Here is a 281,370-nt window from a genome sequence, read left to right on the forward strand (position 1 = left end):
GTGCAGGTGCTTCAGGCCCCAAGGGGACAGAACTTTGGAGAATGCCCACGAGTTCCTTGGTAAGGAGGCCTGCCCTGTCTGCTTCTGCACATGCCCCGTCATTCCTGTTCACCACTGCCAGGCTCACCAGGGTTGGCTTGGACTGGCCCTATCTTCCGTGAGGGTTCATGGGACACAAGGAAGCCATCTGGAGAAGCCAGCAGTGGTGGGAGAGTAGTCCATTGGCCCTGGAACAGAACTCTCCTTGAATCTGGCTGAGGGGGAGGACAGGTGTGGGGAGAACGGTTGCTGAGAAGGCAATGATGCCCTCTTGGGCAAGTTAGACAAGGATTCCTTGAACTTCTCAACTTCCAGCTTCTGCCTCTCTCACCAGAAGCAGCCTTGACTACCTTACATCCATCCATTTCTCCAGATACCCTTTACTGATCATCAGCTGGCGCTGGCTCTTTGCTTGGGGTATACAGTGAAGGGGCTGGACAAGTCTTTTTTTTTTTTTAAGATATATATATATATATATACATATAAAAAATTTTATTTTAATCGTTCAAGTACAGTTTTCTGTCCTTTGCTCCCATCCCAGCCCACCCACCCTGGACAAGTCTTCAGCTATCTATTGTACGTGCTGTCATAAGCATGAAGAAGGGTGGGCTGTGAGGGCACCAGGTGCTGGCAGCCACTCTTGACCAATCAAACATTTATTTCACGGGACATGTGATTCCTCATTCAGCCTTAAGTTAAAACTTGCTATCTCTTTGCTCAACCTAACCTGCTCATCTCTCAGGCTTGTCAGACCTGTCTTCCGTAATGATGTGCTGTGCACTGCACACCCTGCCCCACAGCCCTCCTTGCTTCTGGTGTTTAACTCAGTGAGCCAGCCCTCCTCTGCCTACTTTCCACAGTGCCTGTGGGCTAGTTCACCCTGTGAAGATGACCTTCTGGGCCCTTACTGAATCCAAATTTGGCTGAACATCAGGCTGCACCTGAGAAACTCTTATTTATTTTTTTGTTTCTTTTAACTTTTTAGATATATTTTCAAATATATGAAACAAGTAGAGAAAAGAGTATATTGAACCCCAGCTTCAACAATTATCAACTGATTGGCCAATCTTGTTTCATTTATACCATATACATACCATTCTACAGGATATGTTAAAGGAAATCAGACATTTTAGCCATATTTAAGTTTGTATCTCTAAAAGGTTCTAACAGGGACTTTGAGTTTGATCAAGGTAGAGAATCTGAATAGGCATTTTTCCAACGATGTACAGATGGTCAACAGGTAAATGAAATGGTTCTCAACATTAGTAATCATCATGAAATGCAAAACAAAACCACAATGAGATATCACCTCACATATTAGATATCACCTCACACCTATTTTTTTAGATTTATTTATTTTTAAGAGAGGAGAAGGGAGGGAGAACAAGAGGGAGAAAAACATTGATTTGTGAGAGAAACATCCATCAGTTGCCTCTCACACACCCTCCGTAGGGGACCTGGCCCGCAACCCAGGCATGCACCCTGACTGGGAATTGAACCGGTGACCTTTTTTGGTTTGCAGGCTGGCACTCAATCCACTGAGCCACACCAACCAAGGCCTACTGTTAAACAAACAAACAAACAAACAAACCAGATGAAATAACAAGTGTTGGCAAAGATGTGAAGAAAAGGGAACTCCTGTGCACTGTTGGCAGAAAAGAAAATTGGTGCAGCCACTATGAAAATAGTATGGAAGTCCGCCAAAAAATTAAAAACAGAATTACCATATGGCTCAGCAATTCCACTTCTGGGTATATATAGTCAAAGAAAAGAAAACGCTAACTCAAAAACGTATGTGCACCCCCTTGTTAACTGCAGCGTTTTCTCCAATAGTCAAGATATGGGAACAGCCCATCTGCCTATCGAGTGAATGGATAAAGAAAATGCGGCATTTATATGATAGTGGAATACTATTCAGCCATAAAAAGGAAATGTTGCCATTTGTGACAACGTGGATGAATCTTGAGGGCATTATGCTAAGTGATGTTAGTCAGACAGAGAAAGAAAAATACCATGATATCATTTATATATGGACTCTAACAATAAAAACAAAAATGACCTCATAGATACAGAGAACAAATTAGTGGTTGTCAGAGAGGAGGAAATGGGTGAGGGGGTTAAAAGGCACAAACTTCCACCCTGACCAGTGTGGCTCAGTTGGTTGGGTGTCCTCCCGCAGAGTGAAAGGTCACCTATTTGATCCCCACTAGGGAACAAGCCTGGGTTTCAGGTCTGGTCCTCGGTCGGGGTGTGTTCAAGAGGCAACCGATCCACGTTTCTCTCCCACATCAATGTTTCTCTCCCTGTCTTTCTCTATCCCTTCCCCTTTCTCTAAAAGTAAATGAATAAAATCTGAAAAAAAAAAAAGGTACAAACTTCCATTCATAAAACAAGTCATGAGGACGTACTGTACAGCAAGGTGACTGTATTAATGGTATGTATTGTATAGCTGAAAGTTGCTAGGAGAGTACATCCTTAAAGTCTCGCCATTGGGGAAAAATGTGGTAACTGTGTATGGTGACAGACATTAATGACTCACTATGGTGATCATTTTATAATATATACAAATACCAAATCATTTGGTGTTGTATGCCTGAAATGTATATATCCATTATACCTAAATATAAGTACAGAAAACTCACTTCACTACCATGCTATTATGGCACCTCAAAAACTCAATACTTCCTTAATATCATAAATCACCTATTATGTTCAAAATTCCGACTCCTGACTTTTAGATAACTTATGTAGATAAATCTCCCATCCTCACCATGGGTTGCTCTTCCTTGTAATCCTTTAAAGTAATTTTTTATTTACCGTGTGATTCTGAGCAAGTTCTTTTTATCCCCCTGAACCTGTTTCTTCACATAAAAAAATAGGGCTTCACTGTACATTTAGCACAATATTCTCTTTTGGCAAAGGTTTCCCTGGGCCCATTTCTGTTCTCTACAACCTGATCCTTTTCAGCGTGTAAGCACTTTTAAGTGTTTTGTGGAGTACTATATTTGACACTGAAGTCGTCATCCCTTCAGGCATGGCTTGTATAACACTGCAGAGCCTGGAGCCTAGGAGACGGTGAGAGGATGCTATGTGCTTAATTTGCCAGTTTGGTAAAATACCGTACTCCTCTCTCCTCTTCCGCCATCACCAACAGATGAGGAAAAAGGCAGACTAGAAATGTACACCAAGCAATACTTCTGTATCAGTCCACCTTTTATTTTTTCACCAGGACTTCCCAAGGCTAATTTCACCAAGAGTGCTCGTGCTCAAGCTTTCCAAGTATTGATAAAGAAAACTCTCTACTGCCAGTCACATCAGCTTTCCCTTTCATGGGGGCTTAAAGAATGTTGTAGAGGCAGAAAATAAAATCTAAGTGTTACAAACTAAAAGTTGAAAGAACCTTTATCTTTGGTGTGCATTTTGGAATGTGAGCTTTCTCAATCCAATGAGTGCTGCCCCAGTGGTAACTGTTATTAGAACTCAGAAAAACATCATTTTTTTTTTGTTGGAGATCATGACATAATATAAAACCAAAGTCTACTTTATTTTTCACGGCTCATGAAAGATTACAAAGAGTCATACTTAGCTGCTCTCCAGACCTGCAGGGAGGTGAGTGGGCAGCCCGGAGCATCCTACTTTGGAGTGTGCTCATCCCCGCAGCAGCACACAGGGAAAGACCACTGTTATGGCACCATATTCATGTCAGCTGGGCCGAAGGCTCTCTCACTGAAGACCCCAGTCCTGGAAGGCTTCTCTTCCTGCGAGCTGCCAGTTCAATCTTCTGAACCAGGCCCACATCCCAGGGATGAGTAACAAAGCTGATGATGGTGCCTGGCAACTCACTCCCTACACGGCCCACCCTCCCGGCTCTGTGGATGTAGTCTTGCAGGGTGAGAGGGAAATCATAATTGACAATTAGCTCCACATGGGTGCTGTCCAGGCCCCGAGAAGCTATATCTGTGCAGAGAAGTATGTCTCGGTAGCCCTTCTGGAAGCTCTGGAAGATACCTGCCCTCATTGAGGCTGGCATTTGTCCCTGCAGTCTTAGGTGTTGGATTTTGTGGTCATCCAGAATATAGCCTAGCCAGTTCACAGTGCTAGAGCTATTACAGAACACCAGAACAGTTCCTGAGGAGCAAGTCTTATCTGCTCTGTCATGCCGCTTGAGGATCTGCACCAACTCAGCTACCTTCTCTGCTCCCTTCAGCCTCATAAATGTCTGTCTGACATGTGGCATGATACAGTGGAGCTTGGAGCTGGTGATGGTGGTTAGAGACTCTGAGCTGGCGACTTTACTCAGCAGCTGGCCTACACCTTCGGGAAATGTGGCCCCTACTAGTACCAACTGAGCTTTAGGATTAAAGGGGTCTTTTAAGTCGTCTGGGTCTTCTGCTACGTGGCTCCTCCCTAAGATGTAGTCCACGAGTTCCAGGAAACTTTCATCCAACAGCGTGTCTGCCTCATCCAATACCAAGAAGGAGAGCTGCTCCAGGCTGATCAGTTGCCGTTTCAGAGCCTTCCAGAGAGCCCCCGGAGTGGCCACTAGTACATCAGCTGGAGGCTGTTTGCACAGTTGCTGCGTGATCCTAGCCATGCCACGGCCGCCCCTTAACTCCTGCACCTGGACTCCCAGAGAGTTGCCTAAGGGCTGGGCCACGATCCGCACCTGTTCGGCTAATTCTCGCGAAGGCACAAGGACCAGGCCTCGAGGAGCTGGGATACTGTGGGGGTCTGGTTTTGGCCGGGCCAAGAGCTGCTGAAGCAGAGGGAGTAGGTAGCTGAGAGTCTTACCACTGCCTGTTTCCGCTGCGCAAAGGACGTGGCGGCCGCGAAGTAATGGGGGGATGGTACTCGACTGCACCGTGGTGGGTCGAACGACTTCGGGAGCAACCTCTTGTAGTGCGCGCAGTACCCGTGGCTCCAGACCCAGATCCGAGAAGCTGCCCTCGGATAAGTTCCGCAATGCTGGTGTCTCGCGTTGTGAGCGCTCGATGGAGAAGTGGTCCCAGCGGGAGCGCCTATTCTTCCAGCCACGCGAAGCGAGTGGCGCGCTCTCCCAGCGAGCCAGCGTGAGGCGCGCCGGCTGGTTGAACTCTGGCCGTCGCGCTGAGATCAGCAGCGGGCCAGGTCGCACCAGCACCGGCCGCAGGGAGTTCCGCCGCCCACTCTGCAGCTGTTCCTGCCGCCGCTGTAGAGCCCGTGGGATGCGCACCACTGGTAAGGGGTCATCGGGACCGCTAACCGCCAGGTCCCGTCGAGGTGCCAGAAACAAACGAGGCACATGCAACGAAAGCCGAGACGACCATACTAGAGCCATGTTTACCTCGCTGCTGGAGAGGCGCACGGCACTGACGTCACTGGTGCGCCAAGGCCTCGCAGACGGTGGCTGGAGTGGCTCAGTACCACACGCGGAATTGGCGAACCTTGAGAAGAAGGGAGGTTCTGTAGAATTTAGCACCGGCGAGGTCTGTAAGTCCGAACAGGGGTCGGCGACGTCCAGATTCGGGCCAGCCTTGAGGAAGGGTGCACAATGGAGTCAGGACTGGGGTCAGACGATAAGCGGCGACGGGGCCCTGGCCTTATGGACCAGGAGGGTGGAGGGCTTCTGGCGATTGGGTGTCCGATCCCTGCTGTTCTCTTATGTCGCGCTCACCACCCCGGTGATGGCTTTTCCAGTGCTGGTCTGCCACTGTAAACTCCAAGGGTGCGGCGATGTTTTTACAGATGTGGTCCTCGCACAAGGTCTGGTAATAAGTGTTTAAGAGTATGAATGATTGACAGTGCCGGGGGGCCGAGACAAGGGCCAGGTGTGGTGGATCTAGGCTGAACCTCCCCTGCCCCCGACCCCCCGGACTCCCGACCCCTGCCCAGCTGGGATTCCAGAGGACAAGCTGGTGGCCTTCAGCTCATTATGTCAGTGAAGGTCTTCAGGCTTTATTTGCAGCGTACTTGTCTGTTCACACATTTTCTTCTATCACCTGAGGTTCACACTCCACTACATTGTCACCCCACCCACCTTCTCATCCTGAACCCACTTTTGCCTTCCGCCCGCCTCCACTGGTTTCCAAGTCAGATAGTAAGTTACTTGAATAGTAGTGAGGAGGGTACTGCTACTCTATGGAGTGATCAGGTATGTGGCTTGTCTCACACGGCCCATGTCAGGCAGAATATTTTACATGAATTGAGATGTTCAGGTTGCAAATAAACCTTATACGAGTCATAATTCTTGCATAGAGCTGGAAAATGGGTGTCATCTTTTCTGTAGTCCCTAGTGCCTGGGGTGGGAGATAAGGTAAGTGTGGATTAATTATCTGGGAGGTTCTTAGCATCTGGAGAAAGTGTTTTGTTTTTATTTTTAAAAAGATTTTATTTATTTTTAGAGGAAAAGTGAAGGAGACAGAGAGGGAGAGAAACATCATTGTGTGAGAGAAAAACAGTTGCCTCTCACATGCTCACAACTGGGAACCTGGCCCACAACTCAGGTATGTGCCTGACTGGGAATCAAACTGGTGACCCTTTGGTTTGCAGGCCAATAGTATGGCTCAATCCACTGAGCCACACCAGCCAGGGCTGGAGAAGGTGTTTTAGTTTCATCAAATACCATGAAAAAGATAAGTACTTTTAAAATTTCAAATACCATTTTGATACATGAGTAGACTTTTCTGGAGAGTTACCTGTTAAAGCAACAGAGAGAGCTTCAAGTAGTGACAGTAGTCATTAATTTTACCTCCGTCACTCCACTTCCCTCATTTGTCACTGTCTAGAGACATTTTTAGTTGACATAACTGGCATCCACACATCGTGCAAAGCTCAGGATGGTTCCTCACAAAAAAGAATTACCTGGCCCAGATGTCAAGTTTGCTGTTGAGAAACCCTGCCTACAGGATGGGGACTGAAGAGAGGCTGAGATTACCACGTGTACTCTTACTTCAGGAAGGCTTATTTGCCAAACTGTTGTTCTAGCCCCAGCCCACTCCCATGGCACACTGATGCCATGCTGGTAATGCCTTTGGGGGCCCCTAAAAATCATAAACATAGGAAGGAGTGATTCAAGAAGGTAAAGCTGCAGAAGAGAAGCTTTAGGGAGAACAAAACTGTCCTCATGTATTTGGGAAGTGTGCCAGATGGGAAAGAGATGAGGTATGCTGTGGGGTGTCCCCTTCCACAGGGCAAGACTGGGACTAGTGGGTGACAGGGAGGCAGATTCTGAATTCGATATAAAGAACTGCTGTAGCAACTGGAATTGCCCGGATCTGTCTTGAGAGCGCTGAGATTTCCATCACTGAAAAGTTCATACCCATGCTGGATGATCACTGATGGGTGACATATTAAAGGGTATTTGATATCAAGGATGCTCCAAGATAATGTGATTCTGTACAACTTTTATAATTCTAAGAACTCAGGGTTCCTAGTCTCTTAGCTAAATAGCTCATTGAATGTCTGATCCAATAGGTTTCGTTCATTTGTACCAAGCCAGAACAGATACATTGAAGAATTATTAAAAAAGAATAATACATAGATATGAATTTGCATTTGGGTTTTGTCCAAATATTTAGGGCAGAGTAGTTGGTTAGTGACTGGTTTCTCATCATTTCCAAGCCATTACAATGTGATTGCCTCAAAATCTCAGAGATTGGAGCCTGTCTCTGCCATGGTCCCTAATTTTTTCTTGTCAGTTCATCAATTACCACTTAAGTCCCTCTCCCTCAACTCACAGCAGACATTAAATAACTTCTAGTTGTTATTGAGGTACATATTTTATAGCATAGTGCTTTAGAAATATGAAGGATTTATTTATTGTGGAAAAAGAAGGAAGCTTCTGAAGATAGGGGCCTAACTTGGTAGTATTTTTTCCCAGGGCTCTATGGTAACTTACGTTGCCTGTTTACTCCCTAAGTTTTAAAAACAGTTGTTCCTTGGATCTCAGATGATAATGACATTCATTTCTTGATTTATTTATTTTTTAACCTTCACTCAGAGGACATGCTTATTGATTCTAGAAAGAGGGGAAGGGAGGGAGAGAAACATTGATTAGTTGCCCCTTGTACATGCCCTGACCGGGGACCAAACCCACAACCCAGGCATGTGCCTTGACTGGGAATCGAACTTTTGACCTTTCGGCTTACAGGCTAACACTCCAACCAAGTGTGCCACACTGGCCAAGGCAAGTTTGGGTGGGAGACTTTAAAAGAAGACCATGGTGGCCTTAGCTGGTGAGGTTGAGTGGATTGAGTACCAGCCTGCGAACCAAAGGGTCACCAGTTTGATTCCCAGTCAGGGCACATGCATGGTTTGTGGGCCAGATCCCCAGTGGGGAGCACACGAGAGTCAACCACACATTGATGTTTCTGTTCCTCTCTTTCTCCCTCCCTTCCCCTCTCTCTCGAAAAATAGAAAAAAAATTGTTTTAAGATTTTATTAAAAAAAAAGAAGAAGAAGAAGACCAGATATGCCAGAGCAGAGAGTGAGGGGGAGAGGGGCTCAAGGTGAGGCTGGAGAGGTGGGCGGGGACATGTCTTGCAGAACCTTATGGGCCATTAGAGGGGTTTGGAATTTATCCTAACCTCAGTGGGAAGCCGATAAAGGGGATAAATAGAGAAGTGGTTATTGTGACCACAGTGGATAGGAGGAGGCAAGAGTAGATTTGGGGAAATCCAGTAGGCGACTGGCTTAGTGTGCAATGGTAGCAATGGAATGAAGCAAAGCAGGTGGATGGAAGTTATATTTTGAAGGTTATTTCAGCTGGAGTTAATGATGGATTGGCTGTGGGAAATGGGGGGCATTGGTTCTAGGACCCCGCAGATACCAAAATTTTTGTCCTCGTATAAAATTGGGTAGTTTTTATATACAGCCTATATTTGTATATAGGCTACAGCAGGGCATGCCTACATATCACTCACGCCGATTCAGTGTAGTGCTTGGCATGTGGCAAACTCAAGTTTTGTGTTGTGGAACTTTCTGGGATTTTTTTTTCCTGCTTATTTTTGATCTGTGGTTGGTTGACTTCGTGGATATGAAACCCACAGTACAGAGGACCAACTATACTGAATCTCCAACGTACTGTCTAATTTACTTGTTTGTTGTGCCTACTGGTTTTTTTTTCCCCCTGTGTTCCCTAACTAGATTGAAAGCTCTACCAGAGCAGGAATTTTTGTCTCTCTTGTTCTTTTATGTATCCCCAAAGACTAAGATAGTGACTGGCATGGAGTAGGCACTTCATAAATATTTATTGTTTGAATGAGTGAGCTGTGTTATTTTTATGATCAGAGAAGAGGGAAACAAGGTACTATTATGTTGGAAGGAAGAAGGAAAGCTTGCCCTGGATAATAGAAGAGATATTCTCCATTTGAATTTCTGACTCTTGTGTTCCCTTTCTTCAGGCTGGAGCAGAGGAGGAATGATTGTGAACAGCCTCTCACTGTGCTACCACAACAAACTCATCTTAGCTCCTATGGTTCGGGTAGGGACTCTCCCAATGCGGCTGCTGGCCCTGGACTATGGAGCGGACATCGTGTACTGTGAGGTAAGGGGCTGTTGATTTCCCCAGAGAGCTGTCCTGCAAGCGCAGTCTCCCCGTCTGTGGGTAGAAGTGGTTGGGGGAGTGGGGATGTGTGGCAGAACGGGCACTGACTTTGCAGGTGCTCTCTGGAAGCATCAGGAGATGAAGACCCATGACATGTATGAGCTCCGTGAGCCCTGCTGAGGCCCTGCAGCCCAGGCAGTGTGGAGGCAGTGCGGGGTACTTAGGTCAGGTGGATAGACGAGTGTCATGTCAGGTCCCTGTAGAATTTCGCACACTCTCAGTACATGGATGCATGAGCTCAAGGCTATGAGGAGGAGGAAGAGGCCCAGATTCAGGTCAGGGAAGTCGGATGAGATTGGTTTTGGGGAAGCCATTGAATTTTCTGGTGGTGGTAGCTAGTGGGCCAGTTCCTTATTGGCTGCTTGGGAGAATATTAGGGCTTCAGACCCAGATTTAGAAGGCATCTGCTAGGAAAAATAGAATTGCAGGAGTAGCTGACCCTGGATAATGAGGGAGTATGAGCAGTGGTTCTCAACTGGGCATGTGTCAGAATGATTTAGGCAGCCTCTCCCCAACCCCGTTATGTCCCCTTAGTGGATATGAGAAGTTTAAGAAGAAGCTACCCAAGTGCTTCTGATAGTTCCACCTTTAAAAGCTGCTGGGTATAGGGTGGGATGGAGTGGGAACTGTGGCTAAAAAGGACAATATTTTATTTTTAAATTGAGTTTATTGGGGGTGACATTGGTTAATAAAATCATATAGTTTTCAGATGTACAGTTCTATGATACATCTTCTATATATCGAGTTGTTATAACCGCTTAGAAGCTTTATTTCTTTAATATGGCCTTTTCTCCTTTCTTTCCTTTTGATTTAAACTGGCCTCATCCATCATCCCAACTCACTTCCCTTGCACAACCGCCTTCTTAATCATTAAGCTCTTGGGACAGTGAGGTTCTGGTAGATATCAAATAATCTTGGGAACAAAGCCTGGGGCCTCCTGATTCCAGAGATAGAGTTTCGGTCAAACTAGAGATGATGTCTAGGCCTCATTTGTGTTTCAGCTCCAGGCCATCTGTGACACCAGATGAAGCAACACCAGGGCTGACAACAGGACACTAGATGCAGTGATCAACCGCCCCCTGCCCTCTCACCGACCACTCAGTAGAGACTGTGACCCTAACTAGTGCCCTTAGACACCATGACTCATGATCTTCCCCTATAAAACCCATTCCCTGGAAGCCACTGAGGATCCAGGTCTTTAGCATTAGCTCACTTGTGTCTCTGGGCACCAGCCAGTTCCTAAAAGTAAGCTCTTTCTTTGCTGCAAACTCCTGTTTGTGTCTTACTGGGCTTTGGTGACCAACAAGGTCCTAGAGGATGACTTAGTGTCAAGGGTGAAGCCTCTGGCTTTTTCCTTGTTGCTCCAGCTCCATCTCTGTCCAGCTGTCCCCTCCCCATCACTTCAAGACACAGAGTATACGGTGTCCCTCTCCTCTCTATCCATGCTTTGCATGTTGTTGCCATCGGTTATCTGCTTACTCTGATGACTCTCCATTCTCTCCCAAGTCTTGCGCCTTCAGTGAAAGTAAGAGTTGGTCCTTGAGTGTTAGCCCTCTGTTTTTAGATTCAGTTATGCCCCCACCATCCTGCTGGATTCTTCTCTTGGACCAAGTGGTAGTAAGGGATTCAGGCCTTTAGAACTGCCAGCTCACCTGGGCTCAAACCTGTTCTAGGGAGAGATTCTGAGGATTGCTTAAATTGAGGAAAAGGCAGTGGTGCCTACATATCCAGCTCCCTTGGTTTTCACTTTTCCTGTGCAGCTAGCATTTTTCTGGGACCCTAGAAAGTGGGGTTGATTCACTCAGAGGGGCGTGGAATGAAACACCAGGATGGAGTGACTGGCTGCACTGTAGCACAGGGCTGGTTCTAGACCCTGTCTGTGTGTGTGTGTGGCCCAGGGCCCGGTGATGGGGTCATGGAAGCTGGGCTGTGGGAGCAGTGCTGCCACAGGAAAACAGGTGACCTCTCAGGTTCCAGACCTTCCATCAGCTACTTGGAATTTCTTAGGGTTGTTTTCAAGCACTTTGGAAGTCATGGGCACAGGATTTATGTGATGGCTTCAGAACGTGGTCTTCCTTTCCTCCAGGGCCTTCGTAATTGGTCAGAGCTTGGCTTTCCTAATGAGTGTGACCAATCCTTTCCTCAAGGGCTGTGCTAAGTTAGGAGAAGAGCAAAGACTGATCAAAACTATTTGGTATGTTTAATGTGCTCATACTCTGGAAGAGTCAACATGGCTTTGGAACAAAGGGGCTTCTGGTGGAGGAGACCTAGGCCCCCCACACAGATGGAGCCCCTGTGCATAGCAGAAGCAGGAGACACAGACAGGCAGCCCCTGTTTGGTGTAGTTCCTTGGCTGGGCCCTAAGTACAGGGCCACACACAGTGTGGTGCTGGTGCCCCCTGGTGGATTCAGAGTTCCTCTGCAGGCCAACGTTACTGTACAATATCAGCTGCCTGGATGATCATTACTGGTTTCTCATGAGGAGGCCCGATTGTGGGATTAGATGGCCAGACCCCCCCCACTTACCTCACAGGACTGGATATAGGGCAGAGGGTGTACCAGGCATTCAGGCACCTCCTTCAAAGCCCTGTAAAGCCCTCTGGAGCTGGAGAGGAGAAGGGATGAACCAACTCTGCAAACATCAAGGGAGCTGTTGTGGTCACTCCCCACCAAGATCTGCCCTATTGGCGGTTTTTCAAGAGTTCCTCATGTATTGTGTTTCTGTTCCTTTTTATAAGAACAATGGGACTTCAGTGGCCCAGACTGTGAGGGGACACTTACCTGTTCGATCCATACCTTTTAATAGGCAAGATCAAGGGAGAAGGCAGTGTTCTTAAGAGGCCCAGATACCAGCATAGGTACTTAAAATTTTTTACTTTTATTGTGGTGAGAAACATATAACACATGTTAACTATTTTTGTTAAAAATTTTTTATCCTTACCTGAGGACATTTTTTTCACTACTTTTAGAGAGAGAGGAAGGGAGAGCGAGGGAAACATCAATATGAAGCAGAAACATCGATCCAGGGATTGTACGTGCCAGGAAGGGGATTTAGCTGCCACCTTGGGTTGTGCTCTGTCTGGGGATTGAACCTGCAACCTTTTGGTTATGGGACGATGCCCCAACCAACTGAGACACACCAGCCAGGGCCATCATGTTACCTACCTATTTTTAAGTATAGTGTTTAAGTTCAGTAGTGTTAACTACATTCACATTATTGTAAAACAGATCTCCAGAAACTCTGTACCCATTAAACAGCTCCATGTTACCACCTCCCCTCAAGCCCTGGTAACCACCATTCTACTTCAGAAACCTCATACAAAGGGAAACATGCAATCTTTATCTTTTTGTGGCTGGGTATTTCACTTAGCATAATGTCCTCAACATTCATCCACGTTGTTGTTTGCAACAGGATTTCCTTCTATTTTTAGGCTGAATAATCTATTGTATGTATGTAGTACATTTTGTTTATCTATCTGTTGATGGACATTTGGGTTGTTTCCACCTCTTAGCTGCTGCGAATAGTGCTTCTATGAATATTGGTGTGAATTCCACCACTTTGAGACCCCATTTTTAATTCTTTTGGATATATAGCCAGAAGTGTGATTGCTAGATCATATAGTATTTCTGTTTTTAAGTTTTTGAGGAACTCATACTGGTTTACACATCCTATCAGCAGTGCACAATTCTCTGCATCCTTGCTGACACTCATTATTTTTTCTTTTTTTTTTTTGATAGTCATCCTAATAGGTTTGATTTGCTCATTGTGGGTTTGATTTGCATTTCTCTGATGATTAATGATGTTGACCATGTCTTCATATGCTTGTTGGCCATTGGTTTATCACCTTTGGAGAAATTTCTATTCAAGTCCTTTGCCCAGAATGGGTAGCTTTTTAAAAATTAAAAAATTAAAGTTTATAGAGTTTATAGGAAAGTTGCAGTAATAGATAAAGAACATTCATATACCCTTTACCCAGATTAACCTGTCAATATTTTCCTTGATTTGTTTTATAATTTGGTCTCTCTCTCTCTCTCTCTCTCTATATATATATATATATATATATACACTTTTTTGTTAACTATTCAAGAGTAAATTCCACATGCTACGATGTCTTCTCAAATACTTCATTGATATTTTATAAGGTCATTCTTCTTCTTTTTAAAAAAATTTTATTTATTTATTTATTTATTTATTTATTTATTTTTAGAGAGGGGAATGGAGGGAGAAATAGAGAGAAACATCAGTGTGTGGTTGTCTTTTGCATGCTCCCTACTGGGGACCTGGCCTGCAACCCAGGCATATGCTCTGACTGGGAATCGAACCAGCAACACTTTGGCTCACAGGCTGCCACTCAATCCACTGAGCAACACCAGCCAGGGCAGGTCTTCTTGTATATGGCTATTATACAGACATTATCTTCAGTAAATTTAACATTGATACAATATTTTTTCTAATCTACCTTCCATATTTCAGTTTTGTCAGTTGACCAGAAATATTCCTCTAAACATTTGTAAATATCTTTTTTTGAGATATGGTTCACATGTCATTAACCAATTTGAAGTATACAATTCAGTAGCTTTTAGTATATTAACAGGGTTATGTATCCATCCCACAGTCACTTTTTTTAATTTTTAAAAATTTATTTATTGATTTCTAGAGAGAGAAACATCGATTTGTTGTTTCACTTATTTATGTATTCATTGGTTGATTCTTGTATGTGCCCTGACTGGGGATCAAACCCACAACCTCGATGTATCTGGATGAAGCTCCAACCAACTGAACTGCCGAACCAGGGCACGCAATCAATTTTGAACCCTTTCATCACACCAAAAAGAAACCTCATATTCATTAGCAATCGCTGCCCAGCTTCCCCCTCTCCAGTCCCTGGCAACTGTTAATCTACTTTGTCTTTATAGGTTTGCTTGTTTTGGACACTTCCTGTAAATAGAATCATACAATAAGAGGCTTTTTATGTCTCATTTCTTTCACGTAGCATGTTTTCCAGGTTCATCCCTGTCAGAGCGTGTATCAGCACTTCATCCTTTTAATGTCCTTGGTTGTGTGTGTACAACACAATTTGTTTATTCCTTCATTAGCTGGTAATCGTTTAGATTGTTTCTGCCCTTTGGCTATTGTGAAACATGTTATATGAATATTCATGTGCAAGTTTTTGTGTGGACATGTGTTTTCACTTCTCTTGGATATACACCTAGGAGTGGAGCCACTGGGTCCTATGGTGACTCCGTGTTTACCCACTTGAGAAACCAGCGGCCTTTTCCCTCAGCAGGTGCTCCATGTCCCATCCTCACCAGCAGTGTGTGAAGGTTCATTCTCCCACATCCTTGCCAACACTTGTTACTACTTGTCTTTTGGATTATAGTTGTCCTGGTGGGTGTGAAGTGGTATATCATCATGATTTTGACTTGTATTTCCCTAATGATTAATGATGTGGAGCATCTTGTCTTATGTTTATTGGCCATTTTTATATCATATTTGAGAAATGTCTATTCAGTCCTATGCTCATTTTTAACCGGGTTCTTTGTCTTTCTATTCTGACAGTTGTAAGAATTCTGTATGTCTGGATACTAGACCTTTATCAGATGTATGATTTGCCAGTGTTTTCTCCCATTCTGTGGGTTGTCTTTTCACTTTATCGATAGTATCCTTTGATGCATTTTATTTGCATGCATGTATTATGTCCCTAGGAAAAGAATCCCAGGATTTTTCCTCATGTGTTTTTGTCTTCTTCTTGGCCCATGAGGCCTGCTGAGGTTGTCCGTACAATGAAACCAAGCTGACGGGACGGGAGAGGGTCTCTGAGCTGCACAGCAAACCCGGGGCTGATCACTGCACACTTGTTCAACCTGCCCAGGAGGTTCATGACAGTTTTCCCAGCTCTGTGATCATCAGTAATTTTAAATTTGCCAGTGTAACCACGCCCTATCATCACAGTGAGAAACTGGATGATGACTTCAGAGCATGGCCTGATGAGAACCTAGCATTTGCCTCTCTTTTTGGCACTGTTGATACTCTTTAGAGTATCCGCCAGGACATTCATGCACAGCAGTGTGGCAGCACGGGAGGACGGCGGGAAGAGCTCTTTGTACAAGTCTTCCACTTCCTTGTTTTCTGGCCTGTATGATTTCCCATGAGAAATCTTACTGAGGATCCTTTGTACGTGGTAAATCACCACTTCCTTGCTGTTTTCATTGTTCTCTTTTTCTTTGACTTTTAGCAGTTCGGTTATGATGCGTCTATATGGCTCTCTTGGAGTTTCCTGCTTAAGGTTTGTTGAGCTTCTGGGATGCATGGAGTAATTTTTTAAAAATCAAATTTGGGGATTTTTTTCCTTTTTGCCATTGCATCTTCAAATGTGCTTTCTATACCTTTGAGACGCTCATTCATTTTGTCAATCTTTTTTGGGGGGGAATTTGTCCTTTTTTTTTAGATTTGTTTTTTAATTTTTAGAGAGGGAAGGGAGGGAGAAAGAGAGAGAGACAGAGAAACATCAACGTGCGGTTGCTGGGGGCCGTGGCCTGCAACCCAGGCATGTGCCCTGACTGGGAATCGAACCTGCGATGCTTTGGTTTGCAGCCCGCGCTCAATCCACTGAGCTACACCAGCCAGGGGTCAATCATTTTTTTTTTAAAGGGGGGAGTTTTAGTTGCTGGGTATGTTTGTTTTTCTGAAAATTGGGATAGACAAAAGACCCTTTAACCAAACCAGAGAGCAAAAGAGTACCTGGGTGTGCCAGCGATGGGGGTAGATAGGTGGTATGGAGGGACACTGGCGATAAACTAATGGGTTAGCTCAGACAGAGAAAGCACGCCAGCAGAATGAAGGAGATGAAGGTAGCAGGATATATTTCAGGTATCAGAACATAACTCATGACAGATAAGGAAGCCCATACATGATAAGGCACTTTAAAAGTAAATGCTATTCAGAACATTGGGTAGCTTTGTGAAGAAAAAGTGACTTATAAATGGCCTTAATTTTCAGATAAGTTAAAAAGCTAAATCATTTTCACCCTGGCTGGTGTGGCTCAGTGGACTGAGCACCGGCCTGCAAACAAAAAGGTCGACGGTTCAATTCCCAGTCTAGGGCACAGGTTCAATTCCCAGTCTAGGGCACATGCCTGGGTTGTGAGCCAAGTCCCCAGTAGGGGTCATGTGAGAGGCAACCATACATTGATGCTTTTCTCACTCTTTCTTCCTCCCTTCCACTCTGTCTAAAATAAATAAAATATTAAAGAAAAGGTAAATCACTTTCAAAAAGAAGAGAAACAATCCATTAAAATTATATTCTTCATAATAGATGTATTAAGAAACTAGAAGGCATTGTTTGTGGCAAAGTTGGGGTGGTCTCTTCAATAAAAATAAAATGTTAATTATGATAAATATCAAGAAGGTGATATTGATATAGGAAAAATATTTGTGATAATTGAGACAGGAAAACTCAATATCCAGCTTGGCAAAGAGTGGGCTTCTCCGCCCCCGCACGTTCTGTAAAGATGTAAAAGGCGGTGTGCTGTGAAGACACACGGATGATAAACTCTACCATGTGGACAAGCAATGTTTATTTTCACTAATTGAGGAAATACAGTAGAAAAAAAAACCTGTGTGTACCCATACACTGAATACAATTGGTAAACAATAGTGTCGAGGGTGTGTGGGTGGGCAGGAACATTTGTGGTTTTTATTGGTGACAGTTTTAATTAATTTCTCCGTTTAACAAACAGCTGGACACCTGTGTGTGAGGTGTTGAAGCAGGCTGCAGCAGACGTTTAGTGAGCACTTGCAACGTGACAGACGCTAGTGGTTCAAGGGTGACTCAAACCGTGTCCAGGCCCCAGAGGCTCTGCTGGCGTAGTGAGGCGTCGGAGAGGAAAACAGTGTGTTTCAAGGGCCATTTTGTGTCAGCTCCTCCTCTTGGAGCTCAGGCTACCTGGCCAGGGTCCTCCAAGCTCACCTTTGTGTGGACACAGGACCTCCCTCGGGGGGTTCAGAGTCTAATGGCAAGGATGTGACAGGCGCATCAGCAACTAGCATACAAAGAAGTGGTAAGGGCTGTAAAGGTGAACTTGACAGGGAGCTTTGGGAATCCCAAGGAGGACAGGCTCCTGCTGGCATGGCCGGGGCCCCAGCAAGGGCTTGCGTCACTTTACACTGCTTATTCCCGGCCAGAGCTCCGCTGGGCAGCAGAGCTGCTTTTTGTAAGCACAGGCCACCCAATACCACCCACTCATACACGTGCCTTCTTGCGCCTGCTGCTGCAGCGAGGGTCACTGGCTACAGAGGCTCTGTCTATCCCCTGGGGCTGGGGGCTTGGTTGCCAGCCATGTATCTGTATGGTTTGGTGGTGGTGATTTGTTTGGTTGGGCCTGGTGGGCATCAGATATGTGGTGACCCGAATGCAACATGGAGAGAATAGCTACAGAAGCCCCTTGAATGTGTAGTAACCTGGATTATGGGTATGTTGGGGGGAGCCCCATGGATGCCATTGGGTCCTTTGACTCTTGAGCCCGACACCCTCCCATGAAGGAGCAAAGGCCATCGTGCCCACCGGCTGGGTTGTGACTTGCTGAGGCTCCTAAGGAGACAGTGTGGGGATGAGTACCAGGGCTGAGTTTCTTCCCATCTTCCTCCGGACCCCCAGAACTCTCCTGGGTGTGAGCTTCTGATTTGGCTTCCACGTCTGTTGAGATGATCACTGCACAAGCAGAGCAGTGTGTCTCCCACCAGCACCCAGTCCTTCAGGAGACATGAGCTCTCCCTCCTTGCGTATGATCCTGATTTTGAAGAAGCCCCGTTTTTCTTTCTTTTGTGAGTCCGAGTATCTCCAGAGCCGAGGATCTCACCGCTTTCGTTTCCACACAGTGTGACCCATGTAGAGGAGGAGTTTTAGACTTTTCTTTCCTGTGACGATCTCAAATTGTCCTCCCTGTGCTTCTGGTTCTACTTTTGTCCTTGGACATTTCCTGGGATGAGGCGGGAGGTTCTTAGAGAGGATGCACCGGAGCTGAGACTAGTAGGTGAGGAAGGTGTCCAGGAGTCCACGTCCTAGACTCTTGTCTTCGCTCTGGCTCCCTGAGCTGCTCACCCTTTCTAGGTCCCAAATATCTCCAAGGATCTTGGGAAGAGCAGCTGATTGAGGGAAGCTCATGCAGGTCCCTGCTTGCCATGCTTAAGTGGAGCGGACAGCACTACATGTCCCAAAAGCCATGATCTGTTGTTGGTAGTGGGGTGACAGGCCAAGAAGCCTTCATCAGATGTGCAGTGGAGGTCCTCCCCCAGGGCCTGCATCCCCTGGACTGACAAGCACCCTCTGGTTCCTCCACAGGAGCTGATCGACCTCAAGATGCTTCAGTGCAAGAGAGTTGTCAATGGTGAGTGCCGCTGTGGCCCCAGGGTTGCGTTTGTGCCCAGGCAGAACCGAGCCATGCTATCACTGCCTTTGTCCGTGGTGACAGGGTCCTCCCAGGGTTCTCCTTGCCTGGCTCTGTAATTTTGTGGATCCTGTGTTCCTTTGACAATAGCCTCTGCTGTCCAGAGACCCTGACAAGAGCCGGATATGAAACAGACTAAGAACGCCTTGCACCCACAGGCTTGCTGGCGTGGAAGGTGCCAGGTTTCATAGTTACAGGAGGGACCCTAGAAGCCTTGGGTGGGGATGGCATTGGCACTGGTTCTGGCTCTGCCACTCACTAGCTGTGTGACCGTGGTCAAGTCACATGACCTCTCTGCCTCAATTTCTTTAGCTGTAAAATGAAAATCATAATCCCTGCTTTACTTAAATCATAGGGTTGGAGTCAAAGAAGATAAGGTACGTCAGTACTTTGCAAATGAAAGTGGTTGGTACTGAATTGTGATTTTATTTATATTAATGAGGCTGAGTCTGCTTTGATTATGGCTGTGGTGTTGTTTGAGGTTTTTGAAATGGATATACATTGGTCAGATCTTCATGTAAGTTCACTAGAAGTTGTGACTCAATTTTGTCTTTAATTTAATGTTTTAGATTTATATTTTCTTTGTGTTACAAAAAATTCAATGTGACAGACCTTTGCCAACTAGACAATGAAAATCCCCCATAATCTTATACTTGAAGAGGCGATCATAAAGAGGAGTAATGTACTGCTAGATAGATTTTGACACATTCAGTAAAGCATGTATGTAAAAATAAACGTGTTTGTATATCTCCCTTCCTGCCCCCTTGGTATCGGGCTACATGTGTTTTGCCAGTTACTTTTCTACTAGGACATTTTTCCATGTCGCTACTTACAGATGACTGTCAGGATTGATTTCACCGGTGCTTTAACAGGGGTGTTGGTGTTTTGCCGTTACAAATAAATAGAGCTCTAATGTCAACACACTGAGCTTTTATTCTCCTCTCAGACTTCCTGCTGCCAGTCACGCGCCGGCTCTGCTGCGGCAGATTGCTCTGTTCTGCTCTCCCTGCGTGTCACTGCCTCCGGTCCACCCTTTTGATCTTCTAATCAGGGCTGGGATGATAACCACAGCTTCTATTTATGGAAGTGCTTTCACACCAAATGAGTGAATACTGAACCACTGCTCTAGGAGAAATACAGGCATATGTCATTTAACTGCACTTTGCATACTGTGTTTTTCACTGTTTGAAGGTTTGTGGCAACTCTGCGTTGAGCAAGCCAGTTGGCACTGTTTTTCCAATGGGCTCAGGTGATGGTTAATTTATTTGTTTTTTAAATATTTTTAAATTAAGGTATCTACATTTTTTAGACATAATGCTATGGAATAGTTAGTAGACTACAATATGAACGTAACTTTCTCATGCACTGGGGAACCAAAGCATTTGCGTGACTGGCCTTAATTTCGACATTTACTGTCTTGTGGTGGTCTGGAACTGAGCCCGCAGTATCTCTGAGGTCTGCCTGTACAGGTGTGCATCCCCGCAGACCTCTGGTCACACGTGGTCATTAACAGATCAACGTGTAATCTTGTTCTATGTGTGCTTCTGCTTAAAGACATGTAATTTAATATATTCTGTTGATTCATTAACATAGAACTCACAGCCAACAGCTCTGTGTATAATTTCATGTCTGCACAGAGCGTGTTGGACACGTGGGTTTTTTCCATAAGGCACATTGCAGCCTTCTTGTGCACAGGAGCACTGGGTGGCACTTCCGTGTGCGTGGGGCCGCTTAAAACAATGAGATTACCAACAGACAGGCAAAGATGCCGCACTAAATGTACCATCAAAAAGACACTTGTTTACAGTGTGAGAGCTGAAGCAAGGAGACAGAGTGTTGCCTTGTTTGACTCTGGCTGTGAACCTATACATTAGGTGACCGGAATTTTCTGTAATTCTCTGCGTGTCCGAGAATGACGATGTAAGTGTCGTGAGTATGGATTACAAATAAATTTTAGCGAGCAGGCAAATCTGCAAATACACAATGTCAAATCGTAAGAATCGCCTGGAGTATAGTCAATCCCCGCTCACAGTGTCAGGCACCTGACAGGTCGTTAAGAAACAGCAACTCTGCTGAACTTCAGAGTGACATCTGGGAAGAGTGGGTCGAAATCTGAAGCTCAGACACAGTGCTCTATCGGCACATTTTTAAAAAATGTTTTAAAATTGCAAAACGAAGCCCTGGCTGGGTGACTCAGTCAGTTGGAGCGTCATCCCACACACTGAAAGTTGTGGGTTTGATCCCCGGTTGGGCACATACCTGGGTTGCAGGTTCTGTCACTGGTCAGGGCACGTACGGGAGACAACCCCTCAGTGTTTCTCTCTCACTTTGATGTTTTTCTCTCTCCCTTCCTCTGTCTATAAAACCAGTAAACATATCCTCAGGTGAGGATGAATAATAAATAGGGAAATAAATAAATAAAATTGCAAACTCCAATAGCCACACAGAGAAATTACATAAAACACAAGTATACAGTTTAACAGATGACTGTGAAACAAACAACCGTGTAACTGGCCGCCAACAGGTCAGGAGGTAGAACCTCGTCAGCCCCTCAGGGGTCTTCCGTGTGCACACTGATTTCTTTTAAGAATGGTGTACCTCCAGCATCCTTTTTCTTCCTTTAAGCTGATGCTTGTGCTCTGTTTTCCTGCAGGGATCAGTCCAGGTGAGCTTGCTTACTTAGCGGCTGTGCCTGTGTGTTTGTGTTTTCTTGCAGAGGTGCTCAGCACGGTGGACTTCGTCGCCCCCGATGACCGGGTCGTCTTCCGCACCTGCAGAAGAGAGCAGAGCAGGCTCGTCTTCCAGATGGTAGGATGGCCCGGCCCCGCCTGCTGCCCGGATTTGCTGTCGCACGCCCTGACCCGGGCCGGTGTGGGATGCCTGGGCTTCAGTGCACAGCGGCAGCTTCCTGGAGTTTTCAAATTCAGGACATTTTTGAAAGATCTGCTCATGAGTGATTACACTGTTGGAGAGAGTTTGTGGGAATCAAGCTATAGTAGTCTGTTACATGTCTCTCATCTCAAATTTAATTTTCTTAATTATAGGAATTGTCTGTTTGGCATGACTTACACGTTTTTAATCCCTAGCATTAGTTATTCAGAGCAAGGTCTTGGTTGTTTTGTAGTCTGTGTATATCTCCCACATAACGAAATCAGGTTTGCTCAAGAGTAGTTAGTGTTTATGTCAGGGTTGTAATGACTCTGTAGCTCTCTCCTCTCACTTTGGGCATTTCCTGGTGCTTTTCAGAATAGCTCCTGAATTAGATTTTTAAAAATCGACAACAACGGGTAGACATATGATAAAACAAATATAGCAAAATGTTAATTACAGATTCTAAGTGGTGGGTATATGATTGTTTACTGTAAGAATTTTTTTCAGTGTTTATGTATGTTTGAAAGTAATCATAGCATTGATGACATTTTGACATTTTCTTGGCCCTCGCATCCCCTTCTGGCCTTTGACGGAGGGCTAGTTTAGTGGACGGGATGTTGAGGAGACACCAGCTGGACTCCACTTGCTGACGTGTGTGCGCATGGCATGCATGGGTGTGTTTGCCTGTGCGTGTGTACGCGTGTCAGGGTGGTAGTTGATGCAGACTTTTGTGTTCCCAGGGGACCTCGGACGCAGAGCGAGCCCTCGCCGTGGCCAGACTTGTGTAAGTTCTTCCCTCTTCGGAACTACCTTTGCTGCTCCTGTTGGCTCTGGGGCCTCACTGTTCCTCGTGATGTTGGAGGTGACCGCCCTGCTGCCTTCCAGTTCAGTACCTTCTGTTTCCTTTCTGGTTTCCTTCTCCATGGTGTCCAAGGCTGCCTTGGGCCTCTTGTGTACCCCCTATGCCCCGATCCCAGATAACCTCTGTGTGGGTGCCTCTTTTTTTAATGTTTATTCATGAGGTTCCCTTTCCAAAGACTCTTGTGACCACGAGCCCTGAGGTTTTGAATCTCATGAAGTGTAGGTTAGACTTATTGCTTCCTAAATTAACAAAGGCAGAGAGTGTTGTGGTTACGGAGTTAGATGAACCTGGGTTGTAATTTTGTCTGTGGCTTTGCTACTTGTTAACTGTGTGACCTTCGGTAACCTTGCTGAGAACTTAAGTTTCCTCATCTACGGAGTGAGACCAATAGTATTACCTGCCTCTGTCATTACAGGGAAAAGTAAATGAAATAATGCACGTAAATGTCTTTGCAGTGTGGGGCACATAGTGAGTGCTTAGTAAGTAGTCGCTATTGTTATCAATTACAGTGAGGGTGAGAGGGCACTCACACAGTAGTTGCTGCTGAATCACAGCCTGTGAACTGCGTATGTTCCAGAAGGTGAGGTCAGGGTCCTTTCTGCATCTGAGAACTGTCTGGAGTAAGCCAACTGTGTGACCCAGCCGGTAAAGGCAGTCTTGTACCTCCTACCTGAACTGGTGCTCTGGGCCAGGGTCTCATGCTCATGTCACTTTTCTGCATGGACGGATGGCCTGCACTGCCCCAGTCAGAACCAGAACTCTGGGATCGTGTTCAGTGTGACTTCACTCAGGATTTGAGCTACCTGATAAAATTCCAAAGTAGCAAAGTCCTCGACAACTAGTTCTGTATACATGTGCGAGCACCTTATTCCATGCCTCTTGAGCTTTGCTCTGGGGAGGCAGTTGTGCATTTTAGAGTAGGTTTTTTTTCAGCTTCTGACACTGAGGGTCGGTGTGTTTCGCACTAGGGATGCGGTGAGGGATTCAGGAGCACTGGCCCATGCCTTTGACTCCACCTTCCCTCCTCACATTGAACGTTTACTGCCACCTTTCCCACTTCGTGTCGTTCCAGAGAAGATGACGTGGCTGGAATCGATGTCAACATGGGCTGTCCGAAAGACTATTCCACCAAGGTAAACTGCGCCCTTTATACCCCCCAGAGACAGATGCGGATTAAAGAGGATGGGTGAGACGTGACGACTGAGTACAGTGTCCGACTCCTGTACTGTGTGGGAAAAGGCTCAAGCGGATATTATTGGATCAGTGGGCAAAATTGGGAGTGTGGACCACGGTAGATTAGCTAAAAATACTGGATCAGTGTAAACCAGTAAAGTTAACAGCTCTTCAGTTTTGTAAGAACATCCCTATTCTCAGAAAATATACACTAAAATATATTGGGGTCAGGGGCTATGATGTATGTAACTTTCCCCTCAGATGGTTGAGGGGAAAGTTCATGTACACGTACATCATATACATATATACATAAACATACCCACAGAGCATTGTGCCCATTTGTTTTAAATGATGTAAATGGTAAAAGAAAAAGTAATGTGAACAGGGTTTTGTCTTTTCATGAATAACACCAAGACGTAACATCTTTTTAGAAATAGAGGATGTGGCCCTGGCCAGTGTGGCTCAGTGGTGGGAGCTTTGTCCTGTAACTGAAGGGTTGCGGGTTCGATTCCTGGTCAGGGCACATACCTGGATTGTGGGTTTGCTCCCCAGTCTGGGTGTGTATGGGAGGCAACCAATCAATGCTTCTCTCTCCCTTTTTTTTTTAAAGATTTTATTTATTTATTTTTAGAGAAGGAAGGGAGGGAGATAGATAGAGAGAGAGAGAAACATCAATGTGCGGTTGCTGAGGGTTATGGCCTGCAACCCAGGCATGTACCCTGGCTGGGAATCAAACCTGGGACACTTTGGTTCCCAGCCCGCACTCAATCCACTGAGCTACGCCAGCCAGGGCTCAGTGCTTCTCTCTTGCATCGATATTTTACTTTCTTCTTCTCTCCATTCATCTGTCTCTAAAAGGAATGGAAAAAAAAAGTCTTTGGGTGAGGACTAAAAAATAATAATTAAAAATAAATAAATAAATAAAAATAGAGGTTGCAAAATATGTCCCCATTTTTGTATCAGAAGCTCAGACCAGAGTACTAGCATAGCTCAGAAAGGAGCCGAGAGGCAGCACTTAAACTCGGGATTTCACAGAGAAATGTGGTCCTCGACGAGGAGGTTTGGGACCCTGCAGGCAGGAGGAGTGCAGTGCAGAGCTTAGGTGCCAACATGAAGTGGAGGCAGAGAACCTCGATTTGAGAAGAGGGTTGGAGAGAGTGGAGAGAGGGAGACGACAAGGAAACAGAGGGATGCAGGGTTGAAAATCTTGGTTGGGACCACAGTAGCTGGATCTGGATCTTCGGTATCTCTGGCCTTTTGTGAACGAACAGAAAGGCACATGGTCAGAAACTTAGTTTCTTTCCCCAGGGGAACCAGTGTTACTAGTTTCTTGTGTGTCTTTCCAAACACATTCTGTGAGTAGAAATGCTCATCTGGGAGCCATGTGTCTTGTGGACTGAAGTGGAAAGAGGCTAGAGGTGGGGGCGTAGACGTAGGAGGTGAGTGTTGTGGGCCCACAGGAAAGACTAGGGGGATAGAGAGAGGAGAGCCCAGCTGGAGTAGCATTTGACAGGACTTGGCTGACAAATGATTGGACTGGGTGCGGGGGCGCGGGGTGAGTGGTGGGGGAGAGAGAGGAGAGACTGGCAGCCAGGAGGGCAGTGGGTCTTCCATGTCAGTAGGACCGGCAGAGGAAAAGCGCGTTTGGAGCAGATGACAAGCACATCTTGGGGCTGGGTGTGTGGGAGACACCAGAGGGACTTCTGTGGGGCTGCCCCTGGGAACCTTATTGTAGGGTGTGTGGTGTAGGCCTAGCAGGTGCCCGCCAGGCCCACTGCCCAAAGTCAGCCACTTTGTTTTCAGCAGTTACGTGGCCTGGGGACCTTTCCTTTAAGCCAGGAGCCCGAAGACCACCTGAGGAAAAGGCCCTTGGGGCTCTTGAAACCCAGAAGGCCTGTAGGCAGCTGCTTCAAGGAATTGTGGAGATCTGAAATCGTCTGTGGGAACCTGCAAATTTTAGACTCTGTTGGCTGTTTTCAAATTACCTCTTTGTGTTTGTGATTATGTAAGGAGTGAAACTGAAATTATTGGAATAATCTCCCTGAGTTCGTGGAGTGAAAAAAAGCAAAGGACGGAATTGTATAAGGTGTATTACCATTTATGTGTGGGGGATGGGAAATGAATATTCATATACATTTACTTTTCATAGAACATATTTGGAAAGACACACAAGAAACTAGTAACACTGGTTTCCCCTGGGGAAGGAAACTAAGTTTTTATGTGGTTTTGCATGGGAATTAAATTCCCTCTGCCAGGGTGCTACTCAGAATAATTAACCCCTAGCTCAGCACTGGCGCCGACCAGCCAGAACAGAAACTCAGCAGTGTGCCACGCCAGTGCGCACCGCCTGAGTGTTAGCTCTCTTCCGGTGGCTCAGAAATCGGAGCCATATAAAAAGTATAAATTGAAAAGTTTTCTGTTCCGTAGGGAGGGAGAGTTCGTGCTTTTTACCCTTTTGAATCTTAAAAAAATTTTTATGTGTTACCTATTCAGAAAAGCAAATAAGTAAGTTAAATAGAAGGAAGGAAGGAAATACCATTGAGAAAGCCATTGTTGTGGAAGGGGCAGTGAGACTGTATTTTATTTTTTTAATAAAAGTAATTTATTTATTTTTTTCAGAGAGGGGAGGGAGAAAGAAAGGGAGAGAAACATCGCTGCTTGAGGGAGACATTGATTGGTTGCCTCTCGCACTCCTCCAGCCGGGGATTTGGCCTGAACCCCAGGCATGTGCCCTAACTGGGAATCGAACCGGCAGCCTTTCGGTCTGCAGACCAGTGCTCAGTCCACTGAGCCACACCAGCCAGGGCGAGGCTGCATTATAGAGCCCATGATTCCACAGGGAAGGGCTGAACTGTGTATGAGCTGAAGGCCAGATGGATCTGGGGTGGCCAGAGTTTCCTTAACCCCTCTCAGCAGGTTTGTATCTGTGACCAGGGCCAGCCCCCCTCTGCCCTTCCTGATTTCCTCTGACATGCAGGCTTAGGCTGGCTGAGTCTGTCCGTGTTCTCTCCAATTCTAACCTGTCATCCTTTAAAACATGTAATCACTGAACTTAAACCGTCTGAGCACAGACTGTGAGCATCTGTTAGTATGTGGTCTATACATGCTGACAGCATCTATTTATTGGATTTGTTTTTCTCCCCTTCACCTTGCTCTTAATGGGTTCAGATTTTTAACACCTGCCCCCACCCCATTATTAAAATGTCATGCCATTGTCCAGAACTTGGGTAGTTTGAAAGTACAAAAAAGAGCGGGAAAATTACCAATAATCTCACCATCAAGAGACGCCCTCTGTTGTTAAAGTCAAGATTCATGTGGCTCCGTGGGCTGTTGGTGTCCCTTAGCTGGGGCTTTGTTAGTGTTTGCCATTGGTCTGGGTGCTCAGGGTTGGGCTGTTGTTGCTGGCAGGGGAGAAAGGGCTGGAGAGAGTCTGCAGGTTGCATGCCCCTGAGTGGCTTTGCTGACAGTGGTGGCACCAAAGCAAGTGATAGTAGGATAGAAAGAAGGTGCATTTGCTTTCATTTCAAAGGAAGAGCGTTTCATTATTTTTTTAAGGGCTTGGCAGATTGGTTTAGTTTATTAAGACACTGATGGGCAGTCCTGAAACATTATTTTTGTAGAACCCACTTCTAGCTAGATCTGTGGCCTTTGCTAAGTCATCACTATTAGAATTCATCAGACTCTGATCCCTGTTTTTGCGGGTAGGGTGCTGCCACTTTCCTACTCGCTTAGGAGACCTGCCGATTGCCAGTGGACCTTGGTCCCTTGGAGACATGTGCCGGGGTGCTGGCGTGTTGCCACACCATGTTGCCATATCATGGGGAGGGGCTCTCCCTCTCCAGCTGTAAGAAGCCCCTCTGTGCTTTTCCTTAGGGGGGAATGGGAGCCGCTCTGCTGTCTGATCCTGACAAGATTGAGAAGGTAAGTCCTGCATGAGTGAAAGCAGAGGTCCTTCAACATGGCACATTTGCCACTCCCCTCTCCCAGATTTAGTGAATCAGGCACTCCACCTGGGGTCTGGGAGATTTGTGAAAGTCTTCTCAGTGGTTTGGACATGCAGCCAAGTTCAGTAACCCCTGAGCCAGCCTGCAGTTGACTTGGAGTTCCTTAAAAGCCCAGGGCTGGTGTCATGTTAACTGAGAGCTGGGGTGGGGAGGAGTGGGGGAGGCTGGGCTCATTTAGAGCCTCCTCTATATTGCCTGTCTCCCTTCTGAGAAGATCACGAGAGCGCAGGACCTGCGACCTGTGGGTGTGGACAGGCTCCGTGGCTGTGGGGGTGGGTTGGGGAGGATTGGCCCCTCACCGGGGCTTGATGAGCACCGCAGTGGGTCCCTGAGTGCTGCTGTACTCCACCACCAGCCTTTGAGAGCAGGCCAGGTCAGGGTCATACGAGGCAAGTTGAATTTAGTCTCCTCTGACCCCATCCCTCAATGATTCTGGTGGCCAGGTTTATGAGGCTCTGGGGACAGGTTGCCATTTGCCACCCAGTATTGTGAGCTACCAGGGCATGTGGGGATGTCATTTTCTGCTGCACCACAGACACCTTTTACTTCCTCTCTCAGTCTGCCAGCTCTCTTCTTAGCTCCTTTGACTTCCTTTTCATTCTCCAGCCCCCCTTCCCTGCTGGGTGCTAAGTCTCCTAGCACCTCCCACAGGCTACATTCAGTGACTTGGGATAAAGCACCACCGGTAAAAGCTGCCACTGTTTGTGCTGGCTGCTGTGTCCGCAGGTCGTCCTGTGTGTTCTTCTAGCCCCACTGTCTCTGGGATGTAGGAAGGCCAGTGTGTTTGTGACCTAAGTGCCTTTTCATTTTTCCCACATGTAGGTAGGTACATATAATGTGTTTGTAATGTGCCTCTAATGTATCCTTAGAGTTTGCAGAGTACTCTTTCCAAAGGATATTCCAGCATTTATTCCATTTGTTCTCCAAATCCCTTGAAGTAGACAGCTAAGGCATGCGTTATTTTCATTTGATCAAGAATAATAAGACTAAAGCACAGAGAGGGAAAAATAATTTGCTCAAGATCATGTAGTGAAAAAGCAGGCAGAGCTGAGGCTAAAGCCATGGTCCTGTGACATCTCCCCTAGCATCAGTGACCCCTCGCGATGGCATCTCAGGGTAAAAGGTGTCGGGTGTAGTTTATACGTGTCTAGCCCTGAGTGTAGACGCCTGGACTTAGGAACCTCCAGTCGGACACCTCTCTGCGGGATGGAGTGGTTGTGAATGATTGGCTGTCAAACACATTACCGTACTTAGGCGAGGGGCCCCTGTTGGGGGTCTTTTCTTTCCATCATTGCACACGGGCATTTCTGTTGTGCTCTGGCCACCTGGCTTCTCCCGTTCACGCTGTTGGCTCTGTCCTCTCACGGCCCCTCTTCGGGTGCATTTCACGTGTGAGGCTCAGTTCATTCTCTTCCTTCTCTGTTTGGTGGGATGGATGGGTGGGTGGGGTTTGCCTCATGGAAGGGAGCTTCCACAGTAAAGCCAAAGGGGACCTGGGAATAGTGGGCTGGAGTAGATCCGGGCTCAGGCTGTGCTGGTGCACTGGGTGGCTGGGGTGAGAGCTTTGTGCGTCCGCACAGGCTTAGTGTTTTAGGCCCGTGGTTCCATTTGTGGCAACATCTCAGGGGCACTGGCAGAAGTTTTTTCAAAGTAAGGATGCTTGGTTGGAGCGATGAAAATATTTGGAAATAGGCTGGAGTCAGGGAGAGGATATCAGTCTTTTGACAGAGCTTCCTAGGTGTCTCTGGTTACCCTCCCTGGATTAAGAACCTCAGTTTTAGACTCTAATTCGGTAATATCCTCTCTCTCACCCTTGCCCAGGATTGCCTGGGCCCCCTGCTGCCCAGGGCATCCCCCTTGTGCACACTGCACTTGGGCTGTGACTCACAACTGGCAGAGCCAGGACTTGGACTCAGTTCTCACTGATTCCCAAGCCTAAGCTTTCCCATCCCCCTCCCCAGCCTGTTCCCAACAACTAAGGGAGCTTTTCCCGAGTTACCCTGTGGCCCGGTGAGACGAGCCTGCCTGCGGGTTGATGTGCTGTAATCTGCTCGGGCAGGGGTCTGTCGCAGGTCCTTCTCCCCACGGATGTGCACATCACAGAGGTGTGGTATCACTTGGATCGAGGAGAGTTGGGTCCAGGACAGTTTCGTGCTACAGCCTGGCCGGAAGACAGTCTCTAGTGCCCTTTCCTCTCAGTGTGACCCTTGCGAGGGGCTAGAGCTTTTGCTTGCTAATCTCCTTCCTGGTCTTGAACATGCGTATGAAATAAACAGAAATACTGAAGAAGATGCTTAGAGCTCCTTAGATAAGACACCAAAAGGAAGCTCTGCAAAACAGAGGACTGGATCAAACCAGCCAATGATACTTATGTCACTGAACACCAGAGGGTTCTAAGCCAGCGCTTGCAAAGGAACCTCCCAGAGACAGTGCTGTCCGATCGAGTGAGAACTTCTGTTGTGTATCTCAGAGGGTCTGGCAGTTCCCCCTTAAAGGACAGGTGCTCCTTGAAGGTCTGCTGGCAGTTGTGCCTGGGCCAGCAGGCCTTGTCTCACCCATTATCTGTCCTCCTGCCTCTCAGCCCAGCCTCTTAGTCTGATGTCTCCTGAGGGGCCAGCCTCATTTTGTCGCTGCCCAAAAGGCCTCCACTGCCGCAAGCCTGGCTCTCTGCTGCCCTCACCTGTCTAGAACCGAGACTGGCAGCAGCTGTCTGTATGTCCCCTCTGCTCTGCTTGACAGCCACCCAGTTCTTGAAAGAGGGCTCTTGGGATCACCTTCCGTCCAGCTTGGCAGGCCTGAAGTTCCTGATGAGGGGAGAAGGCCGCAGTGCCTCGGACTTGCAGTGTCTCCCACATCTCTCTTGACCTCTGACCCTTAGGAGGTCTGATCTTGCTACCTCCCTGACACTTTCCTGTATGGCTTTCTTGATCTGTCTTTGAAGTTCTTTGCAATTACTATGCCAAGCACACACTTTTTACCCTGTTGACTATGTTGTCTTTTCCTTTGCCCGTTTCATTCCTGTACATCTGACTCCCCTAAAGGCGGAGGTCCGTGAAGACAGGGCCCAAGGTCTGGAAAGCGCTCGTGCTCCCTCACTCCGCAGACCCCGGAACGGCACTAAGGGAGCATTGCCTTCAGGCAGGAGAGAAGCTGTGAGCCGTGTGCCCTCTACCGGGCGAGGCCGCAGGATCATGCTGAGGAGGGCGTGTGTTGGGCAGAGCCTTTACAAATTCCCAAGCCCTGCTTCTAGAGACCCATTTGGAAAATATGAGGTGGGATCTAAGACTCTGTATTTCTTAAGCTCTCAGATGTTGGCCCTGGCAAAGGATCACTGTATTTTACACAGGCATGCATGCAGATCCTCACCCATTCATTCATTTACCAACTATATGTACACCACTGTGTGCCAGGCAAGGGGCTAGCATAGAAAAAAGTTGCACTCCTTCCTTCATGGAGCTTACATGTATATGTGTGCAACAGGTATGCATGTGGACATATCATGGACACAGACATGTCCATGCCACTGGGACACACAGGTCTGTAGCAGGAGTCCTTCGTACAGGTCGTTGTGGGGTTTGCTCCAGAAGAGGCAGGTGCTCTTGTGTTCTCTCTGCAGATCCTCAGCACTCTTGTTAAAGGGACACGCAGACCTGTGACCTGCAAGATTCGCATCCTACCGTCGGTAAGGATGGGGTGTTACATTGAAGGTCCATTTTCTCTGGGGATGTCTATTTGGGGTGTCAGTAATTTTTGAGGTGTTGAGTTAGGTTTGGAGGAGGGGGCAGAGCTGAGCCCACTTGAGGACAGGTGACAGCTGCTCTCTCTTTGGCTTCTGTAACCACCCTGTGTGGGTCTCTTCCTCAGCTGGAAGACACCCTGAGCCTTGTGAAGCGGATAGAAAGCACTGGCATCGCCGCCATCGCAGTTCACGGGAGGTGAGTGCTTGCTTTCCTAGTGACTGACTCGCAGCGAGGTCCTCTGCCACCCTAAAGGTCCTTCAGCAGACCTCAGGGGTCAGCTAAGTTCTCTTTGACACATGCCCCCGCCTCTGCCTAGCTCTTTGACATCCCAGGGGCGGTTAAACTCTTACGAGCTTGCATTTTCCTGTGTTTCAGTCACTGAGCATCTACTGGTGGTAGACACCGCACTGAGCTTTAGAGACAGGGAGACCAAGGAGGAAGGAGAAATGCCCCTAACCTCAGGAAGTATAAACGGTAGAGATGGAATGATTTGCTCAAAATTGCGTCATGCAGCCAGGAAGTGGTGGAATTAGAACTCTGACTCTGAGCCTCCTTTTCTTTCCACTACGTTGAGCAAGAGCTTCTGCCCTGAATGACCCCAGGCAGACTGCTGTTCATCTGCGGGCACTGCCTCTTCGGTCTGCCCCTGTAGGATTGCCAGCTGACACTGCGACTGCTTTAAACAGTCCCTGTGTCTGTAGCTTACCACACTTTGCTGAGAGCCGAGGTGTTGCCAGAGGCTCCCCTGGGTTTCCCAGGCAGACTTGCCCCGTGTCCAGGCTGTGCTTTTGTACAGAATCCCAGGTCAGTGGACTTTGGCCAGAGTGACCTCTCTTCTCTAAGTGACATTCTTTTTGGGTTCAGGGGTCTTGTAGGAACAGCGTATCTTTTGCTGGTTGTGTCTATTACAGCATTTTCAGAAAAGGGAACCCAGAAGTCCAGCATGTAAGAGAGAAAAGCATAGCTGTACTGGTGGAAGCTGGCAGGGGGACGTGAAAGGCCACACCCATTACAAACCCTGAGGCCACAGGCCCTGGGCTCAGACTGCCTGGTTTCAAATCCCAGCTCTGCTGCTTGTTGGCTCAGTATCCTTGGACAAATCATTTAACCTCTCTGTGTACCACATTCCTCATTTGGAGATTAAGGTAATTTCTGCTTTACAAGGTTCCTTTCCACCAGTAGTTGAAACACTAAGAAGACAAATTTCAGTGAGTTTAAGGAGAGACTTCTGACTATCGAAGTTTTTGAGGATGGCTAGAACTGGCTGCTGGGGTGTGGGGACGTGAAGGTGGAGGCTGGGTTGACTGAGCCTTCTGAGGCCCCTGGCCTTTTGTTGAGGGGCGTGGCAGGGGGACACACCGAGACAAAACCTGGGTGAGGACTATGTGGTCACCCATCACCCACCTCTCTTGTTCCTGAGTGCAGCTCAGGTCAGGGCTCACCTCAGCCCCCCTAAGACTCAGTCTCATTCACAAGAACTTACAGTTGACCTTGGAGGGAGGGTCCCTGGGTCATGGTGCTGCCTCCCCAGTGGCTCCTTGTGACAGCCATGGTCTGTGGCCTGCCCTGGCTGCTGGGTCTACCTGTGCCAGGTTCCTACCCCCACAGTCAGCTGCCCATCTTGGCCTTAGAATAGGCAGCTGTGTGGGAGTGGCCAGCCTGAGGGGCAGCAGCTGTTTCTAGTCCCATGGGGAGGGCAAGGCCGGGACAGTAGAGGTAGCATTCTTATGGCACTGTTCTTCATCTCTGGCAGAGGTGAGGGGAAGTCGGGGGGAGGTGGCGTGACCTTGGAAATCATCTCCCCACCTCCACCCTCTGCAGCCATGCCTCACCTGTAGGCCTCCAAGAGCCGAACTTGCCTTCTCAGCATGGACCTGTGCTGTCTCGGACCCTCCCAGCAGAGGTCATGGAGAGCCATCCACTGCAGCCTAGACCCCTGTCTCTGATGGCCACGTGACCTTCCTGAGATTCAGCATGGAGGACCGTAGGGCTTGGTTATAACATAACCCTGTGGGAACTGTGACATGGCCTTGGGCACTCAGCCCTCAGCCCCATCCTTTTTGTTTATCTCCAAGGAAGCGGGAGGAGCGACCTCAACACCCTGTCAGCTGTGAAACCATCAAAGCCATTGCCGAAACCCTCTCCATTCCCGTCATAGCCAAGTAAGCCTCCTCTCCTCATCATTTACTTCCTCACGCCTCACCTCTCTCAGAAGGGATTTAAGCTGGCATATGAAAAGGGAAGGAGATAGCATTAAAAATTGACCTTAAGGAAAAAGAAAAATGGGGTGAAAAATGAAGTTGGTAATGAGGCAGATGCAAGTGCTTGCCATGTTCCTTGGCCTCTGGTGAGTGGCTGATGAAGGTGTGTTGCAGGCAGGGGCCCAGGGCACTCTGATGGGTGGGCTGAGGGCAGGAGGGTTCAGGGGACAGGGAGCAAGAGCGTGGCTGCTGAAGCAGGCCCAGGGGAAGGTGAGGTCACACTGGAGTTAGGTGTGCAGGGTGTAGGGTGAGGAGGCCCAAGCCAGAGCACGTAGAGCAAAAGTAGGTTTCCAGTTGTGAGAACATAAAACAGAGAGTTTATCCTTGTATTATTTATTAATTGTTGTATAATTTTCCATATGAATAATTATAAACCTACTTTTGCCTGCCTCTATATGGCTCAGGAATCATAAGGCTGGTCACAGTCCAAAGCCCAGCCCGCACAGCTACAGGGCCTGGAACCTAGACTGGCAGGTGTGAGGTACCAGTGACCAGCCCAGAAGCTTAATAGCCAGACAGTGTCCAGTTGCTTCTGGGGAGCTGCAGTGGGGTGTCCAGACCAGCAGACCGCAGGATGGCACAGAACCGATGGCAGGATGGGAACACAGAAGTTCCAAGGCCCCGAAGCCCTGACAAAAGGCACGCCTGGCTGGTGGGAGGGAGGGAGAGAGCTGACGCTGGGGGTTGGCAGCCAGGCCCAGCCTTCCCCAGGCCAAGGAGTTTTAGGGAGAGGGTTGGGCTCCTTGAGACACTGGGCCCTCTTATTGCTGCTCCCACCTGAGTGTGTGCGTGCATGTCCCCCACAATGCTGCCTTTGGACTGAGGCTGCTGCCTGGCTCCTAATGGAACAGATGAAGACAGAGCAATTTACAAGGGGGCCCTTGGGGCTGCATGGCGGCGGGAAGGGAAATTGCAACCAAACCGGGCCTCCTTCCTTCCTCTCACAGTCGCCACCGCATCTGCTCCCTCTCTAGGGTTGTGACCCAGCCCTTAGTGGTCATATAGTGGAGTGGGGGTGGGGTTTCCTATAATCCCTTTAGCCACTGTTTAGAATGAAATGGAAGGAATGTAAAATCTCAGGGATACTTATTAAGTGCCAGGCATGGTTCTAGCTGCTTTCCTATATTATCTCCCTTGTCACTCCTAACCCCTCAGTGGGGTGTGTGTGAGAATCTCCAAGCTCCAGAAGTGCTTCCAGCTGAAGGACTTAGTCATAGCCACACAGCTAATGGGAGGCAGACCTGGGAGTTGCCTGGTTCTGAAAATGCTGGGGCGAGGATGGGGACACCCCTCATCCCTGTTGCCTTTCAGTGGAGGATCTCACGACCATATCAAAGATCATTTGGACATCGAGGACTTTCGACGAGCTACAGCAGCCTCTTCAGTGATGGTGGCCCGAGCTGCCATGTGGAACCCGTCCATCTTCCTCAAGGAGGGTCTGCGGCCCCTGGAGGAGGTCATGCAGAAGTACATCCGATACGTACGTCTGTGCGCTTTTATGAAATAAGCATTGCTCCCTGTCTGCCCCATTCCCGCAGAAAGTGCTTTGGGTGAGCCCCAGCCACCAGCTGCCAGCAGCCCCCGTTGTCCCTCTCCTTTTCTTTTCAATTCTGGTTACTCAGGTTTGGGTCTTCCAGAGGGCTGGGGAGGCATGCCACCCATCACCTCCTTCTAGAGCTTCTAAGATGTGGGGTCATAGCAGGGACCTCTGGAACCAGGATGCTTTTGGGGCCCCCAACACATGATCTCTCTCTTTCTCTTTTTCAACTGCCACACATACACATGCATGCACAATGACAATGGGAGTCTGTGTCACTGAAGACACCCATGCCAATGCACTGGTGCCAGAGCAGCCACAGCCAAGAGGAACCATTGTAGCTGTTGTTGTTGAGGATAGATTATCTCCATGGAGACTTCTCACCTTGTCATCAGTCAGAATCACTAAAGACTCTTCTCTTGCTAATTCCCAGAATGCTTAACCCCTAACTTAGGGCATAGCTGAATGCTAAGCCTCTCCCTAGGGAAGAGCTTTTTCTTCTCACTGGGAGCTTGATGGTAGTGCATTTTCCTGTAAAGGAATTTTTTTTTGACAAAGTAACCTGCCCTGTCCCTTTTGCACAACCCTGGAACTCTGTGGGACTTTGTGATCAGCTGTGCATGTCTACAGTTGGAGATAGTGAATGGTCCTCAGATTCTTCCATGAGTTGGGCCTGAGCCCTCACTGAGAGCAGACTTCTACCCTCCTGTTCAATCCTGGGGCTCACAGCCACCTGGGAGGGTCAGGAGCATCTCAGACCCTCAGACTGCCTCTATCCTCTTCAAGCTGTGGCCATGCCTGGGCAGTTGTGGCTGTGGAAGCTGGGGACGGTAGGAGGCCTTGAGGCCCGTGTCCAGAGCTAGGCAGCCTCTGTCCTGGAGTCTGCTTTGCTTGATGCTGCAGCTCTCATCCTCTTGGTCCTGGGTGTCCTGTTGGGCATGTTGGTGACCACCAGCTTCTCCAGTGGCCTGGGTCAGCAGAGGCAAAGGGGGCTTGCTTCAGCCCAGGTTGGCTGTCTAGCTCTTCTGGCAAGCTGGCAAGTCTGTGGCAGAGAAGACATATCCCATTGTGCTGAGCTTGCTCCCTGGGTGAAAGGTGCCGTTATCATTCCTGCTCAGCCCGACCCTTGGCAGATCCTCCAGAGTGTTGTCCTGGAGAAAGGGACCGGCTTTCAAACACAGGCAGGACTGTTTCGGGTCCAGCCAGCTGTTTTCTGACCCAAATAAGCTGAATGAAGGCCTTACTGCTGGCTGGGCTTACCTACATATCCCTGCTTTGTCTTGAGCGTGCTGTGGCACCTTCCCAGGCACTGAAGATGTAGGCCTAGTGTTGACGTTAGAAAAGTGTAGGGGGCAGGGGTTAGGAGGGGTTCTGGAGGGCCGGGGCACCCTTCACGCATACTCCCTGGCCTACCCTAGCCAGGCAGACTTCTCCTGGGTACCCTGGACGGTCAGTTATCTTGCCTCCCTGAGCCTGTACTTACCAGTTTGTGAAGTAACGGTAACAGCTGCACCTCTCGCTTGTATTGCTCAGGGAGGTAACAACACGTGTGAGCACGCTCTGTAGATGGTGCTCTACTTTATCCATGTAGGGGAAATTGGAGACAGGTCAGTTCAGATGTGGGAAGGGAGAGTACCTGTGTGGTTACAAGGAATAGAAGAATCTCACCCCTTCCTGAGGCTGGTCCTGCCACACCAGAATTTGTCTTGTTCTCCTCCCCGCCCTAGAAGATGCTTGGCAGCAGGTCCTCTCCGGTTAGCTGTGGTGGAGGAAGCAGGAAGGCTCCCTGCATGTTCGGACTTCAGACAGGATGTCCAGTAGGGTGTGCTCCTGGTTGTGGGCTTTGGGTGTGACCCTTGAGCTTCGTACCACTAACTGGAGGATTAGATGGCCCCGATGTAGGTGGCTCTTCTTATGGGGTCCCACTGTCTCGGCTGCAAGCACACCTCTGGTGCCCTGTGGGCTCCCCTTTCCCTTGCATCAGAGCAAAGCCCAGGCCTCAGAACCTGCCTGGGCAGCAGGTGGGCTCAGGTCGGTTCTCCTTCCAGGCTGTGCAGTATGACAACCACTACACCAACACCAAGTACTGCTTGTGTCAGATGCTACGAGAACAGCTGGAGTCGCCCCAGGGAAAGCTGCTCCACGCCGCCCAGTCTTCCCGGGAGATTTGGTGAGAGGGGCCGTGGGCTATCCACCTGTGCTGGCAGACATTGCCCCGTTTTGACTCTGAGCCCTAAGCTGACTCTACCAGGGGACAGAGGACACAGCTTCTGGAGATGGATGTGCAGTAGTGGGGTCATCTGCAGCTTTGCCTGACAGAAGGGGATACTTTCAGAGCTTTGGAACTTTCTGTCTCTGGACTGATCTCAGAGTCTCGGGAGCTGAGGCACTAGTAGGATGGAGGAATGCCAGGCCTGGGCTTGGGAATTCCTGGGGAGGAATGGGCTTCCCCAGTCTCACATCATGCCACCAAGACCCAACTGTCAGGAGAGTGGGGGTTGCGGAATGGGGCCCCCAGCCTGCACCTGTGCCCACACCCATCGCTCTGCAGTCAGAGAGGCCACCCCTAGCTCCTCTGCTCAGGTGGTTGACATTTGGGGCCCCTCACAACTGGCCTAGTGCCTGCTCCCACAGCTCCCTATTTATTCTTTTCCCCACTTGCACAGCTGTGCTCGTGCTGGGTCTTCTGCCCCGTCATGTGGGCTGCGTATATCTTCTCTCCTCCAAAGGGGCCCTTCTGAATCACTCTCACCCCCAGTCATCCATCTTCGTGAGTGTCCTCCAGCCCTCAGGATGCTTCCGAGAACAGAAAAGCCTTGCCCAAACCCTCCTCGTCCTGGGCTTGTGGTGTTGGCTCTGTCCCTATGCCACCTAGCTTAATTGGCTTGACCCGAGTGTCTGGTGAGCTCAAGAGTATAATTTTCAAGAATATAACTGTGTAGCTCTGGGTGGTACCTCAGTTTAGGTGAGGCCTAACTGCTTGTGGCCGGGACAGGAAGTGGGGAACCACTCAGTGGTCAGGCCGCCGTCTCTTCCTCCCACGGGCCCACATGAAGATGAGGCTGTGCATGCCTCCCGTACTTGATCAGTGTAGGTCAGCTTACTCACTGCTGGCTGGGGACAGCTGCCTGTATGCTCTTCCTTGGAAGAAAGGCTGGGCTCAGATGGTGGAAATGACCTTTAGAACCTCTTCCACCCTGCCCTGCCTGCCTTACAGTGTTTGCCCTCAGGGGCCCACAGTCACTGTCCATCTGCCAGTCCAGACTGATCCCAAGGGTGAGCAGAAGGTACCTTCTGATGGCCAGGTCCTAGCGGCGTTTTGGTGTGTGTATGGGTGGTCATTTCTCAGCGGTGCGGCCCTGGGCTCCTGCAGTTCTTCCCTCGTTGCTGGTTCCACTAAGGGGCTTGTTCCACTCGGCTTGTCTTTCCATAGTGAGGCTTTTGGCCTTGGTACCTTCTATGAAGAGACCACACAAGAACTGGACTCCCGGCGGGCTGAGCTCTTGGCCAAGACCCCAGAGGAGACGAGGGAGCCAGCAGAAGACCCCTCTGGTGTCATTAAGATGGCTGTCAAGTTTGACCGGTAGGTCTCCAGGTGCCTCAGCTTGGGCCAGGGCCAGGGCCAGGGCCCTTGGGCTGACTGGGCTGGCAAGCTGTCTGCTGTACTTGGTTAGGGACAAGCTTGGGGACCACAGGTGTCTTTGGTTTGGACACTTGTTCTCAATTTCCAGCAACCCAGGAAAGGCACTTTGGAGAAGATAGCTCTGAAAGCCCAGGCAGCGCTGTTAGGGTAGTGTGTGTTGTCCCAGGGGACGGAACTCCACCTTTTCCCCGCCCCACCCCCTCCCACAGCTTGGGCGAGAGGACTTGTCTCCTTCTGTTCCTGAAAGTCTGTGCTTTTTCCCTAGCCCAGAGGAACTAGGTGCCTGTGAGGAGCTCCCCAATAGCAGCAGGACCCTGGCCCTTATCTGACTGTGTAGTTCCTGCCCACACCCACTGCCCCTTACTGGCTTTGTGGTGTCCGCTCTCGGCAGGAATACCTCAGGCTGGTTTTTGCCTCAGACTGTAACTCAGCTTTGACTGGGTCCCTCATCCTTGTCCTCTGCAATCTGGGATCTAAGCCTATCTCAGGTCCCCAAGCCCAGACCAGAGGCCCGTCTTGTCTGGCAGGAGCTTGGGAGGAGGGGTGCAGGATCAGCCACTGGGCAGTCATACTCAAGGAGAACTCCTGGTAGGAAGTTGGGACATGGTACAGACTAACCCTGAAACCAGAGTCCGCTCTGTATAAACAGTGCATCATCTTGACACTCTGTAGACATTAGGGTGTGTACTAAGCTAGATACCTGAGCCCTTTGTATGGCTACCTGCGTTCCCTACCCCTACCCACTCTCTTCGGATCTTGTCTCGAGGGGCAAACTGGACCTTCCTCCTTGGCTGTCAAAGGCTGTTTTCCAGGCTGGAGCTCAGAGTGCTGGGGGTTCACTTTCCACCCAAGTTCCCCAAGCATACTGAAGCCCATCGTCCCTTTGGGCCGAAGCAGCCCCAAGCTGTGGTGGGACAGAAGTGGGACATCAGGAAATAGGTACAGGAGTCTTAAGGCAGCAACTCGATGTCTCAGTTCCTGCCGCTCCTACCAGGAACTGAGTAGGGTCCCTGCTGAGAAATGGAGTGATGATGGGTGGGCCCTGACTCCTTCCCCTCCTTTCCCCAGGAGAGCATACTCTCCCCAGATCACCCCGAAGACCTGCCTGTTGGAGTGGTGCCGGAGGGAGAAGTTGGCACAACCTGTGTATGAAACGGTGAGCTCCTGGCCGTGGCCTGCCCGGCATCCAGCCCTGTGGCGTTCCCACAGCTGGTGCCAATGCCCCCAGCACACCTACAGCTTGTACCCTGGACTCCAGGCTGCTTGGCTGGAGCCTGGCTTTGCCCTCTGTCAGCACACAGTGGTTACTGGTGGTTGAACCAGTTGCTGATAGAGCCTTCCCTTTGACAGTGGGCCTGTTGTTAATTCTGTCCGCATTTCACAAAACTGAACTAGAGTCCTAAGTAAGGGGCTGCTTGGGCCAGTCCCTGCCAGTGGTGTTGTTTAGGGAGGGGAGACGTCTCTGGTGAGGGCCAAGTGACTTAGGAAGGCTGCCCAAACCTGAAAGTTAGACAGACATGTTTTTGGACCAGGCCGCAGCTAATGGGGCATAAAATTGGGCCCACACACGGGGCCCCTCAGTCAAAACTGAGACAGTATTGGTTTACTAAACAAGTGATGTCTTGTTTAGGTGGCTCTGTCTCTGGACTTCTGACCTCCAAGCTTGTATCTTCTGGGCCTTGTGCCCTCTTCTGCCAAAGTGACATTTCTAAAGTGAATCTGAACTCTTATTTCCCTTGCTCAAGTCCTCCTCAGCTCAGAGCATGAGATACCCGCCCCCACCCCAGCGCCTTTCTGCTTCAGGACTCGGGCGCCCAGCCCTCTGTCCTGCCGTATCACCTGGTCTCTCTGCCAGATGGGTCTTCTTTGCCCCAGTTCTTGTCCCTTCTCACCCCGTTGCCATCTGGTGAACTTCTTATTTTGGGGACATGGCCCATCCAGATGTCAGCAGGAGGAGACTCCATAGGTACAGCTAAGGGCTCTGATGGCCCTGTGCTCAGGTTCATGACAGAACTCCTGACTTGCTGCAGTGTCATTGTCTTTTTGTATCCACCTTTCTCCCCTGGAAGATGCACCAGCCACTTCTTTCTGCTGGGGAGGAACATGCAGAACAGGTAGCTTTCATTGACTTGGATGGGAAGGACTTCCTTTTCTCTGCCTTCCACATGACCCTGGCAGGTGGGCCTCCAGGCTCGTTCTTCCCCTCCTGCAGCCATCCCTACTTCTTTTGTTCTCTCCGTACCAGGTTCAACGCCCCCTGGATCGGCTCTTCTGTTCTGTTGTCACTGTTGCTGAGCAAAAGTACCAGTCCACCTTGTGGTGAGTTTCCTCATCCATGGGCGTGAGGCTTGGGGTGGAGGGCCTGATCCAGGCATTGGCCAGGAGGGTTGGGGGAATGGTGTCCCCGGGTTGTGGCATCCCTGGGTGATGACCCCTTCCTCAGTGTTGTCAGAATCTTTGACAAAGGTGTCGAGAGTCAGGTCTTCTAGCCTCTAGTCCTGCCACCATTGTGTCTGCCTACCTGCCTTATTGCCTCATGCCTCATCTGCCCAGGGACAAGTCTAAGAAACTGGCGGAACAGGCTGCAGCCATCGTCTGTCTACGGAGCCAGGGCCTCCCTGAGGGTCGGCTGGGTGAGGAGAGCTCCTCCTTGCACAAGCGTAAGCGAGAGGCACCTGAACAAGACCCTGAGGGCCCCAGAGCTCAGGACCCAGCAAAGCCTGGGGATCTGTGCAAGAAGCCCTTTGTAACCTTGGGAAGTACTAAAGAGAGCCCTCTGGAAGGCTGGTGACCACTGTCTGTACCCTGGTCACCACCGCCTGACTGCGGGTCTGGCCCTGAGATGACTGTGGGTACAGAGCATAAACCAGATGCTGTTGGACAGTTTGCTGCCCGTGCCTGACAGGTGTCAAGAAGTTCTGGCCTGGCCCATCATCCTGGAGCATTGGCCAAGGGGTGCCCAGAGTGCCCGTCTCTCTTGGTCGGTTTTAGTAGCAGGGCCAAGTTCCCAGTGACCTCCATATTTTCTTTGAAAACAGGAGCTTTTTCAGTGGCACCTCCCTCATCTGACATTGGTGCAGTGCAATAAAGACACCTACTCTCACCCACGGCTGGCTGCTTCAGCCTTGGGCTTCTTCACGTACGGACTGGTGGATGACCTGGCATAATTATTCTACTCCTACCCTCTGTGAAGATCTGGAGCTTCCTAAGAAGCCTATCTCCTCCCTATCCTTACAAGTCTGGGTGGAGGTGGGGGGCAGGATATCACCTTTAGTGCTCCATGGACTTGAGCGGAGCCAGGAAGGCCCAAGAAGCCCATTCTCCTGAGGACAAACCTGAGGTAATAGCCAGCGGTTGGCCTTCCTGATGAGAGACCATATGGAATCTGGGGGAACAACTGGGGTATCTGGACCTAGTTGGGCAAGCTGGGAGTGCTGGGTGAGCCCAGCTGTCTGGAGCCCACACCTACAAAGTGCCTGCTCTGGGCAGAAGACTTTGGAGACTGCTGATGACAACAATTTGGGGCCCTTGCGATTGCCTGCCCACGCCACCTCCCACCCCCACCATCCGGTTTGAGCCGGAAGTGGCAGATTCTCTTTAATTTCCTCCTGGCAGTGAGAAGCAAACAAACGGGCTACCACAACTCAGCTTGTGGGGCCACCCCCGCTTACTGGGAGGGGCATTCTGACCAAAGGTCCCTGCGCTTCCTCAGCTGTAAACATGCTGCTTCTCCTCCCCTTTTCCAAGCTCTGTGGGAAGAGGGTAATCCCCTCTGGGCCAAGGCCGTGCTCCTCTCGCACCACCCCAAGGTCAGGCCCCTGCACCAGCCAGCAGCCCCTGGCCCTTCCAGCCTGACTCAAGTGTTGGGCTGGTGAGGCCTCTGTCTCAGTCCCAGACCGCTTCATTGCTCTTCTGTGTGCAGATAAGGATGCCGCACCAATAGTGGCCTTCCAGAGCCTGTGGCTATCTGATCTTTGGCGGGTCCGTTCTAGTCCCCTCTGGGGCCAAGGGCCCTCCTCTGAGAGTGGGATCAGCTGTTCTCTGCCTGCTTGAGGCCGGCTGGAGGATAAACAGGCTAGTCCTGTGATGGGACACTGCCATGCTGAGCCTGCCCTCACTGCCTGGACGTGTGCTCTCAGAAAAGGGACCCCAACCAGGAGAGCGAATGAGGCTTCATCTGGTTTCAGCCATCAAGCTTAGGCACAATTTACTTCTGATTTTTCCCACAAAAAACTGTTTTAGTCAAAATGCCCCCTTTGCCATTCCTTATACCCCAATAGGAACAGAGCAGATAGCAGGGCCCCTGTGGATGCCCCCCCCAGGCATCCTGAGCCAGTCCGAGCTTACAGGAGGGCCCTTGTGGGCTAGGGACCCAGTCTTAAGATCTACTTCCCCAGGTGGGTTGGGCTTTGTCCTCCAGTCTCTTTGCCCACTATTGTGGTTTCCTGGGGAAACCTCTTTGGCAGTGTCAGATTCCTTTCTAGGCTATGGAGAAGGAGAGGCAGGGGTAGAGGTCATTTGCTAAGATAGAGGATGGACTGTGGGGGACCTGGAGGGCCCGGGAGAAGTATTGAGGGGAGGGTCATTCACGGGGGAGCAGGTAGGTAGGGGCTAGTGTGTGTTCCATGAGTAAGGATGCCTGACAAAGGTCCTAGTTGAATATGTTGGCTCACAAATGGTTTCACTTCAGTACACTTCAGTGATGCCCGCCTTGGTCTCAGAGTGACCTACCTAAGACCTGGTGCTAACTGGAGGGCCCAGTCAGGTCTGAAAGTTCCATCCACTGTTCTCATCTTGCCCACCTTAAACTAAGGCTTCTTAGACACCCAAACCCATCTCTGGACTAGTGGCCGCAACACTTATCCATTCATTCCAACTGTCTCGATTGAGGACTTCCTCTTAACTCATCACATTTTGAGGACAAATGGTTTTAATATGAATATGAGAGGGAGGGATGAGTAAGGCTAGAGAGGGTGGCAGGTCTTCCAAAGACGACAGCAAGAAGATTGGACTTTGTGCAGATGAATGGGGAGCCCCTTGCCCTTGTAGTCCTGCACTCTTAGTTCCTTCTAGGTGTCACTATTGCTCAGAACTCTTCCATGGCTCTCCACTGCCCTCTGGATCAAGTCCAAACTCCTTAGCCTAGCATTTGAGGACAAATGAAGTAGCCTGTGCTGACTTCAGCAACTGATTGTCTTGGATTGTAGACTGGAGCTGCTCAAGGGCAGTCCTTGTGTCCCCTATGGCCAGCCTTGTCATGGGGGTGGTGAGCAGGCATAGAAGTATCAAACAAGAGCTTGAGGGGAAGGGACGTGTGGCATGGAGAGGAAGTCTTCTAAACTCTGACTTTCCTCCAAGGCTCCTGTTTCTTCTAATGTGGAACAAAGCTGGTAGGACTGGGCTAAACTATCATCCCATGGTTCAGAGGCCATAAGGAGAGCCTTCAACAATGGGGGCTCAGAGCTAGGCCTGGGGCAGCTGATGAAATAGATGGCTTTCCCTAAATCTCAGGCCTGACTGGTATTCACACAGGATCATGATGGGGCATACAGGGACCTGCACAGCTGGCACAGTCTAGGGTTCTATCTATCTGGAGGTGAGTCAGATGGCCTCCAGCTATCTAAAAGAGCTTTGGAGCTGGCCTGAGAAAGAGCTCATGGGGGAAGTCCCACCCTAATTGAGGAAAAGGGGTGGAGTCAGTTTTCCTATTGGTCCATGTATATGGCGTTGGGGTCCTGTCACAACCTGTAGAGCTTCCAGTCATTGCTGCCTTTCTTATAAAAGTGACATTCTTCCTAAAGTTGGTTCCCACCGCTAGCCCACCCTCATCACTCCAGGGTAGGAATCTCAGTTTTCTCCAGACCAGAGACCTTCCCCAAGACCTGAGCCCTTATAAGTTTTTTTTTTTAAGAATTTATTTTTTAGAGAGAGGGGAAGGGAAGGAGAAAGAGAGGGAGAGAAACATCAGTGTATGGTTGCCCCTTGCATACCCCCAATTGGGGACCTTGCCTGCAACCCAGGCACGTGCCCTGATTGGGAATTGAACCAGCGACCCTTTGGTTCACAGGCCCATGCTTGATTTACTGAGCTATGCCAGCCAGGGCCCTTTGTAAATTTTTACAGTGGCTGAGAACACAGCTACATCACCCAACATTTGATGAATGGGTGAATTTTTCAAGCCATCTACAGCTTCTGTGGTCCCTTCCTAGCAGTGGGACTGACAGGCCCTGTCTCCCTTTTGCCTTTTCCCTGGCCTGATTGGCTGAGTCCCTGGTTCGGGTAAAGTCATGTCCAGAGGGCAGAGAGGTTGGATAAAGGTCCATTTTCTCCCACAGAGGGTAACCTGAGAGGTGCGTATGGGGGCAGGGGCACACATCTTGACATTGCATTGTTTTATGGGGAGGGGAAGGTAAGTTGGACAACCTTCTGGGGTCTTTTACTCTACTGGGGTCATGGTACATGTGGTACTAATTGGCAGGCCAGCCATCTGCTGGGGCAGAAGCCTGCAAAGCTAGCGTGACTTTTGGCCTCTGAGTTCTACGCTCAGTCCCTCAAGGTTGGAGATCCTCTGAAAGCAGCACAGCTTATCGGGAGGATGTTACACCCACTTAATGCCATTTGCTCCCTCTCCCTGACCACTGTTACCCTCTCCTACCTCTAACCCCCACCGCTCCCAGTTCAATCTGGTGTGATTCAGATTTCTGAATATGGAAGTACCCTGCACTAAACCCGTCTGTCTCCCTACTGCCCTCAGGATAAAGTCCATATATCTTGCAGTGTGACTTGCAGTTCATTCATCTGGCCTAACCTTTGATTTCCCACTGCAGCTACTTTTGGTCTCCAAGTCCTTGGAAATCTGTTCTGTCTGGAACCATCTCCCTCAACTCTTGTCCATCTCTCCAATTGGTAATTAGCCCTGTGGAGGATTTGTAGCCAGCGGGATTATGAACCTCTGAGCACATGGCACAACCCTAATCTCGGCATATAGATTTGCTGGCCTCTCCCCCACCTCTAAAGGGAGACAAATTTATCTCTGCGTTCCCACTGGGTTCCCCACAACGCGCTTTGTAAGGATGCTACTTGATGCTACGTCCCGTGGGACCCGGAGCTAGGGGAGTTGGTCACCTCCATCTCTCCCAGCTTCCCGTCCAACCTGTGCCTTGGAGCAGCTGTAAGTAAGTAAACAAGCCTGGCTCGTGTTCCCCTGGCACGGCCTCTATCATGGGCCCCAGGAGGAGGCTGTCTTGGGTATTCTCAGAAGACAGGCCTGCTGGCGGGGTTGAGGAGTGAAAACGGTTTGCCAACTCCCTACTAACAGCCACTCGGTTGGGGTAACACGATCCCGCCCGCTTTCATTTGTACTTGGCCGTATATGTCATGACGACCTTTCAACTTTCAGCGGCGACAGGCCGTGCCCCTCAGGCTTTGCTGAGGCCTCGAATGAGCGGCCTGTCCTCGAGGGAGCAGCTGCTAGGCCGGCGCGTGGGGACAGACAAAGGCTCAGCCAGCTTTATGCCGTACCCGCGCCGTTGGAGTAGTTCTACGAGACTCGTAGTGCAGCCCGAGTCTCTGGCTCCGCCCCACCCTAGGTCTGGTCCCCGCCTTCTCGAGACCCCGCCATCAGGCTTGGGATCGGGTATGAGGGTTTGAGTGGAGCTCACGTAGCCGTCCGCGGCCCTGACACCTTTAACAAACCCAGTCAAGCAGAGTAATACCGCACAGACCCGTAAGCTCAGGGTTCTGGCACCTCTTCCTCGACGTGCGCTACGACCCAATAAGGAAAAGGATTTTTTCCAATTGGCCGGTGATGGGCTCCTCAACCCACTTAGAGATACCAACTTTACACCCGGGTGCGCGGGCCTGGTTTAGAAGTTGAGAAAGGAGTAGAGGCTAAACTACAACTCCCAAGCGGTAGCGGGCTCTCCAGCTCTCCGTATTCACGTGACTTCCTTCTCCAGCGACGCCGTCACGCGGTAGGCCGGTGAGCGGGCGGGGCCGTCGGGTTTAGCCGCGGCGCCAGCGGCCTATCGGAGGCCCCGGGAGACGGGCGCGCAGTAGGGGGCGGGGTCGGGCGCGCGGCACGGCGCGGGAGCGCGCCGGTGGCGGCGGTGACTGTGGCGGAGCGGGGAATGTCGGCTGCGGCGACAGTGGCGGCTTAGGCACCAGAGACTGGCGGCGGCGGCAGGTCCTGGTGCGGTTCGGCGTGCTGCCGGCTCTAGAGTTCGGAAGGGAACGCTCGGCGTCGCGGTCGCGCCCGGAAAGTTTGTTCCGGAGCCGTTACCTTTCGGCCGGCTCGGCCCGGCATGAAGCGGCGCTGAGGAGCTGTCGCTGCTGTAGTCGCCCCTTGAGGAGGAACCGTAGTACCTTGGGCCACGCCGATGACTACTGCAAACTGTGGCGCCCACGACGAGCTCGACTTCAAACTCGTCTTTGGCGAGGACGGGGCGCCGGCACCGCCGCCCCCGGGCTCGCGGCCTGCAGGTGGGTGCCGGGCCGGGCGGGACCGGGCAGCGTCTGCTCCTCTTCTCGCTCGCCCTCTCCCCGGTCCTTTTGGTCGTCCGGTGTCTGGTACACCGTGTGTACGGGCGTGTGGCGAGTGAAGAGCGGATTTACACCGCTGAGGGGGCGAGTGGGTCGCTGCGGTGTGGTAGTGGCCGCGGGCTTAGCGGGAAGCGAAGTAGTGGGCAACTCGACTCCGGGACGCCTGTGGCCAGTGGACTCCCGGGGTTTGGGCCGAGGGTCGGGGCCACTGACCAAGCGGCGTCTGGTTGTCTCTGCTTTGCTAGCGTGGTGCGGAGAAAATGTCTCTGTGAAATGTAAGCGCACTTGGTTTTTCATCTATTCTTAGTCTTTTAAAATCTTTATTTGAAAGATGCACATTCTTGAAGTGTAGGAGCGCTCTGAAATTCGTGCACGCATCTGTGAAGTCTGCTTTGCCGGGAGAGGAATGCTGTCGTTTTAAGTTCCACTTGTGTAAGTTTATGGCCCACTTTTAATTCGGAGTGTAACATAACGGGACTTTCTGAAAACTAGGCTTCTTTTCTTGAGCAAAGTGTTCCAGGAGATTAGAAGAAAGTGGGATGCCCTGTTCATAATTCTAGAAAGTTCTGGAAACCAGTTTTTATTTTAAGAAAAAGCTCACCTCGGAAGATGTTTTAAAGGAGATCGTGAGTTGGGAAGGCTGGGCACCGGAATACATGGAGGTCAGACCAATCAGGAAATAGAAACAGGGTGGCTGGGGACTTAGAGGTCTCCTGTGACCTGGTTTGAAATACTGTGGTTCAGTAAGTTCACTTTCCCTATTACCCATGTAGGCGAACTTCAAAAGGGAGATGGATAAGACTAATTCCTAATTATTCTTTCCGGGTATTAGGTGAATTATTTCATGTCCATATTGATGTTCAACAGACTGTTCTGTAGAGTTGCATTGAAAAACATAATTGAGCGCGAGGCATAAGGATTCTCTGGGCCCTGTTTGTCTTATCAGTCGTTTTAGTCTTTTTATGTTACATGTTTTTTTCAACATAATTTGCAGTAGTTATTTGTTGGCTGTGTTTGTTTCAATTCCACTGACATCAATGGAGCACCTGTTATGTCGAAGGTACTGTTAGGAACTCTGTAGTGTTGCGCTAGATGCAAAAAGGACTGAGGACCCTCGAGGAGATTGGGAAATGGGGTGGGGGAGCACGTGACCCAAATAACTATGCTGCTAGACAGACTGAATAGAGAGGTTCAAAGGGGAAAGTTGCATTTGTGAAGAATGTGGCATTGAATTGTTCTTAGGTTATGGGGATTTAACGAAATAAAAACAACTAGTTTGAATATTTTTATTATAAACATGAGCAGTTGATGTCAGCAAACTTACTGGGCACGAGCTTGATCAGAGCACATTCTATACCAAATATATGTGATCAATGAAGACGTTAACCAAACATGTGAGTAATAAAGGAGTATCATCATGTAAATAGGAATTGTATGTACATCCAAATATTGAGAAACTTTTAAAACCCGTGAAAACAGCTTTTTAAGAAATTATTGATTTTTTTGTCAAACTCAGAAAACCATTTTGATATTAATATGGATCTAGAAGGAGTTAAGGTTTGAAACTTGATTTATATCTGAAACCCTCAAAGTTAAATTAGTTGAGCAGTTTTATTTGTGACATAAAAAGTTCATTTAAAAATATGCTAGCAGCTGTTTTAAGTTTTTAAAATTAAAATCAATTTAAATTATATCATGAAATACACATGATATAAACCATTTTAAAGGGAATGATTCATTGGCATTTCATGCATTCCCAATATTGTGTAATCACTACTTCTATCTAATTCCAAAATACTTTCATCACTACAAAAGGAAACCCTGAACCCATTAAGCAGTTGCTCCTCATTCTCCCTGGCCCCCTCCCAGTCCTTGGAAGCCCAGTCCTTAATCTGGGATCTGTCTCTCTGGATTTACCTGTTCTGGTTATTTCATGTAAATGGAATCATAGGTACGTGACCTTTTGTGGCTGGCTCTTTTCACCTAGCATAGTGAAAAACCATAGCATGGTTTTTATAGTTCAACCATGTTGTAGAACATATTAGTACTTGATTCCTTTTGTGACTGAATAATATTCTATTGTATATATTTCCCAATTTGTTTACCCATTCATCCATTGATGGTAAGTAGCGCTGCTGTGAATACCTGGCAGCTAATTTTTAAATTCTCTTGATAAGGATATGTTATATATTCAGAACTAAGGTTTCAAAATTACTGGTTTACAAAATTAGTTTTCATAGGCATAATTATGTGTGTCATTTGAAGAAACTAAGTGGGTTGACTGACATGCTCTTAAGATGATAATATGCAGTAAAGAGGGCCATGAGAATAAAATTGCTTGGTAGAATTCAGGTCAGTATATGTTGTACCAGCGTTTTCACTTGTTTTTTGGATTCTCTTCCTCATTAGAGAATGGAAGTTCCATGAGGGCAGAAGTAGTGTCTATACCTTGTTCATAGTTGTTCATTATCAGTGCCTAGCATAGTGCCTTAAACCCACTAGGCACCCGGTGTTTGTTGACTTAATGAGTAAGCACTGCTGAAGTTTTGAGTCAGTGCTCACTTTCTGTGGGAGAGGAAGTTGAGACTTTTTTCAGTTCTTTGGCTTTTATTGGTCAGATCCATAAGATAGCAGATCTTGGTAATTTTGGGCTGCAGGTTTTCCATCTCTAAAAATTTTAGAGTACTTGTATCACATCTAATTTCATGCAGGAGATTTTTGAAAAATATTTGGGAAGGCAGGTACAGGATGAAGACTGAGGACTAACCAAGGGCCCAATTTAGTAAATGTCCTAAGCAAGCTTGTTAAAGTACAAATTAAATGATCTGATGATTTGATACTTGATAATGTCAGATACATTTGTGATTGACTTTTTAAGAAATTTGCTTATAGCCCTGGCAGGTGTAGCTCAGTGGATTGAGCACGGACTGTGAACCAGCATCACAGGTTCGATTCCCAGGCAGGGCACGTGCCTAGGTTGCAGGCCATGGCCCCCAGCAACCGCACATTAATGTGTGTGTGTGTCTCCCTCTCTCCCCCCCCCTTCCCTTCCCTCTCTAAAGATAAATAAATAAAATCTTTAAAAAAAGTTATTAAAAAAAAAGAAATTTGCTTATAGAGGTGTTTTGAGATTTTTCCATTAAAGAAAATTTAAGATCCTAGAATCTTTAGCTTTTATTCGTTTTATACTATGAGGACAGTCCTAGTTTTGATTTTTACAGTTAAAAAGGAATCAAACTATTTTGTTTAAACTTTCTTTTACTTAATGCCTAGCTTCAAAATAAAGGTGTATCTCAATAGTAGAGAATTTAAAGTTGACAAGTGTTTAATGTACGTAGTTTGTTAACATTACTTGCCATTATAAAGGGCAGCTTTTCGTACTCTAGTGTACTGATTGTGTATCTCTAATTTAGTTTGATGTTATAATCTTTACTTTTCATATTCAAAGTTTCATTTTCAGGGTTTGTTTGTTACTAAATATTGACTTTCTACCTGAATAAGGGTCACTGGGAGGAGTTTGTGTTACACTGTGTATAGTATCTTCTGCCACTTTTTAAAAAGGGAGAAATATATTTTGTCAGATACCACTTGAATACCCAACTTTTTTGTATGTAAAGTTGAGGAGTTTTTCCTAGATCACAGTGTAGTCTTTGATCTGTAGTGTTTTTTACTTTGTTTAGTGCTTGGAGACCTGATTCATGTGTTCTTTGTAATTTATTATATCTTAGAAGTTTTCTCATTTTTCAGTTTTTATTGATCATTTCACTCAGTATTTTTATTTTACCTTGTGTCAAGTGAGATAATGTACATGCAAAGGAAGTTTACAGTTAGGAGAATGTGGATCACAGTTTATTATTATAATTTATTAACTATTATATTATTTTCCATATGAACAACAGTAAATCTACTCTTGCCACACTCTGTATTGAAAGCTCTTGGCACAGTCCTTGGTCCAGTGGTGCTCATTGGAAGTGGTAGTTAACAAAACTTTAAACTGTTCTTTAAAAACACACACAAAACTGGTGGTAGCTTATTTTTAAAGTCCTCCTCTTTTCTAGACCCTTTTCCCTATACTAAACTAAAACACTGGAGATCCAGCCATTTAAATCTTACTTAGATGAGTTGGAATATGCCTTAGACATTTTTATTTTATTCTCTTAATTCTATTATTTTCAATTTACATCCTTCCTCAAAGCTTAGTAAATATAATTACTGAAGTTCATTCGCTTTTAATTATGTTTTTCTGCTTTGTTGAATGAAGTTGTTACTCAGTATGGTGTAAAGATGGTTGATTTGCAAACCATACGAAGTATAATTGGATATTTAAATCAGTATAAAAAAGGGAACTTGCGTGTATGGTTTCCTGTAGAAATTTAATGGTGTGTTTGTACAGTGCAGTAGGTACTGTGCAGGAGGATTTGGTTACTGCTGAGCCTTTTATACCATAGGTCAGCTTTATCTTTAGACTTGAATGCAGTGAGAATATGTATTAGGTGATTGAGTCAATGATAAACATCTCACTATTTAACTTGGAAGAATTATTCAATATTACGTTTCTTTGACACTTTTTTTTCACAGGGGCAGAGGGTGCCCCTGGGAGTATTAGCAGAATTTTGTGATGGAGATTAGTGAATAAATATATTTTAGTGAGTATGGCGAAAAATTAAGGAAAAAATTCTGTCATATTGTTTTGTTAAAACTTCATTATCGTAAGAGCATTGTTATGCCTGTGTTTTCTTAGATTTTCCCACTTGTTGATACAGAAGGAATATTTTGGCATGTATTCTAAACTGTTTGCAAAGGCAATACTGTAGTAGTTTTATTAGATAATATTAGAGTTAAAACTTGGGTATTTATATACGTGACCAAGAAATTGGGGGAGGGGACCTAGTAAGGCTTGTATCTTAAGCATTTGAGATATTAATTTTGGGTAAGTTATAGAATCAACTTATTATTATGATTTGTCTTTCTGTGGCAACAAGTAAACTTTGCCTAAAATCTTATTTTTATTGAAGGTATACCCCAGGCTCTGCTTTTGAGTTTTGCTCTGTTTATTTTTTCAGTGAAGTGTGATCATGAAGACATTTTTGGTAAGAAAATGTGGAGTTTGTTTTTCTTGAAAGTAATAAATAAAATACTGATACATAAAATGGAAATCTTTTAAGAGCATATAGCAAGCTGTGTTAATGATCTTGAAGTTGAATGTATTCTTTACTTTCCCTCTTAGTATTGGGTAGTAGTTGATGATTCAGTTTGGTGATGTTTTATTTTATATGAGAGGTGGAGTTGAGGAAGCCATAGTACAGTGAAGTCAATAGCATTACTCTTAAGAGATAGGAAACCTGAGTAGGTTGAGCCTCATTTGATAGTAAGCAGTAGTTTGCTCACCGCAGTAACATAAATAAGGGAGGTGTTGTCTAAAGCTGTCCTGGTGGGTCAGGGGAGTAGACACAGCAGACTTGGCAGTAAGCCTGGCTTCTAAAACAAAATCCAAGTCATCAAATTTGCCCAGGCATGCCATATGAGGTTCAAGTAACAGTGGAATTTAAGAGGAGTGAGTTTGTTCAGGGAAGCTTAGGAGAGTCACAGGCAGGAGCAAGCTTTTGTGACAGCCATAATTTTAACTCAAGCACAGTATGTGTCTACATATATTTCTGCATATCTGGTAATGTTTGTATAATTATAGTGTATGACTCTCACCTGTCTGTTGGACTTTGGTAAACTTTAGAAGAGTGGAACAATTGGACCTGTATGATTTGTAGTACGGTCTGTGAATTGTCTTTGGATTGATAGCTGAAATTTAATCATTGGGATAGTTATAGTTAACGTATTGGTATTTCTCTGTGTAAGGGAACCTACATGTCTGTGAAAGCTTGAAAACCCCAGGTACACTAGAGAAGTAACTTGAAGGCTTCATTTTCCAACAAAATGTACGATCTTAATATGTCTTAATGTTACAGAAGCAGGTGAGAATTTTAATGTTTTAAAATGTTTTTAGTGTCTTAAATATTTTCCTATGTCTTAATTTTGTGTTACATTTTCATCAGCTTTGCTGTATTTTAATTAGAAAATAGGATTATGTGAGCTTTGAAATGATAACTTTTTTCAGGAATGTCGATTTGTGTCATGCATAAAAATATTTTTAAAAACATTTTTTTTCTATCAAGGTAATCATTGCCCAGAAGACTTTAATGGACAGTTTGTGAGTTGTACTTAAATGCAAATATTTTTCAGTATTGCTTTAAAATGAAAAAGGTTGTTAAATAAAAATGACATTCAGGAAAAAAATGACAGTGAGCTACATGGTGAGTGTATGGGGGCTTATTATAACCTCTGTACTTTTTGTGTATGTTTTAAAATTTCCATAATAAACAGTTAAAAAATTTAAAAACTCTTCAAGTTCTTAAAGGTGCAGATTAGGATAAGAAAAATATTCACTTTGAAAAATAGCATTGTGAAGTTAATAGGACTTGCTATTGTATTTATTCAATAATTTTTGAAAACTGGTATAAATAATAAAAAGAAATAAAAATTAGTTGTGGTATGTCTGATCTGCAAAACCTATTTCTCTTTCTGATTAGGTAATGTTAGCAATGGGATGGTGAAGTGAGCTAGTGGTGTGCATAAATAGGAAGTAAACTGATTTTTGATGTTCTTTTGAGTAGGTATTTTAAATTATTTTCTCATAGTGAATATGTAGCATCAGAAAAATTTTATTTATTATTTAGTAATCTAAAGGCTTGAAATTATTTTTAAAAAATGTAATGTTGGATGTTGCTTGTATCCATTAGTCTAATATTTATTTTTTATCAATTTACTTAAACTTTTTTTCTTAAGATTTTATGTATTTATTTTTAGAGAGAAGAGAAGGGAGGGAGAAAGAGAGGGAGAGAAACAATGTGTGGTTGCCTCTCATGTGGCCCCCACTAGGGACCTGGACTGCAACCCAGACATGTGCCCTGACTGGGAATTGAACCCAGAACCCTTTGGTTCACAGGTCGGTACTCAAGCCACTGAGCCACACCAGCATGGCAAGATAGAGAAATTTTTATCTTAAATGTTACTTTTTGTTTTTTTTATTGCAACATAAGAAATTAAGGAAACTTAATATTTCCTCCGTTATCAATTTTCACTTCTTTTTGGTAAAGGTTCTTCAATTAAAAATTACATTCAGAAATTGTTGAAACTAGATGATACATATATGAGGACTCATTATACTATATACTCTGTGCTAGAAAACTTTCACAATACAAAGTTTTGAAGTTTTTTTGATCAAGATGTAGAGTAAGAAATACGTTTAACATTTCAACCTAGCACAACCATTCAGATTTATACACAGAAAACTGAGATAGAAGTTTCAGATAAAACAGCATATACCTTTATACTATGGCAATTACCCTGAGGCTTTCTTTTTCACTAAATTAAAAATTTGTTCATGACTCACTTAGGTTTGAAAAACAGAGCTCTAAGATTATTTTTTAATTGAATTAGCTTATTGTCATTTTTTAGTGGGTTAGTTGGGTGCTAAATTTTGCCACTTTCTGAAAATGAGTTGTATCTTCCCATTTTTCTCTGCTCTATAGCCAAAGTCAGGTCTTGGTGGTTATCTTCTGTTTGAATTTGTGTAATTTTCTCTTCATATTTTATTACCTCAAATTCAGTTTTGGGATAACTAAGGTTATCTTGTTTCTGCTCCTTTGCATCTGTATTCTGCTTCCTCATTGGTCTTCCTCATTGTGCTCCACCTATTTGATATCCCTAACTCTGTACAATAATTCCAAGTTTTGTCATTTATTTTATTCATCTTTTCAGCCCCAGTGTAAAACCTTTCCCTCCACCCATTTGTGTGAACTGCCTCTGCCATCCACATTTGTTTCATAGTCTTTCTCTTTGGTAAGGCAATTTGGAAACATTTTGAGGTAGTTCGGAGCTCTAGATCTGGGTTCTTAAAGATTCGTTTCTATTGCTGATTGTGTGACATTGCTAAAAAGCACAGAATAGTTTCAGGCTAAGCCAGTCCTTTCATTTTATAAGAGGAAAATGAGGCTCAAGTTGGCTTGCCCAAGGTCATTTTACCTAGTTAGTTGTCTAGTAGAAACCCAGTACCTCTGATTCCTGGTCTTTTGTTCTTCTCCAGTAAATTGCTTAATTTCTGCTTGACAGTCTTAAAGGTTTTTTTTCACAGCCTATAATTTTGATCATTTTGTAACTGTTTCTTTTTTGGTTGTGTTCTGTTAGGCAAATACTTAATTTAGTGTTTATGAGTACCTAGTATGTGCAGGGTATTTTTATATATTGATACATTATCTCCAAGTCTCATTATAACCTGAAAAGGTAGGTATTTTTGTTTTATACAGTAGATTGAATTGACCATCTAGATTCTAGAAAGTAGATGAACCCTGGTTTTCTGACTTAGGCTCTTTCTACTATGCCTTTTGCCTCACCACTATTCCCAGAAAGAGTTTAGTACAGAAACAGTCAATTTTTCCTTTGGTGAAACCAATCCTCCAGGTGAATACATGGAATCAAACATATCTGAACAAGAGTTACAAGTTATACATGTGTTACTGTGACTGGATCTCCTGCTTTTGGCTTAAAATGGCTGCTTGAGGTTGTCTCTTACTCCTTGCCCTACTCTAGAGATTTTAAAATAGTAGCAATGATACAGCCAGGCCAGTGGAGTTGTACTGCACAGCTAGTTGTGCTAGGCCCAAATTCTGCTCTTTTAGGTCTCTTCGCTTTGCTTCCTTATGGATTTGGAGGTCAGGCGGCCCTATCATTTGAAGTTTTAAGCACTGAGGATTTGGCCTCTTTGACAACTCTCTCCCATGTTTTGCTGATTATGGTTTGATTTGTGACCTTGACAGGCTGTTCTAGACTTCAGAAGATTTAAAATTTAAAGAATTTTTAGATTTGTCATTAAAACTGCCCTAAACTTAAATGAGGGGAAAGTTGAGAATTTTAAAAATGCTAAATTACTAGTTAGGGCAGGTGTTTGTTTTGTTTTGTTTTTTAACATTTTGTCTCACAAGTTACAAAAGATGTACAAGTACTATTTATTTCTTTGGTTGAATTTAGAACCCAAGTAAAACTTCTCTACCTTCTTTAGCTACTGACACACATTTTTTCCCTTGATATTTTGATCAATTTGCCATCTGCTATTTATTTTTATCTCCCAAGATCAGTACTGGCTGCTGGGCTTCTCTTTGTGTAAGACCTTTTTAAAATTTTTTTCACACACCCAGTTGTTTTGAGCTTTTCCAGAACTCTCCTTTTCAGAGCAAAGGCAAGAAGGCTCTTTTGTCATACTACCCAGTACATGTTGACTGATTGCTATTTTGAAACTTACTGACTTTTATCATCTGATCACTATTTGAAAGAAATAGTAATACTTTAAATTTTCTAGTTTAAACATTTCCAAATAGTTATATTTTGTTAGGGAAAGGAAAGAGACACAAACACTTTCTTCACCTGGCTCTTTTCTTTAAAAGTGAGGAAGGCCTTTTCCAGAAACCTACAGCAAACTTAACCTCTCATTTCATTGACCAAAATTGGGTTACTTTCCCTTTTCCTAAATTAGTCACTGGTAAAGACTGATGGAATTATTCTTAGCCAGGCTCATCCCTTGGCCTGAGGATGTGGTTGGCTTCCCCTGAAGTACATGGCTGCATGGGAGAGGAGTGGATATATGAAGAAAATCTGTTGGGAGCGAGGAGAAAATAGATGCTAGGGGTGGGAGTGAGGGAGGATTCAGCCAGAAGAATCATCTGCACTTACTATTCATAGTATGTTAGCAATTGAGGAACTTTAAAATATAAACATGACTTTTACTAAGCAATTACTTTTTCTGGCATTGGCTTTTTCTCTTGTGTTGTCAAAGTTCTTGAGGGTGGACATGGGAGCTTATTTAAGTGCAGAGAATGAAGAATGGCTAGTAGATTTTTATGCTCCTTGGGTGGTTCAAGGGGAGTCATATGGTCAAGCAGCTAATGCAGAAGCGTAAAGACAAGCTCTGTCCCAGTAGATCAGTTGGTTAGAGCATCATCCTGATATGCCAAGGTTGTGGGTTCAATTCCTGGTCAGGGCACATACAAGAAGCAACTAATGAGTGCATAAATAAGTGAACAACAAATTGATGTTTCTCTCTTTCTTCCCCTCTGAAATCAATTTTTAAAAAATTAGAGAGGTGTGAAGACAGTCATCTAGTTAAGCCAATCCTGATTTGTCAAAATAGAAATAGTAAACTATTTAAAAAAAATTTTTTAAGTGTTATTTTACTTTTTGTCTTTAAGGCTAGTTTGAAAGGAACTAGTGCTTGTTAAAAGATAAACTAGAAGGATATGCACTGGGAAGAGAAAGTAGAAACCAGACAAGAACATTGATTAAGGTCTCAAAAGGGAAGGGACCCCAAAACCATTAACTGAGTAGATAAACTAAACCATTCAGTCTTTCAATGAAATTTATTGTGTCAATTTGATTGGAATGAATGTGTAAATAATACAGGTACAGAGAAGGCCCTGTGAGAACATAAATGACAAAGAGCTTAACTTTGAGAGGTCAGAGAAGTTATAGTCAAGCTGATTCAGTATGGTGAGTTTCCTAGGTAGATAAGAGAATATGTACCTTTCAGGACTACTGATGAACACACCCAAAGACACAAGTTAGAGAGCATAGGCCTTTAATTTGGAAAGGTTGAATATCAGGCTAAAGTATTCAGATGTGGCTGGAGATAGAGAGCCTGTTATGCTGTAGTGAGGAATTTGGATTTTAGATTGAAGAGCACGGAGCCATTGAAGGATTCCAAGCTTGACAGGAATGTCAGATTTGTCTTAGCGCACTTGTTTACCCTGTGGGTAATGGAATGAGTAAGACAGGAATGGAGATGGGGACAAATATGGGATCTGACAAAAGATAAGGGAGAGTAGTGAAAATGGCAAGGTAGGAATAAAGCTGAGACAGATTTAGGGGAAAGAAATCAATAGGACCTGGTGTCAATTGAGTAAGGAGGCTAAGATTATTTCTGTTTTTCTAGTTTGGGTCAGTTGTGGTTGTGGAGAAGCAAGTTTGGAGGTGGGAAAAGGGGTAAAATGATTTAATTTAATAAAGTATGCCAGAGACTATGAAAAATTTGGGAAGTTTATGTATCATTTTACCAGAATGAAAAAGTGTAGAGCAGAGACTAGACAAAGTAAAAGGGGAGTTTTGGCTTCTAGGGACTGTACATTTTGGCACATGCCTAGGAAATGTATGATAAATAAGGGTTGTTTAATAATATTTGTTATGTACCTTTTCCTGGTACTATAGAAGGAGCAGCTTTATAAATGGAAATTCATGTCTCCTTTATGAACAGAATTGTACCCTGCTTTTAGTCAGAAAGGGAGAGGGCTTCTGTGTCAACTGGTTGTCAGTTGCATTCACCTTAAATAAGTCTTATGCCAAAGTGGCATATTTCGATATGGCATATTCTGATTCCATTTAGTAATAAGCTGTACTTATTTAAAGTATACAGTTTGATAAGTTTTGACACATGTATATCTATGAAATTTTCACCACATTCAAGATAGTGAACATATTCATCACCCCCAAAAGTTTCCTTGTAATCATTCCCTCCCACTCACCTTTCCCCAGACAACCACTGAAGTTACTATAGAAAACATGTAAACAGTGCCATGAAGTATATACTCTTTTTTGTCTGGCTTCTTTCATTCGGCACTTTTATTTTGAGATTTATCCGTGTTATTGGCATATCAATAGATTATTCATTTTTATTGGAGAGTGGTTCTCATTGTGTGCATATTCCACAATTTAGCCATTCACCTCTTGATGGACTTGTAGATTGTTTCCAGGTTTGAGCTATCACAAATACAGCTGCTTTGAGCATTCATGCATAAGTCTGTGTGCAGACACATTTCCTTTACCCTTGGATCATATGATAGGTGTAAGTTTAACTTTTTGAGAAACTGCCAAACTTTTCTGGGGTGGATGTATCATTTCACATTTTACCAGAAGTTGAAATAAACATTTCCATGTCCTCACCATTTGGTATGGTTAAACCTTTTAGTTTTAGGTATTCAAATAGGTGTGTAGGAATATCTTCTTACGGTTTTATTTTATATTTCCCTAATGACTGAACTGTTGAGCATCTTTTTATGCACTTTTTTGCTATCTATCTTTTTGGTGAAGTGCCTGTTCAAGTCTTGCTTATTTAAAACTTTTTATTTTGAAATAACTATAGATTCACAGAAAGGTACAAAAATATATATATAAAGGGAGAGGTTCTGGGTATCCTTCTCTTAGTTTTCCCCAATATCATCTTGCATACCGATCGATAGTATAATATCAAGACCAGGAAAATGACATTGGTACAATCTCCCGAACTTATTCAGATGTCATCAGTTTTCATTTGTGTGTGTGTGCATTTGTAGTTCTGTGCCATTTTGTTACATGTGTTGATTCGTGTAACCATCACCACAGTCAAGATACAGAACTGTTCCATTACCACAAAGTTCCATCTCACTAACCTCTTTATGGTCACACCCACTTCCCTCCCTCCTCCCCTTCCCTCCCCAGTCTCTAATCCTGGCAACCACTAATCTGTTCTCCATCTCCATAATTTTATTTCAAGAAAATGTTACAGAAATTGAGTCATATCGTATTTAAACCTTTTAAGGTTGGCTTTTAACATTCAGTATAATTCCGTAGAGATCCTTACAAATTGTTGCATATATTAAGTCTGTTCTTTTTAATTACTGAGTAGTATTCTATGATGTGGATGTTTTGTAACTTGTTTAACCTTTTACCCATTGAAGGACATTTGATTATTGCCAGTTATTGGCTATTATGAATAAAGTTACTATGAACATTTGTGTACAGGTTTTGTTTGAATGTAAGTTTTATTTTTCTGGTTATAAATTCCCCCAAATAGTTGCCTCCCAACCTCCAGTATGGTAATTCAGTTTTATGAGAAACCAACAAACTTTTACATTCCCACCAACAGTGCACAGGTTGCCCAGTTTCTCTGCATCTTAGGCAGCATTTAGTGGTGTCACTGTTTCTTATTTCAGCCATTCTGAAGGGTGTTTAGTGGTATCTCATTTTTTTTTATTTAAAAAAATTGTATTTATTGCCCTGGCTGGTGTAGCTCAGTGGATTGAGCGTGGGCTTCGAACCAAAGTGTCGCAGGTTTGATTCCCAGTCAGGGTACATGTCTGGGTTGCAGGCCATGACCCCCAGCAACCGCACATTGATGTTTCTGTCTCTCTTTCTCCCTCCCTTCCCTCTCCAAAAATAAATAAATAAAATCTTTTAAAAAATTGTATTTATTTTGAGAGAGGAAAGGGGAATAGAGAGAGAGGGAGAGAAATATCGATTTCTGTTGTTTCACTTATTTCATTGGTTGACTCTTGTACAATATGTGCCTTGGCCTGGGATTGAACCTGCGATCTTGGTGTGTACTGGCGCAACTCTGTAACCAACTGAGCTACTCAGCTAGGCTCATTATGGTTTTAATTTATATTTTCCTAATGACTAGTACTTTAAACATCTTTTTAAATCATCTATATCACTTTTAGTCATGACCATTGAATTATTTGCCTCTTTTAAAATTGGATTTTCTTATTACTGCATTTTGAGAGTTCTTTACTTTTTGTTAGTCACAAGTCCTTTGTCAGATATAAGCTTTGCAAAGAGTTTTTCCCCATTTCATGGCTTGTCTTTTAACAGTGTCTTTTGCAGAAGTTTTTAGTTTTAATGAAGTTTGATTTATCAATTTGCTCTTTTATGAATTGTGCTTTTGATGTTACGTATAAGAAATATTTGCTTAAACCAAGTTCACAACGATTTTCTTCTACCCCTGGCCAAGTGGCTTAGTTGATTGGAGCATTGTCCCATACACCAAAAGGTTGAGGGTTCCATCCCTGGTCCAGGCGTGTATGGGAGGCAGAGGCAACTGATGTGAATGTTTTTCTCTTTCTCCCTCTCTCTCCCCTCCTCCTCTCCTATTCCCTCTCCCCTCTCCCCTTTCTTTTGCTCTGCTCCTCTCCTCTCCCTCTCCTTCTCTCCTCTGGCTTCTGCTCTTCTCCTGCTCTCTTTTCTCTCCTCGCCTTTTTGCTCTCCTCTCCTTTTTCCTCTCCTCTTCTCTTTTCTCTCTTCCCTTTCTTTCTAATCAATAAACATATCCTCTGGTGAGGATTATTATTCTTTTTTTAGTATTTTCTTCTAGGTTTTCTTTTGGAGGTTTTATAGTTTTTGATTTTACATTTAGGTTTATGATCTATTTTGAGTTAATTTTTTTGTGCATGGTGTAAGATATGGACCCATGTTCACTGTTTTTTACATAATGGATATCCAGTTCTTCTAGTCTCATTGATTGAAAAGGCTCTCATTTGAGAAGACTATTCTTTCTCCACTGCATTGTCTTTACACCTTTGTCAAAAACAGTTGGCTGTATATGGGTAGGTTTACTTTGGACTCCTTCTCTTTTGTGCTTTGTGTCCTTTACTGATAACTACAGTATCATGATTACTGTACCTTTATAGTAACTCTTGAACTCAGTGTCACTTTTTCAACAATGTTTTTATCAGATTGTTTTGGATATTTTAAATCCTTTGGCTTTTTACAAAAATTTTAGAATCAGCTTTCCAATTTCTGCAAAATAACTATTAGAATTTTGATTAGGATTATATTGAATCTATAGACTAGTTTTGGGAGAAACAATATCAGTATTGAGTCTTCCAGGCAATCCATGAGTAAAACGTCTCTCTTCATTTACTTTATTATTTTATTATATATTTATTAATGCTTTATTATACATCACTACTATTTAATTTCTCAGCTATAGTTTGTAGTTTTCAGTGTACAGGTCTTACTATTGTAAGTGTTGCTATAAATATTCATGTACAAAGTTCTGTGTGTGGATATGTTTTCATTTGATTATATATTAATTCCATGTTTAACTCTTTGAGGAGATAACAGACTTTTACACACTAGCAACACCATTTTACATTCCTATTAGCAATGTATGAAAGTTCACATTTCTCCACATCCTTGCTGTTACTTGTTTTAAATTTTTGGTCTCTCACTGTGGTTTTGATTTGCTTTTCCCTAATGACTAGTGATGTTGAGTGTGTTTTTATGTGTTTACCAGCCATTTGTATATTGTCTTTGGAGAAATATGTATTCAAGGTCTAAAAATAATCCTATTTTAAAATTGGATTGTTTGTTTTTTTTGTTGACTTGTAAGAGGTTTTTTTCTATTATGTACTGGATACTTTCTTGAGTTTATATGCTTGTAATATAGTATATTCTTTTCCCATTGTGTGCATTCCATCTTGAAATCCCCCCAAACCTTAAGTTATGTTTTAAAATTTATATATTTTAAAGTTCATTCTTTGTGATACATGGTTGTATGGGTTTTGACAAATGCATAAAGTTAAGTATTCCTTACCCCAGTAGCATACAGAACAGTTCCATCATCTCAGAAATCTCCTATGGGCCTTCTTGTAGTTAACCCACTCCTTTTTCCCTTTGCGTCTAGTTTCTTTCACTTTACAAAATGCATTTAAGGTAACATTCATTCATGTCATTGTATATATCACTTGCTAGTTTCTTTTTATCATTATAAAGTATTCCACTATATGGATGTCCTGAAGGTAGTGGGTCCATTCACCTGTTGAAAGATATCTTGGTTCCTGATAGTTGGCAGTTATTAATAAATTTGCTGCAAAGAGTCACATACAGGTTTTTGTGTGAACATAAGTGTTCAGTTCACTAGCTCTCAAAAAATCATGTTTTGGCTTCATCGATTTTACTCTGTTTTCTGTTTCATTTATTTTCTGCTTTCATTTTTATTATTGCCTTTCAAGTAGAGTAGTTTAAGGAGGAAGGGTTAATGTCTACTTCTTCAGGGAGATCGATACAGGTGTGCAGACTGTATTAAGGGCTGTTTCAGTGGATGGATAAGATCTGAAGGCATATAACTTTGAAAGTGAGAAAAAAAGTGGAGACAGGGACAGTATACTACTCTTTCTAAAAATTTATTTTTTATTTATTTTCATCTTCTCCAGAGGACAGTTTTTCTTTTCTTTTTTTTTTAAGAGAAAGAGGAAGGGAAACATATATGTGAAAGAGAAACATAGATTGATAACACCCTGATGGGGGATCAAACTTGCAACATAGGTATATGCCCTGACCAAGAATCGAACCTGCACTCTTTTTGGAATACGGGATGATGCTCCAACCAACTGAGCCATGCTGGCCTGGGCTTCAGAATTGAGTATTTAGATCAGGGTCTCTCAACTTTGGCACTGTTGACATTTCACACTGATAATTCTTTGTTTTGGGGGTCTGAGTTATATATTCTAGGATGTTTAGCAGCATCCTGGGCACCTACTTGCTATATGCCAGTAGTATCCCTATAGGTGTGACAACCAAAACTTCCTCCAAACATTGTCAGATCATCTCTGGGAAGCAAAATTGTCCCAATTGAGAACTGGTGTGGAGAGAGAAGACCCTAAAAAAGAACTCAGATCTCAGAGAAGCTTTTTAAAGGAACTGGCAAATTGAAGGGAATACCCAGTGGGGAGAAGGAGAATGTTGAAACTGGGGAAGAGAAGACACCTGATGGAATTACACCTGAAGACACCTGAGGGAGTGGATTTTAGATGGGGAGATTAGCTTTATATGGGAGATAAGTCACTTTTTTCCCAAAAAAAGAAGTGAAAGGATAAATTAGATATTTGTAGATATACATATATACACACACATTTTTGAATTTTATATTTATTTATGTTTAGAGAGAGAGGAAAGGGAGGGAGAAAGAGAGAGAGAGAAACATCAGTGTGCAAGAGAAACATAGATTGGTTGCCTCTCACTCGCCCCCAACCAGGGACCTAGCCTGTAACCCAGGCATATGCCCTAACTGGGAATCGAACCGGCAACTCAGTTTGCATGCTGGCATTCAGTCCACTAAACCACACCAGCCAGGGCATATTTTTGAGGGTGGTATAAGAGATAGTGGCTCTCTGCTATCCTTGTCAAGTAGAATCAAGATCCCTTGCTAAATGGGGTGTCACTACGATAACTGCCAGTGAAGCAGGATCTTGGAGGGAACTGGTTTTAAATTAGAGAGTTGGGGGGGGAGGTAATCTGTTAAGAGATTGAGGCAGACAGAAGTTGGATGGGTGGTGTCATCCTTGTTAGTAGCCTGAAGCCCAGGGGAAAAGTGCAGAGTAGTAAGGGATTAAGAGAAGAAACTATCTAAAAGGGAGTGCTGGATTTGGGAGAAATGGAGGATCTATGTTACAGGAATTTCTTTCTAGAAACTATAGATCTTATATGTATACTTATTCAAAGTGTAGGATTAATATCCATATCACTTGGTAAAAGATTTGTTAGAGGACTACTTATAAAATTTTTATATTATGCTTTTATCATTACCTGATAATATGCTGTTAAATTAATGGAACTCTATTGTTGACTTAAAAATTATAGTCAGTAGTAGTATGCATGTTATTGAGACCCAGATTTGTTTCTGTTCTATTAATGTTCTGTGTATAATAGATTTAACGTTTATTTGATGTCTGTTCTGGATACAGTGCTAGCTGTTGACACAGATTATCTAGAATCCTCACAACAATCTTTCAGTGTAGATATTATCCTCAATTTACAGATAAGGTAACTGAAACTCAGCAGATTGACTTGATGAACCTGAGTGGTATAGTTGACTCCAAAGTCAGTGTTCTCCATTCTCTCTCCTTCAATTCCCTGCCCCCTGCTTGTTGTGTTATTCCATACTACCTCCTAAATATATGATGCATACTCTGAACAGAGTACACATAGTGTGATTCTATTCTGTGTTTATGTTGGAATCGTAATTATTAGACCACTTTGTTACTTTCTCTCTGCTTTTAAGGGATTTTTTCCCCCAGCTCTTCTCATGATCATTCTGAATTTTGTCTTCCATAGTTGCTGCCATTGTATATAATTACTACAAATAGTATAATATTTGGAAACATGAATATATGTTATCTTTATATTGTTCATAAGTAACTTGAAAAGCACAGGTTCTAAATGCTGACATCTGTGGTTCACTGTTTTCAAAGCAGCGTTTTACCCACCTAATTGCTATTACTATTTCTTGCCTGTTGGTGAGAAGGTCACATGGAACTGACTCAAAGGTTTGTTATAACCTAGATAAACTTAATTTTATACGAATTGTATTCTCTTTATAGGCCATCATAATGGCTTTCATAGGAGAAAATTACATTGTCTGGCGTGCATATATATATATATAATTTTTATTTTTACAAAAGCATACTAGTACATATTCTGTGTTCTCTTGTAAATTGGCCATATTTATTTTTTCCTACATGTGGATGTTAAGCTGTGATTGCAGTACTATTTCTATGCTGTTGACTTTATCCCTACAGTCACACATCACAGTAGTGCTAAATACTGTAAGTGGTTGCTGAATGAGTCTCCCATATTTTCTTTTTTTGTGTGAGAATTCCTTTGATTAACTGTTAATTATTATTACGATTTTCTAGTGGTGATAGAACCTAAAAATAGTGGAATTGTTTGTTTTTTTGAAACTCTTCTCAGGAAGTGTTTTCTTTCTGCTTTGGTAGGATATACTAGAATTGCGTACCTGTGTGAAATTCTACATTTATTCTGGTACACTGCTTCTTAATATGTTCTTGAATAAAGTGGGTTTCCTTTGCTTAATGAACTTGGGTATAAATTAGTTCACTTTCTTTTTTACTTCTTATTGCATTGTTTTTTCTGACTCTAGCTCTGTTAATATAATCTCATTTTCAACATTAATTTTCCTTTTTTAAAATTACTCATCATTTTTGTTCTAATTCCCTTTCTAATGTGCTAATTTTCCTTTCCAAGATTCTGAATTGTTTTGAATTTAGCCAATTAATAGCTTGTTAACTCTCATTTTTTTTTGCAAAGTTCTTTCTTTTTTTAGTTACTAGAAGTATCATAGAAGTTGTACATGCCTTTCTTTGTTTAAAGAATCAAATCGTTAAGGAAAGCTTGTTCTGGGAAAAGTTCCTTGACTCTGCCTCTACTTCACTTTCCTTTTTCCCCTGCTTGTGGCAGTTGCTTTCATTTCTTTTAGCAGTTTCTTTTGGTATTTGCCTTCAGATTTCTAGATAAAATGTTCATACTGCTATTTCTTGATTTTTCATTTTTAGCCATTTTCTGTTGACTTCCCACTGCAGAAAGTGAAGGTAAGGTTAGTACATTGTCACTCCCGATTTCACATGGGAACATTTCTCATTCTCCAATATGCTTATATCATAATTATGGTTAGGTTAATATTGTTTATGACTACATATTGTGCTATTCATAGCTAAGTTGTATAGTAGTATTATTTTTCCTTCCTTGTACAGTTTACTTTTTTAGGGTTATGGTTGTTATTGTTCTTCGTACTTACGCTAATTTATTCCTAAAGTAGCTGAATCTCATCCCCAAACTTTCAAACATATCAGTTATTTTGTCAATTTTATTTTCTTGGAGACTTCTCTCTCAGAGCCTTCTAACCTTGTGTAATCGGGACTAGGCTATTGCACATCTGCCATTCTGAGATCTCCCCTTTCTATCATTTAGAAGAGTCCCTTTGCCTTTCTGTTGGGTTGAATCATGTGTTTCTTGAACACATGTCCTCCTTTTGCTTGATTCCTTTACACTCATTTTGGAGTACTTTCTCCAGTAGCGGAAGGCAATGAGAGGTAAATTTTTAAGACCTTATATATATATATTTTTAAAGATTTTATTTATTTATTTTTAGAGAGAGGGGAAGGGAGGGAGAAAGAGAGGGAGAGAAACATCAATGTGTGGTTGCCTCCTACTGGGGACTTGGCCTGCAACCCAGGCATGTGCCCTGACTGGGAATCGAGCTGGGGACCCTTTGGTTCCCAGGCCCATGCTCAGTCCACTGAGCCACACCAGCCAGGGCGAGACCTTACACATTTAAAAATGTCTTTATTCTCCCCTCACACTTAATTATTGCTGGTGTATAATTCTAGATTAGATTTAAATTATTCTCAAAATTTTGAAAGTATTGCTCTCCATTTTCTTCTAACTTCCTGTTTTACTCTTGAGAAGTTTGATTACATTCTAATTCTGTTCTTCATGTATAATGTGTTCTCCTCCCAGTCTTCTAGGTTCTTTTCTTTGTCCTTTATGTTCTAAAATTTCATAATGATATGTGTTAGTATGGATTTGTTTTCATCCATTGTGCTGGCCTCTCTGTGAGGCCAGCCTTTCTTTCTTTCTTTCTTTCCATTTTCTGTTCTCTTCTTCTAGAACTTGTCTCTTTGCAAAAAAAAAAAAAAATTAAAGATATTATTTATTTATTTTTAGACAGAGAGGAAGAGAAGGAGAAAGGGAAGGAGAGAAATGTCATTGTGTGGTTGCCTCTCACATGCCTCCCACTGGGGACCTGGCCTGCTGGGGACCTGGGAACCTGGGGACCCAGGCATGTGCCCTGACTGGGAATTGAACCAGCGACCCTTTGGTTTGCAGGCTGGAGCTACACTAGCTAGGGGAAAAACTTTTTTACCTTGATCTTTCTATTTTTGTTTGAACCTTCAATTTGTCATTTTTAATTTCTAGGGGTTTTTATTTTATCTTTTTTAATAAGGACATGTTCTTATTTAAAGATTATAATATCTTTTTCCCCTCAGGTTATTGAGGATAGGTTTTGTTTTTATTTTTGAGGTTTCCCTCTTACTGCAGTCTTTTTCTTCCACTTTTCCTTTTGCCGGTCTTTAATGTTAAAGCTTTTCTCACATGTTTGATGATTTATGACTGTTTATTTTTTAAAATGGGGCACCAAAATATTAATGTCAGTTCTGTGATCCTAAGTGGCACTTGCTAACCGCAGCCCTCACTGTAGGAACTTGACTAGGTTACTGTAACCTGTGATATCATTACCTGTAGGTCTTTTCTCTTTGGCTAATCCCCCAAAGCAGAATTCTTCAGAAAGGGGCTCATATTGCCTGCAAAGTATAAGCCCATTTATACACTATGATCCAAGGGAGGGAAAAGTACTAGGGATTTCAATATACAAGTTTTAGAGAGACTTTTATTTCACTGTTTTCAGTGTGGTTACCCTGGGCTCTCAGTTGCCCTTCTGTTTTACCTCTTCAGGAAGTCTTCAGACTTGTGCCTAGAGAACATATATCCAGTAACACAGAGTGAGGAGGCATGGAAAATCAGGAAGGAGATTTTAACTCATTTAAACAAGCTTTGTGCTGATCTTGTTTTCAGCTGTATCTTCACCTCAACTTCCAAAAGTACCAGATGTAATGTAGTGCATTTCCTGAGTGTTTGGAGGTCATTTTTCTATTGTTTGAAATCAGTTTTCTTTTTACTGCTGGCCTAAGTTTTAGCTTTTTCAGGTGCTAAATCAGTTACCATGAGTACTGCATTCCAGCTTCTAAAAGTGTTGCTGTCGTTTCACCTCCTGCCTTTTTTGTTTTTGTGAGTTTACACCCTTAAAAAAAAACATTTACTATCATTCAGTGGAGTTTCAGTTGGGAATAGGCAAATGTGCGTCTTCATTCCACTATCAAGTTCTTTCGATTTATTTTTTTTTATTGAGGTGAAAATTACATAACATACAGTTAACCACTTAAAAGTCTTCAATTAAGTGGTATTTAGTGTATTTACAATGTTGTGCAACCACCACCTGACTCTAGTTTCAAAACTTTTTCATCACCCCTTAAAAACACCCTATAACTATTAAGTAATTGCTCCCCATTTCCTCTCCCCCACCCCCATCCTCTGGTGACTTCTAATCTGCTTTCTATCTCTTTGATTTTGACTGTTTAAATATATAAACTGCATCGTACAAAATATGCAACCTTTTTTGTCTGGCTTCTTTTCCTTGGTAGTGTTCGTAGGTTCATCCAATTTATAACATCTGTCAATATTTTGCTCCTCTTATTGGGTGTATAATCCATTGTATGTATATGTCATATTTTGTTTCCTCATCCGTCTATTGATGGACATTTGGATTGTTTGTACCTTTTGGCTATTATGGGTAATGTTGCTGTAAACATTTGTGTACAATTTTCTGTGAAGACATATGTCTGCGTTTTCTTGGATATATACCTAGAGGTGGAATTGCTGGGTCCTATGGTAATTATATGTTAACTTTTTGAGGCATTGTCACACTGTTTTCCACAGTGACTGCATATTTTATTTTGCCACCACTAATGTATGTGAGTTGCTATTTCTCAACATCCTCACCAACTCTTGTTATTTTCTGTGTGTGTATTTGTGTGTATTTTAAATGAAAGCCATCCACTGGGTGTGAAATAGTATCTTTGGTGGTGTTTTGCATTTCATTAATGACCAACCAGGGATGTTGATCATCACCTCATGTGCTTGATGGCAATTCATATGTCTTCTTTGGAGAAATGTCTATTTAAGTCCTTTGCCCATATTTTTAAAAGATTTTATTTATTTTGGTCTGACTGGTGTGGCTCAGTGGGTTAGTTGTCATCTACAAATAGAAAGGTCACCTGTTCAATTCCTGGTTAGGACACATGCCTGGGTTGTGGGCCAGGTCCCTAGTTGGGGGCATGCAAGAGGCATATCGATGTTTCTTTGCTTCTCTTTCTCCCTCCCTTCTCTCTCTAAAACCTTTTAAAGATATGTATTTATTTATTTAATTTTTTTTTTTTTTAGGAAAAGAGGAAAGGGAGGGAGAAAGAGAGGGCAAGAAACATTGATGTGCGAGAGAAATATGGATTGGTTGCCTCTTGCACCCCCCCCAACCAGGGACCTGGCCCACAACCCAGGCATATGCCCTGACTAGGAGTCAAACCTGCGACCTTCAGTTTTCAGGAAACACCCAACACATTCAGCTATACCAGTCAGGGCCCTTTGCCTATTATTTAAATTGGGTTGCCTTTTTGTTGTTGAGCTCTAAGAGTTCTTCATATATTCTGATAATTATATATTATCACCCACATGATTTGCAAATACTTTCTCCCATTCTCTGAGTTATCTTTACTTTTTTTAAAAAAGATTTTATTTATTTTTAGAGAGAGAGAAAGGGAGGGTAACAAAAAGGGAGAGAAACATTGCTGTGTGAGAGAAACATCCATTGGTTTCCTCTTACAAGCCCCCAGCCAGGGACCTGTCCTGCAACCCAGGCGTGTGCCCTGACTAGGAATTGAACCAAATTGGAGACCTTTCACTTTGTGGGACGACACCCAACCCATTGAACCATGCCAGTCAGGGCCACTTTTTTAAATGTTGAATTTATTGTGGTGACACTGGTTTAAAAAATTACACAAGTTTCAGGTACACAGTTCCATGCATTATCTACCACCCCAAGTCAAGTCTCCTTCATCATCATTTACATTTATTCCTCCTATCCCCTCCACCTCCCCACACCCCTGCAGTCACCACACTGTTGTCTGTCTTCACTTTTTTGATAATATCTTTTGATGCACAAAAGGTTTTAATTTTATGAAGTTCATTTCATCTAGTCTTTCTTTTGTTGCTTGTGCTTTCAGTATCTAATCTAAGAATCCCATGGCCAAATCTGAGGTCATGAAGGTATACACCTGTGTATTCAATGTATTACGGTTTTATCTCTTATATTTAGGTCATTGGTCTATTTTGAGTTAATTTTTATATCAAGTATGAGGTGGGGGTTCAATTTCATTCTTTTTGTGTATGGTAATCCAGATGTCCCAGCATTGTTTGTTGAAGGGGCAATTCTTTCCACCATTGAATTGTCTTAGCACCTTTGTCAAAAATTAATTAGCCATAGATGTTTTGGGTTTATTTCTGGACTCTCAATTCTGTTCCTTTAGTGTCTGTATGACTGTCCTTATGCCAGTACCATACTTTTGATTACTGTTGCTTTGTAGCTTTGTAGTAAATTTTGAATTGTTAAGTGTGAGTTGTCTTTTGTTGTTGTTTTCAATATTATTTTGGTTGTTCCTGGCCCCTTTCAGTTCCTTATAAATTTGAGGATTGGTCTTTCCATTTCTGCAGAAAAGCCATAGAAATTTTAGTAGAGATTGCATTGACTCTGTAGATTGCTTTGTGGAATATGCAGTATTAATATTAACACTTCCAGTCGATGAACATGAAAATCTTATCATTTATTTAGGTCTTTAATTTCTTTCAGCAGTATTTTGTAGTTTTTAGTGTACAAGTTTTAGGTTAGATTTATTCCTAAGTATTGTATTCTTTTGGAGGCTATTGTAAATAGAATTGTTTTCTCTTTTTTAAGGTTTTATTTATTTATTTTTAGAGAGAAGGTAAGGGAAGGAGGAAGAGAGGGAGAGAAACATCAGTGTGTAGTTGCTTCTCACATGGCCCCCACTGAGGACCTGGCCCGCAACCCAGGCATGTGCCCTGACTGGGAATTGAACTAGAGATTGTTGGGTTAGCAGCCCATGCTCAATCCACTGAGCTACAACAGCCAGGGCTAGAATTGTTTTCTTAATTTCCTTTTTGAATTGTTCATTGCTAGTGTATAGAAGAAGCACAACTGCATTTTGTGTGTTTGATCTTCTACCCTGAAACTTTCCTGAGTTCATTTATCAGCTCTAGTTGTGTTTTGTGGATTCTGCGAGACCTTCTACATATAGAAGTATGTATCTGCAAATAGAGATAGTTTTACTTCTTCCTTAACAATTTGGATGCCTTTTATTTCTTTATGTTGCCTAATTGCTCTGGTTAGGGCTTTCCAGTACAATGTTGAAGAACAGTGGTGAAAGCTAGCATTGTCTTGTTCCTGATTTTAGGGGGTAAACTTTCAGTTTTTCACTATTAAGTATGATGTTAACTGTACATTTTTTATAAATACCACTGATCATTTTAAGGAAGTTTCCTTCTGTTCCTAGTTTGCTGTGTATTTATTTTTTTATCATGAAAGGTTGTTGAATTCTGTTAAATATTTTTTCTGTGTCAATTCAGATGATCATGTGTCTCCCCCCTTCATTCTAGTAATTTTTATATTTTGAACTTCCCTTGCATTCCTGGGGTAAATTCCGTTTGTTCCTTTTAATGTGCTATTAGATTTGGTTTGCTAGTGTCTTGCTCAGGATTTTTGTGTCTGTATTCATAAGGGATAGTGTTCTGTAGTTTTCTTGTGGAATCTTTATCTTGCTTAGGTGTGAAGGTAATGCTGGCCTCAAAGAGTGAGTTAGGAAGTGTTCTCTATTCTTTGGGAGAGTTTGAAAAGAATTGCTGTTAATTCTTTTCTAAATCTTTGTAGAATTTACCAGTGAGCCATCTTGTGCTGGACTTTTTTTGTTTGGAGATTTTGGGGCTATGATTTGGTCTCTTTATTTGCTGTTGGTCTATAGAGATTTTCTGTTGAGTCAGTTTTGGTAATTTGTGTGTTTATGTAAGACTGTTTCTTGTAGATTGTCTATTTCGGTGTTTACAATTGGTAGTATTCTTATAACATATTTTTTTACCAATATCGGTTATAACACATCCTAACAGAGTCCACTTAGCTTCTATTACTGTTTTCTTTTTTGAAAAATTTCTTGCCTGAAATTATTCATGTAGACTATTCAAAGGGCTAATTCTTTAAACTTTGAACTCTGCATTGGCTCTTCAAATAAATAACAACTGTGCAGAATCAGTAATATCTGGTTACATATCAGGAGTTGAGGAAAACTGCTTGAAACTATTTGTCTTGTAATCCCCCATTGATGTTGCTACTGTTGTCCTCAGTTTTTCAACCACCCACTCTTGCTGAAAGGCTGATACAAGTTTATTTTCTCTGAACAAGTTTCTTCAGTTGCTGCAATCAAACACAGTTTAAATAAATCACCATCAGTAAATGGCATTCTTTACTTGACTAAGAAGTGAGCCATTCAGAAACTTTCTGTGATTGAAGCCTTGTTTTTATTTTTTCTTTTTGTGAAGAAGTGATTTTGAGATGAGGTATTCTGCTTTCTCTGATTTTTTCCCTGTGATTTGAGAGTATTGTGAATGCTTAATATGATAATTAATACCAATGTGTAAGGTATTATAGCGCAACCACATCATTCACTGCACAATAAACATAATGCTTTGCCATCTAAATTTGGTAACAAAATAACTCCACTATGCCTTAAAAGTGTGACATTGAGTTGGAAGTCCACTTTTCCCTTTCCTGTTTTGAGTAATACTCCGATAAGTTTTAAAAAATGTTGCAATACCTTGATATGCAGTGCACTCAGAATGCTGTCAGGTTAGAACTGTGTCCCTGCATTTTGTTTGTGTACCAGGTAATATTGGGAAATAAATCTCTCTCACAGCTACTCAGATCTATACTTGTGTCGAAGTAACCTCTCCAGGGGTGTCCCACCTTTGAGCGTCTCAGTGTCACACTGGAGGAAGTGTTGTCTTGGGCCACACATTAAATACATTGCAATGCATAATCACAAAAAAGTCTCATAATATTTTAAGTAAATTTACAATTTTGTACCAGGCCACATTTACAGCCATCCTAGGCTGCATGTGGGCCACAGGTTGGACACCCCTGGGCCAACAATATGAATGCAAATATATGGCTATGTTCCATTAAAACTTTATTTGTGGACACCAAAATTTGAATTTAATAACGTTTTGTGTTATAGAACAGTATTATTTTGATCTTTTTTTCAACTAATTTGAAGTGACTGTTAGCTGTGGAGGAACAACAGGTGATTGGCCATGTTTGGTCCCTGGCCTTTATTTTGCCAACCCCTGCTTTGTTTTGTTGTCCAGATTACTTGCATGCTTGCATAGGGCCCCTTGGTGGCCATGCTTGCATCGGGCCCCCTGGTGGCTGAAGGAACACAGAGCAAGTAAGTCTTCAGATGGTCAAATTTCTGAAGTCCCATGAATTTGAGAAGTCTAGAGTTGGGAGTCTGGACCTAGGAGTCTTTATCATAGTGAGATTTTATTATATTTTATTTTTTAAAATTATTTTATTGTTGTTCAATTACAGTTGTCTATATTTTCTCCCCAATCATAGTGAAATTTTAGTAGCCACTTACATAATTTCAGAGCTTGAGTTTTGGTGACACTTGGGGAAAAGATAGAGCAGCATTCTTCCACATTTTGTATTCTGATCTCTATAATTCTTTTATTTTTTTTAAGATTTTATTTATTTATTTTTAGAGAGAGAAGAGAGAGAGAGGGAGGGGAGAGAGAGAGAGAGAGAGAGAAACATAAATGTGTGGTTGCTGGGGGCCATGGCCTTCAACCTAGGCATGTGCCCTGACTGGGAATTGAAACTGTGATGCCTGGTTCGTAGCCTGCGCTCAATCCACTGAGCTACGCCAGCCAGGGCTGATCTCTAATTCTTAATGACATCATTCTGATTTAGAATGTTTGCTTCACTTACAGTTTATTTGGGAGAAGAGTGTGGATTTTTGCATCAATCAAACATTAAAATGGCATAGGTACAATAATTATGTTTGAATGAAAGTATATTTTTCCTAGGGCGACTTTGTTTCCTTCCTTCCATTTTTTTCCTCAACGGGTTGAGGTTTAATAACTTAATAATTTTTGCTACTTTATCAACTAGATTTTTATTTTTAACTACAACTGCGTGGTGGTGAAAAAAATTAGTGACTGCTAAGATGGTAGGGTGTTGCTATTTCCCTTTACACTAAAGTACCAGCATTTTTTTTTGTATCGGCAGTATGCATTTTATGACAATAACTTGTACGGGTTGAGCAGCCTAGGGCTCTCTTTATATTTTAAAGAAAACAAGCATTTACATTATTCATGGGCTGTACTGAATTTTAAAAAAAGGTCAGTTGTATGTACAATTACCCCTTAGACATGATAAAGCTGTCCTGGGGTGTACAGCTTTAATACCATCATTAAAGTTTACAAAAGGTGTTTTTTTTTAAATGGTGATAAAACATGCACAACAGAAAATAGACCATCTTAACCATTTTTAAATGTACAGTTTAGTGGCCTTATGTATGGTCACATTGTTGTGCACTTACGTGGTCAAGGGTTTTTTTTTTTTATTTAATCTTGTATTTTTTTTTCCATTACCATTTAGTCTCCTTATACCCTTCTCCTCCCAGATGGGTGAGTTTTTTTAATCTGCCATTTTAAATTCTTATTTTGTGAGTGGGACCCAAGGAATGAAACCTACTTGCTCTGGCTAGTCCCAGCCTTACTATCCTATTTGTGAAATAATGAACATGAACTAAATTTGTAAGTTATATATTTTTAAAGGAGAATTTTAATTTGTAAAGAAACCATGGTTGTATAGAATTCTTAAAGTACAAGTTGTTCTGGATGATTCCAAGATACTCTTACTGCTTTTTCTTTTGCAACCATCTTCTCTCCATTCTGAATTCCTGTTTCTAATTTGTGGACTAGATGATCAGATAATGTGGGATCACTAAAATTGTGTACAGAGGGTCTGAATGAGGGCCCAATAAAAATTCCTGTGAGTTGAAAATATGAGCTTTTATATTGTGTACATTGGATCGTTCAGAGACCTGCTTACTTCTCTCTGTTCAACGACCTTTTGAATAGGTGATAGCTAAGTTGTAGAAAGTTCTTGGCGATTATCCTAATTCAGCCAGACTGATAACATTGCCGAGAAAATACATGGTTCAAAAATTTCTGATTGAGGATTTTGATATAACTTGGGGATTAATATAAATTGTATAAGGAGAAATACTTTTATTAACTTTAACAAATATTTTTCTATAGGACCAATAAACATCAGGACTTGCAAGGTACTAGATACAAAACAGTTGAAGTTATTTTTTTTTAATTTTACTTATTTATTTTTAGAGAGGGAAGGGAGGGAAATAGAGAGAGAGAAACATCAATGTGCGGTTGCTGGGGGTCATGGCCTGCAACCCAGGTATGTACCCTGACTGGGAATCAAACCTGCGACAATTTGGTTCACAGCCCGTGCTCAATCCACTGAGCTACGCCAGCCAGGGCCTGAAGTTATTTTATATATAATAGAGATCATGTCATTCCCTTTTTAAAACTTTTTGATGGCTTCCATTAGCCTTAAAATAAAATTCAAACTCCTTATCATGATCTTTCTAGTTTTTGTTTCTTTTACTTCTCCCCCTTCAGCTCATAGCTTTAGCCACATATCAGGCCTTTCACTTCCTCAGTGTCTTATTTGATTCAGTATTTGCTTATACTATCCCTCCTGTGTTGGAGCTATCACCTTCTCTACCCACTTTTCTTCGCTTCATCTTTTAGATGTTAGCTTACATTCTGTCTTCTCATAAAGCCACCCTCTCTGTAAAATAGGTTCCTTTAGCTTCTTTTCTACCACTTGGTAGTACTCAATAATTTTTTTAAAGATTTTTTATTTACTTATTTTTACAGAGAGGGAAAGGGAGGAAGAAAGAGAAGGAAACATCAATGTATGGTGGTTTCTCATGCGTCCCCTACTGGGGACCTGGCCCGCAACCCAGGCTTGTGCCCTGACTGGGAATCGAACCAGCAACCCTTTGGTTTGAAGGCCAGCACTCAATCCACTGAGCCACACCAGCCAGGGCAGTACTCAATAACTTTTAATTTGTTTTTGTGTATGCTTCATGAGGGCAGGGACCATGCATATCTTATTTATTCTTTATATACTTGGCATCTAGAACATTTTCTAGAAAATAGTAATTGTGTTAAAAATAGTTGTTGAATAAATAAGCACTTTCTTTACGTGTTTTTTGGGATACCATACTCTTTTGGTTCTTCTGCTGTTTCACTGACAGTCCCTTCTTATTCATTTTTCTTTGGTCTACTTGATCCCTAAAGTTCAGGATCCCATATGCCTCAGTTGCTTGCTTCTTCCTTATCTACACTCCATTCCTAATCATCTCTTTTGAATTTATGGCTTAAAATATTCTCTATCCATTAATGACTCAAATTTACATGGCCTACCTGAGACTATATATACAAGTATCTACTTGATTATCTCCACTTGAGAAGCTTATTAGCGTCTCACATTTAGTATGTTCCAAGTAGAATTTTTAAAATTCTCACCTGAGGACTTTTTCTCTCTTTTTTTAGAGAGAGAGAGGAACAGGGGTGGGAGGAGAAAGAGATCAGTTGCTTGCCTCCTGCATGCGCCCTAACTGGAGATCCAACAGGGGATTGAATGGGCAACCTAGGTATGTACCCTGACTGGGATCGAGCCTGCAGCCTTTTGGTTTATGGGAGGATGCTCCAACCAGCTGAGCCACACTGGCCATGGCCAAAGTAGAGTTTTTGATTTCATATTTTCTAAATCTCTCTCACTTTCTTCGTTTCAGTAATTAGAACTATAGGTGTTTGGTTTTTTTTTTAATCCTCACCTCAGGATAGGTTTATTGACTTAAGAGAGTGTGGGGGAGGTAGAAAGGGAGGGACAGAAAGAGAGAGAGAAAGAGAGAAATTGATTGGCTGCTTCCCATACACATTATGAGTGAGGATCATACCTTCAACCTAGGAATGTGATCTGACCAGGAATTGAACCTACAACCTTTGGTATATGGGGTGACTCTCCAACCAACTGAGACACCTGACCAGAGCTAGAAGTACAGTTCTTATAATAATAGCTCAGGTCCAAAACCTTGGTGTCAGCCTGACTCTTCCCTTGCTCACATCCAATTCATCAGCGAGTTTTCAGCTCTACCTTAATAAAAAAAAATCTCACTTCTTACTGCTTTTCTTTTTTTACACACCATCACCACCCAGGTCCCATGCCCCATTATTTTGTACCTGGATCATTGCAATAGTCTTTTATTTAAATGAATATCAGATCATGACACTCCTTGCTTAGAACCCTCCAGTGGGTTCTCATCTCCCAATACAAACCAGCCATTCTACTGGTCTGTAGGATACTTGACTAATTACTGTCATCCCTCCCACCCCATCCCTTCTCATTCAAACTCCTCAGTTCTGTTCCCACTGGCTTTCTTGCTTTTCATCATATACTCCCGAAATAGTCCATCTTCAGACCTTTGCACTCACTGTATCTTCTACCTTCACTGTTCTTTCCCTAGATTCTATATAGCTCAGTTCCAAATATCTTTTTGGTATCTCCTCAAATATTGGAGAAAGAACCCTTTCCGGATCTCCCTATCTAAATTAACTTTCTCTCATTTTCTCACTCTGTTCTCCTCACCCTATTTTATTTTTCCTTTTGTTGGGTTGGCTAAAAAGTCCATGTAGTTTTCTCTGTAAAATAAAGACACATTTTTTATTTTCACCAGTAACTTTATTGATTTGTATATTTTGACTATGTTGGCTCTCTCCTATTGGCTTCTAGTGGGTGGAGGCTAAGGGTGCTGCTGAACATCTTCCAATGCATAAGACAGTCCCACCACAAAGAATTATTTGGCCAAAATGTCAGTAGTACCAAGAAACTTTGCAAATCACTTTTCACATGTTTGATCAGTCACAGTACCTTCTCCATACACTGCACAAATCTTTTTTGCGTTTCAGTTGTATTTTTACCTTTCTTGAAATAAAAAGCATGATACACCAAAAATGTTGTATATTTTCTTCTATCTTCAGTATTAAAATGGCTGCCCCAAAATTCACCAATTTTGATGTTTTTTAAAAATGTACACTGATATGACAGCTGTCACAATATAATCTAACAAAATTGTTTCAAATGAAGTTAAAGACAAGTAAGCACTACTAGAGCCATTGTACAGAAAAGAACTAAATGAACTTTTTGTCCAACCTGGTATTATATATCACCACCCAACATACGTTACTAGAATGTAAGTTCTGTGAGGATGGGACCTTTGTTTTGTGTTGTGTTGTGTTTTCAGTGTCTAGAGCATAACATCTATATAGTGGCTGGTCAAAAATATTTGTTAAATGATCATATTGCTTCTGGTTTAGGACAAAATACACATATATGGTTGAAAAGTGAACAGCACAAACTTAGCACCCTCAAAAGTCGCATAATGGGGATATAGAAAGAAAATGTTTTCTTGATGACCTTATTGAACTTATAAAATAACCAATTCTGGAGCTGTCCTACCTTTGGACTCTTATTATACAGGGTCTGGCTGAAGTAATGCATGCTCAAGTGTGGTTGGTAGGGTATGTGAATGTCTTGCATGAGATGGACAGCAATTGGAACATTTCACCTAAAATGTCATGTGGCGTGCTTGAGTGTGATATTGTTATGTTACAGAATTACATGCTTATGATTGTGTAATAAAAGGGCATTATTTGTGCCAGACCCTGCATTGGATGGTAAGTACTCTCCCCTCCTTCCAGCTACTTTGGGTTGATTTTTCTGTTCTTTGCAGCCTAGAAATAATCATATTTTATACAGAGCCATTTTACTCCTAAATTACACTAAATTTAAAAATAGCATCCTACTGGGAGAAACCAAAGTAAAACTGATGATACTCATGTCCTTCCAGTGTTACAAATTAAAATAAGTCTTTTAAAACAAATGTCTCTACATAGTAGGGGTGCTGAAAATGTGTGTGTCCTATGATTTAGTAACCCTACCCTTAGGAATTTATCCTTGGAGGCTAATTCAAAATAAGACAAATAAAATGATCCCTAAAGAACAACAACAACAAAGGGAGACATAAAGCCTTTCATACAGAGATGGTCAATGCTATATTATTTATAAAATAAAATGTAGGAAATAACTATGGTAAGTGACTTCAAATTTTATTTTTCAATTATAGTTTACTTACAATATTATTTTGTATTAGTTTCAGGAATACGGTATAGTGGCTAGACAGTCATACTTTATAGAGGGTTTCCCCTGATATTTCCAGCACCCTATGTAGTTTTTACAGTATTATTGACTATATTCCCTATACTTTATTGTATATCCCCATGACTATTTTGTAACTACCAATTAGGCACCTCTTAATCTCTTCACCTTTTTCACCCAGTCCCCAGGTCCCCTCCCCTCTGGTAACTATCAGTCTTTTTCTGTCAATGAGTCTGTTTCAGTTTTATTTATTTTTAGATTCCACATATAAGTGAAACCATGTGGTATTTGTCTGTCTGTGACTGACTTATTTTACTAAGCATAATACCTCGTAGTTCCATCCATGTTGTTGCAAATGGTAAGATTCCATTCTTTTTTTATGGCTGAGTAATATTCCATTGTATATATGCACCATAACTTTTTTTATCTACTCATCTTTTGATGGACACTTGGGTTGAAAATTGTTTAGAAACTTTATAAAGCTCAATTAAATATAAAAAAAATTGAAAGACAGTGGTTAACACACAATATAGTATACAGTATACCTGAATAATTTTATTGATCAATTTCACCCCAATAAATTCAGTAAAAACTAAAAAAAAAATATTGAAAGACAAAGTTGTATGTTATACAGGCAAAATAAATCTAGACGTAGAAGTCAGTATATTGTTATTCTTGGTGGAAAGGTAATGACTTAGAAGAGAGGCAAAGTGGGGGGGTTCTGGGATGTTCATGTTCTTTTTTTTTTTTAAGATTTTATTTATTTATTTTTTAGACAAGGAGGGAGAGAAGGGAGAAAGAGAGTGAGAGAAACATTGATGGAGGGAGAGAGGGAGAGAAACATTATTCGGTTGCCTTTCACATGCCCCCAACTGGGGACCTGGCCTACAACCAGGCATGTGTCCTGACCAGGAACTGAACCAGTGACTTTTTGGTGTGCAGGTTGGTGCTCAGTCCATTGAGCCACACCCAGCCAGGGACCCGTCTTAAATTTTAAAAAGGAAAAGCCAGGGTAATTGACTTGTATTGAGTTTCCACTAACACTTAGTCATTGTGTTAGGTGCTTGTCTTAAAAATGGTCCTATATGTTTTAGGTAATACTCTACTCAACTCCTTCCAGTTTAATAGAAAAACAGCCTCGTAAATCTGAGGTTCAAGCAGATTAAATAACTTGTCCAAGTTCACACAGCTATGGACTGGCAGAACCAGAGTTTAAAATACGGAGATGGGTTTTTTTTGTTTTGTTGTTGTAATACATGTAAAAACTCTATTGAATATGTTCACTAACCACACAACAGGTTAAAAGCTCTAGATTCTAGCTAGAGTTAACTAATGGAAAGAGTTAAATAGTTAAATTGTAGGGTGTGTGCTGGCTAATGTCAGCAACACCAGGAGTCTAACTAAAGATGTGGGTTACTTTCTGGGCTACTGAGGTAATGAAACAATGTGATCTTGAGTGCTTTTGAGAAGAGGCTGAAAGTTTGTGCTTATCTCTGTTGCATCTATGAACAGTTTTGTCTTTGGTTTCCCAGTGAGGACCTCTTAGGAAAATGTGAAGGTGTTCAACCAGTACCTTGTACTAGAGCTCTGTATTTCTGCCTCTGTGAAAATCGATAATAATCACTTCTCCCTAAAAGTGAAGTTGCAGAATGCCCTTATTGCTGCAGACACTCTCGATTGGTAATTTGGCAGGAGTTGTTTAGTGTAAATACTCCAGCAAGAGGTGCATTTTAAAAGTTCTCTCCTTATTAGGATTACTTGCACAACCAATCATAAGTTAAGGTCCTGATGAGTTATTTTCTAGTTGAGGTAAATGATCCAGTGGCATCGTGGGGCTTTCATTACCTGGACTACGGTGACCAGAATTCTTGATAGTGTGACTGTGGGAGAAAAAGCTGCTATTGTTAATCATAGCAATTCCCTTAACAACAACAACAACAAGTTTTGAATTTTACTGCAAGGAAACTAAGGCCTTGGAGAGATTAAGTGATTTGACTAATATCTCACAGTTAAATGGCAGAGGCAGACAAAATTCTAGGAGTCTTGAGATGATTCAGTAATCCTTTTCATTAATAAATTTAGTGAGTAGCCCTGGCTGGTGTAGCTCAGTGGTTTGAGCACTTACCTGTGAACCAAAGGGTGGCTGGTTCGATTCAGTCAGGGCACATTGCCTGGGTTTCAGGCCAGGCTCCTGATGGGGGGAGTGTGAGAGAAGCAACCACACATTAATGTTTCTCTCCCTCTCTCCCTTCCCCTCTGCCTAAAAATAAATAAAATCTTTAAAAATAAATGAATTTACTTAAAACTAAAAACCTTTCAAAGACTTGGTTTTATCCTTTACCTTGCTTCAACCTATAGACCCTAGATGAGACTGAATTTGTATGATTAAATTATATCATTCTATAATTATGAATATTTTTTAGAATTAATGGGGATGATTATTTCTTTTATAAAAGCATTTACTTTTTTCAGGTAATGTTTTCTGATTCTTATTTTAGAAAATGTGAAAAGAGAAAAAGTTATACATAATTACATATATATGTAATAAATATGTATATCTACAGAAACATTTAGCAAAACACATACCACTCTTTAATGGAGCTAATGATGTACCTTTTATGTCCCACTATTTTCTCTCAAGATTATTATTATTATTTACTTTCTCACCTAGTAATTTATACATCTAAGTTTTCTAATTTCTTGTTTTATTGACTTTTTTTGCTCCCCCCCATAGATCTTGAGCCAGATGATTGTGCATCCATTTACATCTTTAATGTAGATCCACCTCCATCTACTTTAAACTCACCACTTTGCTTACCCCATCATGGATTACCGTCTCATCCTTCTGTTTTGTCACCATCGTTTCAGCTCCAAGGTCACAAAAACTATGAAGGAACTTGTGAGATTCCGGAATCTAAATACAGCCCATTAGGTGGTCCCAAACCCTTTGAGTGCCCAAGTATTCAGATCACATCCATCTCTCCTAACTGTCATCAAGAAATAGATGCTCCTGAAGATGCCCTACATATAAATGACCCAGAAAAGGAATATTTGGAAAGGCCTTCTAGAGATCATCTCTATCTTCCTCTTGAGCCATCTTACCGGGAGTCTTCCCTTAGTCCTAGTCCTGCCAGCAGCATCTCTTCTAGGAGCTGGTTCTCAGATGCATCATCTTGTGAATCTCTTTCACATATTTATGATGATGTGGATTCAGAATTGAATGAAGCTGCTGCCCGATTTACTCTTGGATCCCCTCTGACTTCTCCTGGTGGCTCCCCAGGGGGCTGTCCTGGAGAAGAGTCCTGGCATCAACAGTATGGACTGGGACACTCCTTGTCACCCAGGCAATCTCCTTGCCACTCTCCTAGATCTAGTGTCACTGATGAGAATTGGCTGAGTCCCAGACCAGCTTCAGGACCCTCATCAAGGCCTACTTCCCCCTGTGGGAAACGGCGGCACTCTAGTGCTGAGGTTTGTTATGCTGGATCCCTTTCACCCCATCACTCACCTGTTCCTTCTCCTGGCCACTCCCCAAGGGGAAGTGTAACAGAAGATACCTGGCTCAATGCTTCTGTCCAAAGTGGACCAGGGCTTGGTCCTGCCCTTCTTCCACCATTTCAGTACTATTTAGAGACTGATATCCCTCTGAAAACAAGGAAGACTTCTGAAGATCAAGCTACTGTACTACCAGGAAAATTAGAGCTCTGTTCAGATGATCAAGGGAGTTTATCACCATCTCGGGAGACTTCAATAGATGATGGCCTTGGATCTCAGTATCCTTTAAAGAAAGACTCATCTGGTGACCAGTTTCTTTCAGTTCCTTCACACTTTACCTGGAGCAAACCCAAGCCTGGCCACACCCCTATATTTCGGTGAGTTGATAAAATGGCTGCCTCGTCATTCATACTTATGGGTTATTGCTAGCATGTAAAACTACATTATCTATTGAAATGGTTTGAACATTTTTCCTCCTCCTCTCTCTCTCTTTTTTTAAATTTCTCCCAAATAACTTTAAGTCTATATATTTTCTTTTGGGTCTTAAAAGTATCTTTAGGTAGGCTAAAGTTATAATTTTTAAAGTGTAGATAATGAATTGTAGATAATAACAAAGTACATTTAAGAATTTCCAGAAGGAATTTTTTTTTGTTTTTGTACTTACTGATTTTTAGAGAGGAAGGAAGAGAGAGAAAGAGAAATATTGATTTGTTGTCCTATTTAGTTATACATTCACTGGTTGATTCTTGTATGTGCCCTGACTGGGGATGGAACCCGCAACCTTGGAGTATTGGGACAGTACTCTAACCAACTCAGGTACTTGGCCAGGGCTAGCAGGAATTTTCTTATCTAAAAAAGCTTTTGTAAAAGATGAATTATAGTGTGAATTAAATTACTAATATAACTAGCTGGGAATAATAGGCTTTTTATATTTTTAAGAGCTCAAGATGCAAATGAAATTTGCCTTTTCATATTTGTGGCAAGTGTTTTTTTTTTTTTTTTTTACAAATTGTCTTCTTATAAGTTTGTAAATTTTTTTAGTGTGTAGAGGAAGTTTTAATTTTTATGTATTCAAATTTGTGTTTTCCTTTATGGCTTTTGGGTTTTGTGTTATATTTAAAGCCTTATCCCACTCTAAAGTAATTAAAAAATAATGAAAATCTAATTTTCACATTTTTTCTAATAAAGTTTTAAATATATTTTTATAATATATATATGTAACGTGTATGGTATATATGTTATACATATTTATAGTAGTATATTGTATTTATAAATTTTATATATATATATACACATATTTATATAGAATCTTGTAGCTAAGGACTGAAGAACAGTGTAATGACTTCATTTTCCAAAGGGCTTATCAGTCATCACAGTTCCATTTATAGAATCTATGTAGTATAAAATTGATTAGAACAACTGAAATTGAACAATGAAAAATAAATAAATAAAGTTTATTAGAAAAGACAACTTTACCATGTAGTAAATCACTACATAGAGTTGCATCTGTTTACTTTTTTACTTTTTGTTTACATTTTAAAAAAGGCTTTTTCATTAGTATGAATGTTTATTTATGGTTCCACATCTTTAGAAAATATAATGTAAAATTATAGTGTTGAAGATACCTTTGAGCCCATCTGCTTCTGAAAATTATCTTAATCTTTTTTAGGACTTCGCTTAAGTCTTAAGTCACAGGTGCAGAAAGTAGCTGAGAGTTGATGAAGTTGAGTTGCTTCAGACTAATACAAACTAATACCATTGAACTACATAATGGCTAGTAAAGCTAGGATGAGGACATTGAAGGAATCGGTGAAATGATTCAGAAATTCACAGTAGGAATTCTAGCATTTTAGAAGGTATAAAAGACCTTAAAATGGTCTTTTTTTTTCCCTGCATCACTGAGAAGGTAATGCTGTTTAATGCAAATCTTTCTAGCTTTGGGTTCATTAATATTTGACCTGTAGATACGTAGGTTGTTTCTTTTCTAATTTCATATGTTCAGTGTTAATATATCTAAGTGAACCTGTAGCCCTTTAAGCTCTTGAAATTATCTTACTGATCATTTGACATGTTTCTCTGAAATTGACATTTAGAGATGCTGCCATGATAGGCCTAATGTTTTTTAAGCTAAGTATTACTAAAATTAAATTTTTACCTCAAATTGCAATATATTGCTAACTATAAGCAATATTTCAGAGAGATAGGGTAAAGAGCAATGGGGGTGAGTGGGGAGAGCAACATGTACCGTAGACTGAGTTCTGTAGCCTCATACCAGGGAGGAAGACAGTTTCCTGAGACAGGGAGCGGCCTTTGGGTCCTTGGAGAGATACTGGTGTACATACATAGAGATGTGCATTTTTGCTTTAAGAAATCAAAATATTGTTATTTTGATTGTTTTTGTAATTATATACACACAGTTGAGAAACAGTTGTAGTCTTACAAGTGTTAGAATTTGTCCTTTTTTAAAAACACAGAAAACCAAAAAAGTTGATAAAATTTATTTTATTCTTCAGGTTAAAGAATTACTTCTTGAGTACCTACCATATAGTGTTATAACTTACTAAGTGCATTTTTATTTTAGAATTTTTTGTTTCCAAGACCACAGGAAGAAGTGTTGGTGCTGGCAAAGAAGTGATTTGAATTTCTGCTTGGCAATAATAGTATGGTGAAATGCATCTTTATGTGTTTTGTTTATAGCACATCTTCATTACCTCCACTAGACTGGCCTTTACCTACTCATTTTGGACAATGTGAACTGAAAATAGAAGTGCAACCTAAAACTCATCATCGAGCCCATTATGAAACTGAAGGTAGCCGAGGAGCAGTAAAAGCATCTACTGGTGGACACCCTGTTGTGAAGGTATGAGAGTTTGGGGGCATGTTTTGCAGAAACTATGCATCTGTTAATGATGAAGTCTATCCAGTTAGGTACTACTGAGCCTGGAAAGAGAAAATTAAAGGCCAGAAAGCCTCTATTGAGGTTTTGTGTCCTTGTTGATAAGGCAGCACTTCCACACTGAGTTTTTCTTTTTTCTTTTTTTCTTTTTATTTTTATTTTAATCATCGTTCAAGTATAGTTTTCTCCCTTTTACTCCCAATCCAGCCCACCCACCCAACCCTCCCCACTTCACACTGAGTTTTTCTTGATAGGCTAAAAGATATTCTTGCCCTGGCTGCTGTGGCTACGTGGATTGAGTGATGGCCTGTGAACCAAAAGGTCACTGGTTCAATTACTAGTTAGGGCGCATGCTCCCAGGCCCCCAACTGGGAGCATGCGAGAAGTAACTGATCAATGTATCTCTTGCACTTTGATGTTTCTCTCCCTCTTTCTTCCTCCCTTCCCCTCTCTAAAAAGTAAATAAATAAAATCTTTAAAAAAAAGGTGTTTCTGGAGGTAAAAGGCAGAAAACTGTACTTGAACAGCAATTAAAATAAAAAATAAAAAAAGATATTTTTTCTGGACTGACTCTCCAGCTGGGGAAAAAGATTATAATGATCAAATAGTTGTTTTTCTTATTTTAAAAAAAATGGATGTTTATAAAGATAATGCATGCTCATTTAAAATCCATATAATACAGAAAATAGAATAAAGCAATATATTACCCATAAGTATATTTATAAATAGAATACATACCAGGTAATACAGAAAAGTAGAAATAATAAAACAATAAATTACCAAAAATCTAAAATACTCAGAAACAAGCAATAGTTAACATTTGATTAACATTCTAAATAATTTTCTGATCTTGTTATTCTAGATCTTGTTATGTAGAATATATAAAGAACTCTCAAAACAACATTTTATGTATTATATATATGGGGGAATATATAAAGAGCTCTCAACGTTAGAAAGCAATTAAGATAGAAAATGGCAAAAGACACGAATAAACATTTTACTAGGGAGGAGAAAGATGATCAGTTAAGCATGTGAAAAGATTGTTTACATTATTAGCCATTAGAAAAATGCAAGCCCTAGCTGGTAGGGCTCATTGGATTGGGCGCCAGCCTGCAAACCAAAGGTCGCTGGTTTGATTCCCTGTCAGGGCACATGCCTTGGTTGTGGGCCAGGCCTCCATTTGGGGGTGTGTGAGAGGCACCTGATCGATGTGTCTCTCCTTCTCTTTCTCCCTCATTTCCCCTCTCTCTGAGAAATAAATAAATCAAATCTTTTTTAAAAATTTAAAAAATGCAAATTAAAACCACAGTGAGATGTCACTATATGCTTACTAAAACAGTTAACAAAAAATGGAGTGATAGTACTAATTACTGACAAGGATGCCAAGAAAGTGGATCCCTCATAAACTGCTCTTGGGAATGTAAAGTGGCATGGCCATTTTGGAAGATAGTGTGTCAGGTTCTTAAAAAAACTATTCTGAAAGTGGCCAACCTGTATAGATGGAGACTAGATGAGCAGTTGCCAGGGAACAGGGATAGGTTGAAGGTTGAGAATATGAAGGGCTAGCACAAGGACATTCTTTTGTGGTGGTGGAAAAATTCTGTACCTTGACTGATAACGGTGGTTACTTGAATCTGCACATGGGAAAAATTGCATAAAACTGTACATATACTTTATTGTACAGTGAAAGTGTTATTAAGGCAAAATATTTGAGTCTTATCCCCAAAATTACTGAAATTTTAAAAATGGGGATTGTGATTTATTTTTATCTTTAGACTTTGTATTTTATCGTACACTAAGATCCAGTTCCAGATGATGGTTTTTTAATAGGATACTGTTACGTGCACATTTTTCATTTAAAGAGATTTATATTAGATTTAATTTTGTATTTTTGGTATCTCTACAATGTGTTGTCATGTTTCTAATATATTCAGATCCCTTCCCCCCACCAAGTCATTTAGCAGAACTGATAATAGAACTTCTTATTGAAGTTGCTCTGGTCTGTCCTATAGTGTCCTTCAGGCTTTAACTCTCCAGCTTTAGTTAAATTAAGCAGGCACAGACTTTTGCTATGGAAACAATACATAAGCACAACTTGGCTCGCTTACTTCTGTGAAGCAGAGGGTGGTGTGAAGAGAACTGTACTGATACTAGATGAATGTTTTTAGAGAGTAGTGTTAACAGTAGCAATAATTTGTTTATTGCCTGCAACATAATGCTTCTCTAAAAATGGGATGGGATGCAGTGGCTGGTACCAGTCCATGGCCTGTTAGGAACCAGGCTGCACAGCAGTTCATTTTATTCATTAGACTCCACATAGGAGTGAAATCATATGGTACTTGTCTTTCTCTGACTGGCTTATTTCACTTAGCATAATGCTTCCCAGGTCCATCCATGCTGTTGCAAATGGTAAGATTTCCTTTTTTTGTTTTAAAGTCCAAGTAACAGCTTTTTAATCCATTCATCTAATGATGGACACTTGGGCTGCTTCTAAATCTTGGCTATTGTAAATAATGCTGCAATTATTTACAATAGGGGTGCATATATTCTTTCAAATTAGTGTTTAGGGTTTTTTCAGATAAATTCCTAGAAGTAGAATCACTGGGTCATCAGGCAGTTCCATTTTAATTTGTTGAGGTAACTCCATACTGCTTTCCACAGTGGGTGCACCAATCTTCATTCCCACCGACAGTGCACAAGGATTCCCTTTTCATCACATCTTCTCCAACACTTGTTGTCTGTTCATTATACTGGAACTTTCACAGTGCATACTCATCATGTCAAAACAAGAAGAGGAAAGTAAATTTCAAATGTCATTCTTTCAAGACACAATAGACTGTGCATTATTTTATCTAATTAGATAGCAAAGCATCATGTTTGTTATGCAGTAATGCTGTGACTGGGCTGAAAGAATGTACGTATTATATAGCCTCACGTTTTCACCTAGATGTCTCACTGCTAACTTGAATATAATAGCATGACTAACATTGAAAACATTACCCTTTCTCCCTCTCAAGCCTAAATCAGTGACTTTTCCTTTTTTTTTTTTAAATTTGCAAGTGATACTACCATTTTTCTGGATATTGAAGCTCAGAACTTCTAACTTCTCTGTTTTTGTCTTTATTTTATGTGTAGTCAGTTACAAAGATCTCTAGGATCTCATAGGAAAGATTTATTGCATTCATCTTTTTCCATTCCTATTTTCTATTTGTGTTCTTACTTCTACCCTAGTTTAAACTTCGAGTTTGCATGATTTTAGTGCTTCAGCCTCTTAGTTGGTTTCTATAATTCTATCTTTCCTTAGAATTTTAATTGCTTTTTATCATCTATTTTCATATATCCTATATTATATATAAAAAATATCTGCCTTTTTAGTGTCTTAACTATTTTCTTTTTCTTTTTAAAAAGATTTTATTTACTTACATAGAGAGAGGAAGGGATGGAGAAATGGAGAGAAACATCAGTGTGTGGTTTCCTCTCATGCACCCCCCACCGGGGACTTGGCCTGCAACCCAGGCATGTACCCCAACCAGGAACCGAACTGGTGACCCTTTGGTTTGCAGGCCAGCACTCAATCCACTGAGCCACACCAGCCAGGACTTCACTAACTTCTTTTTTTTTTAAAGATTTTATTTATTTATTTATTTATTTATTTATATTTATTTTTAGAGAGGGAAGGGAGGGAGAAAGAAAGAGAGAGAGAAACATCAATGTGCGGTTGCTGGGGGCTGTGGCCTGCAACCCAGGCATGTGCCCTGACTGGGAATTGAACCTGCGATGCTTTGGTTCGCAGCCTGGGCTCAATCCACTGAGCTACGCCAGCCAGGTCACTAACTTCTTCAAGTTTACTACATACCACTTTGTTCTTTATTATGAGCCACCTGTATAATACTGGCTGAAGCAATAACATTCAGTGTGGGTTATTTCCATAATAGATCCTCAATAAAAAGAGGGAAAGGGTGGAGTGGTGACCAAGAGAACATTTTTGCCTCTTTGGAACTTGCATGGTACTGCGGAAGACAGATAATGTATAATACACTTTTTTTAGTGATCAGTACTAAATAGTAAAACAGGATAAGAGGACAGAGATACAGTATTTTAGACAGGGTGGAGTTCTCTGAGGAGCTGACCTTTGAGTGTAGAGCTGAAGGAGTAAGGTAATGTGAAGAAAAGAGGGAAGAATATTCCAGAGGAATAAAATATTAAGTGTGAAGGCCCTGAGGTTAGGAATGAGCTTGGATGGTTCATGTAATAAGGCCAGGATGGCCAGAGCAGAGTGTGGAAGCAATAGGGTAGGATAAGGTAAGGCAACAAGTTAGCCAGGTCCTAGATCACGAAGGCCTTGTAAATCATTACAGGGCATTTGAATTTAATTTTGAGTGTGGAAAGAAGCCATTAGATAGTTCTGAACAGGGGATTGAAATTTTTTGGTTAATACTTTGAGTTTGTTCTGACTCATTGACAGAGAACAGGCTGTAGGGAAGCAAAAGTAAAAACAGGGAGAGCCGTTATAAGGCTATTGCAATGGTCCAGGCTTTAATTGCTTCTCTATAAATGTTACAGGACTAAAAACCATCCTGGGTAAATTATATTATCTGATAATAGGCAAAAGTCTTCATGTCCTTTCCTGGGTAGAGGAGGATACATCAATAAATTATGATGTTGCTTGGTTACAAAATCCACTATGAAGCCAGGGTTGGGCCAGCAGGGAAGGAATAAAACATTCACCTGAAGAACCACATAGAATTAAAATCCTTATACACACTTGAAACTCTTATTGATTCTATGCTTAGAATCATGAATGCATACTAATGGCTAACATTTATTTATTACTAACTACATGCCAGACACTGTAGTAGGCACTCTATATTTGATATCACATGTCAGGATACTTTATAAGCCATAGCACAACAAACAGAAGAGAAAAATTTTTTGGTAGGGAAAGAGAAATTTTTTTAAAGGGAGCTCATAAATCTCAGGCTTGGAAGCTACATGGCATGGAACTCTGTCTAGCCACCCTACCTAGTACTGGTATAGTGAAATCATCACTGGCACGGTGATTCATGACCACAGCTACTGACGGTGCTTGGGGCTGGGCAGCAGAAACTCCATCAGTACTGCCTTGAAGAGCTGGATACCTCCTCCACTATGCTTACTGAAAAATGGATTCATTTTAATAAACCCATATTATTCCATAGTTCCCTTACTTTTTAAATATATTAATACATTAATGTATTAAAACAGCCACAGAAAAAAATCTTTTTCTTGGATACATTTGGGGCCAAGAGTAGGGGTGGGGAGAGATCTCTACGAAGCTTCTAAGACCTCCACTAAGAGCCGGGAAACTACCATCTCAAAACAGAGGAATTTGACCAAAACTGCAATAAAGCCGCCTCAATAAAGACTGTGGCCTGATGAAGTAGCATGCTTCTGGAGGAGAAGGTTTTCTACTTCAGTCTTTAGAGTTCTTTTATACAAAATGTTTTGTATATGTTAAACAATATAGCCACACAAAAGAAAGTGTCACCCACAATAAAAAGAAAACAATCAATAGAAGCAGATGCAGGGCCTAACTATATCTATTTGGAGTTATGAGAAAGATAATTTAATGTAACAGTGATAAAGTGCTAAATCATCTGGTAGAAAAGGTGGGCTACGTATGTGAAGAGATGGAGGAATTTTAACATAGACATGGAAATTTGTTTTAAATTGAAAGGATAATGATACGTACAAAGATACAAGAAGAGACGACTACAGACCAATATCCCTAATGAATGTAAACAAAAAAATTCTCAACAAATACTAGGAAACTAAATCCAATCCAACAGCATGTTATAAAAGGATTATGTAAATAACCAAGTAAGATTTACCCTAGAAATGAAAAAGGTGATTCGACATATTCAACTCAAATGATGTAATATATCTTATTAATGGAATGAAGGAATAAAAATTACATGATCATCTCAGTTGACACAGGAAAGGCTTTTACAAATTTAATAGTCTTTCATTAAAAAATCAAAAACGAAAAACCCCAACAAATGAAGGGAAAGGGAAATTCCCTAACATGATTAAGGTTATTTATGAAAAGCTCACAGCCAACATCATACTTACATTGAAAGACTGAAAGCTTTACCCTTAAGTTCAAGAATGAGACAAGGTTGCCCAGTTTTACCACTGCTATTCAGCTTTTGTGCTAGGAGTTCTAGCCAGAGCTATTAGGCAATAAAAATAAATAAAAGGCATCCAGATTGGAAAGGAAGAGGTAAAACTATCTCTATTCACAGATGACATATTTTTGTACATAGAAAATTCCAAATAATCCAGAAGAAAGCAACTAGAGCTAATAAATGAGTTCAGCAAAATTTTACGGTTTTGAAGATGTACACACACTTAGCAGTTGCTTTTCTAGATACCAGTGATGAACAACTTGAAGAAATTAAGAAAGCAGTTTCGCCCTGGCTGTTGTGGCTCAGTGGAGTGCCAGCCTGTGAACTGAAAGATCTCAGATTTGATTCTCTGTCAGGGCACATGCCTGGGTTGTGTGCCAGGTCCCCAGTTGGGAGTTGTAAGAGGCAACCTATTTATGTTTCTCTTGCACATTGGTGTTTCTCTCTGTTTCTCCCTCTCTCTCCCTCTCTCTGGAAATGAGTAAATAAGACCTTTTTAAAAACAAAGCAAGCATTTGTTTGTTTGTTTTAGCAAATACTTTACTTGGAGTCAACCTCCAAAACCTAACATGTGGTTGGTGGCAGCTCATAATCTCATTTTAGTTGTTTTTGCCTTAGTCTGCTTGGGATCTATCTTGTTCATAAATGGTTTATAAAGTAAGCCAAAGGATTGATTAGAGTTTGTATCAAAGCAAGCATTAAAAACAAAACATAGCATTTAAAATAAGCAATTAGGAAAAAATTTAACCAAGGAGGTGTAAGACTTGTATGCTGAGAACTATAAATATTGCTGAAAGAAATAAAAATAAGTGGAAATAAATAAAAATAACCTAAATATACATAAAAATAAATAGGCATTCCATGTTCAAATATATGAAGATACAATATTGTTAAAGTATCAATAATCTTCAAAGTAACCTATAGATTCAATGCAATACCTACCAAAATTCTGACATCTTTTTTGCAGAATGGAAAAACATATCCTCACATTCACATGGAATTGCAGAGGGCCTGAAATAACCAAAACAATCCTGAAAAAGAATAAGTTGGAGGACTCACTGATCCTGACTTGTAACTTACTACAAAGCTACAGTATTTAAAACAGTATGGTACTCTCATAAAGACAGACCAGTGGAATAGGATAAAAGCCTAGAAATAAGCCTTCATGTATAATATATGGTCAGTTCATTTTTGTCAGGGTACCAAGACCAGTCAGTAGTTCAAGGACAGTCTTTTTAACAAATGGTACTGGGAAAATTGGATATCCACATGCAAAATAATGTCATTGACCTTTACCTCACATATTTATATAAAACTTAACTCAAAATGGATCAAAGAGCTAAAACTATAAAACTCTTAGAGAAAATTTTCTTGACATTGGATTTGGTATGACACCAAAAGTACAGGCAACAAAAGAAAAAAGTAGACATACTAGACTCCATCAAAATTTAAAATTTTGTGCCTCAAAGGACTACCAAGAAAGTGAAAAGACAACCTATAGAATGGGAGATAATATTTTCAAATCACCTATCATCAATAAGGGATTAATGTTCAGTATGTATAAAGAACTCCTACAACTCAGCAACATCAAAACAAATCATATACATACATACTCATGTATACTCCCAAGGAATGTTGATTTTTCGTTTGTTTGTTTTAGCAAATACTTTACTTGGAGTCAACCTCCAAAACCTAACATGTGGTTGGTGGCAGCTCATAATCTCATTTTAGTTGTTTTTGCCTTAGTCTGCTTGGGATCTATCTTGTTCATAAATGGTTTATAAAGTAAGCCAAAGGATTGATTAGAGTTTGTATCTATAATTGGAGCTCCCATCTCTGGTTGTCTCCTTTCTGGGATTTCTGTTTTACTTTCCAGAGGATATAAACTGTTTTTTTGTTTTGTTTTGTTTTTTAATTCCCAGACTCTGTCCTCAGTTCTTCAGACCCTTCAGGCTGTAGATTTTCTGTGGGAGTTTCAGCCACTGTGTAAGTTATAGATTGTGGCTTTCTCTCATTCAAAGCCTTAAAAACAGGAAACACACCTATTGTTATTCTTTCCTTACATGTGCCAATCGCTTCTAGTATCTGCTTACTTTGGTTGCTCTCCATGCTTTTAAGTCATTCTTTATATTTGTTTCAGTTTACAGTTATCTACAGAACGGTGGTTAACGGTGGTTTAAAGAGGTGCTACTCAGCTATCAGACTGGACATGGGAATCTCCCTAAGTTCTGTTTTCTAAGTTCTGTACTTCTTCAGGCTCTTTTTTTCAATTGTCTCCTTTTTGTGGTCACTATTTTTATCTCTAGTACCTCCTGGTCATCCCCATTATCAATCCTGTAGAGTCATCTTGACCTCAGCAACAGTGAAGGGTACCAAAAAAAGTCAAGTAGCCCAGCTTGTTAAGTCTGTTGAAATTCTAAGTTGGTAACATGGAATAGGATTTTTTAGACTACTAAAAATGTCTGTGATTTTTCACTAAAAGTAGAAAATCTAAAAGTGTTTGTGATTTTAATAGCCTGTTGGAGGACCTTCCTACACACCTAAGTTTTTAGGTCTGGTCCGGATGGTCAGGGTCTCCTGGATTACAGAATCAGCATTTCTTCTGTGTTCTCCACAGTACTTAAAAAAGACTTTGCAAAATTTTTGTTGATCTAGATATTTGTCATCGTCAGTGATGTATCTGATAAGAGGTTAATATCCAAAATTGATAAAGAACTTACACAACTCAACACACACAAAAAATCTAATTAAAAAATGAGAAAAGAACCTGAATAGACCCTTCTCCAAAGAGTACTTACAGATGGCCAATAGACATAAGAAAAGATGCTCAGTGTCACTATTTATCAGAGAAATGCAAAGTAAAACCACAATGAGATATCACCTCACACCTGTCAGAATAACTATCATCAATAAATCAACAAACAAGTGTTGGAGAGGGTGTGGAGAAAACAGAACTGTTGTGCACTGTTGGTGGAAATGTATATTGGTGCAGCCACTGTGGAAAGCAGTATGGAGTTACCTCAATAAATTAAAAATGGAACTGCCTTATAATCCAATGATTCTACTGCTGGGAATGTATCTGAAGAAACTGGAAACACTATTTCAAAAGAATATGTGCACCCCTGTTCATTGCAGCATTATTTATAATAGCCAAGATTTGGAAGCAGCCCAAGTGACCATGGATAGGTGGGTGGATAAAAAAGCTGTGGTGCATTTACACAATGAAATACTACTCGACCATAATAAAGAAGGAAATCTTACCCATTATGACAGCATGGATGGACCTAGAGAGTAAAATACAACAAAAAACTCCTCATTCCTTGTAATGTAGTATTTCAGAATTTTATAATTCTTAAACTACTTCCAAAATTTAGATGGTTGTTCACTTACTATTGTCTTATTTTATTTTATTTTTTATTTTGAGAGTATGTTTATTAAAGCTGGGGACAGTGAGACAAGGAGGAGCTTAGGATAGAAGAAGCAACAGAAGAGAACCTAGGCGGGCCTGCTTTTGGTTCACTGGAAGGTCAGAGAAAAGGGGCCCTTGAAGACAAGTTCAGTGGGTTAGTCCAGGATGAGCTGCTGCTGCCCATTGCTTGCCTGGTTGCAAGTCTTGTGGGAACCCTTAGCATTTAGGAGATACATACCTGAGAAGGAAGAAAGATGTGGGCATGCTCTTGGGAAAGAGAACGTGCCCGCTTACTTTTTTAACTTATCTTTTTTGAAATAACATTTTATATATTAATAATATGTGATATAGATCTAAAGATTTACTGTTGTAAGGTTATTGTAAAATATATGGATAATGAATTTGTTTTCTCTGTTTTTTCTTCCTGATTAGCTGCTGGGATACAGTGAAAAGCCGATAAATCTACAGATGTTTATTGGAACAGCAGATGATCGATATTTACGACCTCATGCATTTTACCAGGTGCATCGAATTACTGGGAAGACAGTTGCTACTGCAAGCCAAGAGATAATAATTGCTAGCACAAAGGTTCTGGAAATTCCACTTCTTCCTGAAAACAATATGTCAGCCAGGTATTTTGAAATATACCCACAAATGGACAGTTTTTTTCCCCTAAAATAACTTTTGGAAAAAACATGCATTTCTTGTTATAGTATAGAAATAAAATACTAATTTTTTACCTGAACACTTTGCCACCTCTAACAGTATAGGGGCCTATTATTAAGGAAAAATAGAAGAAAGGATATTCAGTAGGCATTTTCAAATTGTTGTTTTAAATTAACTGAATACCATTATTTAAATAACCATAGTACATTTGCTAAGGTTGGTAGCATATTTCCAGAAAGAAAATTCAATTCAGCAAAAGTTTATGAACCCATGTAGCACTAGTCAAACAGTATGCTAGGTGACAGGAAAATATTTGGACATTTTTCAGGTAGCTCATAATCTAATAGGGTAAACAGTGAATAAACAATTGCAGTATAATTATGACTGTTATGTTTCTTTTAAGGAAAACTTTGACTCTACCTCTAGGCAGCCAACTTCCAAATGAGTATACAGTAGAGTTTTGCTCATGAATATTAATTATGATTATATAGAGTTGCCTGTTAAAGAAACCTGAAATACAGTGACTTAAATAGTTAGAGGTTTAGTTTTGCATCCCATGATAAAAATACACACATAAGCATGTTAGGGCTAGCACAGTGGCTTCATAAGTCATTGAGTTTCTAAGGTCCTTCTGTTTTTTCTTCCCTGCAATTTTTAGTATATGGTTTCCATTCCCAAGATTGCCCAATGATTTAAAATGGCTGCTGGTGCTCTAGCCATCACAATCCCAATTCCAGAAGGAATAAGGAAGAAGCAGTAGGATGAAGGTTAAAAGAGAACTTCCATCTGTGTCAGGCCTCTTTAAAGAGCTTGTCCTAGAAACCTACCCAACACATCTCATTGACCATCTTTTTTTTTTTTTTTTAAAGATTTTATTTATTTATTTTTAGAGAGGGAAGGGAGGAGGGGAGATAGAGAGAGAGAGAGAGAGAGAGAGAGAGAAAGAAAGAGAAAGAAAGAGAAAGATTAATGTGCGGTTGCTGGGGGTTATGGCCTGCAACCCAGGAATGTACCCTGGCTGGGAATTGAACCTGGGACACTTTGGTTCCCAGCCCGTGCTCAATCCACTGAGGACCATCTTTGTATGTAAGGAAAACTGGGGTAATTTTTTTTTTACCTGAACACTTTGCCACCTCTAACAGTATAGGGGCCTGTTATTAAGGAAAAATAGAAGAAAGGATATTCAGTAGGCAATTATTAATCTTTCACTTACCAGGTACATGAAACTTACAGTGAAGTTTGTTACAGAAGTTATTTCAAAATATAATATAGACCTTTCTTAAAATGGTAGTAACATCTATCCTTAGCTGTTGCAAAAGTAGTCAGGTATTAGTCTCCAGCTCTTTTAAATTATATTTAAGTAACTTTTTAGGTAAACTGAATATACCACGGAGTGCATAGTAATTTATAATTCTTACAAAATAAGAATTGCCTCAAGAAATCACTTACCCTCTTACCTAGTTATTACCAGAGAAGGCACATTAATATGAAATTAAATAAAATCTTACTTTGCCTGCCTTGTTCAAGTGGGCAGTACCTGAGAGCCCAGCCTAGTGAGCCATTACACAGGGACTGTAACAGTTTTTTCATGGCAAATGCGTACAGCTAGTTGATGATCTATACTCTTAAATTTTTCGTGTTCTGTGATTTAGAAAGAACTTTGGAGTCTCAACCAACACTTGTTCAGGCACTTGAGCAAAACTCTTAAGGAAAATATTGGCTCTTCCTCCAAATGTCCTTTTTAACCCATTTTCAGATAATGTGAGGTGGCCAGCCTCTGAATGAGAATGCAGGCCAGCTTCTCTTTTACTCTAGAATCTTACTTTTTTCATTTAGCATTAAAGCATATGAATATACAATTAGCTACAGAACTCATAAAATTTGTCTCTGGAAGATACGATACCCCTCAGGCCATGTTTACATTTATCCTTCTGGATATCCAAAGTACTAGACTTGAATCAAGTTAAATAGAAAATCACAAGAAGCATATTATGCTGCTTTACTTTGCTTTAAGGACAGTATAAGAAATAGCCATATAAATACTTTTTCATAATCTGAAAAAAAAACTCTTTTTTAGGTTGGTCATTATTATACACACACAGAGAATCAAGTTAAAGGAAGAAAGTTAGTATTTTCTGGTAACATGGTAGATTTTGCTTTACCAGACAAGGAGAAACCTGTAAAAACTTTATAACATTTACTTTTTGCTTTGACTTCCAGGAAGTTCATGATTAAGTCAGTTACAGTAATTCATATAACCCTGGATTTGGGATATATTTATTTCCTGTTCCTTATATTTAAAATTGTTTCTGTTTGGGGGTTTTTTTTGGCTTTATTTGTAATTATATTGTAAAAAGCCTTATCCTTTCTAAAAGTAGTATATAAATAAGTTAAAGAAAATAGAGTACTTGGGTTTCTAATACAGATTCTCAGGAAATTGGGAAAGCCTCATACACCAAATTGTGTGAAAAAAATTAGAAGAGTGGGATTTGAACATACCTGCCTCCTCCTTTTTCTATCTATTAGCACATGGAACAGAGGTGGTAGTTATGATTCATGTCCCTTTTCCAACAGAACTGTCATGTACTGCCTGGTTGGATGACACCATAAAGAAAAAGGCTGCAGAAATACAGTTGTTATTAATAACAAGCAACCAGCCCCCTTACCCTACCCTGCCAGACACATACTTGAAACTTCTCAGGCCATTTTATCCACTCTGCACTATTAGATGGGAAACGAGTTCTGTGAAAACCAAAGTTTATAGGAACATTGTGTGTTTCCAAGAAAGGGTTCAGTAAGGAGCATCTAGAAAGTTATCAAACCTAAAAAACCTTTTCCGTGTGTGTTAGATAACAGGGCAGCTAATGCTAAATGAGCCTGCTATATCCAAGAACTAAATACTAAATACTATAAGCTACAGTAATTGAATGTAATATAGTTTTATATAGGGATAGATAAAATTTTGTGAATGATAGATAAGACCATTGTTCAAAATACTCTATGCATAAGTGAATTATAGGTGTATATTAAATGGCTCTACTGTTCTCTAAAAGCAGTAAGTGGAAAAAGTGGTAGGTATTCCCCTTGTTTTGTCTACTATCCTTCAGGCTTGGTTATTTCAATCCTAATCTCTCTTGGATGGTGGGTGGCTCAGTTGGTTGGAGTGTTGCCCCATACACCAGCAAGGTTGCAGATTCTGTCCTGGCTGCTGTGGCTCAGTGTGTTGAGCATTGTTCTGCGAACGGAAGGGTTGCTTGTTGATTTCTAGTCAGGTCACATTCCTGGGTTGCAGACCAGGTCCCCAGTTGGTGGTGTGCGAGAGACAACCCATAGATCTCTCTCCCCCACCCCTTCTTCCTCTCCCCCCCTCCCTCTCCCTCTCTCACACACACACATCTATAAACATATCTTTGGGTGAAGATTAAAAGAAAAAAATAAATAAAACCAGTACACTAACCCATAAGCCATAGAGCTTACCACCCTACAAGGTACTTTAAATATTGGATGCCAGTATTCATTGCCTCACCCTACTCATAATTACTTCCTGTTTTTTTTTTTTAACATTACCTGCTTAAAAATTCCCTTCCTGTTTTAAAACTAGATGAATATGGATGTGGCAGTGTTACATTCTAATCTAAAATATAGTGTTAATTGTAAACAGACCTTAATAGTTATTTTCATTCCAATATATGTAGTTTTTTGTTGCTATGTTTTTGTCTTTTGTTTGGCATTTTTGCCTTTATATTGAATTTATTGGGGTGACACTGGTTAACAGAATTCTTTAGGTTTTAGGTGCATAGTTGTACAACACGTCATCTGTACATGGTATTGTGTGTTCACTACTCTGACTCAACTATCTATGTTTTTTTGCATTTGTTAAGCAGATTTTAAGATTGTCATTTCTGATTCTCTTATTCCAGATCTTTTTTTAAGTACATTTGGTTGATTATACTATTACAGTTGCCCCATTTTTTTTTCTAACCTTAATCCCCCTCTGCCCTGCACTGCCCCTCCCACTAGCATTCCCCTCACCCCTTTGTTCGTGTCCATGGGTTGTACATATAAATTCTTTCACTTCTCCATTTCCCATACTATCCTTAACCTCCCCCTGTTTATTTTGTTCCTACCATTTATGCTTCTTATTCCCTGTACCTTTTCCCCCAATCTCTTCCCTCCCCCGCCTGGTTGATAATCCCCCATGTGATCTCCATTGCTGTGATTCTTTTCCTGTTCTAGTTGTTTGCTTAGTTTGTTTTTGTTTTGTAGGTTCAGTTGTTGATAGTTATGAGTTTGTTATCATTTTATGGTTCATAGTTTTGATCTTCTTTTTCTTAGATCAGTCCCTTTAACATTTCATATAATAAGGGCTTGGTGATGATGAACTCCTTTAACTTGATCTTATCTGGGAAGCATTTTATCTGCCCTTCCATTCTAAATGATACCTTTGCTGGATAAAGTAATTTTAGATGTAGGTCCTTGCCTTTCGTGACTTTGAATACTTCTTTCCAGCCCCTTCTTGCCTGTAAGGTTTCTTTTGAGAAATCAGCTGACAGTCTGATGGGAACTCCTTTGTAGGTAACTGTCTTCTTTTCTCTTGCTGCTTTTAAGATTTTCTCCTTCTCTTTAATCTTGGGTAATGTAATTATGATGTGCCTTGGTGTGTGCTTCCTTGGGTCCAACTTCTTTGGAACTCTCTGAGCTTCTTGGACTTCCTGGAAGTCAGCTTTCTTTGGCAGATAGGGAAAGTTCTCCATCATTACGTTTTTAAATAAGTTTGCAATTTCTTGCTCTTCCTCTTCTCCTTCTGGCACCCCTGTGATTCAGATGTTGGAACATTTAAAGTTGTCCTGGAAGCTCCTAAGCCTCTCCTCACTTTTTTGAATTCTTGTTTCTTCATTCTGTTCCTGTTGAATGTTTATTTCTTCCTTCTGTTCCAAGTCATTGATTTGAGTCCTGGTTCCATTCCCTTCACTGTTGGTACCCTGTATATTTTTTCATTACACTTTGCATAGCCTGCATTTTTTCCTGTTGTTTTGTATCCACATTCAATAATTTCTGTGAACATCCTGATTACCAGTGTTTTGAACTCAGCATCTGATAGATTGGCTATCTCCTCATTTGTTAGTTCTTTTTCTGGAGTTTTGATCTGTTCTTTCATTTGGGCCATAGTTTTTTTGTCTCAGGGTACCTGTTACATTTTAAGGGGGGGGGAGCGAGCCTTAGATATTCCCCACGTGGCTGCGTTGTGGTGCTACATGGGTCAGAGAGGGAACAATGCCAATTGCTCAGCTCTTGCCCCGCTTTCAGTCACTTCCCCTGCTACCCACAATCAAATTGGGCCCTTGTGGTGCTGATTCCTGGGTGGATGGGCTTTTGTGTACCTTCTAGGATCCTGTGGGTCTCTCCAATGAACTCGCCTGTTAAGGTGGGAGTTTTTCTTGCAGCCACAACCCTCACAGGTTTTTACAGCCAGAGGTTTTGAGACTTTTATTTTCCCATGCTGGAACCCTGGGTTGCATGGTCTGTCTCATTCCCCAGTTGTTCCTACGGGTTCATCCACATGTGAGTGGAACCTCCTGGTCCTCCAGCTGTCTTCTCTTCTGTTAGTTCCACTTCCTTGCTGCACATCCTCTCCTTGCTGCACGTCCTCTCCGCCCTGGCTACCTCCTCTGCCCTTCCTACCAGTCTGGATGAATGTTTCTTCTTTAACTCCTTGGTTGTTGGACTTCTGTAGTTCATTTCCTGGCAGTTCTAGTTTTGTTTGTTTCGTTTTTTTTAATTTGTTGTCCTTCTTTTGATTGTGTGAGGTAACAAAGTGTATCTACCTCCACCTCCACCTTGATCCCCAAATCTTCTATTAGAAGTTTAGCTTTCTGCTAAAATATCTTCCCTCAAAACTCAATGAAATATATGACCCCTGGGGTTCCCCCCAGAGACCCATGTTGACATGTTAACATGAATAATCACTGCCTGATACAGGTTGATCAGTATTGCTTTGAGCTGAAGTACAGTTGTTTGATATTAGTTAAATATTTATTTTGTTTATTTAAAAAAATATTTCCATTTAGAAATTTTTTCTGTGTCTTTTTGAAGATGAAAATATTCATCCTTTTTGGGATTCTTTCTTGTACTTCACTGGTTCTTGTCTTGATATCCTACTTCTGTAATATACATTGTCCTTCAAAGCTACTTGTGCAGCCTTTGGGCAGTGAGCATTAGAGTTGGAACTATTGGTAGGTACAGGAAAAGGATGAATAACAATGAATGCCATAAGAGAGAGTAAACTTTAACTGGGATGTTTGATCAGTAGTTATCTGTTTGCTAAATTCTTCCAATATGTGAATAAGAAAGATATGTTGTAGGTACTGTTGTTTCCTACCATGATATGTGTTAAGCAACCATATTTGGTAATACATTTTGAAGGTATTGAAATGTTAGACCTTAAATGCCAAAACTGTAATTTTGTATGTGTATTCTTTGGAAATATGTCATATAGTTGAGAAAATATAAAACTTACAGTTTAGAAACTTTATAAATATGTAATATTGTTAGAAATGCAAGAATCATAGCCTGATGAACTGTTCTATTAATAAGCATATGACTATAAAAACTGCTATTAATAATATTTGCGGGCCTACATATGAATCTTTTCTGGTCTAATAACTTTTTTTTTTTATGATTCTTTGGGCTCACATGAATAAACTGGACTCAACCAGTTCATTCATGTGGTGATGGAATGGATCACTCATACACCTGAATCCAGTGGTAGCTCATTTGGGTTTGGAACATCCAGGATGGGTGGTGTAGTTAAGAATCGTCTTGGCCTTTCTTTCTTGCATGCTATTTGGACTTCATCGTGGTGGCTTAGGCTCCAAGAGGAAGTTATGAGGCTTCTTAAGTGCTAGGCTTATAACTTACACAGCATCACTTGGTCACGTTCTAGAAAGCCAGCTCCCAAGGTGAGGGGACATAGGAACTCTGGGAAAAGTGGCATGCATGTACAGGAATGGGAAGGAATTGTTGACAGCCCTCTTTACAGACAATTATTACACTTTTGTCATGCAAAAATATTTTTATAAAAAATTTCCATTTATCTTCTTCTACCTTCCCCCCCCCCCCCCCTTTCCCTCTGGTAATCACCATATTGTTGTCTGTGTCTTTGAGGGTTTTTTTTTTTTCTTAATCCCTTTGCGTTTTTCAGACATTTTAAATTTTTGATTTTAGGTAGTGGTAGTTCTTCCTTGCCAAATTAGCAGTGGCTACTTAGCTGAGTTGTTTAGAACCACTAATTATCAGTAAGCGAGTAAAATGTTTTTATATTTTCTTCTCCCTAGTATTGACTGTGCCGGTATTTTGAAACTCCGCAATTCAGATATAGAACTTCGAAAAGGAGAAACTGATATTGGCAGAAAGAATACTAGAGTACGACTTGTGTTTCGCGTACACATCCCACAACCCAATGGAAAAGTCCTTTCTCTGCAGACTGCTTCTATACCTGTTGAGTGCTGTAAGTGAGCTTGTGATGCTGTTTTAAAATTTCATTTCCAATAGGTCATTTCCTGTCTCGTTTGTAATGTGATGTTTGGATCTAAAGTGTAAATTGAGGCATAGAATCTGGATAGGTGATGAGATTTTCTTATATGGAAATAAGCTACATGGTTAGTCGGAGGAGTTATGATCTTGAAGTTAGAAATAGGTAGCTGTGTGACTATAGACAAATTCTCCTGACCACAGTTTTCTTATCTGTAAATGAGGTAGATGGGCTTGATTATACTTGAGGACCAAATCATGAAGTTATGATTCTAAGTGTTACTTGGCTATTGTTATTTCATTAAAATGTCAGCCTTTATGTAGGAACATGCCTGTCTCAGTGAGCTGACATCTCTGCTAAATAAGGACTCACAGGATTTTGTTTTTTTGTGTGTGGGATTTTTTTTACCATAAATTTAATTACAACACCAGATTAAGAAAGTAAATCCTTTTCCCCCTGATTACAAAGGAAAGAAATGAAAATAAAAGGCCCTAGAACATGATAACTGACTACTCAAACCCTGGAGAACTGTGGACCTCTGGTAGGTTAGCTGGTAGGACTGAAAGACGGAGACTGCTGTTTAGGTCTTTCTGGCATACCCTTAGAAATGTTTTAATTTCATGTCTTAGTTTTGTGTAGGAGGAAACAGGCACAAGTATCTCAAGTACTCATAAGGTTATTTGCTTGTAGGTGACAGAGCTGTGTCCAGAGCACAGGTTCTTAGTACTTTTTTAGTTACATTATGCCATTTTATTTCTGTTAACCACGTGCATTCTTAATTCAGGATTATACCTACTTAATTTCCTTTGTGTGCTTCCATTTGCTGTTTGCTAAATTAGAGTAATACTTTATCATTTCCCTGTTGACTATGGGAATCACTGAACAAATCCATAGTAAAAAGACATCACTGTAGAAGTAATTTTTAAAAAATATTTTATTGCCCTGGCTGGTGTGTTTCAGTGGATTGAGTGCCAGCCTGTGAACCAAAGAGTCGCTGGTTTGATTCCTAGCCAGGGCACATGCCTGGGTTGCGGGCCAGATCCCCATTTGGGGACATGCGAGAGGCAACCACACATTGATGTTTTTCTCTCTCTTTCTCCCTCCTTTCCCCTTTCTAAAAATAAATAATTAAAATTTATTTTTATTTATTTATTCTTAGAGAAAGGGGGAGGGAGGGAGCAAAAGAGGGAGAGAACCAGCACAAGAGATACACCAATCAGTTGCCTCTCGCAGGTACCTATTGGGGGACTTGGCCTGCAACCCAGGCATGTGCCATGACTGGGAATTGAACCTGCCACCTTTCAGTTTGCAGACCATCACTCAGTCCATTGAGCCACACCAGCCATGGCTGTAATAATTTTTAATAGGTAAGACAGGTACCTGGTACAAAATTCAGAAAGAATGAAAGAGGATACAGTGAGAAGCAAATTTCTAAGTCAACTAGTTTTCACTCTTCAAAGCAACTGTCATTGCCAGTGTTTTTATTATCCTGCCAGAGTATTCTGTGCCCGTACAAACACATGTGTTTAGCAAAATAATTTAAATAAGGTTATAGAATATTTTGAGTTTTCAAGATGAAGTTTCTTTGAAATGATTTTGTATTTTTTCTTTTAGTTTATTAATGTGATATTTTAAAATTTTTATTTTATTTTTTTTAGATATTACTTATTTACTTTTAGAGAGAAGGGAAGGGAAGGAGAGAAACATCAGTGTGTGAGAGTTGTATCGATTGGTTTCCTCTTACAAACCCCCACCTGGGAACCTGGTCCGTAACCCAGGCATGTGCGCTGACTGGGAATTGTACTAGCAACACTTCAGTTTCCAGGCTGGCACTCAATCCACTGAGCAATACCAGCCAGGGCAAAATTGAATGTGATTTTTTTCTTTTAGTTTATTAAATTTTTACATGATTATTGTTGAGAATATAGAAAATGCAAAATGGTACAAAGAGTAGTATTAAAATCTTTTGAAATAGCACTTGCCCAAGATAGTTACTATTAACTATTTTGGGGGGGTTTCTTTCATCTTTACTTTTTGGTCTATCTAGATAGATAGATAGATACACAAAGTATTTTTTAGTTGGGCTTACCTGATAGAGGTTTTTTTAAGATTTTATTTATTTATTTTTAGACAGAGGAGAGGGGAGGGAGAAAGAATGGGAGAGAAACATCAATGTGAGAGAGAAGCATCTATTAGTTGCCTCTCAAATGTGTCCGGACTGGGGACCAAACCCGCAATTTGGGCATGTGCCCTGACTGGTAATCAAACTGGCAACCTTTTGCTTTGTGGTACATCGCCCAACCAGCTGAGCCATACTGGTCAGGGCTTTACCCAATGCATTTTTATAACTTGTTTTGGTATTTTCACTTACAATGGGCATTTTCTCATATTGCTAAATATTTCTTCAAAAATACTGTTTTTAACATATGCATAATTTTTTTGCTGTGATTGTACCATTTGTTGAAAACATTTTTACTGTTACTTTAAGTGTACCTATGATGGCCATCTTCTACCATACATATCTAAAGTTTGATTTAGTCTGTTCCCTAGGCCAGTCAGTGCTTGTTTCCATGCTCCTTCTCAGTGAGTCATTTGGAACTTAAGTAGGGATGTAAGTATTTTCTGAGATCTAGGTTGGTGCTGGGTACTTCCCTAGTGAGTTCATCCTAAATCCCAGACCTATCCTTTATGAAAGAATCTGTTTTACCATTCTCTTTGATTGGGGCTGGTGTCCCAATTCACATACCTTTTGTGGCTTGGTATTCAATAGTTATGAAAGACAAGAGCCGGTAGTGAACTGGGAGTGTGTCTTTCCTAAAGGCATTCAGGTTTAAATTTCTTTAAAATGTTATTCCAGCCAAACAAACACAGCTGACCCTCAAAGCCACCAGTTTTCCACACAAGAAGTAGGACTAAAAGTAGACCTGTTTTCCAAATGTGAAGAAGAGAGTGTAATCCACATTTTCCCTTTGTTTTGAAGAGAAAAGAGCCAGAAATGCCATTTCTAGAAAATGTAGCTACTTGGAATCGGTCAGTATCAGATAAAGGAGTACAAAGATCACTGTTTATAACATTAATTTGAATAATGACTCTTTGGCATTAAGAAAAACTTGTTCACGTACCCTGGAAATGAAGTGTTAGTGTACTATAGAAACATTTACATCCATTTTTTAAAATTCACTATTGAAATGTGTACTTCAAGTACGTTTCAGTTATTTAGTTATTTAGAAAATCTTCCGAAATGGAATCCTGATATATCAATGATGATATAGATGTTTTCTTGATGAAAAGGCTACGTGGTGTTTGTCCTTTAGGAACTTGTTTTTTAATTGTAGGAAACATAATTATATGTCTTTGGATTTAATTTGTCTTTTATAATTAGATTTATTGATTTTAACAGTTGTAGGGAAGAAATGTATTAAAGATTTAAGCCAAAAAGAGAAAAGTTGGATAAAGTGAATGTGTTGAAGTCAATATAAATTTGCAAGCATTAATTAATTTCTCCTATTAGTTGTTGTTTTTTTACAGTTGTAGTCTTAAGAAAATAAAGAAATGACACAAATCTAATGACTCTATTTTATTTTTTAAATAATGTAGTTATTTTGGTGGATATTTTAGTATTATCTTGAATTGTAAAAGCCCAGAATTTGCTTCTCTTTATTTTCATTATATGCCTGAATTTGTCAATTATATATGAAAAATTATAAACTAATATTTTGTTTCTTCTCAACTTTTAAAAATAAAACAGCCCAGCGGTCTGCTCAAGAACTTCCTCATATTGAGAAGTACAGTATCAACAGTTGTTCTGTAAATGGTGGCCATGAAATGATTGTGACTGGATCTAATTTTCTCCCAGAATCGAAAATCATTTTTCTTGAAAAAGGACAAGGTAAATAATACAAGATTTTAATTGATCGACCTTGAATTATTCAGATGTTTCACTGACATTAAACATAAAGTTTTCCTAGAGCTATACGCATCATTTATGCAGATTTTATTGCAAATCAGACATTTATTAAATTTTCACGTAAGTGTTAATTTTCATTAAGGATGTCTCACCCTGGATGGTGTGACTTGGTTGGAGTGTTGTCTGAACACCATAAGGTTGCAGGTTCGAGCCCTGGTCAGGGTTCATATGGGAGGCAGTCAATTGATGTTTGTCTCTTTCCCGCTCTCCCTCCCCCTCTCTCTAAAACCAATAAACATATCCTCGGGTAAGGGTTAAAAAAAAAGATGTCTCAAAAGTAGAAGGATTTCTCAATAGACTTATTCCTAGGTATACAAAGTCTGTCCAGAAGGTATCTAGCCATGTAATAGGAAAAATAGAGATTTTTTTTTTAGGTTTTTACTGGTAATTTATTTTTAGAGAGAGAGGAAGGGAAGGAGAAAGAGGAAGAGAAACATCAGTGTGTGGTTGCCTCTCCTGTACCTTCTACTGGGGGACCTGGCCTCTAACCTAGGCAACCTGTGCCCTGACTGGGAACGGAACCTGCCCTGAGCCACATCAGCCAGGGCAAAAAATAGAGACTTTTAATGAAGAAGGTACAAGAAACATTGTACATAGGACAGTGACACCTCAGTCCCCTTCAAAGTAGGTACCTTGTGACCTCATGTAGTTCTCCCAGTCGCTATCAGCTACCCTGTCATATTTTCCTGAATCTCATCAACAGTCTGAAATCTCTTCCTTTTCAAGGGTGATTTTAGTTTTGGGAAAAACCATAAGTCACAGGATAACCAAATGTGGGTTGTAATGGCACTGAGTCATTTGGGTGATTTGATGTTTCGCCAAATGACTGCATGAGATGTGATGCCTGAGCAGGTGTGTTGTCATGATGAAGCTGCCAGTCACCGGTTGCCATAGCTGCGGCCTTCTGAATCATCCAAATAGTTTCTGAGGAGGAATGTTCAAGCTCAAGGGAAAATTTGATGCAGATTCATTGCTCCACTTGCTCAGTCATTTTGAATGTGACGGCCACACAGTGCACATGCTCACTCAACAGCATCTACCACCCCACTGACTAGTACAGTGAAGTCATCATTGTTCACACATGCGCATTCCAGTCCACTCTCCTTGGTTGCTGGGTTACATCATGTCTCGCAAACTGTTCTCGTTATATTAACAATGGCTGGACTTTTTCTGGACAGACTTCGTATATATACTCAGGAGAATTGAAAACATGTCACACATAAACTTGGACACAAGTGTTTATAGCAGGATTATTCATAATAGCCAAAAAATGGAAATAACCTAAGTGTTCATCAGCTGATAAATGGATATAATCATATAATGATGGAATATTATTCAGCTATAAAAAAGAAGAAAGTTTTGGTCCATGCTACATCATGAATGAATCTTGACAACATTGTGCTAAGTGAAAGAAGCCAGCACAGAATGTCCAGATCAGCAGAAAGTAAATTAGAGTTTGGTGGGAGTTGTCAATGGGGAGTGACTACTAATGGGCATGGAGTTTCTGGAATTAGCTAGAGTTCCGTGAATATAAAAATCTCGGAATCATATACTTTAAAAAAGTGAATTTTGCCCTGGCTGGTGTGGCTCCATTAGAACATCATCCCATAACTAAAACATCCCATAAGGTTGCGGGTTCGATTCCTGATTAGGGCACATACCTGAGTTGTGGGTTTGATCCCCATTTTGGCCATGTACGATCCTGTAGGTCTGGGTGCCTACAGGAAGCCATTGGTCAATGCTTCTCTCTGGCATCACTTTTTCTCTCTTCCCCTCCTCTCTCTCTAAAAGCAATGAAAAAATATCCTTAGGTGAAGATTTTTAAGTGAATTTTAGGCATTTTTACATAATTATATGAATTATATCTTAATTTTTAGAAAAGTAGAAGAATCCTATGTCTATCAGGGTGTTTTATTTCAGCCTTCTTGAGCACATTTAAAACATTTTCTATTCCTTTTCTTGTATTTTTTAAGAGTTTAAAAAATGTGAAATTGAAATACCATTCTCATAAGACTAATATAAAAAATAGGACATTTACATTTGGAGTCACATTCTCGTCCTTTCCCAAATGGATTCTTTCCCTGAATCAATTTTTGTTTTTCTTTAGTTTTATTTTATGTATTTTCCCATTTTTGGACTTTATGTAGTACTGCATGTATTCTTCTGAAAGAGTTTTTTCCCCCAATGGTCAACATTACTATATCTAAGTTTCACTATATCTAAGTTTCACTGTATGAATGTGCCACAATTTATTATCCATACTCTCGCTGGATATTTCAGCTGTGTCTGGTTTTTGGCACGGCCAAACAGTAGCTAACAATTCAGTTATGAACATTTCCTTTAAAAAAAAAGATTTCTGTGATTTTATTGTAGGGTGTAACATTTTTTATTTAATCCTCACCCAGGGACATGCTCATTGATTTTAGAGAGAGAAAAGGAGAGAAACATCCATTGGTTTCCTCTCTTATGCACCCCACCCAAGGGACCAAACCTACAACTCAGCATGTGCTCTGGCTAGGCCTAGAACCTGTGACCTCTTGGTTTACTTGATGATACTCCAACTAATTGAGCCACAATGGCCAACGTGAACATTCTACTTCTTATCACCTGGTGGACTAGGCAAGAATGTTACAATTCTTAAGTTTTATTAATTCAATAGGGATAAAATGGTATTTTGAAGTTTAAGTGTAAATTTTCCTGTTAATCATACTGAGGTTGTTATGGGCCATTTATTTGTATAGTATCTGTTCATGTCTTTGCCCTTTTTTTTAATTGAGTCAATTTTATTATAGGATTCTTTATATACAGGGTGGGGCAAAAAGTAGGTTTGCCATTATTGATATGGAAAATAATACAATCATTAATAATACAAAAACAAACTCAGTTTTGCATATTCACAACTGTAAACCTACTTTTGCCCACTTTGTATTTTGGATATCATAGTGAGTTGGGGAAGTACCCCATCCTTTTTCACTTTCCAAAAGTGTTGTCATGTAGTCTCACCTTCTTTTGAACATGTGGCAGAGCTCACCTCTGAAATCTTCTGGACTGGGAGCTGTTTTTGTGGGGAGCTATTAATTTCTGATATAATTCTGTTCATGCTTATAGGACCACCTAAGTTTATTTCTTCTTGAGTTTTGGCAATTTTTATTTTCCAGGTGAATAGAAAAACACATTCTTCCTGTGTTTCTCCTTTACTCTCATAATATTACCACATTCATAACACTTCTGAGTGTGGTAATATTATATGTGGGTTTCCCATGTATCAAGCAATTCTTCAGTACCAACTGGGTGTCCTCAGTTCAACTTAATTCAGTTTGGAAACTAATTGGAGTTAGTGTAGATCCCGCAGGTTAAGGGCTTAGTCCCAGAAGGCTATCCCTCACATCAGATGCCAGTTGAAAGTAGTTGGTCTGAGGTTACCCACAACTTCTGTCTGACTTGCCTACAAATCAGAGGTTCCCATGACCACCTTCCTAGATTTGATTGTTGGTAGAACATGTTACAGAACTCAGGGAAACTTACTTAAGTTTACCAGTTTATTATATAATAAAAGATACCATAAAGGATACAGATGAACATCCAGGTGGAAGAGATACATAAAGCAAGGTATGAGGGGAGAAACACAGATTTTCTATACCCTTTACGGGCATACCACTCTTCTAGCACCTGCATATGTTCAGCAACACAGAAGCTCCCTGAACCCCACAGTATGGGAATTTTTATGGCAGCTTCATCACATAGGCATGATCGATTGATTATTCCATTTCCAGCCCCTCTTTCTTCTCTGGAGAAGGAAGGGTGGGCCTGAAAGGTCCACGCTTCTAATTATGGCTTTGGTCTTTCTGGTGACCATCCTTCATCCAGGAGCCTACCAAGAGTCCCGTCCCCTCCTTTGAACAAAAGACACTCATATTTGATCTAGGAAATTCCAAGGGATTTAGGACCTCTATGTCAGGAACCAAATATTAGAGAAAAAAAGGGCTCCTAGTGCTCTTATCAGGAAATGATAAGGGGGGACCCCTCAAAAAACAGAATTCATTTATAAAAAATTGTGTACTTATTCTTGTATGTTTAAACTTCAGTCACCTTCAAAGTACTCTTCATTTGATGCAAAACACCCATCGACATGCTTTTTCACTGCTCAGAACAGTTTTTTTTAATACATTTTAAAACCGATTTTATTTATTTTTAGAGCGGGGAGAAAGGAGAGAAGCATCGATGTATGGTTACCTCCCAGGTGCCCCCTATTGGGCACCTGGCCAGCAACCCTGGCATGTGCCCTGACTGGGTATCAGACTGGTGACCTTTTGTTTTACAGGCTGGCACTCAAAACACTAGCTAGGGCTCAAAACAGTTTTTGAACTTGTCGATTATGGTGCCTTTTAGTGCTTCTGCTATGTTTTTGTTTTGTTTCGCCTCTTCTACATCAGGAAAACATTTTTCTTTGAAGACATTTTTCATGGGGGCGATTACCTTGGGGTAAGATCACATGAATAGGGAGGGTGAGACACAGGGATCATGCCATTTTTGGTCAAAAACTGCTGAGTACTCAGGGTGGTGTGGACAGGTGCGCTGTTAAATCACCCATCATGAAATGGACAAACACGTTGAAAGAGTCTTCAGAAAAGTTCGTTGAAGCTGAACTCATCCTCTCACAACATTGCCAGATGGTACACTGATACAGATGGGTTCCTAGTACTCACCTAGGGAAAGCCTGTACTACAAGGTTTGGTTTTAGAAAATAATTTCAGTTTTTGTTGAGTCCTTGCCTTGTACCAGGTTTTAAGAACCATATGCTAGAAACTGGAGGCAGAGACCAGTTTACATTTTTTCCATTATTTCACACCATTATTTTATTTATTTCACCTAAGTTTTCAAATTTATCGGCATTGATTTGCTTGTAATACTCCCTGCATGTGGAATCATGCTTTAAAAAAATTTTTTTCTGCTGTTACTTGTGTCATCTCTGTTTTTTTTCACTAGTTTTTCCAGAGCATTTGGCTTTGTTGATCCTTTTAGTTGTGTTATTATTTTATTTATCTAATTTCTGCATTTTTCCTTCTTTTCACCTTTTGGGGGCTTGTTTTATTAATTTAAATACTTAACTCATTTTTCATCCTTTCATCTTTTTAAAACTTAAGTATTTGAGACTATATATTGCCCCATAGCTTGTCTCCTATAATTACAATATCTCTTTTTCCACTGTGAATACTTTTTCTTGAAGTTTAAACATGTTCAAGTCTTCTCATCCTATGCCCTTTCCCTTGACTCTGTCATCCTCATAAGCAGTGGTTTCATTTCTTTCATTTATCATCTAACTCCTTGAAAAAGTAATCTGTCATCTGCCTTACCTGCTACTTATTTTTCAATCTGTCTTTCACTATATTAGAATTGTAACCTCCTAAAAATTTTACAGTCAGCTATCTACTCTTCTTCTTGACATCCTTTTCTTTCTTGGCTTTTGTATAATTGTACTTACCTACTTCTTAGCACATCTTTATTCCCACTCATCTTTTTTTTATCAGTTTTTCTGGCCCTTAAATATAGATGTTTCCCAAGGTTCTATATTCAACTTTCTTTTCATTATATTCCTTCGTTCTGGCAATTTTATCAGCTACCAGATCTCTAAGGTCACATTCTTTCTCCTAAACCAACTTCAAACCTGTGTTTAAAAGTACCCACTTAAAATTGCTACTTACGTCCTACCAATACTTAAAATATGAAAACTTGTCAGACTTCACAAACCAGTTTCTCTTACTGGGTTGCCCAACTTCATTAATGTCAGGGCCGCGGCCTTTTCAGGCTGGTAAACATGTTTCCAACTGTTGTCTTCTCCCTTAAAATTTACTTCCTTCCAATCCCTTCAACTCTGACCAATACCTGCACATCTTACCAGTTTTGTTTCACAATTTATTAATTTATCAATTATATGTAAAGCAGCTGCTACATGAAAAACATTAGACATTAGGGATATAATAGTAAATACAACCTTCAGGTTGCCTCCTTTAATAGAGCCTACCTTCAAGTGGGTGCACAGACAGTAAACATATAAACAGATAAGTGAACAAGATAATTCGAGATAAAAGTACTGTGAGGTAAGAGTGTGAAGTGATAGTGATAAAATAGTGAAATCTCTATATCAGGTGGTCAATGAATGTCTTTTTGCAAAGGTCATATTTGAAGCAAAGCAAGAAGTATGAGGAAGAGATATCTCAAAGCTATCCCTTTGCATTATAAAAATTCATTTGCGTCTGAATATATGTATCTATAAAGCAGCTTCATTGTGGAATTCATTATATTAAACACAGAGCTTTGTTTTTAAGAGCTTTTGATTTAAATTGAATCATGTTACATGGTGGTAGTTAACTAGCTTTGGATTAGATTGCAGTTGTGAACATGTAACTCCCATTCTGAAAGTACCTTCAGTGATCTCTTCGTTTTCTAGGCTCCTTAATGTGATATGATATTCAGGGCACAGTCCGTTGCCTACCTTTCCACCCTTGTTTCTTACTGCTCCCTGCCTCATACTTTATACTCCAGCAACACAGCTGCTTATGGTTCCCTGTATCATGTGGTTTCTTGCCATCTTGCTCTTGCTCATATTATCCCTTCAGCCTAGACTACCCTTCCCCCTGCATCATCTAAATTCCACCTTATATTTAAGCCTTAGTTCAAGAGCTCCTTAGGAAGCCTTTCTGGTTTCATACTTTAATCCTAAGGCTCTTGGTACCTCCAGAATGCATTTTTATTAGTTAGTATTACCATCACATTTTATTATAATGAACTATTTGTGTTTGCCTTTTATCCACAGACTGAAGGCAAAATATGCTATCTTTATTATTTCAATAGCCAAAAGTGCCTGGCACAGGGAACCCAGCAAATGATTGCTGAACTGGAGCTATAATGTTAAGTAGGCATTTTTTTAATAGTGCCTCTTGTGCACAAGGATAGCTATTACCTAGTTTCTGGACAGAAAATGATAGTCACAATCTGGAAGGCACATTTGATTGAGTCTCTCCTAATATCTTTTAGACCAGGTAAAGTCATGCTGGCTGTGGAGATACTTGTGTAGGTTAGTCCCTGGGTGAATGCTCATGATGTAAAAACAATACTTTAGAACAGAAGTTCATCAGACTGGAAGGAGAGCTTTAGTAGCAGGTGGGACTCTCCCCAGGTAAGCAGTTCACTTGGGATGAAGAGACAGAAAATATGCTGGATGGATCTTTAGGTAACAGAAATCTGGAAAGTCTAGAAGCCCATTTTTAGAAGACCATCAGTGTCCAAAAAGATCTTGATGCCTGGCTGGCGTAGCTCAGTGGATTGAGCATGGGCTGTGAACCAAAGTGTCGCAGGTTCGATTCCCAGCCAGGGTACATGCCTGGGTTGCAGGCCATAACCTCCAGCAACCACACATTGATGTTTCTCTCTCTCTCTATCTCCCTCCCTTCCCTCTCTAAAAAAATAAATAGCCCTGGCTGGCATAGCTCAGTGGATTGAGCGCAGGCTGCGAACCAGTCATTGCAGGTTCGATTCCCAGTCGGGGCACATGCCTGGGTTGCGGGCCATGACCCCCAGCAACCACACATTGATGTCTCTCTCTGTCTCCCTCTTCCAACTCTAAAAATAAAGTAAATAAAATCTTTAAAAAATAAATAAATAAATAAAAATAAAATCTTAAAAAAAAAGATCTTGACAAACGAAACAATCTAAGAAAACGAAGTCTAGCGGGGAGAAATTAACGTAACAAGGGTTTGGGAGGGCAGCTGCATAGGTGCAAGTTGTGGGAGCTTGAGCTCGGCAGTAGGAAATGTGCAAACTGAGGGACACTTCTGAATACACACAGCGAATGTAAGAGGGAACATGGTGCAGCTGCCTCAGAAAACTTTCATTAACAGAGACACATCATCTCTGCATAAGGTTACTAAGAGCTTTAGTTATTGTCTGCAGTGCTGGGTCATTTCTCACCTGGGCTATTCAGTCCTGGGCCTGGGGCATTTGGAGGGAGATGGTCACACTGGAGGAATATTCAAAGAGTGACCAGGAAGACTAAACTATTGTATAAAGGATAGATGCAGAATTGGAGATGCTAGCCAACAGGAAACGAGACACAAGCAAATGTAGCTGCTTTTAAACAGCTATGTGTGGTGGCTGCAAGGAGTAGTACTTGACAAGTGTTAGATATTTTAAGGAGACAGATTTGATCTATCACAAAGAGCTTTCCAGCAGCAATTATTGTCCAAAGAGGAAATAGGTTACGTGGTAAGAAAGTAAATTTTCCATTACTTAAGGCATACTAGCAGAAGTTGGCCACCTCTTGGTGGAGATGCTCCCACAGGATTTTCAAATATCACTTAGTAGAATAAACTCAATGAGGCCTGCTAACCCAGGCATCCCAAGATCTTTGTGGAAGTCAGTGAGAAACAGATGGCCTTTGCCAATAAATTTGTGATACTAAATAAGATTAGATTTTATTTATATGCTTTGTGACTTGAATTCCTTTTAACTGTAAATTGTTTCTTTCAACAGATGGACGGCCTCAGTGGGAGGTGGAAGGGAAAATAATCAGGGAAAAATGTCAAGGGGTAAGAAATTTAACTTATTTCTTCAGAGATATTTAAGAAGCTTAATGAGAAAATTAGTGCTGCTTATGTTGTAGATGAGGAGTCTTTTATCTATTGAGTAATAGGAAAGTGACTTAAAATATTTAGAAATTTAGATACGAGATAACTTCCTGATAGTCAAAGTTTATGAAAGCTCACTCATGTCTTTCACCTTTCTGTATATAGGATAGGCAAAATTAGAAATGAAAGATTATTGGAAGTTTCTTAGTGAAGTTATCATTAATTTATTTCTTTGAACTCAGTGAAAAAATCAAACAAATTCAGTAAAGACCATATATAGTAGGCAGAAATAGGAAGAGGACAAGCCCTCTCTATTTCCAACTCCTCAGCATCAGGCCATTCAGGATTCAACACAAAGCTGTGGTTCCTTCCTGGTTGGCATGGAGACAGGATCTTTTCTGGAATAGAGAATACCACTTCCCACAGTGCTGTTCTGAGACTTTGGGGAAGTAATGTTAAGGACTGCATTCGGTTTGGAGCTAAAGGTTTTCACACTACTTGTGTAAAATTATTTTTATATGGATACAAATTTAGTGTATTGACAATTTAGAACATTTTGAATATAAAATTTAAGATAAGAAATCTGAATATAACATAACTTGGGAAATAAGAAACCTGATTAAAAACAAGAACAGACATAAGTTAAGATGTATAGCAGGGGTATCAAACTCATTTTCACCTGGGGCCACATCAGCCTCATGGGTTGTCTTCAAAGGGCTGAATGTAATTTTAGGACTGTATAAATGTAACCACTTTTTAGCTAGGGGCAAGGAGCTCTACATTCTGCCTGTAATATTCACCTGTAATATTCATTTGAACAAAATATTTTACTTCAAAGTATATAAGACTTCTTACTTCTACTATAAGAAACCCAATTGAAGGAACAAAAAGCTCTTTAACGGTTAACTTTAAAGAGCTTATCTCTTTAAAGTGTCCATAGACTGAAGTATCCATAGAATATATCTCCAGACATAATCAGTTGTTCTGCATAATGATCTATGATGGAAGGGCCTGGGTAGATCTAAGGCTTATGTAGTGCTGAGTTTAGCAGGTGCGTTTCATTTTTAGTTCTGAGTGTAACACAATCTTGCTTTCCATGCTCCTTAGGCTCACATTGTCCTTGAAGTTCCTCCATATCATAACCCAGCAGTTACAGCTGCAGTGCAGGTGCACTTTTATCTTTGCAATGGCAAGAGGAAAAAAAGCCAGTCTCAACGTTTTACTTACACACCAGGTATGAGGAGTTGTGATGGTTTACTACAGACCTTTCTTTCATAATGAATAAAAAATTATTCGATGAATCCTATATTACAGTGTTCAAGGTAGGGTGGTTTATAATCAGTAAAAATTCCAACATATGTCTAATCTCTAAAGCTTGTGTTGACTTTAAATGTTAGATATGCTATCAGTTGTTATTTTGTAGTCATTTATTATAAGGAAATTAGAAATTTGAATGTAGATTTGAGTCTGTTTTTTAGAAGCTACCAAAAATCACCGGTACTACAGGAAGGGCAGGTGTGTGTGAATATGTGTGAACTCCCCTTGTGCCCTTTGTACTGCAAGAAGTGAGGTTTAACAGGGGATGACATCAAATTTGTGTTTCAAATATTATTATTATTATTTTAAGAATTTATTTATTTATTTTTAGAGAGGGAAGGGAGGGAGAAAGAGAGAAACATCAATGTGTGGTTGCTGGGGACCGTGGCCTGCAACCCAGGCATGTGCCCTGACTGGGAATCGAACCTGCGACACTTTGGTTCACAGCCCACGCTCAATCCACTGAGCTATGCCAGCCAGGGCTCAAATATTTTTTCTACAATATATAAATATATCAAATTAACATATACACCTTAAGTTTACACAATGTTATATGTCATATATACTCAATACATTAAAAAGTTAAAAATAAAATTATTTTCCCCATATTTCTTCTATCTCTGTAAGATGTCAGTGCTCAGTGTTTTCAAATTACTAGCTGTGAAGCTGTGGAGAGTGAGGGGTGTGTGTGTGTTTGTATGTATGTATGAGGGGCTTAATGTTCAAAAGGTGATTTGCCCTGGTTAATGTGCTCAGTGGGTTGAGCACTGGTCTGCAAACGAAAGGGTCGCCAGTTGGATTCCCAGCCAGGTCCCCAGTTCAGGGTGTGCAAGAGGCAACCATTCAATGTTTCTTTCTCTCATTGATATTTCTCTCCCTCTTTCTCCCTTCCCCTCTCTCTGAAAATAAATAAATAAAATCTTTGTGGGGGGGGTAATTCAATAGGTAGTGTTTTGAATGCACAAAGGAGAGAGCATTAATGAGGATAAAGGATTATCAGGCTCCTGAGAAAGTTGGAAGGACACAGGATTTAAAATACAGAAGTTAGAATGAGCCTTAGATAGGAGAACAGGAGGGAAGGTAAAGAAGATGAACACGATGGATGTGCATTAGGAAGGTTTGTAGATATAGTATTGGATAATTTAGGGGGTTTCCATATGATAGCGTCATTTTTTTTTCCTGTAAATAATGACATGTGAAGACTCCTGTTGTGAGCAGAGGGGAGTGTGGTGATATGGCAGTTTGAAGAGTGTGGAGAAGTTTGATACAGTTGTTACAAAGAGCAACTAATGAGATACAGTCCAGGAGTCTTATCAAATGCTGTTGAGATGTGGACTGTAAAATCTAACCTGAATAAGAAGGGAGAGGGCCTCTGGGAATGGATGGGGAGAACAATAGTGTCGGCAGATTAGAGGTTTTGATTACCACCGTCATAGTGGTAGTAATTGAATGATAAACAGAAAGAAGAATGTAATGCATTTACATTGTTAGCTCATAAACCAAGAGGACAATATAAAGTCAGTGTCCTTACCAGCATTCCATGAGAGAATGAAAATCAGTGGGGCCCTCAGAGTGCAGAGAGAATATTGGATTGGACTACAGCTGTCATCACTGGCCTTACAGTTGACAGAATACAAATCAGGTGGCATATTAACAGAAGGAAGAATGGACGGACACGCAGTAGTGTTTGGACAGTCCTTGTTCTGGTTGATTGCTGTTTTTTTCTCTGTAGCATTTGACTTTTTTTTATGAAATTTTGAATAAAATTTTTATAAAAACAAATACATTACTGTGAATTTTTTATAAAGACAAGTTGGGAAAATATTTTAAAACACCCAAATTTTCTTCCATCTGAAACTAGCATTCTGTCCTTCTAGATCCTTTTAACCCATATATAGACACAACTTTTGAAAAATAGAAATGGAACAATATATATACTAATTTTGTAGTATGAGCATATTTATTTTTTCTCATCAGCAGATAGAGTTCTGCAGAATTTTTATAGCTTCTTTGTATCCTAGTATTTGACCCTGTCTTTATGTTAGAGTTATTTCATGTGTCTTATTAATTTGTGTGAGTTTTTTATATTAAATATTTTAGCCTTTTATGTTTGTGGCAAATAATTCCTATTAAAATTTTACCTACAAAAATTTTAGGTAGTCATAAGTTTCTTGTTTTTTTATTAAAGGATTTGTTAGTTATTTTTTTTAAAGATTTTATTTATTTATTTTTAGAGAGGGAAGGGAGGGAGGGAGGGAGAGAGAGAGAAACATCAATGTGCGGTTGCTGGGGGTTATGGCCTGCAACCCAGGAATGTACCCTGGCTGGGAATCGAACCTGGGACACTTTGATTCCCAGCCCGCGCTCAATCCACTGAGCTACGCCAGCCAGGGCTGGATTTGTTAGTTATTTTTTTTGGCAACCCCTAGCAATAGGGATTTGACCAATATCAATGTGAGTAGAAAAATAATCATTAATTGCAAATGTCTGAATCTTTCAAATTTTTTGAAAATTAAAAATGTTATTTAGCATTGTCTCACAATCAATTTACTTTATAAGATGAAGATAGTTAATAGAGCACAGAGCTCTTTTTTAGTGGTGTTGCCTGAACTTCTTCCCAGCCACCAGCTCCAGAACGTCTGATGGGGGAGCCTCACCCTTACCCCAGCACCCCTGAAGTTGTTGAGGGGCATGTGTCTCCATCTGAAGCCTAGGAGAAGTTTCTTGTACTGGAGGTATCATCTGAGCTCTGGTTTTGGAATAATGGAGCTTTTAAGGGCAGCATTAGAGCCAGATTCTTGTGTATAATACAGTATTTTGCCTGTGGGAAAATATATTCTGTGTTGTAAATAGTTGACTGGACAGACTGACTTTTGGATTGTGGTGGTTTTGATTGGGAGAGAAAACTTCCTTTACAATCAGGATGGATATCAGACCTCAGTTCTTCCCCAGACTGTACCCACTGATTAACCTTTCTATGAAATGAGGATATACAGCCAAATTAATGATTTTCAAATTGCTTAAGTTATTTTATTCTTCAATTTTTATGCAAAAAGCCAATATATAAAAAAAGGAGGAAAGCAAGTTTAGGTGCCCTATTTGTGCTGGAAGAGGAAATTCAGAGAGTTCCTACTCTTTGGATTCTACTCTTCTACATTCACTAATTGAAGAAGAGCATGAGGCTTCTCATACTTTGAAAACCATAACACCAGTGAATTTTTCTATATCACTCCATCCATCAACATGCTAGATTTGAAAAGGAGCACATATAACACAAAAGGTAGAGTTAGTCTGTTTTAAAACTCAGCTCATTCTAGATATTGTAAGGTCTCTCGAATGTTATGTCCCTCCAAACAAGAGTAAGTTACCATAGATGAGCAATGGGAATTTCCTTTCAGTCGGGTTGGAGTCTGAATCCCTTACATACCAAAGGGTGATACTTGGTTTGGCAGTGTGGAAATACACTTGGTTTAGCAAAGCAGAACTCTCAGTCTATCTATGAAGATACGAGTCAGGAACATAGAAATAAGGTTTGGATCATGCAAAAAAAGATGGATGTTACACTGTAGTTTTCAGTCCCTCTGTCTCCTTTTTAGTGCAGGCCTCATCTGCTCAAGGATGAGAGTAGGCTTTCTTGATATTCTCCCTCCTTATGTAGAACTGTAACTTTGGGTATAGAATGTACTGTGGTTTTCCTGGGACCAGAGTAGAGTTGAAATAGAAGAGGGGAAAAAATTCACTGGTCCAGGGAGAAATCTCTAGTTCTGCCAAACTCAGAAGAAAAATAAGTACGTTAAGACTTTAGAACCCTGGCCAGGTGACTTAGTTGGTTGGAGCGTCATCCCACACACCAAAAGTTTGCGGGTTCAATTCCAGGTCAGGGCACATACTTAGATTGTGGGTTCAATCCCTGGTCAGGGTGCATATGGGAAGCAACCGATCAATGCTTCTCTCTCATATTGGTGTTTCTTCTTTTTTTAAAAAAAAAAATATTAAGGAAGCATTTTTTTTAAAGATTTTATTTATTTAGTTTTAGAGAAGGAAGGGAGGAAGAGAGAGAGAGAGAAACATCAATGTGCGGTTGCTGGGGATCACGGCCTGCAACCCAGGCATGTGCCCTGACTGGGAATCGAACCTGCGACACTTTGGTTCACAGCCCGCGCTCAATCCACTGAGCTATGCCAGCCAGGGTTTGATGTTTCTTTCTCACTCACTTTCTCTCCCAACTTCCTCTCTCTCTAAAATCAATAAACATATCCTCAGGTGAGGGTTTAAAAAAAAAAAGGCATTAGATCAGGAGCCAGTAGACATAGTGAACTGTATTTGGAACACCTGAACAAGAATCAGAAGCTGGATGGAGGACTGGGTCAGGAATATGAGCACTGTGACAGAAGCAACAAGAGGTTTGGGGATATACTTTTCTCTCTGTCCTTGGGGTTGTTGGGTCACCAGTTGCCAGCTTTAGAGGTTTAAGTGGATAAATGATGAGCCCATGCTGTTCTTGCTAGGAAGCCAGACTAAAGTGTAGAACCTAAATACCCCCAAACAAGTTCTTCATTAGTTGCCTCTTCTACAATAAAAGATATTACCAGCATTCACTTCCTCAGATTAAAACCACACTTAACGTGAAAAGAATTGTACTTGGCAAGGATTTGGTAAATGGTCAAATGAGATTTTTACCTTGCTTTGGGTCTCATAGTTATTTTCTTTTGATGTAAAATGAATTACATTCGACCCTCCCCATCCGCAGACTCTCAAAACAGCACAGATATTTATTGGAAAAAATTGATGTGTAGGTGGACTCGCACAGTTCAAACCTGTGTTGTTCAAGGGTCAACTGTAGTTCTATTTTGTGAAGATTATGAAATTTTTAATTATGTTAATAAGTACAAACTTGAAAGGAACAAGGAGATGTGAACTTAGGAAAATTAGTTTTAAATGAATTATAGCACTTCAATATGAAGCTAAAGTAGATAATTTCTAGAAAAGTGGAGTGAAGTGCTTGCTAAGAGAAACAGTGAAATCAGTTGTGTTGACACACAAATCAACTGGTGGTTCTTTTCTGTTTTGGTGTACATATTAAGCAAAATAAGCAAAATGCATTGATCCTACTTTGAATAGTCCTTTCATTGGGTTGACTCATCTTAAAACATGAATCTGCACTGTTTTTATGTGATGAGGGATAATAGCTGATATTTATATTTTGTTTTGCTTGATGGAATGATAAAGTGAAATCTTCATTGATAATACAGTATGCTGCAATGCTTAAAAGCATGGCCTTTGTTGTTGTTGTTTATTCACTTGAATACTTTTACAGCAGGAACCATTCCCTGTTGCCTTATGCTTGTTGACTTCACATATTTTATATTATCTGCCTTCTCCGAAGGCATTTGAAGGTGGTTGTTTTTCTTTTTCTTTTTTTGCATTCTCTCTCCATTGTCACAGGCACTCTGTGACTTGGATTTGTGCTATTGTTGTATAGCCTAGAATGAAGGCTTATAATATTTTTTTTATTATATAATGGCATTTGATTTAATCTCTTTTTTTCCAGTTTTGATGAAGCAAGAACACAGAGAGGAAATTGACTTGGCTTCAGTTCCATCATTGCCTGTGCCTCATCCTGCCCAGACCCAGAGGCCTTCCTCAGATACAGGACACGGATGTGACAGTGTACTGTCAGCACAGAGAAGCTTGGTTTGTCCCATCCAGCAAACATATGCATCCATGGTAACATCATCTCATCTGCCACAGTTGCAGTGCAGGGATGAGAGTGCTGGTAAAGAGCAGCACATGATACCTTCTTCAGTCATGCACCAGCCTTTTCAAGTCACACCACCACCTCCTGTGGGGTCTTCCTATGAGCCTATGCAAACTAATGTTGTGTACAATGGACCAACTTGTCTTCCTATTAATGCTGCCTCTAGTCAGGAATTTGTTCCAGTTTTGTTTCAGCAAGATGCAGCTCTTCCTAGTTTAATAAATCTTGGCTGCCAACCACCATCATCCATACCTTTTCATTCTTCAAACTCAGCCTCACCAGGACATATCTTAACCCATATACCTCATTCTGTGCATACCCTGCCTCATCTGCAGTCGATGGAATACCATTGTTCAAACACAGGACAAAGATCTCTTTCTTCTCCAGTGGCTGACCAGGTCACAGGTCAGCCTTCCCCTCAGTTACAGTCCATTACATATGGTTCTTCACAATTAGGGTCTGCTACAACAGTTTCCCCAGCAGCTTCTCATCCCCTGGCTAGTTCACCACTTTCTGGACCCCCGTCTCCTCAGCTGCAGCCTATGCCTTACCAATCTCCTAGCTCAGGAACTGCCTCATCACCAACTCTAGCCACCAGAGTGCATTCTGGACAGCATTCAACTCAAGCACAAAGTACAGGTCAGGGAGGTCTTTCTGCACCTTCATCCTTAATATGTCAGAATTTGTGTGATCCAGCTTCATTTTCATCTGACAAAGCAACTGTGAACATTAAACCTGAACCTGAAGAGCAGGAACCTAACTTTTCAACAATTGGTCTACAGGACATCACTTTAGATGATGGTAAGTTCATCTTTAGGTTCTTGAAGCAGTGAGACTTCCTTCCAGAAACTTCCTTCTCTAAGTAAGAGTAATGAGAAAGCTACCATAGGTTGCTTATAAGCATGTGGTTGGGCTTTTCAAAGTTGTTACTAGAGGTATGTTGATATATTATATTAAGAATAGACCTGAAAATCCATGCTGTAGACTTTTTTACCACTAGTATCTGTTGCAAAGTGTGAGAACTTGGTGAGAATCTACCACCCATTTGTGATGGAATTGAGGATATGAGATTTGCTGGGCATCTTTTTTTCCAGAACATATAGTAAGGTCACATTGACTAGAGAGTGGAATTCAGGAGTGTTAATTCAGTAAATATTGAAGAATGCCATCTATTTGCAGGGCAGAGTTAGATGCTGGAGATACTAGGAATGTGTCAAGATAGAATTCCTGCCCTTGAGGAGACTTACACAAGTGAAGAACCTGCTCCTTTGTGGCCCTTCTAGCTTGCTGAGTCAGATAGTGGAGATAGTACAAGATTGGACTGGTTTGTTGCTGTTGGCACCAAAGTAAAAAGTTCTTTATATAAATATAGCAAGTTGTTATGTAGACCTCTGTTTTTCTTTTTTTTTTTTTTTTAAGATTTTATTTATTTACTTTAAAGAGAAGGGAATGGAGGGAGAGAGGAAGAGAAACATCAATATGTGGTTGCCTCTCACATGCCCCCAACTGGAGACCTGGCCCACAACCCAGGCATGTGCCCTGACTGGGAATGAAACTGGTGACCTTTTGGTTCCTAGGCCAGTGCTCAATCCACTGAGTCACACCTGCCAGCTGTTTTTTTATAAAATTAATAAATTGGGGAACAAACTCTGGAATGTTAGTTGTTTTAACAAATGAAAATTCCCCAAAATATAATTTTCAGGTAATAGTTTTAGGGTTTATTCTTGACTTTATCATCATTTATATGGTAGTGAAATTTTTTCTAAATAGGAATTCAGTGATGAAAGCTACGTGTAAGTATTATTCAATATGAAAACTCTAAAGATTTTGAAACGTGGATGTAGAATTTCAGTTCTCTCTGGTTTTGTATTAATCTGTAGAAAAATAATTTAAGCTCAGTCATCTCCTTGACATATCTAGAAAGGCTGGCTTTACTACTTAGTTGCAAAACTGGTCTTAAATTTCAAATACCAAGCATAAGGGGAAAGGAAGGTAAGTAAAATGTGATACTGCCCCCTCCCGGGTCTTTACCATCAGATCAGTACACAACTATCAATACAGTGTGTCTGAGTCACTTATCACTAAGATATATTAGAGAAGCACTTTAGGAAATCAGAGAAATGTGACAGATTCCATAAGGATTCATCAAGTCTACCTTGAGATGACTTTCACCTTGGAGGATGAGTATATGTTTTCAAAATGAGGATCAGAGAGCAAGTCAGATAACAAGCAGAAGCATAGAACTGTGTCTGGGAAAGCTTGATTGTCTGTGGCTGGATGGTGAACAGCATAGCAGAGGATGGCTTTCAAAGCAATAAGGGGATGATATGCCAGGTCTTTTGTGTGTGAGAGAAGGTATTTGTGTAAACTGAAGCAATACCTACAATTTATATAATGTTTTCCTGTTCATTTTTCAATTTAACCTTCACTAATCCTTTATCTCTGAGATAGTGACTTTAAAAATTTTTTTTTTAATTTATTGATTTGAGAGAGAGAAATAATGATTTGTTGTTCCACTTATTGATGGATTCATTGGTTGCTTCTTGTGTGTGCCCTTACCAGGGATCGAACCTGCAACTGTGGCATATTGGGACAACACACTAACCAACTGAGCTACCTGGCCAGGGCAGATAGTGACTTTTAAAGAATTGGACTTTCTGAAGGTCACACAATTGATGAGTAGCAGAGCTGAGACTGGAATCAGATCTTTTCACTCTAGTCTTTTTCTTGGAGCTTTACCGCTATCTCTCATCAGCAACAGGCTTGATGGTTAGAACTCTCTGCTAAAGGGAATCCCTCAAACTTTAATTCCTAGAGATTAGTCCTGGCTGGTGTGGCTCAGTGGATTGAGTGCCAGCCTGTGAACAAAAGGGTCACCAGTTCAATTCCCAGATAGGGCACATGCCTGGGTTGTGAGCTGGGTCTTAAGTGGGGGTCACTCAAGAGGCAATCACACATTGATGTTTCTTTGCCCCTTTCCTCCTTTCCCCTCTCTAAAAATAAATAAAATTAAAAAAAAAAAACACAAATTCCTTAGAGATTAGTAGAATGTTCTCTGTGAATGTGTATGCAGAATTTTACTGCTTGAACACATTTTCACAACTGTATCTGGTCACACTTACACTGGTAGTAGAGGGCTCTGGTGTTGTCTTCTCTTTATGCACAGTTGGCATAAGTGTCATTGCTTGCTTAATAATGAACACCAGGTAGAGAGGAGGCTACTACTTTAATGCAAAACAGATTTTAAATAAATAAAGGCTTTTCCAAATATACACAGGCTTTTAAAATGTTACCTATGTGCTCATTTGGCAGTTTTAGACCAACTGTTCATAGTGTTTTTAAGATTTATATTTAGAAAAAAATATTTATATGTAGAATTTTAATCCTTGGAACAAAAGGTGAGACCTTGAATGATAACCTACCACACATTTGTGATGAAACAGAAGACATGAGATATATTGAGCATGTCTCAAAGGTATTCTAGCTCATTTTCTTTCTAAATGAAGACTTTTTTTTTTCTTCTAAAAAGAGACCAAAGCTGGAACATAGTTTCTCTCATTTATCATAGATTGAGTGATTTTGGAGAGGTGGGGGCGGGGCAGCAAATTGGAACTTGTAGAAAGGTTTTGTGAAAATTTTATTTTACCTTTTGAATGTGTGAAGATGTGTTGCAAAAACAGAATGTAGAGAGATAAGGTCTCTGAGAACAAGTATAAAAGTGATTTTATTTTTGCTCCATTCATTGTGTAGAACACATGATCAAGAAAAGTTCCCAGATTGTAGCTCCACAGAAGACAAGGATTGGCTATTGAATTCCCTCATTGCCACCTATCAGGAGACTTGATAGAAGCTCAGTAGTGCTAGTGGTCATTGAAGAGGGGGGAAAAACTGAAATGCACTCCAGAGCACCTCAGATTATGGATGCAATTTTTGTAAATTACATTTTTGATGCTTAGCTTGAACTCTTGAAATTTTATTAGTCAGCTGACTCATTGATTATATTTTTGGGATTTGCCTTTGAAGGTAAAATTCTAGATGCCTAGAAAATCCTATAGTTATGCAAAGTTTTAATATAAATTCATTTTAAAAACATATTTCATAGGTCATGAACTCCATAGTATTTAAATGTCTCCTTTCTGGCAAGCTTTAAAAGTAAGCCATTGAGCATGCCAAAAAGTATTAGAAGCACTGTTGACATAAGAAATGTCCAAACCTGTAGAGAATTTTCATAAGAGTTTATTGGAGCCAAACTGACAACATATGCCAAGGAGCAAGATCTCAAATGCTCTTGAGAATAACAGTTTTGCAGCTTCTTTTAGGTATTTGAAATTAAGGGAGGAAGTACATGGAAGATCAGAGAAAGCAAGGCAGAGATTGGATTACAGGAGAGTTAACGAAATTATGTGCCCTCTTGGGGGCTACCCCCTTTTAGGGGTATGACTGCTGGTATTTCAAAGGTGTGTTATCCTACACGTACAAGAACAATGGTAGGGCTGGCTTAAAACCTTTCACTGAAGGAGTTATAGGCCTGGGGCATGACTACCAACCATGACCTGCCCAGTTAGGAATTTATCGTCAGATCAGCCTGTGAAGTTAGTTTCGTAGAACTCCCTTTTCATTTTGTCCATAGCACTTAAAGCTAGCCTGAGCTCAAGTTTTATTTTTAACTTTTCTATGTTGTGTTAACTATTAAGTACAAAGTCTTACAAACAGAGGACACAATTTTTTTTAATTTGTGGTATGCTAGTTAAATATACTTATCATCTAATCCTAATAACTTCTTTAATCCTGTTTCTATTTTATATTGTTTAACCCCTCCTTTTTAAAAATTATGTTAAAGATTAAAATATTCTTTTTAGTTTTTAAGTTTTTAAGTAAGATGGAGTTTGTTAGGAATCATTCGAGTATTACTTGACTGTTAGTTTTAGAAATGTGGACAGTACCAGTTTAATTTTTTATTGTAAATTCAGTGAGATTTAACAGAGGAGGTAACTAGTGCACCTCAGCTCAGAAATTCAAGACTTAGAGTTGGAAATATCCTAATACAGTTCCCTCATTTTATAAAGATTTGAGTTCTGTAGAGCCTAATTATTCATCCAGGGTAACACACTGAGCTAATAGCAAAGCCTCCTGATCCCTAATTCAGTACCCTAGGAGTCTTTCCAGTATCTGCAGTCACGTTTCTCTTCGAGCTACAGGCTGAGACTGCAGGTGAGGAGCAAGTAGGATAGATGAAAGAAGTGGAATTTGTCTGTAGAGCCTTGGTTTGTGAGAGGAGCCAGGGCAATCTTAAGGATGTTAGATTCTCAGTATAAATGAAGTTTTAGTCTCTACTCCATTCTTCTGTATCACACCACAGTTCATACTCTGGTGTCCCTGGTGACACTGTATTCCTGTGTGTCTCTTCCTTGCCAGATTCTTTGGAACATCTGAGAGGCTTTTGAGTTCCAGCTGTCTTTGTTTTATGTGGGCTCTGATGCCTCTGGATTCATGTAAAACAAATCTAATCCTTCTTCTGTAATAGCCTTTCACATGTGTGAAATCTTGATGTCTCCCAGTCTTAAAAACACTCTAGCAACTGCACCCTCCCCTCACCCTCACAAACACGGTAGTTCACCTCTGCTTGAACCCTGGTATTTTGTTTTAGTTTCTTTTCATAGTGCAGTTTTGGAAGGGAATAAATACACTCTTGCCAGCTCATAATAGAGGATTGGGACTGTCATCCTCCTTGTGTAGATTTTCTTAGCTTGTGCAGGGAGTTTTCTTAGCTCCATCTCGATATAGATTTAGTGAGTCATAAGTGTGACTAAATCACATGTTTTCTTTCCCCTTGCCTCCCCCTATGGCTTTTCGATAGGTTGTTTTTGGAACCCACTATTAAACTTCACAACCATCCTTGTTCAGTTTCATTGAGGTGATTTTGGTCTCCCATAATCAACCTTCCAAGCTTGGAAGAGTCCCAGAAAGCATTTCTGTTTCAGAGTAGTTTGGCTCCCTCCTCAGGAGGATTCCTCAGAGTAATAACAACAGAATACTGACCTTTAGCAAACCATGTTCTTTTTCAAGCAGTCTTCTTCTAAGTCTGTAATGTCTACTTTTTCTACCATTGGGAGCATTATTCAAAACTGTTTTGCTATTTTCTTTTTTCTTTGCTAGCTATGTAGCATGACCCCTGCTTGAAAAGTGTGTTCTACATCTATAAAAGTACTATCAGTGACTTTTTACTGATACATTACTTTGTATGCCTGGAGCTGTAATTTTTCCTAAACATTTCTGTGCTTTATAGTATGTATGTTCCAGTTTTTGGATCAAATGGTATAATAATACATTAAAACAGAACAGAAATAGAGCAGTCGTCACAGCTGTATTTTAAGCATTTTAATAAAGATTATAGTATTGTTAAATTTGACTGTCTTAGACCTTTAAATACAGACCCATTTAATTTGTGATTGAGCTAACTGCATCCAGTTACAACTTTCCCTTAGAGTCCCTCAGTTTCCATTTGTCCTGCTTTCTTCAAAAACTAGCAGCCGCAGCTGCAGCCCTTCAGCAGAGAGGAGAGCACATGTTAAATATAGCCTGACCTGCTGCTGTGGTGAAAACTGACACTGCCACTTGCAGGCTCCGTGCAGTAACATGCTGATCCTGAATGTAGGGCAATTGCTAATTTGACTGTAAACAGGGGCTGTAGATGTGACCTCAGCTGCTGCAGTTCTGTATGTAGGTGACAAGAAGAAGAGTCTGCTTTCAAGTAGCAGGGGCATGTTAAACACAAGATTCAGGTGGTTATATTGAATTGGGGGAAGCGGGAGGCTGGCATGGTGGAGCAGAGAGGTAAATTGTCAATGTCCTATTTCACCTATAGGATACTCATTTCACTGGTGTTTATTGTATTTAGATAAATAAAACAAAAGAAAGGCCTGCATAGTCAATGGTAAGAGTATGTCACAAATGAGGTATTATAATCAGTTAGGGGCCCTGGGCTGGAGGGAGGTAGATAATACTGAAGTTTCTCCTTTAAATGGGACTCTGGGTAACTCATGAATCCTCCTCCTGGAAAGCATGCATGTACCATTTAGCCTCAGACATATTTATGGTTTATAATTCCAGAGGCAGGCATAAGTAAAGTCTTTTGGATTGTGTCTCATGTAGAGTGCACCATGATGGGAATTCAAGACCTTACACATGACCACTCTTGGGCATATGTGTACATAAGAAGAAAATTTAAAAAAATAAAATTTAATTTTCAGACTCACAAGCTGGGAAAAATCCAAGACATCTACCACTAAATAACCAGCACATCAAAAGTCTTCCAAATAAGTTCACTTCAAAAGTATATTTAAAACTAATTAATGAACTCTGGTTACTCTTTTGATAATAAAACTTTTTTTGACCACTGTGCTAGGTATTTTGCCAGTAGCTCGTTAATTTTTCCCTACTATCTTTGAAAAGTGAATTTTTAGCTTTATTTTTAGAGATGTGGTGCAGAGAGCTGAAGTACTTTCTCAGTATTATATGGCCACAACACAGGGACTGGCATTTGAATCCAGGTCTGTCTGAAATGTAGATGGTGTCACATGTGTTCAGTGGTTTTTGAAGTAGCTGTAATTGATTATATAATCTCACCTCTGTAATCACAATAAACAGTCATTGTATTTGTCTGCCATGTGTAAGATATAAAGCCAGTGTCTAACGGGTATTCTATTTTAAAATTCATATTTTATTTTTGAGTTCCTTTGAAAATGGATCATTTACAGGGACAAAAATATTTTAAAGAGTTTATTTATTTGTTTATAGAGAGAGGGGAAGGGAGGTAGAAAGAGGTGGAGAGAAACACCTGTGTGTGAGAGAAACATTGATCGGTTGACTCTTGCATGTGCCCCAACTGGGGACTGACCCACAACCCAGGCATGTGCCCTGACTGGGAATCAAACTGGTGACTTTTTGCTTTGTGGGATGCTGCTCAACCAACTGAGCCACACTGGTCAAGGTGAGGCAAAAATATTTCAAATAAGAAATCTTGCCAGGGATCTTAGCATTTGATAAAACTTAGGTAAATATTTGTAAATAACTCTTTTCTGCTTGAAGATATATGACTTTTTTTTTTTACATTTATAAAGCCTACCATTAGTTTGTCTATCTAGACAGGAGGAAAAATGTGAAAAATCTTAATTCTGGTGGAGGTTAGGGAAGGGTTGAGAGATGGTTTCAGACATTTGAGCTTTATATCTACAAGAATGTAGAACAAAGTGCCTTATAATCATCTTGTGTATTTAAAAGCATCTGTAGCCTTGATTGGTGTGGCTCAGTGGATTGAGTGCCGGCTTGCGAACCAAAAGGTCTCCAGTTTGATTCCCAGTCATGGCACTTGCCTGGGTTGTGGGCCACGTCCCTGGTTTGGGGGTGTGTGAGAGGCAGTTGATCGATGTCTCTCTCACAGACTGATGTTTCTCTCCCTCTCTTTCTTCCTCCCTTCCCCTCTGTCTAAAAATACGTAAATTTAAAAAAAATTTTGTTTTAAAGCATCTGTAGCCCTGGCTGGTGTGGCTCAGATTGAGGTGCCAGCCTGTGAACCAAAGGGTTGCTGGTCCGATTCCCAGTCAGGGCACATGCATGGGTTGCAGGCCAGGTTCCCAGTGGGGGGCACATGAGAGGCAACCACACATTGATGTTTCTCCCCCTCTCTTTCTCCCTCCCTTCCCCTCTGTCTAAAAATAAATAAATAAAATCTTTAAAAAAATAAAACATCTGTAGATGACTTTATGTAGAATGGGAGTATTTAAATTTTATCTCATTTGGGTTTTTGAAAAAGTCATGCATTCATGTGTTAAAATAGTAAAGGTACCCAATTGACCTCTGTATGGGCAATTGGAGTTACCAGTTAGTTTCTTGGCTGTCAGTCCAGAACTGTTTTATGCATTTATAACAATTGTGTATTTTTTCCTTATTTTTACTACCACATTATGTATACTATTGTGTATTTTGCTTTTTCCATGTAGTCAATCTTGAAATTTTTCTCTTTTTTTAAAGATTTTATTTACTTTTAGACAGGAGGGAGGGAAAGAGAGGGAGAGAAACATCAATGTGTGAAAGATCAGTCAGTTGCCTCTCACACACCCCCAACTGGGAATCGAACCTGCGACCTTTCAGTTCACAGACAGGCACTCAGTCCACTGAATCACATCAGCCAGGGCAATCTTGGAAATTTTCTTGTACCTTAAATGAACTTCCTTGAAAGACTGAAAAAAAAAATAATAGCCATCCTAAATGGGTATAAAGTGGTATGTCATTGTAGTTTTGATTTGTATTTCCCTAATGACTAGTTTTGTTGGGCATCTTTACATGAGTTTGTTTAGTCATTAAGTACATCTTCTCTGGAGAAATGTCTACTCAAATTTTTTGCCCATTTTTTGGTTGAGTGTTATTAAGTTGCAGGAGTTTTTTTAATATATTCTGGATATTAATCCCATATGAGATATATTATTTGCAAATATATTTTCCCATTATATGGGTTATCTTTTCATTCACTCGGTATTGTCCTTTGATGTTTTTAACTGATGGAAGTTCAGCTTATCTGTTTTGTTTTTTGTTTTTTGGTGCCTGTGTTTTTAGTGTCATACTTAAGAACTCATTGTTAATCTAAGGTCATGAAAATTTGCCCATTGTTTTCTTCTAAGAGTTTTATTCTTTTAGGTCTTGTGTTTAGGTCTTTAATCAATTTTTAGTTAATTTTGTGTATGGTGTGAGGTAAGAGACCAACTTCCTTTCTTTTGCATGTGGATATCAGGTTTCCCCTATATCATCTGTTGAAGACTGCCTTTTCCCACATCGAATGGTCTGAGAACCTTGTTGGGAAATGAATTGGCCATATATCCTGAGGTTTTGTTTCTGGGATCTTTATTCTATTTCTTTGGTCTGTGTGTCTTTATGCCAATACTACACTGTTTTGATTACTATAGCTTTGTAGCTCAAGACTGTTTTAGTTCTTCAGGATTCTTTGAGATTCTGTGTAAATTTCAGGATTGGTTTTTCTATTCCTGCAAAAAACACTGTTGGGATTTTGATAGGGATTGCATTGAATTGTACATTGCATTGGGTATTAATATCATCTTAACATTGTCTTCCAATCCATGAACATTGAATGTTTTTCATTTATTTATATAGTTTTCAGTGCACAAAGTTTTCACCTCCTTGGCTAATTCCTTTTATTTTTTTGATGCTACTATAAAAGGCAATTAATTTTAAAATTTATTTTTTGGATTGTTCATTGAAAGTATATAGAATACAACTGAATTTAGTGTGTTAATTTTATCTTACAACTGCTAATTTAATTTATTAGTGCTTACATTTTTTTGTATGTGGATTCTTTAGAGCTTTCTATGTATAAGATCATGTCATTTGTGAATAGAGATCGTTACACTTCTTCCTTTCTAATTTGGATGCCTTTTTTTCTTCTTTTTTTCTGATTGACACTATCACCCCCCCTTTGCCCACCTCCACCCAGCCCCTGCCTCACCTGCCCTCTGGCCATCACCACACTGTTGTCTGTGTCTATGGATTGTGCATATATGTTCTTTAGCTAATCCCTTCACCTTCTTTCATCCTGTCCTCCCTCTTTCCCCTCCCCTCTGACTTCTGTCAGCCTGTTCCATGTGTCCATGCCTGTATTTCTGTTTTGGCAGTTTATTTTGTTTATTAGATTCCACATATAAGCGAGATCATATGGTACTTGTCTTTCTGTGACTGCTTTATTTCACTTAGCATAATAATCTCCTGGTCCATTTATGCTGTTGCAAAAGGTAAGGTTTCCTTCTTTTTTCACAGCCGTGTATTATTGCATTGTGTAAATGTACCACAGCTTTTTAATCTACTTATCTACTGATAGACACTTGGACTGTCTCCAGACTTGGCTATTGTAAATAATGCTGCTGTGAACATAAGATGCATATATTCTTTTGAATTGGTGTTTCTGGATTCTTAGGATGTATTCCCAGAATTGGAATCTCTGGGTCAGAAGTCAGTTCCATTTTAAATTTATTGAGGGACCTCCATACTGTTTTCCACAGTGGCTGCACCAGCCTGCATTCCCACCGACAGTGCATGAAGATTCTCACATCCTCACCAGCAGTTGTTTGTTGATTTATTGAGAGTAGCCATTCTCACATGTGTGAGGTGATATCTCATTGTGGTTTTTAATTGGCATTTCTCTGATTATTAGGGATGTTGAAAACTTTTTCACATGTCTTTTGGCCATCTGTATGTCGTCTTTGGAGAAATGTCTATTCGGGTCATTTGCCCTTTTTTAATTGGATTTTTTGGTATTTTTGGTGTTGAGTTGTGTAAGTTCTTTATACATTTTGGGAATTAACCACTTATCACATATATCACTGGTAAATGTGGTCTCCCATACACTGGCTTCCCTTTTCATTTTGTTGATAGTTTCTTTTGCTATGCAGAAGCTTTTTAGTTTGATGTACTTCTATTTGTTTATTTTTTTCCTTTATTTTTCTTGCCCTAGGAGGTATATTGGCAAAAATATTGCTATGAGAAATGTCTGATGTTTTATTGCCTATGTTTTCTTCTAGAATTTCTATGGTTTCGTGACTTACATTTAAGTCTTTTACCCATTTTCAGTTCATTCTTTTACATGGTATAAGTTGATGGTCTAGTTTCTTTCTTTTTTTTTTTTTTTTTTGCATGTACCTGTCCAATTTTTCCAACACCATTTATTGAAGAGACTGTCTTCACTCCATTGTATGCTCTTGCCTCCTTAGTCATATATTATTTGCCCATATAGGTGTGGGCTTGTTTCTGGGCTCTCTGTTCTGTTCCATTGATCTGTATGCCTGTTTTTAATGCCAGTACCAGGTTGTTATGATTACAGTGGCCTTGTAGTATATTTTAATATCAGGTATTGTGATCCCTCCAACTTTGTTCTTCTTTTTCAAAATTGCTGAGGCTATTTGGGATCTTTTTGGTCCCATATAAATATTTGGTGCCCTGACTGGTGTGGCTCAGTGGACTGAGTGCCAGACTGTGAACCCAAAGGTTGCCAGTTCGATTCCAGGTCAGGGCACATGCCTGGGTTGCAGGCCATGTCCCCAGTTGTGGGCATGTGAGAGGTAACCAATAGATGTATCACTCTCACATCAATGTTTTTCTCCCTCTCTTCCTCCCTTCCCCTCACTCTAAAAATAAATAAATAAATTTTTTGAATTTTGGAAAATTTGTTCTAGGTATGTGAAATACCCTTGGTATTATAATAGGAATTGCATTTATTCTGTAGATTGCTTTGGGTGGGATGAACATTTTAATGATGTTAATTATTCCAGTCCATGAACATGGTATATGCTTCCACTTATTTGTATCTTTCTCATTTTCTTTCTTCAATGCCTTATACTTTTCCAAGTATAGGTCTTTTACTTTCTTAGTTAAATTTATTTCTAGGTACCTTATTTCTTTTGTTGTTGCAGTAGTGAATGGGATTATTTTCTTAGTTTCCCTTTCTGATAGTTCATTGTAGGTATATAGAAATGCCACTGATTTCTGAATATTAATTTTGTATCTTGGCACTTTGCCAAATTCATTTATTAGCATCTGTGAATGACAGTTTTAATTCTTCCTTTCCAATTTGGATGCCTTTTGTTTCTTCTTGTCTGATTGCTGGGGGCCAGTACTTCCAGTACTATGTTAAAAACAGACATCCCCGTCTTACTCCTGATCTTAAGAGATACGCTTTTAGTTTTTGCCCATTAAATGTGATGCTGGCTGTGGCTTTGGATGCCTTTTATTTCTTTAACTTAATTACTCTGGCTAGACCTTCCAGCCTTGTGTTTAATAGAAGTAGCAGATGTGGATATCCTTGTTATGTTCTTGATCTTAGGGCAAAAGCTTCAGTCTTTTGTATAATGTTATCTTTGGGTTTTTCATATGCAGCCTTTTTCATTTTGAGGAAATTCCCTTCTGTTTGTAATTTATTGCGTGATTTTTTTAAACGGCATTGAATTCTGTCAAGTGCTTCTTCTGCATCAATTGAAATGAATATATGTGGGGGGTTTTTTCCTTCATTGTAGTAATTGATTTTCATATTTTGAACCATCCTTACATTCTGGAAATAAATCTCAGTTGGTCATAATATCAGATTAGGTTTCTTCTGATACAATGCTGGATTCAGTTTGCTAGTATTTTGTTGAAGATTTTTGCATCTATATTCACAAAGGATGGTCTAGATTTCTTGAAGTGCCTTTGTCTGACTTTGATAATCAGTGCATTGCTGGCCTTAGAATGAGTTAGGAAGTGTTCTCTCCTCTTTAATTTTTTGGAGGAGTTCAAGGACTGTTGTTAATTCTTCTTTAGATATCTGGGCAAAGTTTTTATGATAGGAAAAAATGAATTCAGTAATTTTTGGAGCTGTCAGTAGTGTTCAGGGAACTAGAAAGGTATTTCGAGGATTGCAAGTTTCCATAAGCACAGTCTAAAATGACTACTGCTTGAGCCAACCCACAAAAGCCCCCAGTATCTCTTGGCCTCTTACCTTTGTTCCAGAGCTGCTTCTCATTTGTGTGCCATTTTCCTTGGAATCACATGTTCCATAACACCTTCAAGTCTGTTTTGGAGGATTTAGTTGTGAAGGTTGGGCACCCTCAGAAAGGGACTTGGCAATGTTTCTTCAGCCTTTAAATTACTTTGCGCATACTAGAATCTTTAAATCACTCCTGAAGACTAGGCTTAGTGATCTCAAATTTAGCTTAAGGCAGAAAAATTTTGCCTAAGCACCAAAGATTTCTGGTTTTTGTTTTCACCCTGTCAGTGAGGCTGCATTTTGCACAGATTGACTCCTCCTTTGTTTTCCCTTCTTTATCTGCCTAAGATGAGGGTATTAATTACTGTTTTCATCTTCTTTTCCAAGGTGAAAAGGCATTCTTCTAGAATTCATGGTTAGGTCCTTTTGTTTGAAGTTGTATAGAAAAGGCCAAAAATAATTCCTTATAGTTCAAAGGAGGAAGCTTTGCCTCATTTTATTTTGGATTCTAACTGAGCATCCAGTTGTGTCGGCCACTGTCACAAAACTGATCAGTAGTGACTCTTCCTGAGTATAATGATTTTCAAACATTTATGACAGCTTCCCATGATAAAAAGTAAGTTTTATAGCATGACACAGGACATAACAAAAACATATACACCTAACATAAATATCTCACAAATCAATACTTACCCTTCATTTAAAAAAAATGCTGACTGCTATCTTCTATTTTGTTTATATTTTTTCTATTTTGTTAAATACTGATTTTAGCTTGCTGAATTGATTTCATAACCTGCTAATGGATTGAACTTTAGTTTAAATAATATTCTTCTGTGACTCCCCTTAACTTTTCCTGTGCATGTAGTTTTCTGGGCTCCTACCCTTAGACATTTTGATTCCGTGGTCTGAAGTAGAACCCAGGAATTTAGATTTTTATTTAAATAAAAATAAAAACCTGGATAATTTTGATGTAGCCATAGACAGGAATTTGGGAACTACTAATAGAGCTAATGGAATAATAAAAACTAGTTTATTTAAAACTCAGTCTATCTTTTAAATCACTAAAAACCCCTCACTATAACTTTCCAAATTATTGTCCTTTTAATTTTAGAAAATCAGTTATTACCTCCTAAAGTTTCAGGACTCCAGTATTCATATTTTGTAAAATGTGGGGAGCAATTTTATGCAGTGATTTACAGATGAAGGACAATTAAATTCCTCTTGATTATAGGAAAACAGAAACAAAAACAGCCTGGGGCCTTGGCTGGTGTGGCTCAGTGGATGAGCACTGGCCTGCAAACCAAAAGGTCACTGGTTCAATTCCAGTCAGGGCACATGCCTGGATTGTGGGCCAGGTGTCCCCAGTTGGGGGTATACAAGAGGCAACCAATCAGTGTTTCTGTCAACATGGATGTTTCTCTCCCTTTCTTTCTCCTCCCCGCCCTCCCCGAAAATAAAGAAATAAAATCTAAAAAAAAAAAAAAAAAGCCTGGGCATGTAGTAGATTGTTACCCTCTGGTTTGTTCCATTCAGTAGTGATGTTGTCTTCTTTGACACAGACCAGTTTATGTCTGACTTGGAACACCAGCCATCAGGTTCAGCAGAGAAATGGCCTAACCACAGTGAGCTCTCATGTCCACTTCCTTTCTGGAGAATCTAGAGGGTGAGTGTTGTTTGAAATGTGTCATTGTTTTTGTGCCCAAGTCTGGTATTTGCATGCTGTGGCCGGATTTGCATGTGCTACACAGGAGGGGGTCTACATGGGCACCTTCACTGTAGGCCCACTCTTTACCTTTGGAGCTACACTTTTGACCATATGACTCTGCTTTTTAAATCTAACCATACTCTGACTCTCGTACTTATGTTTATAATTTTAGTCTGGGTTTGAATAAAAGGCAAATGTTTTATTGGATCTATTAAACCAAAGCAGAGAGAGGTCCATCTGTATGAGTTCTGTGGCTTGGTTGCTGAGTAAATTTGGTTGCTGCTCAGGTGTGTAAGCCTTCTCATTTCTGGTCAAGTATTCTGTTTTGATGTGAGGCAGTACAGCATGGAAATGAAGCAGGAAATTATATCCATTTATAGAGGCAACCTGGATCTTCTACCTTTGAGTCTGCCCTGTAGGCCATGTTTGTACTCCTTGTAGTTCTTCTTGGGCTCCATTTGGAAGGAATCCGTAGAAATGGAGTCAGTGTTTGTGAGGGAGGGGCTGGGCCTTAATCCCCCCACCATACCAACACGCACACGCACACACACAGTCACACAGCTCCTTTCTAAGAAGATTCAAAACCACGTAGAAAGTACGTGTTAGAAATTATAAATGTACAAATTATAATTCTCAAAATGCCATTTGAATTTCGTTTTAATGAATTTAGACTTGGAAGCGGACTTTTATATTCAGGATACCACATGGGCTACCAAAACCTTGGCTCCTCCTAGAAAGCTGGGTATACCATTTTCACATCATTCTTGTCTCTAATCATGAAAGGAATAAAAGTGGCAACTAAATTCCTGCATCTATAAAATCCTCAGAAAGTTATAACCAGAAGGATTTAAATTAATTTCCTCATATTATGGTTCAGAAAATCAGTTGAAGAAAGATTAATTGCCTTAGTTACATCACAGCTGGACCAAGATTAAAACTTGTTTTTTCCAGTGTTTACCCCATTGCTCTTCTTGTGTGTGAAACAGTGATCTTGGTGTTTATGTGGAGTGAAGGGATTAGTGGATAACACTAATGAACAGGAGGTAAGAACATAGAAACAGCAGGCTGTGTAGATAACTCCTTTATAATATTAAGCAATGAAAGAAAAATTTAAATAAGAGGGTGATGTGAGGTCTAGGGTTTTTCTTTGTTTTCTTGCTTGTTTAAGATAGAGTTACCCATATTTAATCTGATGAAATGATCTAGGAGGGGAGGGGGTGGATTATTTGAAGAGATGGAAGGGTAAAGAAAATTGATGGACCAAGGTCTTGAAAGGCAAGCACAGGGGATCCATAACAGCAGCAATAAAATGAGTCATGTGGATTTAGGATACATGGCTCTGGAGCCCAGATTTGGCCCCTAGAAGTAATAGATGTGGGAGTCAATAGTATATAGAAATAGATAAGATGATATAGAAACAATGTCAAAGTGAAAATATATATAGAGAGAAAAATGACATAATCGTGTTAATTTTAAAATTTTGAATCCCACATCTTAACTCAAATTGAAGATTTTTTTCCATTTTTAGTTTTTGCTGATACAAAAGGGTACATGCTGATTCTTGAATATACTTTCAAGTACCTGTGTACTGATTACTCAGCTGGAGATTTAATGTTTTTCTTTGTAGAATGTTGTGAGTTACAACCTTTTCTAGAGAAAAGATTTGTAATGACACTGAGTATGGCATCACACAAGTTTTCTTAAAAAGCAAGGACCCTTGAGAACAGAACTAATCACCCCCTTATCAGTTGTGGGGGGAAAAAGTGTCATGATATTTTTTTTGCAATATTAAAGCTAATGTTAAAAGTAAAGCTTCTGATCACTGTGCATAATATTTTCAATCTGTCCTGTAGTTGGAAGCTGACTAGAGTTCAGGGTGAAATTTAAAGTAACTTTGTTATAAGCTTGGTACCATAGTATTCAAGCTAGTTATCTTGGTTCTTGCTTAAAATACATAAATATTCTTTCTCCGTTACCTTTTTGGGTAGTGAGTTTTATTTTTGTCTTTAATATAAGCTAAGTTACTGTAATGGAATTCCCAAAATCTAGTGATATTAGTAACCACATTAGAGGTTGGTAATTCAGAGATCAGGATTCCTTTCATTTCTTAGGTATTGTCAAAGCAAAGTCACCACTTCAAGTTTTAGCCCAAAGAAGAGGTGGGGAAAGGAAGGAAAAGGCTATCAAACAAGTTATGAGGAAGATGCACATGTCTCTTTTTGCTTATATTTCATTTGGTAAAACAAATTACATGGCTTTTACCTAGCTATAAAGGGAAAGACAGAAAATGTCGTCTGTAGCTGAGTAGCCATGTGATGAGGTAAACTCAATTACTGGAGAAGAATGAATTAGAGCAGTTAGCAGTTACCTTCTGAATTTTCAGGAACTTGTTTCTGTCTTAGCTTGTGAAGCCAGATTCATCAGATTTTGATAAATGCAAGTTAATTCTTCAGCTCATGCCATAAGTAGATGAATCAAGTATTTCATGTATTTAGATGGTCTTCTGATAACTTATCAAATAACCTAAAAAGTTAGGTTATAACTTTTAGGTTATAGCAAAATATGCTATAGAGTAGTAAACTGAAAAGTAGTACTAGGTTTCTCATCCATTTAAAATTATTCCAAATTTCTAATTTCTTCAAGTAAAATTCAAAAAATTATCACACTTTTTATATAGCCTTCATTTTATAAAATATAACATCTCCATGAAGGGAGATGAGAGGAAAAGAAAAATTTGCCGAACTTTGAATGTTCATTGCAGTTTCAAGATGAAATAACATATATAAATGGAGTATAGTTATGCCCCAAAATCCTTTATAAAAATGTTCAACATGCTCAGCTGCTAGTAATAAAGGCCCTTGGACTTTTGTGTGTATGACAGTGTGCATGCTTCTGGGCTACCCTGCTCCTCTTCACCTGGTGGTGAGACTTCATACCATACCACACTCGTCAGCTCTGATGAATCCTTAAGCATTGGAAATAGCTCTAAATTAGAGAGGTCTGTTGTTACTCAAACACCTCATTCTTGTGTGCAGAAATTGCTTTCCAGTGGACTGCTTCTTTGAGCATTTCCTGAATAAAAACCCTTTTTTCCCCTACAGCAAATATTGCCGATGGCTCTACTTCTGTTGTGGTGGCACAAGCGATGCAGGTGTTGGGGTAGTAGGAGTCGAGGATGGCGGCTGCTGCAAGTGGGCCAAGTGCTGTGACCTACATAAACTGTCAGCACGGGTGTCGAGGCTTGTCGACTCTTGTTCTAGGCTTTTAATTTAGTGTACTCTTTAAAGGGAGAAATGGTAATATTGTGTAGTAGGAGCATAAACAGCTCTTTATGTTCTTACCTTAAATTGGTAAAAATAAATAAAGCCACCTCATATACTTTGTGGACTAGGGTTTAAACAAATCAATAAATTTATATGTATATAAGTATATTCAAAAGGAAGTGAAAATGAAATTGTAAGCATTAGTATTTTTTAAGAAATGACTTATGTTAAAATTAAGATTGCTGATGATTTATAGTATAAATTACATCATTGATTTATTTACCAGTAGTAATTTTGACTTGCTTAAATTGACACTCAGACTTTTGCTGGAGGTGGTAACCCGAGCCTGGAGCCCCAGCCTAAGGGAGGAGTGAGGGCCGAAGGAGAGCAGTGGGCTTACACACCACACTGAACTCAACCAAGTTACCGCTAACAGACAGTTAAAGGCCTGCTTTGTTACAGTTCTGACACCCTGTCCTAAAATTTGTATTCTTTATTCACCTGTAGTTATTATTTGAGAATAGTTTTGTTGTTTTTTCCAAATCCCCAAATTATATTAAAGATTCAGTTGGCAAGTAATTTTACTCAGCACTTAGTATGTACCAAGCACTAGGGTTCGGTGGTGAACAAAGATAGACAAGGCAGTTCCTGCCCTACAGGAATTTAAACCCACTCACTAGCTGTTGTACATCAATACTGATAGGAATTGAAGTATATCTGAGTATAGTCAGCTTGAGTGCTTTTTGTGGAAAGTCTTGGCTTTATTATAGTCTTAAAGTCCTAAACTATTGGTGTGTCCTCTTTGGGACATGGCCACCCAGATCTCCTTTTCCAGTGAATTATCTTTCTTCTGACCCTAACAGTTCCCGTGAGACTTGCAGCCGGGGGAGCAGTGGGCAGCAACAGCTTGTCCTGCGTTAGCCCCATGAACCTGTCTCCAAGGCCCCCTTTACTCTGACTCTCCAGTGAGTAGACAGCAGCCCTGTTTAGGCTCTCTCCTTTGCTTCTTCTATCCTAGACCCTTCCTTGTTTCACTGTCCCCAGCTTTAATAAATGTACTCTTAAAAAAAAAATCCTAAACTGTCAACTTTCCAGATGTCTTCAGCTAAGTGAGGTTAGGCACATTGGGCAAATAGAACAGCAGAATTTTGGTAAGGAGGAGCAGAAATAACACAGTTTCAATCAGGCTTCTGCTTAAGTGACAACACTTGGCTACTTCAGAAAACGATGGATTCATACTTATCAAAGTGTACTTGATAAGTGGTAGATAGTGCTTGATATAGACCCTCATCTTCAAGAAAATGCAAGCATTGACTTCCTGATACAAATACAGGAGAAGCATGGCTGGTATGACTCAGTAGATTGAGTGCTGGCTTGCAAACTGAAAGGTCGCTGGTTCGATTCCCAAAGAGGGCACATGCCTGGGTTTTGGGCCAGGTCCCAGTTGGGGGCATGCAAAAGGCAGTTGATTGATGTATTTGATGTGTCTCTTGCACATCAGTGTTTCTCTTTTCTCCCTTCCTTCCCCTCTCTCTAAAAATAAGTAAATAAAATCTTTAAAAAATAAAGAAAACACTCATTCTCAAACTACTTCTCAGTAACATATATATTTTTACAAAAACAACACAGGAAAACAATCATGGTTTTTGGTGACAATAAAGCACCATTTCTAATCACTCTGTAGTTTTAAAACTTGAGCGGTGAGCTAAGAATTAAAAAAGGTGTGTTGCATGGCTGCCTGGAACATCTCTGAAATTACCATCTTTGGAAGAGATAAGTGATAGGAAAAGGTGACTTGAATGTGAGCTGGGTACTTTCCTGTTTGGCTTTTTGCCACTGCTGTGAAACCTGTCTAAAATAAACACTGTCAAAATCAAAATCACATGTCCTGTGTTAGTCTCAATAACATTCTCTGGTCCCCTTCCTATCCTAGCACCTAATGAACTTTCAGTGTACTATTTCCAAATAGCTTCTAAGTAATTATATCAAATTAGGATCTATTTATTCAGCCATCAAAAATTGATGTTTTCTCAGTAATCAGGCCCTCGCCTTTTCTGAGCTCACAACCTGTTGGAGAGACAGATCATGACGCCTACTGATAATCTAATATGATGAGTAATGGTAGAGGCTGTGCACAGATACCACCGGCCATCCTTGTGCTCTCTCTTAGTATGAGGCTAGCCCGTAGATCCACACAGAGTCCACACTGAAAACACTGTTTCCCATTTATTCTGTGGTTTGGAATAACAGAGATGCCAAGGGCTGCCTTGAGTATTTGTGTCCCTTTTATATTCTCACTGTATAATATATGAGGTTTTAACTACAACAAAACCTCCACTATACCTAGGAGGAAACTGAAGACGAAATGTGTTGTCCTGCAAAGCATCCTTGTAATTTTTCATGTAGATAGAAACTGTTACATTCCATTACTGTGAGGTAATTCTAGCAGTCAGGAATACGTTTAGATTAATTCCATCCTTCTTTGCAAACCATCATGAATAGTTGATAAATCCTAGTCTGGAAGATTTACTTAAAGAGCTTCCTCCCTCTGACAAAGACTTTCATAGGTCTGTACCAGTGACCTTCAAAAGTTGGACTCGGAGGAGGGTATAAGGGGAATAAATGGTAATGGAAAAAATACAACGATTAAATCAAAAAATAAATTTTAAAAAAAAGGAAAAGAAGTTGGCCTCAATCAGTGATTTATTAGCTCATCCACACTGATTAATCATCATTCTTTTGTAATTAGCTTTCTTTAGCCTCTAGTCCCTACTTCTTCACCATTCTACATTAAATACTAACCACAAACCAAATCTTCCTCCTTCATTTCTTTGTCCTTCTGAGTGCTGCCACTGAAAAATCTGTTGTTCAGTCCTGGCTGGTGTGACTCAGTGGATTGAGCACTGGCCTGCAAGCCAAAAGGTTGCTGGTTCAATTCCTGGTTAGGGTACATGCATGCGGAAGGCAACTGATTGATGTCTCTCTCACAGGTTTCTCTCCCTCTTTTTCTCCCTTCACCCTCTCTCTAAAAAATAAGTAAATAATTTTTTTTTAAAATTGACATAAAACCATGGACTTCTATACTTGAAAGAGATTTTATTACTTTAACACCATAATTGTGTAAAGAAATGGAGTCTTATATATGGAAAGTAACTTGTCCGCCCTGGCTGGCGTAGCTCAGTGGATTGAGCGCGAGCTGGGAACCAGTGTCCCAGGTTCGATTCCCAGCCAGGGTACATTCCTGGGTTGCAGGCCAGAACCCCCAGCAACCGCACATTGATGTTTCTCTCTCTCTCTCTCTCGCTCTCTCTCTCTCTCCCCCTCCCTCCCTTCCCTCTCTAAAAATAATAAAATCTTAAAAAAAAAAAAAAAAAGTAACTTGTCTAAGAACACACGCTGAGTTAGTGGCAGAGCGTGTTTTCAAATCAAACCTAATTTCTAGCCTACTCTGCTTATATATGGGATTTCCCAGGTCCTATCTTCTCACCAGGGCACAGTGCTACTCCTACTCATTATTTTCAGCCTTCTGCTCTTTGGTGCAACTATAACACTTCTCCCATTCTTCCAGATCTCTAGCATGAATACCTGAATCTCATTGCTTTGGCCATTCACTGAAGTCCCTTACCCACAGAATCTTTCCATTTGGATGTTCTAATCTCCTATTCCAGACCTAAACTACCTACCACCTTCCTCCTCTTAAACTCTTCCTCAGCTTTTTTCCAATAATGAGAGCACCGTTTTTTCTAGACTCAAAACTTTGGGGGGCAGCGATGAATCAGTATTTCTTTCCACCCTCCCTTTTCTTACCATCCCTACTCTACACGCATTCTCCCTCTCCCAGTCTCACATTTGTCTAGGTCTTTGCATTTTCTTTGTCTAAATTGATTTCCCTGCTTCTCTAGTCTTTTGGCCTCCAAAAAATGACAGGTGTTTTGATGCTAACTCGACCATTTACTAAGCAAATTATGTGAAAGACTCAACTGATCTGTAAAGTGAGGTAGTAGTGATCTTAAAATGTTATGAAGACAAATTGAAATAAGATGCAAAATTTCAGTTGTAAAGTCTAACCCATAGATGCTCAGTAAATATTTGTGGAATGATTAAATGTTAGTTCCCCTTTCCTTACAGCCATGGATATGAATTTGAATTTTTTATCTACCTAAACTATAAAATTAGGTGTTAATACTTCAAGATCTTAAAAAGTGATTGTATCTCCTTTGCTACATGATTATGTCAAATTCTAAGTATAGAACTTTTTTTTGTCTTGCTCCATTTTTGCTTACAACAGTCTTGAAAGTATATAATTCAATGGTTTTAGTATATTCACACAGTTGTGCAACCATCACCACTAATTTTAGAATACTGTTTTCATTTAGTATTTTTTACCTGTACTGACCTTATAAACTCGTAATTAAATAATGTTGATGGTACCTTTATTTTTTTGTTGACTAAGCTTTTACTTTTTCCATTGTATTTACAACATTTTTGTTATTCTAAAAAGAAACTCCATGTACATTAGCAGTGACTCCCATAACTACTGGCAACCACCTATCTTTTTTCTGTCTGTGTGCTAGCCATTTCTACAAATGGAATCGAACAATTGGTGGCCTTTTGTGTCTGGCTTCTTTCACTTAGCATAAAGTTTTCAAGGTTCACCCATGTTGTAGCATTTATTAGAACTTCATTCCTTTTTATGTCCGAATGATATTTTGTTATTATGGATTAGCCACATTTTCTTTATCTAGTCATCACTTTGTAGACATGTGGGCTTCCATTGGGGCTGTTATGAATAATGCTACCATGAATATTTGAGTACAAGTTTTTATGTGGATATATGTTTTCAGTTAAGCCTAGGAGTGGAACTGGTATAGAATCTTTAGTTGATAAGGCAAAGAATTTTCACTTCAAAGCAAAAAGTTCTCATGGTGAGAGAACTAAGGGTTCTTTCTAAGCAGGGTGTTCCCTTCTATGTTGGTTCCATAAGATTGAAATTCTTTGCACTGGACCTCACAGAGCACTGTGCTCCCAGTCATGGAAACCAACAGAAAGCAAGAGCCTGTGGTCGGAAAGGATCAGAAACAGTACAAATGCCTCCATATAATTAAAGGATGCTTTCCTAGCATAGGGTAACAAAATAACCCCCACATGTCAGTGGTTTATTCCCACTAAAGTATTCATTTCATTCACTTAAATAGGAGGTGTACTACAAGATCAGAAAGGGAAAACTCTCCTACAGGGATGCAAATTAAGGAAGAGTTAGATTAATGTGAACACATTTCAAAAATATCCTATCCCATGCTCTAGAGCGTGAGCCTTTAGAGTGAGAGTGACCCCCTTCCCAACCCAAACTGAACTGAAAGGGAGAAAAGAGGGGTCTGGAAAAGCTCGTGGACTATTTACATTCAGCTCAGAAGCAGGTTTCAAACACTGCCTTTACGAAAGCCATGGCAAAGGGAAAAAAGTGTCCTTGAGGTAGACTTGGTATTGAGCATCATATGATCAGTCCTACAGAGGTCACTAATCACTTTCCCTTTTTTCTTTTTCCAGTGAACGAGATCATTGGAAGAGACATGTCCCAGGTTTCTGTTTCCCAGGGAACAGGGGTGAGCAGGCAGGCTCCCCTCCCTGGTCCCGATTCCCTGGATTTAGGAAGATCTGACGGGCTCTGACAGCGCTTGCTGCAACCTTGCATCCACCACCACCATATACTTCTCAGCATGTTTCTCTTCTTGGAGCTTGGGTTCCAACTCTGCGGCCTTAGGGACTGGCACCAGGAACTGGAGGCCACAGTTCGTGGGGACAGCAGCATTCCTCCACCTCAGGCCTTGGGTCGATTTTGTAAAAGAACAGGAGCAGCATAGGTTGTTTGAGCTTTGGGGAACTGGGCTTTGCTTTTTATTTTTGAATAGGATACTTTTATATGATGGGTGCTTTGAGTGTGAATGCAGCAGGCTCTTTGTTTCAGAGGTGCTGCTTTTTCAGGTGACTTGGTTGCTTAGCTAGGACTGGTGATTTATACTGCTTTATGGTCATTTGAAGGACCCTTTAGCTTTAATGACATTTTTAAAATAGAAACTTTTGATAAAACCCTCTAGAGGCAAACATAAAAGACAGAAATTCTCCCAAGCCCACACCTATGCCTCAGAAACTCAGCATGTGTCCTGAAGCCTTTCATAGGAAATAAAGCCAAATGTAGCTCATACCTCTTTATAAAAGTAAACTTAGATAAAATGAGAAGAGACCATTCCAATCATTGAAGTATTGGAATATAAAATGACATTCCAGAGCATAGCCTTTTTGTAACTTTCTAGGTAATTTTCCTGTAGTCTCTCCATTCTGCCTCCATGCTGAAATTGCTTTTTCCCCTTCAGGGCCTTAGGTAAGATAGCTACTTATAAGGTGACTTTAAAAGGTGAGGTTTTAGTTTGGTAGCTTTAATTTCCTGTCATTCTACAAACAAGTGCTCTTCTCCTTTGTGCCCTTTTCCAAGTGGAAGCATCAGCGTTTGGCTACTCTGTAACCTTTGAAGCCAGTCTCGGGATGGTTTAAGCAACTTGACTGGCTCTAACTCATCTCTAGGGGCCAGGCTGTGTTCAGGAGCTAAGCACAAATGAGCTATGCTTCAGAACAGGAGCAGAGAAAACGCAGGACTCTAGATGGCAGGTTTTTAAGATTCACACTGGCATAGAAGGCTTATCCCTCATTCTGTTTACAGTCTCAGATGCTTCTGGCCTACCTTGTTCCATCTGCATGGCCTGAAAACCAGCCTTTTGCCAAAAAGGCTTTGAGGCAAATCCAAAAATGAGGTAGCATCAGACTTGATCCTCCAGACCAAAGATGCCATGGTGCTGCTGCAGGAGAGGCTGGCGCTCAAGGCAGGGGCCAGCAACAAACTCCAGCCTGCTGTCTACCAAAGGAGGTGCCCAACTCGGGTGCTTTTTTCAAGCTCCACCCTTCCCCTTCCCATTAGTGGGATAAGTTATCTGGTCCAAAGCCTGGGCCTATTTCAAAGTTCCTGAAGTTTGCAGTATGTTTTCAGATGAAATTATATACTTTCATTTATTCAGAAAGCACATTTTTTGAGTGCCTACATATGAGACAATGTGCTGGGCTGGTCAAAGGTTTGATGCTGTTAATTCCAGGGGATTGTGGGTCTTAGATGCCAGGATTCTCTACTAAAGCCGAGTGAGTCCTGGGCAGAGGGAGCCAGCTCGTTGCCCACCACCTGTAGCCAGGTAGGAGCTGTTGACCCAAGATGAGTAAGTATGGGTTTTTTTTGTTTGTATTGTTTTGTTTTTTCCTTTAAACCATGATGTTTTAGATTTTTCCCTTAAAACTAGTTAGGAAAATCACTGTTACTCTGGTCCCTCTCGGACCAAGTGTTTTCATATTTTCTTTCAAAGTGAGTTTTGTGTCAGTGTCGATAGATTTTTCAGGGCTGTGGTTGGAAGCCCACAGCTTCCTTTGGAAGTTGTGGGGGACTGGCCCCCAAGATTAAGTTCCAAGGAGCTGGCCAGACTTGCTTCCACCCTCTTGCCCCTGGTGTAGCTGCCTCACATGGGTTTCTTGCAAAAGTTCCCCTTGCAAGATCCATTGGGGGTTGCTCTGCTCTGTCCTCAAAAAATAAAAGCCTCTATGATCCTGAGTTGCTATGCACCAAATTTTGATGCCTTTTAAATACCTTGATGCCTGTAGCACTAGAAATGCTTTCCTATTTAAAATAAAAGTTAAATTTTAAAATAGAGCTTTGTATACTATGTAAGCAGTTTTGTATCAGCTTTGTAAAAGCTTTGGTGTTAAGAGTCAATATTTTTTGGCCTTGTAGATAAAGACATTTTTGTGCAACATAGGTGTTAAAGCACACATCCACTGGACTATGCAAATTGAGTTCTAGTAGCAGCACTGAGCAGCTGGGTATGTGCTAGCACCAATCCCCTCCCCCTGCAGCCCGTGCAAGATCCAGGTTGAGGAGTGGGGTGAGCAGCCTTCTGCTTACTGGAGATGCACAGAGAAACATGGCTGAAAACGGCTCTGAAAGGAACAGCTGTCTCCGGGATCACGTGTGGTGCTGCTGCCTGGGGTGCAGCCCACTGCTGCCCAGGGCTAGTCACTGTCATCAGAGTTCTGCTGGGTCTGCCTATGAAACTGTTTTTGATACTCAGAACAGATGGTTATGTTTAAGGTTCAGACGGGCTCAAGTTGAAACCTTGTATTTTAAAAAATGAATGATGTTCAGTTAAGGAACTGGTTCTCAGTTATGTTTACAGCACTCGGGATTGTGTTTTCTTGTACATTTTGTATTTTAGAACCTTTTATAGGAGTACAGTGCTCCTTACACAAATACAAAGGGAAGAGCCAGCAATTCAGGCTCCTCAGTTACAGTGCTGAAGTAATAAACGATGACAGGTCAACAGTCTCCTTGAAATCTGCCTGAGTTTTCCTCCACTTGGGGCTGGTGTGGAGCCCCTCACTCTGGGGGCCAAAGCTAAGGGTACTTTGGCTTTTAAAAAGTCCGTGTGGTCAGGAACCTTTATATATTTCATGGAGAGCGTAGAGTTCCAAGTCCCTTCTGACGCTTCAGTTCTGCACCCTCTAATGGGTGCAAAGGACAGTCCATGGTGTCTGCTGAATTCAGGACAACTGGCCTGCCCAAGGTATGCACAAAAAGTAGGCAGAAAGTCCCCTTTAAAAGTCAAGCCTGAGTTTTTGTGTGAGGGCCTCCTGCCCCCTAGTGTTCTTTGGGGGTACTGCAGTACAGTCCATCAAAACAGCCTGTGGTTTTGGCATCTGATACTCCTTGTGCAGAGCTGGAGGGGCCACCACCCTTAGGTGCGACCACCTCTGGTACAATGTGGCCACTGAGGTCCACGTATCTTGGGGGCTGGAGCCAGTGCTTTCTTTTTCTCTGCTCCCCCACCATTGGGACCTTTACTTAGAATCTCTCAGGAGTCATACGTTGAAGGCACCAGGGCTTACATTTTTAAAAAGTCAGACCTGCTGTGGATGTCAGCTCCATAGCATCTGTGGGTGTGGGCCATATCTAGGACTGACCAAAGGCTCTCTGGGTGCTCCTCAAGAGGCCCAGGTTAGGCCATCGGGAGCAGGGTAGCACCATTCTACCCCAAGCCCTGCATGCAGGGTACAGCAATCATCTTTGGGGTGAACAGCAGAACAGTAAGTGGGGGACAGAGCTGGGGCATGAGCTCCTCTGAGTGCTTTCAGCAAGAAGCTACCAGGTTGAGGGCACTGCTTCTCTGGACACAGGAGAGACGTGAGCTAAGGACGTCAGCCAGCTCTTACCTTCTGACTCCCTCACCTACAAACACACCCATTCTTTGGGGGCCTGTAGCACAGTTCGAGACGGGTCCCCAACAGGCATCAGACTGGTGTAGTCGTCAGGGACTAGCTGCAGAAGGGACAGAGATTTAGGGCAGGGAGCTCTAGGCTCAGCCAGGTCCCCAAACCCTCCAGTCACAGCTCACCTGGTAGGCCTGAAAGACGCTGAGCAGATCCTTCATACCAGCTGTGTATGGGACACCCTGCATACGGACCAGGGCACCTGGCTGGGACAACACTGAGGTAGGAGCAGAGGCCAGGGCAGCAGAGGGCGTGGTGAGGTAGCCCATAGTGGTGGGGGAGACGGGGGGGCTAGGGTAGAAAAGGCGGGGTTTTAGTATTTCATTCCCATCTGCGGCCTAAACCAAAATCTGCCTCCTCCTTCCCTTGCCTCTGCCTTATGCTTAGTTCAGTTCCTCCTTCCTAAAATCATAGCCTCTACATCATCTCCATTCCTGTTTGTAGACAGCATCAGCCAGCCACACTTTTCTCTCCCTTGTTTCATAGACCTTGAGTTATCTGGCCCAGGAAGGGGATAAGGATCCTCCTCCAAACCAGGACAGGGGACAACTCTACGCAGTTCTCTCAGCAGCAGGATACCTGGGGTAGTAAGCTGTGTAGTTCATGTAGAGTTGAGTGGCTGGCCCTGGGTAGTAGGCAACAGGGGTGGCGGCAGCAGGCACCCTGGCAGCCGGGAGCAGTGCCGAAGAGGGATAGAGAGCTGCTGTCTCAGTGGGAATGAGTGTTGGGGTGGCCTGGAAGGTGGCATAGGCTGGCGGTGAGAGGCCTGCAGGCAAAAGTAGAGAGCACATTTGCAGGGAGCCTGGCACTGCCCTGGGTGGGGCAGCCAGAAAGAAGTCCCCACTGTAGAAAGGGAGGGTTATGACAGCCTGGGCTCCGCATGCCTCCTCCTTCCCCAGCCCTGGGACACTCACAGGGCAGCTTGCAGGGTGGAGGGGACATGCCACTGCGGCCCAGAGTGCCCCCCATTAGCACACGGCTCATCTCTTCTGTGGAGCAGGGGACCACTTCCACGTAGCGTTCCTTCATCACTTTTTTATGGCACCGCTGAGCAGTAGCTAAGGCCCGCTCTGCTGACGTCATCTGGATGAAGGCATCGCCCGATGGCCGACCCTGTGCACACCATCTCATAAGTTAGTCTATCCTGATAACAATACTGCCTTATTCCCAACCACACAACCCTCCCTAATCATGTGTGTCCCCCTACTGGCAGCAGCCTCACCTGCTGGTTGAGCACCATGTGCACACCGTGGGGCCGGATGTCAGCTGCTGCCTCCCCGAGAAAGCTCAGGATGTCTTCGATGGTGGCTGTGTAGGGCAGGCCTCGAAGACGCACACAGTCTCTCCCAGTCCCAGCTGCCAGTGGGAAGGGAATGGGCAGCAGTGGAGCAGTCAGCGTGGGAAGGAGTGGGCTGGATGCATAGCGGTTCAAGACCTAGTAAGGAAGGAAGCAACAGGCTGGTCATGCCGAGTAGGGTGGGAACACAGGTGATGGAAGGGGCACCCTGGAAAAGCACACGGGATGGGGGAGCCCTTGGTGCTCACCTGCTGCACCTCGGCTGCAGTGCTCCGGAAGAGTTCAATGTATCGCTTACCCAGCATGCCCTTGTGCCTGCGCAGGGCAGCCTGTGCCAGCTCCTCACAGGCAAAGAGTGCAAAGGCATCACCTGTGGGCCGGCCGTCAGGGTGGCGTACAAAGAGCAGCCCATCAGCACCCCCAGTCACTGGGCACTCTGGGCCCAGGAAGTCTAACACATCTGTTGGCCCAGCAGAGAAGGGCAGTCCTCGAAGCCGCAGGATCACTTGGTCTTCCCTTGACAGGAAACGAGCCACCTCTAGTGATGTGCCTTGGTGGGGGGAATGGGAGTCACTACTGACTTCTTTCATGCCCTTCCAACTACCCATCCACACCCGGCACACGGGAGAGCAGAAAGGCAAGGGGTCGTGACGTGGGACATGGGTCAAGAACCAGGGAGCAGTAGGCACTGCTGGGGGCACAACTCACCCCCTGCGATCTTTACAAACTCCTCTCCTGTTGCTTTATATACCTGTGGGTATAGTGGGGACGGTCTATGGGTCTCAGGCCTGGCTGGCCTCAGCTCTGCACTGCTCCACTCCCAGCCCAAATCCCCACCTCGATATAGCGGACACCCATGTGGTGCTTGTGTCTCTGCAACGCTAGGTCCCGCTGCTCGCTGTCCTCAAAGCGGATGAGGGCCTCGCCATTTCTGCGGCCCTGGGCATTGAGGCAGAGTGCTACACCACCCCTGTGGAGCCAGTGCTACGTTAGTGCCTCCTGGGTAGGCCTGCCCTCCTGGGCCCTCCCATCCTGCTGCACCCACCTGGCAATGTTGAGCCCTTTGAAGAAGCGAGCCACGTCCTGGTCTGATGACTGCCAGGGCAGCCCACGGGCACGAACCACAGTCTCACTGTCCACCACATCGGCCTTGCTGCTGTGGGGGGAAGGCCCAGGGTCAGAGCTGTCCAGCTGTTGGCACCCCATCCCTTCCCTGCACTCACCAAGGTCCTGTCTCATATTTTTGCTTTATCACCTCGGGCTTCGAAAACAATTCACCTAAAAAGAGATGGCATGGGGGTCAGTAAGGTCTGTGGAGGGGGTCTCCCTACCAAAGTCTATGAATAGAGGACAGTTGGCCCTGGCTGGTGTGGCTCAGTGGACTGAGCGCTGGCCTGTAAACTGAAAGGTCGCTGGTTCAATTCCCAGTCAGGGCACGTGCCTGGGTTGCAAACCAGGCCCTGGTTGGGTGCTTTGTGAGAGGCAACCAATATCTCTTACACACTGATGTTTCTCTCCCTCTCTTTCTCCCTCCCATCCCCTCTGTCTGAAAGTAAATAATTTTTTTTTAAAGGGCAATTGAAGAGGATGAGGAGGTGACAAAGGGGCTTCCACCTTATGGTCTTTCAGAGAGGGTAAGAAGTGGGGAAGGGGACTTTGAGGATTTACTAGGCAGGCATTCACCCAGACCCAAGGGAACAGGTGACAGGTGGCGAGGGGAACCTTACCACTGGGCCCTTCGAGCAGGTGGAGGATGACAGCTACCATTGTCTTCACTTCCCAGACCCCAAAGTCATCCTCTGTGGCATCTGTCTCTAGCCCCAGTTCTGAGAGCAGAGAAAGAACAATGAGGAAATCAAATCCCAGGATGAGAGGCCCTGGGGCAACCAGCATGAGCACTGTGCCTGGTCCCACTGAGGCCCAAGTCGCAAGAAGACGCACATGGATCCCCACAAGCATGCTGGTTTTGGCCCTGCTCACATATGCCCTTACAGATCCCCCGGCCCACACACATGCAGACATATAGCACACTCCAAATGAGCCCCAGCACAAAGAGACGCACTTCAGGCACTTAAGCAGCAGATGATGCCAATTGTCCATGTTCCTAGAACCCACCAACGTGCACACACTCAGATACAGCCTACTGCCGCCCCTCCAACCTGACCCCAGTGGGTCACAGGTACCCTGTGCCATGGTGGCCACGGTGAGGTCCCTGGCAAGGCGGGTGCTTGGGCGCTGCACATGGAACTCTCTGCGGAGGTCGTAGAAGGAGAAGAAGGTGTCGGGGAGCACCAGGTTCTGGGGGCACACGTGAGTGGGGATGAATGGGCGAAACAGCTCCCCTGCCCACCCCCGTGACAATGGGTGTCCTGAGAACCCTACCCCGCCGTGCCCTCAGTGGCATACCTTCCTGGAGGCCTCAGGGTGCAGGACCTGTCTCAGTAGCTGCTGCCCATCAGTGCAGAGCACGTAGGGGCCCCCACCCAGCAGAGCTATGTCCCCGCTCACCAGCTGTGAGAACTGGGGAGAGAGAAAGACAGACTCAGCTGGGCAGGCAGGAAGAAAGAGGGCACAGACTGCAAAGCTGGTTCAGCCAGATGTTCCGCCCTACCCTGTTTGGGGAGTAGGTGGCCACACCTGTTGGGTCTGGCTCTGTGTTCCCCTTCTCCCCCCAGTCCACTATCACCTTCTGCAGGCCAAATGGGGGCAGTTACATATCACCCAAGCCCCCATCACACACACTCCAGCAGTCTGGAGTGGGGCCAGAGCAAACATCTGGCAGAGTGGGACAAGCAGGTGGGAAGGGGCGGGGGCGGGGGAAGCAGGTTAAACCTGTCCCTGACCAAGCACCACCCTCAGAGAGGTGGGAGAGGCCCAGTCCTGCCTGAGGCCCATCCGGCTCATGGTCAATGGCAGCCCCGCCTCTGGGTCTGACCAACCCAGGAGCAGAGAAATTCCAAGGACAGAACTCCACACCTGGACGCCAGGGGCAGCATGAGCTTTGACCCACACCCTATCGACCGGCTGGCACTGAGCTGTTTGTTCACAGAGGGGGTGGCACTCTTGAAGCTGCCCAGCCCCTCCCCCAGCTTCCATGGCTGCTGGAGAACAGGCATAAGCACCAAGCACAGCCCCAAGAACCTCCCCCACACCAGGCTCACACTCTGAGACTAGCAGAGCAAGGCAACCCGGCTCTCCCTCAGCTCACTTACCAAGTGGGGGTTAGCCTGGAGGCCCTTCTGTAACAGACCAGGAACCCCCACAGTCGTTGGAAGATGGAAGAATTTGTGCGTATAAAGCACTTACTCACTATACCAAAGAGTCACACCCGGGTTGGGGGCAGTGGCGAAGATAAAAAGAAAACAGCAATGGGAACAGCCTTCAGCCAGGGCCAGGACAACTCTAGGTTTTAGCACTCAGGAGGCCGGTAACCTCCAGGCGGGGTCCGGACAGCGCCCACGCCTGGCCAGCCAGCCGAGGCAGGCCTAGACGAGCAGCTTACACCTGGCGGCGTCTGCCTCTGGGGCAGACACCGCCCTACGCCCCCGCTCCAGCGTCTCCCAAGCGGGTGGGTGGGCCGAGGACGCAGGCGACAGGGACTGTGACCTGTGACCAAGCCAGGCCCCTCGGCCCTTTCGGCTTCCGGCTACTGTTCTGGGAGACCTGGCTGGGCAAGTTCCCAGAGGCGTCTCAGTCTTAGACTTGCTCCCCCGCCGGCCAGGGGCTCTGGAAGGGGTCTCGCGGCCTCCGTCCCCACCCCCTCAATATCTAGAAAGGCTGAGAAGTAAGACGCCCCCAGGAATGGCCGGCCCACGCGGACACACGCACACGCGGGAGTCCTTGAAAGTTTCAAACAACAGGAACCCGTCCTACCGCCCGGGCCAGTTAGTCGCGGTGCGCCAGGCCTCGCCTCCTGCCGCCTCTCCCGCCGAGAAATGTCCCTGGGGTCCGGCAATGCCTCCACTCACCCCGGCCCCGGCGCTCACCTGCTGCAGCACCTTGTCCAGCGGTTCGGCCCGCGCCAGGCTGTCGGCGCTCAGGCCACTCGCCTCGCGGCACTGAGGGCTCAGTGCAGCCGCCTCGGCGCGAATCAGTGACTTGTGCAGCGTCCCCACCTGCGAGCGGCGGGGGAACCGATCAACCACTGCACCCCCCGGGTCATAAGGCTCGCTGGACACCCCACCAGCCCCTTCCAACCCTACCTGTCGGCTCCGCGGCTCCACCACTTGCCACACTAGCAGGATTAAGTCGGTCTCGTCGGAGCCCAGATCCGGCCCCAGTGCACCGGCTGTGGCCCCGAACAGTACGACCAGAGGTCCAGGCTCTGGGTGGGGGTCGGCGGCAGAGTCTGGGGCAGGGTTCGATCCCGGGGGCGGTGGCTGGGGTGGCGGCGAAGTCATGGCCGCAGAGGAGGGGGGCGCTCCGCCACACACACGCGGACCGACGAGGCGCACGCACGCACCGACCGACGGCCGTGGCGGATCAGCTTGGGCGGGGAACGGTGTGTCGGAGGCGGCACCTGCGGCCCGGCTGGCGCAGTGGGCGCTGCTGAGACCCGCCCGCGGCGCCCGGCGAGGCGGGGCAGCTACCAGCCCCAGCCCTCTCCGGGCGAGTTACCTGTCGGGCCCCGCGGGCCACGTGACTGAGGGCGGCCCCGGGAGCCGTGGAGGAAAGGACGCTCAACCTGCCCCAGGACGCGCGCGCTCACACGCCCGGCCTGGGCGCGCGCTTAGGGCCCAGACTCCCACTCCCCCAGCCGGTTGATTTCTAGGGCGACCTCCTCCTCCTCCCGCCAACCATGAGGCCTCCGCCAAGAAAAGGGCAAAACCAGAGGCCTTCTCTAATCCTAAGGGTTGCATGGAACTTGTGAAAATCACCAGGAGTCAGAGGCTGTGGGGGCCGCGACGGTCGGCCTGGGGGTGACAGAAGTCACCAAAGGTCAAAGGGGGAGGGAGGTTACCGAGGTATCACCCAGAGGCCTGTGGGAGGATCACCGGAGGTCATTAGAACCGTGGGGAGTCATTAGAGGCCACAGCAGGGCTTGTCCATACAGGTAGGAAGGCCAGACCTTAGCCTGGCTCTAGGAAGTGCCCGCGGTGCCAAAATGCGTTCAGAAAGGTTCACAAGCCTTAGCGCTGCTGCTTCGGGAGGGAGAGGCGGAGCCCCACCCCCAACTGCAGAGAGCGGCACTCTAGACCCGGCTAAGCAGGATGGTCCGGGCCTGGAGCCTCACCCCTACCCCACATGGGAACTCCAGGCTGTTTTTGTAGTCCTACCCCCTTGACGATGGGCCTGTTGCCTAGAGATGTGAGCGCGATGGCGGATGCGGACTAGCGGCACATTTGTAATGTGAGCTTGCGGGCTGCAAAACCTCTCCTCCATCCGGGACCAACATCCTAATTCGGACAGTCAGTCCCACGTGGAGGGCTCCCAGCACCCTTTCGCCTCGTTGATCTTGGTGAGGCTACTTTACGGCGCACTTCCAGGCCGCCCCGGATTTCCCCAAATTGTCCCATTTATGTGACTGAGAAACTGAATAAGGATCCGGCGGGAAGAAGGGACCCCATCCCGGCGGGAACAAAGACATGGGGGTTGCCAAGCCCGAGCCAAAACTGAGGCGGAAGCCTCACCTCGCGATTTCGGAAAAGCAGGGCGCTGCGTCCGGATCTTCGGACAGCGAAAGAGCCCGGGGTGGAGGGAGCCTTCGAGGCCTTGTCCACTGAACCCACACTTCACCTGTCCCCATTTGAAGGATGTACAAAGTCTAAGGCGCCTGGACGGAAGTGACTCGCACCGAGACTCGGCGGCCTGGAGGGGGTGGGAAGTAGTTCTTCCAAAGGCTTCGGGAGACCAGCGCTTCCCCTCGGGGTGTAGGCTTGTGTCCACGCGCGGCTGCCCCTCTCTGGACCGCCCACCCGGGACTGTCGCTTGTCCCCACCCCCGGAAGAGCTAAGCCAATCAGGCCCGGGATGGGGAAACGTAATTTTTCGGGCCTCGCCCCCCTCCAGATAAGCCTGGAATGTCAAATATTTGGTCGCAGGGCTGGGCGCAACAACGAGGTAAGGCTCCTCCCCCTCCCCCCTGGAGCGCGCGTGCGCCAGATGGAGTCGGGTCTTTCTCCCTGATCCCCTTCACTCCAGCAGCACCTCTGGCCCCCCGGCTCTCCTGAAACTCCTGGCTTACATGGTTCCTTGTGGATATCTTGTCTGGGTTGCTCCTCCAGGACAGGACCCCGGCGCCCCCCGCGGGCAGTCCTGGCACTGCTGGATTTCTGTCTCACCCACCCTAATGCCCTCCTGAGTTCAACCTCTAGGCCCCGCAAGGCCTTTCCCTGTTCTTCAGCGCGGGTCTCCACGCCGGCGCCTCCCAGAAGCCTCCCGCTCGAGGTGACTGATCTCTCCAGTGTGGTCTCTCTGGCCGTTCTAAGAGCGAGGGCACTCCCACTGGAGAGCCCTTCATGCGTATCCAAGTACTGTACCTACTGGATAGTGAACCTGAGGCAAGGGACTGGCAGCGTGGGGCGGCTCCCCCAAACGCCCTTGTCCCTGTCCGATCGCCCCCACCCGCATGGCAAGTCCCGAGGCTTGAGCTCTCCTTCGAAAACTCGATTCGTTAAAATAAACATAGAGGACAACTGTAATTGAACAACAATAAAAATAAATTAATTAACCTTAGGGACCTGCTTTGCTGAACTCTCTTACTCATCTTCAGGTGGGTCCTCCCAAATCACCCCATTAATGCTAAACAACCCCCACTCCTGCTCTGCATTTGGCTCTCACATTTCCTTTCCCCCAGCACTAAACCAACTTCTAATCCAATGAGGAAATCATTCATTGTTTCCCTGCCCCAGCCCCCACTCACTAGAACACCAGATCCTTGAGGACAGGCTCGTCCCCAGTGTCCAACACTGGGCCTGGGGTGTACAGTTGGCCCTCCCCAATCGAGCTTCTGTATTTGTGGATTCAGCCAACCAAGGATCAGTTTTTGGTTTTAATTCCAGAAAGCTGGGCCCTGAACAATACGGTATAACAGCTATTTACATGTCATTATTTTAGGCATTATAAGTAATCTAGATGAGATTTAAAGCGTAGGTCAGGAAGTGTCTAGGTTATAGGCAAATATTACACCATTTTATGTAAGGGACTTGAGCGGCGCAGAATTTTGGTTTGAGGGCAGGGAACCAATTCCCCCAAGATACTTAGGAAGCATTACAGTTGCTCAAGGCTTAATGGATCAATGGCTGAGCCCTGGTGGGATAGGTCAGTTGGTTGGAAGGTAGTTGAGGGTGGTGGAGGTGTTATAGGTTTGATTCCCAGTCCAGACATGTACCTAGGTTGCTCGGGCATATGATCAATTTTTCTCTCTCACATCGATGTTTCTCCCTCCCTCTAAAATCAAAAAACATCTCCTGGGTGAGTATTAAAAATAATAATAAATGAGTGGTTGTCTTGCTTTGGCTGCTTTCTAGTAGTCCAGGGACAGTCACCTTCCCTGGGGCCAAAGGGCCTTTGCACTAGTTTTGCTCTCTTTACTTCCCTCGCAGCTCACCCTTGCCCTAGTTAACTCCTGCTCTTCTTCCAGATTTTCCCCTTTTAAGGCACCTCCTTCCATAGCAGCGATCCCTTCCGTAGTTTGAAATGTCTGTATTTCACTGATAAATGTCCCCCACACCCACTAGGATTCACGAACTATGAATGAATGAATTAATAGGAGATAAGGTATGCGCGAGGGGTGAGTGAGGCTCCAGTGGTCCAGCCAGATGCCTTTCCCAAATCATACTCCAGGTATCAGTGAGAAAGGAACTGGGTTCTGCCAGAGGGACCTCATCCTCGCCTCACTTCTTCGTGGCAGGGCTCGAGGGACAGTCCTACCACGAAGGCAGCAGACACTCCAGCCATTAGTATGGGCAGATACCAGGGTGGAGATCTGTGCCTGGGGCGGGAAGTGTTGCTGTTCTTGTGGACCTCGGGGGAGCCTAGGAATGGTGTAAAACCCCGCTTCGCCCTCCTTCCCTCCTGCTGTGGGAGAGGGTTCGATGCTAGGTGCTTGCTGGTGCCCCCGGCGGTGATCCCCGCTCGCTGTGCTAGGCCCATCCCCATTCTCAGCGTCCTCCAGCTGGGCTAGGTCACCCTTCCCTATCTCCGCAGCCTCCAGAGTGGCAAGAGCTCTGGCCTCCCCACGAGTTCCCGTCTCTGCCCCTGTTCCCCCATTAGAGGGCGCACTGATTCTGTCGCTTGATCTTGGTGTTAAGTTCAGGGAAAAGAGCTGAAGGGGGAAAGCCCTTGACACTACCTCCCAGGCCGCCTCCCTAAGGCTTGAGAATATTCGCGGCTCCAGGTCCCCTGGATACAGACCACTTTTTTTGAAAGTTTTTTTGAGGGGAGGGTACGCCCAGGAGCTCTTAGTGAGGGGTGGAAGGAACCCCTTCCTTTTCACCATGAGGGGCTTCTGTCTGCGCGGGATGGCTTGGCCCTGTGGCTGGCGGCCATGCCCAGATCCTGGCCGTTCTTGTTCTCGTGGATTGTGTGCCAGATGCTGCCCAGGGTGACCCGGGTGTTCTTGTTGATGGTGTCCCTCACGTAGGAGGGGACCGGCTTTTGCTAGCTGAATTTCTGCTTCATGACGACCACCATGCCTTTGCCCTGGGCATCCGGCTCCGGGACCACCGTCTTGTGCTCAGTCAGCCCATTATAGCGAAAGGAGCTGTGAGCCTTCAGATTATGAGCTCAGTGTTATATGTCTACTTATGCCTCTTGATCAGGAAGCTGGAGAAGTTCCCTCAACCATCTATTGCAGGTGGGCAGACATGGTGGCAGTTCCTCTCGCTGTGGCAGCCAGAAACGGAAAGGGAGGCCTCATTTTTTTTTCTTTTTCTTTTCCCCCCATGCTTTTAAGCTTGGTTTTTAGGACCCTCCACCTGTCAATGCCACACTCACCCACCATGTGCTCCAGACACACTGCTGTGATTGTTCAGGACCTGAGGCTGCTGGACATGCTAAGCTCCCTGCCAGAACACCCTGTTTTCTTGACAAACTCCTACTTATTCTTCAAGACCCATCTCTGATTCTTCCTCCAGCCAGCCTTCCTTGATGCCTAGGTCAGGTTAAATGCCCTGTTCTGGGCCCCTTTCCCCCAGGGTTCTGTAATGACTGGGTCAGTGTTTGGCCTCTCATGACTCCAGGGGGGGCTGTGGCAACAGAATAGGAGCCTACTGAGCTGTGAGCTTTAGGAGAGTAAGTTGGCCTACAAATGGGCTCACTTCTGGCTACCAAACCAGCTCAGAAGCCCTGGTCTTGGTTGGGTTGCCCCAAGCCCTGCCTCCTACCTAGTTCACATAGAGGAGCTTGCAGCTGGGGCAAGGGTGAAGGAATGCGAAGGGCCCAATATCACAGGAAGGGTGAAGGTTGTTTGCTGGACTTTCACCAGAGGAAGACAACACAACTGGCCTGGCTCTTCAGTCTCTGGGTTTATTCTTACACCTGGCCTTTGCCCAGAATGTTCCCCTTCACAGGAACACCCTCCCCCTTTCCTAGTCTTTTCTAGAACGTGACTCTTCTAGTCACATCCAGCCCTGTGGACCTTTCAGTCACTCTTTTCCTCCTCCAGGTCTGAGCGGCATCAGGACCCTATCCTGGAATGGGGGAGGGTTGTAGAGAAGGGGATGCATCATTCATTCATTCAGCATATGTTAAGCACCTGCTGTGTGCCAGGCACTGTGCTGGTGACAACTGGTACATACAGGAGGTGACAGTGATAAGACAGGGGAGGGCCCTGCTTTTCCAGGGATTAGATTTTAATGGGAGCCAGGCAGGTCTAAGTTGAGGCCTCAATGCAGAGCTCAGTTGAGCCCCCAAAAGTGGGGACTACACACTGGTCCCAGTGCAACAAGTCCTGGGGGAGAATGAGGTTGTCCTGTTCTTTTAAAAAAAAAGATTTTATTTTTAGAGAGAGGGGAAGGGAGGGAGAAAGAGAAGAACAGAGACAGCAATGTGTGATTTCCTCTCACATGACCCCCACTGGAGACCTGGCCTACAACCCAGAAATGTGCCCTGACTGGGAATCGAACCCATAACCCTTTGGTTTGCAGGCCAGCACTCAATCCACTGAACCACAGCAGCCAGGGCAGGTTGCCCTGTCCTAAGCAGCAGGGAAGTCATTGACGTTGGAGATGAGAGAGCTGCCAGAGTGCAAATTGGGGCAGACAGCCAGCATACACTGCAGGGTCCTCACTCACTATGATGCATGCAATGGGAGGGGCATTAGTGGGGTTAAGCAGACAATGAGGGGGCTTGATGATATTTAATGGTATCAACCTAGCATGTGGAGAACAATCCACAGCAATAAGGGCATAAAGTGGGACATCAGTGAGGAGGCTGCCATGGGGATGGTGGTAGTCTGGCTTTGAGAGGCTAGAACTGGGGAGACTTGACGACCACCTGGTTGTGGGCCCGAGAGTCAGGGAGGTATCTAGAGTCCAGAATGACTCAGGTCTGCAGCCATTGTGTGGGTGGTGGGGTCATGTGAAATGGGGGGGAACTTCGCCTTCTGACTCCTCTCCACTGTGCCAGCATGGGTCATTGCCGACCAAGCCTTGGCACCCCCTGCTCCTCGTGGCCATGGTTCCTATTACCTGCAGGGCCTGTCGGAGTGGGGCACCTCAGGAACCGCTTCCAACAACAGACACCCTGTGAGGGGCCATGGTCACCTGAGGCTGTTAGACTGACAAGACGTTCAGACTAGTCCAAAGTGGCCCAAGCTGTCATGTTCCCTATTCTCTCCCAACTTAACCCTTGGCTTTTGATCTTCTGTCTGTCCCTAGCCCTGGCAGAAGGGTCTCTGTGATCTCCCACACTGGGCTTGCCAGATTGGTTCTCAGTGACTCCTCTGCTGAGGCCGGAAATGGAGGTGAGGGAAGCAGGGGTGTTTTTTTTTGGGGGGGGGGTCCCTGGGGTAGAGCTTGAGGTGGGAGATAGGTGGACCTTAAAAAAGAAGGTACCCTGTCCACCAATGTATTTCACTCTAAGAACACAGGAGGGGCAGGCCAAAATGGTGCTTAGGTTCGTTGAGGGGCACTGGGAGAGACTGGAAATGGTCAGTCACCGACCAAAAGGAAGGAAGGAGGGGAAGACAGGGGAAGCCCAGAGGTCTTGTGACCAGCTGACCAGGGTGTGACTGACCTTTGGGAGGGTGTATGAGGAGAATCAAGACCTCCAGTGTCCAAACATATGGTCCAGCTCTCCCGAAGTGTTGTGTGGTGCTGGTATATTACTGGCTGTTAAGTCTCTGCCCATTCTGTTCGCCCGGTTTTTCGCTCTGGGAGTCTGTGTCCTCTGGATCCTCAGGTTTGCGTGTGCTGGGAGGTCCCAGCATCCCTCCCGCTCTGCTGGGGCAGAGGGCCAATGATTAGTGGCGCAGGGTCAAGGCTCGAGCCCACTCTCAACCCTGCCTGAGAACTGCTCCCTCTGTTAGGGTGACTCCATACTCCGCGCCCCTAAAAAGGGACAAACATCACATTCGGAATCGAAAGAGGCTGACTTGGCCTCTCTCCGCCCCATCCTAACCCCGGCAGAAGGTTGCCTGTCTGGGGCGGGGTTGCCTAAATACCCCAAGTGCTTTCTGGGCAGTGTTCGAAGATCCCGTGTGGGGGATTGCGCAAAGGTCCTGGTCAGCTCGGGTCCGCGAAGGCCCCCAAACTGCCTCATGCTTACTTCCCTTCTTCCCCTTGCTTTGACCGGCGTCGCCCAGCCGTCGCGAGCACTGGACCATGAATCGCCGCTCAGTCAGGCTCGTTCCAGATTCCAGGTCAGGTAGCAGCCAGCAATTGGGGGTGAGGGCTGCGCAGCGCGTGCTTCGAGTACCGAGGGCTGGGCTAGGACCCAGCAGTGGCGAGCTGGGTCCTGCGGAGAGTTTGGAAACCAAGCGGAACCTAGATCGATCGATGCGCTCGGCTCGCAGCGCTGTCGAGGGAGCTAGTCCGGGATGGTCTGGGGCGGGGCTGCCAGCTCCGACTGGGCGGGACACGCTGGAGGCGAGTCCTTATTGGCACGTCGTTTGCGGGAGGTGGGCCCTCATTGGCCTGGTCGCTGTGGAGGCGGTGAGCGGCGGGGTTAAGCGGGTCGCCGCGCCCGGCCTAGGCTCAAGCCTGGATCTCTGCATCGGCGCCAGGGATCTGGACCCTCCACCCTACGCGATGGGTCCCCACCTCTGCCTGTACCGCGCAGCCCTGCTACCGGGTAGCCTCCTGTTCCTCCTGCTGCTCTCAGACCCGGCGCTTCCAACCGGACGTCCTCCTCCGGTGGTCCTGGGTGAGGCGCGCGTCCAGTCGTGGGTCCGTTCGCTCTCGCGTCAGGGTGCGGGGATGATAGAGACTGTCTTCTCGATTTGCAACTGCTCTAAGCATGAGGCGGGGGAGCGTATGACTGACTTGTCACCTGGGTGGGTACGTCCACCTCCGACCATACTGGTCGCGGGAGTGGTGAACCTGTCTGTCACCTTCCCCTATAGAATACGGAGGCAAGTAGGAGGGTTACTGTGCCGGTGGTACATCGATCTGCCTGTCCACATAAGTCCCAAACCTTGCCTCACCTTATCCCCATTTTTTAGGTGGAAAGACGGAGTCCCTTTGGCCCCACTTCTGAGGGCCGGATTGGAGGCAACGTGGCCTCGGAGTTGGCCCGCAGGGTCTGTAACGTTGACTTGGGTTTGTCTATTAAGCTACTTCCCTGGACCCCTTCAGCCTCACAAGTTTTAGAGAGCATTACCGAAAGGAAACTCGCTGGGGAAAGGATTGCTGTCTTACTCTGCCACCAGGGCTCCCCTCAAACTTGTCAGATGGGTAGCACTGGGTCTGAGGGAGGAGGCCCTGAGGAATCTGAGGATGGCTAAAGACAGAGAGGTAAGAGGTGGGACATTGGGTACGAGCAGATGTCAGGGAGCATGCCTGCACTCATATCCTCCCAGACCTACTGGGACTAAACTACGTTGGGGCCAGGTGACCTCTCCTGCTTACCCCTTTCTTGGTCCTGACCCCTGGCAACTGTACAGGAGCCACAGTGTTTCCTTGTGGTGGTGGGCAGGGGTGAGACATCTGTCTTGGGGGGCTCGGATACCTCAGGCAGGCTGTCACTCCCACCCAGAGCCAGTGAGTAGGTGACCAGTGTGTAGATGACCAGCCAGGACTCCTGAAGGCAGAAGCGTGCTGAAGCATACTGAGTCTGCGTGATCCCCATGCTCTTTCTTTTTTAAGATTTTATTTATTTCAGAGAGAGGGGAAAGGAGGGAGAGAGGGAAAGAAACATTGATCAGTTGCCTCTTGCAAGCCCCCAACTGGGGACCTGACCCACAACCCAGGCATGTGCCCTGACTGGGAATTGAACCAGCAACCTTTTGGTTCTCAGGCTGGCGCTCAATCCACTGAACCACACCAGCCAGGGCCCAGTGCTCTTTCTACTGGGAGTATTTTAATGGGAATGATGCTGATCACAGAAGGGTAAGGTTGGCCAATACTTTGGTCCCAAAGGGGCCCTAGGAGCTCTGAGACAGTAAATGCTTCGGAAGGATGCTGGGCCCAAGTTAACCATGAGAATTGGGTAGACTGGGCCCTGCCTTCCCTAAGCTTGCAGAATGATCCCCAGGGATGAGGTCTGTGCTGGGCAAGCACAGAGAATCCACTGACCCAATCAGGGAAGGCTTCCTGGAGTATGCAGCTGAAGCTGTGGTCAGGAGAATTCCAAGCAGAGGGAACTACATATCAGACGGAGGGTGGGAGGGCGGCCAGGGTGTCTGGAATGGAGTGGCGGGGGTGGGAGGTAGGGGAAAGTGGATTGTGCAGGCTCGTGACTGATTGGGTCATCTGGACTCATATCGTAGATGCCCACAGGGAGCCATGTGTAAGCCTAAGGAGTTCTCAGTAAAGGGGTGTGGCAATGGGAAGTGTGTGGCCCATGAAAGGCATTCAGCCTTTTCTCCTGGATTGGTGCTTACTCATTAAGTCATTTAGTTCTTGGTTATCGTAGGTCAGAGCAGAGGAGCCATAGCCCCTACCCAGAGGCACAGAGCAACTGGAATCCTTTTTTTTTTAAAGATTTTATTTATTTATTTTTAGAGGGGGGAAGGGAGGGAGAAAGACAGATAGAGAAACATCAATGTGTGGTTGCCTCTCATGTGGCCCCCACTGGGTACCTGGCCTGCAACCCAGGCATGTGCCCTGGCTGGGAATCGAACCTGCGATGCTTTGGTTTGCAGCCCGCACTCAATCCACTGAGCTACGCCAGCTAGGGCGCAACTGGAATCTTAACATGTCCAGGGAGTGAGGCTCTTGGCATCAATCCTAGGAAACCGCATGGCTGACAGTGGACAAGCTGTTCTTGGTCACAGATCAGCAATCCAAGTGTGACCAGCTTCTGTGGGTAGGACTCAAATCTCTGATGGAAGCAGAGGCCAGAGAAGGAACACAGAAGAAGGCCCTGGGCAGGGGGAAGGGACTGTAGTAAGCAATTTCTACCTCTCCCAGCCTTAGTCTCCTCATCTGCAAAGTAGGCATAATAAGGATGTTCTTCCCCAGTGTTACTTGCGGTGAAAGGCACGTCGATGGCCATTGTCCTAGTTCTAGGCACAAGGGCTCAGGAAGTGACCACTGCTATTTTTAGAGGGCCCCACACAGCCTGGGCAGGGTACAAGGCATCCAGGCAAAGGGGATTGGGTGACTTCCTCTTTCAGCTATTTCCTTCAGTGGAGACTATGACCAAGGTCTCTGCACTCCTGCGTCCAGCTCACAGGCATGTCACCTGGAGGCTGTCATGCTAGGAGCTCCCTACTTCTGCACTCACATCATGCAAGGGGGTGAAGGCAGGTGCTACAGCTGTCTCCTGTGGCTGCCTTAAGGACATGGTGATGGTGCACAGAGAGCGCATGCCCTCCACAGGGCTGGGTCCCAGGAGTGTCCGAGTCCAGTGAGTGCCCAGGAGTGCCAGTGCTGATTGTTCAATCAGTGATTGTGGACCCTAAATGGGGATGCACATGGCAGGTTTTGAGAACATGGCATGTGGGAGCTGGTGAGGCCTGAAAGGTCACTGGGAAAGGTCACTTGGATAGGCCTTGAATGTTGGGCAGGGTGGCAGTGGGGATAGGTTTGAGTGTCACAACCCCCCTACCCCCTACCCTGCAGGGCTCTTTGTAGATTCAATAGGTCAGTTCAGATAGAGGTAAGTCATCCTTGAGGCCTGGTCTTCCCCACTCCTCACTGGGCTGTGGCCGGAATGGTGTGTTGTTTCAGGGCAGCCATCTCCAGCTCTTCGTCCTGGTATGCCCAGATGCTAGGGCCCTCTGGAGGATCTGCCGTTTGGAACCTGACTGGGCTCTGGCCTTTAGCACAGCCTGGAGACCTCGGTGGGTCAGCCGGTGCCACTATAAGCTTCTTCAGTGGTGTTTCTGCTCATTGCCTTCCTCCACAAGCCTGTCTTGAGTGCTTTCTCTGGATTCACTTTTGGCTCGTTGAGTGGCGCAGTGCTCTGTCCCTCTTGCCACCCCAGTCAGAGTGAACCAGGTCCTGCCGACTGGAGCCTGGGATGGTGAAAGACCTTTGGGTTTAGGCCTTGAGGGTCTCCAGCCTGTCAGGCTCAGGACCTCATGCATGCTCTGTGCCCTGATACAGTGCCTGGTGATTTGGGCAACCAGCTGGAGGCCAAGCTGGACAAGCCGAAGGTCGTGCACTACCTCTGCTCCAAGAAAACGGACAGCTACTTCACACTCTGGCTCAACCTCGAGCTGCTGCTGCCTGTCATCATTGACTGCTGGATCGACAACATCAGGTGGGAGCTGGGGCCCGCACCGGGTGCTGCTGACCTACAACTCAACCTAAAGGGACCTCCGGAGTCCCTTTCCATTGCATCCCCGCCTCAAGAGACCTCAAGGTCACTGACCTTTCTCCCTGTCCATTTTCTCGGTCTGGTTGGCTCCACCTTTGCCCTCTCCCAACCAGAACTTTCTTCCCTTTCCCCCTGCTCTTGTTCCTACCCTCTGCGATCCACACCTTGTGCTTGGCACCCTCCCTGTGGTTTCTAAACTCCAGCCCTGGTTTATAGCCTCACCAAGACCCTCGCCCCTGCCTTTGCTGCGGGCTGGGCCACACCTGCCCCTGCAGCTGCTGGTTCTCTGTGGAATGCCACGCCTCCAGGCAGGTGCTGTTCCTTCAGCCTGGAATCTATCTCTATACCTTTTGCCTGATAAATTCCTCCCATTTACCTTTTAAATCCAGAGCCAGGACCCTCCAATGCTCATCAAACCTTGTTTCTAAGGTTGTTTCCCAGTAATAAGAATTACTGCTTACTAAATAGACACTGAACATTTTATATACTTTCTTTCATTTAGGTCTTATAGCAGCCCTCCGAAAGACAAAGACGTGCTGTTTGCAGACCTGTTTCACAGAATAGGACGCCTGCCTAAATCAGTTACAAAATTGCCGGGGTCACTCAGCTAATAAGGGGCAAGACCAGGATTTAAGCCTAGAGTCATGTGACCCGAGCTAAGTTCTCCCTCAGGCTGAGCTCCCTGAAAGCAGGGACTCTATCTCTTTTATTTTTGTAGCAGTAGAACCTGGAATGCAGCTGGTGCTCAATGAATGAGATGAATGGAATCTAACAAATTAACATTTTTTTTTCTGGGAGATGCACTCACTGCCTCTCCAGGCACCCTGCCCATCCCTGCTGTTTAAGATTCCTGCTTTGTCAACTCTTTCCTCTTCTGCGTGTGTTTGTCCCCAGAGTCACTTCTGGGCTGTTGATCTGCGTTTCTATTTTTGTATCGGAGACATAGTCTCAGTTACCAATTGGAGTTGCAGGCTGATACCAAGAGGGGCTTGTCTGCCTTTGTTGATGGGAGAGACCTGGTTCTTCTTGCTGACGCCTGTAAAGAATTACATATCAGCAAATCTGGTAGTATGTAATCAGTTTATGAGTGGCCTGTTCCCATGGAAGAGAATGGGACTGGGTAGAGTAGGGGGTGACAGGCAAAGTTTCAGGGCAAAGCAGGGTGAGAAAAGCAAGAGAGGCTGGAGACCAGGGTGGCAAGCCCCTGGGCAGCCTGAGGCCGGGTGGCCAGAGGCCCTGTGGCCCGAGAGCCAAGAGCCCCAGAGAGAGAGAGAGAGAGACAGAGAGAGAGAGAGAGAGTCAGTCCTTTGTTCTCAGGTCCTATAGTTGGTGGGATAGGAGGGAAAAAAAGTCACATATTGATTAATGGGTAAATGTAGCACCAGCTTTCCTGCGGAAATGTGACTACCCAAACTTAGGGATGTGTGGGGGTCTTTCAGCCCCAAATCCTTATCTTGCTCCAGACTCCCCTCGGTCATCCTGTTGTAAAACAAATACATGACAGGAGGAAGTTAACTACAATTGGGGCACTCTCCTTCTTTCTTGCTAACATAGTGTTTCTTGTGATGTTGGAACACCTGGCAATATCATCAGACCAGGCTTAGGGCTGCTGAGTTAACGTGTGAGACTTGTCTCCTTCCTCCTCCCTGCCTCAGTTTACTATTTATTCTACCTAATTGGTAAAAGGCATTTCCTGGCAACCAGGGTGCGAAATGCTGGCCAGTGACAGCATTGCAGTCCCGGAGTCCTTCCTGTGCTCTCTCCTGCTTCACCTTCATCATTCATCACTCCCCTGACCTGTTCAACTTTCACCCAGCACAGAGCTGCCTTGGCTTTCCCGAGCAGTTTTCTGCACTTTGCTAAGTGGCCACTGGGATAACCTACAGCTTGCCCTCAAGAGAGTAGGCTACCAGGACCTATTATTTGGGCCAGTGTTGGGAATCCTGTCAGCTTTCTGTGGCTGATCTTTAAGGCCAGGTGGAATGCAGGACCACCAGGGACTGCTTGTGCAGCCTGTGTTTTCTCGGGCACATTTGCCTCCTTGGTATCGGGGAGGCCAGAGTAGGGCTCCTGGTTGGCATAAGGCTTCCTCCTGTCTCCCATCGCCCCTTTCCCATCATTTCTCCAGGCCTTGTCTGTGCGCCCATGCAGCAGCCACTGAGGTGGGGAGGTCTCTTTGTCTGGTTCGGTTGTGTGCTGCTCTCACCATCCATCTCCTTTGCCCTGTGGTGTATTTGGTGGGTGGCAGAAGCTGGGTCCGTAGTGATAGGACAATGGGAGGCTGCAAAATTAGGCTGCTTTTTGGGGTCAAGTGTAATGTTCACGGCAGAGCCAGGTCTGGTGCATCCCTCTCCCAAATAGGTCTAAGACCTGCGTTCTGGGGTGGGTGACACTGAGGAGAGGGTCCTTGGGTCAGCCTTTCGAATGACCGACCCTTGGTGGTGGTGGTGGGGTCTCCATAAATTGCCTTTGTTTTGTGGGAGAGAAACAAACTCGGCCCACTCTCAAGGTTCTTTTGGCTGGTCTAATAATCAAATAGATGTGAGACATATTAGCAAGATAAAATAACCCAATACATATGTATGTACGGAACCCCCCTCCCCCCACACGAGAGAGTCAGAGACCCCCACTTGCAAGAGCGGTGCAGAGACAGAAAGGGAACGTGGGTACATAGGACATTCTGAGCTCGAGTTGAGGTGAGGCGCCCCGGGCTTCAGTGGGTCATCACAGAATGATATGAAGAACAAGTGTTTAGTAAATAGAAGTTGACTTTAGCCACATAATGGTGGGTCAAAAAGAAATTATTGCTCATCAGCCCTGGCTGGTGTGGCTCAGTAGACTGAGTGCTGGCCTGTAAATCAAGGTTCGATTCTTGGTTGGGGCACATGCCTGGGTTGCAGGCTAGGTCCCTGGGGGGGGGGGGGGTGGCGCTAGAGAGGCAACCACGCATTGATGTTTTTCTCTCTCTCTTTCTCCCTCCCTTCCCCTCTGGAAAAATAAATAAACAAATATTTTTTAAAAATTATTGCTGATAATCTCTAATGATGGGCAAGGCCCCTAATTCAAGTTCTAGGCAGTTAAAGGGAGGGGCAGAAGTTTCTCTTGAGCCTGAAGCTAAAATTATCCTTAGCTCAAAACAATCCCCAGACACAATCTCGGATGACTAGCTCCGAACCCCCATGATGGCCTCTTGGTCTCCCCTAAACAACTGACCACACCTGAGGATGGGAGGGGAGTGTGGCTCAGGACACACCCAAATTCAGTGCCAAGTCTCAGTCACCAGCTCATGTCCCTTCCCGACAGGCTGGTCTACAACAGGACGTCCCGGGTCACCCAGTTCCCCGACGGTGTGGACGTGCATGTCCCCGGCTTCGGGAAGACCTTCTCCCTGGAGTTTCTGGACCCCAGCAAAAGCAGCGTGGGTAGGTAACCCTTCTCATGCTCTCCAAGGAATGGGGCTGGAGGTTCTGCTGGACTCCCGATGGGAGGAGCCACCCGGTGTGAAGAGGTAGCCTGTGAACCAACCGTCTCTGACCACTGTGAGCAGAGCGTGCTCCTCCACAAACCTCCCTGCAGACCTTACAGTCTCCTCGGCAGGCGCGGCATAAGCGGCTGGCACTGGCTGTACCCTCTCTAATCCCATGACTTGTGTCTACAGGTTCCTATTTCCACACCATGGTAGAGAGCCTAGTGGGCTGGGGCTACACACGGGGTGAGGATGTCCGGGGAGCCCCCTATGACTGGCGGCGAGCCCCAAGTAAGTGGTCACCCTCGTTTCCTCCCTGCGGTCTTGGGAGGTGGGGATGAGGAGGCCACAGCCACCACAGGCCTTGGGCTGTCCCCTACCCCTGGGCCAATGGCATCTAGCCCAGTAGTGACACACCTATCACCCCTGGCGAATCCGTCCTGTTCTTCCTCATCCTTCACCCCAAGATTTCTGGGCCTCTGAGCCCTGGGGGGGGGTGGGGGTGGATAATGAGTCTGAGGAAGGGGAAAGGAGCCCCCCCCCCCCCCCCCCCCCCCCCCCCCGTGTTTCCTGCCTTCACTGACCCTGAGGGGAAAGCAGGCCACTCCCACTTGGGTTTTAGCATTCTCCCCACCCCCCTAGTCCTGGGCCTGGCCTGAGTGGTTCCGGCCTCAGGACCCTTCCTGCCTGACTCCTGCCTGGCTCTGGCCTGCAGATGAAAACGGGCCCTACTTCCTGGCCCTCCAGGAGATGATCGAGGAGATGCACCAGCTGTATGGGGGCCCCGTGGTGCTGGTTGCCCACAGCATGGGCAACATGTACACACTCTACTTTCTGCAGCGGCAGCCCCAGGCCTGGAAGGACAAGTACATCCGTGCCTTCGTGGCACTGGGTGCGCCCTGGGGGGGCGTGGCCAAGACCCTGCGCGTCCTGGCCTCAGGTAAGAGACCCGGCCTGACTCAGCATGGGGGGCTGATACGGGGGTGGGGGGGGTGGGGGGGTGGCACCCTCTCTTTCCCTCTACAGTATTCTCCTGGGGGGCCCTTTTTTCTCCAGAGTGGTATTCTTTTCTAAGTAATGTCACCTCTCTAGTTGGTGACCCTTGTTATCTGTGTAAGTTTCTGACAACATGTACAATGCATGGAGTGGCACAGCTCTCGGTCCTGCAGGTACTCGCGTGTGCACATGTGTACGCACTGCGCTCAGGCCTGGCCGGCTTAACTTGGTGTGACCCAGAGTTCTTTGGGGGAGCCTTCTCCCGCTCTCCCGTCCCCATCCTCACCTTTCAGTCCCCATCTTTTCCCCAGAGAAGGGAGGCTGCACTCCAGTTTCCTGTGTATGAGGTACGGCTCCCCGTGCAGCAGCCAGGAGCCTCTGTGGCAACATGGGGAGGAAGCAGGTGCAGATCCGTTTGGGCCTGCTTGCTAGACAGTTGGGAAAGTCACCTTTTCCCCCATTCCGTTCCTCCCCAATCCACCTGCCTTTTCATGGCTGTCAGAAGCTGCCAGCTGCCTCCACAGGGCTTTCCTGCCTGTGCTAGGACTGGGTGTGAGCCCCACGGCCCCTCACTTGAGCAGCCGTGAGCCAGGGTGGTGCCAAGCATCCGATGAGCTTTCCTTTTCAAGGCACCGGTACAGCTTGCCCGGCTTGTCGATCAGCTGGTCATTGTGATCAGGTCAGACCCGGTGCCTCTCCCAGTAGTGACCCTGGGTTGCCTGGGCAGCTCCCCATGAGTCAGAGCTTTGCCTCAGATGCTGGAAAACTTTCATCCCTGTCAGCCTGGGAGCAGTGTTGGGGTGGGAGGGAGCGCAGTCATGGTCCCCTAGGTAGGAGCTTGCATTTCCTCACGTGTCTTGGAGCCAGGCCCCAGCGGGCAGAGCTGTGGCCCCGCAGTCCACCAGGGAGGTAGAATGATGGGCAGCCATGGGTCCTGGGTGGGGCCTGAGGCTCCTGTTCCCAAGTTTCAACTCAGCCTCTGGAAGTCTCCCTGGCCGGTGGGTGTCTTTGTATTGTACCGTTGGCACTGGTGGGTGAGAAGGACTCGTGCTCTAGTCTGCAGACGTCCCTCATGTCTCAGGGCCTGGCTGCCCAGGTCCGTGACAGGTACGACTGGCTGGCTGCAGGTCTAAGCCTAGGCAAAGAAAAACATTTGCATAGCTTAATATAATAAAAAAAGAGAATTGTGCCTCTGGGCTGGCAACCTGCTGACTCACCTTTGATAAGGTCAGTGCCCACAGTGCCCACACGCCCTGCCTGTGGGTGCGTGTTGCCTAAGTCCCTGGTGACAAAATGCAGAAGGAAAGAAACAAGTCTTGGGTGGGTGCTAGAGCAGAAAGAAAGGGAAACAGTAAAAGCTCATGCAGCCATGGGAGTTGTTACAATAACAGTGTAGAGATGCTGATGCGCTGACTGGGCCACACTGGCTGGGGTCCAGCAGGGGCCCTGGGCGTGGACAGGCTGCCCAGCCAGCCTGCATTCCTGAGCACAGACTGACTGGAGCCCTCTCCCCGCAGGGGACAACAACCGGATCCCGGTCATTAGTCCCCTGAAGATCCGGGAGCAGCAGCGGTCTGCTGTCTCTACCAGCTGGCTGCTGCCCTACAACTACACCTGGTCACCTGAGAAGGTCTTTGTACACACGCCCACGGCCAACTACACGCTGCGTGACTATCAGCGGTTCTTCCAGGACATTGGCTTCGAAGATGGGTGGCTCATGCGGCAGGACACAGAGGGGCTGGTTGAAGCCACGGTGCCACCCGGTGTGCAGCTGCACTGCCTCTATGGCACGGGCGTCCCCACGCCAGACTCCTTCTACTACGAGAGCTTCCCGGACCGAGACCCTAAAATCTACTTTGGTGACGGCGATGGCACTGTGAACTTGGAGAGTGCCCTGCAGTGCCAGACCTGGTGCAACCGCCAGGAACACCCCGTGGCACTGCAGGCGCTGCCAGGGAGCGAGCACATTGAGATGCTGGCCAACGCCTCTACCCTCACCTACCTGAAACGCGTGCTCCTTGGGCCCTGACTCCTGTGCCAGGCAGGGCTGTGGGACGGCTTGGCCACAGCTGCTTCTCTTGGCCTCCGGGGCTGCCGTGGCCCACGGGTTTAGTGGTTTGTGACTGACCTTCCTAGGCCATAGCTCTTGGTTGTGAAACGTCTGCCATCGGGAAGTGCTGTTTCTTACACTTTCTCTGGGAGTGAGGGAGGAAGAGATAGCCTGGACTCACTGAAGGGACTCGTAAGGGAAAGAATGCTGCTGCTGATGGAATCAGTGCGACCTCAGGACTGGCCACCCAGGTGGATTGGCTGGCATCTGGATCCAGTCCCCAACTCAGGGGCCATGTGTTTCTCCTGTTTCACATTTGCCCACCAGCCCCCGGCCCCTCAGACATCCTGTGAGGGATGTGACTGAGCTGTGGTCCCTGCCCCCAAAGATCCCAGGGATGGGCTCCCGCTCCCTAGGGCGATCCTTCCCACACAGTGGCTACAGGTGGCTGGAGCTGCTGGCTTCCCTGTGGCCCGGCTGCTCAACAGCCTGACTGTAGCTTTCTGGGGGCAGCCGGGTTTCCCCTGCGGGCAGGGGTTGTTGTGTAGTCTGTGGTTCCCAGGCCCTGGGGCATTCACTCCTACCTCCCTCACTTCCAAGAAGAGCCGAGCTCTGAATTGGGCAGCAGATGGCGCTCCAGTTCTACAGGCTGCGGCCCAGGAGCTCTGATCCCCTTGGCTGGGTTATTGCCCACAGTGTTGATGCTGGCTCCTTTCGCCCTGGGACTGTGCTTCAAGGTCGGGAGCAGGACCCAGTGCCACGGCCTTTTAGATGCTGGTGAAGAGAGAAAACTCAAGAGTGGGCCAAGGCACTCAGAGCTTCACTGAACTGCCCTCTTGCTAACCTCCCACCGCATTGCCACCCTACCGGAGGGTTTCTCTAGCACCCAAGTGGGCTGGCACAGGGCTGAGAGGAAGGGTTCCTGCCCATCCTGCCCGGCACCTACCTCCACCAGGCAGCTCGGTGGCGTTTAGTCTTCGGGGACTAACTCGGAAACTCGAGTGGGCCCCTGTGAGAGCCAGGTGCCTTGGAGCCCCTCTGTGGGTGATCTGTCTGCCTCAGAGATGCTGCATGGGTCTTCCTGTGACAGCAGGGCTGGGGAGTCTGTATCCGCCTTGGCGGCAGTGCTCTCCACGTGGGCCACAGCCAGAGGCCAAGACTTGGTCCTAGCCTCCAGGGTGGGGACCCAAAGCCACAGTCAGGCTGGAGTGGCTGCTTTCTCACAAGGTTTCTGCAGCGCTGGATTTTCACTCTTGTGAACATGCCCAGCCTCTGTCTCTCCCTTCGTTCCTGAGTGGTGGGCCCCATATCGGGCTCTGAGCAGGCTGCACCTTGATTATGGCAATAAAAGTATTCTGGACGCTGTAAAGTGCCCTGGCCTAGGCTGCCCTCTGAGCATGAGAGGAGGGAGCTAGCAGAGAGGTCAGGGGGCTAGAGCGGCAGGTAATCGGAGGCTAGACCTTTCCTGGGGCCTTGATGGGTTCTCTCAGCACCGAAGCGTGGCTCCTATGCACCACTTTGGTGGTGCCCTCTCTCCCAGAATCCAGCTCCCCTCCTAGGACTAAGAACCAGCAACTGAAACATTCCTGTTGGAACACAGCTCCTGCTCCTGCCTGGTCGGCATGCCACCCCAGATCTGGGTGCCACAAACAGTCCTACAGGTCACCCTGGCTGGACTCCCCTTCTCAGCTTCTTCTCTCTTAGTTTGCATGTCTTGGCATCCTTTGAACCTAGAGTTCTTCTCAGGACACCACCCTTCTACTTTGTTTCAGCTCATCTGTCCACCATCTGTCCTGCTTTGGGGACGGAGTGAGACTGAGGGAGGAAGAGATTAGGCTGAGACTGGTATGGACAGAGGCCAAGATGGGCAGAGATGGACCGACAGACTGGGGCCACGTGGAAATGGATAAAGACAGAGAAACAGAGAGTCTGATACTGAGAAACATGCATAGGGATGGGGTCCAGGCGTGGATTCTGTGATGTGGAGCCCAGAGCCAGCCAGGGGCCAGTTGGTGGGGAGGTGGGAGCTTCAGTTCCCGCCTCTGCAGAGGAAGGCCAGCCTGGGCTTCAGGCGTTGATATATACTGGGAGCCACTAGAGGGCGCGCTGAACCCTCTCACGGCCCAGCGTTGGTCCAGAGGGTGAGGATGCCTGAGGATGCAGAGGTCCAGCTGCTCCTTTGACCTTGGTAGAAGGATGACAACATGAAAGTGAGCAAACTATCGCTCTCAGGCTTTGCCCCACCTGACTCCCAGCTTTGCCCTGACACCCACCCATCTATGCCACACCCTTGTGGTGGCCTTGGAGCCACCCATTCCTCCGTGACGTTTCAGCCAAACTGCCACCCTTTGTTTCACAGCTGCAGAGAGGGCATGGGGTCAGAGCAGGCTTCAGCAGTCACAGAAGACTGGGGTTCAATTTGGAACATTGCCAGCTCCCGCAAAATAGCCTGCGGGGTCTTCTTGTTATCAGACAGGGATTGGGCTGCAGCAGGGCTGCCTCGGGCCAGCCTGCAGTGTATGAGTTCTCGACTTTGTGTGGGGCAGATTTCACAACACAAGTCCAGGTGATTTTAATAAGGGGTGTCCCACTTATTAAAGCTGGGGATAGTGAAACAAGGAAGGCCTCAGGATAGAAGAAGCAACAGGAGAGAGCCTAGGGGAGCTGCTCTGGCTCCCTAGAAAAGTTATGGGAAGAAAATGAGCCGAGGCAGGGCTGCTCTCAGTTCATTGGACAGTCAGAGACAGGGGGGCCTTGGGAAGCCTCGGGTGAGCTGCTGCTTCCCATTGCTCCCCTGGTTACAAGTCTCGTGGGTTCCCTTAGAGTTTAGGAGATGCATGCCTGTGAGGGAAGAAGAGGGAGAAGGGAGAGGTGCAGGTGTGTTCCTGGGAGAGAGAGCCACATTGGGTCCTCTGGCTTGAGGATTTTAAAGGCTGGGAGTCAAGGGCGACCTGTTTGCAGGCTGGGTGGCGGCACTGCGCTCGGCTAAGCTTAAAGAGACTTGTGCTCTCCCTGCCGCCCCTCACCAAGGATGGAGATCCCACCCATCCACTGCCCAGGCTCCAGTGTGGCCTTGGTGGTGCAGAACTGCGTCAACTACCATCAGGGGACGCCACCCCCTGCCCCGTGCCCACCAGGTGTTTTTGGTGCAGACAAACAAGCCAGCATGGAGGATATTCCAGGAAGAAGACATCAGTATTGCCTTAAGTTTTCTGTGGAAGAAATGATCCAAACACAAGTGACAGCGAACTGCACAGCTGAAGTACTTTATCCTCCAGATACTGCACCAGAAGCCACCTTTACGTTTGAAGGAGAAACTGGGAAGAGCCCAGATGAAGAAGATAACACATTTCACTAAAAACTGAAGTCCATAAAGGAACCACTAGAACCACAAAATATTCCAGACAGTTTTGGAAATGGTATCTCCAGCAATGAAGCCAGTTCAACGTTTAGCTTGGGTTGGCTGTGATTGTATAATCTGGCAGAGTTCTGCTGAAAACACAAGTTTTAAAATGGTAAAAGTTCAAACTGTCAGGCAAGTGCAAAGAAGTGGTGACTTCGTTGAGTTAGACCACACCATTCTCCTTCGTGACACTGCATCTCAGGAGATTATTCCTCGGCAAATGCAGGCTGTCTGCCATTCACAGTATGGTACTAAAATAAAACATAATAGCCGTCTGCCAAAAAAAGCACAACTGGGAGAAAGAAGGACCCTAATACCGGGTGAAGTGTCAGTATGCTTGTTAATGGTGTGTATGTCAGTCTCCATGCTATCTAGCCCAAGGGGCCAAACAAATCCCTAAGTGTCACTTTGTATAAATGTCTTGATTTCATCACAGAACTGTATAGCTTCCATAATAAAGAGTGTCGTGATGTAAAAGTGTCTTAAAAGTAATAGTGCTGTGTATATCTCATAGTAGAAAGCTTCAATCCCAAAAGGAGGGAAGGAGGGAAGGAAGGAAGGGAGGAAGACTAGGGGTTTAGGTGAGGTCTTAAGGAAGAATTTCAATAGATTATTCATCAGCTTTTCCAGGTGTGTCCTTTCAGGGTTATCATCTCCACCGATTGGTCCTGGTGCCTTCTGCCTGGTTGTTACTGCTTTTCTGGCCTGGAGGTGAAATAGGACAGAGGCCTAGATGTTATCTCTAGGGAGGAAAGGTCAGGGAGTTCTAAACCGCATAGCCTGGGGATATGCCAGAGAAGGAAGGCCACCCTGGGGACCAGGTCTAGCACCAGTTTTGCGTGTCACTAGGCACCTGGGGCTTTCCACTCTGGTGACCTGTATCTGGCTGTATCTTGTTCGGCCAGTTTGTTCAGCTGTCTGTCTCAGTCTCCCCATTCCACTTGTCCAGGAATTTTCCTAGCTCCTTACTATCCTACTTCATTCTGACCTCCCCAAGTCTCAGTTTGCTAATCCGCAGAATGGGGATGAGTAGATGTACCCTGCAGGGTGGTCCTGAGGAACACTGCTGGTGTTGGAGGACATCCGACTCAGTGCTTGGTGCCTAGCGGGCTTTCAGCTGATGGGCTGCTGTCACTGGGTGTGAGACAGTGAGCCAGAGTCCTGGTGAGGCAGGCCAGTAAGCCAGGACAAGTGAAACAGGGAAACTGAGACAGTTAAAAGGCCAAGCAGTTTACAGCCATCTAGTAAATCTGAAAGTCCTATTTTCCCTAACTAAGGACACTTAGGAGTAAATGTTTAAGGCTTCCCCCCTTCCAGAGGGTAAATAGCTTAAATCACCCTACTCAGGGAGATAGATAACAGAAATCCAGTTAGTGCCATTTGTGCCAACCAAACTCAAGGACAGAGGAAGTTAAGGGAATAAATCTCATTTTGGCATATCAGCATAAAGCTGATGAGTATTCTATCGAGATCTTCCCCTACACTCCCAGACTTGAGAACTCTCAAGGGCCCAGGTCACACTCTCTCTCCCAAGAGCAGACCCTACACCTTTCTTCCCCTTCAAGAATGCATCACCTCAACTCTAGGGGTCCCCAAGAGACTTGCAACCAGGGGAGCAGTGAGCAGTGGCAGCTTGTCCGGGGATAACCCCCTGAACCTGTTTCCAGGGCCCCCTTTTCTCTGATTTCCCGGTGAGCTGCAAGCAGCCCCGCCTTGGCTCATTCCTTTCTTGTAACATTTCTAGAGAGCCCAAGTGGTGCTTGCTTGGGGAACACATGAACTAAAATTGGAACGAAACAGAGAGCTAAAGCAGCCCCACCTGGGCTCCCCCCTGTTGCTCCTTCTATGCAAAGAACTTCCTTGTTTCACCGTCCCCACCTTTAATAAACATGCTCTCAAAATCCCCTGCACTTGGTGTTTGAAAACTCTCCCGCACAAATTCAAAAATCTGAGGCAGACCCACTCCAGACCCTGTCCCGTTTTTGGTAACACTGGGAGCTGGAAAGTCGCATATGCGGTTTTTGCAAGGACAAGTGGTCTGGCTGCCATTAACTGACACAAGTGTCCAGAGCCCTTTCTCTGCCTGGCTGGGTAGGCAGGAGGAACTGATGTAAGGGACAAAGGGTCAGGCTTTAATGACTCCAAACATAAACATATGTATAAAGAAGGTATTCCACTCAGAGAGAGGGAGGGCTCTTTAAAGATCACCTCAGGTCTATAGGGAGGAGAATGGAAGGCACAGGAGATAGGAAGTCATTCTGATATGTATTTTCAAAGCATCCTGTACCCTTTGGGGCTGAGTTAGAGGGAGCAGGACAGGGATTAGGAGGCTATTACCACCAGGGGGAAGAAAAAGGAGATGCAGGCCCTGGGGGGCTGGAGGAGGAAGGGTCCAGGGTGCTGCCCATCTCTGGCTGGGTCACCGGGTTGGGTGGTGGGGAACAGAGATTTGGATATGGTCAGTATGGAACCAGAGGATGTGAGGTTGTGGACACATGTCTGGGAGGAATGACTCCATTCCCCAGGAGAGAGTCCTGGCTTAAAGTGCACACACAGGAGGCTGGGAGGGAGGGCTCAGGTGCCTGTGTGGTCAGGAGGCCCTGGACAGAGCCACAGAACCACCAGAGGAAAAGGGCCTGGGAGATGGAGGGGCAACCAGAAGGACAGAAGGAGGCAGGAGGGTGCAGTCCCCTAATGGGGGTGTCAGGAGGGTCAGGCAAAATGAGGATGGATAAGTGGCCTCAAGCCTGAGCCCCAGGAAGTCCCGCGGTTGGCTACGGAACACCGGCAGCGTCCATGTATTTGTGGGGGTCTCAGTGGATGTGTGATGGTCTAAGTTGTGAATGTGGAGGGCAAATCCTGAGTCTCTGCCTTCCGGAGGGGAGGGTTGTCTGTGTAGGGGATAAGAAGGTTCTTTGTGTAAGCTATATGTGGTCCCCCTGGGTGTGGGACACATAGGAACGAGGTTTGGGGGTCGGTTAGAGGTCCCCGCGTGAGAGTCTCTGTTCTGAATCCCTGGGAGCCTGGGGTGACCCCTCGTAGTGTCAGGGAGTGGCACGCCAGCTGGTGAGGGTGGCTGCGCCCAGGTCACGGCCCGCGTGGGGCCCGGCGTGGCCGGCCGGGGGCCTGACTGCCAAGTGCTCTCAGAGGCCCGGAGAGCACACGTGGGTGCCCGAGCACTGCCCGCCAGATCGCAGAGGCCGGGAGGAGCCTCTGCCGGCATCTCCCAGGCAGAGCACAGCGTCTAGTCCCGACGCGCCGCACGCTGTCGCGATCCGGCGGCAGATTACGTGATAGGGGCGGGGCCTGAGCGGACGTGGCGGCCGAGGCGGCAGCGCGAACGAGCATCCTGGTGGCGCCTGGCCATCCGCGAGGTAACGGACCTCGGGCAGGCGCCGGGGACGGCGGGGCAGGACTGCGTCCCGTGGGGCGGAACTCCCCGCGCGTCCTGGGGGCCGAACTCCCCACGCGGCGCCTGCTGCCCCTGCCGCAGCCGCCTCCGGCGGGATGCGGGCCTGGGAAAGGGCGCGGGCGGGCCGCGGGAGGGACGCTGTGCGGGTAAGGACCTTACACGCGCAGGTCCCTCTCGCGTGAAAACTCGCGTGATAGCTGGAGGTGATTCCAGGAGTGTGGGAGAAAGACTCCACGTGTGTGTGTGAGAGAGGGACGGACACAGGGAGGGAGGGAGGGAGGAAGGAAGGAAGGAAGGAAGAAACAGGTTTCCTGTTCTAGAAGGATACTGCATGTGTGTGAAACCCAGAGGCTGAAGGTGGCTCTGTGAGTGTGCAAGACCCTTGGGGAGGATTCCACGTTGATGTAAGAGAGAGGTTCTGGGTGTGAAGGTGACTCATGAGTGTGCGAGAGGCTGTGTGATCGAGACTGGTGAGAGTGACGCTGAGCAGGACAGACTGTGGAAGGAAGACTGAAATACCCAAGTGCGAGTCTGATGGTGTGGAAGAGGACCTGCGCTGAGTGCGAGAGCCTGCGAGTGAGAAAGATGGAGGGTACAAGGCCCTGAGGATGGGGAGGCAGGAGCAGAGCTTCTTGGGGATGCTGTGGGATTGTCGGGCTTCGAGTGCTGGCCCCCTGGGGCTCGGGAAGGGTTGCTCCTGTTATTAGGGCTCTTTCTAGCGTCTCCGCGTCCTGTGATCTTGTTTGAACATCTCATGTCATAAACGGGAGGGGGTATTTGTGAATCATTCTGTGAATTCTTCCCTAAGCAAACAGTCTGGGCACTACGGTGTGTGATGGTCATTCTGAGTAGGAATCAATATTTAATTTAACAGATGTTTTTGAGTACCTCTTGTGTGCACGGTGCTCTGTGATTGGTGACATGGTTAAAAAGAAGTCAGCCTCTGCCCTTGATGGGGGAAAAAAGCACTGCCAGAGTATCTGGGCTGGCAGAATACTGAGCCATCTGGGGTTTATCTCTGAAAGCTGTTTCCTGATTTGAAAATCTGGGAGAAGCAGACTTTTGAAAGCCTATGAGTGCTTTCTGAGATGATTTTCGCCTCTTTTTGCGTGCTGTGAGTCCCTTTCCAGGCTGCCCACGTTGCTTATCCCATTTTGTGCTAAAGGTTTTCACTTCCTGACTTCGGTCTCAGACTGTCACTTCAGTTCTTATATTTATTTGGTTTTCCTTTCCTGACAAATACGTGGAAAATCACAAGCTTGGTTTCCTCCTGTCTTGCGCCTTCCCTGTCTGGCTGTGGACATATTTTTGTTGCAGACCAAAAATAAATACCTGCTATGTGACCAACCTCCTTGGCACTTCTTGGTACAGGAAATTTCCCGACCTCTGTCCTCTGGGTTTCCTGCTGTAACTCCAGGATATAGATACATTTCTACAAAAGTGATGCAGGTGGTGTCCTGGGGACCTGGGACTTGGGGAGCAGCCACTGTGTAGACATGAATGGTTTGAGGGGACCTGGCTAGTTCCCTGACTCCTGTTTGGGCTGGTTGCTTTAGTTACACCCGTGCCGTGGGTGTGATGGAACTTCTCAGTAATTGAGTGCTGCCCCTCTGGGCATATAAAACTTAGATTTTTTTTTTTTTTTACAAAGGGAAATATGGGCTGCTCTTTACTAGGTTCATTTCTTGAAAAATTACCTTACTCTTTGTTGCAGAGATTAAATGGCCACAGCAGACAGGGAGAATTAGGCCTTGCTCTGGAGACTGTTTTCTTCCTTTATGATGAGGAGGCTAATGAAACTAGGATGTGTGCTTGTTTCTTCTCAGGTGAATGTTGTTGCTCTGTTCTCCGTTGACTTTCTTGGATCTTTGAGATTTGGAAAGAGTTTTAGTTGTTTGTGTACAATATAAACACAGTTCTAGTAAAGAGACTTTATTATACTAATGAAATATATTATCTCTCCAAAGAGTAATTGTGGTCATTTATAATGAAAGGTCTTGTGATGAGGTTAAAAAGAAATACTAGGTCGCAAATACTTTGGGAAAGTAGCAGTATTTATTCACCGAGATTGGGAGCTGAATTTGATCTTGAGTTTCCTGGTGTCCCATGTAAAAAGGCAAGTGTAGAGACTCACATACTTTTTGTTATTTGATAGAAGTACAATAAATATATATGTATATTTTTTAAAGTTTAAGCACTAAAAAATGCATACTCATTCTGAAAAATTTACAAGACTCAGAGAAGTTTAAAAAAAGAAGTCCTCTGTGTTTTGACCACAGTTAACATTTTGGTATATTTCTCAATAGCATTTTTTCTCATAGTCATCAATCATAAAAGAGTTATTAAATGCCGGCTTGTAAAATATTCTTTGTAATTGACCTTTGAAAGAGCCCCCCCCTACACACACACCCCAGAAATTGCACATAACTTATGATTAAATTTTTGTGCGGAAATTTTAGTGGTCTGGTTAATTCCTTCATTATCTGTTACAAGAGCTTGGAAAATAGGATGAAAACCTGTTAGAAAGCTGCATTGTGTCCATACAAGGGGGGGCTAAATACTAGTTTTTCAAGACAGGAACTATAGGGTGCACTGAATGATTGAATAGAAATTGTCTTCAACTGTGATTTTAAAGACTGTGTATTAAGAGACTGAAAGACTGATAATTATGTGTGAACTTCACACCTTTTATCAGTTGAATAAAACTGAAGGCAAAAGAGCAGCCAATTCAGAGATGATCTGGTAGAGCCTTTGTATCAGTGGTTTTCATCCCATTGTCGTGGAAGGTCTGTAAGTCTAGTCTGTGGGGACACACAGTGCATCTCACACCGCAGTCCACTGCTTTTTTATGAATGTATGTAGATACTCTTGTGACCAGTTAAAGGCAGATGAATGAAAAACCATTTTTTACCCTGGCTGGTGTGCCTCAGTGGATTGAGCACTGGCCTTCGAACCAAAGAGTCGCCAGATCAATTCCCAATTAGGGCACATGCCTGAGTTGTGGGCCAGGTCCCCAGTAGGGGGCATGTGAGGAGTGACCATGATGTTTCTCTCCCTCTCTTTCTCCCTCCCTTTCTCTAAAAATAAATAAATAAAATCTTAAAAAAGAGAGAACCAAACCATTTTTGTAGTCATAGTAGCTTTTTGTAATGTTTTTTTACCTACTTTATCACCTGTTACCTGAAGAAAAAGTGCTGTGACAGAATGATGGGAACCACTCACTGTCTTAAACAGGCTTCTCTGAATGATTGCGTCTTTCTGTCTTTTTAAAACAATTTTTTTACTTACTGATTTTAGAGAGAGGAAGTGGGGGGTGGGGAGGAGAGAAGAGAGAGATTGATTTGTTGTTCCATTCACTGATGCATTCATTGTTTGATTCTCATGTGTGTCCTGCTAACTGGAGACCTAACCCGCACCCATGGTGCATCTAGCTGATGCTCTGACCAACTGAGCTACCCGGCCAGGGTTGAATGATTGATCACCTCTCTTTAGTTAAGCCTTTGTTGCTGTTCTGGGGAGCAGGTGGCTCAAGATGTTAGACCTTCAGTAGGATTTGTTGTGTGTTTTCTGTCCTAGGTGTTTTCTGTTGTTGATATATTTTTATACAACAATCATGAACTGAGTACAGATCCTGCCCTACACCTAGTATTGGACGCTACTAAAACAGACAAGGAGCTCACAGACTAGTTGGGAGAGACCGAAGGAAAGTCAATGCAACAACAGCATGAGGGGGCTGCTGAGGCAGGACCATGTACGAGAAGCCTTAGGGGTACGAGGAGATATATATAGAGAAGGGCGGCAGCCAGGATATGGAGGAAAAGGTGGGAGATGTAGAATGTTAGAGGCAGAGTGCTCAGTGTGAGCAGAGGTGTGTTTGTTTGTTAGGCTTCAGGGTTTAGGAGACTGTTAAGTAAATCAGTGTGACTGGACTGTAGGTGGGACTATGCGTAGCAGGGGACCTAGTGACAAGGCCCTGCTAAGAAGGTTGACGTTGGTCCTCAAGGCCTCAGGCAGTTCCTGCAGGAGAGTTCCTAACTGAGCTCTGAGACTGACCGAGTAGTAGTAGGAGCCAAAGCTGCCTTTTTCCCCGCTCGAAGTCTGTCTGCCACCCCTGCCTTGCCCCCATCTCCTGCAGGGAGGTGAGTCCTACTGCACGTGCCAATTTTATATTTCACAGAATTCACACAACTACTTAGACAAGAACTATGCTGGAGTATTCCATCTTCAGATCTTCTAAAATCGAGATCCTTTTTTTAAAAAGCTATTTTATTGATTATGTTATTACGGTTGTCCCATTTTTTCTCCCCTTTATTCCCCTCCGCTCTGCACCCCCCATCATTCCCCCACCTTAGTGCATGTCTATGGATCATACATATAAGTTTTTTGGCTTCTCCACTTCCCATACTTTTCTTAACCTCCCTCTGTCTATTTTTTACCTACCATTTATGCTTCTTATTCCTTGTACTTTTCCCCCATTGTCCCCCTTCCCCCTCCCTGCTGATAACCCTCCATGTGATCTCTATTTCTGTGAATCTGTTCCTGTTCTAGTTGTTTGCCTAGTTCATTTTTGTTTCTTTAGGTTCACTTGTTGATAGTTGTGAGTTTGTTGTCATTTTACTTTTCATATTTTTTATCTTCTTTTTCTTAGGTAAGTCCCTTTAACATTTCACATAATAAGGGCTTGGTGATGATGAACTCCTTTAACTTGATCTTATCTGGGAAGCACTTTATCTGCCCTTCCATTCTAAATGAAAGCTTTGCTGGATAGAGCAATCTTGGATATAGGTCCTTGCCTTTTGTGACTTTGAATACTTCTTTCCAGCCCCTTCTTGCCTGCAAGGTTTCTTTTGAGAAATCAGCTAACAGTCTGATGGGAACTCCTTTGTAGGTAACTGTCTTCTTTTCTCTTGCTGCTTTTAAGATTTTCTCCTTCTCTCTCTCTTTTTTTAATATTTTATTTATTTATTTATTTTTTAGAGAGGGAAGGGAGGGAGATAGAGAGAGAGAGAGAGAGAAACATCAATGTGCGGTTGCTGGGGGTTATGGCCTGCAACCCAAGAATGTACCCTGGCTGGGAATCGAACCTGGGACACTTTGGTTCCCAGCCCGCGCTCAATCCACTGAGCTACGCCAGCCAGGGCTTCCTTCTCTTTAATCTTGGGTAATGTAATTATGATGTGCCTTGGTGTGTGCTTCCTTGGGTCCAGCTTTTTTGGGACTCTTTGAGTTTCCTGGACTTCCTGGAAGTCAATTTTCTTTGCCAGATTGGGGAAGTTCTCCTTCATTATGTTTTCAAATAAATTTTCAATTTCTTGCTCTTCCTCTTCTCCTGGCACCCCTATGATTCAGATGTTGGAATGTTTAAGGTTATCCCTGAGGTTCCTAAGCCTCTCCTCATTTTTTTTTGAATTCTTCTTTCTTCATTCTGTTCCTGTTGAATGTTTATTTCTTCCTTCTGTTCCAAATCGTTGATTTGAATCCTGGTTTCATTCCCTTCACTGTTGATTCCCAGTGCATTTTCCTTTATCTCATCTTTCATAGCCTTCACTTTTTCCTCTATTTTGCGACCATACTCAGCCATTTCTGTGAACATCCTGATTACCAGTATTTTGAACTCTGCATCTGATAGGTTAGCTATCTCTTCATCACTTAGTTGTATTTTTTTCTGGAGCTTTGATCTGTTCTTTCATTTGGGGCATTTTTTTTTTTTTTTGTCTCAGCATGCCTGTTACATTGTAAGGGGCAGAGCCTTAGGTATTTGTCAGGGTGGGTCTACCCATGTCACTGCGTTGTGGGCTATCTGTAGGGGAGGGGTCTGAGAGGAAACAATGTTGCTTGCTTTGCTCTCTGCTGACTTTCATTCACTTCCCCTGCCACCCACAAGCAAATTGGGCCCTTCTGGTGCTGATTCCCAGGTGGTTTGGCTTGTGTATGTTCTAGGACCTTGTAGGTCTCTCCAACGAACCCTCCTGTGAGGCTGGGAGTTTCTCCTCCTGGCACAACCCCTACAGATTTTTACAACCAGAAGTTTTGAGGCTTTATTTCCCTGTGCTAGAACCCTGGGTTGCGCAGTCTGTCTTACTCCCTAGTTGTTCCTCCAGGTTCATCTGCACTCAAATTTAGGATGGACCTCCTGGTCCACCAGCCTCTAGCCCCCACCTTGCTTTGAGTCCTCTCTGCCCCCGCTGCCCATCTCATCCCCTCCTACCAGTCTGGATGAATGTTTCTTCTTTAACTCCTTGGTTGTTGGGACTTCCATACAGTTCGATTTTCTGGCAGTTCCAGTTTTTTTTTTTTTTTTTTTAAGATTTGATTTACTTATTTTGGGGGGGGAGGGAGGGAGAAAGAGAAGGAGAGAAACATTAATGTGTGGTTGCTTCTCACATGGCCCCCCACTGGGGACCTGGCCCGCAATCCTGACTTGGAATTGAGCTAGCGATCTTTTGGTTCACAGGCTAGCACTCAGGCCACTGAACCACACCAGCCAGGGCTGGAGGCTTTATTATCTTTTAGTTTTTCACTATTAACCATTTTGATTGTTAAAGTTTTCATTTCTCTGCCAAAATTCCATATCTGTTCCTGAATGCTGTCCAGCTTTTTCATTAGAACATTTAATATATTAATTGTTAACCTAAAAATAAAAGGCCAGTGTGAGAGGCAACAAACATTTGAGATCCAAAACAATAGTGCCAATTCAGGTAGAGAGGATTAGGAAATGAAGGCAGGAGGTGTTTATGAGAGAGGGGAGGGGAATTATGACACGAATAACAGGTGGAAATTTTTATGGGTGTTAATAAGTTAAGGAAGGAATTTTTATAGGTGTGGATAAGCTTACATAGTAGTGTTAATAATAAAGAATGTCTTTAAAAAGATGTTTCAAAAATACAATGAAGGTTTTTTTTAAATGAAGAATGTCTTTAGCCCTGGCTGGTGTGGCTCAGTTGGTTGGGGGTTGTCCTGTGGACACTCGAAGGTTGCCACTTCGATTCCCAGTCAGGGCACACACTTGAATTGCAAGTTCGGACCCCGGTCAGGGCACATTCAGGAGGCAACTGGTTGATGTTTTCTCTCCCATTGATGTTTCGCTCCCTTTCTTCTTCCCTTCCCCTCTCTCTAAAATAAATAAAAATAAAAAATAAATTTCAGCCCTGGCTGGCGTAGCTCAGTGGATTGAGCTCGGGCTGCGAACCAAAGTGTCGCAGGTTCGATTCCCAGCCAGGGTACATACCTGGGTTGCAGGCCATAACCCCCAGCAACCACACATTGATGTTTCTCTCTCTCTCCCTCTCTCCCTCTCTCCCTTCCCTCTCTAAAAATAAATAAATAAAATCTTTAAAAAAAATAAATTTCAGGCCCAGTCCAAAGGTTACTTTACCCAGTCTCAACATTCCAAAGATTTGAGGGGGTAAGGTGTGCAAGGCAGTCCCTCTGGGACGGGAGCTCCTACCCTATGTTAAAATGACCTCTGTTATGTTATTTTTCACATAATTGTAGTTATTTTAAACTCCCTGTTGATAATTTCAATACCTAGGTCATCTCTAAGTCTTATCCTGTTGGTTACTTTGCCTCTTGATAGTGGGTTTGTTTGGTTGTTTTTTTTTTTGCTTACGATTTGTTGTTGTTCTTTAGATGTAGTTTATGGATAGTAGAGACTGAGGTGCATGAATTCCAGGAAATGGGTATGCCTCTTTTACTAGGTTGTTGGTATGGAAGTTGAGCCAGTTATGTTTGGGTTTTGTTGTTGCTATGGTTACCTTTTATGTACCAAAGTCTTCCTACAGCTTAGGGTTGGTTTGCTAGAGGGAGGGTTTTTCCTGTGTTTATGCTCCACCACCTTTAGCTTCAGGCCTTTCTGCACCCAAGCATCAAGGCACAGTCGACCTCAGCAGTCTTGTTGCTGGGTACTTGCTAATCTGGTGGTAGGGAGCAGCCGGTTTCACTATTTGTTTGGGTTTAGCCTCAGTTTTAGGCAGATGCTGTTTCCCTGGGTCTGGGTGTGTGTGTATCTTTCTGGGTGATCCTGCCCCTCCCCCACAGGTAGGACACCTGTAAGGGTAGGTAGGTTCAGTGTGATCAGGATTACCTGCCCCAGCTGCTCTGAGAGGGACAGAGTTTGCTGCCCTTTCCCCAGGGGTTTAAGATCTCTATTCTTTAGAGAAAGGACCAGGTAGACCTTTGTGTTTTTCCGAACATAGTGACTGCTTTCTCTAGACAAGGAGCACTGCTGGGGGCTCTCTCTGGCCGCTGCCTGGTGTTTCTTAGGAGCGTCCACTGAAGTCCGCGGCTCCTGCTAACCCGCACTTGGCCTTCAGTAATTCCTTACAAATTGTATCTGAACTCCCCTTTCCGTGCTGGATGCTGGCCCCACCGTTCTCCCTCTGCTGCAGGGGGGCCAGTGCTTGTGTCTCTCCCTGGACGTGCTTGTTTTTCCTTGAATTTCAGCTTGCTCAGCTGTCCTGTAACCTCAGTTCTCTGGCTGCTTCAAGGAGAGTTAGGGTTTTGTAGATTATTTAACAACTTCTTATTATAGGAGTGGGAGTGGTGCTTTTCCCAGCTTTCTACATCCTAAATGGAAGTGGGAAGTTGAGGAGATTCCATTTTATATCAGATATTATTTTCCTGTGAAATGAGCTTAACTGTGTTTTTTCCTCTCTGTGACAACCGTGATTAAATATATATTTGGTCTCCGTCCACTATTTCTGGCCCACAGCTCCTGTACTTTGCTACATTAAGAGCCATATGGACATTTTTTTGTTATAATATTTAGTTTTGTTTCTGAAATAGTTCCAGAGCATAAAACGTGAAAGAAGTGAAATGGATGTCTGTTACAGCCCCTTTCAACATGCAGGAGTTTACATTAATCAGGTGATTTTTGGAAAGCATCTAAATCCTCTTAGGATGGAGGCTGGTTGCCAAGAAACCAACCTTGTGATTAGAGGTGGAACTTTCAGACCAGTCCCAGCCTCTGGGGAGGGGAGAGGAGTTGGAGGTCAGATCAATCACCTGTGGTCAATGATTTAATCATTCATACCTTTGTATTTAAGCCTCCGTAAAAAATCCAAAAGATGGGGTTTGGAGAGCTTCTGGGTCGGCGAACACGCGGAGGTGCTGGGAGAGAGACGTGCCCAGCGAGCGCAGGGAAACTCGGTGCCCCCTGCCACATACCTTGCTCTGTGCCATGCCTTCCTGAGTGCAGTGCACTGGTAATCTAATAAATTTTCCTTAATCCAGTGGGCTGCTTTAGCAATTTAATTAAACTCAAGGAGGGGGTGGTTGGAACCTCCTATTTGTAGCCAGTCATAGGCACTGGTAACAACCTGGACCTGCGAATGGTATCTGAAACGGTGGTAGGGGGCAGTTTTGTGGGACTGAGCCCTTACCCTGTGGGAACTGATACTCTAGCTGGGTAGACGGCGTCAGAATTTAGTAGGACACCCAGCTGGTGTTGCAGAATTGCTTGTTGTGTGGAAAACCCACACATCTGGTGTCAGCAGTTCAAAGGGAATACCTGGTGGCTTTCCCCCTTCCCTGCCCAGTCCTCCCAGCTAGGGTCTGATGGAACAGGAGGAGGCTGGAGCTGGCCTGTGTTGCGTTGGGGGAAAAGAACAGCCCAGGTCTCTGCAGCTGACTCATGTGCGAGTACAGGCTCCTCAGCTACTTCCTTGTTCTGTTTTTGCGGGTGCCTGGGCTCACTCGCCAGACACGTGGAAACAAATGTGTTCCGGTGTGCCTGCACGGGGAGACCTGCAGGCCCGATGCCAGGGGTGAAGGGAAAGCAGTGCCACCTCACAGCCACGCCTCCTCCAAGCAGAGGCGGGCTGGCGCAACCCCTCTGGGAGTGCGGGAAGGCCTCCTGGTGCCCCAGAGGAGCTTTTTTCAGGTGGGTTCGGGTCCGGACTGAGGAGGGGCACTGAGACAGGTAAGGCAGGAGTTCGGAGGGAGGCTGTGAAGATCAGAGTTTTCCCTGAGAACCGCTTACTCCTCAGGGGCCCTGGTTCCCTTGTGCCAGCTCAGTGAGGCCAGGTTCCAAAACATCCATTTTTGTTGAGCAGGTCAGAGGCTTCTGGGAAGAGGATGTGCTAATTGACCCCATTCTTATCCAGGGACGTTGTCTCTGTGCCCTTACAGGACTGACTCCTGGGTGGGAACCAGATGGCCTCCAGACTCCTTTCTTCGGAAGATGAGTTAGGGGTAGGGAATCCGAATTCCTGACTCCTGGGGCACAGGAATTGAGGGAGGGAGAAGGCCCTGCTGTGGGGAGGGTCAGGACGGTGCTTGTCTTCTTCTGACAGATTCTGGGTCCTTTGTACATAGGTTGGTGTGGAATCCAGCTCCCTCGGGGTTTCTGGACTGGCCCAACTTGAATCCGGAGGTGGTAGTGTGGGTGAGCGCACGTGTGGGTGAGCCCGCGTGTGTGTGTGCACGCATGCTCCCACCTCCCTTCAGGGTGCCGTCCAAAACCAGATCTGTGGATAAGAGGAACCTTGTAGCTCTGATTGGGTGTCAGGGCTTCTGGGTCCTATTCTGGGAGAATCGCTTTGCAGTCCTAGATGGTGGTGAGGGGCGAGCTGAGGAGGAGAGCAAATGGACCAACAGCAGAGGGGCCCCACGTCACGGTGCTCTCTGGGCGCTCTTTCTCTGTCTGTTTTTACCACGTTGTCCCTCTCTGGGCACTTGGGGGAAAGGAAGGTGCTGAGTGGATGTGTAGGAAGTAAGGTGGGTATTTTTGAAATGGTGGCATATGGACATGTATTTTCTTTCTTTTTTGAAAAAGATTTTATTTTTTAGAGCTACGGGGAGGGAGGGAGAAAGAGAGGGAGAGAAACATCGATGTGTGAGAAACATCAATCACTTGCCTCTTGCATGCGCCCCAGTCGGGGACCCAGCACACAACCCAGGCACGTGCCCTGACTGGGAACCGAACCAATGACCCCTTGCCTCATGGGACGATGCTCAAGCAACTAAGCCACGTCAGCCAGGGCAGGGTGTGTGTTTTCGTGAAGGTTTTCTCCTTGGTCCCTCTTGGCAATAGTGTTATGCCCGTGTCTTAGTGTCTTCCTAGCCCTTCCCACCAGCTGCTCATGCTCTTTGCCAGCCTGACAGTAGCTCCAGTCCTCTCCACATGCGGCTGCACACTACGGAGGTCCCTGTTTATGTCTGGGTGGATGTGAGTGGATAGCATTCCCCGGGTATAGACAGTGAGAAGACGTTCAGGTTGGCTAAGGCTGTGAACCAGGCACTGGGACTGTGGTCTTTTTTGAGGGGCAGGTTTGCAGGCTTTAAGCTGACAAGAAAGCAGCCAAAACTGTATCTCAAGGATAATCCACGCTATGGATAAATCCAATGCCAGCTTACCCTGGGCAACAAGCCAGGTGCCTCTTGTTGGAAGTCGCCTTCACTTTGTGCCTGAGCTCTTATGGGGTCTTTATTGGGAGCCATGGAGGTCTGCCTCCCTCCTTTCCCTAAGTCCTGTGGTGGAAACCGAGACAGGCTCACTGTGGTTCGGTCTGTGTATGAAGCGTGCTGTCCTACATACAAGGTGGGCTGGGAAATCTGCTTGCCTTGCAGGTCTAAACTAGAGCTTCCCCAGCTCCTGCCTTAGACTGACATACTTATATTCTTTGCCAGGCCGTAGTAAACACAGGTGTGAAGGAAACATTCGCCATGGAAGCCAAGGAGCCGGAGAGCCAGGCGCCTGCATATCATTTCATTCCTGAGGCCGGCAAGCCCAGGGAGGAAGATGACAGCACGTCACCTCAAGGGACCACAGAAGCTATGCAGCTGAAGAAGGAGATCTCTCTGCTGAATGGTGTCAGCCTGGTGGTGGGCAACATGATCGGCTCAGGGATCTTTGTTTCACCCAAGGGTGTTCTGGCATACACAACTTCCTATGGGTTGTCGCTGGTCGTATGGGCCATTGGTGGGCTTTTCTCCGTTGTGGGTGCCCTTTGCTATGCAGAACTGGGGACCACCATCACCAAGTCTGGGGCCAGCTATGCTTATATTCTAGAGGCCTTTGGGGGCTTCATTGCCTTCATTCGCCTCTGGGCCTCCCTGCTAATCGTCGAGCCCACCAGTCAGGCCATCATCGCCATCACCTTCGCCAACTACATCATTCAGCCCTCCTTTCCGACCTGTGACCCGCCGTACCTGGCCTGCCGGCTCCTCGCTGCTGCTTGCATATGTGAGTCCCGGGGCTATGTGGGGGAGCATTAGTGGGGGCGCGGGCTACCTTAGTAATGCTAGTAACACTTTATATTGATAAACAGTATATTCTGCTTTTTGGGAGGAAAAGAGGTATATCTTTTCAAGAAGTGATTTCACCAACGTCACTTGGTCCCAAGGTAAAGGTAGAGGATGGAGCGGGAGAAGTTTGAGTCTGTCTGTGGCTTTGATGCCTCACATTCCTTTTACCCTTGGCCGTCCCCGAGCTCTGCTCCCCAGTCTCTGGGACAGGTTGCTGCATGTCTTATATCTGTCTTGTCAGGTGTTTTGATTGGAGTCCACATCACTAGTTATAGCTTAGCCCAGAAAAAATCATAAGTGCTGAAGCCTTTATTATGCTGCTCAAAAAAAAAAAAGTTATTTTGCTTCTCAGCTTTTTATCTTAAACGAGCTTAAAGGCACCAGTGAGGAAATGGGCTGCTCTAGATTGTGGGGGGTCCCAAGGCTCCGTCCCTCAGGCCTGCAGGACCACAGGGCCACTCCTTCCTGCCACTGCCACTCCCCACAGCCTGTTCTAAGCAGCAGGCGCCACACCAGATGGCTTTTTCCCCTGTTGGTGTTTCGGATTTCTTTACACTGACTTTGTAAACAAGCTCTGCCTGGGGCCAGTGAGAGGAAGGTGGGTGGCTTCTACCCCATATTTGGGTTTTTGTGGATCCCTCTTTATTTTAATTTTTCTCTTATGAGGTGGGGAGGAGGGACTCTGTGTGAAGTCAGTGAAAGGGAGAGAGGATCACTGGGAATTTGCCTGGTGGTGTGGAGCTAACGTTTTATTTAGCTAAGAAGTAGCCCAGAATTCCCTGCATTCCTTAGCACTGTGTTGCCGGAGGCCCTTAATTATACTCTGTTCTTCCCATATCTCTGCTTGCAAAAGCTTTGGCAGAATATGTAGTTTATCTACAGTGTTAAAAATAGACTAAGAACACTGGGGGGTTAGCAGTAAAGGATTGTGCAGTCCGCCATTCCTCCTAACTTTAAGAAATTTGTTAAAGCAAAATGTTAAAGGAAATCACTCCCTAGGGCTGGGGATGGTTTTCTGATTATAAAACATATTCATCAAGGAGAAAAATAACTTCACCTCAAATCATCCTTAATTTACCACTAAGAGATGAGGACTTTTTTTTTTTTTAAGATTTGAAGATTTTAGCCCTGGCTGGTAGTGGATTGAGTACAGGCTGCAAACCAAAGTGTCACAGGTTCGATTCCCAGTCAGGGTACATGCCTGGGTTGTAGGCCATGACCCCCAGCAACCGCACATTGATGTTTCTCTCCCTCTCTCTTTCTCTCTCCCTTCCCTCTCTGAAAATAAATAAATAAAATCTTAAAAAAAAAAAGATTTAGAGAGAGGGGAAGGGAAGGAGAAAGGGAGAGGGAGATTTGTGAGACATACATTGATCGGTTGCCTCTTGCATGCCCCAAACCTGGGGCCTGTCCATCAACCCAGGCATGTGCCCTGACTGGGAATCAAACTGCTGACCTTTTTTTGGTTCACAGGCTGGCGCTCAGTCCACTGAGCCACACCATCCAGGGTGAGATGAGGACTTTCGATAGTTCAATTTATCTTCATTCCTTCCTTTTGACATCATACTTTCCATATAACTTTATATTCTGCTTTTTATTGTGGGTTCTCTCCCTTTTTTGTGGATTGTTCCTCAAAGAAAACATTTTTTAAAGTAGCGTGTATGTCCTTTTTTTTTTTAATCCCTGACCAGGAATTGAACCCTCAACCCTTTTGTGCACTAGATGATACTCCAACCAACTGAGCCACACTGGCCAGGGCTTGCTTTTTTTTTTTTTAATTTTTATTTGAAAGGCAATCCACCCCTGACTGGTGTGGCTAAGCAGGCTGGTTGTTGCTCTGAGGGTCAAGGGGTTGCCAATTTGGTTCTGGTTGCAGCACATGCCTGGTTTTGGGGTCAGGTCTTTGGTTGGGGGCATGTCAGAGGCAACCAATTATGTTTCTCTCCTTCTTTTTCTCCCCCTCCTCTCTAAAATATAAATTAAATAAATAATCTTTTAAAAGGTAACAGACTTTATAGTCAACTTGAAAAATGCAAAAATTAGAAAAAAAGAAAATCAAAATCACCCACAATTTTATCTCCCAGAGAACAATTGTTCTATTTATGTGAAAAACCTCTCAGTATTTTTTCTACTTATCATTTTTAAAGAATACCCTTGAGATCCTACTCTTTGTGGTTTGTATACTGCTTTTTACAAAAATTTAATATTTAATCCCTTTCATCCAATATTCCTAGGGGGCCGGGCGTTGGTGGACTGGGTGAAAAAGTTTAAGGGATTGACCAGCACAGATCAGTAGTTACAAAACTGACGGGGGGATGTGAAGTGCAGGATAGGGAATATAGTTGGTAATATTCTAGTGACTATGTATGGTGCCAGTTGGGTCCTGGCAGTATCTGGGGGGACACTTTGTAAAGTGTATGATTGTCTAACCAATATGCTGAACACTTGAAACTAATACAAAATATTGAATGTAAACTGTAATTGAAAAAAATTAAAAAAAATTTTTTTATCTTCACCCGAGGACATTTTTTTTTCCATTGCTTTTAGAGAGGAAGGGAAAGAGGAGAATCGATTGGCTGCTTCTTGTACATGCCAGGGGACCCTCTGTGTCTGGACCCAGGGTCGTTGTGCCCGCACCTGGATTGTAGATTGAACCTACAATCTAGGTATGTGCCCTGACTAGGAATCCAACCTGCAACCCTTTGGTTATGAGACAATGTTCCTACCAACTGAGCCACACTGGTCAGGATTAATTGAAAAAGTTTAAAAAAAATTAAAAAACAAAACAAATGAACAAAAATATTCCTAGAAAACATGGTTTGGGGGCGCATAAGTAGGTTCCTGGCAATGCGGGGTAGTTAGTGGTTAAATGCCGTGGTCTGGCCGCAGCTGGGTCCAGGGGTTCCTGAAAGGTGGGTAAGGTGTCGGCGATGGGAGACAGATGACAGCACGCCTCAGAGGATGGTGATGCTCTGTTCCGTTTATTGCAAGTACAAGCAGGTTTTTATACTTTCATTTTTAGCAGTGATTGACATTTGCGGTTAGGTGAAGCAGAAAAAAATCAATACAAAGGTAACCAGGAATTTGTACGAAAGTTTCAATGGATTCAATTATATTAAACAAAGATTGTTTTGACCAGGAGAGCCATAAATCAGACAATTAGAAATAGCTATATGTACAGAGTTTGAATATCTTATTGTTTATTAAAGTTCTCAGAATTTGTCATCTGACTCCCTGGTAACTGTTTCTAACGTGCTTAGTTTGTAATAGTTAACTAGCTTTTCTTATTTCTTTGCCTGTCTAATTTTATTTGATATATATTCTTATTCAAGGTGAAGGAGGGGCTGTTACTCCAACAACTTTTAGACATTCAGAGGCTATTTCATTAGAGGGGATTTTGTTTTCTGGTCAAGAAATTTTGTACAACTTCATTGAAATTACGTGAATCAATAAACCTGAGATACAGGTGTCTAACAATCCCACCACCTTTTGATCACCAAAACAAACATATAAGGAGAGATAAACAGGAAATCCAGCTACAGTAAACCTTTTTTGTTCTTTAGTTAATAAACACCAGGGAGGTCTGCTTCGAGCTAGCCATTCCATGAAATTTAGACTATTATAAGGCACTTGGACTCCATCCTTATTGACCATTCTAATGCCATCCTCATTACATGCTCCTGTATAAGGCAGTGGGGGATCTGGAACCCTCTGGAAACTATTAGCTCCTCTTGGGGGATACCATAATTTGCCATTAATCCAATATGCTACCCAGGGGTATCCCTGGGCTGTGGGTAGGGGTCTATATAATTTTTTTCTTGTTTTCTTGAACGACTCTTTGTATCTATGGGTAAGGGACAGGCATGGGAAAGTCTGCCAATAATTCAGCCTGTTGTAACTGATTCATGAATTCTTTTATGAGAACAATCGGGGATAATTTCTTCAGGTTTATAAACACCTTGTTTTTAAACAATTTGGGCATGATTCAATAGACTAGGGAGAACTAGTTGTCCCTTCAGAATTTCCCTCAAAATCAATCATTGACTCACTTCGAGCCTCTTTCTCCTCATGGCCTGTTCTTATGGGAATCAGGGTACAAAGTAAGACCATGATTAGCAAGGAAATTCTTAAGAGCAATCCCCGGGAAAATTACCCACTCGCCTTTGTATGCCACGCTCTCTTCCAGGAAGATGGATTCCTGGAATTCCCTCTTTCCACATTCGGACCTTGTCAGAAAACGTGGTTGGAAGAGGGTGTGGCAGTTAAGGTCACAGGCTCCCGGGCCCTGGCTGGGTTGCTCAGCTGGTTAGAGTGTCATCCCGATAGACCTAGGTTGCAGGTTTGAACTCTGGCCTGGGCACATAAAAGAAGCCACTAATGAATGTATAAATAATTGGAACAACAAATTGGTATCTCTCTTTCTCTCTCAAATCAATAAATTAAAATAAAAATCACAGGCCCCCCGGCAGACGGGTTTGTTTCCAGCTTTACCGTTGAGTAACTACTGACTCCGGAGGAGTTTGCCGACCCTTGCCTCCGTTTCACCGCTTGTGCGGTGGGAACGCTGGCAGCACTTGTCTGCAGAGGCGGTCGCGAGGGGTGAATGAGTCACACGTGCCCGTCTGCATGTCACACGTGGCATATTCTAATATTCTAAACAGTGCTGCTATAGGGGTCCTGTGTGTAAATCAGTGTTATAGTTTCTGCATATTTTCTTTTATTTAATCTTTATTGTATTTTCTCCCATTACCACATAGTCCCCTTACACCTCTCTCCCCCCTGTGTATTTTCTTAGGATAGAATTGTACAGGATAGGGAAAAAGTAGGTTTGTGAGTACACAAAACAGAGTGTCTTTTGTATTATTATTTATTAATTATTGTATTATTTTCCATACAAACAATTGTAAACCAACTTCTACCCTACCCCGTACAAGGGACATCCCTGAGTCTAAAGGAAGAAACTGTTCGAGGTTCTTTGTATGTTACCCCGTTGCTTTCCAGAGGCTTCGTGAGTTTGTACTCTTCTCTGAGCGCCGGAGAGCACCTCGAATTGCTCCTGCGATGGCCTGAGGGTGAATTCCAGAAATAACCAAGCCCAAGGGCACCTCTGTCTATAATTTTTCACACACAGAATATTTTTATTTGTTAAGTCTTTCCTTTATGATTTTTCACAACTGTTTTTGTGCTTCAGAAGTCCATCCCCACATCATAGTCTTTTGGGAGGAAAAGAGACCTCACCTCTTAGAAATGCAAAGTCATAGTATCTCGCAGCTCCTCTCACTCAAATGTAGTTATACCCAGCTTTCTCACAATCAGAATTCCTGCAAGCCTTCTGTCCCAGAAGCCCAGGGCTTTTCCATAATTCAGGCCCGAAGGCAGGAACTTGTTAGAGATTGGGCCAAGTCATTCTTATCCCGACTGCCTAGCCTTCAGGGTTCAGTTTACATCTCTTCTTGGAACTTAGGGTGTAGAATTGGGTTCATGGATCATCCAGCAAAGCTGTGATGTGATGGAGGGAGTCTCCTTGGCAGGGCTAGCAATAAGAACAGCTTGGGTTCAAGAGATACAAGTTGGAAGAAGCCAGTGAGGGCATAATTAGGGAAAAACCAAAGATCTACACTGAATCCAGGGTGAGACTTGGGTAGGAGAGGCGGATTAAATTAGTCTTGAAACGGAGGCCTGAGAGGGGCCCAAGTTGTTGGTTGGGAGGCTGCCCAGAGAAGTTATAACCATGACAGGCTACACAGTTAATGTTCCATTCTAGAAGAAAGGGCCCAGGCGGTCTCCACATAACCAGCCCCAGAGCAGAGCTGCCAGCTGGAGGCCCATGGGCCAGACCTGGCGCACAGATAGATTTGTTGGGCCTGAGCAGTGTCTAACACTTTAAAATTACTTGCCAACATTTAAAGAATCAGGACTTGTCCTTTCTCTTGAAAAATCAAAATTTTGAAAAACTTAGGACCCGAATTCGTGCCTGACACAGTCAGCTGCATTTGAACAGTGGTTGCTCCCTCTAGGTGGGACATGACTAGTTTCCAGTCCATTCTGGGCCTCTGCTTCCTCCTGTGTTAAACACCCAGACATTCCTGCCATTGCTCATTTTTATTGCCTTCTTGGCCCCTGCAGGCACTGCTGTTTTAGATGCTGGTTTTCTAGCTGTACCCTGCCTCCCCTCAATCCTAGGTTACACTTGGCAGGGAGATCCAAGCAGCTATTTTAGGATTTCAGGCTGCCTTAGCTACTCATTGTCCTAGAGTGGTGGTTCTCAACCAGAGCTGAGCCATTTGGTAAGGTCTGGAGTCACTTGTGGTTGTCACAACTGCTGGGGGCGGTTGCTGCTGGCAGTGAACAGGTAGAGGCCGGGAGCGCCGCTGGATGTCCTGCAACGCGCAGGACAGCGCCTCACCACAAAGACTTACCTGGACCAAATGTCAGCGGTGCCGAGGTTGAGAAACTGTCCTAAACGTGCATTCTGCTCGTGTACGTTCTGGGATCTTGGACTCTGTGGTGGGTGGGGCCTCAGGCTGCCTACTGGACTCAGTATGCTTAGGGACTCTTGGTCACTTACAGGACTGTAGGGGAAAGTGGCAGTTCTTGAGGCCCCTAGGTCCCCTCCCTGGCCAGGTGCCCGGCACTGTAAGAGCACTTGATTTGACTACAAAAGTGTATGTTTTTGGCTTACGTCTTTGTCAGTACATTTTTCTTTGTGGGGTCCTGCTTTTTATGTGGCCTCACACACATTATTATTGGTAAGTATTTGCAGTGAAGGTTTCGGCATGGAAGTCAGTTGAGCACTGACAGTGGCATCAAAGCAGAGGGCTGCTCACAGCTGAGACTCCGTTGCCCCTGAGGGTTTGGCAAGGCCAACAGTGAGGAAGAGGAGGAGGAAGGGGAAGAATATTGTCAAGGGTGGGACTGGAGTGAAGAGTCACTGTGCTACCTGGTTAGCTTTCTGTTGTCTCTTGCTGTCTTGAACTCAGGCCTGGGCAGTTCTGAGCAGGCTGTGCAGCCCTATTTTGGTCGGTCACTGCTGTGGGGACAGTTGCCATGTTCCGACAGTGCCAGGCCTGAAGAGGACTAGATCTTGACTATAGTTGTTGAAGGGCCTTGTGCTTTAACCCTACATATCATTTGAAAGTTTTGATACTAAGATTAAATGTGAAAATTTGTGTAGCTAAAAACAAAGAAAGAGGCTTTTAAAAGGTCGTGTACATTACATATTCGTACATATCCCAAGAGGTAGCTCCTGATTATGGGATCTCCATGTGGGAGGGCGCGCCTCTCCCGACCGCTGCAGAACCGGTCTCTCCCAACAGACCTGTAGGTGGTCCCCGAACCCCCCTTTCCCTTTTTCCACCTTCTTGTTAAGGATTACCCGCCTCTGTCCTCGAGTGCCCCTTAGTAATGCTCAGCCTGTTTGTGGGAGGAATCAGGAAGGTTCCTTCCCTTGCCTGTTGCTGCAGGAAAAGAGGCTGTGCCTTTCCGCATAACCAGGACTAGGCGTCAGGTTGCCGGGCCAGCCCCTCATCAGAGAGTAGGGGAGGCACAGGTCTGTCTGCGGGCAGGTGCATTGTTCAGGATTAGATTGCGTTTCAGACAACTTTAATCAAAGGCCGTGTGGCTCACACAGACTGAAATGCATTCCTCTCACGTGTAAGGAGTAGACAATGTGGGGCTTGTAGGATGACTTCATAATTCTTCCAGGAGTCAGGTTTCTCTCCTCCGCCTCACGCTCTGTCATCTGCAGCATGTGACTTCCAGCCCGTGGTGCAGGATGGCTATTCAAGCTGTAGCCGTTGTCTGCATTGTAGCTGCCAGGAAAGGCAGAGAAAGGCATGCCCCATCCTTTAAAGACACTTCCTGAAGTCTAATTCATATAAAACTTTGCTTATAACCTGGAGCAGGAACCTAGTTACCTGGTTCTACTTCCCTGCAAGGCAGCCTCACCTTTATTATGACTCCAGCTAAAATTTCTAGTACTGAGGAAAAGTGGGAAAACAGATACTGGAAGGTAACTAGCAGTCTGTGCCGCAGAGAGACTTGGGGATTTGTTTCTGCTTTGGGGTTGGGGCTAGATCTGCTGTTTGGATGAATCCTCTTTTCTCAGCAACAAGCCCCCAGGGAGCCTTGGGGACCCCTCACATGGGCCCTGCCCTCGTGGGGGCGGGCTCTCCAGCGAGAGATGAGATCAGGAGAGCAGAGAAGGCTTGGGTGTTCTAATGGTGGTGGCTGAATTGTTGTCCTGCGTTTGAGTGTCGGTGGTCTGTGGTGCCAGATGGGGATGGGTGTGCTGGTAGGCTTGGAGGGGTGAGGACCAGGTGGTGAAATTTTCTTTCTTGATTAGAATCAGGGAAACATTCAGAACTCGTGACTGCTGCTTGGTGGACTGTTTTCAGAGCTCTCTGTTCTCTGGCACGGCTTCGAGTTGGGTGAAGCAAGCAAGGCACCTGCGGCCAATGGGTAAGGGCGGTTTGCCAAGCGGCCCTCTGACAGCGAGTGCCTCTGTAGCTTTGGTGCCCGAGGTGCCTTACTCACTCACCCTGCTCCTGGCCCTGCTCCCCGGCTGGCTGCATGCTGTTATGTGTTTTTATTTTTATTGAGAAGGAAGCATATGTTCATGGTAAATAAGTCAAAGTATAAAAGGGTGCGTGGTGGAAAGGTCTCCCTCCCCAGAGGCAGCCACCAGGCCCTTTTGTACCCCTCCAGCTAGTGTTCCTTCCCAAGAGGTGCTGCTTTCCCGCATCCCTTCAGCACTAGTGGTTGAATTCCCCCTGTGTGCAGAGAGGACTCAGCCCTGGGGAAGTTGGTAGTGGGGCTGCGGGAAGGTGAAGGAGCCGAAGTGAGAGGGAGTGCCTGTTCGGGAGGCTGGGGAGTCTGTCCGCTTCTCTCCCCTGCTCACTGCCGCCACACCTTGGTGCCAAGAGTGCAGCCGGATGTTGTGAGGCCGGCTGTTCGTGCGCATCTCCACCTTACTCTCTCTTTGTTGTCCCCTTCTCTCTGTATCTCCTTGTCTTTGCCTCTTGTCTCCCTCGCTTCCTCCTCTGTGTCTGCCTTCTGTGTATTTCTGTGTCCTCTCTCTGTCAGTCTTTTTCTTACAAGCCGCACATCCTCTCACTTCTTCCTTCCGGAGTCCTGCTTCCTTCTCTGCTTTCAGGTGGTTTTTGTTTCTTTAACACAAGGGTTTGTATGTGACTTTGACGTGCTGTGGTCCTGACTCCACTGCTTTTAGATAGACTCACCCTCTGGGTATCCCAGCTCCATGTTCCTGGAAAGACGATCCAGTAGGCTCAGCCTGGGCCAGGGTCTGGCTTAATCACGCACAGTAGTGCAGGGAGGGGCAGCAATTCCCAAGAAGGGGTGCGGCAGGTAGGCAGGTGCCTCAGGACATGCGTACTGTATTGCACAAGGGTCTGTGGATGACCGGCGGCCGTTAATGAGGTTGTCCTTGTGTTAGCTGACCTAGGCTTAGTCCCACACAGCGAACCTCAGCTAGCCGGGCAGGTCCCTGGGGAAGCCGGCCAGCAGCGTGCATTCCTTTGGTTTTTCCCCCTTCCTCGTGACCATTGCCCACAGCCCCCAACCCCGCCTCATGTGACTGACTAGGAAGCGCCTGTGTCATTTGCCCGAGTACTGAGTGAAAGCTCTTGCAGTGTCTCTGAGGCTGTTCACCCACCTTGTCTGTACCCACAGGCTAGCCCCAGACTTTCCTCTCCAGCTGAGTGGAGGAATATCCGAGTTTCTGACAGTTGCCTTATTCCTGGGAATTCTCGGTTAAGTGAAAGTCGTCACCATCTTGATTCTAACCAGAGCTCATCATTTCCCCTCTTTGCTTGGCAGCAAGCTTAAGAATACAAAATGCTTTTGTTTCCTCCTAAGAATGTATGATTTCCTTGGAAAAGCACCACCCACATGCCTGAGGGAGAGACCTTCTTGAGACAGATGTTCACGTGACTGTAGCAGGAGACTCTAAGCTGTGCTGCAAAGTGGAAATGCTGTCAGGCTAAGGGGAAGGAGAGCTCAGTGAGTGGCTGGCTGGTGTGGTTGGGGAAGGTTTTACAGAGGACGTGGGGACAGAGCTAGACCTGGAAAGTGGGAGTTGCTGTCAGTTGTGGCAGGAGAGAATGGCATTTCTTTTTCAAGTGTACCTGACACCAGTAAAGAGAGAGCCTGGCTGAAGGAGAGAGTGCAAATTAGGTAGGAGTAGGTAAAGGTGGCCTGGAGGATGGGCCCCAAATATTCTGTAATAACATTTGAGGGTCATATAAAAGTTCTGGTTTCGGAGGCCAGGGGCAGTCATTAGAGGTGTCATTGTGGAACCCCTTGTATGTTGTTGTCGTGTGTTCCTCATGGATCGGAGCAGTCCCTGTTTAGCAGGGGTGAGGTGCCGGGGTCCTCAGCACAGGGCCCACGTGCCGCTGAGGTGTGTGAGGAGCTGGAACATAAAGCCAGCGGTGCTGACAGGAGCCCAGGGAACGCCCAGGTGAGCTCACTTCTCCACGGACCGCACCCAGAATTGGTGAGGGTTGGGGGGGCATAGAAATGGCGAGGAGTAGGGGAGATTAGCAGGGTCCATGTGAGCTTAGGAACAGTAGTTAGCCTCTCTCAGCCTCAGTTTCTCATCTATAAAATGGTAATAGAAATGTCTATATTTGGGGGTTGTGAGAATTAACTGAGAGGTTGTATGTGAAATTGTTAGGCTTGTGACAATTTGTATTTTTTATTCTTACACGAAGAACGTTGTGTCTCTAATTACTAGGTGACTTGCCACCTACATTCAAATTCACCTAATTTATTTTTTAAAAATATTTCTTATAAGCCCTGGCTTGCATAGCTCAGTGTATTGAGTGCGGGCTGCCAACCAAAATATTGCAGGTTCGATTCCCAGTCAGGGCACATGCCTGGGTTGCAGGCCAGGGTCCCCAGCAGCTGCACATTGATGTTTCTCTCTCTCTCTCTGTCTCCCTCCATTCCCTCTCTGAAAATAAATGGATAAAATCTTAAAAAAAATTTCTTATAAGACTTTATTTATTTTTAGATAGAGGGGAAGGGAGGGAGAAAAAGAGGGAGAGAAATATCAATGTATGGTTGCCTCTTGCGCGCCCCCAACTGGGGGACCTGGCCTGCAACCCAGGCATGTGCCCTGACTGGGAATTGAACTGGTGACCCTTTGGTTCACAGGCTGGCACTCAGTTCACTGAGCCACACCAGCCAGGGAAGATTTACCTCACTTATTAACGGGCCTTCCTTGTTCCTGCTCCCTAAGGTGGCCATGGATACATCTCATGTCTTGGGTGGTTTGGGACCTTGGGAATCTGAGGGGAGAGGAGTAGGGTGAAGCCTACCATTTCTGGGCCTGGGAGGAATTTCCAAAAATGGTTCTGGTTGTCAGAGTTTATGAATATGGGCACATTCTTCCCACCTTGGGAGCACGCCCACGCCTGTCTTCCCTCTCAGGTGTGCATCTCTAAACTCTAAGGGTCCCCACCAGACTTGCGACCAGGGCAGCAGTGGGCAGCGGCAGCTTGTCCTGGCTAACCCCCCTGAACCTGTCCCCAAGGCCCCTTTACTCTGACTTCTCAGTGAGCTGACAGCAGCTTTACCGTGGCTCGCTCTGTCACTGTGACTTTCACTTCTCCGTGAGTCCACACAGCCCCACGTGGCTCCCTTTCGTGTGCTTCTAGAGAGCCGGAGCAGCCCCTCCTGGCCTCTCTGTCGTTGCTTCCTCTGTCTTAAACCCTCCCTTGTTTCAGTGTCCCCAGCTTTAATAAATGTACTCTCGAAATTTAAAAAAAAAAGGAATTTATGAATATGTGTTAACACATGCAGATAGAGCAGAAATGATATACTCTGTAAGGAAAGGTTGGGCCTCTGTGCCGTCAGCTCAAGCCTGCCAGTGACCGTATGGTTTTTCTTCCAGGTCTGCTGACATTTGTGAACTGTGCCTATGTCAAGTGGGGCACGCGTGTACAGGATACGTTCACTTACGCTAAGGTCCTAGCGCTCATTGCCATCATCATCATGGGCCTGGTTAAACTGTGCCAGGGTAAGAGGGGCCTGAGGTGGGAAGGAGGGTGGCTGGGTCTAGGGGAGGACAGGGGGGGATTCTGTTAGCTTTACTGCTCGGCTCTTTGTACAAGCTTGACTGTGTCAGCGAGAGCAGGAGATCAGTTCCTGGGCCTTGTGGGCTGGGCTGGCTTGGCCAAGTGGACATGAATCAGCCCCTCCCTCAGAGCTGCTTTCCTTTTAAGGAGGCTAGGAGCACTGCAAGGAGCCAGCTGAGGGCCTAGAAACTTGGGTCACAAGTAGGTCATAAAAGGAAACAGTGGGGAGAGCGTGAACCCTGCGCTGGCTCCTGGTTTCGGTCTGTGACAGCCCGGCAAGCAAGTGGGAAGACGGGGCCTCCTAGAGAAGGGTGGGAGGGGGTGTGTGTAGGGAGATGGGGTGTGGAAACCACTGGGTATTTCCTCCGGACTTGCTCTTATTCAGCATGTGCTGCCAGAGTCAAAAAATAAAAAACTTAAATATTGTGAGGTTGACACTGACTTTTCTGCAGGTCGGCTTTAGAAAACATTTTTATTCGTGGACCAGGGTAAACGGGTAGTGAGGGCGACAGGCCTCCCGAGATCGCCGGAGGCCTTAGGGAAGTCACCAGGCACAGGGTATCCCGATCATTCAACGGCCAGTTCTCTGGATCACCTGTCTCTGAACTTGGCTGTGTTTACAACCACCTGGGTCACTGATGCCCCCTCTCAGACCTATTGGATCAAACTCAGGATGGTTTGGAGTTGAAAAAGATGTGTTTTTAAGAAGTTCCCCATGTAATTCTTAAGCAGCTGGTTTAGCCTCTCTGTGTGCGCATGCTCGAAGTTAGTACAGCCAGCCACCTGGATATCCCTGGAGTAGCAGAAACATCTTGGGGTCGAATTGGGTAGTCGAGTAATCCTCCCTGCAGCTGTGTGCCTTAGGAATCTGCTGCTTTGGGTACTGACGGACACCCCTGTGATGCAGGCATTTCTGTTTTCCCTTCTCTTGCTGCACACCCAGCCCTTTTTTGCCATGTTGAGGGGTGGGTCTGGGCTTTCTGCAGGTGGTGACAGCAGGCTTCCTTAGAAGTCTGGGTCTTGTTAAACCCGCAATGTGTCCAGAAAGTCTCTCTCCTGGGTGTTGCTTCCTGGGCTTTCAAGTCTTCTGTAGGCCTCCAAGGAGAACGAAAGTGCCTAGGCTGGTTCCTCAAGGGTGAAGGTGACTCAGATCTGTCCAGGCCCAGTGAGAAATAAGACCCAGATTCTTACATAGCTCATGATTTCCTGCCCTGAGCAACCACGGCCACTGCAAGTAGAGCAACAGAGTTCTCTGCATGAGACCCATTTGACCAAATTGTGCAGTGCTCCGGGGCAAGAGAGGTAGTTAGTGAAAAATGACTCCTTTATGATAAACAGGGTGCTTTCTAAAAATAGGAGGAAGGGCTGTGGCCTACTATGAGGTCACTGGCAGGAAATGGAAATTCACTAGAGCTTTAGAACAGGTGTCACATCCCTGGCAGCCAGGAGTGCTCTTCTCTGTCTGAGATCGTGCAGCTTTACCCGAGTAATAGGAACCTTCCCGAGGGGGTGGGGGTGGGGAGCGAAGTACAGGGAGCTGGTGGTTGTCGTACTTTTGGCGTTAAATTATTTATTTTTTCTCCCCCCTTCCCTCTTGTTTTTCCCTTCTTTCCTTGACACTCCTACTTTCTCCTTTTTTCCATCTTCCACTTCTCTTTCTTATCCCCTCTTCTGTCTCTTCTCCCCCTTCTCCTTCTTTCTCTTCCTTCCCCCTGAACCCCCACTGACCTTCGCTCCCACAGGACACTCTGAGCACTTTCAGGACGCCTTTGAGGGTTCCTCCTGGGACGTGGGAAAACTCTCTCTCGCCCTCTACTCTGCCCTCTTCTCTTACTCAGGTTGGGATACCCTTAATTTTGTAACAGAAGAAATCAAAAACCCAGAAAGGTAAAGGCGGGCTCACCCTCTCACCCCCCAGCTCTCACTCCCCAACGTGGCTGGAACTCCTGCTGGTAGAGGGCAAGCTCTTCCCTCCCCTCGTCTCTCATCCCTCCCTACTCCTTCGCAAGCTCTGAGGGACCAAGGATTGGGGTTAGGATGGGAATGAGGGAAGGCGGGACAGCCCCTGGCTCCTCGCCCTTGCGTTCATCCTGGAGGACCCCAGGTCCTCCCTCGAGGAGAGGTCATTCAGTGGCAGCAGCAGGCCCAGCTGGGCCTAACGTGTTAGGACCTTGCACTCTGGTACGGACACTGAGGTCTGGGGAGCCAGAAGTTTGTTCTGGGCAGCCAGGTCCTCAGCCTGGCCTCTAGTCCCTAGAGGACACTGCCCCTTCCTCAGCGGGCGTCCTAGTGTGGCGAGCACCACATATTGATCATGAGCTACCTTCTCATGATCTCTCTCCCTCTCCCCCCTCCCCTCTCTCGGTCTCTCTTACAAGAGCCCAGGGGCATGGGATACATACTCGCCCTAGACCACATGGGGAAGAAGTGCCTCAAAGACCCAGAGGCCAGGGAACTGTTAAATGTCAGAAAAATTTTCGTGTGAACTTCAATCTCAAGGAGAGGTTGGTTCTAGGTAGTCCTGTCTCACTTGTCCTGACAGAAATTTGCCCCTGGCCATTGGGATTTCTCTGCCAATTGTGACGCTCATCTACACCCTGACCAACGTGGCCTATTACACAGTGCTGAACATTTCAGATGTCCTTGGCAGTGATGCCGTGGCTGTGGTGAGTCTCTCAGGGTCCCCATTGCTCATCATCTTATGCTGAATGGCTCAGTCTTTCTGCAGCCATTCCGGCTCTGCCCGGTGAGGTGATGATTCTAGGCCAGGGGGTGGGCTGCTCCGCAGTGACTGTGTTCCACCCAACAGCCTTGATACTGGAGGCTTTTGAAACCCTGTCCTGTGCTGAGTGCACCTTCTGTGTTGTGCCCCCAGACATTTGCTGACCAGACCTTTGGTGTATTCAGCTGGACCATTCCCATTGCTGTTGCTCTGTCTTGCTTTGGGGGCCTCAACGCGTCTATCTTTGCTTCATCAAGGTACGGTGTCTCTGCTTCATTGATAACAGAGTCCATTGTTCTTAGAGGCTTTAGGTGAGTCCATAGAGCACTCTTCCTTTTTTTGTTTTTAATAAGTTTTTATTTATTTTTAGAGAGAGGGGAAGAGAGTGAGAAAGAGGAGAGAAGCATCAGTGTGTGGTTGCCTCTCAAGCTCCCCCTACTGGGGACCTGGCCTGCAACCCAGGCATGTGCTCTGACTGGGAATAGAACCAGTGATCCTTTGGTTTGCAGGCTGGCACTCAGTCCACTGAGCCACACCAGCCAGGGCCTGCTTTTATAGTTCTTATTCTGCTGGACCCATGAAGCAAGTGGTACCAACAGCCTTTTACAGAACTTGTGAAATGATTCTGTGGCTTCTGTGACACTCTGGTGGCTGAGGAGGCTTCTTTCTTGATTTCTCTTCTGCTCACCCTATGAACGTTGCTATCCTGAATGCCAGGAGTGTAATAGGCATTCAATTTAAAACTTGCTGCATGAACAGATAGGAGGATAAGAGAAAGTTTTGTCCTGTCCATTCTTCTTACTAGTTTTGACACCCGAGCCCATATATTTGGGGCCTCCCTGGGACAACCAGAGTAAGAGCAAAGTCAAGGCCTTGTAAAAAAATATGGTGTCATCTCCTTTCACATCAGCCTGCTACGGCCAAGGTTGCACCTGCTGCAGCTCTTCACAAGCTGCCCCACCCAAAGATGATGCTCCCCATAGCCTCGGCCTTGGTGATGCTAAAGACCTCCCAACTGGCCTTGACAGCTGTCCCCAAATATTTAGGTGGTAGGTGCCTTCTACCCGTACTCCGCTATCTTGTGGCACGGACTGGATGGGGTTGGTGACGACTCAAGAGCATAAGAATCTGGCTGTGCACATAAAGGGGACTTCATTGCTGACCGGTAAATGCACCATTGTTTCTGCCAGTGTCACCTTCTTCAGTTTTTCTTTATTACCCATGCAGCTCTCCTTGGCTTTGTACTAGACACCTTAGCCTCACGTACACATTATTCCCATGCAGCATCCCCTCTATCCCATTTCTTCTCTACCTAGTACAGATGATTGAGTTCATCAGCCAGCGCCAACATCTTCCCCTGTGACACCTTTCTAGGTGATATCACCAACTCCTGTGGCTCCCCCCGGTGACACATGAGTATCTCAAACTTTACATCCACCCCACATGTGCTTTGTGTCCAGCTGTGATTTTTGTGGACCATCAGTCCCCCTTGCTTCTTGATTTTGTTGTTGGTATTCACCCTCTTCTCCCAGTGCGTGTGTAAGCAGGCGCACATCGACCCTCATTCAGGCCTCCTCTGTCCTCTCTTACGGGACAGTTATCATGGACGACCTTCTTGCTTGGCCTTCTCGCCATACCCTAGTTTTTCCCTGCTCTAGTTGGCCCCATGATGCTACCAGAGTCTCTGAATCAAATCCTGCTGGGCCACAGCGTGGCCTCGTATGCAAGTTCTTCCCAGCATACTGCTCACACATCTTATCCTGGGACTACAAGCATTCTAGCACCAACCTTCAAAGAGGCCACACTGTTACACCTCCAGGCCTCTTTTGCCTTTGCCCACCTGCTCACCTTCTGGCAAACCCCAGCTCGTCTTCCCAGGCCAGATGTGGTCATCTCTTGCAGTGTTTTGTTCCCTTAGGCCACCCCCAAGCCTGGTGAGTGCTGTGTGCTCCGTGATGACGCTGACTGCCCCGAGTGGTGCTCATTTCTCTGCTGCTCTGTTTTGCAGTCAGTAGGGCTCTTTAGGTGCAGTGAGGAAGTCTGGGTTGTCTCTTTGAGCTCCAGGCCTGGCCTATCCCATGTCAAGAGCGCTGAGAAGATATATGAGAATATAACAGAAGTCAGGTTGCTTTTCTTTAAAAAGCCATTGTGGCCCTGGCTGGTGTGGCTCAGTGGATTGAGTGCTGGCCTGTGAACCAAAGGGTCGCTGGTTTGATTCCCAGTCAGGGCGCATGCCTGGGTTGTGAGCCAGGCCTTCAGTAGGGGGTGTGCGAGAGGCAACCACACACGTTTCTCTCCCTCTCTTTCTTCCTCCCTTCCTCTCTCTCTAAAAATAAATAAATAAAATCTTTTAACAAAGCCACTGTGTTAAGTATGAAAATTAGGGGATGGCAAGGTGAAGGTACCTCTGGTGGGATGGATTGGGGTGCCAGCGGGTGATCGCAGGGTGAGGCATCCATTGGATCATAGTAGCATATCTGTGACTGAGAGAAGTGGGGGTGTCTGTGGGTAAATGTGGGGCAGGGCATTATGGACAATGGGGAGGTGCCCCTGGCTGAAGAGGGTGGAGACATTCATGGGTAAAGGGGGTAGGTTGGGCTGGGCATGCACAGAGAACGTGGGGTGCTCCTGAGAGACTGCCCCCTGCTTTTTTCTGGGCTCTGCGCCTGGTTTGTCTGAGTGTGGAGTGTGGCTACACGGCTGAGAAGAGGGTCCTGCTGACACATTTCTTGTCCTTCCAGGCTGTTCTTCGTGGGCTCCCGTGAGGGCCACCTCCCAGACCTTCTGTCCATGATCCACATTGAGCGTTTTACACCCATCCCTGCTTTATTGTTCAATGTAAGCTCTGGGAGGAGTGTGGGGACTGGGTGTATCTCTATACTAGTCCTGCTGACTTGGTGAGATGACTGTGGGGTGGGAGGTATACTAGCTTCCTTGAGATATTTCCTGTGCCTCTGTGTTTTTTTCTTAAAATGACTTTAAAATATAAAAGTAAAATATCATATTAGAGAAGGCAAATGCTATAAAAGAATATAAAAATGAACTTGTAAGATTTCTCTTTTTTAAAGACTTTATTATTTTTAGAAAGGGGAAGGGAGGGAAAAAGAGAGGGAGAGAAACATCAATGTGTGGTTGCCTCTTGAGTGCCCCCCACTGGGGACCTGGCCTGCATCCCAGTCATGTACCCTGAGAATTGAACCGGTGACCCTTGGTTCTTAGGCTGGCACTCAGTCCACTAAGCCACACAAGCCAGGGCATCTAATCTGCATTTCTAAGGTGCCAGGACAAGAGAGCTGGTTCTGGAGGCATTTGCCCATTTGTACGCCAGGTAGTTAGGACCCATGTGTAAAGATCTGGAGGGCACCTTGATTCATGTTGAGGTTGTCAGTTGAAATGAGGGCCTGTGGGCCATCAGAAGGGGAAAGGAGTTTGGCTTGTTACCGAAGTGTTTGCAAAAAGAAGAGAGGCATTGAGTAGAGGAAGGGCCCCCCAACAAAAAGGAGAGGTACGACCTTGAAGGTTAAGGTGGAGAATGGACCTTTCTGAGGCCAAGGGACCACTGAAGAGAATCGGAGGTAATCCGGTGAAGCTAAATTAGCAGTTAGCCGGTCAGGTGCTGACTGCTGGATGGAGGAGTCTCGTGGGGTGACATTGCCCTGTTGGTGACTGCTCTCTCCCTCCCCCTGCAGTGCACCATGACACTCATCTACCTCACTGTGGAGGATGTCTTCCTGCTCATCAACTACTTCAGCTTCAGCTACTGGTTCTTTGTGGGCCTGTCTGTGGCTGGACAGCTCTACCTTCGCTGGAAGGAGCCCAACCGGCCTCGGCCTCTCAAGGTCAGTGGCTGTGGGCAGACTAAGAGGGCTGGGCCCTCTCCCCACGGTGCCTTCTTCCCCGAACTCTCTTCCCCCATCCCAGTTTTACCTAATGTCTCACCTCCCTCCATTTCAGCTGAGCCTGTTTTTTCCCATCGTGTTCTGCATATGCTCCTTGTTTCTGGTGATTGTGCCCCTTTTTGGTGACACCATCAACTCCCTCATTGGCATCGGGATCGCCCTCTCCGGAGTCCCCATCTACTTCCTGGGTGTCTACCTGCCAGAGTCCCGGAGGCCACTCTTTGTTCGGAATATCGTAGGTGAGCTTCTCTTTGCCCGTCAGTCACTGGCAAGGCGTGTCTGTGTGTGTGTGTGTCCGCACACTCGCACTCAGGTGGAGAGGTGGGTGAGTGGCTGACAGCCTCCTCCATGCTAGTGAGGTGCTGGAGGCCGTGAGACTGGCCACCCCACGTGACTTTCCCTTTGGAGCGTGATATGATCACTAGTTTTATCTTTAGAGTCCTATTTTAGGGTTAAAACACTACCCCCGAAAAGTGCTATGTGGAAAGATGAGGAGCCGTGTGTGGGGCTGGGGATGTCAAGGCTTGTTGGGGGTGAGGGGCAAAGCCTGGCACAGGGCACTCAAGGGAGAGGTGGGGAGGGAGCCACAGATGTGCTTTAATCAGTCTGTGCTCTTTAGGTTGGAGTTGTAGCTGAATGTCAGTTGGCTGAATTCTCTTCTTTCTTTATTTAGCCACTGTCACCAGAGTCACACAGCGTATTTGCTTTTGCGTCCTGACTGAGCTAGATGTAGCTGAAGAGGGAAAGGTTGACAGGAAAACTGACTAGAGGCTGCAGTGAAGTTCCCTGAGGCCTGGAAGGTTGGCTAACTGTGGCCACAGCCACCAAAGTCCAGATGACACGACTTTGTGGGCCCAACCCTCTTGGACTAAAGGAGCCTGTTGGCCCACATTATGTAAGGGGGCTTAGGGCCGACGGGCCTCCTCAGGTGGTCGCTGTTATTGGTAAGCCATGGGAAGAGACTTGGAGTCTGGGGCCAGCCTGGAGGTGGGGACTCCGGGGTGGGGGTGGGGGTTGGGAATGGGCTGGGTTTTGTTCCAGGTGGGTGGTGCATCCCGTACTGACACTTGCTGAGTTGCACTGGGGGAAGAAGAGTGCTAGCTAGGTTAATAGGTGTAGCTGGTGGTTTCTAAATTTGGTATCTGAGGTTTGAATCAGGAGTCTCTACAAAGGGGCTGCCCTTATGGGAAGCTTTCCTCTGACCAGGTCCAAGCACCTGACTCTAGAGGCCTAAATGGCTACCATTTCTTCCTCTGGTTCAAAACCCTTCCCTGGGGAGATTATACTCCCAAGTACCAAAGCCGAGGCCCTCTGTCTTTAAGAGGCGTCTCTACGTGGTGGTGGGTCAGACTGACCACAGATTTTGCTTGGTTTTAGCACAATCTTCTGTGAAGTTTTACCTGCCAAGGTTACCTTTAAATGTTTTTTACTCATGTTCCTGTACATTTTAGTATATAGATGGATGACATGTTACAAGCACCTGGCTGAAGTTCAGCAACGACAGGTGAACCAATTCATGAGTCAGAAGTCTGGCAGTACTGCTTTTGAAGGATAATCCTTTATTTTACTTGAGACCTTGTCTTTGTTCTAGTTGATAACGTAAATCTCTGGGTTTCTGGTAAGAACTTTAAGAGGACAGAAACTTCTCGAGTTCAGGTGGATCACCTGGATTCTTTCAGCTGTTGTCTCATGGACCCAAGCCACCAAATAGCTTGTTCCCCTCTGTAAAGGTCGGTGTGAGGGGCTGCTGTGCAGACCCACGCAAGCCCACCTTGGTGCTAGAGGTGGTCTTTTTTTCCTCGGAAAACCTCACACCAGGCTGCATCCTCCTCTTCTGTTCCCAACACCAGGCTTTGTTTACACTGAGCCGCCTTGGTGTGGATCATCAGGATAGCGCACTCCTCTCCCGCCTGCCTCCTGGTGCGAGGTCTGGTGGGGCTTGTCTCAGGAAGACCTTGGTACTTATGGAGACTTCTGTAATTCCCCCGTGATCAGTGAAGACTGGGGGAAAAGCTGCTTCAACCTCAGTCTGGCTTCTCAGTGGACTGCACGACTGGAAACAACTGATTCTGGTGCTCAGGCTGCTCTCTGGCACCCAGGCCAAACCAGAGCAGCAGGTTCGCCCTAATGGATGTTCCTTCTAGCAGCACAGCCTTACTGGATCGTACAGCTTCCCTGGGATGTCCTTGGACTGTCATCAAGGGACCAGAAGAACCTGCTGGCTGGCATGCCTCGTGGACTTCTTGTCCTTAGGGTCTGGGATTGACCAGTGGTAAAGACAAGAACTACAAGGCAATCTTCCATTCTGACTGGCTTACTCTGCCGAACTGGCCCATCCCAGACAAGGGGGTAGGGCATACTTGCTCAGTAAGGACAACTTAGGGGAGTGAGCTCACAGTGGCTTTTGCTTTAGGGCAAGCACCTGTGAGAATGTTGGGGGACATTCCTACTATCCTGGGTTGGGGATACGCGCAGCAGATTCCCGTCCGACAACAGGGAGCCCTGTGCAGAGGGTAACTTGCGTTGATTATGTAAACATGACTCCTGACTGAGTGAGGCTGGCTGGCATCTGTCCCAAGGATCCTCCAGAGCTAATCCTTTAAGCATACTGCACTTGTCTGGATGATCCCTGAGCCAGGCTTTAGCTTTCTCCACTCAAGTGCATGACCAGCTAATTCCAGGAACTTGCTGCTCCCTAGTGGCTCCCAGGGGAAACAAGGGCCTCACACTCCAGGTGCCCTAATACTTGCTTTTGAGCCATGTTATTCTCCTCTCATTACTGGATGGTGACTGCATTCTTCCCTTCTCCTCTGGGTACAGACTCTTCCTAGGAACCACCCTGTGGGAAGGAAGCCAGAGACTTCTCCACTCGGGCTTCATGGTGGAATTGATTTCCATCAGGTTTTTGTTCATCAACCTCAGTCCTCCTGGTATGCTAATCCCTTTTGCAGTGGGTACGATTTGTGAAGTCAGCCGTTTAATGTTGGCAAACCTCAATGAATACATAAACAGCAGTGAGCACATTACAATCGTACAGAGTGGTTTCTAATCCTCCGATTCTGCGCCTATAGGAGACTACGATGACTAGTATTTGACATTTAAGTTGCTGCCTGTTATTTGCAACACCGAATTGTACCTTTGTGGACAGTTAGGGTTGGAAACCAATAGTCTGTTGGTTTTACAGCTGCAGTAGTAGAACATGAGAACACATACACATGAAATTTAATCGTTTTGCCAGGTTTAACAACTCTGTGTAGCTAGGAACTCATGTAGGTAAAGACTTACAAAGAGTGAGTGAAGGCAGGATGGGAAAGCAGAGATGCTTATGCAATGTTGGGAGAGGTGGGGAGACACATCCCTGTGTAATTCCCCTTCCCATGTGACTGAGTGTGTCAGGGGCGAGAGGGCACAAAGAACCTTTGAATAGAAGGTTCTGTGTATTAATTGCCCCAGACGTGTGCTGTCCAGTACAGTTAGCTACCAGCCACATGTAGCTAGTTAAATAAAATAAAAAATTTCAGTTCCTCAGTTGCACTCATCCCATTAAAAGTGCTCAGCCCCATGTGGCTGGTGGCTCCCACTGCACAGTACACATACAGAACACAGTCATCTTTGCAGAGTTCCACTGGACAGTGTTACATTAGAAGGTTAATGCCAGCTCAGTGAGAGGGCAGCTGTGGGTTGGAAGGGGTAGGGATAGAGAATTTGCTTACAAGAGATACAAGTCCTGGTTAAGAAAAAAAACCAAAAACCTGTTGGTAGTTTCTGGTGACTGCTGTAAGTAGTTAAATACCTGTCAGTGGGAAGCTAAGTTCAGGATGTGCTTTCCTTTTCTTAACTTGCCTTAAGTTCACATTGTCTAAGGCCAATTCTGAAACTTCCACTTCACACATCCCCTATTTTTAGTGGGGGGCTTGAGTGGGAGAGGGAGCACAATGGGAAAACACCTAACAGATTCAGGTTTAAAGGGTTTTCAAGGAATTACACACTCACATATTGAAAGTTTTTACTAGATGCAGAGTATCACATTCACACACACCCAGCCCCCCGGCACCGCCGCTGCAGACAGACAGACAGCAGTCCTTACAGTCACGGCACAGGAAGCAGGGACATGGAGACAACCGCAACTAAAACCCCTTGCACCTCAGACAGGTCCCACTCCCTTTCCTAACAGCCATTACTGTCCACCCAGTCTGTGCTGCGACCAGGACCCTCTATAGTCCTCCCAGATTCCCTCCCTCCAGCAGAGGGGTGTGTACTGCAGGCGCGTGGCCTGGGGGTATGGGAAAGCTGGACCTCGGTATTGACAAAACAGGAGCTTGTCCTCCACTTACTGGCTTCAGTGTAGGGGGAGGGCAGGAAATGCCTGGGCCAGGAAGCTTCATTTTTATGGCCTTTTCTTTTGTCCCCCGACTGTAGGGTCAGTTATGATTGAGGCAAAGGGGCCCTACTATGAGTGGAAAAGACACTCTCCTTCAGGACATGCTTTCACTGGTAGGATATGATGCTGCTGGACATGCCTTTCCTTCCATGTGTTCCCCCATGAAACCCATTACCAGAGCAGCCGACGCTGCAGTCAGAGCCCTCAGGGGCCCGTGTAGAACCTCACGGATGTCACAGGACCCTCAGTCCGAATCCAGGTCATGGGGGCTGTCGTAGCCAAACTCCTTCTGCACATCCAAAGGGTATTTGTTCCACATGTGTGGCCTGCTGCTGCCTCCTTCCTCGTCACTGAAGCTGTTGTATTCATCGGAGCCTAGAACGAGATGACAGGAGTGGGCTCCAGCTGCATGATTTTTTTAGGTGACTCTGAGAGCCCCTTCCCTTCTCAAAAGGTCTGTTTGGTTGTTTGTTCACCATTTAAAAATACTTGTCCCATAAAAAGAATTTAGAACAAATAAAATCACACTGCAGTATTTTGTTATTTCTCTAAGTAAGGATTTTTTTTTGGCTATAATAGTTATAGCAATATGAAAAATATAATTTTGAAACTTGTCCCTTTTAACATATTACAGGTACTTTCCCAGTAGATTATTATGTAGTTTGATTATTTTTCCTCCATTAACAGACACAAAGAAACTCTCTTTGTTGGCACTGAGGACCTGTCCCGTGCCCTCTTAGACCGAAGCCGGGAAAGGGACACAGCTAGACTTTTCACTTCATTTCAACCACTGACACTGGTGCGATACTCTCATTTTCTGGAAAGAAAATGAGGCTCGATGAAGTGAAGAAACCTGCCTAAGACCCACAGCCAAGCCATGACAGAACTCAGGATTTGAACCCACCCCTGACATCACACCTCCAGCAACCCCGTGGAAACACTGGTGCATGGGCTTCTGTAGCTCCGACAGCTTATGATTGAGCTACAGGAGCTCAATGGTGAAAAGCCAGTTCGGACGGACCTGTCAACTGTGCTCATACCTCAGCCCTGGATCCCAGCAGTCCCTCCCCATCCACCTACTTCTGGAACCTGCATCTCCGTCACTGCTTTCCTCCTCTGGGTACTCATTGCGCCAATTATTCTCACTGTTCTCATCATCTTCATCCTCATAAATGTCCTCTGGTTCTTGGTCGTCATTCACCTGCACATCTCAACACAAACATGAGTGTAAGTCAAAACATCTAAGGTTATGATCTTAGCAAACCAACTTGGAGTGATGTCATTTAAGGGTGCTGTGTGAAAAAGAGGCAGCTTGGATTAGTTCGTCTCTGCTGCACAGCAGGCTACACTTAGATTACAAGAGGGAGACACTGGCCCTACTCCACTCCCAAGTCCAGCTCCAGGCACCACATTCCCGGTGGGACAGACTAAACTTCAGAAAAGAACGCCCCAGGGTGTGGAGAGACAGCTCCGAGCAGGCAATGGCAGGGAGGTTCAACCCGCTGCAGGGTAGCCAGGTGGGAGAGGGACTGTATGGATTATGGGTGATGTCAAAGATCAGAAACAAAACCCAGTGTAAGGGGTGCAGGAAGACAAGAGGAGGGGCTGTGCGAGGACTCAGCTGATGGTTGTAGTGTAGGTATGCAACAAAGTGCTTTTCTCATACGAGTATGACAGGTACCACCTTCTCTCATGAATCATCTTAGAATTTAAGAATGATTGTCAGGAAGTTAGCTTTCCTAACCCAGGATTCCCCCCAACCCTTTTAAAAAAGATTTTATTTATTTTTAGAGAGGGGAAGGGAGGAAGAGAGGGAAACATCAATGTGCTAGAGATACACTGGTCAGTTCCCTCTCGCATGCTCCCTACTGGGGCCCTGACGCACAACCCAGGTATATGCCCTGATCGGGAACTGAACCGGTGACCTTTTGGTTCGCAGGCTGGCACTCAATCTACTGAGCCACACCAGCCAGGGCCAAGATTTTCCCTCTTATAAGACAGAATTTTTAAAAATTCATATTAAAATTTCTGGGGGTTTTTGTCTTTATTATAAACTGCTATACCCCCCTCCCACCAGAGTATGGGAAGGTATAAACAATAAATATGGTATCATAAACCTTATAAAAGGTTCATTAAGAGCAAAAACTATAACTATAGACTCTCCCAAAATTCTCTGCATTAAACCCAGGTCCCTAGAAGGCACTGAGAATAAATTTTTCCTTTTAAGCAAGAATAGGAGGAACTGAGAACACTGTTGATCAGGATTAGATAACCCAGGGAGGGAAAGTACACAGACTACAGAATTGCTCTGGCTGCCTCGTGCCCCTCACCCTCACGGGACCCCTTACCAGCTCCCACTCCTGGCTGTAGGGCTGCACGGAGAGGATATTCTCAATCCACCCTGAAGTGGCCATCTCCAGGTAGTAAATGTCATACACGTAGTCATCCTTCTGTTCCTTCCCATGCCCGACGCCTGGTCCGTCCTCAGACACAGTTAGCCGTTCCCGGATCAACTCTACAGAATTGCAGAGGATCACATCTGGGTCAGATGCCTGTAAAGAAAACAGCAGATAACATGGATGTTCAAAGAGAAGGAACCTAAGAGTCGGGGGAAGGAAGCCTCCCTTTAGGTCTCTATGTTAGATCCGATATTCCCACAGCCCACTAGTTTCTTTATTAGCTGTAAGATTAAAAAAACAAGTATCTCTAAAAGAGTAGTGTGTAGTTCTTCATTTGACATAGATGCAAGACAGACTCCTACTCGTTTGTGCCTGGCTGATGCAAGAGCCTGTGTGAAGACGGGCTTAAGGAGAGGGGAGGGCCAGCAGAGCTTTGAGTCTTGCCCGAGATCTTCCTGAGCTCCCTTGGTAGGATGTTCTCCCCCTGGGGATCTGCAGGCCCACAAAAGCACCTCTACAGCTGACCCCCAAATAAGTCTGCATTTTGTGTGGCCTCCGACAGGGACCTAAGAGCTGTTCCTGAGCTCTGATAACTACTATAAGCCATCACAAACATAAACACACATATATATGTGTATATATATATGTTTTTATATATGTTCCCATCTTGGCAATCTTCATGGTTATTAAATTAAAGGTCCAGGCAGCTGTGCAGTCAATTTTCCTGCACTTGAAAATGGAGATAAAAGTACCAGTACTGCCCTAGCTGGTGTGGCTCAGTGGATGGAGCGCCAGCCTGTGAACCAAAGGGTTGTGGGCCAGGTCCTCAGTGGGGGACGCACAAGAGGCATCCACACATTGATGTTTCTCTCCCTTCCTTTCTCCCTCCCTTCCCCTCTCTTTAAAAATTAAAAAAAAAAAAAAAAGTACTGGTACCTACCTCACAGGGGTTCTGTGAAGTTTAAATGAATTTAAACCAACAGCAGCCTTTGTTAATACCACAGCTGCCTGTTTTTGCTGAATTATTTCCCTAGGGTAAATCCTGGGGGTGAGATTACTAGATAAAAACAAACCAAGCCTTTTCACTTTTTCAGATTTTCTGAAATCTGAAAATCTGATTTCTGAAATCTGAAAATCCGATTTTCAGATTTTCGATTCTAGATGGTTTTAGAATCCAAATAAAAATAAATTTAAATGGTTTTAAAATAGGCCCCAAGCTATTTTTAGGATTCCTGATATGTAAAGCCATGCTGTTTTCCAAAAGACTGGCCTCAGTTTTAAGCACGAGTCATGTACTGTTTTAATCGCGGCCTTGCCAGCAGTGCTATCGACCACCTTTCCCCTGCTAGTCTTAGTAGGGATGAAACCTCAAGTTTGCTTTCACCTTAAATTCATGTTCTTTAAATAATTACTCGGCAACCATTTTTGATGTGTTTATAGTTTGTTTTCCATTGTTGGGAAAAATTGTGTTCACATCCTTCAGTTTATCTATTAGTTTTTTTTTTTATAAAACTGAGCTATTTAATTGATTTCGTTCTGTGGAACATTGGTTTACTTTTAAAGATTATCTGACTGGTAACTCATGAATGAGTCTTGAATTAGTGTTGATAAAAAATGTGGCTATAGTCCTGGCTGGTGTGGCTCAGTGGACTGAGCACCAGCCTGCAAACCAAAGCATCGCTGGTTTGATTCCCCGTCAGGGCACTTGCCTGGGTTGCCAGTAGGGGGTCAACCAGAAGCAACAATGCACTGATGTTTCTCTCCCTCTCTTTCTCCTTCCCTTCCCTTCTGTCTAACAGTAAATAAAATCTTAAAAAAAAAAAAAAGATATGACTGTAGACATTATGCTCAAATTGCTATCCAGGTATGCTAGCACCATGGTTTTGCCTGATGTATTTTGAATTAAAATTCTACTTTAAAAACTTAAAACTATTAAAAGGAATGAAAAAAATTTTTAATGCTTTTTAAGAGGGATAATGCCTTAGACTGAGAATTTTCTATTCTTAAGACCTTACTCTAAACAGACTTTGTTTTCTGAAGTGAGGCACAAAAGAAACATACATGTAATGTAAAAAGAACACTGGATTAAATGTACATTTTTGGCCTAAATCTGCCTCAGACTTGATATGTTACCCAAGACTACTTCTTTAACCTGCCTTTTCTCATCTGCTCTATCTTCACCTTGCTCAAAATCCTCCAGTAATTCCTCATCTCAGGGAAAAAAAGGCAATGGTCCCTTAGAAGTACGTACAGGATCTAGTAGATATCCTTCCCCCAAATTCCTTATTACTATTCTCCCTCAGTTCACTGGGCTTCAGGGACACTGACCTCCGAAACATCAGACAAACTTGACTTCAGAGTCTTGGCGCTTGCTGGTCGTCAGCCTGGAATGTCCCTCCCCAAGATATCTATAATGCCCTGCCATTCGCCTCCTTCAAGGCTTCACTCAAATGTCATTATTTCAGTGAGACCTCTGAAATGGAACCACTCTCCTGATTCCCCTTCCCCCTGCCCTCTTACAGCCTACATCACCACATGACGCTGAATTTACTTGTTCTCCTTCTCTATTTGAATGTTAGGTCCTGACTGCTCTAGCCACAGAATACCTGGCACATAGTGGGTGCTCAGTAAATACTTGTTGAATGGATAACCTAATCTGTAAAAAACAAGGCTATCGAGCCAGAGGGATCGTCTATTAATAAAATGTGAAGCCATGTGCACCTTCTTAACTGTGTGCTGACCCAGATTCCTGGCCCTACCTTGTCCGAAGAAGCCCGGCTCTCTCCTCAGTGTACTCACTTTGCAGGAGACGGCGGCAGCGGTCTCTGGGTCTCCTTCTTCGTGGATCAGTTCCAACAACTGGAAGCCTGCACCGTCGTCGGCTTCTGGGTTTTCCCGCAAGTCCTCGGACTCCAGGCCATCCGAGGGAATGTTCGAGGATCGGCGGCTAGAGACCACCCTGTAGCGGCCCTCTTGCCGGATCTCCCGAAGCGAGGAGCGGAGGTCGCGGCGGATGCGCCGCTGGCTGCCCTGGGACGGGCGCAGAGCCGCTCGCAAGAGCGGCTGGACCGGGTCCTCCTAGAGGGTAGTAGGGGAGGGGGGCCGGCGTAAGTAGGGGTTCGTGTAGGGGTCAAGGATTCAGTTTCAGCTTGGCTGCGCCCTAAGATTCCCTCCACTCGTCTCCATCCCCGCCCAGTACCTGGGAGCGTACGGTGGCCACCAACTGGAAGACATTATTCTCTGCTGCTGTCTCCAGGCCCTTTGGGGGCGTCTTTTGGGCCTCTAACTCGACTGCGTCGCTCCGGGGCCGTTTACAAGCGAGGATTAGAGCCTCAGCTGGTTCGGCGCTGCGCTTCCGCTTCACCCGGAGTACGGCTGCCCTGCCGGCCTCCATAGCAGCTGTCGCGGAGCACTGTGGGAATACGTGGGGTGAGATGGGAGAGCCTTTAAGTTCCGTTTCCGGGCCCCGCCCCCGGCACGCTCTGCTGGCGTAGGAAGGTCCTGCCCCCTCACGCCGACAGCGGCAATGTGGCGGTGGCGGCAGAAGTGAATACAGCGCTACCCACGGCCGGTGAGGCGCTGGCCATGTGGGGTAGGTGGGATCGCTTTGGAGTCCCGGATGCAGCCAGCATCCTGTTCTCATCTCCAGGCCTCCGGCGGCGGGGTCTGGCGTGGGCGTTCTCGGATGCCGGGAGACGCAACTCTGCGGGACCCTCGAGGACCTTTCTAGAGTCCACATGTGGCGGCTCAGAGCGCCGGGGCTGGCAGGAGAGCGGGGTTCCAGGCGGGCCCCGGCTCTGCAGTCCTCTATGGTGATTGCCGCTGGCTGGGCCCATGGGTGGAGCGCCTCCGCGGTGAACTGATTCACAGGATGTACCTGGAGTCTCCCCTCAGCAGAGCTTGGGATGGTGGTTTCCATTTCCTCCTTGTAAATGACTACAGGAGTTGACAGCTCTTGGAGAATGAAGAGGGGGCCAGGCTATCTCCTGAATCTGGAGTGCGGTCCCCTTTGGGGAGAGGACAAGTCAGTAATAGGTGACGAGATGTATCCATAGGAGATGTATAGTGCCTCACCCTGAGAGGTTGTAGAACACGGTTCCCCTTCTCAAGCATTCATTTAGATTAATATGAAGCCAGTGACTTACCTACAGCTCTGAAAAGACCCTGTGGTCCTGAGCCACATCACAGACCAAAAGGGCATTCCACAGGATGAGAGTTTCTAGACCCTCCACAAGATGGACCCCATCGACATGTTTGACTCCTTGTTCAGTTTAACTTAAGCTAAACTGATTTGTCCGCTGTGCATGACAGCCTAAACCTTTCTTGTGTGGTTAAGTGCCCTCTTCCCACGCCCACCTAAATCCTACCCGTCTTTTAAGCCTTCCCTGAACATTCAGTGAGATGTGGTCTTTTCTTTTTAGTATGGCATTTGTGGACACAGTCTTCTAAAGCACATGACAGATACAGGTAGTTCTAGATATTCTGTGTTTTAAAAAGAAATAGCATATGAGATGTGCAGAGCTCATTTTAGCAATGGTTTTTCAGACGAGGTTGTAAATCATTGGTGAGTTACAAACTCGATTTAGTGAATCATGATCAATGGAAAAATGAAATAGGATAAGGTATATGAGAGCCTTGCCCATAGGAAGGCTAAATACGTACTGTTTTGTGAAACTTGTCAGTTATATGTGCAAGTGTGTGTACTGTGACTCGGGATAAAATGTATTTCTTACTGGGGGTTTCAGAAGGGCTGAGAGTGCTAGGTTATGGAGTAGGTAAGCTGGGATTATAGAAGCAGAGTTTTACGGAAAGTCAGGTTGACTACTTTGAACCGGGCCACTGACTGCCTGAGTCTCTTCTTTTCTGAAGAGAGTGTTTCCCATCCTCTTGTATAAGAATCAATGTATACTTAGTCTAGATAATTTCAAAAGAAATTCAATAACTCTGACCAGTAAAATGCCTCCGGAATATTTAGGGGACCTCCTCCACAAAAAGTGATCAGGTTTCCTGGAGGTGGATCAGGGTTTAACCGGAAATGAAGGGGCAGGTGGAACACTTGGTGTTTCTGAGTGTTCAGAGGGGCCACTGGCAGAGCCTCATTCCCGCTGAGACGTGCCTTCACACTTTGAGCTGTGGTGTCCCTCTGTCTCTCAGAAATAGCTCTCTTTGGGGGAAAAGACCGTGTAAGACATTTTATCTGTCTAGTGGCACTCTTTATCTGAAGCAAAATTTTTTTCAGATGAAGGCTTTTTGAAGATCACTTTTAACATTAAATACTGGGTAGATGAGAAGTATTTATTATAAAAAACAGTGACGTATAGAGAATGACAGTATCATGAGCACCTGTATTCCCACCACCCAATTTAAGAAAAAGACTATTACTTTTGAAGTCCCCTGGGCGGCTCTCCTTGATCTCACCCTTTTCCCTTTCTTCTTAAAGATTTCCACTGTCCTATTCCCTGCTATGTGTTTTTGTATGATACCTAAAGAATGTATTGTTCTATTTGCATAATTATACATTTTATATAAATATTTTAAGATTTTATTGATTTTATTTATTTTTAGAAAGAGGGGAAGGGAGGGAGAAAGGAAGAGAAATATCAATGTGTGGTTGCCTCTCACGTGGTCCCCACTGGGGACTTGACCTGCAACCCAGGCATGTGCCCTGACTGGGAATCGAACTAGCAACCCTTTGGTTCACAGCTCGAGCTCAGTGCACTGAGCTACACCAGCCAGGGCCTATATGTTCTGTGACCTGCTTTTGTGTGTGCGTGATTTGCTTTTGTTACCCCTCAATATCAAATTCCTGGGATTATCCATGTTTGTGTACAGCTGTGACTTATATGTTTAGATGAAGGTTTTCCTAATTTGTTTGAATTGCTCTATCTTTGTATTTTTCCTTAAACTAAGTGTTTAGTATCCCTAGGTAGTATTGTTGACACTCCTTTCGCACCATCCCAGTCTCTGTTCTTTCCTACCAGCTCTTTCCTCTCCTTTATTTCCCTTCTCACCTGCTTTTATTTGAGGCTATTCCCAGACCTAATGTTCAAACTAATTTGACCCTGTTGCAATCACTGAGGACTGCTGAAGTTTTCACATAGCTCTGTGAACTTACGTATTATAGTTTTTGATGTTATGCGTGGAATATAAAACCAAGTAACTTGCTGTAAAAATGAAAATACTGGTTAACAAATATTTTTAGGTGGATTTGACCTTTTTGTCAATGTCTTGATTTCTTTATTTCCCTTTTGTTTTCTTGTCTTTTAACGTGTTTTTTTTCTTTACATTCTTGGTCATTATGATGTGATTAGATTTCTGACCACCTCAGCTGTCCATAAGAAGTAAGCTGGCAAGTGATGAAACTGAGGACCTGATTGGCACTATGAAAGTCTTCTGTGGGCGGGCCAATCCGACCACGGGGTCTGTGGAGTGGCTGGCAGAAGATGAGAACTATGATTACCACCAAGAGATTGCCAGGTAACAAGGGCTTGTTCACAGTTGGCTGCAGCTGGCGAGGGGGGGTACTTAATCTCAAAGCAGATGCCTTGGAAGCTGATCTGATTGCGGAATAAGATGTCACCCAGTGCTGCTGGGTAGGTGTTGATCCTGAGCAGGTGTGGTCAGGCAGGCAGGTTTGTGTGAGAGTTAGGCTGAGTCGTGCCTGCGTGGGGAGTTGGCGGGTCTGTGTAGTGGAGCAAAGAAGACCCAAGGTTCAGTCACTGTAGGAGAGTTTATGAAAGTTTTATGAAATGATGAACCAAAAGGTCTCCAGTTCCATACCCAGTCAGGGCACCTGCCTGGGTTGCAGGCCAGGTCCCTAGTTGGGGGTATGCTAGAGGCAACCAACTGATGTAGAATCTCTTGCACATCGATGTTTCTCTTCCTTTCTTTCTCCTTCTCTTCCTCTCTCTCTAAAAATAAATAAGTAAAATCTTTTTAAAAAAGAAAGAAAAATGCTTTTTTTTTTCTTTGAAGGGATATTTAAGAGCACGTGTGTTCCTGTCTTTTAGCAATTATTAAGTGCATACACCATGCCAGCTCTGTGCTAGAGCTGTGAATACCAAAATGAAGAGGAAAGGGTTCCCATCCTTAAGAAATGGCAGTTTTGTGAAAGAGACAGACGTATAAAAAATTACAGCACTGTGAGATAAAGGCGAGTAGAAATGGGCTCAAAAGTTCATGCAAGCAGCAGGAACCAGCTAGGCTGGGGACACTGGTATCTAAATGGAGAGAATTGCTTTCCCAGCAGCAGGGATTACATACACATTTCCAAATGAGCTGTCTGGGGTCGGCAGGCAGTACAGTGTGCTGGAGCACGGTGTACCATAGGGCTGTCTTGAGAGAAGGTGCTGAAATGGTAGGCAGAGGTCATGTTGTAAAGGTTGGTGAAAAATACAGGAAGAAGAACATGAATATGCATCTGGGCTCTGCTGATTCTTAACTCTGACATTGGCCAAGCTACTTAATTTCTCTGAACCTGAATATAATAATCCTTAATATACGATATATTGGGTCAGCCAAAAAGTTCATTTGATTTTTTTCCTGTAAGATGGCTCTAGTAGTGCTTAGTTGTCTTTAACTTCATTCGAAACAGTTTTGTTAGATTGTATTGTGACTGTTGTCATATAAGTGTGCATTTTAAAAAAACTTACCAAAATGGGTGAATCTTTGTGTAGCCACTTTAATATTGAAGAAAATAAGAACATTTTCAGCATATTATGCTTTGTATTTCAAGAAAGGTAAAAACACAACTGAAATGCAAAAAAAGATGTGTTCAGTGTACGGAGAAGGTACTGTGACTCGAACACGTCAAAAGTGGTTTGTGAAGTGTCGTGCTGCAGATTTCTCACTGGACGGTTCTCCGCAGTCGGGTAGACCAGTTGAAGTGGAAAGCGATCAAATTGAGACATTAATTTAGAGCAATCAGTGTTATACCATGTGGGAGATAGCCAACATACTCAAAATATTCAAATCAATAAAGTTATTCATGAAAATTTAAAGTGTGTTGTTTATTTTTTAAGAGTTTATTTGCTTATTTTTAGAGAGAGGGGAAGGGAACAAGAAAGAGGGAGAAAAACATAAATGTGTGGTTGCCTCTCATGTACCTTCTGCTGGGGACCTGGCCTGCAACCCAGGCATGTGCCCTGACTGGGAATTGAACCAGCAACCCTTTGATTCACAGGTCCCTGCTCAATCCACTGAGCTACACCAGTCAGGGCTCTTTTATTTTATGGAATAACTAAATAGGCTTTTTGGTTAACATAATAATAACAATAATAATAATAATAAGTTTTAATGTAATATGTATCTCATCATAATACCCTTATCTTAGGGTAGTTCAATGATCAAATGGGATACAATATATGGTACAGAACAAGGGCTTAAAAATATTTCTTTTTAAATACCTTGGACCATATTATCTGAGTGATTGAGATGTTAAACAAAGGAGAAAAAGGAGTAGTCTGCGTTTGGAGCATTCACTGAGAGCAGTGTGGAAAGTGGGCTGGAGGGAGTGTGGATATTGCAACCCCAAAGCAAAGACAGTGGAGATGGAGGAGACAGCTTGAGTTTGATGACTCATAGGCAGTGATGGAAGGGGAAGGAAAATTCAAGAAGCAGCAGGATTTCTGGGCAGAGTGACTAAGTGGATGAGCTGTTGTTTCCTGAGAGGAGGAACACAGGAGGAATTGGACATCCAGTAGAGATGCCAGTGGACAGATCTGTGGATCTGGACCCAATCTGCAGTTGTTAGTGAGAGTCGAAACAAGGCTCTTGGAGATGGTGTGGAATGAGAAAGGTAGAAAGCTGAAGGAACCCGGGAATAGCTGAGGAGGCAGGAGTGTCAGGAGGAAATGGCCAGATCACAGAAAGAAGGAGAGCATTCAGGAAGAGGGAGTGTCCAGCAGGGCCAGAGAAATCCCGGATGTTAGCAATTGGAGTGGTGCTTGAGGAGAGTGACGTCAGTGGAGTGGTGGGAAGCGGGTGGATGATGAGGCAGGGAAGATGGGGAGTGAAAGTGCCTCTTAAAAAGGGGAGAAAGGTATAAAGGACCAGATTGCAACTAAATAGCCATAGGGTTCAGATGTGAAAACCTTGGTGTGTCATAAAAGAACCTTGTTCTTTTAGTGCAGTGCTTCTCAAAGCGTAGGATACGGATTGCCTTTGTCACAGTTGCCTGGAACACCAGTTCAAGTGCAGATTTCTAGACTTCCAGCCGATCTTCTGGATCAGAATCTCTTCGTGTGTGTGCTGGGGATCTGCATTTAAAATAAGCCCTGCAGTGATTCTGATGTTGACCGGAAGCTGGAGGTCCTCAGCTCCCACCTGGAACTCTCAGAGAGTATCTTTGCGCTGGGCCTGTGGAGCTCTGAGGACTCATCCCGACCCTGCTGCAGGCTTTCGAGTTTGTAAATGCTGTGGTTGAGAACATGGGTGATCAACTCTCCCCTTAACGCTCTATGGTTCGGTAAACTCCTAGTGTTTCCAGGTGATGAGTCATAAGGGAAAGTGCTGGGCGCATTCTCCTTAGTGTTACATATGTGATTGTCCAAACATACAAATATATGTAAGATTATGTAAATTAATATGTAAGATTAATATATGTAAAGTGTTAGAAACTGAGTCTGAGTTACTCCGAGGGAAAAAAATGTGCGATGTATAACGTGATCAGTGTGTTAGTGGCTTTGGAGTTAATGTGACTAATACTAGAGCATTCTTCGATCTGAGGTTCTTTGCTGAAAATAAATATTTGTCTGAGATTTTTTATGTACTACCAGAGAATTATAGCATATAACTGTCAACGTAAGAAATCCCAAACCTATGGAGAATTTTTATAATGGTTTATTTGAGCCAAACTACTGACATATGTTGGGGAGCAAGATCTCAAATGCTCCAGACAGTAACAGTTTTGCAGCTTCTCTGTATTTGAAGTTGAGGAGGAAAGTAAGATTAAATGGAGGTGGGGAAAAAAGCAAGGTGGGAATTGGATTATAGGATAGTTAATATTATCAAGGTTGGTTTATGTCAAAGGTGTATTAACTTAGGAATTTATGATGGAATCATCCTGTGAGGTTACTTTCCATACCCCCCCCCCCCCCTTTTTGTCCACATAATTCTATTAAAATAGTTTAAAATCTGCCTGGATGATTTGTTCCATCTGATTTAAGAATGCATTTATATATGTATGTGCATATGCTCATATGTTGGTGTTTGCAGAGGTTTCTGACCTGTCTTTTTGTTTTTTAGATCTTCTTATGCTGATATGCTGCATGACAAAGACAGAGTAAGTGTTAAAGGAAACCATTATCTTGATGTGTGGTTTTGAAACTTTGTATTACTGCAAGGTTAAAAACTTGCCCCTGGGGAAGATGAAGCTCCCTTTGGAGTCATGATATTAGAATGATGCAGAGTCAGTATGGTGTAGTGGTTGGGAAATCAGTCAGGGGCTGTTCTAGCTCTGCTCTTGACTTGAGTGTCAGCTTGGAGAAACCAGGGGACCTCTGTGGTTTATTAAGTTTTAAAATAAGCGAGGTGCCCTGGCTGGTGTGGCTCAGTGGATTGAGTGCTGGCCTACAAACCAAAGGGTCACCTGTTCCATTCCCAGTCAGGGCACATGCCTGGGTTGCAGGCCAGGTCCCTGGTTGGGGGTGTGCGAGAGGCAGCCAATAGATGTATCCCTCACACGTTGATATTTCTCTCCCTCTCTTTTCCCTCCCTTCCCCTAACTTCAAAAAATAAGTAAATAAAACCTTAAAAAAAAGTGGATGTACTAGCTGATCTCCATAACCTCTAGATAAAAATTCTCTAGTTACATGATATTTCGCCTTGTGTAGTCAGTTTGAAATTTTAAAATAAAATCTGTAGAGGTCACTGCAAACTGTATTCTGTAAAGCAGATTTGGCTTTCGTTGCAGAATTATGTTTCAGCTTTCCTCTGTTCATTTTTTCTTTTGTCTGAGTTTTCCTGTTTGAGTTATGGTCTTGTGATGTTAGCAACCCAGAATCTCCTGGTCTACCAGAGTGCTTGACGAGTCGATCTTACCTGGATGGTTTGGGAGCTAGGAGGCCTGAAGGAGAAGGATGCAGGAGAGTTTAAAAACTGAGCAGTACAAAGCAGGAGAGGGATCAAGGCATGTGGTCGGGTTGGTCATGAGGCTGTGCTGGTGTCTCCTGCGCCCAGCCCTGGCTCCCTGCCCAGCCTACTCTGTGGAAGCCCCATGACAAAACGACCTTCTTAAGCATCATTAGTGCGTAGGCACCAGGTGCCTCCCTCATTTTCTTTTTTTTTTTTTTTTTTAAATCACAGGTGACTTTTTTTTTTTTAAATTTATTTATTTATTTCTAGAGAGGGAAGGGAGGGGGAGAGAGAGAGAGAGAGAGACAGAGAGTGGGAGAGAATCATCAATGTGCGGTTGCTGGGGGTTATGGCCTACAACCCAGGAATGTACCCTGGCTGGGAATCGAACCTGGGACACTTTGGTTCGCAGCCCGAGCTCAATCCACTGAGCTACGCCAGCCAGGGCCTCCTCATTTTCTTTATGTACCTGAGTGCCTTAGGATGTGGAATGCACATCGTTGTTGGCTTTTGACTACTCCTCTCTGGCTCCAGTGGTCATGGCTTCTTATTAGACTCTTGGGACTGTGAGTGCCTCTGGTTTTAGTGTCATCTACAAAATGCCATTTGTCCCAGCTTCTAGGGAATTTGGATAAATGGCATTGCCATCCATCCAGTCAGCCAAGCCAGAAAGATGGCACCCTTCTCCTCATTTGAACCTGCAGCGTGTTATCAAATTCTGTGCATCTGTCAACCCCACCGCCATCTCAGTCCTCATTTACTGGCGTTGGCCCCCCTTTCCTTCCTGTGCACAGCGGCCCATGGTTTCTCTCTGCAGTGCTAGCTGACCATGTTACTCTTCTGTTTTAACTTTTCAGTGGCCTCTTGTTGCTTTTGGGATAAAATGTAAACTCCTCGGCAGAACATTCATAGCTCCTCATTATTTAACCCTTTAATTTCCGCTCTTCCTCCCCAATTCTGCACACAAGGAAATGGGATCAGAACTTGCTGGTTAGTGGCAGAGCCAAGGTAAACATACCTCTCTACACTTCGGCGTGGTGCCTTGCATTTTGTTGTTTTAGAATAAGCATCGTCCCATAACCGTCTCATACCTGTTTGCCGTCAGTCCTGGTGCCCATCCCAGCCAGCCACTGATCTACTTTCTGTCTATCATTTTGCCTTTTCTAGAAATTTCCTATAAATGAACTTATATGATATATATCTTAGGTGTCTGGTTTTATTCATCATATTTTTGAAGTTCATATTGAGTATGTATTAGTATTCATTTCTTTTTATTGCTGAGTAATATTCCATTATATGGGTATGGATATAGATACTATATATAGATACTATATCCATAGGAGGCCTTGCAGACAAGTTATTTGTTGCCATGGAAATGTGGATGAAGCTTCAGAGAGTTCAGAATGAATTAAAAGTACAAGAGTTTATTTGGAGAGCCTGGTGTGATCACTGTTCTCTACATGGCAAGCAAATTGTGTGCATAAGGTTGTGCACACAGGTGGAGACCATTCTGGAAAGGACCTCAGTGGGGACTGAGGACCCACTGTCCTGATGGGAGTCAAGGTGCTGGTGTGATGCTTACCTACAAGCATGCACACCTTTGAGCCTGCGGGTGCTTGAGGGAAATGCTGAATCTCTCAACAAAACTGGGTATTGAGAAAGGATGGGCAGCAGCCCTGACCCAGGAGCAGACGGGGTGGGCGGGGAAGTTGTGGAGCTCCAGTCCCTTTCCCCCATCTTATCAGGTAGCGGGAGTCAGCCCACCAGGCTTCCCCCAGGCTTCTGGGAACCTAAGGAGCAGGTCAGAACACCAGATGATCTAGAGGACTTTCACTGGGCAGGGAACTTGGGGGGAGGGGGGACAGGCTGGAAAAGACCAGTGTTGGAGAACATTCTCACCTTTGCTCTGCTCTGCTCCTGTCCTTGCCAAGGTTTTTAAAAGCTGTTACTGGTATATACAGTTTCAAGTTGATTTGATTTGGAATCCTGTAATCTGAGTTCTCTCTCTCTCTTTTTTTTTAAAATTGTTGTTTAAGTACAATTTTCTGCCTTTTACCCCTATCCCAGCCCACCCTCCTGAGTTCTCTTAATTCTAATAATTATCTGTAGGTATTTTGGGTTTTCTTTGCAGACATTCATCTTATCTGAGAAAAATGACAATTTTGTTTTTTTTTTTTCTAGACCACCTCTCAATTCTTCTTGCTCTAATGCTGTGATTTTCAACTGATGTGCTATAAGAATTTTTTTTAAAATATGTTATTTATTTGTTTTTAGAGAGGGGGAAGGGAGGGAGAAAGATTGATGTGCGACAGAACATCGATCGGTCAGTTGTCTCTCGCACGCCCCCAGCCAGGGACCTGGCCTGCTACCCAGACATGTGCCCTGACCAGGAATTGAACCAGCAACCTTTTGGTTTGCAGGATGATGTTCAACCCACTGAGCCACACCAGTCAGGGCAAGCAAGAAGTTTTAAAATACACAATACTTGACTATTTAGTTGAGGGCACTGACCTCTTTTACTCTAGATTATCAGATAAAACAATGACAACAGCCAACACGATAGCTGTTTGGTGTGAATGAATCAGAATTATACTTTTCTTTTCGTCAGATCAAAAAATATATTTTTTGGTGTATGCCACAGAGTTTAAGTAATTAGTTTATGTGTGCCATGAGATGCAAAAGGTTGAAAATCACTGCTCGAGTGTGTTGGGTAGAATATGTAATTTGATGTCATTTGCTTCATGTTACTTTTTTTTTTAAGATTTTATTTTTTTATTTTTAGAGAGAGGGGAAGGGAGGGAGAAAGAGAGGGAGAGAAACATCAATGTGTGGTTGCTTCTTGCATGCCCCCCACCGGGGACCTGGCCCACAACCCAGGCATGTGCCCTGACTGGGAATTGAGCCAGGGACCCTTTGGTTCCCAGGCCCACGCTCAATCCACTGAGCCACAGCAGCCAGGGCCCTTTTTAAAAAAATTATTTGCTAAATGTTGTTCATGATCTCCTTTAATCTGTCTAATATCACAACATATATATTGATATTACCCGCTCGCTGCTTTCACACCCGCTCTTCGTCCCCAGTTTTTGGATTTTTGGTTCTTTCTGTCCCTTTACATTTTTTTAACTAGTCTTACCAGTTCATTGATTTTATTAGTCTTTTGAAATAACTAATTTTTATCCTTGTCGATCTCTGTATTTGTTTCTTAGTACATCATTTTTTTAAAATTTAAGTTATTGTTCAATTACAGTTGCCCATATTTTCTCCCCACTCTTCTCACCCACCCCCTCTCTCCCTCCCTCCCCCTTGGTTTTGTCCATGTGTTCTTTATAGTAGTTCCTGAAAACCCTTCCCCCCTCCCCCCTGGCTATTGTTATATTTTCCTTAATTTCATTAGTACATTAATTTTTTAAAAGATTTCATTTATGTAGTTTTTAGAGAGAGAGGAAGGGAAGGGGAAAGAGAGGGAGAGAAACATCAATGTGTGGTTGCCTCTTGTGCATCCCCCACTGGGGACCTGGCCCGCAACCCAGGCATGTGTCCTGACTGGGAATCGAACCTGTGACCTTTTGGTTTGCAGACTGATATCCAGTCCACTGAACCATACCAGCCAGGGCTAGAATTTCATAATGTTCAAAATTCTTTTTTTTTTTTTAATTATATGTTTGTTATTGAGATTTCTAACTTGATTACACTATGGTCAAAGAATATTGCCCTTTTGATACTGGTTCTGCATTAGTTATCTACTGCTGCATAACAAATGATCCCAAAATGTAACGGCTTAAAATGGTTATTATCTTAGTGTCTGTGGGTCAGAGATCTGGGTTCCACTTGGCTGGGGCTGCTGGCTCTGGGTGTCACAGGCTGTGATCAAGGTGTCAGCTGGTAGGGTAGTCATCTCCAGGCTCCCCTGGGGGTGGATTCACTCCCAACTGTTTTACCTCCTGATATTCTGTATTAACTTTCCAGGTCATCAGTACACTTTTAAAGGAGTTACAAATATCATCTCGTGATTTTTAGTTATCGTCAATGGAAAGTACTTATTCAGCCAAACTCTTACAGATGGAAGATGTATCTGTTAAATCACTAAAGACCAGAACTAAAAACCTGCACGCTGCAAAGAAATAATTTCCCAAGGGGGAAAATATATTTTAGACAAGGAGCCGTATGAATTAGAGTCCAGTAAGGAAATCAAAAGCCACGCTACACATTTCAACAGAGGGAGTTGCTTACACAGGTGTGGGAGGACTGGGAGGCAAAGGAGAGAGTTGAGGTAAACTGGTGATGGGAAGGGCAGGAAGCAGCTTCCTTGCCTCGGACTGGGGAAACAAAGGGAGAAGACTGTGAGGTTTTTGGAATCTGGAAGCTGGGAGGAGAGGTCCTGTGGAGCTGGTGCTCAAATCTCCCAGAGGGACCTGTGTTCCAGTGCTGCTGCTACCTCAGGGGCCCGGAGGCTGGGCGGGAGCCCTGGCGGGAGCTCGGGAACCAGCTGCCGTGCCTGGGAGGATACCGGTGAGAGCAGTAGCCACACGGGAAGGAGCAGCCTTTTTCCCTCCTCCCTTCCAGTCACCCTCTAGATCCTTGTGTGCCTGTGCCTCACAGCTGGAAAAAGGAGAAGGTGTTTCCAGAGCCCCAGCCCCAGTATCAGCAAGCAGACTGTGGAAGAGCAGTATGGGGGGAGAGACAGTCTCTTACTGAAGGGCAAGAGGCTGGCCCGGTGCTTTGGCGGTCTCAGGGCCTGCCCGACTGGGCTAGCCGGTGCTGCTCCTCAGGGGGCCAGAAGGGCCATGAGGTTGTGACTGACACTGCTGCGGCCAACCATGACTCCAGAACTTCACGAAGCACCTTTCTACTTATTTACAGTAACTAATATGAAGTGACAGCTATTTCTCCCTTTCTCTTAGAATATAAAATACTACCAGGGGATCCAGGCTGCTGTGAACCGGGTGAAGGAGAGAGGGCAGAAGGCCTTGGTTCTTGACATTGGCACCGGCACCGGACTCTTGTCAATGATGGCAGTCACAGCAGGTGCCGACTTCTGCTATGCCATCGAGGTAAGTCACAGTCATCAGGTGAGTCCCGCTGCTTGTGTGGGAAGTCTGTTAGGCACCTTGCACTTTGCCTCTCCATTTGTTCACAGACATTCCTGGAGCGCTCCTCAGTCTCAAGCACAGGGCTGGGTTCTGTGATGCATGGGTCACCGGCCAGCAGTGATCACGGAGCGCTGCGGATGGCTCGACGATAACACATGAGAAAAAACATGCACAGAGACAGACTAGGTTCTGTGAGGAAGTAGGGATGAAATGCCCACCCCCCTAGTGGGGAGTGCGCCGATTGACCGTCCATACCTGCTTTTATTGGGCTCATTTTGCATAATAATTCAGGTAAAGTACAGTACTTATCAGGGGGAAGTAAGGAACAGTAGATAACAAGGAACTCTGCCGGTCTATTTTGAGTCGGGGTCAAAGAGCTGTAAGACTTTGAGGAACAAACTAACTTCCTCCTTGGACCCCTCTCATTCAACTGAGAGCATTCTAAACAAAGAAGGTTTCACAGTAATTTACATATTCTTTCTTAGGCCTGATCACCCAGGGAATCCGCCCTTTTCAGCACAGAGCTGCACCACCCTGTCATTGTTTCAGGCTTAGGTGGAGCAGGGGAACTAAGGCAACCAAGAGATAAGGAGATTTTCTCCCAGATGATGAGAACTCAGGCTATGTCAAAGCCGAGGAGCGAGGGTCCATCACCCCCTTTTGCTGCAGCCTCCCAAGTCCTCCTTTTGGGGGGCCTCCCAAAGTGATCGTGCCTGTCTTAGGTCGTTCCCCCCTTGGGGAATCTTACCCGTCTTTGGCTAACTGACCAAGCTTTTGGGGGTTTAGTTATGAATAGAGCAGCAGAAGCAGCATTCCTGCCAGGGAGATAAGCTTTTGTCTCCTTGCTGGCTTATGGTTCCAAGGGCATTCCCTTAGCCTTAGCGGGGGTTTCAGCTTCTGATACCAGTCAGGGCGGTTCCCAACAGTTCTGAGGATGTAGAACTGAACTAGATACAATGTCTTCCTCCAGGAGCATCTTTTCTCCTCTGAAAACAGTGGTTCATGCCCTGGCCGGCATGGCTCAGTAGGTTGAGTGTTGTCCCGAAAAGCAAAAGGTTGTCATTTTGATTCCTGGTAGGGGCACATGCCTGGGCTGTAGGTGTGGTCCTCTGTTGGGCACATACAAGAGGCAACCGATTGATGTCTCTCCATCTCTTTCTCCTTCCCTTTTCTGTCTCTAAAAATAAATAAATAAATAAATAAAATAAGTAAGTAAATAAATAAATAAAATCCTTAAAAAAAACAAAAAGAAAAAGAAAAACAAAGCTGATTCTCAGCCTTGGCTGCATGTCAGGATCTCAGCATCAGTGAGGAGCTTTAAAAAATACTGATGTTTGCAGGGGGTGGGGGGAGGCTGAAGGTGGAGGTGGGTATCGGGGCATAAATGGTAATGGAAAAATACAATAAAAAATGAACTATTAAAAAAAATACTGATGCCTAGCTCCCCCTCCAGATTTTGATTTAATTATTCTGAGCTGTGGCCTGGGTATTGGGAGTCCTGAACACGCACCAAGGTTGAGATGCACTGCTTTAAATGTCCCTACAGAGCCAGCTATCTTACTATGTTTACCAATAGTTTTGCAATCTGCCGTTTCTTTTTCATAATAAAATATTAAACATATCTTTCTGATAATGCAAATAATACATATCTTTATAGGAAATTTGTTGAATATAAAATAAAAATAGTGTGTTAATTCAAAGTTAACCATTGCTAAAATTCTGGTGTATGTTCTAAGCTTTTGGGGTAAAACTTGGTTCACATAGTGATCGAGTTGCCAACAACAAAGTCCCGGATTAAGAGTGGCTGAACCAAGGTGGAGGTGTTTTACTTTCTCCCAGGAAGTTTGGAAGTCAGCACCGCAGGGTGTTCTCCCAGCATTCCTTTCAGATGCCTCTCCCACCATCTCTGCCGCATGGCCCTCATCCTCATGATCACAGTCTAGAAAGGTGGGCGGTTTCAGCTAGGGAATACCGTGGTGTGTTTGGGGACCAAGGTCACCCAGAGTCTCAGCAAAGGGTGTCATGGTAGACAAAGCCATCTGCAGGACCTGAGTGCCAGGGTAAAGAGTATTAACTCTACTATCTTGAGTTAGGTGTTTTTTGTTTTTTAATATTGTTTTTATTTATATTTAGAGAGAAGGGAAGGGATGAAGAAAGAGAGGGTGAGAAACATCAATGTGCAAGGGATACATCAGTCATTTGCTTCTCACACACCTCTAATCAGGGCCCTGGCCTGCAACCCAGGCACCTGCTCTGACTGGGAATCGAGCTGGCGACCTGTCTTGGTTCACAAGCTGGTGCTCAGTCCACTGAGCCACACCACACCAGCCAGGGCTCGAGTCAGGTGTTCTTAACCTAAGATGAGGATAATGGGCTTCCGGTCTCCATGAAAGAAAGTCCTGAGAATTGTATGTGTATACATGGCGTGTCTGTGGGACTGGACAGTTGTCTTGGGATTTCATAAGAAGGGTTAAGAGCCACTTCTCTACCTTTTGGGGAGTTTTCAAGGCTTTTGAGCAGACACAGAGAAATCTGTTTTAGGATGATTGCCTTGATATCTTCAAGTAGATTTTATTCTCATTACCAATGAGGAAACTAAGATAAGAGGATGAAGACTTGATTAGATCTCACAGTTAACAACCAGGAGAGCTAGAATTGGAGCCCTGGTCTTCGGGGCCCTCATTATGGAGCTCGCTCAACAGTGATAGCTTTTATGGGAGGGTGTGTGTGTGTGAGTGTGTGTGTGTGTGTGTGAGAGAGGGAGAGAGTGTGGATTTTCTAATGTGAGCGTCTGAGGGGACAGCAATGCCCTAAACTAGTAAGAGGGACTTGGAGGAAGATGCTTACTTTGTGGGAAGGAATGGCATTTCATGTTGGGTGTGTTAAATATGTATGGATTGCTGATTAGAAATAGAGTGAGGACATGTTTTTTGACAGATTGATTGGACTGTGCTCTTGGGTTTTCCATATTCCTATCTCATTTAACTGAATTTCTAACTCTCCCTTGCTGTTCTAGCCTGCGATTTCTGTTGCAAATGCCTAGAAAACAAAGCGTGGTCCTGGCTTCCTCACTTTTTCCTTTTTAAGAACAAGAACTTTCCCAGGAATCTCTAGCAAACCTCTCCTTTGGTGTTGTTGGCCAGAATACAGTTAAGTCCCATTTAACTTCCCTCATCCCTGGCAAGGAGAGTTCATTTGCCCAAAGACCAGGCAGACACACCACTTGAAAATAGGTTCCAGACTGATTCGAGGGCAGGGGAGGACACAGAATGATGTTGGGAAGCCAGCTTTAGCGTTCATTCCGGGTAGTAATCTGGGTGAGAGAGATCTTGAGCTCTTGGTGGCTAAGGAGGTGGAGCTGTCCGTGGTCAGAGCCTGAAGGGTCAGCAGACGGCTGAATAATATGTTAACAGGTCTGAGGGCAGAGGGTGTGGTATGCGCTTGGGATACTTTTGGGGTGGAGGCAAAGTGATTGGTGAGAACGGAGGGTTTGAGGCCCTCAGACTACGTCTAAAAACATCAAGCCAGATCCTAGAAATAATTTGAAACAGATTGTGAAGGTAGTTTTTTTCCCCTAGCCGAGCACACAGGTATTGTTTAAAGAAGAATATATAGGATCCAGCAGAAGTAACACCTGCTTGAGTGTGGTTGGTAGGTGTGTAATATGAGTGTGATAATTTCTAGTTTAAATTTGAACATTTCACCTAAAATGTTATATGGTGTGCTTGAGTGTGATATTATTATGTTGTAGAATTATATGCTTATGATCTTGTAATAAAATATTTTGTAATAAGAATGGGTGTTATTTGTGCTAGACCCTGTATGCATACACATACAAGTATACAAGGCAAAAAGCATGGAAGCCGTGTCCTATTCCATGCTGTGAGGATGGGTGCTGGCCCTTCTGCTCATTATCAGCTCCCTGGCTTTGAAAACAGAAGTCACAAGGAGCTCACCTTTGAAGGGGCTGGCACACCATTTCCACCACCCTGCCCCCACTTGCAGCCTGGGAGCACGGGGAGCTCATTACTTCCTAAGAGCAGATTCCACTGTCGGTGTGTGTTCATCACCCACCTCCACAAAATGTGCAGACTCCCAACACCTGTCTACTCCCCAGGACCAGAGAGTACAGGCCAGGGCCGTGATGTGCTGGGGACTAAGGGGACCTTGCAGAGTTGGCCTCCTGGCCCCAGTGACCTGGAGAGACCTTGATCCACAGCAGTGCCTGGACAGAACCTCCATGTCAAGTCTTTCACTCCCGTAACAAAAACTCCAAAAGCAGCAAATCTTCCACAGCTAATACTGCACAGATCCAGGGAAATCTTTTCAGTATTATTAGCTCATAACTAGAAATATTTAAAAGCCTAAGCATTAATGGAGTCATAAAAATAGCCACCTCCCACTTGTGCTGCGCCAGTGCTGTGCTAAGCCCCGTGCGCAGCAGCGCCGACCACACCTGTAATTGTGTGCTTATTTGTATTGTCCGTGCATTTAATGCCTGATCGCCCCCTCAGACTCGAAGCCCCTCCAAGGAGGGACTGTGTCTTGCTCCACGAGTTCAGTCCCCAGCGGCTGGAACAGAGCACATGGGGGCTGCTTGATAAACATCAGCTGAAAGAAGAAAAGCGTGAACGAAGCCATATTTTAGTGAATCCATACAATAATGTAATGCAGTACATTTCTACCCCCGTTTTGTAGCTGAGGAAGGAGACACAGTGATGACAATCCGAGCACTACGTGCCAGCCCCTGAGCCCAGGGCATCGCCCAGATCGTCGACTCCTACCTAACACTCCAGTGTTGTTGGGGAGCTGTCACCTCTACCGGGTCCAGCTTAAATAATGCCCCCTTTTTATCACAAAATCATAAGCATGTAATTCTGTAACAAACAGTATCACACTCAAGCACACCACATGACATTTTAGGTGAAATGTTCAAATTGCTGTCCATCTCATGTGAGACATTCATGTACCATGTGCCAACCACACTAAAGCAGGTGTTACTTCTGCTGGACTCTGTGTGTGTTTGTTTGTTTGTGTGTGTGTGTGTGTGTGTGTAAAGAATATAACATTTCTCCCTTGACCATAGTAAAAAAAAATATGTGTTCATGGTAAAAAGTGTGGGAAATTCAGGAAAAGACTTTTAAAAAAGGAAATCTTGTCATTGGGATCAGTTAGTTGCTTTCTGTTACATTTCTCCTCTGTGTGTGGCTGCATGTCTGTCTGTATGTTTTAGGTTCTAACGTGGTTGGAGCTGTAGAATCTAAACTGAGCAGGCTGGAATGTAGGAGTTGGAGGGGCGTATGTTTAGGGCCTGTGAAGGGTTCAGGGAAGACTGCTGGAGATGGTTTTTTGTGCTACCCTGGAAAGCTGGGCTTGCTTTGGCAGGTGGGGCTAGCGCCGGGAAGACTCAGGTTTGCCTGGGAATAGTGAGTGTGGCTGGCAGTACCAGTTGTGGCAGGAATGGGCTTTAGGGGAAGGGAGGGGGAAAGCAAGGTGATTCCTATTATGGAGGACCTTGAGTACCGTAAGGAAATATAGGTGGTGTCCTGCCAGCATTGCATTTGGAACAGTTTTGCTCACACTTGGATCTAACACAGTAACAGCCTCCCTTTCATCTAGAGAGCACTGGACACATCTTGTCCCAGGTCACAGATCTTGGTTTTGTGAGGCAGGTCCTCTTCCTGGCTCTCTCTAGGGTGGCATTGCCACCTGCTGTCCTTTCTAGGTAGTGCAACTGCCTTGGAATTCCTTGTACCCCACCTCCCCCTTCTGGGGACTCCTAGCTGCCAGTTAAACCCAGCGGAATCTCATTCCTTTGTATTCATTTTCATGACACATATTTGGAGAATAAAGTATTAAAGTTACACTGATGAACTTCTGTTTATTTAAATTAAATCAGCCCAAAGAAATATTTTGTCTGTATCTCGAACGGTGACAAAGGTACATTTTGTATATTCAGGGAATTGTGTAGTGCAGACCTCTTTTACTTCACATCTTAGGACTAGGATCCAGGAACAGCTTGTTAATCTTGGGTGTTAGGATTTTATTAAAGTGATTGCTAATTTTTCTTGGGTTTTGGCTTTAATTTCTAGGTTTTCAAGCCTATGGCTGATGCTGCTGTGAAGATTGTGGAGAAAAATGGCTTCAGTGATAAGATCAAGGTTATCAACAAGCATTCTACGGAGGTGACTGTGGGGCCAGGTGAGATCAGCACGTGCTCTGGTGAAAGCTTTACTTGCTTTCCTAAGAGAGAGGAAAAGGCTTATTCAAGTTACCTGGAATAAGTGTGTCCAGGTCATTGCAGAGATACGCAGCCTCTTCATGTGTCTGAGGACGAGCACTGTGTCTCTCTGCTAGTTTACTAGCTACAACAGGTCAGTAATGAGTAAAGCATAGCGAATCAAGAGCAATAGCTATGATGCAAACAAAACCGTCTTTTGCTTTAAGCAAGCTGGAGTTCTTGTGTGGCTCTCAGCTCTCTTGAGTTTAAGGTTTTATCAGATAGTGAAACTAAGTAGAAGCTGAAACAGTTTTGCTTAGTTCTGACATCCTGCTTCAGCATCTAACGTGAGATGTTTCTCTGTATAGCACAATCTCTCCATGTTTCCAGGATATTTTTAGAGTCTAGGAGTTTGAAGTGGACTAAAAATTTCCATGCTGCTGACACCTGGAGAGCACAATGGGAAGATTTGTAAAAGAAGCTCCTGGAGTGAGGTTATGGGTATCACTCCAGTTTTTAAAAATGCAGTATTTCACTATGAGGCATCTACCTCAGGTCAACATTTTTCTCCCATTAAAAAACAATTTTTGGGGGGTAGGCAGGGCAGGGGGCAGTAATGGGGGAAAATGTGGATAACTGTAATTGAACAACAATAAAAAATAAAAATACATAATTTTTAGAATATGTTTTACTGATTATGCTATTACAGTTGTCCCATTTTTTTCTCTTCTTTATTCCCCTCTGCCTTGCACACCCCTCCCAGGATTCCCTCACCTTAGTTCATGTCCATGGGTCATACATATAAATGCTTTGGCTTCTCCACTTCTCATACTATTCTTAACCTTCCCCTGTCTATTTTGTACCTACCATTTATGCTTCTTATTCCCTGTACATTTTCCCCCTTTCTCCTCCTCCCTGCTGATAACCCTCCATGTGATCTCCATTTCTGTGATTCTGTTCCTGTTCTAGTTGTTTGCTTAGTTTGTTTTTGTTTTTAAGTTCAGTTGTTGATAGTTGTAAGTTTCTTGTCATTTTACTGTTCATATTTTTGATCATCTTTTTCTTAGATAAGTCCCTTTCACATTTCCTATAAGGGCTTGGTGATGATGAACTCCTTTAACTTGACCTTATTTGGGGAGTACTTTATCTGCCCTTCCACTCTAAATGATAAGCTTTGCTGGATAGGGTAATCTTGGATGTAGGTCCTTGCCTTTCGTGACTTGGAATACTTCTTTCCAGGGGTCTTCTTGCCTATGAGGTTTCTTTTGAGAAATAAGTTCGTAGTCTTTTTTTTTTTTTAGATTTTATTTATTTATTTTTAGACAGTGGGAAGGGAGGGAGAAAGAGAGGGAGAGAAACATCAATGTGTGGTTGCTTCTCATGCAACCCCTCTGGCCCAAAACCCAGGCATGTGCTCTGACTGGGAATTGAACCGGCAACCCTTTGTTTTGCAGGCCAGCGCTCAATCCACTGAACCACACCAGCCAGGGCCCTTTTATTTATTTTTAAAACATGATATACATACAAAAGAATGCACAAATCATTACTCCATTTTTAATCAACATTATTGAGATATAATTTACATAAAGTGAATCCACTCATTTTAAGTATGCAGTTTGATGAATTTTGACCATTTTAGGCACACTTGTAATCACTTTGACTGCCACCACAATCAAGATAATAGATTATCTCCATCATGTCTGGAGATTCTTCAGTATCCCTTACATCAATCTCTCCCATTGCCCCGGCCCTAGGCATATACTGGTCTGCTTTCTTCAATATAGATTAGGTCTGCCTTTTTTAGAATTTTGAGTACATGGAATCATACAGTGTGTATTCTTTGTGCCTGCTTTTTCTGTTGCACATTGCTCTTGAGATTTTGACCATGTTGTTCTGTATATCAAGAGTTCATTCTTACCTTGACTGGTATGGTTGAGTGTCATCCTGCAAAATGAAAGGTCACTGGTTCGATTCCCAGTCAGGGCTCATGCCTGAGTTGCAGGCCGGGTTGCCAGTTCGGGGTGTACGAGAGGCAACTAATTGATGTTCTTCTCACACATCCATATTTCTTTCCCTCTCTTTCTACCTCTCTTCCCCTCTCTCTTAACAATAAATAAATAAAATCTTTTTTTTAAAAAAAGAGTTCTTTTAATCTCTTCTATTGCTAAACAGCACTTCATGTGTGGACATACCATAATTTGTCTAACCCTTCAGTTGCTGATGGACAGGGATAGTTTCCTGGATAGGTCTTTAGGTTTACTGATCTGTTCTTGTGTGGTGTCCAGTCTGCTGTTAAGCATATCTAGTTACCTTTTCATTTCTGTTATTGTATTTTTTATCTCTAGAATGATCTTTTGTAACTTTAATTTTTCTCCTTATGTTCCTGTGTTCCTTTAAATACTTATTTATAGTAGCTGTTTTAACATCCTTATCTTCTTTTTCCATCATCTCTGTCATTTAGGGGTTCTGTTATCCTAGTTTTGGGTTGCATTTTCTTCCTTGGCATACCTGGGAATTTTTATTTGGATGCTGTGTATAGTGGGAATTTTGCATTGCTAAGTGCTGGATTTTGTTGCCTTCCTTTAAAAGCTTCATCTGGTGTGCAGTTGGGTTACTTGCAGATTAATTCGATCCTTTCAAGGCTTGTTTTTAAATTTTGTTGAAGCAGGCTTAGAGCAACTTTAAGTCATGGTTTCTTGACAGCAGCACTGGACATGTTGGGCCTGATAATTCTTTGTTGGGGGGTGGGAGGAGCTATTCTGGGCATCGCGGGGTGTTTATCCCTGGCTTCTAACCAGTAGAAGGCAGTAGTGCCTCCCTCCCCATTTGTGCCAACCCAGAATGAGTGCAGATACTGCCAAATGTCCCAGGGTGAAGGGTGGAGACAAAGTTGCCTTAGCTTAGGAGCTGGGGCTCCTAAGCCATACTAGTGAGGCATGACCTTTCCAGGGTCTCTGCTGAGTGCCTGTGTGTGGCTCACCAGAACTGGTCTGCTACCCAGTCCTCTGTGAGCTCTGGAAATTGTCCCCTGTAGAGCTACGCAGTTATCTTTACCCAGCCTTCTAGAGTCTTACCTTGTGTGCGTGTGAATGTTTTTAAGAAGAGACCTGAGGGGAGCCCTGTGTAACCTCCTCTCTGGTTCTCTTGCCCTGAAAGTCCCAGCCGCCTCCACTTTCCTCATCTCTGATTGCTGTCTGCCTAACTCCGGGAGGCTGCGGTGCCCTGCCTGCTTTCTCACTCCCGGGGCTGTGGTCTGAAAGTGCCTGAGGGCTGAAAGCCAGAGCAGCAGCCGGGGTCACTTCGTTTGTTTCCCTTCTTGGGGAACAAACTGTGTTGCCTCTTCTTCTACTTGTGAAAACATTTGTTTCGTATATTTCGTCTGTTTTTCTTGTTGACCGCAGTAGATGGATGTCTGATCCTAGTTACTCCATTTTGGCCGGAGGTGGAAATCGTTTATTTTTTAAAGTTTGTTTGTTTGGACAGCTCAGAGACTGACCTGCAGAGCCCCCTTAGCCGTGTCACTCTGTTGCGACTCTGCTGTCTTCTAGGCTGTGTGTTGTTCACACATACCCTGCATTAGGCCACACCCGTCAATGCTTTCCTAGTACTTTTTCTTTGTAGTGCTAGTGACTGCAACAAGGAAATCGTTATGTAATTATATGTATCCCCACCCAGCTGAGCATCCTGAGGTCATGGACTGTGTGGTCTTGTTAATCATTCCATTTCATAACTGGCATATACCTGGCATGAGAGGATTCAGTAATGTTTGTTTAGTGAGTAAATTGTCAACCTTGCTTGATCCTTAATCCCTCGTAAAGGGGACTTTGTTTCCACTTCCTCAACTTGACAGGTGGCTTTCTTATTGCCAAGGCTGATGGTCTTCCCTCACTTTCCCTCTCAAACACTGCAGCTTTGGTACTTCTGCCATGTGGTCTTTCTGGTGATTCCCTTCCCAGGCCTCCTTTGCAGCTTCGGTTCTCTTGGCAGCTTTCTTCCTCCCCCAAATGCATGCTTCCAAGGTTCTGTTTTCAGCGCTTTTAAAAAATAGCATCTAAGTTTCGTGCCTGTTTCCCAGAGGTGGATGGGTCACATACGGAGGCATGTGTAGCAACGGACTCAGGGTCATTTGTTCCCCCTTGCAGTCACTGGGTGAGGCTCTCGAGGTGCCTGGAGTGGCACCCCTGCGCAGGCGGTCGCTGCGCCCTTCCACGTCAGCACTCGCGTGCCAGGTGCCAAGCTCTCAAGAGTATTTCTTGAAATTCATTGGATCACGGAGCTCTCTTTATTTGAGGCATATTTGGACAATAAATCATTTTTAATTACACAAGTAGCTTAAAAATTATTCAGGAGTTAGCATTAGCAGGGCTTGGTGATTGATTGGATGTAGGGTGACAGGGGGAGTGAAGAATTCATCTAATGTTTGCTGACTCTTGCTGGGTGCTAGGCACTGTTCTAGGCACTGGGGTGCAGTGGTGAACAGACCCATCAGGGTCCCTGCTCTCCTGGAGCTGGAAAACGAGGCCCAGGTTTCTGGACTGAGTGCCATTCACTGAGGCAGAAGGAGGGAGAAGCAGGTGCCTGGGGGTGGGGTGGTTGGCTCCTTTTGGGATAGTGCGTTTCAGTTGGAGTCTGGCCTGGTCTCATAGAGGATGGGCAGGGCTGTTTGGGAGGGTGATGTCTGTGCCAGGGGACAGAAGTCTCTTCTTAGCCTCCTTTCCCATCATGCTGTCATTGAGCACAAGCGTACTTCATAGGAAGTGGACAGTTTTGACCTTTCCTAGCCTAACCGCAGCTGCGTGGGGCAGATCTCGTTGCCCCCATTGAACAGATGAGGTGACTGATGGTCAGGACTCAGGGCTGGAGGCTAGAGAGCAGACTGAAAGCCCAGGTCTCCATGACTCAAGGCTCAGGGTCTCTGCTGCACCCCCTTAGGTCCCCCTCAGTGCTTCTCTTGTCTTGCACCATCCATGAGACCTGTCTTCTCCGTAAGGAAGGTGAGTGGGCTCTGTCCGTTGTAATTCATGAGCTATTGCGGGTGTTTAATGGATTCTCCATGATGAATGGCCCCTTACAAAGTCTGGCTCATTAGAAATTATAATTGTAAAAAAAAAAGAAATTATAATTGTGCAAGTAACATTACATCACATTACACTATAGAGGTTTAGAAAATGGAGTTAATAAGAAGGTCCACCATAACCTACTCCCCCAGACAACTGTTACTTGGGGAATTGTTTGGCAGCGAGAAATGAACTTGATTCAGGTGGATTTAGTGTTAGGGACTGGCGATTGTGAACCCTGGGTGTCAGTGGAATCAATCAGCCTTTCCTTTTTGCTGTGGTTTTCTCTCCCTCTCTGTAGCCTAGAAATATTTGAAATACCAGCATTCAGTTTTTACTTTAATTTTTGCTAACTTAATAATTAATAGTCAATTGTTAATTTGTGTACAGAAAAGTTGAAAAAGTAGTGGTGTAATGAACCCCCGTATTCTCTTAAACAAGACTTACCAGTTGTCACCATTTTGAGATATGCGTATGTGTATGAATTGTTTTTGCTAAACCATTGGAAAATCAGTTGAGAAAGGACACTTCTAAATCCTTCAGCATTTGCATGTGCTTTCAATTTAATAACTTATTAATCTTTTATCTTACGTCTGTTTGCTGTTAATATTTTTTCTAGTCTGTTGCTTGCTTCTGACTCTGTTTCCTTGTGTTTGTCAGACGGTGACATGCCGTGCCGTGCCAACATCCTGGTCACAGAGCTGTTCGACACGGAGCTGATTGGGGAGGGAGCACTGCCCTCCTATGAGCATGCACACCGGCATCTCATGCAGGTGAGGGCCTGAGGGCCTCCCTCGGGCAGACTGCTGGGTCTCAGCCAGCTTACCCAGCCTGCTCTCGCTGATACACCGTCCTCTTCACAGCCCGAGCCCTCAGTACCTGTGTCCTCAGATACCCCTCGATTCCTGCAAGATTCTGGTTCTCCTCAGTTTGACTTTTGTGCCTCTAGAATGCCAGCCTCGGTAGGTTAGAGTCAAAAGGCCAGAACCTGTCTTCAAATTCAGTTCAGTTCAGCAAACATTCTTTGAGTGTCACCTGTGTGTAATGTGTTCCAGTGTCCAAGGAAAACTAACTATAAGGTGTCCTTATTGCTCTAACCCACACTAGTCAGGGATGGTGAGGACGGGATGGGCTGAGTGGAGAGGCAGACAGAACACCACAGACGAGTGATTTAGGGCTGATGGAAGGGGTTAGGGAGGCACGTGGGAAAAGGCACTGAGGAGAGAGAGAGATGACGCAGGTAGAGGGACCTGTTTGGCAGCTAAGGGCAGAGAATGGAGGAGAGGGTAGAAGGCTCTGAAGGCCAGGGCATTCCAGGTGTAGGAGTTTGCATAGTGGCAGTCTTGGACAGTTCCTTTGAAAAGAGAGAGGCCCTGCCCAGGTGGCAATTGGTTAGAGCATTGTGCTATACACCAAAAGGTTGCAGGTTTGATTCCTGGTTGGGGCACATAAGGGAGGCAACCAATCCATGTTTCCCCTTCTCTCTCTTCCTTCCTCCCTATCTCTAAAAATCTGTAAAACTGTCTTCGGGTGAGGATTTAAAAAAAAAAAATAAAGAAAAGAGAGAGGCATTGAAGATGTTATCTTGGAGATATTGGTCTTGCTTTTATATGGACGTAAAGTGGAGGTAGAGACCCAGAGGCAAAGGCCAGCCAAGGAGATGTGTCTGCTTCTTCTGCTGGCACCTACTCTGTGGGCACTGCAACTGCCCCAGTCAGGAACCCTCTTTGGGGGTACTGGGTGCCCAGAGTGAGGAGGGGGCTCCTTCCAGGGCAGTCAGGACCAGAGTCCGCATTACTCACACGGTCAGTGTGTGAGTGTTCCTCAGACCCCCACACTCTGGGAGACGTCGCATCATTTCCACCGAGTAAAACCCTTTTCTAGTAACTTCAGTAATAGCAATTTCTATTTCTCCATGTTGAGACCACCAGCTAGATATATCCCTGATGCAGAAAGAAAACAAGGATATTTAGAGTTTATGTTAATGTTGCCCAATTTTCTCTCTTCAATTCATTATTAAAAAGGTAGGCAGACAGCCCTGGACTGTGTGGCTCGGTTGAGTGTCATCCCGCAAAGTGAAGGGTCACCAGTTCAATTCCATGTCAGGGCACACGCCTGGGTTGCAGGCCAGGTCCCTGGTTGGGGGCATGCGAAAGGCAACCAATCGATATTTTCCTCTCCCTCTCTTTCTTCTTTCCCTTCCCCTCTCTCTAAAACTAAATTTAAAAAATCTTTAAGAAAATAAAAAGGCAGGCAGACAGCTGTCCTCAGTTTCCTGCCCCAGCTGGCTGGTAGCAGCCCGGCGTGCATCGTCCACTCTTATCACTGTCCCCGTCTGCCTGCCTGTGTCTGAGCTCAAAGGCATTCGGGCTGGCACACAAAAGCTTCCATTGTCCTGACCCCCTCACTGTCTTATTGGAGGTCATGAAACTGCGATGTTGGCATGTCTGATAGATAGTCCACGTGGTATTGACCCAAGGATTGATCTCAGAGGACACATTTATTAAGCACTTTTATTTTGCCAGGCACTCTTTTGGGTACCACGAATACAAAGGTGAGCTTCTGGGGAGGCAAGTAGGTGAGCAGATCATCACAGTACAGTTTGAGTTACACACTGATGGTGGTCAGTGGGGTGAGATCCTGCTCACTCTGCTGGGGGGAAGGTGAGGGGTCAAGGAAGATGGAGCTCAAGTTGAGTCAGTTTTGAAGAGTGGTCAGGTGGGAGCCTGGCAGGTGCGGGGGGTATTTACAGCAGAGGAGATCAGCACGCACAAAGACATGAAGGTGGATTGGTGCGGTGGCTCCCAGATCCTGCAAGTAGTTTGGAGGACGGGTAGTGCCGGAGGTGGGGCTAGAGATGTGGCCGGATTGCTGGGCAGGGCTAGACCGAGAAGGGCTGCCGTGCTCCAGAAGGCAGCGGCACCACGGAAGGGTTCTGAGCAGGGGGTTGATCTGTGCAAGCAGGCCTGAAGAAAGCAGTTGGGGACAAGACTGGAGGCAGAAAGGTGGTAGGAGACATTCAGGAGCTGGACTGAGGAGGGCCTCAGGTAAGGCTGTAGAAATGGGCTGGGGAGGTAGACTCAGGGAGGAGAAAGGTGGCCACAGTAGATGGGGGGCACTGAGGAGGATGCCAGGGCGTAGGGCTTGGGCGATGGGATTGGATGGTGGTGTTCCTTGTCATCTGGGAGCACCAGGCCTGGGAAGGTGAGAAACGGGTGAAGTTGGATTTGTCCAGGTTTTTTTGTTTTGTTTTTTTAAGATTTTATTACTCTGGCTGGTGTAGCTCAGAGCATTGAGTATGGGCCTGCAAACCAAAGGGTTGCTGGTTCGATTCCCAGTCAGGGGACATGCCTAGATTATGGCCCAGGTCCCCAGTAGAGGGTGTGTGAGAGGCAATCACACATTGATGTTTTTCTCCTTCTCTTTCTCCTTCCCTTCCCCTCTCTTTCTAAAAATAAATAAAATATTTTTTAAAGATTTTGTTTATTTTTAGGGAGAGGGGAAGGGAAGGAGAGAAACACCAATGTGTGAGGGAAACATTGATTAGTTGCCTCTCACACACCCCGAGCTGGGGACCTGGCCTGCAGCCCAGGCATGTGCCCTGACAGGGAATCGAACAGGCAACCTTTCAGTCCATAGGTTGGTGTTTAGTGCACTGAGCCACACCAGCCAGGGCAGACTTGTCCAGTTTAGACAGAGTTTGAGTTGTCCGAGGGTCAGCCAGGGAGGAAGGGCCAAGAGGCCTTTGGATACATGGTATTTGGTAAATGAAGACAGAGTGATCGAGGTTCTTTCATGTGGAGGGAGAAAGAAGGCAGTCTAGACCACGTCTCCGGGGAGTCCCCTCTGGGAGGGATGGGCAGTGGGCACAAGAGTCCAGCTAGAGCAGTGCTTCTTATCCAGAGAAACGTGTGGAGACATTTTTAGTGTCATAACGGGTGGGGGAGGTGCTACTGTTATCTGGTGGGTAGAGGCCAGGGATATTGCTAAACATCCTGCCATCCCTGCAAGGAAGGGTCTTCTGGAACAAGAGCTCACTAGCGCTGAGGTTGTCATTGCCGTGTGAGAGCAGCTGTGCGTGTCCTCCTCCCAGGCGGGCCCTCAGTGCCCGGTGTGCGGAGGAAAGAATGAGGTGGAGTGGTCGGCAGTGCCCGGTGAGGCCAGGGGTTCAGGTTAGCTGAGGGTGGGCACTTGTCCGTTGGGCTGTGATAAGAAGGTTACACTGAAGGGAAGCTTTGAGCCCAGTGCCAGAATTAGGGCTTAGCAGGAAGAATTGGACTCTTTCTTCAAAATCTGTGTGGGAGTTAATCAGCATAATGACAATTAAGGTTTATTTTTGAAGTATTTAAGAGTGTCAGGTAGCTGGGAACTTATTTGACATAAATCATTCTAAGCGTAACATGTAATCCTTTTTCAAATCTTTTTTTCTTTCCCAATAGGGCCAAAAATAGTTGACTATGCTAATTGGCAGTAAGGTGTTATATATTTCTAAACTAGCCTGATATTAAGGAATAACCCTCGTTTTTAAAGAAAGATTTTATTTATTTATTTTTAGAGTGAGAGGAAGGGAAGGAGAAAGAGAGGGAGAAAAACATTAAATGTGTGGTTGCCTCTTGTGCACCCCCACTGGGGACCTGGCCCACAACCCAGGCATCTGCCCCCACCAGGAATCAAACCAGCAACCTTTTGGTTCAAAGGCCAGCACACCATCCACTGAGCCACACCAGCCAGGGCAGGAATAACCCTCTTTTGTTCAGGTGGAATTATTGTGAGTCCAAGTGCCTGGTTGGTTGGTTTGTTTATTTCTTTCTTTCTTTCTAATATAAACTCAGGGAAGTTGCGAGGCGGTGCCTCACAGAGCGACCGTCTACGCACAGCTGGTGGAGTCCAGCAGGATGTGGTCCTGGAACAAGCTCTTGCCCATTCGCGTTCAGACCAGCCTTGGAGAGCGGGTCATCGTACCCCCCTCGGAACTGGACAAGTGCCCCGGTGCGCCCTCTGTCTATGACATTCAGCTGAACCAGGTGCCGCCCTCTGACTTCACTGTCCTTAGCGACGTGCTGCCTATGTTCAGGTACTAAGGAGCAACCTGGGTGATGGTGCTTTGAGAAATTTGGTGGAATTGGGGTCTTTTGGAAGTTCTTTTCAATTGGAAAGGAACCCAACTGATGTCACCTGCCTCTGAAGGCAGCAGTCCGTTGCAGACAAGTCTCATTGCTGGGGAGATCACCATAAAAGCTTAAAAATGGAGTGTGTGAGCTTAAAATATGCTTATGTGAGGGGGGCTCTGCAGGGCCCTCCTGGCCACCAGAGATGATAATAAGTCTACCAAGACATGATCTACTTGAGGAGGAAAGGTGACCTATTTCTCAAAGGAGAAAGGCCAAGAGCCTTTTCCTCAGTGGACTTTTATTAGGTTCATTTTGCCCAGGAATACAGGTAAAGCTCATGAATCATTATCAGGCAGTAAGGATCCAACAATAGATAACATACAAACAACTCTGAGGGCCTGTTTTGAGTCAGGGTCAGATAGCTAAAGAGCTATAAAACTTTGAGGAACAAACTTCTTGCTTGGACCCTTATCATTTAATTGAGAGCATTCTAAACAAAGCAGGTTCCACCAGATTTTATATATCCTTTCTTAGGCCTGATCGCCTGGGGAACCCACCCTTTCCAATACAGGCCTGCACCGCCCTCTGTCATTGTTTTAAGTTTAAGGCATTGTTTCAGGCTTAAGTCATACAGGGGAAGTGAGGCAGCCAAGAGATTAGGAGACTTCTGGAAGACAGAATGTGGACTCAGGCTATGTCAAAGCTGAGGGGTGAGGGTCTATCACCCCCTTTTGCTCTAGCCTCCCGAGTCCTTCCCTGGGGTCTCCCTGTGATCATGCCTGTCTTAAGTTGTTTCCCCCTTGGGGAATCTTACCCGTCATTGGCTAACTGATCAAGCATTGGGGGCCAGGCAGAGTGAAGAAAAAGGAGCAGAAGCAGTGCCTCTGCCAGGGAGATAAGCTCTGTCTCCTTAGTGGCTTATGGTCTGAAGGTCACTCACTCAGCCTTAGCCATGGCAGGGTGGGGGGGAGCGGGGCGGGGGGGAAGGTTACAGCTTCTGAAACCAGGCATGGCGGTTCCCAACACTTAAGTTCCTGAATATTCTTCCACAGTGTGGATTTCAGCAAGCAAGTCAGTAGCTCGGCAGCCTGCCATAGCAGGCAGTTTGAACCTCTGGCATCTGGCCAAGCTCAGGTGGTTCTCTCCTGGTGGGACATTGAAATGGACCCTGAGGGGAAGATCAGGTGCACCATGGCCCCGTTCTGGGCACACTCACACCCACAGGAGCTCCAGGTAAGAGGCAGAAGCCAATCATGTTTTCATGGAAATCAGGAAACTTGTTCCCTTTTTGTTGTGGGAAACTAGCATGTTGACCTTTAGATTCACAAGAATTTAGAGCCAGAAGGACTGTGTCAGAATCAAAGGAGAGATTTTTTTGTTTGTTTAGTTTAGTTTAAAAAGCAAGGCTAGCTATAGTAAGATATAAGGTAGACATCTCAGGCCAAGTTCATGGTCAGCACCAGTGGACACCATACACTGTAGGGAAGCTTAGGTGTGTTAGCTCTTCATCACATCAGCTGGGAATAGAGAACTACAGCCTGTCTACAACCTCATTTGTGTGAGCTCAAAATTTACCTTCCCAGATCAGTTGAAAGTGGACGGAGGACATAAACTACAGAAAAGGAAATACGGAGTACTCCGTAACATGCAAAAGGTCGTTCAGCTTCACTTATAAGAGCAGTGAAGATTTAAACTGCGGTGAGATGCCATTTTTCACCTACTAGTAAATAAAATTCAAAAAGTCAGGAAGCACACTGTTGGCAGAGCTGTGGGGAAGAGCAGGAAGTGGTCCTCAGAGCATCCTCGGCGCTCGGCAAGGCCAGTTCATCATGATGGGAAATGATACCACTTCTAGACGTTTAGGCTCTGGATAGATTTGCATATGTGCAGACTGACATGTGCCAGGATATTCACTACAGCCACGATTTAGTAGAAAAGACTGGAGCACCCTAGAGGGCACCAGTAGGGGACTGGCTAAGTCCATAACCCTACATGCAGTGAATGAGGCAGCTCTCTATGAACTGATGTGGAACAATCTCCAGGGCGTATCATTAGGTGAAGCAAAAATAGCAGTACAGAACAGTATGTGGTATGCCAACACTGGTATTATTAAAAATAAGAATATGTGTAGATGAGTGCGTATGTGTGGTATGTGTGTATAGGGTATCTTTGGAAGGATTCATAGAAATTGGTAAAAATGGTTGCTTCTGGGAAGCTGGCTGAAGGTGAGGGGTAGAAAGGAGATTTTTTCACTCCATGACTCTTATTTAATTTATTTTTTAAAATTTACTGATTTTAGACAGAGAGAGGGAGGTGCAAGGGGAGGGAAGAAAGAGAAACATCGATTTGTTCTACTTATGTATTCATTGGATAATTCTTGTATGTACCCTGACCGGGGATCAAACCCGCAACCCAGGCATATTGAGTTGATGCTCCAACGAACTGAGCTGCCCCGCCAGGGCTCATCCATGCCTCTTTTATCTTTTGAATTTTCTCTCATGTGTATGTGTCATTGACCCCTCTACATATACACTCAGGGGAGGTGCTTCAGGGCCGAGGAATCAAAGCTCCCCTCTCTTCCTGGGCACCTTCCTCTGGGTCCTGTCTTCCTGTTACCACTAGCTGGGCACTGGCTTTGTTTTGATTGGTTCCAGGTGTACACAGGTGACTTAGGGAAGGCCCTAGCGGTGCCCTCACCGCCTGAGATACTGCTTTTGCCAAAGGGTTGTGACTGCTGTAGGATTGCGGTTGGTTCCCCTGGGCGTGTGAGCGTCCCCATCTCCAGTCTCCCGGACCCCAGGCAGGCAGGCAGGCAGGCGTGTCTCTAGGCCGTGGGCTGAGCTTCCCTTTTCCACAGCCTCTGTCCTCTGCAGGCTGAGTGTGTATGTATGAGTGAGTGAGAATTCTTCCACAGAGTTGAGATTGTTCCTCTCCAGGAGTGCGATGGTTATAAAATTAGCGAGAGAATATCAAAAAATGTTAATACTTTCCATCTGCCTACCTTCAGAGTGCCACTATGTATATTTTCTTCTCCAGTCCTCATGTGAGACATGCTGGGTAACCACATAATGTCCAGACTGAAACTCAGCCTGACCCAGTGCTTGGAGCAGGGCCTCGTGTCTGGGCAGCGGTGGTGGGTGCCCGTCCCCAGGTCTCCCAACTGTGGGGCTTGTGTCCTTCCTCTACCAGCAGTGACTTTTGGACTATTGGAATTCAAAGAGCTGCTACTGACTCTCCCTCCTGACTTCACTAAATGGCTCTTGATCTGAAATCCGTTCAGCCTGCCTCCCCTTAGACAGTGGTTCTGTCAGCGGCTCTTGAGCACTGAGACCTGGAAGACGGGTGTGTGGGAAGGACCTGGTGGCAGGGAGGCACCACGAGGGCAGGCAGCAGGCAGGGGTTAGGGGGAGGCTTCTTGTGTCTTAGGCTTAATTTGCATAGTAGGGAAAGAATAACAGCTTTTCGAGAACCTATTTTTTCCTTCTGTTACTGTTTATTTTTTCCAGGAAATACCTGGTTAGATTTTCATTTTTTAGCTTTTATGTGCAAATAGACATCTTAAATTCAAGGAATGTCATTCACCTGCCTTTTTGCTAAATTTGGGAGTTGGTAGGGTAGGATGCGGTCCTGATAGAGTGAGCAGGCAGTGTTTCATTGGAGTTGAGCCAGGCATCCGCTGTTGAGGACAGTTGGTTCTTTTTCTAAAAGAGGCTTAAAGATTTTAAGTGTAATAAACCTCATTATATAAGACAAAAATGAATCAAGTCCCTCACGGGCCTACCACCCCAAAGAACTCCCTTACTTTGCTCTCTTTCCACACGTGTAGGTTTTTGTCAGACTAGTTTTTGTTTGTTTTCCTGCTGCACCATAGTCTTCAGATCCATCATTTTAAATGTCTGCGCATATTCTGTGTAAAGTTTTTATGCATTTCTGAGCTGCTGGATATTTGGTTTGGCCCCAGATTTTGCTAGTATAAATAATTCTGTAATGTGCATTTTTATGTGAATGTAGCTTTTTTCTTTTCCGTTTGTTTTTTAAGAATAGAATACTGTATGTGGGGTTTGTAGTATCAGAAGGGATGAACACAGCTTATTAAAAGGTTGACTCTCGATCAGGGGTGTCAAATTGATTTTCACTGGGGGCCACATCAGCCTCGCAGTTGCCTTCCAAGGGCCGAAATAATTGCAGGACTGTGTAAATGTAACTACTGCTTAGTTGTTAAGGAGTTGAAATTACATTTGGCCCTTGGAAGGCAACTGGGAGGCTGATGTGGCCCCCACTGAAAAGGAGTCTGACACCCCTGGTCTAGATCATTGTGAATCATGTTTCACAATTTAGTTTTCGCTTCTTTAAAAACGAAGTCAAAAGAATAAAACAAAACCTTCCTGTACTGTTTTCCCAACTTACCATTTTGAAGCATTTTAAATCCACAGAATAAGTGAACATGAACACTGATGTGCTCATCACTTAAATTTACCAATTGCTAACATTTGTCACATTTGTTTTCTCTCTTTTCCTTCCTCTCTCCATCTTTCTACCCCACCCCCCACACCCCACACGTGGGAGGGCCTGGAGTCCCCTCCCTGAGCCCTTCTAAAGACCCCTGCCCGTAGCTGCATTTTATCCCCCTAAAGCCAGCAGTGGTCCAGCAAGCTTTCTGGCCACTAGCCTCTCTGACTTGAGGGTTTTCTTTATCGCTCTGGCCACGGTAGCTGTCTGTAGTCCACACTGTGGTCTCCTGCAAACTGTTTTTTTGCTTGGGTTTTAGCTCTTGGATTAGAAGCGCTGCTCCTGTTGCAGCTTAGCGACTGCTGGTTCTGTTTCCCCTTTCAGTGGCGGGACCACTGGATGCAGTGTGTGTACTTCCTGCCGCAAGAGGAGCCCGTGGTCCAGGGCTCGGCCCTCTGCCTGGTAGCCCACCACGACGACTACTGTGTGTGGTACAGCCTCGAGAGGACCAGGTATGCCCTGAGCCTTGTGGGGGCAGCATGGGGCCTGTGATACTGCGCATGTATGTAAATTTCCCATTTATAGACATTTGTGTGGCTATAGTGGGGAATTATAGAGGCACGAGAGGGCACATTTATGTCTGAACAGAGTAAGAGCAAAAGTGTGACTGGACGCGTCAGTGCCCCGTTGCATGTGCTCAGAAGAGGATGTCCCACAGTGGGGCCCCATCTGGAGCAGACATACTGAGAGTCTCGAATTGAGGGCCCTCAAGCCAATGCCTAGACTCACGCCCTGGAGAAGACTGTGGGTGTGTCCCCTGAGGCCCATTTCCATTTCATTGGGCAGGTCTCCATGCCATGTTTTCATGCTCACCACTCCGTCTTTTCATTTCCTGGTCCAGTTCAGAAAAGAATGGCAGAGTCTACCCAGCGCGCCCTGTGTGCGACTGCCAGGCACACCTGCTCTGGAACCGGCCTCGATTTGGAGAAATCAACGATCAGGACAGAACGGACCAATATGTGCAGGCCCTGAAGACGGTATGTGTCTAGTCCCTTGGGAGCATGTGGGCAAGAAGGAGATTGTCTGTGGGCCACAGCTCATTGCTCACTTAGGATTTGCTGCTTTTGTTTTCTGTGCTCCCTGGTCTGCCTCAGTGACTGCAGCCCACTGGGCAGGCTTGCAGGACGGCCTGGGAGCCTCTTACTGGGCCCCCTGGGGGCTTGTTCTCTGCTCCCGTGAAAACCTTCAGCTGACTTTGTCCCTTGCCTTTGTCCCTCTGGACACTTTGCCTTTGTGATCCCCAGCGATTCCTGTGGGTGATCCCAGTGGATCCACCTACCCCCTTTCTTCCTTTCATCTGCTGCCTCCTTCCTAAAATTTTCTAAAATGTAAAAGGCAGGCTGTATAACTTTCTTGCCTGAGAACCTTTTCTCTCCACTGCCAACAGCAGGGGCCTCTCAGCCTGGGAACCACACTTGGGGTTTAGAGGGGAGTCTCTTGGGCCGCTTGCAGTTGTATGGAGAAATATGTGTACATGCATGTGTTGGGGGTAGTGAGGATCCCAGCCGTCCCAAGTTTCTTTCAGATCTGTGTCCCATAAAGGCATCCCTGCCTTTGGTGAGTCACTCAGCAGGCCCACAGATGTCTGTGCTGTGCCCAGACGGGGAAGAGGCCTGTCGTCATGGACTGGGGGGTGGCTGTGTAAGGTGGGGTGGGCCTGCAAGTGGGCCTTCTAGGAGAGCCTCAGAAGGGTCTCTCCTGATAGTGGGGTCCGGAAGGGCAGAGGTGAGTGAGGTGGGTGTGCTCGAGGGTGGGGACTGGCTGCTGCCGGGGCCTGGGGAAGACCCAGCCAGGCAGTGGGATCCGTCCGTTTGCCGACAAGAATCTCTTGACACACTGTAAGAAAACTTGTGCTGAAGTTGCTCTTCTCCGGCAGGTGCTGAAGCCAGACAGTGTCTGCCTGTGTGTCAGCGACGGCAGTCTGCTCTCCGTGCTGGCCCATTACCTTGGGGCAGAGCAGGTACTGGGCACGTGCCTTTCTGTCAGCTTCCTGAGTGCAGCTTTTGGGTTAGGGTGTCAGGTGTTCTGGGGACACAGTTCTGTGACTGAAGTTCTTTGCAGGTGCAGCAGCCATATGTAGTGTGCTTGGTTCAGAGGCTGGGGGTTTACTGCCTCCGTGTGTGTGGACAGGAGTCAGGCTGTGGCAGTGCCCTGTAGCTGCAGCCCTCTGAGCCACCGCCTGGCTCTAGGGTCAGTGCAGAGTGTGGGTGCTGTCCTAGCGGGTGATGAGCATGGGTCAAGGTGGTTAGGTGGTGCCTTCTGCCTTGGGATGATCTTGTTACATTTCAGTCTTTAATTTCTCTGTTATGTGAATCTCTTACAACTAATAGCGTAATATTCTCTCTAGGTATTTACTGTAGAGAACTCAGCAGCTTCTCATAGACTGATGAACAAAGTAAGTGATAATTGTGTTTACTGAAATAATGAGGGAACCTGTGGTGCCTGCCTTTCTGAGTCTGGCACTTACTGCTCCGAGGGAACCGGGAGAAGTACAGCAGTGCGAGCTCTCCTTGCTCCAGTCTCGAGAACTGGCCCCAGAGTCTTCTAGGGCTGCCATCAATGAGAAACAGACATGCAGACTTTGTTTTGTTCATTGGCTGAAGACCTATGAGCTTTCCTCCTCACTTCACATGAAACTAAAGAAATTAAACCATGGTGAACAACTGGGTGTGTGGTTTGTTCCCGGGACACAGAGCCCAGGGTCATGTTCACGAGCTGGCCCGTCTGGTTGGTTCCGTGATGGGGTCTCTCCTGGCCAACGAGTGCTCTTGCTTTCCTCCCTGAAGGACAGCTCACCTCCACCAGAACTGCACACCTGTTGTTAGGTCCTATTGATGTGCCTGCGAGAGAGATTTCTTTTTCTGCTACATTTTGCTAGTGACCTCATCCCTTGGTGTATAGGATGCCCCTGGAGGGGAGAACTTCCACAAAGCAGATAAAAATCGTGCTCCAGAAGTACTTAGCCAGAAAACTGCAGATAGATAAAGCAACTTGGAGATGTTTTTTTCTGGACAAAAAATAATACTTTTATTTTATCTCTAAGATCTTTAAGGCTAACCACTTGGAAGATAAAATTAATGTAATAGAGAAACGGCCTGAATTATTAACATCTGCAGACTTGGAGGGTAAAAAGGTGAGTAACGAGAGTGGGTAGTGGGTGGCATAACACTAGGTGGCCCCAACTCCCCCTTTCTTTTGGCCTTGCGGAGGGCCCCTTGTTGAACTTGCCAGCTGAGAACTGGCCACTGATGAGGAGAGTGTGGTGAGGGTTTGCAGAGATGCTTGCCGAGCAGATACTTGTGCTCTGAGCTCCAGCTAATCTCTGCTCCTTAAAGTGAGTGCAGACAGCTCTGCTGGGATTAACAGCCGGCATATCATGCCCTCCCTCCCTCTTCCCTTCACAGCGCTCCTGTTCCATTCGATTCACCTTCCTGCTCACTTCCAGCCGCAGCTGGTCTGCGGTCCCCAGTGCGTGCCCCTACCTCTAGTCTCCCTGCACGCTCCTCTCGCCGACCCCTGGACCTTTATGACCAGGGGCCCTCTCTCTCCTCAACACACTCCTTAGGTTTTTAAGAGACTGCTTTTTCTAGGTTTTCTTCTTATTTTTCTGGCTGTTCCTTCTCAGTCTTGCATGGGTCTCTGTTTCTTCACTTGATCCTTCCCTAGGGATGTCCTTGGAGCTCCCTCCCTTTCCATCCTCTCCTCTCCCTCTGTGACAACATCTCCCCATCGACAACATCTTCTCCATATGGGAATCCGTGACCGACAAAGCTGGGCCTGCAGGTCTCGTGCGTCCGACTGCCAGCTGGGTGTCTTTCCTCACAGGTCCATGGGCCGCTGGCGCTGGAACCTGTCATCTTTCTTGCCAGCTTTTTAACAGCTTTTTTGAGATGTAATTGACATACCATAAAATCAACCTATTTCAAGTGTATCATTTAATAATTTTTTTAGTAAATTTATAGAGTTGTACATCCATCACACAACCTAGTTTTACAACAATTCCAACATCACCCAGCCTCCAGCTCCAGGCAATCACTGAGCTGGTTTCTGTCACATAAATAGAATAATATAATATATGATCTTTTCTGTTGGTTTTCTTTCACTGGGCATGTCTTTGAGGTGCATCCATGTTGTAGAATGTATCAGTGTTTTGTCCCTTTCAGATTTTGACTGGTATTCCATTGCATGAACATGCCACAGTTTGTGTATCCAGTCACTGTTGGGGACATTAGGATTATTTCCAGGTTTGGCTGTTGCAACTAAGGCTGCTGTGCACATGGGTGTCTGAGTCCCGGAGGCCTGTTCTCAGTCGGTTAGGTGGCTGCCTAGGGTTAGAATCGCTGGGTTGTAAGGGGTTTTTGTTTAAGAAATTGCTAAACTTGTCCAAAGGGTCTGGGCCATTTTACATCCCCAGCAAGGTATAAGGGTTCTAGTTTCTCTGTATCTTCACAAACACTGCTGTCTCTGGTTTTTATTATAGCCATCTGAGGGGTGAGGTGATGTCTCATAGTTTTGATTTGTTTTTGCCTAATGACTAATGATGGTGAATACTTTTTCATGTGCTCATTAGCTCTTCTGTGTCTTACTTGGTGAAATGTCTATTCAAGTCTTTTGCCCATTCCCTCCCCATCCTGACCCATGCCTTTTTAAAGAAATTTTAAAAAGATTTTATTCATTTATTTTTAGACAGAGGGGAAGGGAGGGATAGAGGGAGAGAAACATCAATTGTGGTTGCCTCTTGTGCGCCCCCTGCTGGGGACCTGGCCTACAACCCAGGTATGTACCCTGACTGGGAATCGAACCAGCAATCCTTTGGTTCACAAGCCAGCACTCAATCCACTGAGCCATACCAGCCAGGGTGCCATGCCCTTTTTTTGTTTTTTAAAGAACAACTCTTCTGAAATATAAGTCATATGCCATACATTTTATCCACTTAAAACATACAATTCAGTGACTTCTTATATTCATAAAGTTGTGCAGCCTTTACTCCAATCAATTTTAGAACATTTTTATCACCCAAAAAGAGACCCCATGCCCACTAGCAGTCACTCCCCATTTGCCAGCAATCCTCCCAGCCCGAGGCAATCACTAATGTACTTTTTGTCCATGTGACTTTACCAGTTCTAGACATTTCACGTAAATGGAATCGTGCAATACGTAGTCCCTTTGTGACTGGCTCATTTCAGGGTCATCCAGGTTGTAGCATAAACAGTGCTTCATTTCTTTCCACTGCTGGATAACAGTGCATTGTGTGGTATGGGGAATACCACATTTTGTTATCCATTTAGCAGCTGATGGACATTTGGGTTGTTTCTACTTTTTGGCTGCTGTGAGTGATGCTGCTGTGAACATTTATGTACAACTTGCTCTTTTATCCCCTCACTGATGAGGGTGAAAAGATACATAAACTCTTTGAGCCATTGTCATGGTGCGCTGGCTGGACCCCCAGTCACAGACACGGTGACTGGGAGTGGTGAGAGGGTTCATTCTTCCCTCGTTCCCAGTGCTGGGGGGTGGGGAGTACACAGGGCCAACTTGCTGTCTCCAGCGTCTTCCTTCCACCCCTCTGTCACCTCAGCCAGATACTCGACCTCACCTCGGCCTGGCCCCCGACTGGTGCCCCTCTGCCTGGGTCTAGCCCTGAGGGCTCTGTTGCCTCAGCATCTGCCACGTCCTGGTCTCCTCCCTTTTGCACACTTTTTGTAGTACTCATCCAGTTCACCTCCTGTCCCCACTTCCCCTGCGGGTGGCGTCCTCATACTCTTCACCATTGTTCGAGGGCTCTTTCTAAAACATACTCCTTCTCTGATTAAAGTGTTTAGTGACCCCATCTTGCCTCCATGGGAAAGCCCAGTCCCCTCAAGCTGTGGTCAGTTGCCTTCCTGTGACCTGGCTCCCTTCCATCTCCCTGGCCTTACCCTTGACCGCCCTGCCCGGCTCCTGAGAGGGCCTCCCTCTCCCACCTGTGCTTGTGCCTCTGTCTGTCCCACTGCCTGGAGTCCTCTCTCCTTTGCTTTTTGGACTCCTACTCATGTGTCTGTTTATTTCCTCAGCACGTGGCTACTGACCGTCTGCTCTGGGCCAGGCGCTGCCTATGTGCCCACTTCTGTGGTGCTCTGAGCCTCATGAGGGAGACAGCTGGATGAGCACTGAGAGTAAATGGTCAAGATTAGCTTTGAGTGGGATCTGCAGGACCATCCTGGAAGTCCTTCCTGATGCTCTTGCCTCCAGGGTCCTCCTCGTGCACCTTCGGGGCGGCTGTCAAAGCTTGTCACCCTCCACAAGGACATTTCCCAGCCTCACCTGCTCCCTTTTCCACTCTGCACTCCTGAGGGCTGGGCTCATGTCTGTGTCTCACCTGTGTATCCTCAGGCGCAGGTGCAGACCTTACATACTTGTTTGTTGACCGAGTAAATGAATGAATGGCCTGTTACTTCCATGCAGTGAAACTCGGGACCTGTCTTTCTCTTCAGACAGATCTTTCTGATGTCTCAGTTCTGCTTCTTGCTCTGATCCCCAGGTCTCGGTCCTCCTGGGTGAGCCGTTTTTCACCACCAGCCTGTTGCCATGGCACAATCTGTACTTCTGGTATGTGCGGACTGCCGTGGACCAGCACCTGGGGCCTGGAGCCACGGTGATGCCCCAGGCTGCCTCGCTGCATGCTGTGGTTGTGGAATTCCGGGTAGGCTGCCCAGCGGTTTTTGCAGAAGGGTGGGATTTCTTGTTTTCTTGCAAACACCTCAGGTGTCGATGGAGTTCCTCAGGCCTTCGTGATTTGGCCTCTGCTTTTCTCTCTCAGCACACTGCAGGGTGGAATAGAAGAGGCTTGTCATTTTTAAAGCGCAGCAATTTGACATATGAAATGGAATTGGCTGTGCGTTGTCATTTTACAATATGGCTTATCAGAATAATTAAAATACATAAAATTAGAGTTTCAGGAGACATGCTGTGCAGCTTGCTCTATTCTCATTAAGAGCCGAGGCTCCACCTGTTAAAAGCATTTTGAGATGGGAGAGTCACCTTCTTTATAGGAGAGGAAATTGAAAAGGTTCATTTTAATTTTCTCATCAAAGCAGAGCCACAGTCACAAAGGCATTTTGGGAAAGGTATTTTTTATTAAAAGGATTTTCAAATGCTTTTAACCTGAAATGCAGAGTGAACCTCATTTGATATTTCTTTGATAAGAACGGCCCTGTCTGTTGGTAGCTTGGTGGCTGCATCACTTATTTGGGGGTATTTCTTCTGTGTTATTTGTTTACCTGGTGAAATTTCCACGTGAATCCTGGTTTTCATGGTGGAAGAAGGAAATGTGGAGAATGCTACTCGTTTTCCAGGCAAAAATCCAGGAGACAGAGGACGCACGTTGACCTGCCTCAGTGCCTCTGGCCCTCCCGTCATCCTCATGCCGCTGGTGGGCACAGGGCCTTGACAGCGGTTTGTAGATTTCTCCCTAAAGAAAACGGTGTTCAGGAGGACAGAGAGCAGGAAACCCCAGCCCAGTAGTCCTGGACGGTTGTCCCCTTGCGGGAGAGGACTTGGGTCACGTGAGGCTTGGCAGAGTCACAGAACTGTCCTGCATTTTTAGTGTCTCTGAGTCCCTTCAACCTTGGGGGTCTCTTCTAGCCGTGTGAAAACGGCAAGATGGGTCTGAGGTTTGTGGGGCTGGAGCCACCGCAGCTTGGCCTCACTAACTCTTCTTGGTCTTGTCGACACACTGCCCTCTGGCCCTGGGTGGGCGTGGACGTCAGGGTGCCCTGGTGGGTGGGTGTCAACAAAGGCTCTGCCTTCCTCACAGGACCTGTGGCGGATCCGGAGCCCCTGTGGCGACTGCGAAGGCTTCGACGTGCGCATCATGGACGACATGATTCAGGTCGGTGGGGCCACAGTGCCGCCCGCCGTGCCCCCCCCACCCGCTCCCCATCACCACAGACCCCTGAAGGCAGGGCTCCTGCGGAGAGACGTGGGTGGGGCAGTGCGGGCAGCGAGCAGAGAGCCCTTCCGCTGGGGGCAGAGGGCAGTGGGGCAGTTCCACTCGGTTCCCTGTGAGTGTGAGCGCGAGCACCACTGTGTGTCCGAGTCTAGTCCAAGGCCATTCTTGGCCCTGGGCTGTAAGCCCTGGATCAGAATCCCAGGCTGGGGTCTGGCACTGTGCCACTGGAACTGCTCCTGCCAGTGTCAGCAGCCAGTTCTCTGTTGGAACAGCCTTTCTAGAAGGCAGTTTGGGAACCTTCTGAGCCAGCCATTTTCACTTTGGGGACCCCAGTCCTGGGGAGGTGCTAGAGCATGTGGACAGATGTGAGGGGGGGTCCTGCAGGGCTGTTTGTGTGTCTTTAGGGGCCTGAGTCAGCTACGAGGGTCTGCATGCCCTGGAATCCAGGGGGTTCGTGAGGTGCCAGTGGTCCCGGATCTGTGAGGGTTGAAGTGCAGAGTCGTGACGTGGCTGCGGGAGTGGGTGGGGCCAGCAACGGGACCCTGCCTGTGGATCAGGGAAATTCAGACACACCAGGGGAAGGGGTGGGTAGTAGATACCAGAATGTTGTGTGATAAGGAAGTGTTTTTTTTTTCTGCGTTTGCTTATCTTTCTGTTCACATTTTTCTACAGTGATTGCGGATTGCTCATGTAAACATTTTTTTTTAGGAATAAATCCAACTGATATTTTTGGTTTGCACCTTACTTGCCTCTCCGCCGCCAACCACAGACTGTTCATGCTTCTAGAATCTTGCTTCTAGAAATCGCCTTTGGGCTGAGTCACCGCACACTGTCCCTCAGGCTCCTTCTTGGTCTCTCCCCCCCTTCCCATCCCTCAGGGTGTCATGCCTTCTACGGCTCCCTCAGGCCCCTGTCCTTACTGTCCCCTGTGCCCTCTCTGTCGCTGGCTAAAGTGTGCATCTGTCTTGAGCTCAGACCAAATAAATAAATAAAAGCAGTGGACTCTCCATGGAGACGCTTTTCAGGCACTTTGACCTTGATGCCTCCAAAGTCCACGTGCTCTTTCCCCACCCCCAGCTTGGCTTCTTCCAGGGCTCCCATCCCCCCCGCCTGCCACCCCGTCATTCCCAGATGCTGGGCATCCTCCAGGGCAAGTCCTCGCCTCACTTGCAGTGGGTCGTCAGGTTCCATAACCATCTGGCCATCAGTGAGCCTCAAATCCAGTTTTCTTTCTCTGCTGCTACTGTTCTGGTCTCGGCCACTTTGTCTCTCGCCTGTGACTGTGCAGCCTCCTGCCTCTCCCGCTCAGCTGCCCTCCACTGGGGGCTCAGATAAACCTGTGGATCCTGAGTCTAGCCTGCCCGTCCCCTGTGGGAAAACCCTGTGAGGTTCCCCGCCCCTCCGCCTACAGAGTCACTGACCCCTGCTGCTGCACCCTCTCCCTGCTCAGCTTTGTCCTCTCTCCTTGTTGCTGCCAACTCCTGTGTGGCCTCTAGGAGGCAGCCCAGAGGTCGTCCCTCCAGGCAGGTTCTCGCCCAGCCCCGTCTCCGCAGGAGGCCAGCACTCCTTGGGCACTGTGGTTGCTTGTGTCTGCATCCTCTCTAGACTGGGACCCTCCTGTGGGGGTGACCTGTCAGCTGTGGTGCTCAGTCAGAGCCACCAAATGGGTGCGTGTCCAAGGACCAGGTGTCATCAATGTGGACATTGGGTGACATGGGCAGGGCCATCCCATTTTAAAAAGGGAGAAAACGAGGCTTAGAGAGGAGGGACGGTTTGCCCAGGAGATGGCTCATGAGTGGGAGCAGGGAGCAGAGAGGCCAGTGGCCTGTGAGGACCCACTGCCCCACGTGACTGGCGTTACCCTGAGGGACCTGGGCCATGGAGGTGAGGGGCCGCTGGCATAGACCCTGGAGACAAGGACATGAGCCCCTTGTCCCCTGGGCATCCTGGCTGTCTCTGCAGACCCCCGCATATCTTTCCTTTCTCAGCGTGCCCTGGACTTCAGGGAGAGCAAGGAGGCCGAGCCCCACCCACTGTGGGAGTACCCGTGCCGTAGCCTCTCCGAGCCCCAGCACATCCTGACCTTTGACTTTCGGCAGCCAGTCCCTTCACAGCCTCTCCACGCGGAGGGCTCCATCCAGCTGAGGAGGTGAGTGTTGGCTTCTGGGTGGGAGTCTAGGAGGAAGGAAGCGGGGGGGAGGGGAGGTGCCTGCTTTCTGTCTAGTAGTTACTGCCCTTGCAGTTAACCACTTCGGCCATTTTCACGTGGGTGTGACGGCTTTCCTTGTCTCAGCCTTGCCCTCCTTGGTCTAAAGCGGCCCTGAGTGTACAGGGTTCCCCACAGCCTCTGGGTGTGTGTGGGCCGGGAGGCAGAGCCGGAGTGGGCTTTGCTGTTCCCCCTACAGTCTGAGGCTCCTTTTGAGCAGAGTAGCTTGTTGGATCACAGCTGCAGAGAAATGCGAGTTTGGTTGCTATGGTTACCCATTGGACCGTTTTTTTCTCCTGGGAATTAAAGCAGGTTAGGAACTGGCAAGGGCGCTCATTGCAACACCCAGCCCCAGCCCTGGCCTCCTTCGTGGGGAGGAGCTGTGAGCCCAGAGCCCTCTGTGGGGCTCCACTGACAAGGGGAGGCAGGCAGATGCCATCCGGGCCTGCCACTCAGGGTGTCGGGGAGGGGTCCTCCAGCGTTTGGTGCCAGGGCTGTGCTCTGAGCCTCCTGGACCCAGCCTTTCTTTGGCCTCAGGTGGAGACTGTCCTGTCGCTGACCTCGCCGGTTACTCTGAGTACTTGGCCAGGCTATGAGGAGTGAGTGGGGGCTTTGATTTGTGGCTCTTCTCGCTCAGCAGGTTACTGAGTGGCCTTCAGTCGGGTGGAGCCTTAGGAGCCTCCTGACGGGGCAGGGTGAAAGTGGGGAAGTCCAGAAGTTTCTGCAGAGCAGAGGGGAATGTCCTCCTTGGTCACGTGGTCATATCTACGCATCTGTCGGGCTGTTTCTGTTCGGCCCAACGTTCCCCTCCCCCCAGGCCTGGGAGGAGCCACGGGGCCGTCCTGTGGATGGAGTACCACCTGACCCCAGACAGCACAATCAGCACCGGCCTCCTGAAGCCTGCGGCGGACAAGGTAGTGCTGGGTGCAAGGTAGTGGGTCCCAGGGCTGGCTGACCCTGCGAGCAGGCCTTGTCAGGGAAGGCCGCACCACTAGTGTGCTCTGGCTGTTCCTGGTGCACGTTCAGCCAGATGGTGACCCCTCAGTGCCCCCGGGTACCTGACTGTGAGCAGTAGCTCCCACGTCAAGCTGCCTGCAGGGGAGGCTGGCCAGAAGAGGGCTTAGCTGCCAGCAGCCCTCACCGCCTTCCGCTGATCCTGCCGCAGGGGGACTGTTGCTGGAACCCACACTGCAAACAGGCCGTGTACTTCTTCAGCACTGCACTGGACCCCAGAGCACCCCTGGGTGGCCCTCAGACAGTCAGCTACGCCGTGGAGTTCCACCCCCGCACTGGAGATGTCACCGTGGATTTCACACTCTCAGATACCCTGGATGATGGGTGCTGACCCTCACTTGTTAAGAAATAAAGTGGCCCGAGAGGCTCTGGGCTGTGAATGCTGTAGCTTTCTGGGGAGGAAGGGGAAGGTGCTCCTCCTTTCAGGGTCCACCTCGGTCTCTGGGTGTGGAGACCTCTTCCCTTTTTGCATTTTTGCACCGCCGGCTCCTCTCTCCAGGTGTGGCAGGCAGTGTGGGCTGCTGGCCCACTCTGGAGCTGAGGAGGAGCCCGGGAGCCCAGCCTGCAGTGGTTCGGATAGTCCTAGAAAGCTCTAAGGCTTCAGGACCACTTCTCTGGGCTCCGTGATGCTGAGGCAGCTGGGCTGCCCATGGTGGTCGCCAGCCTGGCCTGTGCGCTGGGGACTTCTGCCTGGCTCTGGCTAGGAGGGGCTTCCAGGGGTCGAGGTGCTGACTCCTGGCTCGGCCCTGGGCCTTAAAGACCCTAGTGGGGCTGAGCTGAGGACTGGGTTCTGGCCCTTTCACTTGATGGGTGATGTCACCAAGCCACATTCCTAAGCTTCTGGCTTCAGTGTGTAGCACCAGCAGGTGACCAAGACCCGGCAGTGGACACCAGGCTACTGTTCAGAAGACAGGGAGGACGCAGTTCCTGCGACACAGACCCAGGAAAGGGAGCCAGGAGGTACAGCCCCTTACCGTGGGCCCCTCTTCTAGCAGAAGGACCCCCACCCCCCCAGAAGTCTGGCAGATGAGTACACTGCTTCTCCTCCTTGCCACCCACCTCCCCCACCACTCAGGGTGCCCTTTTGCCATTTACACCCCGTTCCAGAGGGAACCAGGGGACACAGTAAGAAAACTTGGGTGTCCCGGTTCTCAGGCAGTTCAGGGCAGCCTGAGGAAGTGCCTGCTCTGCAGGGGAGGCGGGACAGGCAGGCCCCCACAGCCCCACCCGGCCGCCTGCCCGCTGAGGCGGAGCAGGGCCCGCCCCGGCTTGTTGCTGGAATAAGTGGAGGACGTCGGCTTCGAGCTCACAGTTTTATTTTCTCCTCGTGATCCGTCTGTCCTGTCAGCACCAGTGAAGGAGAAAAACACCTCTCTGTTCAAAATATTTTATCAGGTGAAAGATTGTTTTTCTTCTAGGGAAGAATCGTCTGTGTACATATTTGATAATGTGTTTACCAAAACCTTAGGTGTGCTTACCATATAAAACCCCTAATGTCCCATGAAGATACAATACAGAAAAAAATACAGAAATTAAAAAAGTTGTTTTCCTTTTTAAAACAGTATTTCTAAATCTCAGCAAGTTAATACAATAGTTAAAAAGCATCAAGATTAATATTCATACTTAAAACTCAAGGTGATTTAGACAAATGAAAATGACCATTTCCTTCCGAAGCTGACCCTGCCTCCTGGCTTCTCTGGGGGAGGCCGGGCCGGGGCTGGGGCCGGTGCAGGACCTCAGCTGGGGATTTGGGTGACCCCTGTGTCCGCCCCTCCCAGGCCAAACACCACAGAATAGGAGATCCTGGCGATGTTTCTTTTCTTTCCTTTTTAAAAATTAAAATGGAAAAGTCTGGCTTGTGCATGGCCCCGGGAGTCCACAGGCTTCTGAAGCATGTGGCTGGGTGATGGCAGCCCAGGCGCGGAGGCCGAGGCTGGGGGAGGTGCGGGGGAGCCGGGCGGCGGAACACCAGGGCCGTGCCGGGCCGGGCAAAGGCAGCCTTGTTAGGAGAGGACGTGACCATGACCGAGGCACAGGGAGGTATGACTTGCCTGAGGCCGCCCTGCGAGAAGGGAGAGAAGCCCGTGCCCCTGCGCCCTGGCCCCGCCCAGCTGCCCGGGGAGGGAGGCAGCCCCTCGGAGGGCTGGAAGCTGTGTGGAGTGTCTGCGCTCAGGAGCCCTGGCCTGTCTCCACTGCTCCCTCCTGCGCACACAGTGACCTGCGGCCTGGGGTCCTTAGCTCAGGCCCCGCCATCTGTGCATCACACCTGCCCAACTGGGCCCTGCCTGTGTGAGCAGAGATTCCCGGCTGCTCCTAAGAGTTGGGGGCCCTATGACCCCTCAAAGCCTGGCTAAGACCCGACAGCCAGGCCCTGGGAGGAGGGGCGCAGCGGAGAGCCCAGATGGGACTGTGCCCTCAGCAGTGAGTTACCCCTCCTGGCCCTGGGCCCCCAGGGGCAGGGCTGGGGGAGTGTTGAAGCCCTCAGCTGTGCCACTGCTCCGGCCAGGTGGGGTCGGACCAACCAGTGCCACTGTGGGTATGGCTGTCAAGAGTGTCCTCTCCCAGCACAGGGCCTGACCTCTGGCTGCTTGGACCCCTCTGGGTCCTTCTTGCAGCTCAGTGGGTGACAAGGCACAGCGCCAGCGCACCGACACCAGAAGGGTCCTGGTATGTTCCCCGGCCTTGCTGGACAAAGCTGGCTTTCAGCTGTTTGGGCAGAGATCAGGGCACTGCGGGGAGGGGAGACCAGTGAGGGTGTCGAGAACAGCCCCCCGAGTTGGGGGAACCTCGCACCGGGAAACAGACACAGTCTTCCCTGTGTGACTGCAGGGGGCATCCCAGGTGTGTTTAAAAAGGCAGGTAGGTGGGCAGAGGCAGTGCTGCCGTGGGGTGGCGAGCCTCGGGCCTCACCTACAGGCTCTGCCACGCTGTGCCTGGGTGCCAACCAGTACCCCTCCCTGCCCTGTGCAAGCAGTAGCTCCTGACCTTGCCACCCCCAGCCTGCACCCTCTCAGGGTGAAGGGACAGGCCTTTCTCTGCACTTTGGCTTCCCACCCCTTTGTCCAGGGCCCCTTTCAGGGCCCAGGTTTGCTTTTGAGGAGGGGACAGAGCCACAGCCCCACCGGAGACGGGCGGACAGTTCCCGAGCTCAGCCAGCAGGTGGATGGGGACAGTGCCCAGGGAGGGATTGGTCCCAAACCAAAGAGGTGTCTGGGGGGTAGATAGGATCAGGCAGAAAGAGGAGGTGATGGTTTTGGCAGAAGAAAAGCTACGAATCTATCATTTCCAAAACCAGCAGCTCCCTCTTCCCTGTATCCTTGAGTTCCCTTCTTCCTGTAGAGAAGTCGTTCTCTCCTCGGCTTCCGGGCTGTGGCTCCGCGCGGGAGTCCCCGGGCCCTGGCACTCCGGGGAGCAAGCCTGTCTCAGGAAGAGCAGCATCCTCCCTTGTGGTTTGCAGACCCTCTGAAGTGAGGGGTTGTTTCTGTTCTTAGCTTTTCCTGTTTTTCTTTTTAAAATGTAATCGCCCTTGAATGCAAGACCCTGGGAAGAGCCCGGGCTCGCGGTGACTGGACACAGCCCTCACGGTTCCTGCTCACGAGCCGTCCCAGCTGGAGGCAGCGAGCTGGCGGCCCTGTGCCCAGGAGTGCTTCTTTGGCTGGTTCTAATTGTGTTTGGAGTTTGGCCTTGGGTGAGGCCCGAGCGAGGGGTCTGGCTGTGGCGTGGCACAGGGCATGCAGGCAGCGTGCATGCGAGGGTGCAGGCATGCGAGACAATGTGGCAGCAGACAAAAATAATGAACCCTGGACGAAGCTTGAGAAGAGATACAAAGAGTACAGAAACCCAGTCCTCATACTAACCCACGGGTTACAAACTAGGTTGTGCTGTAGATTTGTAGAAAATCACGTTTGGAAAGAATGGCACTGGTTGGGCGGCTGGGCTCCTCGGGCTGGCCTGACTCCTGCGTCCGCAGTGAGTGCCCAGAGGCGCTGGGCAGCGCTGGCTCCAGCTCACCAGGAATGGCCTCTGCTCCCCCGGGCCCCGCCCTCTTCCTGGCGCTGCTGCTGGAGGGGCAGTGGCCAGGCAGGGTCAGCTCAAAGGGCTAGCAGAGGCCAGGCTGCTGTGGTGACCGGGCTGGTCTATGCCTCCTCGTCCCCTGAAGACACCATCAACCGCATGGCCACCGGGAGGTGGTCAGTCAGGCCGGACAGCTGGGTGATAAAACTGAATTCTTCCACCTCCTGGGTTGGGGGAGAGAAGCATCCTGATTAGACCCAAAGGACACCTTGCGGAGGAGGGGCAGGGAGGGGCAGGGGGTGGCTTCTGGTGGGGCTGGTCTGGTCTTCCTGAGGGCAGAGGGGTGGGAGGATCCTCAGGGCCCCAGGGGCCTCCGACTGGCAGGTCTCGCTCACCCCAGGACACGGGACTAGAGGGCTAGTTGCTCAGGGCTGGTGAGGGGGGCAGGGCTCAGGGTCCCCTATCTGCACACAAGTCCTGGCTGCCTGGGCCCAGACTCACAGCTTTCCAGTCCGGGCACAGCCCCTCCTCTGCGTACAGCATGTAGTCGATGCGCCTGCCGTTGCCCTTCAGCATGTCCTTGCGTCCCTTCTGGCACGCCCCCGGGCTCTTGCTGCTGGGGAAGGCGAGGTATTCCCGGCGCCCCTCCTCGCTCTCCAAGACCCTGCTCACGCAGACAGGAAGGCGAGGTGAGGCCCTGCTCACGCCCCCAGCCCCAGGCCCCAAGTGTGGAGCCAGGCTCTCATCCCCCAGGGAGGCGGGTCAGACCGAACCCCTGCGTTTAACACCTGTCTCCCTTGTGGGCCCCAAAAGGGGCTGGGATGGAGGGAAACTGAGTCTGGGGCTAGAGGCTCCTGACGGAATCGGGCCGCTCCACAGTCTATTGTGAAATGCCCAGGTCTGCCTTGGGCCGGCCAGCGCTCACATCCCTTTCTGAAATGGGACTTTGGCCGTGGCTACAGCTTAGACCCTGTGCTGCCTGGAGACCGCACCTGAGTCGGGGGCAGAACTGCCGTCCCCTCTGCAGCACAGGGTCCTGCTCTGGGCCAGTAGGGTCCTGTGGGGAGCTCGGTCTCCTCAGTGACTCCGAGGGGCCCTTCTCTTCTGGAGGTCCCCAGAACCCCACGCCTCTCGTTTCAGGTCAGCGGGGGGTGGGGGGCAGAGAGAGCACCCAGGCCCTACTCAGGACTGGACTCGCATGTCTGGCTGCCCCTGAGCAGCTGCGCCAAACCTCCCAGCCTCCGTGTCCTCCTCCGGTACGAGAATGGCCGCTCTGGGGGCCAGGCGTGCCAAGAAAGGAACAGCGTGGGGTGTGACCCACCCTCTTCCTCAGAGGAAGGAGACTGACGTGGGTGCTTAGGGTTCTACAGGGAGGCCAGGGGGTGCTCGGGTGGGGAGCTACACCCTGGGTTGGGTCCTCTGACTCCCTGCCTGCCGTCTCCTTCCGGCCAGGTTCCTGGGAGTCGGAGCGCCAGCGGGGAGGAGCCCCAGGGCAAGCCGGTGTCGGGGGCAGAGAAGCAGCTGCTGAGAGACCCGGACAGGCGGACAGGGCACCTGGATGGATGGGCACGGCCAGCAAACACGGGCTTCTACGGGGTCTTTGTTGGCCTTGCGATAAACACTAATGAATGCCGGACATCGGTTCCTCTCAGGAATATGATCCATTACTGTCCTTCGCCTTTGATAATTAATTCCAGCATCGGTGATCTGAGAGTTACTGACAGTCATTTTTTAATCATCATCTCATAAAAAGATAATTCTCTCAGCATAGCATGGTGTTTCAAATTTAGTCCGTAATCTAATTAATTGGCTCACATCGGCTGCAAGGAGCCATCGCTGCGACTCTGCAGTCTTGGGCTGCGGGTTATAAATTGGGTCTGCTGCTCGCCTCTCAGCTGTGTCCTTCGTAGGAGTGTCCCTGGGTTCAAGAACGAAGTTTGGTTGGAATGGAGCTGGCTCTGCTTTGAAAACGTCAGGCTTATGTTAGCGCTGCTTGTATTTATATTTGCTTAATGGGTGGCTACCAGCTGCCAGGCTCCCTGGAGCAGATGCCACCCCCGGGGCTCTGCGGCAGCCCTCAGCCTCGCCCTAGAAGATTCTAGTCCCTTGAGCTGTGCCCAGCAGGGCTCCGGGGCTGGCTAGGGCTCAGGTTTGGGCAGGTTCTTGTAGAGTGGGTCACGACTCCTGAGGTGCTGGGAAATGCCACCTCAGGACCCCAGGGCTCCTTAGGGCCTTCTCTGTAAGGCCAGCTCCCGGGGCATGAGGGCATCCGGGGCCTCCGCCCAGCCGCAGCCTCTGTCGCTGAAGCTCTCCCAGGCTTCCTCCTCGCAGATCTGTGCCCTCTCCTCTGCCCGAGTGTAGTCATCTCCCCACGGCTGAGTCAGGGCTGAGCTGGGTGCTCAGCCCAGATCTGGGAGCTAGCTGCCCAACATAGTGGGGTGCTTACTTTTGTAGATTCTCAGGGGTGCTCACGTCCTCATCATGGAGGCCATCCGTGTCCAGCAAGGTACCTGGAGATGAGGGGGTGAGTGTGGTCACCGCAGGTAGGACCCAGACAGCCTCGAGGATGGCCGCCTCCCTGGGGCAGGAGGGGGCGGGTGGGCTCAGGCATCTGCTGGCCTGGGTGTCCCAACTCCCCCAGCCCTGGGGACTTGGGAGCAAGTCCTGAAGGTCCCTCTGGGGAGCCCAGCCTTGGTGCTGTGTCAGATCTCAGCGTGGTGGGCTCAGAACTCGGTGGTGCCCTCCCCTGCCCCCTGTCCCCTGCCCCAGCTCACCGATGGCCCATGGCTTCTCCTCCCCAGGCCCCAGGCGGCACGGGTCCTTGTAGCGTGTAAACAGGGAGTGCTGCTGCTCCAGCTTGTCGTCTGTGCGGGGAGGGGAGAGGCGAGGCTGTGGGGCTTGGCATCTGGCCTGTCTTGGGGGGCTGCCTGCCTGCGGTCCTGGACCAGATGCCACCGGGTTCCTGCCCCTCAGGTATTCCGCTGGATGGGGTCTCGGGTTCATTTGTCACTGGTTTTCTGTGTCCTTGAGAATCCCCTCCTAGCCCTCCCCACCCCTTGCCCTGTACTGAGCTTTCCTTTGGCATGAGGACAGTGGTCTCCAGGCCTTCCAGATCCTGCGGCCAACCCTGTGGGGGGCTGGCTGGTGCCGCCTCAGCTGGGACTCCTGCCCTTCACAGCCCCGAGTGAGGAGTGACCCCGTGAGGCTCAGGAAGGACGGTGACCTGCCCTGGGCTCCAGTTTGTCCTGCTAACTCATGGAACCAGGAGGGCCTTTCGGAGACCTCAGGTGGGAAGGACAGGTCACTGAGTGGGGCCTGACCGGATCGAACCCTGACTCTGGAAGACCCTAGGAGCACCCAGCGTTTGGAGCTGGCACCCGGCATGTGACAATGTGCAGGGTGCCGTAGGGAGGATGTGTGTTCCGTGGTGGGCGCCTTTCCCCTGTAAGCCCCTGAATTGCCACTGTCGTCAAGGGGCGCGTCCCTGGTCGTGAGCAGATAGGAACACCTGTCACCAGGTGAGGGCGCCACCCTGGGCCTCAGCTGGGACCTGCAGGTTTTCTGCCTTCCCCGAGGGCTAGGGCCTGAGCTCACAGACCCTGTGTCACCCCCACCAGTCTCCCCTGGGGCTGTGGCCAGAATGGGAGGAGCCCGGGAGCCCCAGGGCCAGCCGGCTTCTCGGGCCAAGGGAGGCTCAGAGCTGCCCAGACTCCCAGGAGGCCCCTGAGAGGAGCACGATCATCTGATTCACCATCAGTTATTTAAATCAATTATTTGAAATTTCACCCACAATGAACTTTTAGTCTTTTAGCCTTTAGTCTTTAGTCTTTTAGTCTAATGGCTTAAGGCATGATTTGCAGGTCCCAGTTGTACCACTTTACTTGCTGTGTGACCCTGGACTAGTTAGCAGCCCCATCTCTCTGGGTCTCAGCTTCCTCTTCCATAGCACGTGGGTAAACACAGTGCCCACCCTTCGGGTTGTTACGAGACTTAGATGCCTCAGTTGGCCCGGGGAAGCCGTGAGAACCGTGCCTGGTGCACAGTGACAGCCGAAGAAAGACTGGGCGAGTGGTGCTGGCTGACTTGTCCTCAGTCTGTTTCAGAGGCTCCAGGCTACCCTGTCACAGGTCGTTTTTAGGGCTTTTTGTCTCCAGCAAGGAGGCCTCTGAGCTTTCTAGGTAGAGCGTGGGTGCTCCTCATTCTAGGATTTCTAGGGGGCAGAGAAATCATAGTCTTGCTAACATCCCACCCACGTGCTCACAAGGAACAGGAAGTTCTTCAAGCGGCCTAACTGGTTGCCAGCTGGGACTGGGACCCCCACACTCCCCCAGTCGCTGACCTGAATGGGGAGGAGCCCGGCCTCACCTGAGGAGCAGTTGTCAAAGTTCAAATCTCCACAGACAATGTCAAACGCCACCAGCTCCTCGGGGTTGGCTGTGCTGGACGAGGAGGTAGATTTTCGGAAATCAGCCAGCCATTCCAGAAGCATGTCCAGCTGCTCACACCGGATGGCACTGTCATCTGTGGGGCAGGACCACAGAGACCGGGTGGTAAAGCCACGGCCGGACCCCAGCGGGCCCACGGCCCACCCCAGCCTGCTGGGGAAAGATCCCCCTGCCCCAGGACAGTGCGGGCCACCAGAACCTACCTTCCAGGGCATGCAGGTGTGTGCAGGTGATGTACCCAACAATTCTTTGGTCCTGAGGTGTGCTTCCCACCTGCACCTGTGGGGCAGGAGGCGAGGTGTCAGTGAGGAAGCCTGTAAGTTGTCACTGCCCTGAGCACAAAGGGACACTGGAGACACCCACCCCCCCACCAGGTCAGACTGGCACAGGTCCAGCTTTGTTGGCTCTGGCCAGCCTTGAGCACAGGTGGGCACGGTACATGTCCTGCTTCCAGGAGCTTCTGGTTTAGTCCAAGAGGCGGATGGAAAAGAAATGCCAGCCTATTGTATGGTGAGTGCCCCCAGCCATTCACACAAGGATTTACAGGTCAAACGTAGAAATAAACGTAGAAGTCTGATTTCCAACCCTGACCCCTGCTGTCCCCTGGGGGCCAGTGTGGGCAACCCCGCAGCGCCCCGTTCACTCCTGTCTGGTGGCTCTTCCCTCTTGCCCTCAGTCCTGCCTGAGATGCGATCGCACCCCACCGCCTGCTCCTCCGCAGGCTAAGTCAGGCTCCCTGGGGACTCCGCCCAAACCAAACCTTCACTCTCTCTCCGGAGGCTTCACGCCCTGCCTTCCGCTCTTCCCAGTCTCTACCCCTCTGGCTTCATGAGCGGTCACGCCACCTGCTCTTTGGCTGTGGTCCCTGTTAGCCCCCCAATCTAGGACTAACAGTTGTGGCCTGTGTCTCTGTGGCATCTGTGTCATGGGCTGGCCTGGGTGCCTCCCAGCCTCCACCCTGATCCAGTGCTTCTTCCACAGCGGCCTCTTCATGCTCCACTCTCCCCAGGCCTCGGTCCTCGCCTCCTGTTAGTTAACCTCCTCCACCGGAGAGGGAGGACCCGGGGGTGCTGCAGGGCCAGGGGCAGCTCCCCAGCTCCATGCCCAACTGCCGCTGACCCTGGCAGGCTGTCCCCACAGGTTGGTGCAATGAAAACAAACAACTAGTCATACACCACGACGACTCCCAGTGGTCCTCAGCGGTGACCCTGGTGCCAGCCTGAGCCCTTGTTAGGGGCTGTGGGGGCAGGCGAGGTATAGCCACCCAGGCCACCATCTCCCCAGCCCTCGGCACAGCACCTCAGGACCACCTGTGGGCGCCCTTGCCCAGAGGCCTCAGGTTGACCCCGCATCCTCTTCCTCCCTGGGCTTCCCTCCCGCCTGAGCTTCAGCCGGCCTCCCCAGGGTTCGCCAGTCCATTCCACACTGGGTTTTCTATGGTGATGAGAGCCTGGACCCTGGGAACTGTCCCAGGAAGGGGACCGCAGAGGCCAGCTGTGCAGGTAGCGCAGCAGCAGGGTGGGCACACCTGACACCTGCCGAGCACAGCTCTGCCCGTCCTCCCGTAAGGAATGGCCCGAGCTCGCCACTACCGCCGCGTGTCCCGGGTCTATGCTGGAGCCTCCGGAGGCTTCCACCCTGTGCTGCCAAAGTCAGGCGGGCGTAACCACCTGCACCTTCGTGTCATTAGACACCCTTAGCTTCCTGCAGCCCCTCATCCCCTTCCCCACTCGGGTGGGTGCACATCTCTCCTTTCCCAGCACCTGGGGAGCGGGGGCGCGGGTACGTGTCTGGTTTCTTGGTAATGATCCATACGGCCTGGATTTGGGGCTGTTTACAAACTCACATGTTCAACGTTCACTTTTTGCCTATACTCCTGACCCAAACTTTGGTCTAATATTCCCTGCACCCCTGAAACATCTCAGCAAATCACATACCACTGATGCGCCCTGTGGCAGAAACACACCAGTGTTAAAGCCACAATGCTGATGCGTGGCCACATGGTGGCGCTCTCGCCCCTGGGTTGCTCGAGCAGAGCCTGCCCGTCCCCTCCTCAGTCACACGCCCGCTGGGAGCACCCCTGCTTGGTGCTTCCGGGACGCTGACCCAGCCTCACATCTGTGAGGATCATACTGAAATGATACTGTAAGCAGCTGGGGCATGAGGCTCCAATGGCTGCGGGCAGTTTGAATCCATGTCCACCGCCCCTCCCAGTTTCCCCTTGAGCTCTGTGCTGCTTCCTGAGCCCCTGGTGACTTGGTCAGGCTTTGCACCAGCTGCCCTTTTGGTGGTCCTAGGGTGTCATCCGCCCCACCCACTCCCTCAGCACTCAGTATCATCTGCCTGTGCTGAGTCCTGGGCAGGGACAGGGCACAGGTGCAGAGAGGCACCACTCAACTCTGCCCCTGAGGCAACCTCGTCTGGGGAACCCACAGAAAGGTCGAGGCCGCCCAGCCCCTCCCTCAGCCCTGCCACCAGGTGTCTCAGCTCCGTCAGCTGTGAGCTCCCCCACATCCACTTGATTATGTGCCTGGGGTTATTGATTCCTGGCTCAAGTCCTCAGGAGCAGCAGAGGTTTGTGTTTCTCTTGCAAAAACAAACAGTCACACTGAGAGGTTGTGCCTCTTAATCCCGGTGGGCACGGACTGTCAACAGAGCGGGGCTGGGGGCCAGGCTGTCTTGCACGGGCGGCAGAAGTGAGCCCTGTCCCTCCCTTCTCAGGCTGTCAGGCCAGTGGCCTTCCTCGAGGACCAGAAGGACCACAGGGTGAATCAGGAGGGCAGGGCTGGCTGGAGGAGTCCCATGTGCTTGCAGCCCTGGGGTGCCGCCCTGGGCTGGCCTGCCTCCTGACACCCCATGAGCTTCCCTTCTCTGCAGGGGGAACAGGCTTGCTCCTGGCAGCAAAGATGAGCTGGGCCTGCCTTGTCCTGGGCCCTACTGGCTCCACTCGAGGGGTTCTGTCTGACAGGGGGAGAGGCGACAAGACTGCTGGGGATAAGCACTGAGGAACCCACAAAGGGAAAGATGGCTCGTGCCCACGGCTGTTGAGGGAAGCTCCACAGGGAAGGTGAGGCCAACCCGGGAGGCACGGACAGCCCTGGGGCTGGAGCAGAGCCCAGGTGGGGGTGGGGCCCGGTGAAGGCTGGGCTTCTCCCTGCACAGCAGGAAGGGGGTGATGGGGGTCAGACCTGGGGCAGCAGGATGATGAGTGGGAAGGGGGGGACAGCCGAAAACACAGCTGGGTGGATACGATAGTGCAGCTGGAGGCACAGGGTCAGGGAGGTCCAGAGGTACCCGGGCAGTGAAATGAGTTACCTGCATGGATTGGATGGGCTCAGGGCACAGGGAGGAGCCCAGATGGGTCCTTCTGGCTAGGGGACGGTGGGACCCCGGGGGGGAGGGGAGGACCAGGGCAGAGGACAAGTTCCGTTCAGGAGTGAACGGGACTGTGACCAGGGGCAGCCAGACACAGAGCCGGGGGCTCAGGGGAGACCCTGGGCTGAGACCCCTCAGCAGTGTGAAGTGGAGGCTGTGGAGTCACTTTCCTGGGGCGCACGCGCGGCTGGCCATGGTCACCACTTGGAAATGAAGAGCTCTGGCCAAGTGGGGTCCCCCGGCTGCGAGGGCTGCGAGCTGGGCCGAGGCAGGAGGCCTGGAGCTGCCAGACGTGCCCAGGTCAGGAGAGAAGTTGCCAACTGGGTTTTATGTGAAACTTCTTAATTTTTAAATGTTGGCCAAGGCAAGAAATATTTTAAGGGTGTGAACCAAACTGAACATATCTGCAGACCAGGTTTAGACCCAGGAGGTCGAGGGGGGCATGGGCATTTAGCGGATGGGCGGGCGATGAAGCCCCTGGAGGGAATGGCCAGAGGGGTGGGAGGAAAGCCCACGGTGGCGGGGCTATCTGAAGGGACCGTGTGACCCTGGTGGGCATGGCGACTGAGGTGCCAGACCAAGGAGGCAGATGAGGGCGGGGAGTGTGGGCTGGGGGCAGGATCGAGGGGTTCCCCGGCCTCTGGGCCATCTGTAGTAGGGTGGTTGGGAGGGACAGGGCACATTCCCCCCTCTCCCTGAGCCTGACAACATGCCCTCCTCTAACCCAGGAAGTTACTGAGACGAAAATATGTCCATGGAACAGAACACAGACCAGCCAAATGCCACAACGGGAAGGTTGGCTCCCTGTAGGAGGAGTGCATGCAGTGTCAGCACCTCAGGCTGCAAACAGAGAGCCGGGGACTCTGACCCCGGGCCTGTGGAGCTGCACACAAGTCACCGAGCACCTGGAGTCGGGGCCTGGGCCCGGGCGCCGGCCCTGCTCCGGCGGCCTCCGTGCAGACAGCGAGCCTCCCTTCCAGCAGCTGCTTGGCCTGCACCCTGCGCTCTCCTGGGCA

At 45.6% G+C, this 281,370-nt stretch overlaps 9 protein-coding genes and 2 pseudogenes across 24 annotated transcripts in view; 6 read left to right on the forward strand and 5 right to left on the reverse strand.

Annotated features, from left to right (window-relative positions):
• Positions 1 to 2,834: 2,834 nt before the first annotated feature.
• Positions 2,835 to 5,397, reverse strand: DDX28 (DEAD-box helicase 28). The gene is made up of 2 exons (XM_036012061.1): positions 3,710 to 5,397; positions 2,835 to 3,644 (listed from the first exon to the last, which is right to left on the reverse strand). The coding sequence occupies exon 1, from the start codon at positions 5,354 to 5,356 to the stop codon at positions 3,737 to 3,739; it is 1,620 nt and encodes a 539-aa protein (XP_035867954.1). The 5' UTR covers positions 5,357 to 5,397; the 3' UTR covers positions 2,835 to 3,644; positions 3,710 to 3,736.
• Positions 5,398 to 5,415: 18 nt separating this feature from the next.
• DUS2 (dihydrouridine synthase 2) lies at positions 5,416 to 118,308 on the forward strand. 4 transcript variants are annotated; one of them, XM_028501738.2, is made up of 23 exons: positions 5,416 to 5,508; positions 9,420 to 9,562; positions 18,963 to 19,008; positions 21,785 to 21,876; positions 22,680 to 22,723; positions 23,874 to 23,934; positions 27,848 to 27,895; positions 31,595 to 31,660; positions 31,843 to 31,913; positions 33,794 to 33,880; positions 35,291 to 35,459; positions 37,565 to 37,686; positions 38,950 to 39,099; positions 40,228 to 40,315; positions 41,405 to 41,478; positions 41,713 to 47,640; positions 83,130 to 84,267; positions 86,588 to 86,750; positions 96,795 to 96,994; positions 104,363 to 104,535; positions 108,308 to 108,448; positions 117,056 to 117,111; positions 118,258 to 118,308. In XM_028501738.2, exons 2-16 carry the CDS (start codon positions 9,437 to 9,439, stop codon positions 41,948 to 41,950), a joined length of 1,482 nt encoding a protein of 493 aa, XP_028357539.1. In that variant the 5' UTR covers positions 5,416 to 5,508; positions 9,420 to 9,436; the 3' UTR covers positions 41,951 to 47,640; positions 83,130 to 84,267; positions 86,588 to 86,750; positions 96,795 to 96,994; positions 104,363 to 104,535; positions 108,308 to 108,448; positions 117,056 to 117,111; positions 118,258 to 118,308. The 4 variants fall into 4 exon arrangements, with proteins under 4 accessions (XP_028357539.1, XP_035867945.1, XP_035867943.1 ...); XM_036012050.1 differs by lacking the exon at positions 5,416 to 5,508 and adding an exon at positions 5,527 to 5,781; XM_036012052.1 differs by lacking the exons at positions 83,130 to 84,267; positions 86,588 to 86,750; positions 96,795 to 96,994; ... (2 more) ...; positions 117,056 to 117,111; positions 118,258 to 118,308 and having other exon boundaries at positions 5,423 to 5,504; positions 41,713 to 41,950.
• NFATC3 (nuclear factor of activated T cells 3) lies at positions 47,512 to 150,896 on the forward strand. Of its 2 annotated transcripts, XM_028501945.2 has the most exons (11): positions 47,512 to 47,640; positions 83,130 to 84,267; positions 86,588 to 86,750; positions 96,795 to 96,994; positions 104,363 to 104,535; positions 108,308 to 108,448; positions 117,056 to 117,111; positions 118,258 to 118,384; positions 124,019 to 125,026; positions 139,307 to 139,410; positions 148,263 to 150,896. In XM_028501945.2, exons 1-10 carry the CDS (start codon positions 47,538 to 47,540, stop codon positions 139,405 to 139,407), a joined length of 3,210 nt encoding a protein of 1,069 aa, XP_028357746.1. In that variant the 5' UTR covers positions 47,512 to 47,537; the 3' UTR covers positions 139,408 to 139,410; positions 148,263 to 150,896. The 2 variants fall into 2 exon arrangements, with proteins under 2 accessions (XP_028357746.1, XP_028357745.1); XM_028501944.2 differs by lacking the exon at positions 139,307 to 139,410.
• Positions 150,897 to 151,218: 322 nt separating this feature from the next.
• On the reverse strand, positions 151,219 to 158,292 carry ESRP2 (epithelial splicing regulatory protein 2). 2 transcript variants are annotated; one of them, XM_036012049.1, is made up of 16 exons: positions 157,572 to 158,292; positions 157,356 to 157,484; positions 155,776 to 155,889; positions 155,553 to 155,667; positions 155,097 to 155,195; positions 154,593 to 154,647; positions 154,415 to 154,522; positions 154,207 to 154,339; positions 154,078 to 154,120; positions 153,618 to 153,919; positions 153,295 to 153,507; positions 152,987 to 153,185; positions 152,652 to 152,838; positions 152,198 to 152,363; positions 152,044 to 152,121; positions 151,219 to 151,969 (listed from the first exon to the last, which is right to left on the reverse strand). In XM_036012049.1, the coding sequence occupies exons 1-16, from the start codon at positions 157,767 to 157,769 to the stop codon at positions 151,934 to 151,936; spliced, it is 2,175 nt and encodes a 724-aa protein (XP_035867942.1). In that variant the 5' UTR covers positions 157,770 to 158,292; the 3' UTR covers positions 151,219 to 151,933. The 2 variants fall into 2 exon arrangements, with proteins under 2 accessions (XP_035867942.1, XP_028357748.1); XM_028501947.2 differs by having other exon boundaries at positions 154,415 to 154,525.
• Positions 158,293 to 158,621: 329 nt separating this feature from the next.
• PLA2G15 (phospholipase A2 group XV) lies at positions 158,622 to 179,632 on the forward strand. 3 transcript variants are annotated; one of them, XM_036012063.1, is made up of 6 exons: positions 158,622 to 159,428; positions 169,022 to 169,178; positions 172,539 to 172,657; positions 172,894 to 172,992; positions 173,417 to 173,641; positions 175,215 to 177,119. In XM_036012063.1, exons 1-6 carry the CDS (start codon positions 159,389 to 159,391, stop codon positions 175,724 to 175,726), a joined length of 1,152 nt encoding a protein of 383 aa, XP_035867956.1. In that variant the 5' UTR covers positions 158,622 to 159,388; the 3' UTR covers positions 175,727 to 177,119. The 3 variants fall into 3 exon arrangements, with proteins under 3 accessions (XP_035867956.1, XP_028357757.1, XP_028357756.1); XM_028501956.2 differs by lacking the exon at positions 158,622 to 159,428 and adding an exon at positions 165,401 to 165,674 and having other exon boundaries at positions 173,542 to 173,641; positions 175,215 to 179,632; XM_028501955.2 differs by lacking the exon at positions 158,622 to 159,428 and adding an exon at positions 165,403 to 165,674 and having other exon boundaries at positions 175,215 to 179,632.
• LOC118497506 lies at positions 160,741 to 163,358 on the reverse strand (annotated as a pseudogene).
• LOC114488379 lies at positions 178,755 to 179,657 on the forward strand (annotated as a pseudogene).
• A 2,763-nt stretch (positions 179,658 to 182,420) lies between these two features.
• Positions 182,421 to 217,264, forward strand: SLC7A6 (solute carrier family 7 member 6). 5 transcript variants are annotated; one of them, XM_028501954.2, is made up of 10 exons: positions 182,421 to 182,524; positions 194,191 to 194,746; positions 206,726 to 206,851; positions 208,652 to 208,796; positions 209,452 to 209,575; positions 209,785 to 209,888; positions 212,373 to 212,469; positions 213,321 to 213,470; positions 213,586 to 213,769; positions 214,204 to 217,264. In XM_028501954.2, exons 2-10 carry the CDS (start codon positions 194,227 to 194,229, stop codon positions 214,296 to 214,298), a joined length of 1,545 nt encoding a protein of 514 aa, XP_028357755.1. In that variant the 5' UTR covers positions 182,421 to 182,524; positions 194,191 to 194,226; the 3' UTR covers positions 214,299 to 217,264. The 5 variants fall into 5 exon arrangements, with proteins under 5 accessions (XP_028357755.1, XP_035867953.1, XP_035867950.1 ...); XM_036012060.1 differs by lacking the exon at positions 182,421 to 182,524 and adding an exon at positions 182,744 to 182,765; XM_036012057.1 differs by lacking the exon at positions 182,421 to 182,524 and adding an exon at positions 184,283 to 184,388.
• SLC7A6OS (solute carrier family 7 member 6 opposite strand) lies at positions 215,330 to 223,747 on the reverse strand. Its single transcript, XM_028501957.2, has 5 exons — positions 223,510 to 223,747; positions 223,110 to 223,388; positions 220,260 to 220,463; positions 218,992 to 219,112; positions 215,330 to 218,286 (listed from the first exon to the last, which is right to left on the reverse strand). Exons 1-5 carry the CDS (start codon positions 223,702 to 223,704, stop codon positions 218,156 to 218,158), a joined length of 930 nt encoding a protein of 309 aa, XP_028357758.1. The 5' UTR covers positions 223,705 to 223,747; the 3' UTR covers positions 215,330 to 218,155.
• Positions 223,748 to 223,776: 29 nt separating this feature from the next.
• Positions 223,777 to 268,900, forward strand: PRMT7 (protein arginine methyltransferase 7). Of its 4 annotated transcripts, none has more exons than XM_028501950.2 (18): positions 223,777 to 223,902; positions 226,622 to 226,787; positions 230,556 to 230,592; positions 236,285 to 236,434; positions 242,566 to 242,674; positions 248,411 to 248,523; positions 252,583 to 252,824; positions 253,914 to 254,094; positions 257,695 to 257,822; positions 258,212 to 258,347; positions 259,247 to 259,330; positions 259,718 to 259,765; positions 260,414 to 260,503; positions 263,891 to 264,052; positions 265,166 to 265,240; positions 267,289 to 267,449; positions 268,324 to 268,420; positions 268,672 to 268,892. In XM_028501950.2, the coding sequence occupies exons 2-18, from the start codon at positions 226,693 to 226,695 to the stop codon at positions 268,849 to 268,851; spliced, it is 2,088 nt and encodes a 695-aa protein (XP_028357751.1). In that variant the 5' UTR covers positions 223,777 to 223,902; positions 226,622 to 226,692; the 3' UTR covers positions 268,852 to 268,892. The 4 variants fall into 4 exon arrangements, with proteins under 4 accessions (XP_028357751.1, XP_035867946.1, XP_035867948.1 ...); XM_036012053.1 differs by lacking the exon at positions 223,777 to 223,902 and adding an exon at positions 223,910 to 224,345 and having other exon boundaries at positions 268,672 to 268,900; XM_036012055.1 differs by lacking the exon at positions 223,777 to 223,902 and adding an exon at positions 223,910 to 224,334 and having other exon boundaries at positions 268,672 to 268,900.
• Positions 268,901 to 269,947: 1,047 nt separating this feature from the next.
• The window catches only part of SMPD3 (sphingomyelin phosphodiesterase 3), a 75,347-nt gene continuing 63,924 nt past the window's right edge, over positions 269,948 to 281,370 (reverse strand). For both annotated transcript variants that reach the window (XM_036012056.1, XM_028502109.2), the window contains 6 exons: positions 277,183 to 277,258; positions 276,900 to 277,055; positions 275,309 to 275,398; positions 274,981 to 275,044; positions 273,036 to 273,198; positions 269,948 to 272,758 (listed from right to left, as the gene is read on the reverse strand). In XM_036012056.1, coding sequence (XP_035867949.1) covers positions 272,657 to 272,758; positions 273,036 to 273,198; positions 274,981 to 275,044; positions 275,309 to 275,398; positions 276,900 to 277,055; positions 277,183 to 277,258 — 651 coding nt within the window. In that variant the 3' untranslated portion in view covers positions 269,948 to 272,656. The remainder of the gene's footprint in view (positions 272,759 to 273,035; positions 273,199 to 274,980; positions 275,045 to 275,308; positions 275,399 to 276,899; positions 277,056 to 277,182; positions 277,259 to 281,370) is intronic.

The sequence above is a fragment of the Phyllostomus discolor genome, chromosome 12 (assembly GCF_004126475.2).
Source record: "Phyllostomus discolor isolate MPI-MPIP mPhyDis1 chromosome 12, mPhyDis1.pri.v3, whole genome shotgun sequence".
NCBI classification, from domain to species: domain Eukaryota; kingdom Metazoa; phylum Chordata; class Mammalia; order Chiroptera; family Phyllostomidae; genus Phyllostomus; species Phyllostomus discolor.

What these genes read in the sequence shown, in the direction of transcription:
- NFATC3 (XM_028501944.2), top strand. Translation starts at nt 47,538, where the DNA reads ATGACTACTGCAAACTGTGGCGCCCACGACGAGCTCGACTTCAAACTC. An exon ending in GGCCACACCCCTATATTTCG is followed by an intron (nt 84,268 to 86,587) that starts GTGAGTTGATAA and finishes TTTTGTTTATAG; the next exon opens with CACATCTTCATTACCTCCAC. An exon ending in TTCTATACCTGTTGAGTGCT is followed by an intron (nt 104,536 to 108,307) that starts GTAAGTGAGCTT and finishes AAAATAAAACAG; the next exon opens with CCCAGCGGTCTGCTCAAGAA.
- DDX28 (XM_036012061.1), bottom strand. Translation starts at nt 5,356, where the DNA reads ATGGCTCTAGTATGGTCGTCTCGGCTTTCGTTGCATGTGCCTCGTTTG.
- SLC7A6OS (XM_028501957.2), bottom strand. Translation starts at nt 223,704, where the DNA reads ATGGAGGCCGGCAGGGCAGCCGTACTCCGGGTGAAGCGGAAGCGCAGC. An exon ending in CTGCCGCCGTCTCCTGCAAA is followed by an intron (nt 220,464 to 223,109) that starts GTGAGTACACTG and finishes TTTTCTTTACAG; the next exon opens with GCATCTGACCCAGATGTGAT. An exon ending in ACAGCCAGGAGTGGGAGCTG is followed by an intron (nt 219,113 to 220,259) that starts GTAAGGGGTCCC and finishes TGAGATGTGCAG; the next exon opens with GTGAATGACGACCAAGAACC.
- DUS2 (XM_036012050.1), top strand. Translation starts at nt 5,703, where the DNA reads ATGGCTTTTCCAGTGCTGGTCTGCCACTGTAAACTCCAAGGGTGCGGC. An exon ending in AGATGTGGTCCTCGCACAAG is followed by an intron (nt 5,782 to 9,419) that starts GTCTGGTAATAA and finishes CCCTTTCTTCAG; the next exon opens with GCTGGAGCAGAGGAGGAATG. An exon ending in CTCGCCGTGGCCAGACTTGT is followed by an intron (nt 22,724 to 23,873) that starts GTAAGTTCTTCC and finishes GTGTCGTTCCAG; the next exon opens with AGAAGATGACGTGGCTGGAA.
- PRMT7 (XM_028501950.2), top strand. Translation starts at nt 226,693, where the DNA reads ATGAAAGTCTTCTGTGGGCGGGCCAATCCGACCACGGGGTCTGTGGAG. An exon ending in TACCACCAAGAGATTGCCAG is followed by an intron (nt 226,788 to 230,555) that starts GTAACAAGGGCT and finishes TTTGTTTTTTAG; the next exon opens with ATCTTCTTATGCTGATATGC. An exon ending in CACACCCACAGGAGCTCCAG is followed by an intron (nt 254,095 to 257,694) that starts GTAAGAGGCAGA and finishes TTCCCCTTTCAG; the next exon opens with TGGCGGGACCACTGGATGCA.
- ESRP2 (XM_028501947.2), bottom strand. Translation starts at nt 157,769, where the DNA reads ATGACTTCGCCGCCACCCCAGCCACCGCCCCCGGGATCGAACCCTGCC. An exon ending in CGTGGCCACCATGGCACAGG is followed by an intron (nt 155,196 to 155,552) that starts GTACCTGTGACC and finishes CTCTGCTCTCAG; the next exon opens with AACTGGGGCTAGAGACAGAT. An exon ending in AAAGGGCTCAACATTGCCAG is followed by an intron (nt 154,340 to 154,414) that starts GTGGGTGCAGCA and finishes CTGGCTCCACAG; the next exon opens with GGGTGGTGTAGCACTCTGCC.
- SLC7A6 (XM_036012057.1), top strand. Translation starts at nt 184,341, where the DNA reads ATGATGAGGAGGCTAATGAAACTAGGATGTGTGCTTGTTTCTTCTCAG. An exon ending in CCTCGCTGCTGCTTGCATAT is followed by an intron (nt 194,747 to 206,725) that starts GTGAGTCCCGGG and finishes TTTTTCTTCCAG; the next exon opens with GTCTGCTGACATTTGTGAAC. An exon ending in GCAGTGATGCCGTGGCTGTG is followed by an intron (nt 209,576 to 209,784) that starts GTGAGTCTCTCA and finishes TTGTGCCCCCAG; the next exon opens with ACATTTGCTGACCAGACCTT.
- PLA2G15 (XM_028501955.2), top strand. Translation starts at nt 165,560, where the DNA reads ATGGGTCCCCACCTCTGCCTGTACCGCGCAGCCCTGCTACCGGGTAGC. An exon ending in TGCTGGATCGACAACATCAG is followed by an intron (nt 169,179 to 172,538) that starts GTGGGAGCTGGG and finishes CCTTCCCGACAG; the next exon opens with GCTGGTCTACAACAGGACGT. An exon ending in CCCCAGCAAAAGCAGCGTGG is followed by an intron (nt 172,658 to 172,893) that starts GTAGGTAACCCT and finishes TTGTGTCTACAG; the next exon opens with GTTCCTATTTCCACACCATG.